The sequence below is a fragment of the Cetorhinus maximus genome, chromosome 16 (genome assembly GCF_964194155.1).
Source record: "Cetorhinus maximus chromosome 16, sCetMax3.hap1.1, whole genome shotgun sequence".
Lineage (NCBI taxonomy): Eukaryota > Metazoa > Chordata > Chondrichthyes > Lamniformes > Cetorhinidae > Cetorhinus > Cetorhinus maximus.
In genome coordinates, this window is record NC_135894.1 from 37,928,764 (window position 1) to 38,217,121 (window position 288,358).

Below are 288,358 nucleotides of genomic sequence, written 5' to 3' on the forward strand. Positions count from 1 at the left end.
TGATGCCAGGTTTTTTAATTGCATAGTTATTTAATTGAATTTAAATCCCCCAGCTGCCATGGCAGGATTTAAACTCATGTCTCTGGGTCATTAGTCATTACTAGTCCAGTAATATAACCACTATGCTACTGTAAACCCTGTTGTAATATATATATAAACATAATGTCCAACATAGCTGTTTAACATGTAGCCGAAATTCTGGTAGAAGTGGTTATTGGTAGAAGACCCATACTCCCCAGAATGCTGCAAGTCTGCAAGTGACAGGATAATGAGGGCAAAAAGCTGCTGACCAAGAAATGTTCCCATTTACAGCAGATTTGCAACTGAAGTCAAATCTGTAGAAGAGTGGGTCGAGTTATCGGCATGATTTCTCAAACTAGCAAATAGTTTTGTTCACAATCTTTGAATGCCCGAATACTTGGTCTGAAATATCTGTTTTCAGTGAAGCAATTAGAACATTCTTTTCTTAACAGTGTTTGGTGAAAGGATTCTGAAAGTTGCATTCGTGGTGGGGGAGTATAGGACAAGGGAATATAACCTGAAAATCAGAGCCAAGCCATTCAGGAGAGAAGTTAGGAAACATGTTTTTAAGCAAAGGGTGGTAGAAATGTGGAACCTTCTCCTTCAAAATCCAGTGGAAGCTAGCTCAATTAATAATCTTAATCTGAGATTGATAGATTTTTGTAAGTTTAGGGTATAAAGGAACTTGGAACCGAGAAGGGTGGAAGGAATTAGGAAGCAGATCAGCCATAATCTCATTGAATGAAGTCAATGACACTTTCTTACACCCTGCTTCCTATAAGGGCTCCTTTCCATTCTCCCAGCTTTCCCATCTCTATTGCGTCTGTTCCAATGGTGCAACCTTCCTTACCAACGCTTCTGATATGTCTTCCGTTTTCCTCAACTGAAGATTCCCTCTATCATGATTGGCAGGGTCCTTGACCATGTGCATTCCATTTCCCACACTTCTGCTCTCAACCCATCCCCTCCCTGCCAGAATGGTGATAGAGTTCTCTTTGTCTTCACCTTCCACCCCACCAGCTTTCATATTCAATCAATCATCCTCTGACATTTCCATCATCTCCAACATGATGCTACTACAAACACATCTTTCCCTCCCCTCCTCTTTCAGCATTCTGAAGGGGTTGTTCCCTCCACGATACCCTGGTCCATCACCCCAATACCTGCTCCCCTTCCAACAGCACATTTCCATGAAAGCACAGGAGATGTAATACCTGCCCTTTCACCTCCTCTGTCCTCAATGACCAAGGACCCAAACACTCCTATCAGGTGAATCAGTGATTTACTTGTACTTTTTAAATTTAGTATACTGTATTCACTGCCTACAATGTGGTCTCTTCTACATGTGGGAGGCCAAACACAGATTGGATGACTGTTTTGCGAAATACTTCCTTTCAGTCTGCAAGCTTGACCCTGAGCTCCCAGTACCTGTCATTCTAATTCTCCGCCTTGCTCTCACACTGACCTCATCCTCCTGCAGTGTTCCAATGAAGTTCAAAGTAAGCTCAAGGAACAGCACCTCATCTTTTAATTAGGCACTTTACAGCCTTCTGGATTCATTGAGTTCACCACTTTCAGACCGTAACCTCTGTCCCCATTTTGTTTTCTTTTTGTTTGCAGGTTTTGGTTTTAACTTGTTTTTTCTCTTGTTCTGTGTTGGAAAGCAGCTGTTCATTATTCTCCCACTCACACCTCCTGAAGATACCTTTTGTTCCTTTTCTTACCCTCCCTCTGTGTTACAGAGTGGAGAAGGGTTTAATTTAAACAGCCCTGATTTCTCCTCTCATCACCCGTCCATAAACAGAAAGGTGTTTTGATTTTGATTTCCCCCTTCATAAGCGATGACAATGTTTCCCAACCCCTTGGTTTTGGTGTGATCCAACTTTTGTTAATAACCCCAGGGCAAACTTGAGATAGGGTAAGCTCAGAGGGTTAGTTTATTTGCACACACTCAAACACAAGAGGAGGGTCGCGACATAGCCTCCTTTTCACTCATACTACAAAAGAGGAGGGGGGGGTGTGGTAGAGAAAGAAAGATGTACAGGGAAAAGACCACAGAGTTAAGAATTAATGAGATAATTAAAGAGATACCGAGTGTCAGCTTCTTTGATACTGTCAGAAAGTTCCTTTTCTTTTAAAGTCACAGCCAGATGTGGCTTCTGTCATTTTAAAGTCTTTGTCCAGTTTTTAAAAAAATTTAAAAGTTAACCATGAGGATCTATATATTTTATAAAAATAGTGTGAAAAATGTAGAGCCTACCTGTTTCACTTGCTTAAAACCCATTACATTTCTAATTTATACAAGTTCTGATGAAAGGTTACAACCTGAAATGTTAACTCTGCTTCTCTCCACAGATGCCGACAGACTTGATGAGTATTCCCAGCATTTTCTGTTTTTATTTAAGAGTGGCTCCTGTTACATGGTAAAAATCAGCAATGAATTTGCATACAGCAAGATCGCACAACAGAAAATAAGATGGACCACCAAATATGACCAGTTCACTTTCCAGTATCAGTAGTCTTCGCTTATGGCCACTGTCATCTCATGTGAATTATGTCCCGGGACTCGGACCCATGACCGCAAGCTCCCAGCAACAGCCAGAAGTTTGATCAGCCATCTGTGCTGTGCTCAGATTAGTAAGCAGCTGTCATGGACAACATAAGAAGTAGGAGCAGGAGTAGGTCGTTCAACCCCTTGAACCTCCTCCACCATTCAGTATGATCATGGCTGATCTTCTGTCTCAACTCTACTTTCCTGCCTGCTCCCCATATCCCTTGGTTTCCTGAGAAATCAAAAATCTAACTCAACCTTGAATATACTCAACAATGGTGCTCCCACAACCTCTTGGGCAGACAATTTCAAAGATTCAAAACCCTCTGAGAGAAGAAATTTCTCCTTCACTCTGCCTTAAATGACTGACCCATTATCCTGGTGTTCTAAATTCCCCAGCCAGGGAAAACAACCTATCAGTGTCTACCCTGTCATGTCCCTTCAGAATCTTGTATGTTTCAATGAGGTTACCTCACATTTTTCAAAATTCCAGACAGCATATAGGCCCAATTTACACAGCCAATCTAGCAACTTCTGAGGTACTGCCTCCAAGGCAAGTATATTCTTCCTTAGATATGGAGACCAAAACTGGGCACAGTAATCCAGGGGTGGTCTTGCCAAAGCCCTATACAAGTGTAGCAAGATGTTCTTATTCTCCTACTCCAATCCCTTTGCAGTAACTTTCAATTTGCCTTCCTAACTGCTTTCTGTACCTGCATGCTAACTTCCTGTGTTCCCTGTAAGACTACACCCAACTCTTCCTGAATGTCAACATTTAACTGTTTCACATCTTGTAAAAAATATTCAGTTTTTCTATTCTTATTATCAAAATGAATAATCTCACACTTCCCTGCTTTATACTCCATCTGTCACCTTGTCCTCTCAATTAATCTGTCCACATCTCTTTGTAGCCTTTGTGTTCTCCTCATAGCTTGCATTCCCATCTAGTTTTATATTATCAGTAAACTTGAATACATTATTCTCGGTCTCTTCAGCTAAGTCATTAGTATAGATTGGAACTAGCTGAGGCTCCAGCACTGATCCTCACAGCACTTCATTAGTTAAAGCCTGCCAAGACAAGCAGTGGTCAGCAGCGTAAAGAATGAAAGATAAAATTAGGCAAACATTCACAACACTCTTCGATTAATTTCAGACCATTTGTCCAACACAATCCTATTGACCTGTTACTCTGTTTACCAGATTTAAACAGGTGATAGAGAGCAAAAGCCATAGGGCGTGCTTGGAAAGGTGTTCACTGCCAACTATCACTAGTGAATTTGGGAAAGTGGTCTCCTCTCCTCCAACATTAGCAGCAGCAGAAATGGCATATCGGCCCCACCTTGCATCGGTATGCTGAATGAAACTCTCTTCTATTTTTTGGAAGTGGGTAAAAAATACATAACCCATCCTGAGTTCTAATTCTTATTAATAAATGATAGTAACCAGTTTCCCTCTATTTTTTGGTAACCCTCTTTGCAGAATTGGAGTTTTCAAAACACTGTTCTTGTGAAATGCTGATTTGACAGACTTCTGGCAAATTTCTCACAGAACCCCCGTGAGTACTGACAGGACTACGGACCAAGAGCTGGGAAATGGAATATCTCTTATATAGCAAGAGTTTTTGTTCATGTGATTGACTCTTAAATGCCCTCTGAACAAGGGCAATTAGGGTTAGAACATAGAAACACAGAAAATAAGAGTAGGTCATTCAGGCCTTTGAGGCTGTTCCGCCATTCAATATGACGATGGCTGATCCTCTATCTCAACGCCTTACTCCTGCGCTCTCCCTGTACCCCTTGACACCTTTAGAGTCTAGAAATCTATCTATTTCCTTCTTAAATATATTTGGTGACTTGGCCTCCACATCCCTCTGTGGTAGAGAATTCCAGTGGTTCACCACCCTCTGAGCGAAGAAGTTTCTCCTCATCTCAGTCCTAAATGGCCTACCCCGTATCCTGAGATTGTGACTCCTTGTTCTAGACCCCCCCCGCCAGCCAGAGGGAACATCATCCCTTCATCCAGTCTGTCCAGCCCTGTCAGAATTTTATACATTTCAATGAGATCCCCTCTCATTCTTCTGAACTCCAGTGAATACTGGCCTAGTCAGCCCAATCTCTCCTCATACAACAATCCTGCCATCCCAAGAATCAGCCTGGTGAACCTTCGCTGCACTCCCTCTTTGGCAAATATATCCTTTCTTAGGTAAGGAGACCAAAACTGCACACAATACTCCAGGTGTGGTCTCACCAAGGCCCTGTACAGTAAGACATCCTTGCTCCTGTACTCAAGTCTTTTCGTAATGAAGGCCAACATACCATTTGCCTTCTTAACTGCTTGCTGCACCTGCATGCTTGCTTTCAGTGATTGGTGTACAAGAACACCCAGGTCCCTTTGTACATCAACATTTCCCAATCTATTTCCTACCAAAGTGGATAACTTTACGCTTATGCACATTATACTGCATCTGCCATGTATTTGCCCACTCACTCAACTTGTCTAAATCACCTTAAAGCCTCTGGACATCCTCCTCAACACTCACATTCCCACCCAGTTTTGTGTCATTAGCAAACTTGGAAATGTTACATTTTGTTCCCTTATCCAAATCATCGATATATATAATGAATAACTGGGGCCCAAGCACTGATCCCTGCAGTACCCCACTAATCACTGCCTGCCATTCCGAAAAAGACCCATTTATTCCTACTGTTCCTTGTCTGCTAACCCATTTTCAATCCATGCCAATATATTACCCCCAATCCCATGTGCTTTAATTTTACACATTAACCTCAATGTGGGACTTTATCAAAAGCTTTCTGAAAATCCAAATATGCTACATCCACTGGTTCTCCTTTTCTATTCCGCTAGTTGTATCCTCAAAAAACTCCAGGACTTTTGTCAAACATGATTGTCAATAAATGCTGGCCTAGCCAGCGACGCCCACATCCCATGAATGAATAAAAAAAATTACGAATGTAAAGTGAGGGTGCTAAAATCTCATAAAATTGATACTTGGTAAGATTTCCCTCTGTAGTTTTCCACTAGGGAATTTTCATGGGAGGTGCACAATGAGTGCTGTCGCTGGTCACATTAATTAAAAAGATTCAACAGATTTTCCTTAAATGAATCCTTAAGGGGCATGGAGATTAAGTTTTGCAGAAGATTAGCCCAGTCCTTAATTGTCCTTGGGAGGGGAAAAGGGGAGTTAACAAAGGAAACACATTGGAGTGTATACAGTTGGAACTGTTAGTTGTGAACTCTTCAAGCTTGGTCAATTTTGGGCTTGATGTACTGCTTAGAAATACTTGTCCATTCAAAATTTTATAATGGGTATATTCTGGAGACTGTGCCAGCCTAACAATGTGACCAGTTGGGAGACACTGGTATCCCATGAGTAATTGTTTGTTATGAAACAAGCTATCTGGCATTGAACTTTCTCAAGGAGGGTAATGCTTTCAGCAACATATGGGTCCCAAGCGGCTATGCCTTATTGGAAGGACATTTAGTGGATTAAAGCTAAAGGTAACTTTGTTTAGATGTTGCTTTACACATTAGACAGATAGTTCCGCCCTTTTTAATTGGTACTGATTTCATTGCCTACAGTTGTCTCAACAAAGACTTATTTTAACTTAAATGCAAGCTGTGCTTTCAGTATTTTTGGAGCTTGTTAAGCAGGCAGTGTGTTTTGTATAAAAGCAAAAATCTGCGGATGCTGGAAATCCGAAGCAAAAACAAAAATACCTGGAAAAACTCAGCAGATCTGACAGCATATGCGGAGAGGAATACTGTTAACGTTTCGAGTCCGTATGACTCTTCACCAGTGTGTTTTGTATGTTTATTTATTCAAAGTATAGTTGAAAGGTAGACACTCGTGTCTTTCCGTGACAACGAATGGCCGGAATTTTACATCCCACAGGCGGGCGTGTGCCCAACCTGAACGGATGTGAAATAGTGCGAGATGACATCGGGCGAGTGTCCTGACGTCATCACACACCCGCACGATAATTTCGCTTGGCAGGCGCACGCGGCAGTTGGAAGCGCGCCCACTGACAATTAAGTGGGCAATTAAGCCCATCAATGATGCAATCAGCAGCGATTTTACATGGCCCATCCACATTTACGGATGGCAGACAAGGCCATTCTCCCAGATGGCATTCACGTTTTTGCTCAAACCTTGATGCAGGGCAGGATGAAGTTTCCCTGGGGAAATATAAGAGAGATATCTGGGAACAGGTTTTTTGGGGTATGCTTTCAGGTGCTTGATTGTGCTGCTTGGACTTATTTTGCCGCATTTTTGTCATGCCCTTTAGTCTGTTGAGACGGCCTTGGATCTGCAGGCCTCTCAAAGTGCTCACCCGCACCCTCGGTTACCTTGGCATCTGCCCTCTTCCCGCCCCCCGCACTGAGAGAGCAGAGCATTTCAGCGCGTTTCACTCTGCCTGACCGTTAATTGGCCAGCCAACATGAAATCACATTTGGGGGCCGATCAAGGCCGGTGGCCCATTTCCCGTCTGCTCCCGGCTCCGCTGATCGCACACGCCCAACAACCGAAAAATTCAGGCCAATGTGTCTCAGTGTTCATCCTGTTCTGTGGTTAAGTGCTGTACGTACATTGAGAGCTACATCATGTAAGTTGAACAGTTAAAATACCTCCTTTGAAATTACACTTACTGACATGGTAATAACTCATTTTGAGCAATAGAAATGTCTGAAACTTAACACTTATTTTACCTTTAAACCAATAGGCAAGTTACAGTTTAATGTGAAGTGTGGGTGATCCTTGGGTGGCCACCAGGTAATGAGTGTACTGTAACTAGTGTTTCCTTGAAGATAGACTTGTTTGAGTTTTGAACACAATTGATTCCATAATGCAAAGTACACCTTTTAACTTTCTATGCTTAACAGTTGCACCTCATTTTCATTTGTTTATATTTTCTCATTGAAAAGCCCATGTTAGAATTTAGCACAAGGTTGTGAGTTAGCTATTTTCCATTGCTTGAAACTAATGGTTTCTCACACACGGAAGCTGGTTGCACTCTCTTGCCTGCTTATCCATTTGTGATAAAATAAGTATCTTTCGAAGATGCTTCTCTCAACTGAGTGCATGGTCATCTGCTGGGATGTGTGTATCTATTATATCTTCATTGCCTTTTGATTTTTCTGTTATGAAATTAGCCTCGTGATTTACTCAAAAGGTGGTGGAAGGCATTGTATAGGGGAATCCTACCTGGGAGCTGTTGGGGTGCTGGTATGAAGAGTATTGCACAGCATAACGATCTCAAATATCTATTTGGGCCACGTGACCAAGATGACATTAGTTTTCGTATTTTGTACAATGCCAGAAGTTGCAGCCCTAGGAGTTGGGTCTCTGCTGCAAAACCCTCTACAATCAAGCAGCCAACACACATTCAGTTCAGACACTCATGTGGGGAAGGAACACTTTCTCAAGGTAGCAGAAAGGTTCAGTGCAGCTTTATTCCAAGTCAAGGCTTTTGCAAAAGGGTGGGGCGGGGAAGCAGATTGTGGATTTGAGTCTATTTTCCATCAGTTTATGCAAAACCAAATTGAGAAACTTGTATGAAATTCTACACACAGATTTACTCAAAATATACAGTATGCACAATAGAAAAGCCATTTTTGTTTTCCTCCATTTAAAATCAGTTCTAGTGCATTGGATTAAACAATAACTAGAAATTGTACGTGTGTTTTTTCAACTGGTAGTTAAATACATTTTTAAAAAAAGTATTGATTTAAAGGTGTGCTCAGGATTAGACCACACGAGACATCTTTTAAAAGGCAGTGAATTTGGTTTTAAAACTAATTATTAAAATTCAGAATACACAGCATCTGTTTAAAAGCATTTTAATGTTTACACATTTTTCATGTGGCATAAACAGTCATTTAGAGTGCAATTTCGTACCTACAAAAATACAAGTAGTTTAAAATATTTTCCTACCCAGTTGACTGCATGAGTATAAATCCTAAGAATGGAATGCAAGGGCTTTATCACTGTGCTAATAAGCTAAATATATATAAAAAACAATGTTCTATGCACTCTTTGCATTGTGTTTTTTTTTGAAGTTGAGATAAGATAGCATGTGTCTAATCATAACTGAAAATGATTTACTTATCTATAATATAAATTTGTAAAAATGCAAAATTGAATTATACAAAATGAATCAGAAATTAACTGTCATCAGCATTAACCCCTACCCCAATTTATAATGTGTGAAGTGCTGTTGGGTCTTATCTTTTTATTTTAAATTGGTTTCATCTGCCTGCACAAACTTTTGTGTTCGAAACTCTTGGTCCCTCCATTCATCAACACTCATCAGTGTCTTTTCATTTAAAGTATTCGCCCATCCCTTGTTTTTCCTTCCATATAAAATAGAATTTCCACTTGTGCTTGAGGGAAGAAAGGGAAGGGGGTTGTAGCATTTCACAATGTCCATTCTTTTTTTACAAAAAGACAAATAATGCTTTGATCACAATACAATTCTTGGAAAGTACTGTCTGTTTGAAACAGACCATTTTAGTTACTGCAAAGCAAATTTGTTTCAAGAATGTACTTCTCTATAGGCTAAAATAAACGGCACTGTATTTCTTGTGTTACTGCCTAAATTTGGATGACACAAACTTTCAAGTTTCCTCTTGATTTTAAGCCTTTCCACAAACCCATTTCACTTTCTTATTACAAAGTACATATCTCATTTGCAGCAGAATACTCCATTCAGATAAATTTGTACATCATCTACACTTAATTATCAGGGTTCCTCAGCCCAATACTACTTTTTAAAAAAAAAAATCATCCTCAAAACCAGTTAACAGTTTTATTTCTTTGGAGATAATTAACAAACCCTTGCACACACAGCAACTTGGGAAGGAAAGCCTTTTCTCATTTCCTCATGGAGGACGACAGGATCTGCTTATCCTTTAAAGCATTTCTATTGTTTTAACAAATAATCTTATTTTGCACTGGTCTCCAGAAAAACAAGAGCAGCAGATACATAGGAACACCACCACTTGGAAGTTCCCCTCCAGTCACTCACCATCCTGACTTGGAAATATATCACCATTCCTTCACTGTCGTTGGGTCAAAATCCTGGAACACCCTCCCTAACAGCACTGTAGGTGTACCTACATCACAGGGACTGCAGCGGTTCAAGAAGGCAGCTCACCACCACCTTTCTCAGGGGCCATTAGGGATGGGCAGTAAATGCTGGCCCAGCCAGCAATACACACATCCGCAAATGAATTTAAAAATAGTGAGGGTCTCAATTCTTGTTTAAATCCCAAATAATACAAACTGAACCCACAATGATTAGTGTTCTGACGCAGCTTGCATGAATACTTGAGTCAGCTATAATGCAACAAGATCGTGTTTTAAATGCTAGCTAATTAGTACTTCACCTGACTTTTCTGAAAGATGTGCCACCTCATTACAAATCAGTGTTGGTGCAAATATTAATAAAATTAAGTATTAGTCCAATATCTGTTCGATTAAACCAGAGAACCTTGAATTGGTCACCTGTTAAATATTGGCCAACAAATGAACATTTCACAATCATGTAAAATATACCTTCAACATGGTACCTAATGGACCAACCAAGAAAACAAAATAACTGTTACTTAATTTATTCTGGCAAAAGAGTCCAGGACCATACAACACTGCTGCACGTATGTGACATGATAAACTAATGGTCTATATGAAATATTGAATGTTACTGGTTTTAATCTAGTATTATACTTCCATCATTTTGCCATAATTAGAGAAAATGTGGGAAATTGCTTCCTCAGATTTAAAACATCAGATTTCCGTTGTCTGCTCAAAATCGCTCTACTCCCTCAATAATTACATTAACAAGTCATCGAAAAAATCAAACTCCTGTCTTCTCGTACTTCTAAATTCCTCTTCTACACCCAATCCAAAAAAAGGTCCTGTACCTCTGATGGAACTGACTGGCAACCCTTGCCAAGGCTTCTAATCAATACTGAAAGGTGTGCAACAACAGCACCTGAGCTGGGCTGAATTTTTATCTTTCAAAGTAAAGAACATATTTGGTGAAGAGTATACATTTGTATCGATGTTCATCAGTTTTACACTTAAAATAACACGGGAAACAAATAACCGCTACATTAAGAAAGGAGACTCTGACAATTTTTCAGCAAGTCTCAGTAGACATTTAGTCATCTCATCACAAGGCATATTTCCATCACACATGCCCCAGTATCAGTATTTGGTACATAATTCGCATCAGGTCAAGTAAATTACATGTGGCATTAAAACCACCAGTGTTTTCTAACAGTACCCAAAACTAACTTGCAACAGACTTGCATAAAAGACTAACTTTACTTCAGTACCTGGTACTATTTATGTTAAAATTTTGTGTTGTCATTACAGTTATGTTCAGATATGATACAGCACAGAAAGAGGCCATTCAGTCCATCATTCTTGTGTCAGTTCTCTCAAAACGCCCTGCAAATCTTCCATCTTCAAGTATATTTTTTTGGCCTGGCCTGTTCATCTGTAGAATGTTGCTACAACCAGGCAGACAGTTGCACCATCATAAAAGTAAGGCAACTGGTGGGGGTGATTTTGAGCATAACATTTTTTTAGTTGTAACTGTTACTGAACATGCTTTTTTTCCTACTATATTTCCACATTACCAGAGGCTATAAATATATGTTGGTATCAAAGCATAATTTCTGTCTAACACATATGCTTACAAATTGTAATGATGGATAGCAAATCGGTATTAAGATGCTGGTATCTATAAACAGTTGCACTCAGCAGCGTAAGTGAAAACTTTAGTGTGGTTCAATATTTAGATTTCAGCCAGAATCCTCTGGTAGAATCTTTACCCTCCCCCATCCCCTTTTGCAATTGTATCAGTCCAATATCTATGTACTGATGCATGCAATTGGAATAGTGCAGACTTTTTGGAATAGTACCAGTCTTCTTTTCTTCTTTCATGGGACGTGGGTGTCGCTGGAAAGGCCAGCATTTGTTCCCCATCCCTAATTGTCCTTGAAATGAATGGCTTGTAAGGCCATTTCAGAGGGCGGTTAAGAGTAACTGAATACCACATTGCTGTGGATCTGAAGTCACATGTAGGCCAGACCAGGTAAAGATGGCAGATTTCCTTCCCTAAAAGACATTAGTGAACCAGATGGGTTTTTACAACAATCAACAATAGTTTCATTGTCACAATTTCTGAGACTAGGTTTATTTCCAGATTTTATTAACTGAATTTAAATTCCATTGTGGTGGGATTTGAACCCATGTCCCAAGAGCATTAGCCTGGGCTTCTGGATTACTAGCTCAGAGACATTAGCATTATACCACTATCTCCCCATTTTAATCCCCATTGACTGGCAACTTCTTGAAGCTCAGAGTATTCTACACCTGTAAAGAAAGTTTATGAAATGCATGGGGTTTATCTAATTGTTTGAAAAATTTAAATCAAGTTTAGTGGGAAAAGCTTGAAAGATATGAGAAAATTAATGAGGGTTCATAATTTATGGAGGTGGGGCATTAGAAGAAAACCGCCATTTGACCCTCATACAGTATTACTCAAATTTAGAACCCAATTTAGAACTAGAGATCAAGGCTCCTAAACTTGGATAGATTTTCTCAAATAAGTTGCCTTCAGTTTCTGTAGCTGTTAGCACACTCAAGGTTGTTCAATAAATGCTACACATTCGTGGAATCACATCTAACAGTAGACGTTTTCATTTCATTTTATTTTAGTTTACCCATCGACACAGAGGAAGCAATAAACTGCTTGCACTCCACCACAGCAACTTTCAAATTCAGCGGAAGCCCTTTTCATGTGTAAAAACAGGGAGTCTGCTGCATTTCTCATGAGGTTATGACCAAGGAAATTCCTGGCTAATGACACTGTAGAGAATTAAAGAAGTAGATCATTCTACTTCAATGAATGTAGTTACTGAATCACATCACATACAACTACACATATTAAGTTGTCTTTAGTCAGCCTCACTGCAAGCATGACGTCTGCTCACAAGACGTCTTTGGTGACACTTCATTCCTGCTGTCCAAACAACCAGAGATGTTTTCAGTTGCTTGTGACTCTTCTCTGTATCTCTTTATAATGGTGCACACACCAAAGATCAGGAACAACATTGCAATTGCTGCAAAGTAAATTGAGTAAGCCAGAAACTGGAAAGAAGAGAAAAGTATTAAATTTAATAAACAGCTCATTGCAAACAATTTAAAATAATGAAAATGTTTCTCAATTAGTAAAGGATACTAAATAGTAAGAATTCTCCCATCCTGTGGGCTCAGTGTTCATCAAGTTCTGAGGAGGGCATTTTACAGAGCATTAAAGGTATGTATTGTATTTAAATCTTGAACATGCTATGCCACAGGCCGCTGGTAAACTTTCCGACCTGTGTAATGTAAAAGCGTAACATTACAGGAGTACATGGAAGTTATGTTAAACCTTTATAAAACACTGGTTAGGCCTCAGCCGGCAGAGTGTGTCCAATTCTGGGCACCACACTTCAGGAAGGATTGGCCAAAGTGCAGAAGATTTACTTGAATCACATCAGGGATGAAAGACTTCAGTTACATGGAGAGATTGGAGAAGCTGAGGTTATTTTCCTTAGAGCAAAGAAGGGTAAGAGAAAATTTGATGGAGAAGTTCAATATCATTAAGGGTTTTGAATATTGCTGAAAATAGAAACATGTTGCCAAAGCTTTTCGTCATCAGGACAAACGCAAGAATACCAAGTTTCAAACAATCACAATTTATACTACAGGAGAAAAGGGTGCTTTTCAATTGGCAAGTCGACTGATTGCTTTCTCCATGGCAATGCGTCAGCCATCGAGGAACTATTGGCTCCCCAAGCTCCCGGGTAATTCAAAAAAGGCCCAAGATTGGAACATATTCCTTTTGTTTGCAGAGAACAGGTCCCTGTATATGAAAGTTTATCACTTCTATCAAGCGTGATTGAGCCACAATTACAAGCTTGACTGATTATCTTAAATTGGTTACTTTAGCTTTTAGCATATTCAGGATTGTCAGCAACTGTTGCTCAATCACAGAATCACATCTAACAGTAGACATTTTGCTTTGGACTTTAATAGTTTCTCCTTATTTACTCTTTTTTCAGATTAGTGGACACAGATTTAAGGTAATTAGCAAAAGAACCAGAGGCAACATAAGGGAAAAAAAAAGTTACGATGATGTGGAGTCCACAGCTCGAAAGTGAGATGGAAACAAACTCAATAGCAACCGTTGAAAGGGGAAACATTTGCAGGACTACGGGGAAAGAGCAGGGGCATGAGGTTAATTGGATAATTAGCACAAGGCAGAATGGGCCAAATGGCTTCTGTGCACTATTATTCTACAATTGGATGTGTAGCTTATTTCTCTGTCTTCCCCCATTGATATCATTGCAGCACTAATGCAGAACGGGGAAGGGGGTAGGGTGCTTCAAAGTAGCCAACTACGTATGTGATTTTAATTTTAAATCTCAACCAAAGCTAGATTGCCCTTTCTTTGTATCCACAATTATGAAGGGAGGGGGAAATTTCTGTTTATTTAATGCACAAATCAAATGGGTTCTTTAACTTTGCTGTGAATGCTGAGCATCTGACATTTCCTCCTCTTCCCCTCTAGTTAAAATACAATGATAGCGGCTATGGCATGATCAAATTGATACTTTACCTGTCCGAATATGTCCAAATTCAGCATACTAGATTCGACTACAATCAAGGTCAAAAGAGTCTGAAGGGCTAAGGCAACAAAAGTATTTACGCCGAACACCAAAGCATACAGTTCCACACTTAAATTTGCAGCAATCTTGTACCTTTAAAAAGAAAGACAGGCAATTAGTACTCCACTACTGCTACAAGATTAAATTTAGAATCAATCACGCTTTTGAACAAAGAAGTCGACTCACGTTGCTATAGTTATAAGCATCATGTAGATAATTTTGAAAGCAACGTAACAGATGTAGCACACCCAGATGCTTCGGACAATGTTCATCAGAAACACTGAAACAGCAATAATAGAAGAAAAGACGAGAAGTGCAACTTCACTCCACATGGATGAAATCTTTACATAACCTACGACAAATGCTGCCAAGGCACCTAAACATAGACCGAGAGAGAGAGAAAGAGAATTAAAATAAAGTTTAATTCAAAACACTTCATAGTCTGTATTCAGGCCAGACAAAACATTGCTTATTTTTTGGAACAATATTTGGTACTGGCAATGTGGAAATAAAAATGTATGACCATTTATACAAATATATTTATAGCATAAATGAAACAAGAGGGATTGAATATCAGTGCTAGCACCTTGGTACTCTGAAGGGCAAGAATTTGGAGTGTGAAGCCAGTCATATCACTCTCAATTCATCCAATTAATACCGACTGGATTTCACAGAATTTTAACAGCACAGGAGGAGGCCATTCAGTCCATCGTGTCCGCACCGGCTCTCCAAATGAGCATTACAACCTAGTGCCATTGCCCTGCCTTTTCCCTGTATATTCTTTCAATTCAAATAATCATCCAATGCCCTCTTGAATGCTTCAATTGAACCTGCCTCCACCACACTTCCAGACAGTGCATTCCAAACCCGAACCACTTGTTGTGTGAGAAAGTTTTTTCTCCCATCACATTTGCTTCTTTTGCAAATCACTTTATATTTGTGCCCTCTCGTTCTTGATCCTTTTACGAGCAGGAACAGCTTCTCCCTATCTACTCTGTCCACCTCCTCATGATTTTGAACATCTTTATCAAATCTCCTCTTAGCCTTCTCCACTCCAAGGAGACCAGCCCCAACCTCTCTATCTTCGAATCTATCTTCGTAACTGAAGTTTCTCATCCCTGGAACCATTCTCGTAAACCTCTTCTGCTCTCTCTCCAATGTGTTCACATCCTTCCTATAATGTAGCGCCCAGAACTGTACACAATACTCCAGCTGAGGTCCAACGAGTGTCTTATATAAATTCAGCATAACCTCCTTGCTCTTGTACTCTATGCCTCTATTAATAAAGCCCAGCATGCTATATGCTTTATTAACTACTCTCTCCACCTGTCCCTGCCACTATCAATGATCTATGCACATATACACCCATGTCTTTCTGCTCCTGCACCCCCTTCAAAATTTCACCCCTTATTTTATTTCTGTCCATGTTCTTCCTACCAAAATGTATCACCTCACACTTCTCCACATTGAACTTCATCTGCCACCTATCTGCTCACTCCACCAACTTGTCTATGTCCTTTTGAAGTTCTACACTATCCTCCATGTCGTTTACAACACTCCCAAGCTTCGTATCATCTGCAAACTTTGAAATTGTCACCAAGGTCTAGATCATTAATATATATCAGGAAAAGCAAGGGTGCCAATACCAACCCCAGGGAAATTCCACTACAAATCTTCCTCCAGCTGAAAAATATCCATTGACCATTACTCTCTGTTTCCTATTTTTCAACCAATTTTATATCCACGTTGATACTGTCCCTCTTATTCCATGAGTAATAATCTTCCTCTCGAGTCTGTTGTGTGGCACTGTATCAAATGCCTTTTGAAAGTCCATGTACACATCAACAGCATTACCCTCATCAACCTTTTCTGTTACCTCTTCAAAAGAACTCCAGCAAGTTAGTTAAATATGATTTCCCCTTTAGAAATCCATGTTGGCTCTTCTTTATCAACCCATTTTTTTCCACGTGGCTGCTAATTATATCCTGAATAGTTGTCTCTAGAACCCTGCCCACCACTTAAGTTAAACTGACTGGACTGTAATTGCTGGGCTTATCCTTACAACCTTTTTTGAACAAGGGTGTAATGTTTGCAATTCTCCAGTCCTCTGGCACCTCCCCTGAGTCTAGGGAAGACTGAAAAATTATGCCCAGTGCCCCTGCAATTTCTACTCTCACTTCCTTTAATGTCCTTGGGTGCATCTTGTCTGGTCCCGTTGCCTTGTCAGCTTTAGGTACTGAGTTTATTCAACAATTCTTCCTTATCAATTTTGAACCCTTCCAGTGACAGAGTTCCCTCGTCTGTCACCATGGCCTGGCTACCTCCTTGATAAAGACGGATGCAAAGTATTCATTTAATACCTCAGCCATGGCCCCTTCATCCATGTGTAAATTCCCTTTTAGGTCCCTAATTGGCTCTACTCCTCCTTTTACCACCCTTTTACTATTTATATGCCTATAGAAGACTGGGATTCCCCTTTATGTTGGCTGCCTGTCTTTTCTTATAATCCCTCTTCACTTCTCTAATATGCTTTTTCCCCTCCCCTCTGAACCTTCTGTATTCCTCTTGGTTCTCAATTGTATTTTCTACCTGACACTTGTCATAAGCACACTTTTTCTTTTTTATCTTAATTTCTTTCTCCTTTTCATATATTTAACATAGTAATGCATTGCACAAGCAATTAGTAGGTTCACTTTAACTAGGTGCAATTTTAATTGCTCCCCACTGGTGACTGTGCCTTTAATCACCTAGGTCCCAAGCTCTGGAATTCCCTTCCTACACCTCTCTATCTTAATAAGTGCCTTAAAAGAAGTAAGTAAAACCTGTTATGTGGTTCCGTGTCAAATATTATAATGCTTGCCTGAAGCACCTAGGAACGTTTTATGATGATATATGTGCTGTTTAAGTTGTTGTTGTAGGTTACTGTTCAATGGATTTTTCTCAACTGCCAATTCCATTACAACACTATTGAGGGGACTAAAACTTCACCCTGTATATTTTTATGAAATAGATATCGATATTTAAAATTTTAAAAACTGGACAAAGACCTTTTAAAATGGCTGAATCTATGCCAGTGAACACTGAACAAAAGGAGCTATCTGGCAATTTTGAAGAAACTTACACCTCATTATCTCTGAAGAGACACTAGCGACACATTGTGGACTACAGAGAACAAATTCAAAGAGAACTATACAAAGGCCACTTGCATTTCATAAGCCAGGCTGGCCAACTGGAGTCTATTCATCTGCTAGGGCAAAGAACCCCACAAACTTCCTTTCAATTTTTAGTGGGTGAGACAATTAACCATCTCAGGGACCCAGGCAAACGATGTACATCCTTGTCAAAGACAATGTTGAGAAGTGAGGGTCATGTGACATGGACCTAGCCTGTGGAACCAGTAATATTGCCTTGTGGAGCTGCAAAGCTCAGTCTGCTACTTTAACATCCTACAAACAGCCCCACAAAATAAGAGCTCTGCCTAGGTTTGGACACCAGGCCTTGATCTACACTGCTACTACTGGGAATTTTGTACCATCACCTAGAAGGCTGATTCATCGCTGCATGCCCATCTCAACATGTGAAGTCGACCACACCAGAAAAGTGAATTATACAGCAGTCGTTTTCAACCTGTGTGAAGGGATATATTATTGGACTTTGACTCTTGACCCAAGAACCTATATAAAACATCATTCTTTTCTCTGTCATCTCTGCACTGTAAATCTTTCTTTTCTCTATCCCTCTTTTACTGTATGACTGCAAAGGGGGAAACTTTGCAACACCACCCCCCTTTCCCCCCCACCCGTGTGTTTGTGTGCTAATAAATTAACCCTTTGAGTTCATCCCATCTTGAGTGTGCTGTGGGGTTATTAATAGGAATTGGATCACGCCAAAACCAAGGGGTTGGAAAATATGTCACCACTTATAAAGGAAGGAAGCAAATCAAAACACCTTTTTGTTTATGGAAGGGTGGAGAGAGGTAAAATTAGTGTTGTTTAAATTAACCCCCACTCCTGTCCGTAACACTATATTCAAATAAAGTGGTTCTAAAATATTTGCAGGGAGGACAGTGCAGGTGGGAGAAAAAGAGCATCTTATAGTTATGGTCAAATACAGCAAACTATGATCTCCCAAGAGTTAAATTTACAAGGAACTAAAATTACATTTTGAGATATCTTTGGTCACCCCAAGGGAATTAAAACAGACCTGGGAAACATGCAAAGGCATTGCAAAGTATTAAACATTACGGGACGTGAAAGGTTTTCAGCCTTACTCTGACAGAGACAATCACTGCTATTATCAGTGAAAGACTTGGATTGTAGCCTTCATTTTCATTTCACATTTCCAACAGACACTGCTGGAATTGTGTTATTTGGCTCCCCTGGCAGATTCTGAAAGAGCTTAGTGCCATTCTTTTGCCCTTTCCCCATACCCACTTCCCTTTTCAAATATTCATCCACTTGGCTTTTGGAAGTTATTGTGGGTTCTGTTTCCACCAATGTTTTTTATGGGCATTCCATGTCCTAGCCAAACCTCTGCCTGAAAATAATTCTCCTAACCTCTCCCTTTGTTCTTTTGTTGATGTTATTAAATGTGTGCCCTTTGGAACCCAACAGTGGGAACAGTTTTCTCCTTACTAACCTCAAGCCCTTTATATTTCTGAACATCGCCCACCACATCTCCTTTTAACCCCCGCTGTACTAATGAAAATAACTCCAATTACTCTAGTCTTTGCTCTTGGCAGAAGTGTCTCACTTGCAGCAATGACTCCTAAGAATATCCTCAAGATGTCACAAGATTCTAAATATGGCCAGTTTAGTATTATCTCTTTATAAATTGGGGCAAAGAGCATTAAAACATTCCATTATTTTTAAAAACTGATTTATTAACTTGTCCTTCCATTTAAATTTGTGTATTTGAACACCACCATCTCCTCCTTAGCCCCTAGGTTCGCTGCTTCAAATTTTACTATTGTGTAGGTTTCCTCTCATTCTTCTCTCCCTCTGAAAATGTATCACCTTGCTTCTTCCCACATTAATTTAATTTGACCTCCATCTGCCAATTTCCTCCAGAAATTGTATAGTCCTCGGTGAGCCATGACAAGCATTTTAAATTGATTTTTAAAAAAAAAAAGCCCATACCCCATACCAGATTACTGCATTACGAACAATACTGCCAACATGACCCCACTGTTAGATTAATTCTGATGTAAAACATCTATTAACCACTGCTTTTGTTCTTCAACCAAATGCTGCCACATTCCCTTTCAAAAATCAATGGTCAGTATTATCAACAAGCTGTCCATATAACACCCTTAACAAATACCTTTTTACCATTATTTCACATTTATCAGATGTGAGTTTCCTTTTACACATCCCTTGCTACTACAATATTAAAGTTTAACCCTGTATTATGGATTCTAGAATCTTACCCACTATCAACATTAGGCTGACTGGTCTAGTTACCTGATCCTGTTAGAATAACTGGTTTATCCCCTTCTCATTTTTTTTTTTACCACATTGTCAATGTATTGTCTTCTGGTATAACTTTTATATGGGCCTCCAAGACAAAGGAAGCACCAGGATGAGGCACTCCAGACAAAAGCTATAAGAACAACAGAATAAGGGAGCATCCATGGCATGGGAAATGGTGAAGAGAAAGTTGGTAGAAGGTGTGCTGCCTATCACACTTCTCCTCACAAGGATTCAAAGAATTTCAGGCCATGGGAGTTTAAGTAAAACTTTGCGATTTATTGAAATATGCTGCTTTCTCTTTATAGTTTCTGTTAGAGTGTTGTGTGACTATCACAGAGAGTCAGAGTAGAAAGATGTCTTATAACATATGGAGTAAGAGTATTAGCAGCGCAAGGATTTATTGCTCATTGTGGACATACCACTCTCTACACATTACTTAGCAAGCTGCACCAACTTGGAATGGTTTGATGGACCAGCCAATAATCTATGTTTGTAAAGATGTCTGATGTCTCTGATGTCCCTCAGCATGCTAGGCTGTATGCCAGCAGAATTTAGTCTCTTTTACACTTGAGTTCCACCTTGTTTTTCTGTACAGCTTCCTTAGTTAGTTACCTATGTTATACCTCTTTACCTTGGGCCCTTTTATTCCCAACAAATTTCCAACAGTGAAATCTGAGGCAAAAAGTATTTCCATCATCTATTAATTACTGTTTTCACCTCCAGTCAGCCCTTTGTAATTAATAAAATCCTTTATTGTTTTCCTTTCTATTCCCTTCCAATCTATCTTCATACCGTCTTAGCCCATCTAATCTTTATTGCTTCGCTTCTATAATCCATTTGATTTTCTTTGTATTACAAACCCCAGTTCCTCTGGTTCCATATGGGACAAAGTCTAAGTAATAAGACAAAACCTAGATGCGTCACATACCTTGAGTTTTTCTTTTGCAAGGAACTCCAGTTTTTGCTGCAGCACAGTTTTCCTTTCAAAAGTATGTTGACTTCCTTGTCGAACTAAAGTATTAACACCTCCTGGCAATTTATACACAAACTCAACTGCTTTCATCAATCAAATTACTTGTGTGAACATACCCAACAATGCAGATGCAGCTTCCACCACTCCATTGTAAATCTGGGAATTCTGAGAAGGAAGAATTTTCTCCCACAGGATTTGAATGTAATTCAATATTTGAAAATAGCCACAAGTAGACAATGCCCACCATGCTGACCAGCAGAGTAGTGGCCAAGAGGAATAACACTGCAGGAGAGTCTTCCACAGCATTGTAAGAACAACACAGATACCTTTGAGTGGCTTTTCGTTCTGGAAAATAAAAAGTAAAAAATATATCCATATGTCCAGAAATTTGTTAAATAAGATTACTTGACAACTATTTTATATAACCATATATTTTGTTTCAAGTGAAGCATTTTATGCATGCGCAGGATGAGCACAGTACAGTAATATTCTCATCAGAAGCACATAGTACAGTCATTGACACAACATCGCTGTGACATTTCAGCTGATCTGGAAGGAGGCTGCAGATGGCTAGGTTGGCCCTTCACTTTAAAAGCAAACGCAATATGGCACGTTAACACTCAACACCATTACTGCTGCAACACAGGCTTGATCCTTCTTCCTGACACCCTGCTGCTGAGAGACAAAGAGGAGAGCAGTGAGAAAAAGCAGAGCGATGAAAAAGGAAAGAGCAAGAGAAAGCAGGTTAGAGGCCTGGTCTCATGGAAAGAGGGAAAGTGCTGCCTATCACACTTCTCCTCCTCACAAGGATTCAAAGAATTTCAGGCCATGGGAGTTTAAGTAAAACTTTGCGATTTATTGAAATATGCTGCTTTCTCTTTATAGTTTCTGTTAGAGTGTTGTGTGACTATCACAGAGAGTCAGAGTAGAAAGATGTCTTATAACATATGGAGTAAAGAGTATTAGCAGTGCAAGGATTTATTGCTCATTGTGGACATACCACTCTCTACACATTACTTAGCAGGTGAGGGTTGGTTTTGTATTGTAGGAATCTGGAGGTATGTGAAATTGTAAGTTCACACTAGTTGGTCACCATAGCACTGTGCTTGACTCGAGCAAGCGAAACAGCATACAAAACAAACACAGACATTACCATAATTTCATGGGTGTATGAGGTGTTATCCATTGGTTCTGGCAGATGGCCATGTATCATATTTTCAGTATCATCACGGCTATAGTTCAGTGGCGTTGTTGATGTTGATTCAAGTTCTTCTGATGATGACTTTACAGATTCATCTTTGATTTCTTTTTCATTACAATGTCCTCTCACTCTGTGAAAGAACATGCTCTTTTGTGGCATTGCAAGAAACATCGATGTAAGAAAAGCAACTGCTACACAAACCAAGGTAATAACATTGAGGTGGAAGAGGGACATCTCAGTAAATGAGACCAAGATTTGTCCAGTAACAGATCCCACTGTGTAACCAACCAATGTGGCACAACGACAATATCCAGTTACTTTCTGGTACATATTAAAGTCCACTACAGAGTAGATATAGGAATAATAAGCCACCTCTGATGCGGTTACCAATCCATAGAAAAATTCTAGAAACTTCATTGCCAGCAGTCCTTGGGCATACAATAGCATGAACCAGGTAATGATCAAAGCTGCACCTTGTAACACGATGACGGGCTTGTATCGGAGATAATCAGTCGCAAGGAAGATGGGAAACAAAAGCACTAGGTAGGAGTAAGTCCACACTGGAAAAATCTCATTCACCTATTTAGAAAAATAGAAGTCCAACAAGTTTAAGACCAGAAAGTTCATTTTAATTTACAATCACTGATTTCTCAAAATTCAAAACTTTATTGAAGTTTCTAACAATTTTGTTTATAATGTAATACAGTAGATGAACAAGTTGTTACTGATGAGAAACCAAAATTAAAATTAAAACTGAAACTGAATTTATATTTCCTTCATATTTTTATGACTAATTTGAGAAAAAGCTCAAAAGTTATGAAAATAACAATTACTCCTATAATCCCACTCATTTCCAAATTTTCTCTTTTTTATTTGTTCAATGCTTGCTAGGCCAGCATTTATTTCCCATTCCTAATTGCCCTTCCTCCCCTGGACATGCTAACTTATGCTGTAGTCCCACAGGCACCAAAAAACATACAAGTCGTCATTTTTGGCAGAACTGAGAATCAAGCCAGCTGTTACTATAGCTACAGGAAAGGCAACACAACTAGAATCTAACTTCACCCAAGACCTCCATACATATTTCCAATCGAGGGTCATTGGTAGTGATCAGGAACAGAAACTCTAGCTGTTTCTTCCTGATCTGTTTGCTGCCCTCAAGCTAATGCCACAAGAAGAGGTCATCAACAGTGCTACCAAGTGGCACTTGCTTAGCAATAACCTACTCACTGACACCCAGTTTGGGTTCCGCCAGGGCCATTCAGCTCCTGACCTCATTACAGCCTTGGTTCAAACATGGACAAAAGAGCTGAACTACCAAGGTGAGTTGAGAGTGACAGCCGTCGCATTTGACTGAGTGTGGCACCAAGGAGCCCAAGCAAAACTGGAGTCTATGGGAATCAGGGGAAAAACTCTCCACTGGTTGGAGTTATACCTAGCACAAAGGAAGATGGTTGTGGTTGTTGGAGGTCAGTAACCTCAGCTCCGGGACATCAATTCAGGAGTTCCTCATATAGTGTCCTCAGCCCAACCATCTTCAGATGCTTTATCAATGACCTTCCTTCTATCAGAAGGTCAGAAATAGGGATGTTCACTGATGATTGCACAATGTTCAGCACCATTTGCGACTCCTCAGATACTAAAGCAGTCCATGTCCAAATGCAGAAAGACCTGGACAATATCCAGGCTTGGGCTGACAAGTGCCAAGTAACATTCACGCCACACAAGTGTCAGGCAATAACAACAAGAGAGAATCTAACCATCGCCCCATGACATTCAATGGCATTACCATCACTGAATCCCCCACCATCAACATCCTGGGAATTACCATTGAACAGAAACTGAACTAGCTACATAAATACTGTGACTACAAGTACAGGTCAGAGGCTAGGAATCCAGTGACGAGTAACTCACCTCCTGACTCCCCAAAGTCTGTCAACTGTTATAGCACAGCCGATGGTAAATGCTGCATTGTTCAAATCCCAAAAGAAACTTGAAACAACTGCCACAACTTGTTTTGCACTTTGTATAAATTTCAAGATGTGTTCAGTAGTAATAAGACTACCAAATCTTATAGGTTTCACAAAAACTAGATTAACCATTTATAAGAGAAATGATTTTTAAATACATATATGGATCTACAAATTACTATAACTTCTAAATCCCCTAATCAATCTAACTCCCAATTACACTTTCATTAAGGCAACAGTAAGGCACACAGATTTTAAAAGACTCAGGCAAAGAAACATGATATCCTGAACAAGTCGGATTCAAAGTGAGTTCTTTTAACTTCAGTCCCTGGAGATAGCAGTTTGGTACATGCAGGCTGCAGGCTTTTCACTCTTGTTGGATCTTAAACTACTCCCCTTACAAATAATCTTCTCTCCTTTATCCATATTTTTCCCTTTGAATGTAAATTCCCATTGTTTCACTATATCTTTGGACTTTAGCTTTCTGATGATAAAAATTTCTTAGCACTAAGTTTTACCAGTAATCTTTGGGAAAAATAAACACACTTTCTAAACTTCACCTGGCTAGGTGACACATTTTGCTCCCTCTTTTGAAAACAATCTAGCCTGGTTTATTTAAAAATGCAAATGTTATCCTGACATCCATGTTTCTAAACTTCCCCATGTTTACCTAATTAACATTTCAAACCTAACTTCTCTTCTTAATCAAAGCACCCAGACTAGCTGCCTCTAATTCAATTAAGTCACAACCCCCCCCCCCCCCCACCCCGCAACAAGGTGGTCTAGAGCAAACATATCTGTACCAAGTGTTTGCAACCGAGGAACTTCGGATCCGGGTTAAGGAGCTGGAGTCCGAGCTGCAGACATTGCGTCACATCAGGGAGGGGGAAAAACTACCTGGACACTTTGCTCCAGGAGGCGATCACACCCCTCAGATTAAGTTATTCAAATTTGGTCTGTGATCAGGGACAGGAGAGTGTGATTGCAGGTGAAGCAGGTTTGGGGACCCAGGGGTTAGCGTTCGAGGAGCCTCAGACCCTGCAACTGTTCAACAGTTACAAGGTTCTAGCAAGCTGTGTAGATGAGGACCACAGGGAGGATGAATGAACTGACCACGGCATCGTGGTACAGGGAGTCATTCAAGTGGGGAGAGGAAACGGGAGCGTAGTAGTGGTAGGAGACAGTATAATTAGGGGGATAGATACCATTCTCTGTAGCCGTGAGCGTGAGTCACGAAGGCTGTGTTGCCTGCCTGGTGTCAGGGTTAAGGACATCTCCTCAGGGCTGGAGAGGAACTTGGAATGGGAGGGGAGGGATCCAGTTGTCACCATCCATGTTGGTACCAATGACATTGATAGGGCTAGAAGGGAGGCTCTCCTGAAAGAATTTGAACAGTTAAGAGCTAAATTAAAAAAACAGAACCTCCAAGGTAATAATCTCAGGATTGCTGCTTGAGCCACAGGCAAACTGGCATAGGCTAAATAAAGTCAAGCAGGTGGCTCAGAGATTGGTGTGGGAGGAATGGGTTTCAGTTCACGGGACACTGGCACCAGTACTGGGCTAGAACAGAGCTGTTCTGGTGGGACAGGCTTCACTTGAACTATGCTAGGACCAGAGTCCTGGTGAACCGAATAACTAGAGCTGTAGAGAGGGCTTTAACCTAAATAGAGGGGGGGAGGGTTCTGGAAAAGGGATACATAGGCTTACAAAGCAAAAGGATATGGCAGCCTTGCAGGACAGCTATTTAGGTAATGATACCCAGAGTGTGACAGGAAGGGACAGAGTGTACAACATTAAAAAAAAGCAGCAAATAGGGTCAACGGGGGAAAAAAATGATTAAAAGGCAAAATTAATGGCTGTTTACTTAAATGCACATAGTATTCGGAACAAAATAAATGAATTAATGGCACAAATAGAGGTTAATGGGTATGATCTTCTAGCCATTATGGATACGTGGTTACAAGGAGATCAAAGCTGGGAGCTAAATATTCCGGGGTATGTGACTTTTCGAAAGGACAGGCAGGAAGGAACGGGTGGTGGGTTAGCTTTGTTAGTACGAGATGGAATAAGTACAATAGCAAAAAAGAATCTTGGATCGGAAGATGTAGAATCGATATGAATGGAGGTAAGAAATAACAAGGGGAAAACGAGACTGGTGGGAATAGTCTATAGGCCCCCTGACTGTAGCTATACTGTAGGACATAGAATAAATCTGGAGATAATGAGGGCATGTAAAAAAGATTGTATATTAATCACGGGCGACTTTAATCTTCATGTGGATTGGGAAAATCAAATTGGCAGAGGTAGACATGAGCAAGAATTCAGAATGTATTCGGAACAGTTTTTTTTAGAACAATATGTTGTGAATCCAACCAGGGATCAGGCTATTTTGGATCTGGTAATGTGCAATGAGGCAGGTTTAATAAATGATCTCAGAGTAAAGGATCCCCTAGGAAATAGTGACCATAACATGGTAGAATTTAGCATTCGGTTTGAGTGTGAGAAACTTGGGTTGGAAACAACTGTGCTAAACTTAAGTAAGGGTAATTACAATGGAATGAGGGCAGAGTTGGCTGGAGTGGACTGGGAAAGGAGTTTAGCAGAAACGACGGTTGATGAACAATGGCAGACGTTTAAGAAAATAGTTCATGACTCTCAACAAAGATATATCCCAGTGAGGAAGAAGGATTCAAGGATGGGGATAAACCAACCATGGTTAATCAAGGAAGTTAAGGACAGTATCAAATTGAAAGAAAAAAATATACAATGTGGCAACGATTAGTGATAAGCCAGGGAATTGGGAAAGTTTTAAGAACCAACAAAAGATGACCAAAAAAAATAAAGAGGGAGAAAATAAACTTTGAGGGTAAACTAGCAACTAATATAAAAACATACAGTAAGAGCTTCTTTAAATATATAAAAAGGAAGAGAGGCGCCAAAGTGAACATAGGCCCTTTAGAGAATGAGGCCTGGGAAATAATAATGGGGAACCAGGAAATGGCACAGAAGTTGAATAAATAATTTGCTTCAGTTTTCTCAGTAGAAGATACTAGCAGGTTCATTCCAAAAATACTAAATAATCAAGGGGCAAGATAGGTGGGGGGGGAGGAAATAAATACAATAACTATCACTAGAGAAAAAGTACTAGGGAAACTAATGGGGCTAAAGGCCGATAAGTCATCGGGATCTGATGGGTTGCATCCTAGGATATCAAAGGAAGCAGCTACAGAGATAGTGGGTGCACTGGTAGTAATCTTCCAAGAATCCTTAGATTCTGGAAAAGTCCCAGAGGATTGGAGAATGGCCAATGTAACACCCTTATTCAAAAAGAGAGGGAGACAAAAAACAGGTAACTATAGGTAACTAAGCTTAACATCAGTCATTGGGAAAATGTTGGAGTCTATTATAAAGGATGTAATAGCAGAGCATTTAGAAATACATGATCTAATCAAGCAGAGTCAGCATGGCTTCATGAAGGGGAAATCATGTCTAACAAATTTATTAGAATTCTTTGAGGAGGTAACAAGCAGCATAGACAAAGGGGAACCAGTAGATGTAATATATTTGGATTTCTAAAAGGCTTTCGATAAGATACCGCACATAAGGTTACTTTAATAAGACAAGAGCCCATGGTGTTGGGGGTAGTATATTAGCATGGATGGAGGATTGGCTAACTAATAGAAGACAAAGAGTTGGGATAAGGGGGGCATTTTCAGGATGGCAACCTGTAACTAGTGGAGTGCCACAGGGATCAGTGCTGGGGCCACAATTATTTACAATATATATTAATGACTTAGATGAGAGAAGTGAATGTACTATCGCCAAGTTTGTGCATGACACAAAAATAGGTGGGATGGCAAGTGCTGAGGATGACACAAGGAATCTACAGAGGTATATAGACAGGTTGAGTGAGTGGGCAAAAACTTGGCAGATGGAATATAATGTGGGAGAACGTGAGGTTTTGCACTTTGGCAGGAAGAAGAGGAGCTGAATATTATTTAAAAATGGGGAAAGACTGCAGAAAGCTGTTGTACAGACGGATTTGGGAGTCCTTGTGCATGAATCCCAAAAAGCTAACATACAAGTTCAACAGGTAATAGGGAAGGCAAATGGAATGTTGGCCTTTATTTCAAAGGGAATAGAGAATAAAAATAGGGAAGTCTTGCTAAAACTATGCAAGGCACTCGTTAGACCACACCTAGAATACTGTGAACAATTTTGGTCTCCTTATCTAAGGAAAGATATACTGGCATTGGAGGCTGTCCAGAGAAGGTTCACTAGGTTGATCCCAGGTATGGAGCAATTTTCTTATGAGGAGAGGTTGAGTAGGTTGGGCCTATACTCATTGGAGTTTAGAAGAATGAGAGGCGACCTTATTGAAACATAAGATTCTTAGAGGGCTTGACAGGGTAGATGCTGAGAAGTTCTTTCCCCTTCTGAGAGAGTCTAGGACCAGAGGGCATAATCTCAGAGTAAGGGGTCGCCCATTTAAAAGGGACGAGGAGGAATTTCTTCTCTCAGAGGGTAGCCAGTCAATCTGTGAAATTCTTTACCGCAGAGTGCTGTAGAGGCTGGGTCGTTAAGTATATTCAAGGCTCAGATAGACAGATTTTTAATCAGTAAGGGAATCAATAGTGATGTGGAATAGGCAGGAAAGTGGAGTTGAGGATTATCAGATCAGCCATGATCTCATTGAATGGCGGAACAGACTCAATGGGCTGAATGGCCTACTTACATCTTATGCTCTTATACTCCCCACTTGCCTGGATGAGTGCTGCTCCCACAACACTCAAGAAGCTTGACAGCGTCCAGGACAAAGCAAACCCCTTGATTGGCACCACATCCACAAACATCTACTCCACCACCGACGCACAGTAGCAGCAGTGTGTACCATCTACAAGATGCACTGCAGGAATTCACCAAGGCTCCTTAGGCAGCACCTTCCAAACACAAGTCACTGCAAAGCAGTCATTCAAGAAACTCCCTTTACATCTTCCAATTAAACCGCTTCAAGGTGATGTACTGTTCAATGTAATTTAAAAGCGGGTATGGTCTTCACCGAGGTAATGAATTACATCAATTTGTCAGGGGCACAATCACTTTCCATCTTCAGTTTTAAAAAGCAGATTTTCTAGTTTCTTGAACCACAATTTGTAGGGTGAGAGTTAAAGAAAGAACAGTGGACCAGGTTATGCGATATGAATAATGGTGAGGCTAATAGCAGAAATTGAGAAGTTGAGATATCTTGCTCCTCCACAAGGTGCAGGGTCACAGTCCTCACTGATAGACTTGGCACTGAAATGAGCTTGAATTTAGAATATTTGCCCAACAGCTCTGCACTAAAAAGGCTGTAAATTGTAGCACTAGGGCATTTAGACTGAGTTTTTAACAACACAATTAAGTGTTAATTAACGAGACACCAGAGCCTCAGTCTCTAAGAAAGTTAACGTTGGAGATTTGAAATTTTTTTCTTTTTTTTTGTTTTTCTGTCTCATCTCTCTCCCTTAAACCTGTCTTTCCTAATCTTCATTTAGTTGCTTGTACATCATTTCGATCTAATTTCTTTCTTCTGCTTTATACTTCCTGGTCAAGGCCTTGTATGCCTCAGGTGAGGATCCTTCAATCTAATGGTTGAGCAGCCTTAACTGTTTCTTGCCTGGTTCAGACCCACAGATCGATGCCCTGTAGAGGGCACCGAATTACAGTGTTTGCACTCTTAAGGGCCACAAAAATGTCATAAGACAGGGATAAGCGACATGAACAGTAATCACTGTTGTCTCTTGACCACAAAATCCAGGCTAGTGTGATGGTAACACCCACCTTGAGGTATAGATAGCACCCACTCTGTATTACTGTTGGATCCTGGTCACCAGTTTAGTTAACTAACGGATTCGGGTTGCACGTTTGTTTCAGGATGGCCGATTTGGTACCATAGACAGAGTAGATCAGCAGACAATTCTTATGTACAACACATCCTATTCATTTACAAAGGAACTCAGCAGCTACACCTGTGTGCCTACAACTCAAACCCTGTCTCTGCATTACAGGCTCCTCACTACTAGGCTACTCACTACTAACTACTAAGGTAGCCCGCGCTACTCTGCTATTGTGTACTAAGATGTGATTGTCCATTATAACATTCTTCTTAAAGGTATATTACACAACAGATTACCACATCCCTCCCCTTTTACTCAGAAATACATTTTACAGTTACAATTTCTCTCAAAATATCAAATTATTTACACAAGTAATTTATAAATTCAGTCTTTCTGGGGATTTCCTTATGCGTGTAGAACGTCTCAGCTCTACAGCTTCAGATGCTTTGCCAGGAACCTCCTTTATTGGTGTTGTCTGAACATCAGGTTCTTCAGTGGGCACCTGCAAATCTGTTTCCTCAATTCTTGCAGGTATAGCCAATCCTTCAGACACATCTGTACTCAGCTGAGATCTTTCAACAGGATGCAGATGTGAACACTGGGGGAATAATTTCCTGATACTTGGTTTCTCTCTTCCTTATATGATCTATGTGTCTCTGTATAACTTGGTCTTCCACTTTCATGTGATAAGAAAGCGGTCCAGTCACTGCACTTATTTCACCTGATAACCTCTTGGGTCCTTCTCCAAAATTTTTCACAGATACTGCCGCTCTTATGGTAAACTTGTAACCACTATGCCAGTCATGTCCAGTTTTCTAACTTCCCTGACTCCTTTCCATCTCTCCTCCCCCAAACTAAATTTGGCATTAAGCTCAATCTCGTTCTGAAACAGCGTTTCATCAACAATTCTGCAGGTGTGACACCTGTTGTTGTGCGATGGGTGGTCCTATAATGGAAAAGAAAACGTGCTAGCTTGGTCGCTATGGAGTCTCCAGTTAATTTCTTCATGGCAGTTTTAAATGTCTGAACCGCTCTCTCAGCCAGTCCATTTGAGGAAGGGTGGTAGGTTAAGTTTTTACGAGTGATACCAATGAAGCTGATTAACTGTTGAAATTCAGCATTCGTAAATGCTGTGCCGTTATTTGATATGGCCACTTCTGGTAGTCCGTTGATAGCGAAACTTTGACGTAGTTTGTCAAATGTAGCAGATAATGTTGGTGACTTCGTCTCATATATGTCCATCCATTTTGAGTGAGCATCAACAATAAGGAGAAACATTGTTCCCATAAAAGGTCTCACATAGTCAATTTGTAATCGCACCCATGGCCTTCCTGGCCACTCCCAAGGGTGTAATGGAGCTGTTGGAGATAACTTTTGCACTTGCTGACACTGCATACAACTTCTCAATAAGCTATTTCTCCATCCATTCCAGGCCACCATAGGTAGCTATGTGTCTTAATTCGGGAAATACCTGGATGTGCACTATGTAGTTCAGTTAACAATTGGCTTTTGTCCTTTTGGAGGAACAATCACTTGAGCTCTCCACAATAAGGTACCATCCTAGCTGGTTATCCCATAGCTTCTGTGAAAATAAGGTTTCATTTCGTCAGATTCTTGTTCTTGTTACCAACTGGGAAGAACTTGTTCTCGTACTCTGAATAAGACAGGATCTCGACTTGTCCAATCTCTGATCTGTCTGGCACATACCGGTGATGAATGTAAGAAGTTCAATAATGAAATGAGTTCTTGAGGAACTGGAACATCCTCATCGTTTTCTTTGAAAGGCAAACGACTAAGTGCATCAGCATTTGCAATCTGATTTTCCAGGCCTGTGAATGAAAGTATACTCATACGCTGCCAGGATCAATGCCCATCTGTATTCTTGCTGAGGTTATGGGAGGTCTAGCAGCCTTGTCCTCGCTGAATAATCCTAGCAAAGGCTTGTGGTTTGAAATTATAGTAAAATGACAACCGTGTACATACTGGTGAAATTTCTTGACAAAGATGATTGACAAGCCTTCTTTTTCTGTGAGTACCCCTTTTCTGCTGTGTTGAGCATTCTTGACACATATGCAATATGCCGTTCTGAGCTATCGTCCACTCGATGGGAGACCACTGCTCCCACTCCATAGGGCGATGCGTCACATGTCAAAACTAACTCTTTTCTTTGGTCAAAATGTACTAATAGGGTGGATGAGTGTAACAGCTGTTTCACCTTTGTGAAAGCTTCTGTGGTGTTTGCCAAAACCAACGTTGGTTTCTCTTGTGTAGGTAATACAGGGTGCCTGTTCTGTCGACAAATTAGGCAAGAAGTGTCCATAGTAATTGATCATCCCCAAGAACGATTTGAGCTCGGAGGTGTTCTTTGGTGCCTCTCTAATGGCTCTCACTTTTTCCTCAACCGGGTGGAGACTCTGTGAACCTCCCGTGACCTAAATAAATTACCTCTTCGCCTGGAACGTGCACTTTTCTTTTTTTAAACGCACTCCCACCTAAGAGAAACTTTTCAAAACTTCTTCCAAGTTTGCCAAATGCTCTTTTTCAGTGAGTCCTGTCACCAGAACATTATCTAAATAAACTACAACATGAGGCAATCCCTGCAGTAAACTTTCCATTGTTCTCTGGAATATGGCTCAAGCTGAGCATACACCAAAAGGCAAACGGGTTTATTGAGACAAAATTTTTGGGAGGCCTTCTCTATCCCTGATTGTTGATAAGCAAGTCATGATAAGCATATCAAGCTTCGTGTAGACGGTCCCACCTGCCAACTTAGCATAGAAGTCTTCAATTTTTGTTCTCGGGTGTCTGTCAAACTTAGCCACTTAATTAAGAGTCAATTTGTAGTCTCCAAAAATTCAAATGCTTTGGTCAGGTTTAAATACAGGGACTATTGGTGCTGCCCATTCTGAAAACTGCACAAGTTATATAACTCCCAGTTTCTCTAACCTATCCAATCCGGTGTCTACCTTTTCCCGCATTGCATAAGGTACTGGTCTTGCTTTGGATCTGGTTTGGATCCACATGAATTTTTACTTGCAGCCCTTGGATCTTCCCAAGTTCATCCTGGAAAACGGAGATGTATTTTTGGAGTAGATCAGGTAGCCCATTGGCTCTCAACTGTAAGATCTCAGCCCAATCCGATTTAATTTCTTTCAGCCAGTTTCATCCAAGGAGGCTTGGCCCCTCACCTGATACCACCATCAAGGATAAGTTTACTGATTGACTTTCAAACTGTACTGTAACTCTGCTTATGCTTTGATTTTGATGTCTTCTCCCATGTAATTTTTCAATTTGGCATCTGTTTCTTCCAAATTTAATTGACATTCTCCATAATTTAGGTATGTGAAGGTATGCTCACCTACTACCATAGTGGAAGCTCCTGTGTCCACCTCCATTCTGATAGGTCTATCATTCACCCTCACTGTTGCATAGATTGGTTCTGTTCTTCCTACCTTTAAATTATACAATTAATAAAAATCTCAATCTGCTACTTCAGGCTCTTCTACGTTATGGATCTCGCAGAGTTTTTTCTTTTGATTGAAATTCTGCCTGATTCTATTCTTGCAATGTCTTATGAGGTGTCTGTTTCAATGACAGTAAACACATCTGATTTTTTTAAACTTCCATTCATTACAAGGTTGTCTGCTTCCACTTCTGTTGCCATTATTCCATGCTTTCACTGCTAAGTCATTTCTTTTTATTTGTCTGAAAGTGGTGGCTGCTTCCCATTTCTCATCAGAGCTGTGCATTTTCGCACCCTTTTTGGCTGAGGCTCCCTGCCCAACCTGGAGGACAGCGCCATTTTGCACTCTGTATGGCTTTCGAGTCCCTCACTGCGCTTTCCATGGCCACTGCTATTTCTAGCGCCTTCAGAAAATTCAAATTTGTTTCAGACAGTAATCTTTTCTGAATCTTATCTTCATTTATACTGTACACCAACCGATCTCTAAATATATCATTTATAGATGTATCAAACTTGCAATATTCTGTTAACTGTGTCAGACTTGCCACATAACAAGCAACCCTCTCCCCGGGGCTCAATTTCTTGAGTTAAATTTGAACCATTGCATTGTTACCGAATGCCTGGGCTGGTAACGACTCTTCACAAGGTTCACTAAGTCATCAAAGCTTTTTGAATCTGGGGCACTGGGTGCCATCAAACTTTGAATCAGTCCGTAGGTCTTACTCCCACACGTGGATAAGAGGATCGCTCACCCCTTCTCCTCCCCAACAATGTTGTTAGCTTGGAAAAAGAACGCAAGGCGTTCGACATAATGAGACCAATCGCCCGGGGTTGGTTCGAAAGGATCAACTCCTCCAAACTGCAGCATGCTTTGAGGGGACTGCTTCGAAGATTAGGATGGAAATTCTACTCACAATTACCGTGCAAGGTACAGCCCGATTTCGGTTGATTTCCTTCCTCGCCTTTTCTCCATCCTTCCTTGCTTTTTCCTCGTCGCCAATTTGCTGGATCCTGGTCACTAGTTTAGTTGGACTAATGAATCCGGGTTACACGCTTGTTTCAGGGTGGTTGAGTTGATACCATAGACAGATTAGATCAACAGACAGTTCTTATGTAGAACACATCCCATTTATTTACAAAGAAACTCAGCAGCTACACACTTGTGTGCTTACAACTCAAACCCTGCTTCTACATTACAGACTAACTCTAGACTACTCACTACCGCCTAAGATAGCCGGCTCCATTCTGCTATTAGATACTAAGATCATGTGATCTTCCATTATAACATTTTTCTTAAAGGTATACTACCCATCAGATTACCCAATTACTTAAACTGAAAGTGAGAATCAAACGTTAAAAACGTTGGTTGAATTCAGTAGATCAGACACTGCAGCTGCGGAGGCACGGAGATACTAGTATTTCAGGTTTTTCAGCATCCTGTGTTTTGCCTTTTGGTTCCATTTAAGTAACCCTTTGAATTACTTTTGTTAAATCTCCTCAGGCCCACAGTCACTATACATAGTGAAACATTAAGGTTCGTGCGAAAAGTAAATAGGAACCACAAGAATGCCGATTCGAAAGTTTGACTGTACGTGAAGCTTTTTTTGCTGCCTCATGGTGATGACCTTGGTGGCGCCAATGCACCGGTACTCAATAATACTGCATCCCGCTGTCAACACGACCTTGGATATTGCAGGGAATTTAGGGAACTAAGCAACACAGCATTGGAACTGGCAAAGCTGCTGGAAATACAGGACATACAAGAAAGCATTGCTCCATAGAAATACAGAGGATGCACTTCCCCTTTTAAGTTAATTCACTAGCTGAAGGAGTCACCATGAGGCGCATTTTGGATAACGTGGCTTTAAAAAAAGATTAAAGGATCTACACTGAACACAACAGCAAACTTTGTAAAATGAAGATATTTTAATAGCAAAACAACGAGGGGATGTTGAAATCACAGTAATTCCTCGCCTTCGTTGTTTGATTTCTCACTCACTTGCTGCTCGGTCAGGTTTTTATCCGGTCCCAGAAGGTAAGGAGTCAGGAAAGGTTCAGACGGCCGGACGTTGGAGAAGAAGCCGCAGACACACAGCAGGGCGGTGGGGTAGAGCCAGCTGCTGCCCGGACTCTCCATGGTTCTGCACTCGCTGCCGACAGGCAGCCCCCTGTGCCCGGGCTCCGCTCGGCGCACCCCCTCCCCGGGCTCCGCTTCTCTCCCTCTCCCCCCCGGGCTTCTCTCTACCCCGGCTCCACTTCTCGCTCTCTCTCCCTCTCTCCCCGGTTTCTCTTTCTTCCCGGGCTCCGCTTCTCTCTCTCCCTCCCCGGTTTCTCTCTCTCGCGCCCCAAGCCCACGTTCCATTTGGACCCGCCCCCCGCACTGAGCAACCGTAACAAACAGCCAATAGCAACGCGCAATTTGGACCCCCCCCCCCCCCCCCGCGCACTGAGCAACCGTAACAGCCAATAGCAACGCGCAATTTGGACCCGCCCCCCCCGCACTGAGCAACCGGAACCAACAGCCAATAGCAACGCGCAATTTGGACCCGTCTCCCCACCCCCCCCCCCCCCCCCGCCGTACTCAGCAACCGCAACAAACAGCCAATAGCAACGGGCAAACCCGAGGTGCAGCGCAGCAACACCAAGTCGTGACTGCAGAATTGCAAAGGTGTCGGCAGGATTTCCCTGAGATTGAACTTCTTATTCCTGTATCAATGCCCTTATCGGTTTATAACTTTTAGAAAAGAAATTCGAAGTTCCAGTTAATAATGAACGGATGACACAAGAAGATTTAACGTTTTACGGCGTTTACTGTAACAGATTAAAATCACCATTAGATACGATTTATATAGGGAATTTATATGTGAAATTGTAGAACAGAACTTTTAACACAGTTGAAAAAAATCCCACTATCAGGTATTGGTTAAACACTGGCCTTTCAGTAGACCTTCAATTCTCCCAGAATCAGTCCAAAAAGATTCTTCGCTCCCAAGGGGTAAAATTCTGTACTTTTCCTTTCTCACCCTAGTAACTGCTAAGCCCAGAACTGTCCTTCTGGGAGATCCTCCTCACACAGGCTTGGCAAATCCTCCAATCACGTTTTAACTCCTCATGAATTTGGTCTTTTCAGTCTGAGCTTAAGCTTCCTCCGGCATTCTAGTGCGGTGAACCACAAAGACTTTTGGCCTCTAACTATCACTCTTTCAAGTATCACTGATATTCAGTGATACTTTAGGAAAGCCAGTAACCCAATATCACAATGGCTTCCTCTGTATCCTTCCCATCTTGAAGCCCATTACCATGGCAAAGTGAATCACATGGGCCTAGTATTCAGGTAGAGATGCTGATTAGCTATCTTTGAGAGTCCTGTTCTCGTTCATCTTCGAACTAAATGGTCAGTTTAGAGCAAAACCTGACATTCTCAACACTTTTCTGGGACTTTGGAGACTTACAGTCTATCCACTGTCAGCACACATGTTGCTGGCCATTGTCTCCAAAAGTAAACACCTTGCACCTTCCTCCCAGTAAGACAGCCTGGGCCCCAATTAATCTCTAACAATCAAACAACCCAGGCTTGCTCTCAGCCAAAGACATGAGGACACTTTTTGTTTAAAGTATTGACCATTTTACAGATATACAAATTTGTCTTACAATCCTTAAATACATTAATAAAATGATGAATGTCATTGTTGACAAATAAGAGTGAACACTATGCAACATTAAGAGCCTGATACACTGTCACTGAGATATGTTATGATTATGAGGTTTATAAGACTGCTGTTTTGGGACTGTTTTCAATTTACAGTAAAATGACCTGTGCCAATAAATCCTCTACGTTTTTCAACAACTGCGAAGGTTTTTAGTTAAAGATTACAACAGTGACCATATGTCAAAAGTATTTAATTAGTTGTAAATCTTCGGGGCACCCTGAGGCTGTATCCTCATAGCTTCCCCCTCCCACCACCAAACCCATTCAATTAAAAACAAGCTTAATAAAGCTTAAAGCTTCTTAAGTTCTGAAACACATTATGAACATTCCACTTGCTTTATGGCTTATGCTCCAGCATTAGGGTGATTTATTCATAACTGAATGATTTTCAAGAATACTAAACAACTCAGGATGTTTTTTTTAATGTACATTTCAAAAATCATTGCAGCAAATTGTGAATACCTCTGGGTGCCATTGGCTAATGTGGGTTTTAACATCTTCTAAAATTAGAGTGACAGTACATCCCCGTTTTCCGGAGACAGTCCCCAGATTGAGGTTCCAGGGTCACATGCAATTTTCTTGTGAAATTCCGTTGAAGAGAGAGCAGCCCTGGAGCCAAAATGTATGAGTAATGGGGGCTTCTGGTAGCTGGATGAATGAGTGGATGTGGGAGTCATGCTGGGTGGGTGTCCTGGGAACCAGATTAGGCGTGTTCCACTGCCTCGGATGCTGGGGGTGAATGTCAGGCTGTGTCTCCCCAGATTTGGTTTAGAAAATATGGTCACATTATCCAACAACTTATATTAGACATTATTATATAAACTATATGAAAGGTTTTGCAGCCTCGGGGTGCCCCAAAGATTTACAACCAATTAAGTACTTTTGAATGTGGTCACTATTGTAATATTTAATTAAAAATCTTTGCAGCTGTTGGCACGATACATTTCAAAGGGATTTCATTGAATCATTTCAGCATTCGTCATTGATGTCAGTGTGATTGCTCCATTGACAGACTAATTGTGAGATCTAACAGAGGGTGCTGGTGAGAAATTACTGAAGCATTCTGGGAGAGGCCACCGCGACTCAGGAGGGAATCGAGGAGAAGGACTCTTGCATTCAACAGGAGGAAGAGCATTCAACAGAGGGCGCTGGTGAGAAGTGACTGAAGCATTCTGGGAGAGGTCACCGCAGCCACCGTGACTCAGGAGGGAATTGAGGAGGACCCACTGTCAAAGAACGGAATAGCCCCAAACTTTACATTGCTGTAGTGTTTCCATCCCTCCCTCCTCCTCAAACCTAAAAAAGAGAGAGGAAGAGGCAGTGCCTTCAGGAGTGCACCAGACCTGCAAGGGACACTGTTCTGAAAGTGAATTTTAAAGAAAAAGCAGCTGATTGGTGAGTAAATCCTGGGAACAGACTCGGAGGGAGGAGTACCAGAGCGGTGAGTATAAATCTAGCTTACCTCGGGGATTCGCGGCCTTGTGTCCAGGGAGCAGACTCGGAGGGAGGAGCACCGGAGCGGTGACCTCGGGGCACAGAGTAACTGAAGCCAAAACTGAAAAAGTGACATCACAGGAAAGCTGTGACCTGATTGGTTGGTAGGAAATCTGCACAAAATTTGAGAAAAAAACACTGCAAAGCGGATTAATAAATTAATTATCTAAGTAGAGATGGCTGGGCAGGTGATGTGCTGTAGCTGTATGATGTGGGAGCTGGCAGATCCCATTGCGAGCCGCAGTGACCACATCTGCAGCAAGTGTTTGTTGCTGGAGGAACTCCGGCTCATAATTGATCTGGGACCAATGTTCTAGCGAAAAGGGTAAATAGGGTGGTCAACAGGACTTTAAACTAGAAAGTGGCGGGTGGGGGGGGAGGGAAAGGTAAAACTCCAAGAAGTATGACTAATGGGAAACAAAGCAGCAGGTTAGCGTGTGGGGGGGGTGGATTCAACTTCATGGAAAATTATGAAAAAACTGAAAAGGAAAGCCCAGGAGAGGCTATTAAAGTCTCCAGAACACAAAATAGGACAGAGTGTTTGGAAAGGGCTAGGAATCTAACTTCAAGCACATCAGATAAAAGGACGACAATGAGAAAGGGGACGGAAATACAGGACTGAAGGTGTATCTGAATGCACACAGTATACGAAATAAGTTAAATGAGCTTGTGGCGCAGATTGAAATTGGCAGGTATGATATGGTGGGCATCACGGAGACATGGCTGCAAGGGGATCAGGACTGGGAGCTAAATATCCAAGGATATACATCCTATTGAAAAGATAGGCAGGTTGGCAGAGGGGGTGGGGTTGCTTTGTTAGTAAGAAATGAAATTAAATCGATAGCAAGAAATAACGTAAGGTCAGATGATGTAGAATCTGTGTGGGTAGAGTTGAGGAACTGCAAAGGTAAAAAAACCATAATGGGAGTTATATACAAGCCTCTGAACAGTAGTCAGGATGTGGGGCACAAGATACACCAGGAGATAGAAAAGGCGTGTAAGAAAGGCAAGGTTACAGTGATCATGGGGGATTTCAATATGCAGGTAGACTGGGGAAATCAGGTTGGTAGTGGATCCCAAGAAAAGGAATTTGTGGAATGTCTACGAGATGGCTTTTTGGAGCAGCTTGTGGTGGAGCCCACTAGGGAACAGGCAATTCTAGATTTAGTGATGTGTAATGAGGCAGATTTGATAAGGGAGCTTAAGGTGAAGGAACCCTTAGGAGGAAGTGACCATAATATGATAGAATTTACCCTGCAATTTGAAAGGAAAAAGCTGGAATCAGATGTAACGGTATTACAGTTGAATAAAGGCAACTAGGCATGAGGGAGGAGCTGGCCAGAATTGACTGGGAGATGAGCCTAGCAGGAAAGACAGTGGAACAGCAATGGCAGGAGTTTCTGGGAGTAATTTGAGAGACACAGCAAAAATTCATCCCTAGGAAGAAGAAGCATACTAAAGGGAGGACGAGGCGACCATGGCTGACAAGGGAAGTCAGGGACAGCATAAAAGCTAAAGAGAAAGCATATAATGCGGCGAAGAGCAGTGGGAAACCAGGGGATTGGGAAGCCTACAAAGGCCAACAGAGGACAACTAAAAAAGAAATAAGGAGGGAGAAGATTAAATATGATGGTAAACTAGCCAGTAATATAAAAGAAGATTGCAAGAGTTTTTTTTAGATACATAAAGGGTAAGAGAGAGGCAAAAGTGGACATTGGGCCGCTGGAAAATGAGGCTGGAGAAGTAGTAGTGGGGAACAAAGAGATGGCGGAGGAACTGAATAGGTACTTTGCGTCAGTCTTCACAGTGGAAGACACGAGTAACATCCCCAAAGTTCAAGATAGTCGGGGGGCAGAGGTGAGTATGGTGGCCATTACCAAGGAGAAGGTGCTAGGAAAACTGAAAGGTCTGAAGGTGGATAAAACACCTGGACCAGATGGATTACACCCCAGAGTTCTGAAGGAGATAGCTGAAGAGATAGTGGAGGCGTTAGTGGTGATCTTTCAGGAATCACTGGAGTCAGGGAGGGTCCCAGAGGACTGGAAAATCTTAATGTAACCCCCTGTTTAAGAAGGGAATGAGGCAAAAGACCAGAAATTACAAGCCGATTAGCCTGGCCTCATTCGTTGGTAAGATTTTAGAGTCCATTATTAAGGATGAGATTTCAGAATACTTGGAAGTGCATGGTAAAATAGGGCAAAGTCAGCATGGTTTCATCAAGGGGAGGTCATGCCTGACAAATCTGTTAGAATTCTTTCAGGAGGTAACGAGTAGGTTGGACAAAGGAGAGCCAATGGATGTTATCTACTTGGACTTCCAGAAGGCCTTTGACAAGGTGCCGCACAGGAGGCTGCTCAGTAAGATAAGAGCCCATGGTGTTAGAGGCAAGGAACTAGCATGGATAGAAGATTGGCTGTCTGGCAGGAGGCAGAGATTGGGGATAAGGGGGTCCTTCTCAGGATGGCGGCTGGTGACTAGTGGAGTTCCGCAGGGGTCAGTGTTGGGACCACAACTTTTCACTTTATACATTAATGTTCTAGATGAAGGAACTGAGGGCATCCTGGCTAAGTTTGCAGATGATACAAAGATAGGTGGAGGGACAGGTAGTATTGAGGAGGCAGGGAGGCTACAGAAGGATTTGGACAGGTTAGGAGAATGGGCAAAGAAGTGGCAGATGGAATACAACGTGGGGAAGTGTGAGGTCATGCACTTTGGTAGGAAGAATAGAGGCATAGACTATTTTCTAAATGGGGAGAGAATTCAGAAATCTGGAGTGCAAAGGGACTTGGGAGTCCTAGTCCAGGATTCTCTTAAGTTTAACTTGCAGGTTGAGTTCGTAGTTAGGAAAGCAAATGCAATGTTGACATTTATTTCGAGAGGTCTAGAATATAAAGGCAGGGATGTGCTGCTGAGGCTTTATAAGGGTCTGGTCAGACCACACTTAGAATATTGTGAGCAATTTTGGGCCCCGTATCTCAGGAAGGATGTGCTGGCCCTGGAGAGGGTCCAGAGGAGGTTCACGAGAACGATCCCAGGAATGAAAGGCTTAATATATGAGGAACGTTTGAGGACTCTGGGTCTATACTCGATGGAGTTTAGAAGGATAAGGGGGGGATCTGATTGAAACATACAGAATACTGAAAGGCCTGGATAGAGTGGACGTGGGGAAGATGTTTCCATTAGTAGGAGAGACTAAGACCCAAGGGCACAGCCTCAGAGTAAAAGGAAGACCTTTTAGAACAGAGATGAGGAGAAACTTCTTTAGCCAGAGAGTGGTGAATCCATGGAATTCATTGCCACAGAAGGCTGTGGCGGCCAGGTCATTGAGTGTATTTAAGACCGAGATAGATAGGTTCTTGATTGGTAAGGGGATCAAAGGTTATGGGGAGAAGGCGGGAGAATGAGGTTGAGAAACTTATCAGCCATGATTGAATGGCAGAGCAGACTCAATGGGCCGAATGGCCTAATTTCTGCTCCTATGTCTTGTGGTCTTATACCTTCCTTGTTTTCATTTTCACAAGTATTTCCTGAGCTTTAGACAAACTTACATTTTTACATTAGATTATAATTATATGTGGAAAAGGATGTTTAAAATCATGGAATCATATGATGGTTACAGCTCACAAGGAGGCCATTTGACCTGTCATGTCTGTCCCAGTTCTCTGCAAGAGCAACTTACCTAATCTCTCTCCACTGCCTTTCCCCCACAGTCCTGCAATTTTTTCTCTTCAAATATTGATCCAATTATCTTTTGAAAGCCACAAGTGAATCTGCCTCCAACACTCAGGCAGTGTATTCCAGATCCTAACTTACAAAAAAAGTTTTTTCTCATACCGTATTGCTTCTTTTGCCAATCACCTTAAATCAGCATCCTCTGGTTTTGAATCCTTCCACTGATGGGAACAGTTTCTCCGTATCTACTCTGTCCAGTCCTCTCATGATTTTGAACAGCTCTATCACATCTTCTTGCAACCTCTGCTTCTCTGAAAAGTGCCCCACCTTTAATGTGAGCTACTAGTCTCATACCCTCTCTTTACTACCCTCTTTTTTCTCATTTCCCCTCTGAGTCTTCTATATTGAGCCAGATTTTCAATTGTATTATCCACCTGACAACTGCCATACTTTCCACTTCATTTTACATTGCACCTCTTTCATCATTGAGGGAGCTCTGGATTTGTTTGCCCTACCTTTCCCCCTATTGGAATAATAAAAATAAATGTAGTATAGATAAGCCACATATCTTCACAATGCATTCCAATTCTTGCCTAATATAAGAAAAAAGGCTTGCAGTTATATAGAAACTTTCACAGCCTCAGGATTCCCCGAAGATTTACAACCAATTAAGTACTTTTGACATGTGGTCACTGTTGTAATCTTTAATTAAAAACCTTTGCAGCTGTTGGAAAACAGAGGCGTTGTTGGCACGATACATTTCAAAGGGATTTCATTGAATCATATCAGCATTCGTCATTGATGTCAGTGTGATTTCTCCATTGACAGACTAATTGTGAGACACCTTTCATATTTTTCATTTTCACAAATATTTCCTGAGATTTAGACAAGCAGAGGTGTTGCAGATTGAGGAAATGAAGTCTGATTCTGTATTATGAGACACTTCATTGATAACTTTATTTGCAGTTTGTTTCTCACCTCGTTCCCGAGATGTTACTGAATATTGTTTTAAGGAAAGAAACTGGCCCCTCAAAACTTAACTTCTGGTATAGGGACAATGCAAGAAGATTTTATACAAGGTGCTAGGAATGATCATTGAGAGAGCAATGTATCTCCAGTTATATTGAAGATGCATGGCATGGTTTCATGAGCATTGTTAATGTTTCACTAACTTGATTAGTAATTTCCTCAATAAGCTCTCTGGAACTTCTCTGGATTTTATGGAATTGAATTTCTAGGAGGTTTTGATAATGTTTAAACAAAGGCAATTAGGAAAAAACAGATTTTATTGCATTTGGGAAAATAGTGGAATGGGTTGAAAGTAGGTTGAAATCATAGAAATAGGAAGCGGTTAGTAACAACAGGGATATATGAGGCCACAGGCATGACTGGATCTTGCCACAGCTTTGGGCCATGTTACTTTAGAGGGCAGTCATGTTATTATTACAGGCTCAAGAGTCTTGCCTTAGATTCTCTCAGGTATAGCAATGATAGTCACTCCTATTAATAGTCAGATTTTTACATTTAGATCATGCCCATGCTAAATATACAATAGCATAGCACGGAGTATAACAATAGTGTCCTCTTCTGATCATAACTAGATTTAATGCCTTTCACATGTTCTTCAGTCTTCTTGAAGGTAAATACTCGGAGAGGTGAAGAGAGATATGAATTATTAAACCTCTTTATTTCATAACAAACATTTATAATCAGACTCACTTAATCCAGTTAATATTATTTGTCCTTTTTGAACAATACAAAAGTAATCAATATGTTATATTCCCCCACCCTTGCTGAGATAATTTGTTGACTTATACCCCTGTTTGTCCCCCTTTTCTTCTCTCTGGCCTTGTTCTTTTTTCCCTGACTGCATCCCCTCTTCCCTTCCCTCTTAACTCACCACTAATATAGGTAAACTCCACACAATGGTTGGAACAATATCTGTTTTTTAAGTTTTCTAAAGTACCATACATTTTACAGAACTTTGTTGAAAAAAAAAACTGACAAAACCAACAGACTATGCAATAAGTGATTTAGATCCAACTAACCAACCTGATACTGAATTATATTTTGACATTTTATAAATTAGTTGTAACCAAAATATCTAGTAATTAAAATAATGTTTTTTTACACCAGATTTTTTTTCATTCTCTTTGTATATTTTGAGTCCTTCTTAAAAAGGCATGATTTTAGTTAGAAAAGTTTTTTTATTACAAAAGGTTCTATTTTCTCCTGTGAATGCCCTTGAAAATATCTTCATTCAGAATCACATCCCATGAATTCTAGTCGAAGTGCAATGTAATTGTACCAACTTTTTGGAATAATCCGGATATATTTGGCAGAAATAGGTGGATTGACGTGGCCTTTTTTGTGTTGATAATAATTGGTGTTTCCTATGAATATCTGTGAATTAAAGATAATATTAATTAAAAATTAAGTTTTAATGAAGTATTTGTACACATAAGTAGGCAGGATTAACATCCCCTGTACACGAGACCTTGCTTTATCTTCCCAAGTCAAGATTCCTACTAATAATTTAACTATAAATGAGTTATCTATTTCTTTGGTAAAATATTGAAAATTATTACTAATAGAGTTTATTCATTGTAAATTGATATAACTTAAATACAATACTTTTTCCTTTGAATATGTTTTTTCAAACTAAATTATGCTGATTGCCATGGAAGAAATGAATATGTTATGATTTATTAGAGGGAAAATAATATTAAAGCATAATGAACCAAGAGGTTAGGCTTTTTAATAAACAAATTAATTTCTATGTGACAAAAATAATTCTGGTCATATGTAAAATAAGAAAAAATGTTTTATTCTTTTTTGAAGATACACTAGGATTAAAAAATTCACCAACATACCGTAATTGGTCTGTGTTGCAGTTTTACTGAAGACTATTTTTATAAGAACTCATTGACAATTTTGCATTAGAGATCACTGTACCCCCACTTTCAAATTAAAAAGGAAAGAAAGCAGGTTAAGAGAGTGCTTATTATTTAATCTGATGGGACAGCATTCCTGAGAAATTGAGAATTATGGGAAGATGAAAGAAATTTATTTACCCCATCGCTTAGTTTTGTTCAAGACAGTATGAACTATTTTTATTGCTCTTTTCCCTTGGCAATAACTCAGCAAAAAAAAATCCTCCTTTTCTATGGAATTTTTAATTCATTCATGGGACATGAGTGTCGCTGGAAAGGTCCGCATTAATCACCGATTGCTGTTGAAAAGGTGGTGGTGAACTGCCTTCTTGAACCACTGCAGTGCATGAGGATTAGGTACACCCACAATGCTGAAGGTACTAATTCACCCTCATATATTTTCACAGGCACAGACTGGCAGCTCTCCAGCACTGTGTTCAAACAGCCATTGTCATTTGAGAGCCTGGGCAGCCTATTTAATCATAAGTAATTTTACAGCTGAACTTGACTTATTTATCACCGAAGGCAGAAGCGCATTTTGTGCTATATGTGATACACCCTTGCATAAAAATTTTTTTTGCACTCCATGTGGATAAATACTTCAATGCTACACCATCATTGACAAAGCAGACAATAAATTCTTGTCCTTTCCTCACAACCTTCAACAAATTTGCTCCTACCTTTTCATCCACATCTGGCTGATTGGTATATGGTAGCCATATTTTTCCATCATTGCTAAAATGCACAGCATAGGTTTGCACAAACATTGTGGTGGTAAGGGACTTGGCCCCTTGTGTAATAATGCCAGTTATCTTCTTTTTCTCCAGAAAGTTAACCTGAAGCCACTGATCTGTGTTTACTTCCTGGTTCAAAAATAAGATTTTTTTTAGGGATGGTTTAATATTACATAATACTATAATTTAAGTAGTTGTTTTATACTTTATACTAAAATTTCTTGTGTTATCGATATCGTGCCCTTGAGTTCAACTCTCTCCTGTATCAATTTTCCTTCCATCCCACTCAAATGAAGTTGTGCCATCCAAGTGATGAAAATGTTTGAACTGACAAACAATACCTTATCAGTGTTTTATGCATCAATGGGGTAAAGACTGGCTACTGTGTCACAGTACCAAGGATGGCTTGGAAGGATACGTTGTGTAAAAGATTTATACTGTGGTGACCTTCACAAATGCATTGCACTGCAAAATTTGACTATGTGGTGCCCTTTTTGGATCTGGGAAACATGCAAAAGATACATCAATTTTCACGTCATGGGGAGAAACCTGTAGAAGGGAAAGAAGGCATCGGTGATCTCTTTTTCTGCTGTGAGCCTGAGGGATAGTTACTGTTAGAGCTCAGTGGACCCATAATACAAAACATCTCCAACTCATCATAAACAATAAGACAGATGACCCTCTGTAGTGATGACTCATAAAATATTTACTGATTCTCAGCATTAAATTTGAATATTAAATGCTAATATTTGTTACTGAATATAATACAATTCTAAAGCTGAGCCCTAATTATTACCAAAATGTGTGTATCAGCTGGGGCTCAGTAGGTAGTACTCCTGCCTTTGAGTCAGAAGGTTACGGGTTCAAGTCCCACTCCAAAAATCAGCTTGAGTATTGCTGAAAAAATTGACATTCTGGTGTATCACTGAAGGAGTGCCGCATTGTTTCTGTTAGGATACTAAACTCAGATACTGTCCGTCCTTTCAGATGGGTGGCAAAGATCCCATGGCACCATTTCAAAGGAGAACAGGGCAGCTATCCCTGGTGTCCTGGCCAATATTTATCACTCAATCAACGTCACAAAAAATATTATCTGATTATTATCACACTGTTGTTTGGAGTTTGCTTTGTGCAAATTGGCTCCCACATTCGCTATGTTACAACAGCGACTCTACTTCTTTGGCCGTAAAGCGCTTTGAGATATCTGATGGTCATGAAAGGCACAATATAAATGCAAGTTTTTTAGTTAACCTATTACTTCAATGAGATTATGTTAATAATAACTAATCATTTAGTCATCAGGCAGTTAGACAATTTAAGCTCTTATTCCTGCATACATTTGATTTCCATGCATTAATTCTGCCTTCCTGATCCAGACGTGCAAGTGATGGTTTCCAAGAACCCCACCACGACCTCAGGAAGGATGACGCAGTTATCTGATCATCTGCAATAGTTCCATTCTCCATCCCCAGGGGCTGTGAACAGACTGAAAAACAGCAAAGAGTTGTGTGTGTATGTGTAAATAAATAAAACTCTGCAATCTTTCCTTTCACTAATTTTATCAAAAATATACATAACACTACTTTATAGTTAGTGAAGAGATGAAACTATTGCCCTATATTCTCCCCTCCCATGCGCTAGTGTGCATTGTTTGAGGCTGAAAGACAACCGTCACCCTGATTTTTTGGAGGCAGATCTTATTTGACTAACAAGGAAGGAAGTAGTTGCATTGGAGGCGGTTCAGAGGAGGTTCACTAGATTGATTCCAAAGATGCGGGGCTTATCTTATGAGGTGTGATTGAGCAGTTTAGGCCTATACTTGCTAGAGTTTAGAAGGATGAGAGGAGATCTATTTAAGGTATATAAGATGCTAAAGGGGATAGACAAAGTAGACGTGGAGCGGATGTTTCCCCTTGTGGGGCATTCTAGAACGAGAGGCCACAGTTTTAGGCTAAGGGGTGGTAGATTTAAATCAGAGATGAGGAGGAATTACTTTTCTCAAAGGGTCATGAATCTATGGAATTCACTACCTCAGAGTGCAGTGGATGCCGGGACGCTGAATAAATTTAAGGAGGAGATAGACAGATTTTTAGTTAGTAACGGGTTAAAAGGTTATGGGGAGAGGGCGGGAAATTGGAGTTGAGGCTGAAATTAGATCAGCCATGATTGTATTGAATGGCGGGGCAGCCTCAAGGGGCTGAATTGCCTACTCCTGCTCCTAGTTCTTATGTTCTTTGATGAGAAGGTGCTTGATTAAGTACCACATAATAAATTAGCAAAGTGACTGCATGGATACAAAATTGGTTATTAAATAGAAAGCAGATTGTGGTGGTGAATGGTTGTTTTTCAGACTAGAGGGAAGTATACAGTGGTAGTCCCCAGTGGTCATTATTACCATCATTGCCCTTTTTTTATTTACGACCTTAATTTGGGCAAATGGCATAATTTCAAAGTTTGCAGATGACATGAAACTCACAAATGGATTAAACAGTAAGAGAGGTAGTAGACTTCAGGAGGACACGGGTAGACGCATGGCAGATGAAATTAGGCACGGAAGTGTGAAGTGATGCATTTCCGTAGGAACAATGAGTTAAGGCAACAAAAACTAAAAGGTACAGTTTTAAAGGGGATGCAGGAACAGAGAGACATGGGGGTACGCAAATCTTAGAAGGTAGCAAGACAAGTTGAGAAGCCTGTTAACAAAGCATGCGGGGATCCTTGATTTTATACACTGAGACGTAGGGGTGAATTTTAATGTGCAGGAGTAGGGGGGATTGGGAATTTGTGGGGGAGGGTTAAAACCAGGGAAATTGATAGTACAGCAGGAAACTGACTCCAACGTGCCAATTTCTGCAGTTAACTGCAGCACCTTAGGCTGTGTGTGAGCAACCCCCTCTCAGGTAAGGCAGGTTGTTAACGTCAGTATGTTAACCACTCAATTACAGTAATATTGACATGGCTTTTGCAAGTTAACTGTGGGTCCACGGATTTTCCGGGCTTCCTGGAATTCACCAGTGAAGGCATGATGAGAACACAATGGCAATTGAGGGGGTTGAAAGTATAACAGGGCAATATGCTAATAATTACGAAACCTCACAGGTGCTTTCTTGCCTGCTTGTGTGAAAAGCTTCATTCACAGTACTTGTGCTGAGAGGTTATTCTTTGTAGCTTTAGAGGTCATTATGTCTGTTCTCCACTTTGGAGCTCTGATCAATCAGATCAATATTGGTGCTGCTATGTGGCTTTACTTTGGACCTGAGCTGAGGACCAAGATGTCCAGCAGCATTCACAGCACTAGCAGGAACAGCACTAGCAGGAACAGCAATGGCACCAGCAGCAATCCTCACAGACCTGTAGCTCAAGCGAGGGGATCAGCAAATAGGTGCAGCTCAGGAGGCCTTACCCTACACACTGTGTATAGTTAGAGGATAAGCTTCCGCAACATGCTGGAACACCAGTGTATCAGGAGGCTTAGGGTCTTGCATCAGGTTGTGGCAGGCAGCTGCAGCCTGCTAGAGCAAGACCCGCTGCCAGCTGGCTGTGGTGGCCACACTTTATCAGCGCCTGTCAAAGTCATGACTTCCCTCAACTTTGCTTCAGGATCCTTCCAAGAGTTTGCAATCAGGTGATGGATGGCTTGTCCGCTAGGGTAAGCAATTGTGTCAACTTTGCTACTATTGATGCCAGTCAGAATGAATGGGTGGTCATATTTGTGGCTCTGAATAACTTCAGATAGGTCACTGACCACATGCATCTGGCAATTAAGGCACCCATAGACCACCCAGGAGTATTGATCAACACAAGCGCCTCCACTCCATCAATGTTACAGCTGGTGCGGAACCATAGAAAGATATTTATGCAGGTGTGCACAAGATTCCTCAGCAACTGCCAACATGCTCATGTCCTGCAGCAGTCCACACTCGCTGATCTCTTCGCATCTAAACAGAGTTACCAGCTGGCTGCTTGGAAATAAGGGGCACCCACATAAAGTGTGCATTATTTTGTTCATTCATGGGATGTGGGCATTGCTGGCTAGGCCAGCATTTATTGCCCATCCCTAGTTGCCCTTGAGAAGGTGGTAGTGAGCTGCCTTCTTGAACTGCTGCAGTCCACATGGTGTAGGTACACCCACAGTGCTGTTAGGAAGGGAGTTCCAGGATTTTGACCCAGCGACAGTGAATGAATGGCGATATATTTCCAAGTCAGGATGGTGAGTGACTTGGTGGGGAACTTCCAGGTGGTCGTGTTCCCATCTACCTGCTGCCTTTGTCCTTCTAGATGGTAGCGGTTGTGGGTTTGGAAGGTGCTGTCTAAGGAGCCTTGGATGGTACACACTGCTGCTACTGGCAGTTGGTGGTAGAGGAAGTGAATGTTTGTGGAGGGGGTGCCAATCAAGCAAGCTGCTTTGCCCAGGATGGTGTCAAGCTTCCTGAGTGTTGTTGGATCTGCACTTATCCAAGCAAGTGGAGAGTATTCCATCACATTCCTGACTTGTGCCTTGTAGATGGTGGACAGGTTTTGGGGAGTCAGGAGGTGAGTTACTCACCACAGGATTTCTATTCTCTGACCTGCTCTTGTAGCCACAGGATTTATTTTGGCTAGTCCAGTTCAGTTTCTGGTCAATGGTAATCCCCAGGATGTTGATAGTGGGGGATTCAGTGATGGTAATGCCATTGAATGTCAAGGGGCGGTGATTAGATTCTCTCTTGTTGGAGATGGTCATTGGCTGGTACTTGTGTGGCACGAATGTTACTTGCCACTTGTCAGCCCAAGCCTGGATATCGTCCAGGCCTTGCTACATTTGGACATGGACTGCTTCAGTATCTGAGGCATTGCGAATGGTGCTGAACATTGTGCAATCATCAGCGAACATCCCCACTTGTCATAGAGGCCTACAGCACAGAAAAAGGCCTTTTGGCCCATTGATTCTGCACCGGTCAAACAAGTACCTAACTATTCTCCTAGTTTAGTGTCATCTTCTGACTTCGATATGAAACTGTATTCCTTCATCCAAGTCTTATATAATAGAGTGAAGGAAAAACTGAGGCACCAGAAGAGATCACTTGGGAACACTACTTGTTACATCCCATAAATCAATATGTTCCGTTTAACCCTACTCTGTCTCTACCTCTCAACCAATTACCAGCCCATGTCACAAACTTAACACAAATTCTTTGTGCTTTCAATTTTGCTCATCCTGTGCAGAATCTTATAAAATACCTTTCAGAAGTCCATGTAGACAACATCCATAGACACTTCCTTATCCAGTCCATCTTAGTAACCTGAAAACATGACCCACCCTTCACAAAACATGCAGACACTTTATCCCATAACTACTACCAGCAAAAGCAGATTGTTGTTAAATCATTGTGAAACTTCACTGCACAATTTGGCTGCCTTGTTTCCTTGTGTTGCAGCACTGATTACACATTCTTAGCTTGGCTTGAACATGCATTTGAATATCCTGAGGTTTTGGAAAGTGCTATATAATTTTTTTATTTTCTGAAAGTACTTTAAGAACCATTAGACTGTAAATTCAAACTAGTTATTATTTACATATATTTAGGATAACCAATATTCTACTCACTGCTGCTCAGTTTGGATTCTGCTAGAATCACGGCACCAGACCACACTGCAACCTTTATCCAAACATGGACAAAGGGCCTGAAGCTCAGAGGTAAGGTGACAGTGACTGGCCTTGACATGAAGGAAGCATTTGACTTTATGATTGAAGGAAGGTCATTGATGAAGCAGCTGAAGATGGCTGGGCCTAGGTTGATGATACCTGTGAGGAATCCAAACAATGAGGCGTAGATGCAATACCACATGAACACCACATGTGTCGCTGAGCAAGCCATCATCAGGTTGAGAATGCACTTCAAGTGCCTGGTCAGATCTGGAGGTGCCATTCAGCACACACCAGCCAGTCTCCAGAAAGGTCATGGTGTACTGTGTTCTGCACAACATTGCACAGCAGCAAGGTCTGGGCCCGCAGGAGTAACAAAACACAGAGAATATAGCCTCTTTGGAGGAGGAGGAAGCTGAACATGATACAGCCAAGCACCAGCAATGGAGCACACTGCTGCCCGAATGCCCTCATTATGCAAGGTTCCTTAGGTTTCACTAGTCCATCCATCTGACAACCACAACTACCTCCTCCATTCCCCCAACACAAAGCTGTCCTACAAATAACAAAGCATCCCTTTCACAACACCCCCAATGCTCAACAACAATTCTCGTCTTACTATTCATTGCAAGCAAAAAGGCCACACTTCAGACCGCAACCAATGTGGGGAAGTGGTGGGAACAAATAATATTTATGTGGCTCAAAAATAAAACAGAAGCTTTCTAATCTAGCATGATGCAGCCAAACCCAATGTGCATTACCTAGTGCAGCTACAACTGTTTACTCTTTCTCTTTCTGTTACTCCTAAATGGTGCAACTGCTGTGGCCTGACCAGAGGAAGAGACAGGGGCCTGACTGCTAAGACCGCTTGGCCAATATCCTCTGGCTTTTTCACCCTATCAGGGCTGTTGTGAGTGGTGGTTGAGTTGGTATTATTGATAGAGTTGATCAGCAGACACTTCTTAGGTGGAAAACTTCTAGTTGATTTACAAAGGTACTTAGCAGCAACTACACGTGTGCTTTCACTTCAAACTCTATCTCTACACTACTAACTACTGAGGTAGCTCACGCTACTGTCCTATTGAGTATTAAAGATATGTGATGTTCCTTAACAAGCATTCTTCTTAAAGGTATATTACACATTAAATGAAACCATAATTACCACATCACTCCCCCTTTACTCGGATATACATTTTATATTTACAAGTTCAATTTTCTCAAGACAGCAAAATATTTACACAGCTAAGTAATTTACAAATTCAGTCTTTCTGGGGATTTCCTTAGGCGTGTAGAGTGTCTCAGCTCCACAACTTCAGATTCTTAGTCAGGAACCTCCTTTTCCAAAGCTGCCTGAACATGAGGTCCTTCGGTAGGCACTTGCAGTTCTGTGTCAACTCTTACAGGAAAATCAGACATGTCTGTACTGAGTTGAATACTTTCAACAGGAAATGCTAACCCAGTTGTGAACGCTGGTGGAATCAATTCTTGGTGATTCGTTTCTCTCTTCCTTAGATGATCCACATGTCTCCGAGTGACTGGGCCTTCCACCTCCACATGATAAGACAGAGGTCCAATCACTGAACTTATTTCACCCAGTAACCACTTTGGTCCTTCTCCAAAGTTCTTCATCTCTCCCACGGTAAATTTCCTCTCACGACTATGCCAGTTGTGTCTAGTTTTCTGGCTTCCCTGACTTCTTTCCACCTTCCCCTCTAAATTTGGCATTATTATGCTCAATCTCATCCTGAGACAGTATTTCATCAATAACTCCGCAGGTGTAACACCTGTTGTTGTGTGAGGGGTAGTCCTGTAATGAAAAAGAAAGTGTGCTAGCTTGGTTGCTAAGAAATCTCCAGTTAGCTTCTTCATGCCTGCCTTGAATGTTTGAACCGCTCTTCGGCTAGTCCATTTGAGGAAGCGTGGTATGGTGAGTGATGCCATTGAGGCTGATAAACCATTGAAACTCAGCACTCGTAAATGCCATGCCATTATCAGAAACAACTATGTCTGGTAGTCCATGAATGGCAAAACTTTGACGTAGTTTCTCAATTGTAGCAGATGTTGGTCAATTCACCTCATTTATGTCCATCCATTTTGAATCGGAGTCAACAATGAGCTGAAACATTGTTCCCATGAAAGGTCCCACATAGTCAATATGTAGCCACATCCAAGGGTGTAACAGAGCTGTTGAAGGTAACTCTTGCAATTGCTGATATTGCATACAATTCTTCACTAAACTCTCTATTTCACCATCCACCCCAGGCCACCATAGGTAACAGCGTGCTATGGCCTTCATTTGGGATATTCCTGGATGTGCGCTGTGTAGTTCAATTAGAAGTGGCTCCCTTCCTTTTGGAGGTACTATCACTCGTGCTCCCCACAATAAGATATCACCCTGGCTGGTTATTTCATGTCTTCTGTTAAAGTACGGTTTCATTTCGTCAGATACAGGCTCTTGTGGCCAGCCATGAAGCACTTGTTCTCATATTTGAGATAGGATTGGGTCTTGACTTATCCAGTCTCTGATCTGTCGAGCGCATATCGGCAAGGAATCTAAGAAATTTAACAATAAAACAAGTTCTTGTGAAACTGGGACATCCGCATCATTTTCTTGTAAAGGCGAATGGCTAAGCGCATCAGAGTTTGCGATTTGACTACCAGGCCTATGGATGAAAGTATACTCATATGCTGCCTGGATTAAAGCCCATTGTTGAATTCTTGCCAAGGCTATGGTGGTATAACATTGTCCTCGCTGAACAATCTTACCAATGGCTATTGTAAAAAGGTGGCCGTGTACCTACTGATGAAATTTCTTGACACCAAAGATGATTGACAGGCCTTTTTCTATGTGTGAGTATCCCTTTTCCGCTGTGGTGAGCATTCTTGATATGTAACCTATAGGCTGTTCCGTGCCATCGTCCATCTGATGGGAGAGCACTGCTCCCGTTCCACAGGGGGATGCGTCACACGTCAACACCAATTCTTTCTTCTGGTCATAATGTACTAATAAGTTGGACGAGTGCAACAATTATTTCACCTTTACGAAAGCTTCTTTCTGGCGCACCCCCAAGACCAACGTTGGTTCTTTTTGAGTAGTTAATGCAGGGGGGCCAGTTCTGTAGACAAATTGGGTAGGAACTACCCATACTAATTGATCATTTCTAGGAATGATTTGAGTTCTGAGGTGTTTTTTGGTGCAGGTGCCTCTATTATGGCTCTCACTTTCTCCTCAACCGGGTGGAGGCCCTGTGAATTTACCTGGTCACCCAAATAGATTACCTCCCTCGCTTGGAATGTGCAGTTTTCTTTTTTTAGACATACTCCAGCTTGCAAGAAACGTTTTAAGGCTTTAGTCTGCCAAATGCTCTTTATCAGTGAATCCTGTCACCAAAATATCGTCTAAATAGACAACAACCTGGGGCAGTCCTTGCAGTAAACTTTTCATTGTTCTCTGGAAGATGGCGCAAGCTGAGGAGATGCCAAAAGACAATCGAGTATATTGGTACAACCCTTTGCGGATATTAATTGTGACAAATTCCCAGGAGGCGTTATCTAACTCTAGTTGTTGATAAGCATGACTCATATCAAGCTACATGTAGGTGGTTCCACCTGCCAGCTTGGCATTCAGGTCTTCGATTTTTGGTATGGGGTGTCTGTGTAGCTTAGCTACTTTATTAACCAGCAATTTGTAGTCTCCACAGATTCGAATGCTTTGATCGGGTTTAAGGACGGGGACTATGGGCACTGCCCATTCTGAGAACTGCACAGGTTGTATAATGCCCAGCTTTTCTTGCCTGTCCAGTTCGGTGTTGACCTTTCCTCGCAATGCATAAAGCACTGGTCTTGCCTTCATGAATTGGGGTTTGCCTCTGCATGAATTTTTGCCTGCAGCCCCTGGATCTTCCCAAGTTCGTCTTCGAAGACTGTGGTGTACTTTTGAAGTAGCTCTGGTAACCCACTTGCTCTCAACTGGAAAATTTCAGCCCATTCTAACTTAATCTCCTTTAGCCACCCCAGGAGGCTTAGCCCTTTGCCTGCTACCACCATCAAGGGCAGCTTTGCCAACTGCCTTCCATAATGGACAGTTACTTTACTTATGCCTCTGACTTGAATCTCTTCACCTGTGTATGTTTTTAATTGGGCAGTTGTTCCTTCTAAATTTAATTGATGTTCCTCATTATTCAGATATTTGAAGGTAAGTTCCCCAATTACTGTAGTGGAAGCTCCTGTGTCCGCTTCCATTCTAACATTGGAGGTGTCAGCTGTGGCTCAGTTCATAGCACCCTCGCCTTTGAATCAGAGGGTTGTGGGTTCACGTCCCATTCCCGGAAACCAAGAACTGTGATTGTACTCGAAAGAGTTGCAATCTGTGACTGTTGATAACTCGAAAGAGTTTCCATTCTAACATGTCTGCCATTTACTTTCACTGTTACAAATATTGGTTCTGTCTTTCCAACTTTCAGATTAAATAATGAGTAAATATCTGAATTTGTTGTTTCATGTTCTTCTACATTGTAGATCTCACTGGGTTTTTACTTTTGTTTAAAAGTCTGCTTGACTCTTTCCTTGCACTGTCTCATTATATGTCCATTTCTGTGACAATAATAGCTTTCAATTTTTTTAAACTGCCAATTGTTAAAAGACTGCTTGTTTCCACTTCTATTGAAATTATTCCTTGTTTTCACTGCTAAGCCAGTTTTTCTCATTTTCCAGCTAGTGGGAGCTGTTTCCTGCTTCTCGGCAGAGACTTGCATTTTCACACTATTTTTGGATGGGGTTTCCATCCGATGTGGAGGACAGCGCCATGTTGTGTACCCTGCATCACTTTTGACTCTCTTACTGTGCTTTCCATGGCCAATGCTATCTCTAGTGCCTTCTTGAAATCCAAATTCGCTTTGGATAACAATCTCTTCTGAATCATGTCCTCATTCAAACCACACATTAAACGATCTCTGAGCATGTCATTTAAAGATGTACCAAATTTACAATGTTCCATTAACTGCTTCAAACTTTCCACATAGCATGCAACTGTCTCCCCCGGGGCTCTATTTCTCGAGTTAACCTTGAACCTTTGCATCATTACTGAGGGCTTTGGTTGATAATGACCCTTCACGAGGTCCACCAGTTCATCAAAATTTTTTGAATCTGGGGCACTGCGTGCCGTCGAACTTCAAATCAAGCCATAGGCTTTATTCCCACATGTATGTAAGAGGATCGCTCGCCTCTTCTCTTCCTCCGTAATCTTGTTCACTTGGCAAAAGAACGTGAGCCGTTCAATATAATGAGACCAATTGTCCAAGGCTGGATCGAAAGGATCAAGTCTTCCGAATTGCGGCATTCTAAGAGGGAATTACTTCTTCGATTTGAACGGATCTTCTACTTATAATTACTGTGCGAGGTACAGTGCTGATTTTGTTTCACTTGATTTCTTCTGTTAAACTTATTTTATCATCATCGCCAGTTTGTTGAGAGTGGTGGCCAAGTTGGTATTATTGATTGAGTTGATCAGCAGACACTTCTTAGGTGGAAAACTTCTAGTTGATTTACAAAGGTGCTCAGCAGCAAATACACGTGTGCTTTCACTTCAAACTCTATCTCTACACTACTAACTACTAACTACTGAGGTAGCCCGCTCTATTCTCCTATTGGGTATTAAAGATCATGTGATCTTCCTTAACATGCATTCTTCTTAAAGGTATATTACACATTAAATAAAACCATATATACCACAAGGGCCCTGTCAAACATTGCTCCACCTGTAACTGTGCAGGGCAGACTCAGCTTGGGAAACGAGGCAGCATATGGGATACTAACTGTGGGGGCTAGGGAGGTGATAGGTGAGGAGTGGAAAAGATTTAAACAGAGTCCCCATTTCCATGTCCCTTTACACCATCATCCCTCTCATTGACCACCCACACTTCCCTGCTCACAATGAGGTGGAGAACACTTTGCTGCTGATCAGTGGTGTGATGAACAGCCATGGCTATAGTATCATGCATCCTATTTAAACCATTGGTGAGAGCCTTAATGCACTCATGTGATTGCTGCATTTGATGTTCCATGCAGATGGGCATCGTTCCATGGGTGAACACATAATTGCAAGAGCCTGTGACATCATGCCACTCATATTGAGACAGACTCCTCTAAATTCTATGCAAGCACACATATAGTGGCTGGAGCACCTGCCAGTGCATTACACATTCTTAGCTGGGGCTTCACAAGTATCCACTTCATCAACAGCCCCCAAGGTACAGCATGTGCTTAGCTGAACAGAGCATGGAGTGTGCTGTGGCCTCTGAGGTGGATTCTGCTTGGTGTCCGTCTCCACCATCTGTTCTTGCTCAATTGTGATGTGAGGCACTAGGTGAAAAGGTCTCTGCCTTACTGGTCCAAGTGAAGTGTGAGCATCTAAACTGGTGCATGGTCTGCATGAGTCCTGTTATAGAGCACCTTCAGACTGACCTCCTCTGTCATCCTCCTAAGGGACATATGAAGGTCCTTTGGGAAATTAGAGACATGAGTTAGAACTGTTAAAGTAAGAATGTTTTAAGTGATCATTTTGCATGTGATCATATTTCACTTGCTGCTGACACCAAATCAACATGAATAAATGTATTTAATTTTGTCACCAGGTAGCTGAGAGGGCCCCATCTCCGGTGGCCAAGCAAGACTCCACTGATGGTTAGAGTCCTCCTCTGTCTATCCCTCATATTCTGTGCTCTCTTCTTCTGCAAGGAGGGAAAGCAGAGGCCCCTGAGTGAGAGTAATGGCACGTGTTGAGTGGGTGGATGGAGAGCATGTGTTAAGAATGACAATAAGGAAGAGGCATGATGTCACATTAAAGTGAGGGTGAGTGCCGGTGGTGGATGACAAATGGGAATGTGAGGAAGTGCATAGACAGAAGGATGAGGCAAGTTTGAGTGAGGAGTGATTTGCTGGGCTAGGCTGGAAAAGGCAGAGTTAGGGAGTTGCACACATCAGGATCATGTGGAGATGGTGGCACAGTGGTAATGTCACTGGAACAGTAATCCAGAGACCCAGGCTAACACTGTAGGGACATAGGTTCAAATCCCACCATAGCAGCCGGTGGAATTTGAATTCAGTTAATAAATCTGGAACATAAAGCTATTCTTGAAACCATCATTAATTGTTGTAGAGAAGGAAATTGACCTGGTTACTTGGTTTTTTATTACTTGTGACTCCAGGCATAGTAATGTGGTTGCCTCTTAACTGCCTGCTGCAATGGCATAGCAAACAACTCAGTTCAAGCGTGATTAGAGATGGACAACAAAAGCAATGCCTGCATCCCACTAAAGAATATATAGTTAAATTACTTACTGCACATATCTTTTCTGCCTGTTTTGGTTATTAAACTGTATTTGACATTGAATCTACAAGCACGGCACCACACTTCTGCTGAACTGCAATATCCACCTACAACGTCTTTATTTCACCCGCAGAATTCTTCCTCCCATCAGTCAGGAACAGTATCTCTGCGAGCCCTAACAGACCCACTATCACATTCGGATGGTCATCACTAAAATGAGGTGCAGCCTTTGATATAATGGATGTACAGATTTGTTCTGTACTGGTCCCAATTCCAAAATCCATCAAATTACATGTTTGGAATGTCCCTTAAATACTGTGGCTACAAGAGCAGATCACAGGCTAGGAATCCTGCGACGAGTAACTCACCTCCTGACTCTCCAAAGCCTGTCCATCATCCACAAGGCACAAGTCAGGAGTGTGATGGAATACTCCCCACTTGCACTGGATGAGTGCAGCTCCAACAATACTCAAGAAGCTTGATACCATCCAGGACAAAACAGCCTGCTTGACTAGCACCACATCCACAAACATTCACTCCCTCCGCCAACATTCACTCCCTCCACCACTGACAAACTGCTCCTCTTCTTTGGGGACTGCCTGTAATCCCAGCAGTGGCCACCTGGTCTGTCTGGTACTGCTGGGACTATAATGATAGTTAAGAGATAGGAGTGGGAGTCTCACCTTAAAGCAATTAATGCTGCTCTGGGTGTTAAATTGCTGCAGGGCAGCCATCACCATGGTGGACAGGCTGGCCACTGGCTCTTTAGCCAGGTGGTTGGGGCCAGGACAGCTCATAAAAATCCAGCCCCAATTTTTTATGAAGCATTATTGAGCATTTAGAGATATTTTAAATGATTAGAAAGAACATATCTAACAAATGTAATTGAATTTTTCTTTGAAGACGTAACTGAAGTATTAGACAGAGAAATGCCTATGGATGTAGTTTACTTGGACTTCCAGAATGCATTCAATAAGATTTCTCATGAGAATCTTAGCTAAAATTAATGCTGATGAAATTGTAGGCAAATTATTGACCTGGTTACATGATTGGTTAACTGATAGAAACTAAGAAGTAGGAATAATGGGTGTGCACTCGAATTAGAAGAAAATGATTAGTGAGTTGAAATTTTAACTGACTCAAAATTCATTCATTTGTACAGAGTTAAAATTTGGCCTGTGGTGTCCCATTTGGATCTATGCTGAGGCTTCACATTCACTATATTTCTTTTAATAACTGTTGATAACACAACAGGCAGCCATGTATTGAATTTTTTGAATGATACAAAGATTGCTGGCATTATGGATGGTGTAATTGGGAATGTAAAATTACAAGGAGACATTACTAGCTTAAAGGAATGGGCAACACTGTGGCAGCTGGATTTCAACGAAGAAATATGCGAAGCCATCCATTTTGGACTAGAAAACAACAAGAAGCTTAATTGTATTTATACAGTGCATTTAACATAGTAAAATGTCCCAAAGTGCTTCACAGGAGAATCATCAAACAAAATTTGACACTGAGCCACATATTAGGGCAGATGAGAAGTAGGCTTAAAGAAGTGTCTTAAAGGAAAAAAGAGAATAGACAGATATTTAGGGAATTCCAAAACGGACCTTGGCAGCTGAAGGCAAGGCTGCCATTGGTGGAGGTTTTAAAATCAGGGATGTTCAAGAGATCAGAATTAGAGGGGTGCAGTTATCTCGGAGGGTTGTAAGGCTAGAGGAGATTACACCAATAGGGAGGGGCGAAGCCATGAGGGATTGGTAAACAAGGATTATAAAAAGGACAGATCAAATGGTGAAAAGCTAGCAACAATGAGGCCCAAAGAGGTCTGAGTATGCAGATGACTAAAGTTTAGTAGTCAGATACAAAGAATCATCAAAAAGGCTACTGAAATGTTAGCTTTTATAACTAGAGGGCTAAAACATGAAAGAGACGAAGTTTTGCTACTTTGGGACAAATCCCTGGTTAGAACACATCTGCAGTACTATGGACAGTTCAGGGCATCGCACCTTAAAAATGACATATTGACCTTGTGAGGGGAGCAGTGCAGATTTACCAGAATGTTACCAGTGCTCCAAAGGTTAGATTATGAGGAGAGAAGGTTAAGGGTTTTAAGATTTTGAAAGGAATTGATGGGGTAAAGAGAGAGAAACTTGGGGGGAGTCTAGGACAAGGATAACCTTAAAATCAGAGTGAGGTCATTTTGGGGAGATGTTGGGAAACACTTCTTCACACACAAAATTGTAGAAGTCTGGAACTCTCCCATAAAAAGTGGTACATGTTAGCGCAATTAAAAATTTTAATTCTGAGATCCAGATCCAACACAATATTGTGATTTGCACATTTTGGCCTCTGATTTGTTTCCTTTTATATTCCTCTCCAGAAGAGAGTTGTTAATCATCTGCACTGTTTCACAGGTATCAGCTGTCCTCTAGTTCTTTGCCTACATGGTCATTTTTCATACACGAGCCTGGATAGTGAGTGTCAGAATATTTAATCATGGAAGCCATCACAAATAAGTAAAATATTCAGTTGATAGAATGATAGAGGTTACAACCAGAAATTATCACCATCTTACGTGCTCCCTGTGCCGTGTGCTTACTCCACACATAAATGGTTCAGTTGGAGGAACCTTGGATATTGGGCCTTGGATCACATGCCCATATCAATGACATTGTAGAAGGAGGCCACGCAGGCTTGTGGTCAGTGGCTGGGAGAGATGGGATCATTTTTGGGTCTCGCGGGGAGACACTGTGCACCTCATTCTGCGTGTAGTGCTGTTACACTTGCTCAGGGAGAGACCAGCTAACTCAGCAGAGAGCTTTCAAATCTGCATGTGTTCAGTTCCATTCTGGGCCATTTATCAATAAAATCATTAGGGAGAGTAACACCTTTTTATTTTAATTACTGGTTTTAGGTTCTTTTCATACCAGTTTGTATTTCCCTGACATTGGCCATTCCCCAGCTCGAGTGGAGGGTGAATACTGAGAAAAATGAAAAAAATGTTACCTGCAGTTATACTTACAGTCTACTTCACAACCATATAACTCCATGCGAAGAGCAGGTGTGACTTTGAAGGATACTGGATATAATTTTAGATACCTTGCGAGAATGGGAGGGTTGAAGCTGTTAAAATCTATTCCTGTACCATCAGAATTTCCTTCAAAAATCTTCAGATGGATAAACAGAAAAAAGAATTCAAATAAGTTTTCATCAAGAGCAAGAGCACATAACAATTTGGAAAGCTTTTGATATTTAATGAAACAAATTGAAGGCAAACTATTTTATACATTCCACGTTTAAAAAGCATTTGTGTTTATCAACCTCTACTCATGTTGAGTTCATCTCTTGAACACTTCCCCTCTTGGGAAGTTTGGACTTCCGAAGGGCAATTCTTCTGTGACTAGAACCCTCGGAAACTCTGAGTGAGTTGGAGACTTTGGGTGGTTCTGACTCACTTACTAGAATAGTTACCCTGGAAAAGTTAGATGGATTAAAACCAGTTCTAACCCCCGGGTAACTATACTACTGACCCCCGACTCCCCATTGGATACCCCCAAGTACTCAACCCCTGACCCAACTAACACCTCCCCCCTCCCCAACCTCTGACTCCTCACTGGACATCTGACTACCCTCCCGACCCCTGTCTACCCCCCACTCCCACCAATCCACCAACCCCTTTGCCCACTGCCCTGCCACCCTACCTCCTCACCTACTCACCTGCCACTCTACTCCCTCACCCATCCACCCGCCACCCTACCCCCTCAACTGCCACCTTACCCCCACACCCACCCACCTGCAACCCTACACTCTCACCCAGCCACCTGCCACCCTACCCCCTCACCCGCTTACCTTACATATTTACCTTCTCCCTTTTGCTTCTCAAAGTGGCTTTGGAACATTTAAACTCTCTACTTATCGGAATACAACAGCTAGTGCTATAAAAAGCGGGCATGACTTGGCTTGCTGCACTACAAAGGAGGACTCCCAGAATAGGTACGCTCCACATTTCTGAAGAAGTCCAGTTTGGAGGTTTAGATGGGAAATGCAAGGAAGAGAGCGATAAGCTGGCAATGATTGCCACTACACAGAAGACTTGGCCAAACAAGTTTTTAAAATAATAAATCAACCAATAGGCTCAAACAACACTTTTCATAGATCAGTCCCATCTACCTGTTTCCCTACAATTTAATCTTTCAGCTTAGCCGCAAGGTAGTGGGTTCAAGTCTTACTCTAAATCTTGGTTGACACTGCATGCAGTACTGAGGGAGTGCCGCACTGTATGAGGTGCGGTCTTTTGGATGAGACATTAAACTTGTTTTCCCTTTCAGGTGTATGTAAAAGATCCCTTGGCACCAATTTAAAGAAGAGTAGGAGAATTTTCCTGGGATTCTTCTTGTGCTCTTTCTTGGGAGAGAATACCAACATGAACTGAAGGTAGATAAAAGAGCCAGCTTGAAAGGGGTGGAAGATAAATAAGAGAGCTGGTAAGAACAAAAGGGAGTGCTGAGAATGCTAGGTTGAATTGAGGGGTAAAAGATGTTGAGCACCTATCTGTATACAGAAAGGGAAAAGTGTCAGCATAAACAATGCAAAAAGTGCTAATGAGTGAAGGAACAGAAAAATACTGCCTCCATGTTACTATGGTAACTATCTAAACAATTTTGCAACAACTTTAAGAAGTCAGCAGAGAGTTCCAATAATAAAAGGGGGAAAAATGGATCTTTATAGTGCTTTTCATAAACTCAGGGCATCCCAAAGCGTTTCACAGTTGAAGTAGTACTTTTGAACTGTGGTTATTGTTGTAGAGAAATGTGACCATCAATTTATCTCCAAGGTCCTCCAAACAACAATAAGATAAATATTTTTTTAATGAACAGACTATCTGTTTCAGTGATGCCAGTTGAAGGATAAATGTTGTCTAGGACACTGGGGAGAACTCTCTGCTGTTCTCCACAATGTACCATGAGATCTTTTACATCCATATGAGGGGGCAAACAAGTTTAACATTTATCCAAAAAAATCTCTAGTACTGTAACTGGAGTGCCAGCCTATGTGGTGTCCTAAAGTCTCAGAAGTGGGGCTTGAACCTATAACCTTCTGTATCCAAGGCAAGAGTGCATCTACTGAGCTAAGGCTGAAACTACCAATAATATGCTACAATTTCTCAAAGAAATTAGGAAAAATCTCTGCAATTTTAGCAACAATTTTCTACCAAATTAGTGATGGAATGCTGAGTAAAGCTGTAGCTTATGTCAAGCTTTTGCTCTTATGGCCACATGTCATAGGCTCATATTTAGATCTGTTTTCAGCTTTTGACAGTTTCCAAGCCGATGTACAAGGAAACCTAACCAATTGTCTCAAGCTCATTTAGACAATCCACTTCAGCGGTTTTCTTGGTAACTTATTCTGTTACTCTATTATTCCTTGCAATGCAAAATTTAGCCGGATTTCCATTTTTTTGCTAAACTTTTAAACTTGTGTTCCCTGTCACCATGATGAACAATTTTCCTGGATTTATTTTGTCAAATTTCTTCATAATTTTGAACATTGCATATTCCAGCCTGTTTTTGCCTCACGCTTACACTCCAACCATGAGACTGCACAACTTACTCCATATTTGTTGAACCCTGCCTATATTGTCATGTAATCAGCTTTTGGGCAGATTGGCTTTGGGTAATTAACCTTTTGTATTTTATGCTCATTCTGTCTGTCCTTTTTTAAAAATAACCTTTTTCCCTCTTTCAATAATTGCATGCCTAAAGTTTTTAACTCATCAAGTGGGCAACTTCAAGCCACCGAGCCATATTCTATCATCGCAACTGTTGGTGAATGGCAGGATCACAAGATGGCATGCCAGATGAAGGCAAGAAAGTGTACAGGCGCCAGTAAAATAACGTACGTTGTAAGTGCAAAATATTATTTCTGAAGGAAAACAATGTTCAGCGTTTAGCAGAAAATATATTGACAGGGGAGGCAGGCCCACATTGCAGCAATTGATATTACTCCCAGTTCATCACTCAGGAGATTGAGAGAGGAGAAGTTGGTGCATAGCTACTGTTGGTGTGATAAATTATTCAGACACTCACTTGTTTGTTGCTTCTGCTGTTTCCATTGTAAAATATCCAATTATTGCCATCTACACTGTATTCAATGGAAAAGGCTGTAATATAATTTTGCACAAAAAACACACTGGCTCCTTGGGTGGCAATCTTAGTGACCACCATTGACCTTTCCAGATCAACCTGTGATGCAACAACAGTGTATATACATTAGTTAAATAACAGGAAAAAAGGACACTAATTATCAATAAATTGCTGATCCCAATTGGACCAAACTCTAATGTCTTTCACTCTTTGATATTGGACAATCATAGAAAAATTATCAGGAGCTTCCACAAATTGCTGATAAATGTCAAAACATCTGCATGCTCAGTAATCATAATTAGGACGGTCCACTCATTCATCTGTAAACAATCAGCCATTCGATTACATTGAACATATGAATCATAAAGCTAGTAAACCACAAGTAAACAGGTTCAGTAATAAATAAATAGAATTTTAAAATTATAATAAAATCTAAAATTCAACATTTCATTAGGTAGAATTAGTTTTATGAATTAGTACACCAGGTGCAGAGCTTTCCATGATAAAAAACATTTATTGAGAATTCAGATCCGCTGCACTGATCAGTGTGTCCCACATATTTTCCCATGGGTAGAAAATCATGCGAGTCAAGATGATCCCGACATCTTAATTCTCAATATCTACATCCATTGTTTGAAGCTTGGAAGCTGGAATGTTAAATTTATAAAGTTTATCTTTATACCTGAAAGTAGAGTTTCAGTAAAGAGGGTTACATCTAACTTTCCGTGTATTTAGTATACCAGGATTTGATGTGCAAATTCCCTGACTGGCAGTAGGTTAAGGAGTATTACATTGTAAAATTGCTTGTGAAAGACCTGGTTGTGACTATTTAATGGGAATGGATCTGATAGGGATAGGTATCGAACCATAGAAACCATAGAAAAGCTATGGCACAGAAAGAGGCCATTCAGCCCATCATGTCTGTGCTGAGGATGTGTGACTGTAGGTGGAGGATGTATTGACTGACGTGCTGAAATAGTGCATGGAATATGATGTTTTCTGTGTTACTGGAGACCAATAGTTCTATTTTAAAAGGGTCCACTTCACTTGCTCATTGGTCTGGCAGCCTGTTGCTAAAGAGCAAGGAAAGAAGGGACAATGTTAAATTATAGCTCAAGCAACATCCACAGCTTGAATAGGCCACAAATGGAATCCCAGAGATTGTTGTCTGTTGAGAGAGGTCAAGCTAAATAGTGCAGATGGTTGAAAAAAGGAGTTTTGCTTGTGTGAATTTGTAGTTTAGGGCATTATTTCAACAATATCAAATGGGTAGGTTGAGCCATGAAATGGTAGATTGTACATTGCTTTTAAAGAAGAAAGCTTCTGAAACCAAATTATCTTCCTTATTTTTAAAAATCTTTTTTTATGTAATATTCATTCATGTCCAAAAGTGTGATTATGTTTACAAGTTTGAAGGTAGCTTCCCTACTGATTACCCTATAAACAACTTTAAGAAAAGATGATATTGTTATTTGTAGCAATTAAGGCATACTTGAATCCAAAGATGGTCTTGGTTGTGCTTTACAGCCCTCCAGGCATTGACCATGTCTCTGTTGTGCAATCGTGCTAGCTTTGGCTCCCAGTTATCTAATAAAGAAGGAACATAGTATAATAAAATAAAAGTAAAAACTACAAATGCTTTTGAAACAAAGATAACAAAATGCGCAACAGATCAGTCAACATCTGTAAAGTGAGAAGATGTTATGATGTTTTGGGTGTGCAATCTTGATCAGAATCAAGGAATCCAAGAAGCCCACCAAACTTTCCACTCATTTAATCAGCTCCATTAGAGGCACATGCTCCTTTCTGCCCAGTTTTCCTTTGTTTGCTGCAACTAGATGATCCAATAGATCCAAGAAGAGGAATCATAAAATTGATCATAAAATCTGCTGCTACAGGCTAAACTGCTGAACCATATTTATTACACAAATATAGTGGTTCATAAATGCAGAAAGAGCAAGATACCACACAGCACCAGCAGCAGCTAGACTACGTACAAACTGGGTCTTGTTTCTTTATTCCATTTTCTCCCAGTGAATATTTAACATGACAATCTCTGGTGATACTTGCACAAGTGTGACTTACAGTGACACTGCTATAAACATAATGAGAACCAAGTCAAAGTAGACTGTAAAACACACAAAGGAGTCTGAGCTGTAAGAATATTTACTCTTTAATGAGATAGTAACCTGCACCAAGTTACATTTCCTTCTGGAATTTTCCATTGGGCTGCTTTCATACAAATTGCATTTTCTTCTTATAATATGCTAAACCCATTAACATTTTGATTGCGTTACCCCAATACCAAAGCAAATATTTTGTCACTTAATTTGTGCAGAGCTATCTTGCTGTAGCTGGAATATCTCTGGTGTATCAATTTGAACTTTGTGAAAAATGCAGCCTCCATTTTATGTGCTAGCTGCTTTCCACAATAGGAAATCTGTAATAACTTGAGGGAACATAGGAACATAAGAAATAGAAGCAAGAGTAGGTCATTCGGCCCCTCAAGCCTGCCCCGTCATTCAATAAGATCATGGCTGATCTGCCCCAGGCCTGAACTCCTCTTTCGTGCCAGCTCCTCATAGCCCTCAAATCCCTGATATTTCAAAAATCTATCTACCTCCTCTTTAAATACTTGCAGTGATCTAGCCTCCACAACTCCCTGGGGTAAAGAATTCCAATCACTCACTACCCTATGAGAGAAGAAATTCCTTCACATTTTTAAATTCACATTCAGTTTTAAATGAGTGTCCCCATATTCTGTAGCTATGTCCCCTAGTTCGAGATTCCCCCAGTTGTGGAAACATCTTCTCAACATCTACCCTGTCAAACCCCCTCAGAATCTTGTAAATTTCAATAAGATCATCCCTCATTCTTCTAAACTCTAAAGAACAAAGGCCTAACCTGTTTAGCCGTTCTTGATAAGTCAACTCATTCATCCCAGGAATAAGCCTAGCGAATCTCTTTTGAACTGCCTCCAATGCCAGTATATCCTTTCCTAAATACGGGGACCAAAACTGTACAAAGTACTCCAGGTGCAGCCTCACCAGTTACAGTTGTAACAAGACTTCCATATTATTAAACTCCAGCCCCCTAGCAATACTGGCCAAAATTCCATCTGCCTTCTTAATTACTTGCTGCATCTGCATGTTAACCTTTTGTTTCATGCACAAGAACACCAAGATCCCTCTGTGCTGCACTTTTTTGGAGTCTCTCTCCATTTAAATAATAGTCTGTCTTATGATTCTTCCTACCAAAATGCATGACCTCACACTTTCCCACATTAAACTCCATCTGCCAAGTTTTTGCCCGCTCACTCAACCTGTCTATATCCCCTTGCAGATTCCTTATGTCCTCATCACAATATGCCCTCCCACCTATTTTTGTTTCATCAGCAAATTTGGATACATTACACTTTGCCCCCTCCGCCAAGTCATCAATATAGATAGTAAATAATTGAGGCCCTAGGATTGATCCTTGTGGTACTTGATCCTGGAGGAGCAGGTTTGGTGCAAAAAGGCTTAATGCTTATTCAGGGCACATGTAGAGATGCTTACAAGCTTGTTGCCATCTCCCTGTCAGAAAACCACACCCCAAAGCATAACCCACGCAAGAAGCCTCCACAACCACGTCACACGGTGGTTGGTTGACAGGAGCGGGGGGACAACAAATTTAGTTACTACATTTCCTCACCCTTAAGTTCCTTTTGTTAACAACATCATGTCTGAAAATTAACAAAACATTCGTAATGTCTCCTGTGACTACAGATTAAGTCTCTGAGATGCACTGCAGAGATGGTCAGAGCGACGCAGCTCTACTGAGGGTGGTTCCTGAACAGAAACAATGGGCTCCTGAGCTGCGCAAAAAGATGCATCATTGGGAGTGGGCAGTTCTGTATTCAGCAGCTCACTGGGTGTGTCAGGAATAGCAGCTGGAGGGCGATCACACACTTCAGAGGTTGGCAGTGAAACATCAATCACAGGTTGAGCTTGCATTCGTTGGGATGTTTCTCTTGCTCACATGTGATCCACATGTTTGCGCACTACTCTGTTCTTGACTTGAACTTGAAATGATAGTGGCCCAGTCTCTGAAATGGCTGCTCTTGGAGTCCAGCATGGTCCACTTCCAAAGTTACACACATACACAGGGTCACCTATTTTGAATGTACGAACACGGCTGTGTAGGTCATGGTTCAGCTTCTGAGTAGTTTGTTTCTATCTCACCTTCCCCTCAAATTGGGAAACACCAAATCCAAACACGTGCGCAAGCGATGCTTCATCAATAGCTCTGACAGAGTCGAGCTGTAGTAGCCTGTGGTGTTGTGCGGTAACTCAGAAAGAATCTGGAAAGATGAGACTCAAAAGTACCTCCAGACAGCTTCTTCATACCAGCTTTAAAGGTCTGGATAGCTCTTTCAGTGTTTCAGTGAGACCATTTGGCAAAGGATGCCAGGCAGCAGACTTTATGCGCCGGGTGCCTTTCAGGTCTGTGAACCTCTGAAATTCAATGCTGGTGAAAGCTGTTTCATTGTCAGAGACAATAATCTCAGGCAAACCATGTATACTAAAGGGGTGACGCAGCTTCTCAATAGATGCAGCTGAAGTTGGCGTTTTTACTTCGTAGACATCGAGCCACTTCGAATGTGCATCGATGAGTAACAGGAACGTGGTGCCGAGAAACGGACTCACACAGTCAATATGCAGTCTGACCCAAGGTCGATCAGGCCATTCCCATGGGTGAAGAGGAGCTGAAACAGGTAGCTTCTGGTGTTGCTGGCAAAGGGAACAATATTTAACCATGCTCTCAAAGATACCATCCATTCCTGGCCACCAGACATAACTACGTGCTAACATCTTCATTCTTGACTTGCCTGGGTGTGCACAGTGGAGCTCTGCCAAGAGTGACTCTCTGCCCTGGGAAGGAACATGACTCTGGAATCCCACAGCAGGATTCCGTCCTGACAACTCAGTTCAGTACTTCTGGAATAAAAGGGACGCAGGTCATCAGACACAAATGTACTTGGCCAGTCTTGTAAAACAAAGGGCAGAATCGTCCCAGATTTGCATCAAGTGTGGTAGCGGGTGGGTAAAATGATGTTTTACCCGCCAGCTGCAATAGCGGCTTTTCACACCGTATTGTCCCAAACCCGCTGCATTAGTTATGCATACCCAGGAAATATGCCATTTCGATGGTGGGCAGGCTCTCATTCACCTACCACGCCATCACCTCGCTGCTTCAACATACTGGATGCCATATTTAAAGTCCAGCCACGTGCACACCTCTCAGTGCTTCCAGCCCACGACTGTTCACAGAAGACACGATGGCCCGAGAGGCAAAAAGACTTCAGCCCCCAGGTTTATTGAAACGTCCCTTGAGCGCCTTTTGAACACCGTGGAGGCCTGCTATGATGTCCTCTAATCCCACTCTGGCTGCAGGACTGGCAGCGACATCACCAGCATGGGAGGTGGTGGCAGCAGTGGTCAGCGCCAATGCCTTGCAAAAGAGGACTGTCACCCAGTGCCGCTACAGGATAAATGGTCTTATCTGTTCTGCCAAGGTAGTTCACTCTTCTCATCACTCTCAACTCACACACTCACAAACCCATCACACATCCACAGGGATCTCACAACTCAAGGGACAACACCACTAACTCTCACACACACCCTCACATCTCCATCAGGCTCATATCCCCTGGAGCTCGCGTCCTCATCCTGTCCATGGTTCCGCTCACCACACAAAGATTTCATGTGGTGTCATGTGTCCTGCTCACACTCTCTCCATCTGTTTTCATGTAAGAAGCCTGCTAACATCAGCGGGGAGAGGTCCCAGATGGGGGGGTGAAGTGGCCCACATTAGGACCCTCACACACTCTGAGGAGTGTGTTATCATGCTGACTGGTGAGGACATAGACCCTGCCTGCGGTGACGGTGATGTCGACGGTGGACACCCACATGAGGATCCTGAACCACTTCATCCCTCTCTCAACGCTAATGTGAGTGCTCTCTCTCTCCTGCTTTTGACCCCGCCGCCACGCACTACTCTTCCCTACTTTGGTTCACAGGGAGCTCTGCCAAGCAACCGACAGCCTCAGCCAGCCAGACCCTCAGCTCCATCCATGTCCTCACCTCCAGCCAAGAGGACACTCCTCCATTGAAGAGCTAGAAATAAGCAGCCTGGAAGACCCATCACAGCGCTTACCCACACCCTCCACCAGCGCAGAGAGACACAGCTCGGTGGGACCTAGATCTGGAGCAGGCTCGGGTTCACAATCTGGTGGTCACTGCACGGACACATGTCCGCAGCAGCAGGAGGCAGGTTCGTGCGAGCTCCCCGGCACTCAAAGGGCTGCTGGGGAGGAGGCATCAGAGAGGTCCGAGTCAGATGATGAGCCTCTAGATTTGGCCTTCCAACTCTTCCTGGAGAGTCAGCAGAAGGTGTGGGAACATCACGCAGAGCTGCTGGAAGCCCCCAATAGAGTGGCACGTGAGTCGGAGTAGTGCATCCGGCTGCTCTCTGATGAAGTGGTGCCCACATGTGTGTATGGAAGTCTCCATGGGAAGGATAGTGGACGCCATGGGGACCCTGGTCCAGCAGAACATGGAGATGTGTGCAGATCTGCACTCCATCGCGGGAACCATGGGTGAGTTCCTGCAGTGGCAACACGAGGGGGAAGCGGGTCACCTCGACGTCCCCCCAGGTGCTCCTTCCCCTTAAGGAGTCAGGCCGGGGACCCCGGGCACCCAAAGGGAGGAGGAGCGGCAGCTGGACACCCCTGGTTCATCCACTCAGTAATCTCAGAGGCTGTCCTCTCCCTCCGAGTCTCCTTTGCCTGGGAGCCCCTCAACTTCATCCTCTGTCACTGCAGAGGGGGCAGCTGGCCAATGAGTGATTCTGGAGGGAGAAGTGTGTGTGTGGCAGGGCCTTTCGGAGACTCATGCAAGCTCTCTTCCACGCATGCGGATCCTTCACGTATCACACTCACCTCAATGTCCTGAGCATTTTCAATGCTACCTGCTGGGGTTCGCATTCAGTTGTCCATCTGAGCTGACCTGCATCTCCACCAACCCAATGGTCACACTCCCAGCAGCACCTGATCACGCCCGCCATGACTGTTGTTTCACTTTCGATTTAGACAGTATGGTATGGATTCGCTTTTTCATCAGCTCCCCTGTCTTTTCCCCTCCCCCAGCCAGCCATTTCATCTCCCCCCTCATAGTTGACCCCCCTGGCATCACCTTCCACCGCCCCTCCGTGACCCACCTGCCCCAACATTAGTGGATGATGAACATGCACATTCACTTCCTTCCTGAAAATCCCACCCCCATCCAAATTCACCTCCCCAGACTCCTCCTTCCCACCTCCAGGGTCCGAGTCTGTCTCCGAGTCCCCACCAACCAACCTGGCCGTCCCTTCTACCGCTACCATCAAACCCTCACCCTCCCACTCTACCGCCTCACTCTGCCCTCGGTCATTCTCACCATTCCCTCGTTCCGCGCCCACCCTCAGTTCACTCCCCAGGAGGCTGTCATAGTCCTTCCGCCCTCCTGACTCCTTCCTTCTGCCTCACCTCTTCCTTCAGCCTCACTTCTTCCTTCAGCCTTACTCCTTCCCCCTTCCTGATTCCCTCAAGCAACCTCATTTCTTCCTCCAGCTTTACTCCTTCCCCTCTGGACTCCTTCCTTCACCCTTACTTTTTCCTCCACCCTTATTCCCTCCCCTCTCCGCACTCCTTCCCCTCTCTGAACTCCTTCCCTTACACCTTCAGCCCACCCGCCCCCACCCCCACCTCCCCAGTTTCCATCTTCTCCACTGTTACCCCCTCTGCCCCATATTCCTTTCCCCCTCCCAACCTCCCACAACACCTTCATTCCCCCCTCTCCCAACCTCACCCCACCGACACCCCTTCCTCTCCCAGTCGATCCTAGACCTTCCTCCCCCACCCCCTCGACCATCATCTGTTGTGAGCATCAACGGTGACTTTCTAACTGCTGTGAGCTGCTTCGCGGCGGAGCCATGTCCATGAGAATCCACCCAGCATGCCATGGGCATTCCGCCAGGATCCCGTTGCTATCGAGCTCCAGCATCTTTTCCTTCTCGGATGTCCATATGAACAAGGCGCTGGTGCTAAGTCCTGACTTTTGCACGTCACTGTTGTCAAGATGTGTTCTGCACCGGCATGTTTTCCCGCCAGCGTGGGCAGACAATCCAACAGGAGGGATGACTCTGGTGGGCAGGCCTTATAAGGATATGCTGATGTATTACAATGAGGTTCCCAACATCCGATGGCGGGGAATGTGGCCCCCCATCGACAGGATGAACGGACGATCGCAAGCTGGTTTCACAACGTCGTGAAACCAATTTTTGGCCTTCTTGCCATATTGACCATTCATGCCACTGGGCACTCATGACACCAGCGGGCAAGGATGATTCCACCCGACGTCTTTGACTTTTAACAGTACTGGGTCTCTGCTCGTCCAATTCTTGATCTGTTTAGCACATACAGGTGATGAGTCCAAAAAATTTAACAACATTAACTCTTGTGGAACAGACATGTTAGCAGGACTGCCAGGTAACAGAAGACTACTAAGTGCATCTGCATTAGCTATATGCGAGCCAGGGCAGTACAGGAATGTGTACTCGCAAGCTGATAGCATCAAAGCCCAAACAAAAACAGAAATACCTGGAAAAACTTAGCAGGTCTGGCAGCATCGGCGGAGAAGAACAAAGTTGATGTTTCGAGTCCTCATGACCCTTCAACAGAACTAAATAAAAATAGGAGAGGGATGAAATATAAGCTGGTTTGATATTTCACCCCTCTCCTATTTTTACTTAGTTCTGTTGAAGGGTCATGAGGACTTGAAACGTCAACTTTGTTCTTCTCCGCCGATGCTGCCAGACCTGCTGAGTTTTTCCAGGTATTTCTGTTTTGTTTTGGATTTCCAGCATCCGCAGTTTTTTGTTTTTATCAAAACCCAAAGTTGGATTCTCACTGAAGCTATCGCTGGAATAGCTTTGTGTTCGCTGAACAAACCTGTTAGTGGCTTATGCTCAGACCAATGGTAAAATGTCACCCGTGTAGATATTGGTGAAGCTTCTTGACACCAAATACAACCGACAGTCCTTCTTTCTGCAGCTGGCAGTGGCCTTTTTCAGCCTGGGTGTTCTTGAAAAGTAGGCGATGGGCTTTTCTGACCTGTCCTCCATTTTATGTGACAATGCGGCTCCTACGCCACAGGGAGGAGCATCACACGTCAGCTCTAGCTCTTTAGCTGGGTCATAATGTACCACCACGCATGATGAATGATGCAATTTCTTTGCTCCTGCAAAGGCTTCTTCTTGCTGTGAATCCCATGACCAGTGGTGGTTCTTCCTCAGCAACAGGTGGAGTGGTGCAAGCACAGTGGACAGATTGGATAAAAAAACCGGTTGTAATAATTTATCATCCCTAGGAACGATTTAAGCTCTGTCACATTAGAGGGTGATGGTGCATCTTTAATGGCTTGGACCTTGTCTTCAGCAGGATGCAACCCCATAGTGTCCACTCTGTGACCCAGGTAGGTTACCTTAGATACTTGGAATGTGCATTTTTCTCACTCCAAACACACGCCTGCTTCCATAAATCTTCTCATACTTCAAGGTTGGCTAAATGTTCAGCTTCAGTCCGTCCAGTGAAGAGGACATCATCTAAGTAAACGACCACACGTTTGCAAGTGAGGGATTTAAAAAAAAAATCGAGCCCTTTTATGTCAGGTTACTGCCTTTACTAAAATCCTCATCAGTCATGCACTCAGCAATAGGAACATCATATAATGACACAAATTTTATATCTCAGCTACTAACTTTGGGGGCTAAAAATCTACTTTGTTAAAATAACACTAATTTCTGAAATAACATTTGCCTAATGCCACACCTTTCATGCTGTGTGTGCATGTGAGTGAGGGAAAGAAATATGAACATTTAGCTTTTTCAACGAGAGACACAAAATAGAAGTAAAAACAGAAATTCTGCAATTATATATTAGGTCAATCAGATTCTGAAAAGAGAAAAGATAATTAGTTTAATATTTCAGGGCTTGAATTTGTGCGCCCGAAGTTGCTGCGGTTGGAAGCGGATGTAAAACTCGCTCCTGGCCATGTTTGCACTGTGAATGCAATCTTATGCTGGGTGGCCTATTGAAGCCCGCCCAGCGTGAAACGCGACTGCCGGATGTGTTTTCCGGTGCAGGGGTAGGAACGCGTCGGGCGCCTGGTCCAATGGGGACCCGGCGGGGCATTCAAAAAACAGAAAAGGCAGCTCCTTGAAGGCTGCCAGGAGTTGTGGGGGAGGCTGAGGGAGCTGTTTTGAAGAAATCCATGAAATGTCCTGGTGTGCAGTCATGGCCTCAGCACCTGGTGGTCATGGAAGGCGGGAGGGCAAGTCCGGTGGGCACTCTGCCTCCCATTTCTCAGATGAGTGCCTGGGAGTGCTGGAGGAGGTCGATGCCAAGTGGCATATCCTAATGCCCAGGGATGGCAAGAGAAGGCCGCCCCACCTGACCAAGAAGGTCTGGACGTAGGTTGTCGCCCAGGTCAGTTGGCACGATGTGGTGACTTCAGTGACACAAAAGACTCGGTGATCTGCTGCGGTCAGCAATGGTAAGTACAGAAATGGCATGGACCTGTGAGGAGAACTTTAGTCAGGTGCCAGTTGCTTGGAATGTTCAGGGGTCTAAGAGTGTGTGTGCCAACTGGCACTGAAGCCTGCCCTGCCAAGGCTGGGATGTCAGCACGACTGGCCTCAGTGCACTGCAGGGTGAGATGTGCCACAGTCACACAGCCCGCCTAATGCCCAGGTGGGGGGAACCAGGAAAGAACCTTCAGGAAGACGGCGCAATAATGAGGCTTTCTATCTTTCCCTGTCAGGAGAAGATAGTCTTAACGCTGTGGAGCACCGCAGAACAGGTGGAGGAATGCCAAATCTGTGCATCCTCACGAAACATGAAAGCGATGCACTGGAGCTGGAATGCCACCGGCCAGCTTGTTCCACCTGTTGCGGTGAGGTGGGGGGGTCTCAGGTGAAGCTAAGAGTGCAGATGACAGATGCGTGTGCGGTGGGGACTGGAAACATAATGGGTTTCTCTCATCAGAAACTGAACTGTCATAGTCAGCGAGCCCATTGAAGCTGCAATGGAGATGGCACCATGCAATAGGTCTCCCCTGTCTCCTCAGCCCGCCTAGCATGCATAGTGACTTTGATGATTGAATGCACTGAACTTTTGCCTTCCTCCCGGAGATGTGCCATCTGCAGGAGCCACTGGCAACCCAGAGGACCCCCCACTGAGCTCCGAGGAAGACATCACACCTGCACCAGCGTCACACCGTTTCTCTGGGCAGGATTTTGGGGTCGTCGGGCCGGGGAGCAGCCGGGAAACGGGCCGCCGCCCGCAATCGGCTCCTGACCGCGATTTCACGCTGCCTGGCCAATTAACGGCCGGCCAGCATGAAACGGGTGCTGAAATGCCCAGTGCTGCCAGGGTGGGGGTGGGAGGAGGGCGAGTGCTTAAGTCTGTGTGGGCGCGGGGGAGCGCGCACTGAAAGCTCCCTGAAGGCAGAAAGCTGCCTCAGTGAGCTGAAAAATTTTAAACCATGAAACAAAGATTTGGAAATGCAGGAAAGAATGTCCACACATCAGACTCCCTCACATGAACATACAGATTGTAAAAATTCTGTTGAAACATTTTAATTTTTAAAAATTAATATTGGAAACCTCTCGTCACCTGTGGAGAGTTCCTCAAAAATCCAAAGGCCGCCTGGCTGATTTGCCCACCTGCCAACCATAACGTTGGATGGGCAGCGAAAAATCGCACTTAGTTAATACTTTAACGGTCTTAATAAGCTTCTTAATTGTTGGTGGGCATGGCTCCGACTCCAACATTGCACGCGTGTGCAATGACATTGGGACACATGCCCGGTGTTATTTTGCGCAATTTTACATATGCTCGGGTAGGGCACGCGCCCGACCTCGGAACGCAAGATTCAGGCCCAGGTTCTGCCGAAGGGGTACATCTGAAACATTCACGCCATCTTTGACCTTTCAGAAGCTATCAGAATCTGTCTATTTTCAGCGTATGTAGTTTTTTTCATAGAAACATAGAAAATAGGAGCAGGAGTAGGCCATTCGGCCCTTCGAGCCTGCTCCGCCATTCATTATGATCATGGCTGATCATCCAACTCAATAGCCTGCTCCCGCTTTCTCCCCATAGCCTTTGATCCCTTTCACCCCAAGAGCTATATCTAACTCCTTGAAAACATACAATGTTTTGGTCTCAACTACTTTCTGTGATAGCGAATTCCACAGGCTCACCACTCTCTGGGTGAAGAAATTTCTCCTCATCTCAGTCCTACTAACCCATATCCTCAGACTGTGACCCCTGGTTCTGGACTCCCTCACCATCGGGAACACCCTTCCTGCATCTACCCTGTCTAGTCCTGTTAGGATTTTATAGGTTTCTATGAGGTCCCCCCTCATTCTTCTGAACTCCAGCAAATATAATCCTAACCAACTCAATCTCTCCTCATATGTCAGTCCCGCCATCCCAGGAATCAGTCTGGTAAACCTTCGCTGCACTCCCTCTATAGCAAGAACATCCTTCCTCAGATAAGGAGGCTAAAACTGCACACAATATTCCAGGTGTGGCCTCACCAAGGCCCTGTATAATTGCAGCAAGACATCCCTGCTCCTGTACTCGAATCCTCTCACTATGAAGGCTAACATACCATTTGCCTTCTTTACCGCCTGCTGCACCTGCATGCTTACCTTCAGTGACTGGTGTATGAGGACACCCAGATCTCATTGCACATTCCCCTCTCTCAATTTATAGCCATTCAGATAATAATCTACCTTCCTGTTTTTGCTACCAAAGTGGATAACCTCACATCTATCCACATTACACTGCATCTGCCATGCATTTGCCCACTCACTCAGCTTGTCCAAATCACACTGAAGCATCTCTGCATCCTCCTCACAGCTCACCCTCCCACCCAGCTTTGTGTTATCTATGAATTTGGAGATATTACATTTAGTTCCCTCATCTAAATCATTAATATATATTGTGAATAGCTGGGGTCCCAGCACCGATCCCTGCGGTACCCCACTAGTCACTGCCTGCCATTCGGAAAAATACCCGTTTATTCCTACTCTTTCCCTTTTTATCACTACTAGGGATTGGGATTGTTTTTCCAATTTTGTACCCAATGACAGTATCAAGCACACAAGAAGTTTGGTATAGCTAAGGATCCTAGTGCAAAGGCATAGAAAGCAGCATTGAAACTTTCCTTGCCAAAACTATTGTATTATAATGAACGCTAGTATTTTCAACTTAAAAAAAGCTAATATTAGCTTTTCAATACCCACTGATATGGAATTTGTGAATGCTCATTCATTTCATATCTTGAATAATGACCTGTTAATCTTACTCTGAATAAATCAGCTGATTCAGTAGCTGAGATTAGTGGGAATTCTCTTCAAGTCATATAAATCTTTCGCCTTTTACTAAAGATTTACTTGGACAGGATGGATTCAGAGTTTAGAATAATGTCAAAATTTTTTTAACTAGCTGGCCTGCTCCTTATTTCGAGAAGCAACCCAGACTTATTGTGATTGATGCCCCCCAGAGCATGAACATTGAACAAATTGTAGGTGATAGATTTACATTTTACAAGCCATGCAGCTGAGTTGACAGCTGGGTTCACCCCCAGGGTGGAATAACATAGAAACATATAACATAGAAACTAGGAGTAGGCCATTTGGCCCTTTGAGCTTGCTCCGCCATTCAATATGATCATGGCTGATCCTCTATCTCAACACCATATTTCCACTTTCTCTCCATATCCCTTGATGCACCTAATATCCAAAACGTTATCAAAATCTTTCTGCTGTACCCTTGAAAATGTATCAGAAAGCAACTATGGAGACACAGCTATCCCAACATTCAAAGCCACGATGTAAACCTTCATTTAAAAGTGTTGGTGCTGTGAGTTTAATGGAAGGGACCCCATTTCTCTGGGAATAAGGCTTAATAACAATTTCCTGCTATTGAGAATGTGGCGAATTGGCACCAACTTATTGGAAAATTCCAATGAAATGTTTGTTGTATTTCTCATCTAAAAAAAAAGTGGCCCACCAATCAAGTCAAGTGCCTGCAGTGTGAAATGCATTGAATACACACTTATCTTTGAATATTTTTAAGGCAGATGTGGATAGATTCTTGGCAAGCAAGGGGGTGATAGGTTATTGGGGGTAGCTTTGAGGTTGCTATCAGGTCAGACATGATCTTATTGAAGGGCGGAGCAGGCTTGAGGTGCTGAATGGCCTACTCCTGCTCTTTGTTCATATGTTTGTATGGTGTTTATGAACTGTAGTTCCTAGTATGGTGATAAGAGCTGCAGTGTTAAGCATTTCCCATTTACAATTACAGTTTTGTATCTGTTGGTTTGATTAATGCATTCAGCAATTGTTAAGTGTAACACCACTTGGTTATTGCATCTGTCAACAACTGCTGCCCACGTGACACTTTAAAGGTTCGAGGGGAGACAACGGTATAATTTTCAATTCCAATTTGAAATGGGAAAATGTTTATGATGCTGTATATACTTGTGCTTTAAACAAGGGGGGGATTTTAAACCCAAAAGAGGGCGGGTTGGGGGCAGGTGGGAAGGTAAAGATTTCAGAATTCTCAATCCACCTCCAGTGTGCCCACTTCGGCATTTAACTGAGGTTGGGGTACAGATGACTAATTGCTCACTGGTAGAGGGTCGGTCGTTATCACATCCTGATGACGCATTTTTTGTTACTATTTATTCACAGGATGTGGGCGTCCATGACGAGGCAGCATTTATTATCCATCTTTAATTGAGAAGGTGATAGTGAGCCACCTCCCTGAATACAACTGACTGGCTGGCTGGCTAGCTAGGCAATTACAGAGGGCAGTTCAGAGTCAACCAGAGATTTCAGCAGGGATTTGAATTTAGCGCCTCTTATATGGGTTTCCCAGGATTCAGGAAATTCACCAATGAAAAGGAGGCAAGATTGAAAGGCACTTCATTGGGACATTTAAAGTTCAGATTGTCTGATCTCAATAAAGTCTCTGTTTACAGCTTCTCAGCTCACTGTGGCAAATGCTTTGCAGAGAATTCTTGTGATTATCGACGTGTTCAGAAGTTTGGAGGTCTTCAAATGGACTGGATCATGAGGGGTGCTAAGGACATTCTCGATAAAATTGCGCTTCTCAAGCTGGGGTCCATGTGCTCCTTAAGAGACTTTCCAGGAAATCTGCAAAATGTGAACGTGCTGTGGTTACGGGTAAGCAAATGAGTGGCAGTCGGAGCTGTGCTCTGTTCCCCCACCTCCTAATATGCTCCTGCTCTCTCCAGGCTCCTGTTCTCCCGATGCTACTCCGAAACTTATAGACTTTGCAGTGAGAAGCAGGAACACCCATCTCTCTGATAACTGTAAGTAAGTACCTGTATTCTTAAAAGAAATTATTAAGACACTTTTTACAAGCAGCAATTTCATATTATAAGTATTATGTTGTAATATAATTTAAAAGGGAGGTCTGTGAACCATTTGAAAAGGAACCCTTCAACAAAAATATTTGAAAGCTGCTATGATAGAACGTCGAACAATGAAGAAAATCACCATCAACGCCAACAATGACACGCTGTGGTGGGATCTGCAGATACAAAGAGAGAGATGCACAAAAGTGGAGAACAGCAGACAGGAGAACAGAAATAGAATAAAAGCAAAATACTGCAGATGCTGGAAATCTGAAACAGAAACAAAAATTGCTGGAAAAACTCAGCAGGTCTGACAGCACCTGTGGAAAGGAAGACAGAGTTAACGTTTCGAGTCCGTATGACTTCATCAGAACTAGTCCAGAAATGAACCAGAACTAGAGAACAGAAATAGAAACTGGTTTTGAAAGGTCACATGATTCCAATGGCCTTGATTATAGAATCAAGTACAAACTCTAATGTACCAAAAAAAAACACCCTGTAGTTATCTAGTGTGAGGCTTCCCATTTACCACATCAGCCACTCTTGTGACTTTGCTAAATGAAAATTCATACTAGATTATGCTTGTTTTATGCTGAGCAGTCACATTGTCTAGACTCTAACCTAGAATTGCCAAAATAGTCTTTGTTTATGAAGCACATTGAAGGGATAAGGTTTTCATCTTAGTTTGAACAAGATCCAAGACAGGCCAGGGGGCTGAAGAACACTGGGCTGATCCATGGCATCACCAAGTTCTCCCATTTACAAATGTTTTAGAAACAAGTTAAATTATTCAAATTAGCAGTAGCAAAGTACTTACCTACATGGCTTGATGCAGTGATCTGTGGATCAGTTATACTTCCAGATGCCATACCCAAGGGATAATCACAATCTATACAAGAAGCAAAGAGAGTATTGCATTAGATATAATCTCGAATCATTCCTCTTTCTGAAGCATTTTGTTTAGTCCATGTTGTTGATGTTGATTCATCCACTACTCTAATAATCAAGGACAGTGTAAAATGTAACGTAAGAACAAAAGAAATAGGAACAGGAGTTGGCCATTCAGCTTCATGCCCACACTGCCATTCGGTAAGATCATGGTTGAACTTCTACCTTAACTCCAGCTTTGCATGCTATCCCCATATCCCCGGTGCCCTTAGCGCTCAAAAATCTTTTGATTTCTGTCTTGAATATATCTAATGACTGGACATCCATAAATCTCTGGGGTTGAGAATTCCAAACAACCCTTTGAGTGAAGAACTTTCTCCTCACTCAGTCCTAAATGACCAACCCTTTATTCTGACACTGTGACCTCTAGTTCTAGACTCTGCATCCACAGAAATATCTTCCCAGCATCCACCACATCAAGCCCCTTAAGAATTTTATGTTTCAATGAGATCAGCTCCCGTTCTTTGAAACTCCAGGGAATAAAGGCCAAAGTCTTCTTAATCTCTCCTCGAAGGACAAGCCCCTCATCCCAAGAACCAATCTAATGAACATTTGCTACATTCCCTCCAAAGAAGGTATAGCCTTCCTTAGGTCAGGATACGAAAACTCTTCATGTGGTTCACCAAAGCCCTGTACAATCGCAGCAAGACTTCCTTACTCTGGCACTCTAATCCCCAGAAATAAAGGCCAACATACCATGAGTCTTCTAATTGTTTACTGCACTTTTGTGTTAACTTTGTGTTTTTTGTACATGGACACCCAAATTGCTCTGAACATCAACGTTTAGTAGCTTCTCATCATTTAAAATATATACTGCTTCTCTATTCTTCCTACTTAAGGTAATATACTGCACATTGCCCTACATTATACTCCATCTCCCACCTTTTTCGCCACTCATTTAATCTGCATATTTTTTTTGCAGACTCTTTTACCCTCCTCAGAACATACTTTCCCATCTAGCTTTGTATCATTAGCAAATTTGGAAGCATTACACTTGGTCCCTTCATCTGAGTTGTTAATATAGATTTGTAAATAGCAGAGGCTCCAACTTTGATCCTTGTGGCATCCCACTATTAACTGCCAACCTGAAAATGAACCATTTATTCTGACTGTTTGTTTTCTGTTCTTTAACCAATACTCTTACCCATACTAATATGTCACCTCCAACCCCTTGAACACATCTTGCATGACTTCTGGAAATCCAAGTATACTACATCCACTGGTTCTCCTTTATCTCCCCTACTAGTTACACCATAAAAAAGCTTATAATAGATTCCCCAAATATGATTTCCCTTTTATAAAGCCATGTTTACTCTGCCTATTCATATTATGATTTTCTAAATACCCTGTTACCACTTCCTTAATAATAGCTTCCAGCAATTTCCCAACAACTGATATCAATCTAACTGGCCTGTCTTTCCCTGTCTTTCTCAAATAGTGGTGTTATGTTATCTAAATTCTAATTCACTGGGACTGTTCTAGAATCTAGGGAATTTTGCAAGATCAAAACCAGTGCATTCACTATCTCTGTGGCTATTCCTTTTAGAACACCAGGATGTAAGCCATCAGATCCAATGGATTGTCAGATTTTAATCCTATAGTTTTTCAAGTGTTTTTTCCTTTACTAACAGCAACTATTTTAAGTTCTGCACTTCAGTGGATCCTTGGTTCCCCATCATTTCTGGCATGTTTTTTGTCTTCCAATGTAAAGACAGACACAAAATATTTGTTTAATGTCTCTGCTATTTCCTTTTTCTCCATTATAATTTCTCCTGCCTCAGCATCAAAATGACCTACATTTACTTGCTCTATTCTATTCCTTTTTACTTATTTGTAGAAGCTCTTACTATCTGTTTGTATATTTCTGATTAGTTTACTCTCATATTTTATTTTCTCCCTCTTTATCAATGTGTTGGTCACCCTTTACTGGTATCTAAGACTCTCCTGGTATTGTCTTAAGCCTTTAGTTAGTTATGGATGGACCATTTTTTTTCATTTCTACATGTGAACGGGTGCTAGAGAAATATAAATTCATGTTGTTTCTTTGTTTACTAATGTCAGTGGCAAAATCATGAAAGGAGAGAAGGGATAATTGGGTAACTACAAACCAGTTAGTCTAAAATCCTAGTTCTTTGCATCCAAAATTTGAAATGATATTAGTGATCATTTAGAAATGTATGGCTTAATCTATGACAGCCAGCATGGATTTGTTAAAGGAAAATCACATTGACAAATTTCATTGGGTCCTTTTTTCTAAAAAAAAGAGAAGTGGTTGCTTGGCTACATAAAGGGAATGTGGTAAATGTAATGTACACTGATTTTCAGAAGCTGCTCAATAAGATGTTGGATAGGAGGCTGGGTTATTAAAATTCAAGTATATATTGTAAGAGGAAATGTTTCAGCATGTGTAGGAGGTTGGTGATGGACTGGAAACAAGGAGATGGGGAAAATGACAAGGAAATGACAAGGACCTTATTTATGAGGGAAAGTGATATTGAATGAGGTAGTGTCTGCAGGGGAGGGGTCAGTGAAAGAGGTAAGAGTGACATGAGAAGGCTAAACTCCTGAGAATTTGACAACAGTCACCTTGTGAAAGGTAAGACAAATGGGGTAAGGTCCTGGGACAGCTAATAATAACAAGAAAGATACCTGCACTGTTGGTTGAGGAATGGTACAAGGTGAATTTTGGAAGAAAATGGCAGATTAAAAAGCCACCTTTGATAGACTGTACACATTTATTTATGGTTCCTCACCAATAGAGAAACCATTTCAAAACCCCTATGAAAATACTCTCACCAGAATACAATTTGATATACCACAACCTTGGATATTTCATTCATTAGTTAAAATGCCAGCAGGAACCTATAAAATGTTGTAAAAATTTCCAATATATGATAGTATTTGATCTAACATCCATATAACCGCATTCCAAGTCTGTCAGGTTTTTAAAAATGCTGCCATTTAATGAAGAGGCCAGCAGACAATCATTTGTGAAATCGTTCCACTCCCAAATTCTTTATCTGCATTTTTATCACACGAAGGTTTATGCTGGGTAAAGTCATGCTTCAGTTATGCAAAGTCATGGTTAGACCACACCTGGAGCACTGAGAGTAGTTCAGGGTACCATACCTTATGAAGGATATATTGGCCTTAGAGGGAGTGCAGTGTAGATTTACCAGAATGATACCTGGAATCCAAGGGTTAAATTACGAGGAGAGATTACACAAAGTAGGGTTGCATTCCTTGGAATTTATAAGGTTAAAGGATGGTTTGATCAAAGTTTTCAAGATGCTAAGGGGAATAGATAGGGCAGTGAAGTAATGGTGTTGGTTACAGAACATGTCTGTTAATAAAACCTTCATAGTCTTCTGTATGTTAATAGCAAGTCTTTATTAACTACTTGTAACTATATACATATCTATAGAAAAGGGTACCGGCAAGGAACTATCTCCATCTCTGTGTCTTAACACACCTCCAGCCAACACCACGCTGACCCTAGCTCTGGGTCATGTGCCTTCTTACATCATTGTGTGGGCGTCACTGTACTCAGTTCCACATTAACCCTGTATATGCCAGACCCTGATACTATAGATAGGTGGAAACTGTTTCTGCTGGTTGGAAAGTCTAGAACTCGAGAGCATATTCTAAAAATTAGTGAGTGAGATTAAAAAACACTTTTACACACAGAGTGGTAGAAATTTGGAACTCTCTTCTGCAAACTGCAACTGATGCTAGGCCAATTGTTAATCTTTGAATCTGAGATGGCTAGATTTTTGTTTACCAAAGGTATTAAGGGATTATGGGGCAAAGGAGGGCATATGGAATTAAGTTGCAGATCAACCATGATCTTATTGAATGATGGAACAGGCTGGAGAGGCTAAATGGCCTACTTCCGTTAATAAATTCTGCATGTGTACATCAAATTATAAAATATATCCCTTCTTGTGCTCAACACAATGGGAATCACAGTGGAAAGTAAGCTGACTTGCACTGATCAGTACAAATTCAAATAAAATCAGTAAACGCTGGAGATATCTTTGAATAGAGAAACAGAGTTAATGGGGATATGGCACAGAAAGGGAGGTAGACCCCAGTTCTGTTAAAAAAGTAAAGCCCCAAATGCAATTGCTTTTTGGAAGTTGTGACTGAAAGATTAAAATCCATATGATTACTGCAAACAGTGAGCAGAGGCGTGGCCCGCTCACTGGCACGTAAAATGACGCACAGTGACGTTGGGTGGGCGTCCCGACATCGCCGTGCGTCATTTAGATTTCCAGTTCCGCGGGCGGCAGCCGACTCAGCTACACGCCCACCAAACTGTCAAAGGCCTATTAAGGCCTGTTAAAAACTAATTTAAGCAATTAAATGAGCTGCCCGTCCAATCTTAAGGTTGGCGGGCAGGTGAAGAGCCCAGGCGGCCTACGCATTCTTCACAAAATGTGGATGAGGTTTCATGAAATATTTTAAAATTCAATGAAAATTTTAAAAATAATTCTTTGACATGTCCCAGCTCATGTGACAGTGTCACATGAGGGGACATGTTTTAAAAGTTTTTAATTACTTTATTTCAGTTTTTAAATATCAAACTGATCTCTGAGGCACAGAGGTGCCTCAGGGAGATTTCTGTGCTCTTTTGCGCGCATGCACAGAAGAGCGCTGGCCCTGACTCAGGAAATCCCCCTCCGCCCACACAGGGAGTGCTCAGCACTTCTGCACGAGCATGCGCACAAAAGAGCGCACATCTCCCTGAGGCTAGGTGCAGCCTCAAAGAGATCGCCTGGACTTTGAAAAATATTAAAAATAGAAAAAAAAATCCCTTACATGTCCCCTCATGTGACAATATCACATGAGTTGGGACATGTTCATAATTTACAGAATAACTTTATTAAAATTTTTAAAACCCTGCACGAAACCTCATCCCGTCGCTGGATGAGGTTTCATGTTGTATCTATTTGCCGCCGGGGCTCCTGGCCTGCCCGCCAACCTTAAGTTTGGACGGTCAGGTCCTTCAATTGGTTAAATTATCCTGTCAATGGTCTCAATTGGCCATTGACAGGTCGGCGGGCCTGCAGCTGATTTTGCTGCGCCCCCGCCTTGCTGAAAATTTAAATGGAGTGGGATGACGTTGGGAGTTCCGCCCAACATCATCCCGTGTCATTTTACCCATTGGCGAGTGGGCCCCGCCCCCTGCTCGCCAACGGCAAAATTCTGCCCAGAATCAATCAATCATCAATCAATATCAGTCACCAATGAAGAATAATACTGGGTGAGAGGGGGAAGGCAGCAGAATGTCAGCGTACTCTTGGCAGGAGATACAATTCGGCGGGGGGTGTGGGTGGAGGATCTGCTGAATTTCTATTGCATATCCTCTGGCAGAAATTATGCTTCAGGGAAAGAGGAGAGTGGACACCTTCGCCCCATATATACGGTAAATTTGAAGTTGTATCTGCTACTGAATATGGACATACTTCCAACTTCTTTGTGTCCTGATTTTCGGTGCAATGAAGATGCTCTAGGGAAAGTGAGATTTGGTATTCTTGCTTCTGTCCTGATGAGTACAAGATGAAAAACTTTGACAGCATGTCTCTTTTTCTCAGCAATACTCAAGTTCTGTAGTACTAAATGACTAAAAGTGAAACTTTTAGTTCTGTTGAAGGGTCATGAGGACTCGTAACGTCAACTCTTTTCTTCTCCGCCGATGCTGCCAGACCTGCTGAGTTTTTCCAGGTAATTCTGTTTTTGTTTTGGATTTCCAGCATCCGCAGTAGTTTTTTGTTTTTATAAAAGTGAAACTTGTTCGTTCACTTTAAGCAGCAATGAAAGTGATGTTAGATTTAAGGGATATGACTATACATGATGGGTATCATAAAAATATTTGATAAATCTGTTGATCCAATAATTTTCCGTGCTGTAGTATCCGTTACAAATATCCAGCAACATATCACAGAATCATAGAATAGTTCCAGAAGGAGGCTATTCAGCACCTGGTGTCCGTGCCAAATATTTTTGTTTGTCTTGTTAACCGGGAACTGTAAGTATTTTTCTCCTAAGTGGGTATTTTCTACTTTCAATATATTACTAATGCATGGATCTACTCAAAATCACAAGAGGCATAAGGAACAAAATAGACATAGCAAGAGAAAGTACACGAAGGCTAGAGAAATGAAGGCAGAAGGAAGGAGGCAGAAAGAAAGAATATATACAGCAAGACAGAGCGGAGAAATTAGAAAGTGGGAGACATGCAAAGTGATAGCCTAAGTTTTATTTTTATTTTGACTTTGAACAACACCATCGAGGAATTCAGGCAAGGTTTAAATTGCAAGAACAAAGTTTATAATGTTTTATCAATGTTATTTGTGCCTTCAGACATTACATATCCTTGAACTAATTTGTGGCTACAGTTATATTCAATGCCCTGCTCTTTCTGCTTTTGCATTTGGCAGCTGTCCCAGCAGACAGTCAGGAACTGCAGGAACACTTGGTTGAAACAGGAGTTTGAAGTGTTATTTTGAAGCGGTTTACACTAGATTTTATTTCCCATGATGTTACCCTGTACATTTTGTGTCACAGAAAACAATGTAGTATACATTATTGCACTTGAATAATTATATATGTGTACATACCTTGTGAGAGAACCAGAAAATGTGCCTGCATCCCTGCTTTGTAATGCTCTCCATTTTCACAATCTAATAGCCATATGCCAGGTTTTGATGAACGCATTTCAATGGTTTTGAAGGCACCTATGTTTTCAGTGCAAGTGTTTGATTAGAAGAAGTAGGATATCTGATGAGTTTAGAAATACACAATTCCTTGAAAGCTGTGTCGTAGAAATAATTCTGTTCTCATTTTTATTATCAGTTTATTATACTACTATAATATGAATCAATAGAGGCAAAATAATAGAAATCTAAAAGAAGTGTAAAAGCAAAATGCTGCAGATGCTGGGAATCTGAAATAAAAACAGAAAATGCTAGAAAAACTCAGCAAGTCTGGCAGCATCCGTGGAGTGAAAGACAGGGTTAACGTTCGAGTCCACACGGACTTGAAACATTGGGCTGAATTTTCCCCCCGTCGGGGGGGAAGTTGATGGGCGGGTGCGTACAGGCGTGTTTCCGATCGGAGGCGTGGCACCATTTTACGTGGGCGGGCCAATTAAGGCCCACCCAGCGTGACGTCTGCACAGAAGAAAAAAATCTGAGTGTGCCTCAGGGAGATTGGCTGCACGTGTAAAAAAGTTAAAAATAGAAAAATAAAATTTCCCTTACATGTCCCCTCATGTGACACTGTCACATGAGTTGGGACATGTCCATAATTTTTACAAAATCTTTATTAAAATTTTTTAAAGCCTACATGAAACCTCATCCCACCCGTGGATGAGGTTTCATGTTCTTTCTAGTTCCCGCCGGGGCTCCTGGCCTGTCCTCAATTGGCCATTGACAGGTCGGCGGGCCCGGAGCTGGTTTTGCTGAGCCTCCGCCTTCCTGAAAATTTAAATCGGGCGCGGTGATGTCGGGAGTTCCCCCGACGTCACCACGCGTCATTTTACATGTTGGCGAACGGGCCCCGCCCCCGCTCGTAAAATTCTGCCCACTAACTCTGTTTCTCTCTCCACGGATGCTGCCAGACCTGCTGAGGTTTTCCAGCATTTTCTATATCTAAAAGAAGTTTACTTGTTTGCAGCACAGAAATGATTAAATTCTCTTAGTTCTTTAATGGTGTTATTCCATGTAGAGTGAGGTAGCACATACACTTTTTCCCTTACCTGGATATAAATTGTAAATGCCCAGGCGATGTTCGCTCTCCCTCCTTTCAATGAATGTCTGGCCATGGAAACGTACGGAATGCACATCCCCTGAGCTTCCCATGTTAATCAAATACCATCGCACCAGTTCTTTTTCATATATCACTAGACCCCTTAAAGAGGCATTGACAAATCCATTTATAGCTGAAAAAACAAATTGATTATTTACCAAGAAAAAAATTGTGGAAATATCACTGGGTATATTGAAAGGAGTAATCCCTTCACAAAACTGTCTCTAATGGGAAAAATAATTAGCTTTCCTGACATGTTACTTGAATTAAAATAGCTACTGATTATAGGTTCAAGTTGTCAACCTTTCAGGATTGTCCTGGCATCTCCGGGAATGAAAGGTTAATCTACCGGACAATGCTGCAAACAGCACACAAGAAAGATCATAGGGGGATTAGATAAATTGTGCAATTTTTCAATCCTTTAAACACTTCTGTTTATTTTATTTTTAAATAATGGAGATAGGTTTAAAACGCTGTTTGGCTGAATGAAGTGGTTGGAGGCGACAGGCCACATGATGAGACCTCCAGGATATGTTCAACTAGAGTTAGCAACCTATTGTGGGGCAGAAATTCCAGTGCCAGTATTACTCCCACAGAAATAAATAATCTGAATATAGGACTATAGTGCCTGAAGAAATGTCTCAACTCAGGAAGGCAATGAGGCTTGTGGTGGTGGTGAGGGTGCAGGTCAACAGGTATTTCTGGGTACTGTGGAGTCCACTTATTCACTTTATTTGGTAACAGAAGGATGAATCTAACAGAAAAAAAAGGAAATAACTAGAAGAAATGCCTTCAACAAAAACATAGCTTGGGATTCAATTACAAAGTTTGCTATTTGTTATCACTCCTGATTTTCTGGAAAAAGTGGCAGCTGTACCACTGTGGTTATTGAAAGAGTTTTAAAGTTAAGGGCATTTTAATAATGGGAAAGGAATAATTACCATGAAACGTATTGCGCTGTATAAGACTGGAATCATTCTTGTTCATCTCACAGGGCTCCTTACAAAGTTGGTCCTTGTTGTCATTCAGGTACCAACTTTTAGTTTCATCGAAAGTGTTGAAGAACAAAACAAACTCGCGAGCGTCGTTGGGAATTTCATTAATGTTGTTTAGTGTTCCGTTCTGACAGATCAACAAAGGCCCAATCAAACCGGAGTTAATATCCTTCACCTATAAGGAAAGAAGCAATACTTTAAACATTTGCAAAGTGAAAATATGCTTAGATTCTCCTCTGTCATTTTGTCTGTAGAACACTTACATAGTCCACGCTGGAATAATAGACCCAGGCCTTGCAGACTGAGTCAGTGGTTCTTGGTGCAGAACGAGGTGGCACATTCCACACATAAGTGTATGTGCTTTCTGGGAGAACAGCATCATCTGATCTAAACCAATCAGTGGAGAAATCTTCATATCCCACTCCTTCAGATGATTTTTCATATGACACTCCATGTGCATGAATGGAGTATGGCCTTGAAGCAAAGTTTCTGAATATAACCTGATGAATAAATACGGGTTTTAGAAGATTATTAATGCACACTTTGTTTACAAAGTCAATGCTGCATTAAATAAGTTTCATATATATTTTTACCTCATCCCCTTATTCTATGCACCTGATCCTAAAGCATTGACAGTTTGAAAATGCCTGTGAACAGATATCAAAGGTCAGCCCATTTTGAGTCACCTTCAAATTTTATCCCTAAGGGAACATGGACCTCCATTCTGATGCTGGGAATGATGATCATTCCAAATGTTTATTATTAAGAATGCATTGTGCAGGATTATAATAATTAGTGCAATCAAAGCAGGAAATAAGCTTAAATATAGTGCTGTTATGGAGGTGTGTTGATGTCAAATATTACATTTTAGTTTCATTTGCTGGACTCACATATGGAACTTTTTAAAAGGCAGTTTCAACTGTTGAAACAAAGACACTGACTTGAGATGGCTGCCAGAGGTCTTCTGACCATTCTGCAACTGCCAGTTGGTTAAGCTTCTGGAAGCTTCCAAAGTGGATTACAAATGGACAGACCTAGGCAACCCTCCTGGGGGACTTCATAACTGATAATGTCAAGGATTACTCCAAGACCATAAAAAACCATAAGCCCAGGCTTCTTGACTCCGAGTCTGGTCCAGTAACCAAAGGCAGCTACTAAAAACTGGTTATGCACAATGAAGTGCTAAAATCAACTATTAGCCTCTTTTGTCTTTCATTGGGTTTGACCATCTGGTGCAATCTTCATCATTACCATGAGCAGACTGTTAATTGCCTTCCATCGTGGATCAATCGACACTCATCATGTGTCTGAAATTGCCTACTACATTTTGAAATACTTTTAAGAAAGACGCAGATTGTTTTCTAGGAAATCACACCAGCAGCAGAGCAGAAAGCTGCTTGCCTCTTCTCTTTCTCACTCACAACTAAGTTTGGACCCTATTTGCCTTATTTTGGACTGAGGGCAGCAAACAGTGACTATTCTACCAGAAGACTACAAATTCCACAGCAGCGTTTCCAGGAGGAGAACCAAGGACTACAGCTTCAAAAACTGCTTCAGCTGTGGACAACAGGACTTATAACCAGCAAACTCTCTAATTATTTGTCTTTTCTTGTTGAATCTTAATTAGGCCAAAAGTTAGCCTCCTTCACTTTGTAACTCATATTTTTGCATGCTTGTGTGTGTGTATGTGTGTGCACATGTCTGTGTTGCAACAGCTGGCAAATGTTTTTACCTTTAAAATTTTTTTCTAGTATCTTTACCTGGGTGCATTTTTAGCACAATAAAAACTGACCCCTTATTTGTTCAAATTCAAGAAAATCTATCTGTTTGAGTTACGTATGCATTAGAAGCAGGAGAAGGCCTTTCGGTCCATCAAGCCTGCTCCATCATTCAATAAGATCACGGCTTTTCTGATTGTGGCCTCAACGCCACATTTCGCCTACCCATGATAACCTTTGACTCCCCTGTTAGTCAAGAGTCTATCAACCTCTGCCTTAAAATTACTCAATAACCCTGCCTCCATTGGTCTCTGGGGAATAGAGTTCCAAAGATCCATGACCCTCTGAGAGAAAGAAAAAATGTCTTAAATGGGAGACCCCTTATTTTTAAATTGTGTCCCCTAGTTCTAGTCTCTCCCACAAGGGGAAACATCCTTTCAGCATCCACCCTGTCAAGTCCCCTCAGGATCTTATATGTTTCAATAAGATCACCTCTCAATCTTCTAAACTGCAATGGATACAGGCCCAGCCTGTCCATCCTTTCCTCATACAATAACAGCTCCATCCCAGGTATCAGTCACTTAAACCTTCTCTGAACTGCTTCTAATACATTTATATCATTTCTCAAATAAAGAGATGAAACTGTACACAGTACTCCAGATGTGGTCTCACCAAAACCCTGTACAACTGTAGCAAAACATCCCTACTTTTATATTGCATTCCCCTTGCAATAAACAACAACATTCTATTTGCCTTTCTAATCACTTGCTGTACCTGCATACTAACATTTTGTGATTCATGTACCAGGACATCCAGATTCCTCTGTACTTCAGAGTTCTGTGATCACACTTCATTTAAGTAGTATGCTGCTTTTCTATTCCTCCTGCCAAAGTAGACAAGTTCACATTTTCTCACATTATGCTCCACCTGAGAATTTTTTGCCCACTCACATAACCTATCTATGTCCCTTTGAGGCTCCTTGTGTCTTCTTCACAACTTACTTTCCTACCTACCTTTGTGTCATCAACAGATTTAGCAACCATACATTCAGTCCTTTCATTGGCATCAATTGTAAATAGCTGAGGCCCCAGCACTGATCCCTGTGGCAGTCCACTTGTCACATCTTACCAACCCGAAAATGATGCATGTATGCCTTCTCTCAATTTCCTGTTAGCTAACCAATCCTCTATCCATCCTAATATGTTATCCCCTACACCATGAACTCTTCTTTTGTGTAGTAATCTTTGTCAACTGCCTCTAGAAATCTAAGTATAGCACATCCACAGGTTCCCCTTTATCAATGTTGCATATTACTTCCTCAAAGAACTCTAATTAATTTGTCAGATATGATTTCCTTTTCACAAAAACCATGTTCACTCTGCCTGATTGCATTGAGATTTTCTAAGTGCCCCGCTATAACCTCTTTAATAAATTCCAGAAATTTACCTTCAACAGATGTTAAGCTAACTGGTTTGTAGTTTCCTGCTTTCTGTCTCCCTCCTTTCTTGAATTGAGGAGTCACATCACTATTTTCTAATCTGAAGCAACCTTTCCAAAAAAATGCAAAGTCCGCTTGGCCTTTGCGCCTGCCTGTCAATCATTAGGTTGAACGGGCAGTGAAAAATTCAGGACAATTGATAACCTAATGGCCTTAAAAGGCCTTTTAATTGTCGGAGGATGTGCTGCTGGCTGCAGCGCGCGCCTGGTGACCGAACTATCGCACAACTACATGTTGACGTCAGCACGCTCGAGAATCTAGGGAATTTTGCAAAATTAAACCAGTGCATCTACATTGCAATAAGTACATAAACAATTAAGTACATTTACTGAATTGGAACATTCATCCTTTTAAATTTCAAAACTTCTTACAATCAAACAAGAAGTGGGGAAAAGTCCTTCCATCCATCTTTACCTGGTCATAACAATACTTTATCGTATCTCTCAGGAACGTTTCAAAGTGCTGCATGATATATATGACTTACTGGATGTGCACTAACTATGGTTCTGTAGGTGCATACAGCATGGAATGAGGTAAGTTGGTTGAGGATTGTTGGACATGATACTGAGTGCAACTTCTGACTCTTTTCTGAATAGTGATGTGACATTCTTCATATGAGTTGAATGGGCAAATGGAACTTCAGGTTAATATGCCATCCAATTTCTCAGTAATACATAGGCTGTCTTGCTAGACTGTGTGCTAAAGTCTTGGGGCAGAATTTTGCCCTTGGCATGCAGGATCGGCGGGGGCAGTCAGGAAGCTGACCGCCACCTGTGATCGACAGCACAATGTGATTTCACGCTGGCGGGCCTCCAGCGTGATATGCGAGTGGCAGCGCTGAGCGCTGCCTGTGCGGGTGGGGGGAGGACGACGAGCAGGCCTAGCGCGCACTTTGCGCATGCATGCGAAAGAGTGCTGAATAGTCTCTCTGAGAAACGGAGCTGCCTCAGGGAGATGAAGAATATATTGAAAAAAATGATTAAACAACAGATAAATGGATAAAACATGTCCCCTCATGTGACTCTGTTCTGTCACGAGCAGGGGCATGTTTTTAATTAAAAATTAAAGTTTTTATTTGATTATTATTTGCTTTTGGAAACCTCACCCCTCCCGTGGTTGAGGTTTCCAAAAAAAGGCAAAGGCCACTTGGCCTTTGCGCCCTTGCCCATCAATCGTTAGGTTGGACGGACAGTGAAAAATTCAGGATAATTGATAACCAATGGCCTTAATAGACCTTTTAATTGTCGGAGGATGCGCTGCCGGCTTCAGCGCGCGCCTGCTGACCGAACTATCGCACGACCAAACGTTGACGTTGGCACGCTCGGCTGATGTCAATGTGCGTCATTTCACGCTCGGTCGGGTCGGGCACGCGCCCGCCCGCCAAGCTAAAAATTCTGTCCTTGGAGTGAGGCTTGAACTTACGATCCTTTGATACAGAGGCGAGTCATTGAGTCAAAGTGACATTTGAATGAACAATGTACTGTTTAAAATTAACTTGGAAGCAGAATCCTACTAATTTGTATATGTTATATATTGTGTTTGAGGTAATGTAAACTTTGATTTGAATATTACAGTATACCTTGATGACATCATTAACTTCGGCTCTGATGACAGGTCCAAGTATTCCCAAGTGGTTGTATCTTTCTCCATTTTCGTAGGGTTTTGTAAATAAAGCATCTGTATATCTCCGAAAAATGACTTTTTTATACAGTGTATTTCTTTGCTCTGCTGAACTTCTAACATCTCTGATAACAAATTTGGAAGATATTATATGTGGAATAGATTCCCATTAAGTTTAATATGTCAGGACACACATGGAAATCGTATATAAGCTGTACTGACAATCATGACTGTATATATCTGTATATATCATTGGTAACAATGATCCTTCAAGATATAAAATATATTATGTGCATGAAATTTTACACAATATTTAAGTGATCATTAATTACAAAATTCAGCTAAATATCGACATATTTCAAGGTTTGATACTTTAGGGTTATCTGGCATTTATACATTTTTCTGCAATGGGCCTTTGAATTAATGGTAACATTCCTGCCCCTGGTGAAGGGCTCAAACCTCACTCCAGACAGCTACAGTGAATGCAGGCTAGAATATGATGTCTTAATACAGTGTTGATATCTAGCAGGGCACTTGTGTCTGGAAGGAGTAACCCAGTGGGAAGTCTCTCTCCCATAAGGGTTGGGTTCAGGCACCAGTCCAGACAGCCCTGGTGAGCAGAGACTGGAACGCTGGCTTGGAATACTGGATTTACTCCTCGTGGGATATTTGTGGCTGATGGATGTAGGTTGCTCCCTGCCCCTTCACCACCCCCTCCAGCATTGTATGGGTAGATGGAATTCTTTACCTTGGCTGCGGCCCGCATTGGGAAAGCCATTCCAAAGATAAAAAGCAGAAGGAATACAGGGGCCAACAACTTCAACTCACTGCTAGTGAGCCTAGTGGTTCAAGATTCTTATGGGTAAGAGATGAATAAAGGCTTGCCGCAGGGCAGAGAACAATGGACAGGAACCTTTAAACACATGTATCAATTTTTATCTATGCTACGTATTGATATTAATAATTTTTGCAATAGATCTAAAAATGCCAATAAAGATTGGTACCATCAATACACTGTCTCTGAGGTGATAGTCAAGGCATCAAGACCTATATACCATTATACTTTAATTTTCTGTTTAACATGAAATATGATTTGCCTGTACTATCTATTATGAGACAGTATAAAAATTCTACGGCCTGGATTTTCCCTGAGTCAGGATGACTCGGGAACCCTTTAAAAATGACAAATTCCCAACCCCATTCCTGGCTGACTGAGTTTTGGGAATGCCTTTAAAGGATACGGGCTGGTTCCGGTCAAAAGCTTGCACCTGGCACTTTCAACCTGGGTGGCTCTAATGTGGAGTTAGGCATGTGCTACTTATCTGCAATTTTCATGGACTTGGGCCAGATTTTTACAGAGTCGTGGTTCATGGCCCCTCAGGGGAGTCGTGAACCGTAGTCTGCATGAGGGGGCTTTTAAAAGGCAAGTTCAAAAGGTCCTTCCTCATGCCCCTGTGCCAAGTTCTGCCCTTCCACCCATTCCATGTGGCCCAAAAGCCAGCCTCATTTTTAAAAAATTCATTAATGGGATGTGGGCATCGCTGGCTTGGTCAGCATTTATTGCCCATCCCTAATTGCCCTTGAAAAGGTGGTGGTGAGCTGCCTTCTTGAACTGCTGCAGTCCCTGTGGTGTAGGTACACCCACAGTGCTGTTAGGGAGGGAGTTCTGGGATTTTGACCCAGCGACAGCGAAGGAACGGTGATATATTCCCAAATCAGGATGGTGAGTGGCTTGGAGGGGAACTTCCTGGTGGTGGTATTCCCATGTATCTGCTGCCCTTATCCTTCTAGATGGTATTTGTCGTAGGTTTGGACGGTGCTGTCTAATGAGCCTTGGTGAGTTCCTGCAGTGCATCTTGTAGATGGTACACACTGCTGCTACTGTGCGTCAGAGGTGGAGGGAGTGAATGTTTGTGGATGGGATGCCAAGTAAGCGGCTGCTTTGTCCTGGATGGTGTCAAGCTTCCCAAGTGTTGCTGGAGCTGCACTCATCCAGACAAGTGGAGAGTATTCTATCACACTCCTGACTTGTGCCTTGTAGATGGTGTACTGGCTTTTGGGAATCAGGAGGTGAGTTACTCGCCATAGGATTCCTAGCCTCTGACCTGCTCTTGTAGTCACAGTATTTATATGGCTGGCCCAGTTCAGTTTCTGGTCAATGGTAACACCCAGGATATTAATAGTAGAGGATTCAGCGATGGTAATGTTGTTGAATGTCAAGATTTTGCCTTTTTGAGGTGGTCATTGCCTGGCACAGATGTTACTTGCCACTTGTCAGCCCAGATATTGTCCAGATCTTACTGCTTTTGGACATGGACTGCTTCAGTATCTGAGGAGTCGAGAACGGTGCTGAACATTGTGCAATCATCAACGAATATCCCCACTTCTGACCTTAGATTGTAAGGAAGGCCATTGACAAAGCAGCTGAAAATTTTTGGGCCTAGGACATATATATAGAAAACTTAGTGCCAATGAGTAGTGCCTGTGACATCAGTCTGCTTTATTTGATGCGTCTTCAGTTAAGGAAATTGGGAAAATAGTTTCATGTTGTTAGTTTAATTTTAATGTAAAAATCTCAGACCGAGAAATTTCTGGTTCGGGTTGCGGGGAGGGGCTCGGTGGGGAACAATATTCCCTTGAATTTGCACTGCTAAATAATTGGGAATGTGCCACCAGTGAACAAACAGGCTATGCGCACAAGCAATGCTCCCCTTAAGATGCATGCATGCTCAGCTACATGCCAAATTTAAAGGACCGTGCTGTGCAACAAGCCGGCCACGCACTGCAAACTGAACAGGAACGTTGGTGGGGAAGAGGGGTCAAGAATTCTAGGTGGGACCTGGTTACAATGGAATTAAAATATAAAAGGCCTTAGTGGAAACTCTCATTGGCTAAGTGGGCATGGATCTGACTAAAGCCCTGAAGAGAGTGTAAACTTTTGCTATGGAAAAGTAATCAATCCCAGAAGGGATTAACACTTGCTGCGTTGAGATCAGGAGACTGGAAGCGGATACTTGTTTTATCTAGCCCTTTCATCCATTGGAGCAGTATAGTGCTCATCCAATATTTTAGCTGGCATCTTGGCTTGACTGAAACACCTTGCAGGCATAGTGCACTCATTCCGGCCATGCAAATGACTACACTTCAAAGTATTTAATTGGTGCTTTTGGACATCCGGAGGTTATGAAAGGCACAATATTAAATGCAAGTCTCTCTTTCCTTTATGGAAATAGTCTTGCATTTACAATGAACAGTTAAAGGTTTGATTGCAATGCATTTGTGCGGACAACTCAAACTGATAGGAATTTCAGGCTTCAGAGTTCAATGGAGAACAAACTGTGCTCAACTGTAATACGCTGTGCCCCATAAAAGATAATGCAAAGAGAATTTACAAATATACTGATAAATAATCTATCAACAGCAGTGCTAAGTGGTGCATAGGAATGGTGTTTTGTGAGCTTTTGCTTCCAGTTTAATTTAATTAATTTTCTTTTCTTCCTAAGGGAGAGAGAGAGAGAGTCATGCAAACAGTTGGTTTTTGGATTGGAGGAAGATTTATAGTGGGGCTCCCCAGGGTCAGAATGTGGACAACTGCTTTTCTTGATCTATACTAATGAGCTAGACTTGGACACATAGAGCGCAATTTCAAAATTGTGGATGACACAAAACTTTGAAGTCTGGGGCCGTAACTTCCGAGCTTCCCAGCAACGGATTTGTTGGGCGGGGGGGGGGGTATCCCAAAGTTGCTCTGGGAAATCCCTCTTGGAACATTACAGGTAAGGGTTTGCATGGCAATTGCCCAGAAGTGCTAACTTCCTCTGGGAAATTGCCCTCCACTGAGAACTATCCAAAAATGTGATTTAAATCACAAACTTTGGATAGTTCCAACAGGGTTATACCAATAGCCACCCAGAAAGAGTTAGAAGAATTAAAACCTCTTCTAACTTCTGGATAACTATGGTAAAGGCGCAGGCGAAACCCCCCACGGGACTCCCCATGCAATCCAGACCCCCCCCCCACAGGACCCTTGCACACCCTGATCCTCCCCCAGGGGAATCCCCCCACACCCCTGTCCCCAGACCAATCAACACTTGAAGGTATTCCCCACCCCACTCCCAATGCCCCCATGGGATTCCCCCCCCCCCCCCCCACCCAACCTGCACTGGCCTCTTCACTCCCTCCGTGGGCCTGACTCTCAACCACCCCACTTCCCCAACCTGAACCTGGCCCTGCCCCACTCGACCTCCGACACCCTACCCAGCACACCCGACCTCCAACCACCCTCCATGCCCCCAAGTTCTGACCCCATCCCCCGCAAGGTCCGAACCCAACCCCACGCCCCCTGATCTCCTTCCCCAACCCCCATCCCACCAACCCCATCCCCCCACTCCAACCTCTGACCCCCTCTCCTCTCCCACCTGACCTCTGACTTCCCACCACTCCATCCTGACCTCCGACTCCCCCCACCCCACCCCGACCTCTGACAGCCCCCACCCCGTCCCAACCTCTAACACCCAACCTCCGATTCCCGCCACCCCCCCCCATTCTCCAAATCCTATCCACTTACCTTAGACACTTACTTTCTCTTTGGTCTGTTAATTTTAATGGGACCTTTAACTTGACTGGTTTGCAGCAGCTACTGCCGTAAAAAAGGGCACATGTCCTCCTTCAATTTGACAGAGCTGGACTTTGATGCTGGGCCTCAGGGACAAACTGTGCTGCCTGAATCTAGCCTGGCCTGAGTCGGAAGGTCGGGTGAGACAGGCATGGAAGAAAATCCCCGAAGGTAATTGGGCACAGAGTGACAATCCGATGCTGATTGCCACTCCAAGGAAGTTATGACCCATTGTGTGAGGAGGATAATGAGAGACTTTAAGAGGACATAAACAGGCTGGCAGAATGGGCAGACATGTGCCAAATGAAATTTAATGCAAAGAAATGTGTAGTGATACATTTTGGTAGGGAGAATGAGGAGAGGCAATACAAAATAAAGTGTGCAATTCTAAAGGGGATACAGGAACAGAGGGAGCCGGGGATATACGTATACAAATCATTGAATGTGGCGGAGCAGGTTGAGAAAATGTCTGAAAAGGGATATGGGATGCCGGACTTTATGAATAGAGACAGAGAACAAAACCAAGCAAGTTATGATGAATCATATAAAAATAAACACTGATTAAGCCTCAGCTGAAGCTTTAGGATGCAGAAAAGAATTACGTGAATGGTTCCATAAATGAGAAACTTCAGTTACTGGATAGATTGGAGAAGCTGGGGTTGTTCTTCTTGAGGAGAAGTTTGAGAGGAAACTTGATAGAGGTGTTCCAATTCATGAGGAGAGTCAACAGGGCAGATTGGGAGAAATTGTTCATGGTGGCACAGGGGTCAAGAACCAGAGGACAGTGATTTAAGTGAATGACAAAATAACCAACTTTTATATCCAGTGAGTGGTTAGGATCTGGAATACACTGCCTGAAAGTGTGATAGAGGCAGATTCAATCGTGGCTTTTAAAAGGGAATTGGATAAGCACCTGAAGAGAAAAAAATTGCAGTGTTATGGGGAAAGCATAGAGGATTGGGATTAGATCAGTTGCTCTTGCAGAGAGTTGGCAGGGGCACAACAAGCTGTGCTGTAACCATTCTATGATTCTATGATAAAACACTTTAAACAAAAATCCAAAATGGCAAAAAATTCTATACTTACATGGTGTTTCTGGAATAATCCCAAACTATTTCTTCTGCAGCAATAAAGTAGTGCCTCACATTCCCATTGTGGCTCCGTAAATAATGCTCGACAATCATTTCTGGATCCCGGGATATATCTGAATGAGTTCGTCTGTCATGATTATAAGGGTTTATAGAATCAAACTTTGTCTCCCCTTCATCTAGTTTTCTACTAGCTTCAGGAAGGTCTACATCCACATTTGCGATATATTCATCATAATCAAGTGTAACACCATTGTTACGTTTTGGAATTCCAACTATAAGAGAGTTTGAGCTGTCATCTTGATAAATTACAGAATGTTTAGGCTTAGATCTTCTTGATGACGTATGATTTTTGCCTAAAGTAATATGCATTCTCTGTTTAATACCACGTCTGAATCCTCTTGGAGACATTTGTTCCTGCAATAATTTTCTGTGTTTCAGCATAACTTCAACTGCTGCCCGCCTTCCAACACTTTCTACAGTTTTGAATTGTTTTGTAGAATTGTTTTGTGTTGTGAGCTTTATGTATCTTCTCAAATGTTTTAGCTTTGAAACACTAAAACCCTTTTTCTCCACTTCGTATGACAAATAGCGTTCTTCAGGTTTTAGAGGCGCTCCCTGAAATCGAACCATATGGTTACCTGTTGAATGCTTTAAGTAAATAAATACCTTTTCAGAATTTTCTCTGCTCTCCATTCCTGATCCTTTGGAGGTATTTGTGAAGTTTTCCATAACCTCACCAGACAACTGATTGAATGAATTACCCTGCTCATTATCAGCTGTCACTTTATTTTTGCTGTTATTATTTGTACTGGGGTTAGTTTGATTTTGTTCATAACCGACTGAAAAATGAGTTGCTTGTGAAGAGGCTGCTGTGCTCTCTCTTGACAAAGTAGCTGGATGTTTTGTTTTTCTGCCTGAACCATTTAATACTGTGACTGTTTCACTAAAGGCATTGGTGCTTGTCATCTCATCTAGGACACAATCTTCACCCAAACAATGCTGGGTGGCATTTGCCTGTTGGGTGAAGTTGGAGCTGTGTTGAAGCTCAATTGTCTGATTTTGTGCCAGTAACAATGTTTCATCAATCAATCCTAACTCCACACTAGTTCCTGTTTTGACTGCCCTTCCTTTTTCTTTGTAGGTTTTCTGTCTGTCACCCATTTCACTGCCAGTATGTGTTTCTCCAACTTTGTCACCTTCTATTATAATGAAAGCTTCAGCTTTGCCATTTTGACTATTTGTTTCTGCACTTTTTTCTTGTGAGACTAAATCAGATTCCTCTTCTCTGTTGCCTTCAATAATGTTGACAAGGCTGATATTCTCTGCAGTTACGTGAAAATTACTTCGGTTTAGTGCTGATACAGGAATCTTAGCTAAATTCCTTTTGTTCTTCCCAATGAGATTAACTACAGTATCGGTGTCATTCCCATTAAATAGGAAGTTGGTATCTTTGGCAGCAGACCTTAGCGCAGAATTTTGACATACACTACTGTCACACTTTGCTTTATAATCTTGTCCAGAAATCTCCATGTTAATATCTCCCTCCATCATATCTGGTGTATTTTGCTTTAAATGAGTATCTGTGGATGTGAAATTCAGCTCATGTGAGTCAGATAACATTTCATTTATTTGTGCCATCTCACTGATTACTTCTTTTAATGGCTCATCAGTTTTACTTTCACTTAATTTGTCAGGTTGTTCAAGTTCATCTTCAGCCGAAGCAAACTCCAAGTCATCTGATATCCTTTTGTTCAGTAAACCGATCAGTTTATTTGCATCGATGGATGTTTTATTCTGAGTTCCACTGATATTTGAATGCAATTTGCTGCCTTGCTCCTTGGATATATTAACGTTGAGTTCTCGTGAATCATTAGGTTCACCTTCAATAAATTGTAAAATATCTTCTGCCTCTTCTACTTCCTGTGGTATTTGGAATGATCGCAATCCAAGTTCTTTCAGCATTTCAAGCATCTCGGCATCAATATCTTCCTCCACGGATTCCTCAGTCGCCTCTACCAACACTTTATTTGATTCAGGTTGAATCCTAAAGTAAACTAGTGGGCCTGAACTGGCTTCATCCCCACACTGATAAACTTTAATTCTTATCCTCATACCATAGGTCACCTGACGGGAACTTAAAGTTCCAAGAAGCCATTCACCTACAAAACAATGCACAATATCAGAGGAGTAGCAGAAACCAAACTGCCTCATCACAGTAACTACAAACTAATAGCAGTAAAACAATGTACAGTATCATAGTAACAGCATTAAAAAGACAAGTACAATGGTCAGGAAGAGAGGACAATCAAACTGCTTGATTTGAACTGCATCAATGTTTGGACAGTGGGAATCATTAAAGCAGCACTAAACATGGATGAATGGTCAACCAGTGTTTTCTACTATTATACCCTTTTTCATTCACCAACATTTTTGATAAAATCATCAAACATATGATTCAAAGTAACTGACTCCTAATATGTCCCCTGTTGGAACCTAGAAGGATTCCGTGGCATTTAAAGTGAGGGCAGTAGTGATGGGTGTAAGGTCTTTTTCACTACAGACCCCACCACTTTTACAGAGTGTGTTAATAAAATTGAGGTGGACTGCTCTCTAACTCTGCCCTGCATCACTCCTGCAGCTGCTTTTGTACTTCTCTGTTCATGCTTTTGTTACCTCTGAACTTCAATTCTTCAAAACTCTTGCAGCTGGCCAAACCCTGTCCTCCACTAAGTCCTGCCTGCCCATCACTACTATATTTGCTGATCCACACTGGACCCATGTCCCTCACAAAGTTTAAATCCCTCATCCTCAACTTTAAATCCATCCATGGCCTTGCACCACTTCACCTTACATCTACTGTTGCATGCTTTGGCCTTCTGATTTTAGCCTTCTTTTCACCCCAATGCTGTTGCAATTATCTCAGATATTCTCTGTGGAATGCTCTCCCTAAACCTCTCTGTGTCTCTACTTCTCTCACATTCAAGATCCTTCTTAAAAACCACCTTTTTTGACCAGGCATTCAGTCACTTCTCCAGACTATACCAATAATGCTTATTTGCCCCTCCCCCACCCCCAATTGTTGAGGCAGCCCATTAAATTGCACTTCCTGTGTTCGATTAAGACAGGAATGCAAAAGTAGTGATTATTTTGTTTATTTTTGAAGCATTTTTGTTGTCTTAATTCCTTTTGAGGCTAACAAAAAAAAGATATGCTGACGAGTGGTGCTGTTTTAATGTTAAATATAATGAATTACTCTGTGGTCATAGGTTGGTTGTTTGCTTTCCATTTTTTCAATTATAAATGATCTGGTGAAAGACACTTTGTGAGAATGGATGTTTCTTTCTAATATTTTGGAGAATATTGTGTTATTTTGTAAAAAAAGGCTGGTGTATGTGTGCGATTTAATTAAGCTGGGCAGAGTTTGATAGGAGTCAGGTTGTCTGGGGGTTTGGAAACATGAAAAGAATAAAGGTGTTAAGTTTGAGGTACAAGTAAATAGGTTAGATCTAACATCTGCATTTTTAGATAAGTTACGAGATTTTTTCAATAGCAAAGGGGAATCAGAGGTGACAAGAAAATGTTTGCATCTTGCAGGAGTTCACAGGTAAACAAGTAGTGGGGATATGATATTTTATTGACCCAAAAGCAAAGACAAGATGGAAACATGAAAAATTTTATATTTGGAAGGGTGCGATTTTCAAAGGGGTGTGAGAACAATGGAAATGAGATGAAAGGGGGGAAAATGGTATATTAGAGTTATCGTGGGTAGCTTTTGAGGTGGAGGTGGCTGTATAGCTGTTTATCTAGAAATGGCTGGAGATAGCTGGAGCACTGGGCTGAGAGAGGATGCAGTTTGAATCACCCGTCCAGTCAAGCTAGAAAAGTCTTGGGCTGCAGCAGGCAGTTCTTATTCTGAAGTGGATTCCACCGCAGAGTGGAAGAGGGTAAAGGTCATGTGGGATGCCTTTATTGAAGCTACAGAAGCTTGCCTTGCGTAATATTACTGGATTTTTTTTATAGCTAACACCGATTTGGGACAGTTGCCTGGAAAGTGTTTATTTGTGGGTTTGACCAAGTAGAGTTTTGGGGGAATGTTTTGTAAGACTAACCTTAATTGTGTAACTGTGATCTTGTGTGCTGAAGTTTTCTTTTATCTTTGTTGAATAAAACTTATATTTTTAATTTTTTTTAAACCCAAAAGTGTCACTGGTCCTCTTGCTGCTGAGATCAGTACGTCTTCTTCTCATTAGCAGAATACACGAAAAAAAAGGCTGCGGCCAAGCGTCCCTCTGGGATTTGGTTTGCGCAGCAATTAACACTGGCTGTGGTCATAACAACTCTGTACAGGATACGGTAGAAATGAACATACTCACCCAGACTGTCCATCTGCATGGTTAGAGTTTCACCCATTAGAGGGAAGAGGTGTATCACATCTTCATTTGTTTTTCTGTGTTTGAAGGTATGTCCATGGAAGTAAACTGCCTGCATGTGATCTTGGGCACCAATGCTCGAAACATGCCAGTATGTGACAACTCCTTCACATAACGGTATAGACTCTTTGCTTTCATACACAAGACCATTTATTGCTGAAAACATCCAAAAAGAATTGTTTAAACGTTAGAACAGTGCTTCCCAAACTTTTTCCTGGTGTGGTCCCATTTTAATGCCTCAGTCTTTGTAGGATCCCAAAGTGAAAGTTTCGGGAGGCTGGGGTGGGTGCGGTACAAAAGCTGTGAGGAAGGTGGAAGGGGGGGGTTTGGAATTGCTGCAAGGGGTGGGGGGGGAGGGGGGGAGGTGAAGGCTTCAGCTGTAGTGGCGGTGAAGCTTGAGTTGCTGAGAGGAGAGCGGGGGCAGCTTTAGTTCTTTACCAGGGTTGGGGGTGGGCTGAAAATAGGAGTTAAACGATCTAAGGGTTGATGAAAAGGCAGAGTTTCTCCAAAAGCAACAAACACCTAACCTTTTCACAGGCTTTTTTCGCAGCAGGAATCAGGCCTCAGAGAGCAGTCCACTAGGCCATGCTGTCCATTAGAAAAATAATGCAAAAATTTAAAGGGGCCTCGCAGCTGCCAGAAGTCAGTCTGAGCTCCGCAGCAACCATTGCTGCTTTGGAAGTCACGAGCCCAAAATCATGCCTTGTGACCCCACTGGGGTCGCAACCCACAGTTTGGGAAGTCCTGCAGTCGAATATAGATGCAAATGTTAATATGTGGTTATAATTACTGTTTTATGAAAGAAAGCTTGAAGCATAATAGTGTAAAATGCTCAGTCCTTATGGGACTGGGTTGGGTCATGGGTTGCCGCAGTGTTTTTCTGGATCTTGAATTTGAATCCATTCCACAATAATGGCAGGGGTGTCTTATTCCTCTGAATTCTCTTCGTAACAGCCCTCAGAATTCTTGTAGAAATAAGTTGGTCAAATATAAGATCAAAGAAGAAGAAAAACTGTATTTGTCCATTAAAAGGTGGACTTTGAAGATTGGAATTGTGTCACGTTGATGATGCCTGGATAAAAGTAGCTCTAATGTTCATCTGGCCAATGCTATTTATACTCATGCTTGGGAAAGCTTGATGTTGCCATGGATAATAGCTGCCAACAACAAAAAAAGATATAATCTGTCACTGACATCTGGACACAATGTGTCACTGTAAAGGCCTGGTCATTTTTTAGAGAAACACTGAGACCCAAAATAAATGTTTTTGTTGCTTCTTTAAGGGGAAGGAAGCATAAATAAGACAAAATGTAGAGAGGTAGCTGTTCATCATAGATGATGATAATGATCTTGTCAGGAATTCCTGATGTTTTAAGAAACTCCAAGTGCATCAACTACAGTGAGAGCCCAAAGAGTTGATTGATTTCAAACAGCAGTGAAAGTGATTTCAATTACTCTGAAAGTACTCTGGAATTGCACAACTCTGGGAAACCATGGCAGGGAAGTGTAATAGGATCAGATGGATCCACTTACACACCAGCAACCAGAATCAGCTCAATTGCATGCCCGCTGAAGTTGGCTGAGTGCAACTCCTGTGTAATATGAGAGTACTGTACTTGGGTGAAGGGAAATGAAAATGTTAGGTGCTGCCTTTAAGAGTGATTGGTTTTGCTGTACATTTTAACACACTATTGACTTTGTTGATAATTGCTCTACGTTGGTTGTGCATGTTGAATATCGAGTGACACGTGACACTTTATGGATCCGGAAACCAGTTACAGATCTAATCACCTAGGAATTTTAAATAACCTCTTAACTTGAAGAGCAAGGAAAACCAGAGCACCTCTACTCACTGTACATGATGTTTGATTCGTAAAATTCAGGGTCTGTGGGATCAACAAGGGAAGGATCCTGGCATGACTGAATATTCTCATCAATATACCAGCTTTGGTTCTCATCAAATGCTGCAAATATGACGTGTTGCTCTTCATCCACTCTTATCTAAATCAAATAGAATGAAATGCCAGAATATCTTCAGAGATTCTAATATGACAATTTTGGCTGGATTTTCCTCTTGGGCGGCTCAATGATGAAAGAAGGTCAGAGTGAGACTTCTGCATTTCAACCTTACCCCACTGTGACTCTGACTTATTTTCCTAGGTGAGAGTCTTCATCAAAGAGTGACAAGTCAGGGAAAAAACACCAGTGTGACATTCTCCTGCAGTAAGAGGAGGGGGAGGAGGCACCATTACAGGAGCAGAGCGCCTAAAGAGTCTTTTTCTTAGAAACTTTGGTCAAGCTCTGCATGAGCTGAGCAACATAAAGAAAGAGGGGCATTAAAAAAGAGGAATGGGTCTCACTACTAAGACCTTACCCACCACCCTCTTCAGTAGTGATGATGCTACTGTCTCAGGGTGTGCTGTCAATAATCCCCTGATGGCAGAAGCAGTAGTAGGAAGGAAATTTGAGTGGAAACCTGTCCCTGTACCACATGTCCCCCAACCCCCATGCATCTTTTAACACCTCTCTGTCTCCATAATTAAATCTATCTTTTTTGCAGAAATGCAGTCTACGCTCATGAAATCTATTTCCATTTGGTTGAGGAAGGAGGGATGGCCAGATCTGCAGTGGGGGTAAGGACACAGATGTGATGTCAGCCTCCCCTGCCCAAATTTCCTTTATTTTCCAAAATTGGATTCTATAGCAGAGGAAAATCCAACATTTTATCACTTAAGTAGCAGTATTTTCATAACAAAAGATAAGGAGGCCAAAAATCTGTGGCACATCTAATGCAATTCCACTCCCCTGCCCCCTCCACCCCTGGCCCCGCCACCCCCCAACAAAAGCATTGCAGGAGTGCCATCGCACAGCTACAGATTAGGCCCAGGCTGGAAATGCCAAATCACACTAGCACAAGATAGCTTGTGACTGGGCAACAAGACTCCCAGACGGTGTTAACTCGTTCCCAGCCTAGTGTCACACTGGTGAACTATATGCCAATTGAAAGACAGCATATTGTCCAATTTCCTTTTGCTGTGCATGGCCCTTTAAGAATGTCGAGTGGCCGTACATGCGAGCACCAGGGTGCCTGTGCGTGGCCTGTGCAACTTCGAAGGAGTATTGATGCTGTCTGCCAAATAGTGAATGTGGGGCTCACCTAAGTGATGTAGGGCTGGGACTTGTTCTGCAGCTTTGAAGGTGTTTGGAATTTTTGAAAATTTTTCAGTCCCCTTATATAGAGGACAGAATGGGCCCCAATTGAAGTGGGCAACCGCCACTTATATTGGACAGGGCAGATCTTGCTCTGACCCTACTTTGTCAGTGTCATCTTGAAAATCACAACTGGGCACATTTGATACTTACGCCAGGATTTTGGGCCTTTTTTTTTAAGTTTCTTCAAGAATGCCATAAACCTTTTGTTTTGGACATTATTAAATTGCACAGAAAATAGGAAAATACATCCAATTTTGAAAACAATGGCTCAGAGAATAAGTTAATTGCCTTGTATGATACTGAAGCATACAGATCAGCAAGGTGTCAGCTCAGCGTTGGAAAGTGTGTCAGTGTGCACGGACACACAGCAACACAAGCTAAGAACAAGATCGGGTTGGCTGTGGGAGGATCAGCCTTAGCTGTGATATCTTCCACAATTGTATAGCCCGTGGACCTTGTTATAGTTTATATATTGGCTAGGGGGAGCTAATGTACAGTTGCTAACACAGAATTGTCTCCCCGTTTCGGTTACTACCTTCTACCTTCTGGAGTGAAAAATCAGCAAATGTCAATAAAATTAAGACCTTTCAGGGTGCAAGTGTAAAACTTAAAGTAGGTTAATCTTGAACAATATTTATTACTATTACTCATTATTTTTAAATGGAGATAAACTGCACATATCATGATAACATTTAGTCATTAATGCACTCAACAAGTCATAAGATGGCCCTCATTGATAATGCCTTTACTTTTATCTCATGCACAACAACCGACTGAATGTGTCTAATACTCTTAGGGCAAAATCTTTCCCTCGTTGGGCGGGCACGGCAGGCGGGTCCGGGAGTGGCCGTGAAACCGACCACAGGCACCCTGGTGCTCGCATGTATGGCCACTCGACATTTTTAAAGGGCCATGTACAGCAAAAGGAAATTGGACAATATGCTGTCTTTCAATTGGCATATAGTTCACCAGTGTGGCACTAGGTTGGGAACGAGTTAACACCATCTGGGAGTATTGTTGCCCAATTAACGGCCAGCCAGCATGATACATGTGCTGGGAGTCTCAGCGCTGGCGGGGTGGGGGTGGGAGGAGCGCATGCACGGGGGAGCACGCACTGACAGCCCCCTGAAGGCACAGAGCTGCCTCAGGGAGCTGACGGATTTTAAATACAAAAATAAACTTTCAACGTATGAGATAAACATGTCCCCACATGTGACTCAGTCACATGAATAGGGTCATGTGGAAAAGGATGTTAAAATTTTTATTCAATAAGCGCTGGAAACCTCATCCTGCCTGTGGATGAGGTTTCGTTACAAGTGCAAAGGCCGCCTGGCCTACATGCCTGCCTGCCAACCAAATGGTTGAGCGGACAGCAAAAAATGCAGCTTAATAAATTACCTAGGGGCCTTAATAGGCCTCTTAATTGTCGGCAGGCGCGCTGCCGACACTAGCGCACGTCCGCCAACCAAAAGATCGTGAGAGTGCGCGATGATGTCGGGACGCTCGCCTGATGTCATCGCGCAACATTTCACTCCTGTTCGGGTCGGGTGTGTGCCCACCTGCGGGACAAAAAATTCTGCCCTTAGAAAATGTTTCTCTGCCATTTTCTAATCTTTATTTGAATGCACATGAAGAGCAATGCTTTGATCCTCAATGACATAAATGTTTCCGAAACAGTACCCTACAATCCTACTTGAGGCAAACTTCATTAACCTTGCCCATGTTTGAGCAGCTGTTTTACTTCGTGCTTCCCTTTTTTTAAACAGCATACAGTGTGTGTCATCTGCTTTGTAACTATATCCCCTGACAGCAACCAGAATGATTTACTTTTGAATCTGACGTGGGCATTTACTCAACTGAGGCAATCTTGTCCTAATTAGAATCAGTTATCGGCTATTGCCTGCCAACGCTGAGGCACTGAGGGACTGGCGGACAGCGCGAAGTGCCAGGAGTTTGCACAGATGATGAAGAGGTCTCTCGGGGTGATGCCTTTTTTTTCTTTATTCTTTCATGGGATGTGGGCATCACTGGCAAGGCTGGCATATTTGCCAATCCCTGATTGTACTTCAGAGGGCAATTAAGAGTCAACCACATTGCTATGGGTCTGGAGCCATATGTAGGTAAGGACGGCAGATTTCCTTCCCTAAAAGGCATTAGTGAACCAGATGGGTTTTTATGACAATCAATGATAGTCTCATGGTCACCATTACTGAGATTGGTTTTCAATTCCAGATTTATTAGCTGAATTTAAATTCCACCAGCTGCTGTGGTGGGATTTGAACCCAGGCCACAATGATGCTGTTGAAATCCAACGTTGTGGTCTTCTCAATCTGCCAGGCCACAGAAACCTTCTCATCCCTGTAATCCCAAAGTCTAAGGGCCTCAGTGAGTGTTGCAAAATTCAGGATTTCTTGTCCCTCCCATTTAAATACAGTCAAACCCCAGGACAATGGTGTTAGTCTTACTCATACTCCTAATTCTTGAATTCTTGTGTTACCAAACCCTAAGACTCCTCCAGTTCCACTGAAGCTCAGGTTCCCTCTCTGCACTTTGCTGTAATTAAAGACTTCAGCCCTACCAAACTCCAGAGCACCTCCTCAGACTCCCAAAGACTGTTACCTTTGTAAATCAGTAGCCCTGATAATGATAGAGCACCACTCATTAGAAAAAATCAAATACTATCATTTACTATGAACAATGCCACAACAAATCAGATAGCATACATAAAATAAATGATGGTTTTCCAATGGTTAACAGATTAATGCTACTTTACTTGCAAATTCCTGAAATCCAGTGATAGGCCCTTGCAGATTAAAAGGGGTCCAAAAAGTCCTGAAGCAATGTCCCGTGTGATATCCACAGCACTATGGTATAGTTTTGTCAGGCACCTGGGGTCCTGGGATGTTGGTCCAACATCTTCAGAAATCTTCCAAGTGTAAATGTAGGTTTGATCAGGATCAACCTGTTTCGTGGAATCTGCAAGGTTAATACCAAACATTATCTGGTCATTGTTCACTTGGACCAGGGCAGATAGAGATAACAGTCCTGCCTCCCGCCAGTACAGAATACATGGTGCTCATGAACTATTTGACTATTTCATCGATATAATTAATTCTATAATCATTCAGAAATGTTTTCAGCTCCTTTTATATCTTTTTTCGGGACCATTTCCTCTCACCCTATCTCCAGGTGAGCTGAGCTTGTGGGTCCAACGATGTTATGCCTATTAAAACTCTGATTGTGTCTTAGGCTGCCTTAGAAATGGGGTCTAATCGAAAAGTTGACAGGGAAATGCAACTGGACTCTGCACAGGCCCACACTCAAAAAGACACAAACAGGAATGCTATTCTGCTTTCATATTTAAAAGCTTTACAAGGCAAATTCATTTTTTGCCATTGATTATTCTTGGTAGAATCTCAGTATCAATTGCTTTCCCAGTGTACAATACAATTTGATGTACGGTTCTCCCTTAAGGATATTTCACTGTGCAAATGCTTACAAGCTACACAGAGAGAACAAAAATATCACCTGATGTTAACTAGTTTGTTAACCCAAATGAAGAACCAAATTGTTTTCCAAAGTATGTAATGAAGAAGGTACAAATCATAATTCATAAACTTCATTTGTATTGGGTCAGTACAGTACAGTAGGCAGTACATCCCTTTCAGCAGGGACACGTGTTTGATTTCAGCCCAGATGAAGTTTCTTAATTTTGCTGGCTATTAGAGAACTATGTAAAATAAGCTTAGGAAGTCTCGACCCAGTTCCCAGTGGTCATTGCCTGCAGCACACATCTGCGAATTGGCAATCTTAATGAGAAAGGCCACAAGGGTAAATGATGTTAAAAATAGAAAATAGTCACACTAGCACAGTGGAGATATTCTTCTGTGGCTATAGTTGCATTGTAGAGGAGTAGCAGAGTTTTACTTTCCAATTGTCTATGTTGTGCCTGACCTGGTGTTCTTGTTGCTGTTATTGAATGTCTGAAATAGGAAAATGTTCTACGCCCAGCACTAACATCTCTTACAAAGGTCATCACTATTCTATATATACTTCTCAAATCTTCTATCTCCTTTCAACAAAGCTCCCTTGGTTTCTTAAAAACAAAAAATCATGAGCTGTTACACAGTACTAGTATCATGCACATTTATATATACCATCTCTAAATGCCATCCAAACAGCTCTTTCTCACCAAACAAAATCATGATTCTTGCAAGAGATAAGAAGCAATATTACAAAGCTTCCATTCACCAAAACTCATATTCACACCAGCCACAAATACATTTTCCCCCCATTCTATCATGTCAAATCATGTATTCCTGTCAACTGTTACTCCAGTCCTGTAACTTTCCCTTCTGATTTCAGTCCTGAGTCTATTCTGATCTTAAACATCAGCCAGGATCAATCCTGTTGGGCTGTCTCCAATTTCAAATCAGTGTTAGGAATCTGCATTGAAGTTGAGCTGCTATTTAAGGATCACAGGGACTATCATGTGGGAGTTGTGAGGCACAGACATAACTGATTGCTGATTGGGATGCAAAAGTGTGATGCTGTTGTTACTTTCACTTTACCAAAATAACTCCACTAGAAGCCAAAAAATGAGCCATTCCATAAGGTTGATATAGCTCACCCATAAGACAATCCAAATGGGGCAATAACAAATTCTGAATTTCTTTTGGAAAGGGGAAGGGGGCCAAATTGACTAAAGGAATTCACTTATGTATTTGAGGGAAAAAACATGTCTCATAATTTTCTTACAAAATAATCAGGTCAAGGGATGCATGTAATTACATCTTTGACATCAGCACATAGTTCACATGGTGTATGCACCATGCTGAATTTATTTATGTGATACACGTGTATCTGTCCACCTGCTTTTCAGCACAAACAGAAATAGAGAATTGGATTTGTTTTTAAGAGGACCTGGGTTGACATCAGGTATTGTTGTGATGGCTATTTTCTTTATACTGTCAGTCCTTCATTCCTAATTAGATACAGAGCAGGGACAGCAGTGCACTGACATAGACACCATGCTGACAGCCCTCTGAAGGCTGAGGCTATCAATGAAAGGCTGGTTGCACACAAAGATGTTATTTATTAACACATGATCGCAACTGTGCTCCTGTGGATGATCTTCCAACACTATCGTACTGGCAGATAGATGCATATGGAACCATAACGTTAAGCACAAACAAACAAGGCCCATTATGTGACTCAGGATATTCCAAACTTTTCATAACTAACAAAGTACTTTTGGAGTAAATTCACTGTTGTAGGAACTGCGGCTGCTAATTTGTAAAATAATGATAAATGACCAGATCTGTTTCGGTGATGCTGGTTGAAGGATAAGTGTTGGCCCCTTTTTGAAAAGTGTAATGTATCCGTCTGAGGGGGCAGACAAGGCCTTGGTTAAACACCGCCTCCCTATGGTGACTGTAGGCCTACATCATATGTACAAGTCACTGGAGTGATACTTCAACCAATGATCTTCTGACTTAGAGGCGAAAGTGCTACCACTGAGTCAAGCCTGACACCAAGCACAGTCCTTCAATTTTATTTTTGATTGAGAAAAATAACTATCTTGGGGTTAGTTGTGAATCTGATGCTGAGCTCCATAAAAATGGTGTCTGAACTGTGAAAATAATTATGGGTTGCCACTTGCTTGGCTGTACAATTTTTTTAAGCTTGTTGTCTTGAGTTGTAGCAATATTCAAAATAAAATGTTTTTTTCTCCAAATTTATCTGGGTTCTTTTTGGTCCAAACTCCACACCCCCCCTTATTTTTGCCATTTTTTATACTAAAGCTTGGAAAAATTGATTGGGAAAATGTTTTTTGTTTTGAAATCATAAAATTATTTTAAAGGTCCTTCAGAATTGCATGTAGCAGGCTGGCCTCGAACAACATTATTCTCCGAATGTGGCTATAACACAATGCACTATAGTGTGACAATATATATTGACTTAAAATGTTATTAATTCCAAATAATTATGTTGTAAATAATTTAAATAAAGTAAATTTACTTGTGGAATTCCCAGGGTAGTTAGTTCCTTCATCCTGCTTATTGACTGTTATACCATGAGGATAGATGCTGTAGGGGCGACTAGCCAGATTCTTAAAATGTACCTAAAAAACAGGACAAAAGGGCAATCATTGAAATAAATTGTTAACTGTTATATTGCCTTTCAAGATACCTTCACATCTTGTAAACAGAAGTACATGCTGTGTTCTCAACTGTAATAAGGGCTGTGAAATCTTTGTGTTACTAAGCACGTCTGACTGCATTACATGGAATCTTAAAGCACAGGAGACGACAATTTGGCCCATCATGGCTGTGTCAGCTCCTTGAAAGAGCTTTCCAATTAGTTCCATTCTTCTGCTCTTTCCCCATAACACTGCAACGCTTCCCTTTTCATATATCCATGTCCCACTGCATCTGCTTCCACAACCCTTTCAAGTAGTGCAATCCAGATTATAGTAACTCTCTGCATAAACACCAACTCTAATCACCTCTAGTTCTTTTGACAAAAAAGAAGAATGAGAGGTGATTTTATTGAAATATACAAGATCCTGAGGGGGCTTGATTGAGCAGATACCACGAGGATGTTTCCTCTTGTGGGGGAGACTAGAACTAGGGACGCTGTTTAAAAATAAGAAGTCTCCCTTTTAAGACGGAGATTAGGAGAATAATTTTCTTTCCGAGGGTCATTGGTCTATGGAATTCTCTAACCCAGAAAGCAGGCTGGGTCATTGAATTTATTCAATACTGAATGAGACAGATTTTTGATCAACAAGGGAGTCAAGGGTTATGAGGGGCAGTCCAGGAAAGTGAAGTTGAGACCACAACCAGATCAGCCACGAAGTTTATTGAATGGTGGAGCAGGCCCATTCTTACTTCTAAGTCCTTTGTTCCTATGTGCCAAATATTTGAAATCTGTGTCCTCTAGTTACCAACCATCCTGACGGTGTCACCTCTCAAACTTTAAAATATACATTCAAAACTATGGGCAGAATTTTCCAAGCCCGCTGGCGGAGAGCTTGATAGGTGGTGTGCGTGACCCACTTCACGTGTGTGCCACTATGGCGGGACCCACTTCACGACAGCGTGAAGGCAGGTCGCGATCTCCCACTCAGTCCGCCAATGGCGGGTGCGTTTCCCACCATCAGTCGGCGGGGAGCTAATTGTAATACATTAGCATATAATTAAAAGGCCACTGCCAGGCTCTTGGAACCCCACGTATCTTCAATCCACATCAGCGGGAAAGCACGCCGATGTGTTTCACAACAGCACACAGGCAACGTGCACTTGGCGGCCTTCACTTTGGGGGAACTGAGGTGAGTGAGCAGCAGCTTCTCCACAGCTCACCCGTTGTTTACAGGCCTCAGGGGCGCCGAGGGGCAGGGGGAACTGATGCCTGGGCCCGCAGGCGACTGCTGAGAGGTGGGGGGTGTCTGGGGGCAAGTGCTGGCCAGCCTCGCAGGCGACTGCTGAGGGAGAGGGGTCAAGTGCTGCCCTGGCGCTGCAGCCCATGCACAGGTGATGGGCAGGGTAAGCGAGGGAAGTGGTCACGCATAAGGGATACCTGTATAAACTGACCATGCCTCTGCAAGTAAGACAGTTCATACGCAGCCACAGAGATATGATTGGGGTCAGGCTCCTAGCCTGCCCACCCATGCAAGCTTTGTGAAGGCACCAAAGGGCCACCAAGCGCTCCATGACTTACCCCCACGCGCCCCCCACCCCCACCCATGCAGCACAGACTTCGAGTCCACTTTACTGGACCGCGGAGCAGTTGGACTGCACACGTTGTACAATCTTCTCACCAACACTGGCCATGTAGCTGCTACTGCTGGAGGTGCTCACAGCCCCTTGCAATCTCAGCATCCCGGTTTAGACCAGTGTCCCCCATGTCGCAGGCTGACAGGGCAGCCATGCAGCGCACTTATCTCTGGCCATCCAAGGGTTGACCAGCTCTCTCCGGGAAGCATTAAGGGGCAGTCACACAGGGCCAGGAAAGGTGCTAAGTACAGCCATGATAACCACGTCTCTCTCTTTCATGCTGCAGGAGGACCACGACAGGATCATGGATCCTGGTGACCTAGCTGTGTGCCTGATGGCCTACAGAGATCGTAGAAGACGGAGGAGAGAGCGACTGAGGCTCCTGGTTGTACAAAGGCAGGTGCAGCAACCTCATGAAGAGGGGGCAGCAGGGCTCATGCACACGCTGCCCAGGAGCGACAGCGAGCCGTGGCTGGTCAGCACCTAGTGATACCCAGGGTCTATAGACGCCGCCTGCCATTCTGCAGATGACTGAGAACCAGTGTCGCTGACGACTGCGCATGTCTAAGGACCTGGTCCCTCACATCTGCCACTTACTGCAGGACTTGGCACCAAGGGGACATGGAGGGCATCCACTGCCAGTGGCTGTGAAAGTGACCGTGGCGCTCAATTTCTATGCCAGTGGCTCCTTTCAGGGCACCACAGGTGACCTCTGTGGGATTTCACAATCCACGAATGCATCCATGACGTCTCGGATGCCATCTTCTCCATGGCACACAACTTTGTGCATTTCACCCGGGACTGGGACAGCCAGGATGCCAGGGCCATTGGATTCGCCCTGATCTCGGGATTCCCACGGGTGCAGGGTGCGATTGACTGCACTCATGTGGCACTCAGGTCTCCATCGCTACACTCAGTGGACTTCATCAACCACAAGGGATTCCACTCACTGTACGTGCAGCTGGTATGCGACCACCAGAAATGCATCCTGCAGGTGTGTGCACGGTTTCCTGAGTCGCTCGCAGATCCCTGCAGTCTTCGAGGGTGCACTGAAGCTGCAGGGTTGGCTCCTCGGGGACAAGGGCTACCCACAGACACCGTGGCTGATGACACCCGTGCGGCGGCCTCAGACTGCAGCAGAGCAACACTATAATGAAGCTCAATTTGCAGCTCGTGACTTGGTGGAGCAGACCATTGGGATGCTGAAGATGCGGTTCCAGTGTCTGGACCGGTCCGGTGGAGCCCTGCATTACAGTCCGCAGAGGGTGCCACACATCAATGTTGTCTGCTGCGCCCTTTACAACCTGGCGCTGCAACGGGGAAGGAGCTGGCTGAGGAGGAGATGGAGGAGCTGGAGGTCTCCTCCAATGAGGAGGACGCTGACGGGGATGAGGGTGAAGGGGTCCTCGGTTATGACGATAACGGGGATGAGGCTCTTGCACTGGCTAGACGAGGTAGGCGCTCGAGAGGCCCTCATAGCTACCAGATTTGTGGAGGCTGATGACAAGATGCAGTGAGAAGTCCTTGTAGATCCTCACATCGCAGTTGTGAACGTTTGACTCCAGTCTGGCTTATGGCATCGCCACTACCCTCATTGAGAATGCTCCTGTCATGGAGACGCATTGGAGGCCCTAATAGTCACTCGATCGCAGGAGGATGATGACAACATGCAGCGAGGACACTCCATAGATCTTCACATAGCCTCTGAGAATGTCTAACTCCTGTCTGGCCGAGGGCAGCTCGCTTGCGCTCCATGATCAGAGCCATCTCAGGCATAGCCATGAAACTTTAGATGCATCTGATGCTGTGTTCACTTTCAGAACCTCAGCCCTTCAGGAGCTGGTACACAGCATCACTGGTCACAGACGCTGGTGTAATGTGGACCAGCCCCACTTTAAAGGTGCTGAGAACACACAGAGAGTATGAGAGAACTCTGTGGAGCCTGCCCACTACATTCTGGCAGCTATGACCAGCACTGCCGAGGTGCAGGCATCAGTAATGTTTCCAGGGAGTGTGAGGCTAGACCATCACTGTGGTCTGAAGGCTGCACAGAGCACAGGGAAGAGGCCCTGGACTGAGACACCTGCCTTTACCTTGTGCAGAAAGGTCTCACATCTGAGTGACAAGAACACTGCTCATCAGAACGAGAAGCCATAGGCAGGGAGACATTCTTGGGAATTTATTGACAATAGTGAACATCATGTACAAGTCATTAACACCTGAGCCCAAGCTGTGCAACTAATTCTCCTTAACTTTCCTAACCGTGTCGCTACGTCTTTGTGCTCCCTGGACATCCACAGTGGAGGTGGAGGCAGCCTGCCGACTGTGACGAACTATCGCCCACCTCTGTCACATGAGCAGGGAATGTTATTAATGAAATGTTCTTATTTTTATTTATTTTTTATTTGCTGTTGGAAACCTCATCCCGCCCGTGGATGAGGCTTCCTAAAAAGTGCAAAGGCCGCTTGGCCTTTTCGCCTGCCCGCCAACCGTAAGGTTGAACGGGCAGCAAAAAATTTCATCCAATTAACTTTTTAATGGCCTTAATAGGCCTTATAATCGCCAGCAGGTACATCGCCGACTCCCGTGCTAGCCCGCCGACCGAAATATCACGCAAGCGTGCGATGATGTCGGGTCACTCGCCCGACGTCATCGCACGTCATTTTATGCTTGGTCAGGTCGGGAATGCGCCTGACAAGCGTTATATTCTGGCCTATGTTTATTTACAAAGGTAAATAAATAATAAATAAGTCTGTGATGACTTTGGCGGGCATCCTCTGGAGGGCCGAGACTTGGAGGGCCCTGGCCTGCTTTTGGGGTCCTGCTGTGCTGCAGTGGAACCCTCCTCGGCCTGTGAAGCTGGATCTGTTGAGGTCACAGGAAGAGGGGAGTCAGATGGGCTGGTCACTCCCAGAGCCACCTGGGTGGATGGCCTTGGAGTGTGCACCTGCTGATCCTCCTCGCTCTGGGTGCCCGAGGGCCCGTGGCTGACTCTATGAGCGGAAGGGGTAGCTGGAGTGAGATCGAGCTGCCCAGCACCCCTCTTGCATACACACTGTTGGAGGCCAACTATGGCATCAGCGATGGAGTTAAGCCTGTGCAGCAGAGCAGGAGTGACGTCCTGGACCAAGGTCTCATGGCGGCGGCCATCCTGCCAGCCTCGGTGCATTGCAATGCCAGCGCTATCACCTCAGCCTGAAGACAGATGGACTCCTCCATCGTGCCTTGAAATCTGAGTAGTGCAGCGGACATCCCTTCCTGTTCCTCCCGAACTTGCCTTTGCAGCTCCAGCAACTGTGACATGACCGAGTCCAGAGGCTCATCATCTGACTTGGCCTCAGCAACATTCTGGAGTCCAGCAGTCCTCTGAGAGCCGGGGACCTGGGAAGTCCCTGCTCCGCCTGCTGAGGATCATATTGTGACCCTAAGGCTACTCTAAAGCTAAGTCCCACAGAGGTGTGTGTCTCTGTGCTGGTGGAGGGTGTGGGTGAGAGCTGTGATGGGACTTCAGGGAGGGTGCCTTCAGATTCCTCTTCAGAGGTTTCTTCGGAGCTTGCCTGGAGGCCCTGGGTCGCGGACTCCGCCGGTTGCTTCCCAGATGTGCCTGCTGAAGCAAGGGGAACACCTTCCAGCAGTGCAGAGACAGACACCTCAGTGGGACCTAGCTTTAGAGTAGCCTCGGGGTCATAATCTGGTGAGCACATCGCACTTTCTGATCCTCAGCAGGCACATCTGGGAAATTAGTGCACGGCAGTGGCCTGTGAAAGAGGACACATCACTCACAACATGGTTGTCTGACGGATGTTGCACTGCTGGATCCTCACTTGGTAGAGCAGCACTGACCTCACTGTCAGCACAGGACCGGTCCCGGTCATCGCCGGCCAGCTGGATGGCTCTATTTTCAAATTCTGTCAGAATTTTGAATTCCGGCATCCCTCTACCTGTCTGTGACCTTTCCCTCCTGTTGTGGGCCAGTTTGTCCTGCATGGATAGAGATGGGGTGAGTGTATCAGGACACCTGCTGGGCCTGATAATAAGTATGTGGGGACCTGTGTGGGTGGTAAGTGGTCCCATGGGCGGGGTGAGGACAATGACGGTGTGTGTGAAAGAGTGAATGGTGATGTTCCTTGTACTGGCAGTGAGTGAGGGCCCTGTGGGTGTGTGATGGGTTTGCGAGTGTGAGAGTTGGGAGTGATGAAGAGAGTGACTTCCCCAGGCAGATTGGAGGAGATCATTCATCCTCTTGAGGCACTGGCTGGTTGTCCTCCTCTGCAAGGAATTCACGCTGACCACCGCTGCTAACACCTCCCAAGCCAGGTTGGTGACATTGCGGCCAGAGTGGGTGTACAGCACATCCCGGCTGGTCTCCCCGGCATCCAGCAGTCACTGAGGGACCCGTCATTGAAGCAGTAAGGGGGGTTGCAGAGTTTTTTCCTTTGCTGGCCATGTCTCCTGGACACCGGTGGTGAGCTGGTGGCGATGAGCGCTTTGCTGGCGGCTGCCTTTTAAAGATGGCGGCCAGCGTGTTGCAACAGTGGGATGATGGCGAGCGGGCGAATGAGAGCCCATCCGCCATGGAAACGGCGTGTTTTGTGGGAGTGAATATATAATGAGACGGGCTCGGGAAGATAAGGCGTGAAAGCCCGCCATTTTCATTGGCGGGTAGGACTCCATTTTACCCGCCCGCTACCACACTTAGGGCTGAATTTTCCCAGAATTGCACTATGTACCTATTGCAGCCTTGTTCTGGATGGGCAGCACAGCACCAGCCTAGGATAGTCACGGTTTTTTAAATGGCAGATGATTAGTAAGACCCCGACAAAAATTCCCCCTTTGAAAATGTAGGCTGACACTTTGATACAGTAAAGATGCTATATATAATATATATATATTTATTTATTTTATACATACACACAAGCACACACACACACACACACACACACACACACACACACACAAGATTTTTATTTACTGAGGGAGTGTTACACTGTTGGAGGCACTGACATTAAAATGAAATATTAAAACTAGGGCCTTTCCTTGTCTGTCATTTTGCAGTACAAGTGGTTGTTGAGGATAATATTGCTGTAGTTGGGAGCTTTCACAAGGTGGCAGGATTCCCTGAATGCCACGTATCAAAAATATTACTTATATGAATTAGTTCATTTGCACTCTGCCTGAAGTCAGGTCCTTGACTCACTGTCTGCTGATGTTTCATCCGGAGCTGCTTCCTTGGCAGTTTTTATCAGTGGTGGCTTGCCATTGCCTTCCACTGTCTGGGGCAGGGGAAAGGGGCAGGTCCCAAGTCTACCTCAGTGGAATAGGCATCAAACCTGTGCTGTTGGTGTCATTCTGAACCACATACTAGCCATGGAGCCAACTGAGCTAACTGGCCCACAACCCATGTGAACATCGGGACTCTTTATTGCAACCTGATGGCTGATAGGTACAAAATGGGAAAAACAGTTAGATCAGGCCCAAAACCGGGCATGGGATCACAATGTGCGATTAACTTATGCCTGTTCATTCCAAGGCAGGCAACATGCAAGCTTCGTTCCCTTTTTAAAAATTCATTCATGGGATGTGGGCTTCGCTGGCTGGGCCAGCATTTATTGCCCATCCCTAGTTGCCCTTGAGAAGGTGGTGGTGAGCTGCCTTCTTGAACCGCTGCAGTCCATGTGGTGTAGGTACACACACACACACACAGTGCTGTTAGGAATGGAGTTCCAGAATTTTGACCCAGCGACAGTGTAGGAACGGCGATATATTTCCAAGTCAGGATGGTGAATGACTTGGAGGGGAACTTCCAGGTGGTGGTGTTCCCATCTACCTGCTGCCCTTGTCCTTCTAGATGGTAGTGGTCATGGGTTTGGAAGGTGCTGTCGAAGGAGCCTTGATGTATTCCTGCAGTGCATCTTGTAGATGGTGCACACTGCTACTACTGTGCATCAGTGGTGGAGGGAGTGAATGCTTGTGGTGCAAATCAAGCAGACTGCTTTTGCCTTGATGGTGTCAAACTCCTTCAGTGTTGTAGGAGCTGCACTCATCCAGGCAAATAGGGCACATTCCATCACACTCCTGACTTGTGCCTTGTAGATGGTGGACAGGCTTTGGGGAGTCAGGAAGTGAGTTACTCGTCGCACGATTCCTACCTTCTGACCTGCTCTTGTAGCCATAGTATTTATAAGGCTAGTCCAGTTCAGTTTCTGGTCAATGGTAACCCCCAGGATGCTGATAGTGGGGGTTCAGTGATGGTAATACCATTAAACATCATGGGGCGATGGTTCGATTCTCTCTTGTTGGGAGATGGTCATTGCCTGGCACTTGTGTGGCACGAATGTTACTTGCCACTTGTCAGCCCAAGCTTGGATATTGTCCATGTCTTGCTGCATTTGGACATGGACTGCTTCAGTATCTGAGGAGTCACAAGTGGTGCTGAACATTATGCAATCATTAGCGAATTTCCCCACTTCTGACCTTATGATGGAAGGAAGGTCATTGATGAGCAGCTGAAGATGGTTGGGCTTAGGTTATTACCCTGAGGAACTCCTGCAATAATGTCCTGGAACTGAGATGACTGACCTCCAACAAACACAGCCATCTTCCTTTGTGCTAGGTATGACTTCAACCAGCAGAGAGTTATCCCCCTGATTCCCATTGACTCCAGTTTTTCTCGGGCTCCTTGATGCCACACTTGGTCAAATGCGGCCTTGATGTCAAGGGCAGTCACTCTGACCTCACCTTGGGAGTTCAGCTCTTTTATCCATGTTTGAACCAAGGCTGTAATGAGGTCAGGAGCTGAGTGACCCTGGCAGAACCCAAACTGGGCATCAGTGAGCAGGTTATTGCTAAGCAAGTGCCGCTTGATAACACTGTTGATGACGCCTTCCATTACTTTACTGATGATCGAAAGTAGACCGATGGGGCGGTAATTGGCCAGGTTGGATTTGTCCAGCTTTTTGTGTACAGGACATACCTGGGTAATTTTCCACATTGCCGGGTAGATGCCAGTGTTGTAGCTGTACTGGAACAGCTTGGCTAGGGGTGCGGCAAGTTCTGGAGCACAAGTCTTCAGTACTATTGCCGGAATATTGTCAGGGCCTATAGCCTTTGCAGTATCCAGTGCCTTTAGCCATTCCGTGATATCACGGAGTGAGTCGAATTGGCTGAAGACTGGCATCTGTGATGCTGGGGACCTCCAGACGAAGCCAAGATGGATCATCCGCTTGGCACTTCTGGCTGAAGATTTTTGCGGATGCTTCAGTCTTATCTTTTACACTGATTTGCTGGGCTCTTCCATCATTGAGGATGGGGATATTTGTGGAGCCTCCTCCTCCAGTGAGTTGTTTAGTTGTCCACCACCATTCACGACTGGATGTGGCAGGACTGCAGAGCTTAGATCTGATCCATTGGTTGTGGGATTGCTTGGCTCTGTCTATCACTTGCTGCTAATGCTGTTTGTCACACAAGTAGTCCTGTGTTATAGCTTCACCAGGTTGACACCTCCTTTTTAGGTATGCCCGGTGCTGCTCCTGGCATGCCCTCCTGCACTCTTCTTTGAACCAGGATTGATCCTGTAGAGTGGGGGGTATGCCGGATCATCAGGTTATAGACAGTGTTCGAGTACAATCCTGCTGCTGCTGATGGCCCACAGCGCCTCATGGATGCCCAGTCTTGAGTTGCTGGATCTGTTCGAAATCTATTCCATTTAGCACAGCGGTAGTGCCACACAACACGATGGAGCGTATGTGAAGGTGGGACTTCGTCTCCACAATGACTGTGTGATAGTCACTCCTACCGATACTGTCATGGACAGATGCATCTACGGCAGGCAGGTTGGTGAGGATGAGGTCAAGTATGTTTTTCCCCCTTGTTGGTTCCCTCATCACTCTAGCAGCTATGTCATTTAGGACTCGGCCAGCTTGGTCAGTAGTGGTGCTACTGAGCCACTCTTGGTGATGGACATTGAAGTCCCCCACCCAGAGTGCATTCTGAGCCCTTGCCATCCTTAGTGCTTCCTCCAAGTGGTGTTCGACATGAAGGAGCACTGATTCTTCAGCTGAGGCGGTGGGGGGGGGTGGTATGTGGTAAATCAGTAGGAGCTTTTCTTATCCATGTTTGACCTGATGTCATGAGACTTCATGGGGTCCAGGGTCGATGTTGAGGACCCCCAGGGCAATTCCCTCCCAACTGTATACCATTGCGCCACCACCTCTGCTTGGTCTGCTGGTGGGACAGGACATACCCAGGGATGGAGTCTGGGACATTATCTGTAAGGTATGATTCCGTGAAGATGACAATGTCAGGCTGTTGCTTCATGGGGTCTGTGAGACAACTCTTCCAATTTTGGCACTGGCCCCCAGATGTTAGTAAGGAGTTTGCAGGGTCGACAGGGCTACAATTGCTGTTGTCGTGCCTAGGGTGATGCCAGGTGGTCCGTCCGGTTTCATTCCTTTTTTGTGATGGTTTGTTACAACTGAATGGCTTGCTTGGCCATTTCAGAGGACATTTAAGAGTCAACCACATTGCTGTGGTCTGGAGTCACATGTAGGCCAGGCCAGGTAAGGACGACAGATTGCCTTCCCTAAAGGACATTAGTGATGGGTTTTTACAACAATCGACAATGATTCCATGGTCATCATTAGACTTTTAATTCCAGATTGTTATTGAATTCAGATTCCACCATCTGCCATGGCGGGGTTCGAACCCAGGTCCCCAGAGTATTACTAGCCCAGTGACAATACCACTGCGCCATTGCCTCCCCAGTGAGATTGCTTATTGGCATGATTGCAATGTGCAGCCAGTGCTAAGTGTGCTACTGAATGGCTGGATACCTGAATCGGGGGCGCAAAATCATGAAATGCCATCACAGGTTCAATCTGGCCTGCACTGCATGAACCTGCACCTCTTAAAGGGTTGGCGGGGGGGGGGGGGGGGCAGACAGGTGTGGAATTTGTTGCACAAATAACTTTGGCCTGGGAAAGATGATGGAATGGCATAACATTGCAGAGAGTGGGCTCCAAGATTTCTCGACACAACACTGGAGGCCTTGGTGCAGGAGACTGACAGGAGGAGAGGTCCATTATACACAGAGGGCCAGCAGACCCTTCAGACAAACACTTAGAAGGCAATGGGGACAGATAATGGCAGGAGAATGCTAGCAGTACAGCCCTGAGGACTGGATGCAGTGCTGAAAGAAGTTCACTGACTTCACACGTGGCCATGGTTAGTGAATGTATCTTCAAATGTCACATCCCACCAACTGCACCACTTGCCCCAGACACTGCTCAATGTACCACACCCCCATCTCTCTCTCAACTACCCAACAACCTCCAATCACAACTCACACTCAACATTTATAGCTTCACCTCACCCTCACACACACTTAGCCGTAGGCAGCAGCAGCAGCTAATCGGTGGGCAGTGGACAGGGTTACATGTTACCATCCCAATGGAAGAGATGGTGCCATTTTTGGAGCAGCCATGACTGAGGATGTGGTTAGCGGTGGGGCTGAAAGGATTGAAGGTGTTGTATACTTCTATCGAATCCTCCTTCTCACACACATCCCACTTCCACCTCATCACAGCCTCAAGCTGCATCGAGCATAAGCACACACCACCTGCTTTCCATGCTTATCCTCACTGCAATCCTAGCTTTGTGTCTTTCTCCTTTCAGACATCCCAAGAACTTCCTCCTGGTGAGGCAGCAGTGCAGGATCAAGAAGTGGAAGGGGAAGACCTAGGATGATGAAATACAGTCACTCAATCTCAGACTCTCAACCACCGCTCATATTTGGGCACAGCAAGTACTTCAGAGGGTAGTATGGAGGTGGGATAACATGTGATGAGCCACCAGGTACAACTGATCTGCCACCAGGCCATGAGGAAAAGGATAGTGTGGATGCCAGATCCCCGAAGGATGAGGTTGCACACAGGTCCTGCTGCAGAGGACTGAGATGAGGACTTCAATGGGGTGTGTACAGGTAAAGGCTGATAGGTTTTTACATAGAAATGCTTGGTACGTTGGCAAGCCTACCATAGAGTCTGTCGTCACTGTCAAGATGCATGGAGGAGTCCGTCTCCAACTTTTTGCAAGGCTTTGTGCAGAGCTTGGAGCCCATTCTTTCCAGTGTGGAAGTGGTGGCCAAGTCCATGAGAATACTTGTGGATCCAAACAGTCTGACAGCCGATATCTCAGCTTCCTTTGCAGCAAAACAGAAGTCAGGCAATGCATGATTGCTGCAATTTGAGCTCAGACTGAGGTCATGAAATCTCCACTTGCTGCTGTGCAAGCTCACACTGCTGCCATCATCACTACAGTTACCAGTGCTCAAAGAGGCTTGCAGCAACCCACCAACCTGAGCTCTAGCTGATTACAAGGATTGCTGAGGTGACACCCTGAGCGAGTGGCAGTGGTTCCACTGAGTCCAAGCCCGCAGTGCTCTGTCAGGAGGGCAGCATCCATGCCCCCACTCTGCCAGGAAAAGGCAGGGCAATGGCACTAGGTCGTAATGCTCATTTAGAGAGCTGGTGCAGACATGATGGGCCGAATGGCCGCCTTCTGTGCCATTAAAATTCTGTGATACCCTTACTGTTTCCTGCCAGTCAATCAGCCAGCCCAGACTGCTGACACAAATGCTGATGTGGTGCAGTCCGAAGCCAGTCCTTCAGGCCCAGAGCTGCTCATGGCTTTCCAGCAAGGCCATCTGTATCACCTCCAACTGACAGTCAGCAGCCTTCCACCAGCCATGCTGCAGCTACAAGGGTAGCAATGGGTAGAGCACTCAGGCAGGCATAGGTCACCTGAACAAAGGGATTGCACAAGGTTGATACATTGTGTATTGTATGGAATGGTGAAAGTGTTCTTGGATAAGTTGGTATGGAAATGTTGCTTTGTGATGTCTTTTATGTTAGGACTGAGGCCAAGATGATGGTCTGTCACAGAGGGATAATAAAGTGTGGCCTGTCACAGAGGAATAATAAAGTGTGGCCTGTCACAGAGGGATAATAAAGTGTGGCCTATCACAGAGGGATGGTAAAAAGTGTGGTCTGTCGCAGAGAGATAATAAAGTGTGGCCTGTCACAGAGGGATGGTAAAGTGTGGAACTATTGAATAAAGTGGATCTGTGGTTTCATTCAGGGGAATGATGATCTGCTTATGGAGAGCCTGTAGGAAGGTGGATGTTCAGGGTGCCTCCCTTCTAAATCATCGCCAAATCAGCGATGGCAAGGGCTGTTTCCTCATGACAACAAGAGCTGTGGAGGATGCAACAGGCCTCAGGAATCAGGACACCTGCTCTGGAAAATACGAGAGGATTCCTCCAGAGTGATCAAAGCAATGGAACTGTTGCTTCAGCACTTCAACTGTCTGCTCAATGTTGTTTCTCATGGCAGCATGGCTGGCCATGTGGTTTGGATATAGAGGGAAGTTTTCAGCCAGGTGTAGAGTGGATAGCCCTTGTCGTCAAGCAGACCGTGTGGTTTTAACGTAGTGGTTGAAAGATTGTTGGAACAGCAGATTGGTGCAGAATGAATGAATTCTAACTGCTGCCAGAATAGGAACATAAGAAATAGGAGCAGCAGTAGACCATGTGGCCTCTTGCCTGCTCTGCCAGCCAATAGGATCCTGGCTGATCTGATGTGACCTTAACTCCACTTTCCCCCATAACCTCTAACTCCCTTGTCAATCAAGAATCTTGACCTCAAAAAGGATAGTGGGCATTCATTGGCATGATGTGCTGAGCATGCTCACATGCCAGCCACAGCCAGTAAGTGGTACCTTTGCAGTTACAGTCCATCTTCTCTTTGAAAATTGGCGCCTGCAAAGCCATGTATGTGCAGTCCAGCCTCACCACGGGGAAACTGGTAATCTGACAAAACCACGTGAGCGCTCCTCCGGCTTCTCTCTGTTCAGAGAGAAGGCAATGATACTCCCTCCCCTGGCATATGGGGCTAGAGGCACCTCCCCGACACAGAGATGGACAGTGAACTGTGAGAAGTTTGCTATGTCACTTGTGACAGCCTGAAAGGATCCACATGCAAAAATCTTCAGAGCCACAATCACCTTTACGGCCACTGGCAGTGCCGTCCTTCCCCTGCTTTCTGGCTGCTGGTCTAGTTCCAAGAAGTGGAACAACTCTGTGACCACCTCTTTAGTGAAGCCGGTCACCGAGCACACTGCTCCTGATTTAGGTGCAGATAGGAGAAGTGCTTCCTGAAGAACCTAGCGTGGGTAAGGCCTCCCTGTTTACAGCCTTTCTCTCCCTCCTCACTCTCCCAGCAGCTCATTTTCTTTGCTGCCTCTGCTCTATCTCACTCTGATGCTGCAGTCCAAGGGGGATTGTGACTATAGCCTCATGATTGGGAGCAAGTGGTGGGCACAAAATCCTTGTAGTAGCAACCAATGTCTTCCAAACATTCAGCACCACTCCCTGCAGAATCCTCCCAAATACCCAGCACGAGCCAGGAGAATCTAATAAGCAACTAACCTGCAAGTTGGCCGGTGATCCCTTTAAATAGTGGAGGTGGGGCTGTTCTTATGCTGCTGAATGCATTTTCAGCTGTGTGTGTTTAAAACAGGGAATTAAGTAGAGTAGAGAGGTCAAAAGTGGCAGGCCAGGCATCAAATCATCGTTAAACGCTGACTAACACAATAACCTTGCTGTTGTTTAGGCACTGGCATGTAACACTTATGATAACACCATCAACAAGATGGCGTTCTGGGCAGGTCATGCTGGAGTGGACTGGAATGGTGCAGATGCCATCCCTTTAATAAACTGGCACCTATGTGTTGAAAATACCAGCACATTGGAATGAAATTTTGCAGCCCATAGCTTTAAATTGTTTCAGTGCACAATACTGTTTTCCTTCAACTTAAAAACACAAGGAAGGTGTGTGTGTGTGTGAGAGAGGGAGACAGAATGCGAAAGATAAAAAGAAAAAGATGAAGAGCAAAAGAAAGTGAAAATTGTGATTTTTTTTAACTAAAAGAATGGAACAGCAGACTGATTCTCTCAATTCTACATATTTTCCCCAAGATTATATAATTAAATAGGACATTCTTGTGTGACTGGTGTGCCTATGATGTATGAATGTGTATTTTACTTCACTTTTGAAGGTTGCATTTGCAAAAATAATCCAAACATATCATACAAAAATGTTGATCTCTGTTAGCATCCAAGGCAATAGTTAATTAAACTTAAGTACCTTTATTTAAATTGCATACCTTAATTACATCTCTGACTTCAGCTCTTATAACAGGAGCCCCAATTGCGCCTTGTAAAATAGAAACTGGTTCTTCTGTTTGTTCTTTACGTGTGGTGAAAGTTTCATCTGTGTATTCTACATAAATTGCCTTTTTATATGCTTTGCCAATACGGTTTGGCCCTGACTCCAAATATTTGGTCTTAAAATTGCTAAGGGCAATAAGAGTAGAGTTAGAGTTAGAAATGATACATGGTAAAGAAGATTTTAGATCAGAATGTTTGACTGGTAATTCTAATCTCAGGTGCTTTCCCTGTGTTCAGTTGAAGCTGTACATTTTCAGGCTATGTCACGATGTGTAGCAAGTTGCTACTAATACTCATTTTTACTCAGTTGCGTGATCTTTTATCTGTTAGAGAAAGATTATTTATTCTGCATTTTGTGGAAGGGTACACATTTCTATAACTTGGAGAGATCAATTAAATAACCAACTAATCAAACTGAAAGCAAACATTGGCAACTAAAGCACAAGTTCACCCTCAGTGAGACACAGACCTGAAGAGGCAGAAATCACCCACCAACAGAAATCCCACCCGCTGCTCTGAAGTTGAAATTGCTCACCAAACAGAGCCGGGACTCATCTGCTGAGACCACCCAGTTTTTTGAGGAATAACTTGCTGGTAACCCTTCTGCAACTGAGATGGAATCGAGCCATGGACAACTCCACTGGAGTGAGAAATCAAGTCATGGCACCGGCAGCCCACTACACCACCACCCTTGTCAAGGCAAAATCTTGATACTGTTCCTACATTCTTACTGAAACACAAATATAAAATCTGGGCACCCATTCCATCCTCTCCATTGAGCATCCTGGTTCCCCACAAGGCAACTGCACTCAGATAGTCCCCACTGAGACAAACTGTCCTTCTCCTCCTGTCCTCATCCAGTACTGCCTAAAGCATCTCCCCTATTCCTTCACTTGCTGCCCCTGTTCTCCTTTCCTCTCCCTAGCTCCACTTCCTTTCCCTCTTCTTTGCCTCCCCTTTACCTACTGCCTCCTCATCTCCCCATTTCGCTTCTGCCATCCCTCACTCTTCCCTCCCCTCACCAACTTTCTCTGTGTCTCTCCATCCTCCTCCCTTTCTGGCACTTCCACCCTCCAGACTCTCCCTCTCCTTTCACTCCACTCTTCCTCTTCCCCCTCAAACCATCCGCAATCTCTCTCCCCCCTTTCCACCCTTTCCTTCATTTCCTCCCCAGATGACTACTCTCCTCAACCTATCTTTCCATCATCTCCTTGCCTTCTAATTCCTACTTGACCTGAAAAGTGCCTGTGGGCTTGATTCCATGGCAATACCATGAGACACCAACCAATGTGTTCAATTTCACTGTTGCTTAACAAATCTTAAACCTAGAGCTAACAAAAGACATGCTTAAAGGATTCAAGGGACGGATGAGCTGAGATAGGGTTTAGATAGACACATGTTACAGAGATAGAAGGAGAAAACACCTGTATTCTTCCTTTCTATAGTGAATTTAGATCAAATGGCTACAAGTGACAAAAGCAATATTTTAGCAGTCTTTCTCCACTCTTACTTGCTAAATACATACAGACACAAAAAACATACAAACATGTTCAAAAATATTAAAAAAAACTTCACCATTAACTTACAGAAGAACAGCTACAAACCATCCAGCCATTTCAGTCTTTCATTGAATTAGGTTTTTTGAGACTAAATGAGGCTACCTGTCTATGTAGCTTTGAACATCAGGAGCATAGTCCCACGAAACTTCTTCGGCTGCAATAAAGTATTGGCGAAATTTCCCTCGTCGTCCCTTTGAACTGTAGCTCGGCGGTGCCTTCTCAGAGTTGCATTTTTCTACGTTGAGGTATCCATACACTCCAGCTGTTTCATGTCAAAACACAAGAAGATAGGCTTATTCATACAATTATGTACTGTTAACAAACTAATTTAAGTGTTCATGCCAGAGACTATTTTGCCTGATGAGAAGAAAGACAGCAGTGATCTTGCATTGCATCAAGTATGCTACTTGTTGACTGAACGTAAGATAACACTGGTGTAGATGTCACAAGAAAGACTGACGTTTATTTACTCATCTTCACATCTCAACTGAATGGGAAGAAGGGTTGAGGAAAAGTTCCAAATGAAGACCATTCCAGATTACCAAATATCACAGTCATTTTGTCCCTGTTAGCAATAACCACACAGAGCAATAAGTGTTTACACATGCAGATTCATAAATAAATGGCCACAGATGTCCCATAGCATGTTATTTTATATATATATGTTATTTTATCACATTTGATGTACAATACATTCTCGGGGCAACTGCATTTTCCAAATTTCACTTTGGCTTCACTGTATTATGGATGTATTTGTGATGTCTTTAGGTTTGAATTCTATGATTACGCCCATTGTTTTGCATGGAAACTAAAATCTCTACTGGTTTATGTGGTTAATTTGAGCTCTTTTGTAGTAAGAATAGAAAAGCAGAATATTTTTTCAAAGATATGAAACTTGTAAATCTTGTGTTCAGAGGGACTTGGGTGTACTGTACTTGGAACACAAAGTTATCATAGAGTAGAACAAGTAATTAGGAAAGTAAATGGCATGTTGGCCTTAATTGCAAGGGGATTGGAGTAAAAAAAATAAGGAATTTTTGCTACAATTGTATAGGGCTTTGGTGAGACCACACCTCAGGCACTGTGCACAGTTTTGGAGGTGGAACAGCAAAGGTTTACTAGATTGGTCCCTGGGATGAGAAGGGGTTGTCCTATGATGAGAAATCGGACTCATACTCTCCGAAGAATGAGAAATGATCGCATTGAGACACTCAAGATTCTGAATGGGGCTTGATAGGATGGACATAGTTGTTCTTCCCCTGGCTGGGAATCTCAAACACGGGTCACAGTCTCAGGATAAGGGGCTGATCATTTTAGGCCTGAGATGAGGAGAAATTTCTTCACTCAAAGGGTTGTGAGCCTTTGGAATTCTCTACCCTAGAGGATTGCAGATGCTCCATTTTTGAATACATTTATAGAATCATAGAATGGTTCTAGCACAGAAGGCCATTTGATCCATCATATTTGTGCCAGCTCTCTGCAAGAGCAAATCATCTAGTCCCAATCCCCCACCAGTGTTCCTCGTAGCCCTGCAAATTTTTTTCTCTTCAGATAATGAAACAATTCTCTTTTGAATGCCTCGATCAAAACTGCCTCCACCACACTCAAGTAGTGCATTCCAGATCCTGACCACTTGCTGCATCAGAAAGTTTTCCCTCATGTTGCTTTGCTTTTACCAATTGCCTTAAATTGGTGTCCTCTGGTTCTCAATCCTTCAGCCAACAGAAACAGTTTTGCCCCATCTATTCTGCCCAGACCCCTCATGATCTTGAACACCTCTATCAAATACCCACTTAATCTTCTTTTGTCCAAGGAAAACAGTTGCAGCTTCGCTAATGCATCCAAGAGACTGAAGTTCCTCATCCCTGGAAACATTCTTGTGAATCTTTTCTGCACGCTTTCTAATGCCTTCACATCCTTCCTAAAGTGCAGTGCCCAGGACTAGGCACAATATTCCAGGTGAGGCCAAGGAAGGAGTAACAAGCCCAGAGAACCATGGATGACCAGAGATATTGAGAAGGAAAAGAGAGGCTTTTAGCAGGTACAAGGGAAGCAAATCAGCAGAAGCATTAGTGGAGTACAGAATGTGCAGGGTAGAGCTTAAGAAAGCAATTAGGAGAGCAAAGAGGGGATATGAGAAAGCTCTGGCTGGTAAAAGTAGGGAAAATCCCAAGATATTCTATAAGTATATCAATGGGAAGAGGATAACCAGGGAAAGAGTTTGGCCCATAAGGGGCAATCTGTGGGTGGAGCCAGAGGACATCGCTAGAGTGTTGAATGAATACTTCATGTCCGTCTTCACCCAAGAGAATGAGGATGAAGGTATTGAACTCAGGAAGAGAGAGGCTACGAGGTTCTTAAGCAAATTGATATAGGGAGTGACAAGGTATTGGAGGTGTTGGCAGGCTTAGAAGTGGACAAATCTCCAGGTCCGGATGATTTGTGTCCCAGGCTGCTGAGGGAGGCAAGGGAGGAGATTGCAGGGGCTCTGACACAAATTTTTAATTCCTCTCTAGCCACGGGGGAGGTGCCAGAGGACTGGAGAACAGCTAATGTGGTTCTGCTATTTAAGAAGAGTTGTAGAGATAAGCCAGGGAACTACAGGCCCGTGTCTCACGTCAGTGATAGGGAAACTATTGGGGAAAGTTCTGAAGGAGAGTATCTATCTCCACTTGGAGAGGCAAGGTTTGATCAGGGATAGTCAGCATGGCTTTGTCAGAGGGAGGTCATGCCTAACAAATTTGATTGAATTTTTTGAGGTGGTGACCAGGTGTGTAGATGAGGGTAGTGCAGTTGATGTAGTTTATATGGATTTCAGCAAAGCCTTTGGGAGACTTATAAAAGAAGGCAAATTCACATGGGATACAGGGTAATTTGATAAGGTGGATTCAAAATTGGCTTAGTTGTAGGAGGCAGAGGGCGATGACAGAAAGATGCTTTAGTGACTGGAAGCCAGTGACCAGTGGCGTACCACAGGGATTTGTGCTCGGTCCCCTATTATTTGTCATTTATATAAACGACATAGATGACTATGTGGGGGGTAGGATTAGTAAGTTTATGGATGACACAAAGATTGGTCGGGTGGTTAACAATGAGGTTGAGTGTCTTGGGCTACAGGAAGATATAGACGGGATGGTCAAATGGGCAGATAAGTGGCAGATGGAATTTAACCCTGAAAAGTGTGAGGTGATACACTTTGGAAGGAGTAATTTGACAAGGAAGTATTCAATGAACGGCATGACACTAGGAAGTTCTGAGGAACAAAGGGACCTTGGCGTGTGTGTCCATAGATCTCTGAAGGCAGAGGGGCATGTTAGTGGGGTGGTGAAAAAGGCATATGGGACACTTGCCTTTATCAATCGAGGCATAGATTACAAAAGTAGGGAGGTCATGTTGGAGTTGTATAGAACCTTCGTGAGGCCACAGCTGGAGTACTGTGTGCAGTTCTGGTTGCCACATTATAGGAAGGATGTGATTGCACTGGAGGGGGTGCAGAGGGGATTCACCAGGATGTTGCCTGGGATGAAACATTTAAGTTATGAAGAGAGGTTGAATAGACTTGGGTTGTTTTCGTTGGAGCAGAGAAGACTGAGGGGTGAACTGATCGAGGTGTACACGATTATGAGGGGCATGGACAGGGTGGATAGGGAGCAGCTGTTCCCCTTAGTTGAAGGGTCAGTCACAATGGGGCATAAGTTCAAGGTGAGGGCAGGAGGTTTAGGGGGGATGTGAGGAAAAACTTTTTTACCCAGAGGGTGGTGACAGTCTGGAATGCACTGCCTGGGAGGGTGGTGGAGGCGGGTTGCCTCACATCCTTTGAAAAGTACCTGGATGAACACTTGGCACGTCATAACATTCAAGGCTATGGGTCAAGTGCTGGTAAATGGGATTAGGTAGGTAAGTCAGGTGTTTCTCACCTGTTGGTGCAGACTCGATGGGCCTCTTTTGCACTGTGATTCTGTGATTCTGTGAAACCAGTCTTTTATACAGCTTTATCAGAACTTCTTCACTTTTTTACCCTATGCCTTACTTATAAAGTCCAGGTTTACTAATCTCTTTCTCAACCTGTTGATAGACAGCCTTTTGGTCTCCAAGGGGATCAAATGATATGGGGAGAAGGTGGAAAAATGGAATTGAGGCCGAGGAACAGCTGTGATCGTATTGAATGATGGAGCAGACTCGAGGGATCTTTTATTCTTACTTAAAAAAAGACTAGGGTACACAGCAAAATGATGATGAAAATGTTCCAGGTGGCTAGGAACTATGTTGAAATACTTGTGAAAGGGCCATGTGGTTTGATATGCAATTAGCAAATTGTATAAAATCACATTTCATGCTTTAAAGTGAATAGATAATAACTAGCAGCCAGGGAAAGGCTTGAAAGAGGCAGAGATGGGTAGAGAAGCAGAGGATAAAGGGATGAAAGTTCCAGAGGACCATAGGCTGCTCTCTCATTAGAGAGAGACATCTGGTGGTGAATTTAACCCGAGGGTCACCACACCTCAGGTGAGGGGTGAGATTGAGAAGGCAGGGCCTTCATGGATGTCCTCAGCTGGTACAGGAATTGAACCCATGTTGTTGGCATTACTTTGCTTCACAAACCAGCCATCCAGCCAACTGAGCTAACTGACCTCTGCAGTGGAATGGCAAAGGTTAGTCTCAGAAAAAAAGATAAACGCATTTGAAAGCAATGTTGGGTGAGGGTGTCCTAAAAGGACAAAAACAGCAGATGCATGGGAACACCATCATCTGTAATTGCCTCTCCAAAACACACACCCATCCTGACTTGGAACTATATCACCATTCCTTCACTGTGGCTGGGTCAAAATCTTAGAACTCCCTTCCTAACAGCGCTGAGGGAAGGGAAGGCGGCCATCTTCTCAGGGGTAATTAGGGATGGGCAAAAAATGCTAGCCTTGCCAGTGATGCCCATATCCTGTGAACAAATAAATAAATAAAAATACCAGAAGTGAGAATAGCTGCTCTGGACATCAAGTAGCACTTGACCAAGTATGGCACCAAGGCACCTAATAAAACTGATGTCAATGGCAATCAATGGGTAAACTTGGCAAAGGTTAGAGTCATACATGGTGCAACAAGAAGTTGGTGATGATTGCCAGAGGCCAATCATCAGTGTTTACCAAGAAGCAGGACTTTACCAAAGCTATGGTAAACAAGGAGATTGTAGGGATACTGGATGAATTAAAAATAGGTGAAGAGGAGGTACAGAAAAGGTCGGCAATTCTAAATTTGGATAAGTCCCACAGTCTGTATAGGATTCTCCTTAGATACAGGGGCGGTGCCAGAGGACCGGAGGATTGCAAATGTTACACCCTTGTTCAAAAGAGGGGAGGATAAACCTGGCAATGACAGACCAGTCAGCTTAACATCAGTGGTAGGGAAGTTTTTAGAAACAGTAGTGTGGGAGAAAATTAACAGGCACTTGGAAAAGCATGGACTAACAAAAGAAAGCACAGATAGGCTGAGGTTTCTGAAGAAGAGTCATATGGACTCGAAACGTTAACTCTGTTTCTCTCTCCACAGATGCTGTCAGGCCTGCTGAGTTTTTCCAGCATTTTCTGTTTTTATTTCATGTTATATATGCGGAGGGCAAATTGTGTTTGACTAACTTGATTGAGATTTTAGATGAGGTACCAGAGAGGGCGGATGAAGGCTGTGTAGTTGATGTTGTCTATATGGGCTTTCAAAAGGCATCTGACAAAGCACCACATATTCGGCTTACCAGCAAAATTGAAGCCCATAGGATAAAAGGGACAGGGGCAGAATAGATATAAAATTGACTAAGGGGTAGAAAACAGAGAGATGTGGTGAATGGTGGCTTTCTGGACTTGAGGGAGGTCTGGAGTGGTGTTCCCCACAGTTCAGTACTAGGACCACTACTTTTTTTGATAAACATTAAGTACCTTCCCTTGGGCACAATTTTGAAATTTGTAGAGGGTATGAAATTGTTGAGCTCAATGTTGAGTCTGGAAGGAAGTAAATGGGCCTAATTGAAAAATTAGGTGTTGTTCCTTGAGTTTACATTGAGCTTTATTGGAACAGTGCAGCAGACCAAGGATAGAGATGTCCAAGTGAGAGAATTTTTTTTTTAATTCGTTCACGGGATGTGGGTGTCACTGGCTAAGCTAGCATTTATTGCCCATCCCTAACTGCCCTTGGGAAGGAATGGTGAGCTAACTTCTTGAACCGCTGCAGTCCATGTGGTGTAGGTACACCCACAGTGCTGTTTGGAAGGGAGTTCCAGGATTTTGGGCCAGCGACAGTGAAGGAACGGTGATATATTTCCAAGTCAGGGTGGTGAGTGGCTCGGAGGAGAACTTCCAGGTGGTGGTGTTCCCATGTGCCCACTGCCCTTGTCCTTCTAGATGGTAGTAGTCGTGGGTTTGGAACATGCTGTCAAAAGAGCCTTGGAGAGTTCCTGCAGTGCATCTTGCAGGTGGTGCACACTGGTGCTATTGTGCATCAGTGGTGGAGGGAGTGAATGTTTGTGGGTGGGGTGCCAATCAAGCGGGCTGCTTTGTCCTGGATGGTGTCAAGCTTCTTGAGTGTTGTGGGAGCTGCATTCATCCAGGCAAGTGGAGAGCATTCCATCACACTCCTAAATTATGACTTGTAGATGCTGGACAGGCTTTGGGGAGTCAGGAGGTTAGTTACCCACCACAGGACTCCTAGCCTCTGACCTGCTCTTGTAGCCACAATATTTATATGGCTAGTCCAGTTCAGTTTCTGACCAATGCTAACCCCCAGGATGTTGATAGTGGGATTTCACTGATGGTAATGCCATTGAATGTCAAGGAGCAATGGTTAGATTCTCTCTTGTTGGAGATGGTCATTACCTGCACTTGTGTGGCACGAATGTTACTTACCACTTGTCAGCCCAAGCCTGGATATTGTCCAGGTCTTGCTGCATTTGGACATGGACTGCTTCAGTATCTCAGGAGTCGCAAATGGTGCTGAACATCGTGCAATTATCAGTGAACGTCCCCGCTTCTAACCCTATGATGGATGGAAAGTCATTGATGAAGCAGCTGAAGATGGTTGGGCCAAGGACACTATCCAGAGGAGCTCCTGCAATTATGTCCTGGAACTGAGATGATTGGCCTCCAACAACCACAGCCATCTTTCCTTTGTGCTAGGTATGACTCCAACCAGCGGAGTGTTTTCCCCCTGATTCCCATTGAATCCAATTTTGCTAGGGTTCCTTGATGCCACACAAGGTCAAATGCTGCCTTGATGTCCAGGCCAGTCATCTCACCTCACCTCTGGAGTTCAGCGCTTTTGAACCAAGGCTGTAATGAGGTCAGGAGCTGAGTGGCCCTGGCGGAACCCAAACTGAATGTCAGTGAGCAGGTTATTGCTTAGCAAATGTTGTTTGATAGCACCGTTGATGACCCCTTTCACCACTTTCCTGATGCTTGACTGATGGGCTGTAATTGGCTGGGTTGGACTCGTCCTGCTTTTTGTGTACAGGACATACCTGGGCAATTTTCCACATTGTCAGGTAGATGCCAGTGTTGTAGCTGAATTAAAATGGAAGACCACCGGAAGCTTGGGCTCATGCTTGTGGACTGAACAGAGGTGTTCTGCAAAGCAGTTACCCAATCTGTGCTTGGTTTGCCCAGTGTAGAGGAGGCTGCACTGTGAGCAACAAATACAATATCCTAAATTGAAAGATGAACCTGCAAAGCACTGTTTCACCTGGAAGGAGTATTTGGGGCCTTGGACAGTGAGGAAAGAGGAGATAAAAGGGCAGGTATTACACCTCCTGTGCTTACATAGAAAGATGCCATTGGAAGGGATGGAGGTATTGGGGGTAATGGAGGAGTGGACCAGAGTGCCGCGGAGGGAACCGTCCTTATGGAATACTGAAAGGGGATGAGAGGGGAAGATATGTTTGGTATTGGTAATAGCAGAGAATGACCCATTGAATATGGAGGCTGGTGGGGTGGAAGGTGAAGGCAATGGAACCCTATTGTGGTTCTGCCAGGGAAGGGAAAGGGTGGGAGCAGAAGTGTAGGAAATGGATTGGAAATGGCTGAGGGCCCTGTCAACAACAGTGGTGGGGGTGGGTGGGGGCAGATGATCCTCAATTGAGGATCAAGGAGACATCAGATGCACTGGTATGGAAAGTAGCATCATCAGAACAAATGTGATGGAGGACCTGAGGAATGGAATGGAATCGTTACAGGGTGTAGGGTACAAGGAATTGTGATTAAGGTAGCTGTGGGAGTCAGTGGGTTTATAATGAATGTTTGTGGGTAGCCCATCCCCAGAAATGGAGACAGAGAAGTCAAGGAAGGGAAGGGAAGAGTTGGAAATGGACCATGTGGAGGTGAGAAATTGGACGCAAAGTTGATGAAGTTTTCTGAAGGAAATGGCACAGATACAGTCATTGTGAAGTGACACATCTTGGTGGAGAGACAATACAAGCTAAGTGGTACTATTTTAAAGGGAATGCAAGAACAGAGAGACCTAAGGATGTTTTTGCATAAGTATTTGAAGGTGACAGGACAGTTTAACAAAGTTGTTAATAAAGCAAACAGGATTCTTAGCTTTATAAATAGAGGTGTAGAGTGCAAAAACCAGGAAGCTGTGCTACACCTAAGTAAAATACTAGTTTTGTCCCAGCTGGATTATTCTGTCCCATTTATACATTATTTAAAAAATTTGTGAGTGCTGCTCAAGCCAATTGGAAGATAAATACAATAAATAAATCCTCAGATCATTTAATGATCAAACAGATGTTTTTGGATGTGGAAGTAGTGAAAGGGGTTGCTCGTGTAGCTGCAGTGGGAAGATGGCCTTGGATATGGGAGCTCTGGGACAGTAGTGGTGGGGTATAGGAGCACTGGGATAGGAGGTTGTTGGGTGTGGGAGTAGTGAGAGGAGAATCCTGGGTGGTATGAACAGTCAAAAAGAACGCTATGGAGCCAATGGAAAAAATGTTATAGCCATGTTCACGCTTCTTGATCTTGGAACTAATTACAATTTCATAAAACACTTACTGCCTCCCTCAAATTGTCTCTTACCTATTGTATACTTGAACTAGGGGTGCACAAAAATTAGGAAATGTATTATTCTCCTGTCATGCTATATTGCACCCCACAAATTATATTATTTTCAATAAAAGATCTAGTTTAAAACATTGAAAACCTCATTGCTTTTACCCAGGCGATGATGCTGTACTTGAGAAGAGAGCAGCCATTTTCCAACTTTAGTGGGAGACATCTGAGCTGTGGCAGTTGAGCCTGCAGTCAGGCCAATAGATGACACTCTGTGATTATCGTGCAATAGGACTTGACCATTAAAATGGATAGAGAAGATTTCAGGACTCAAGCACATTCCAATCAAATGCCAGCTAATGTCATCATAAGCACATGCACCAAGTTCTGCAACAGGAACAATATGGAGATTAGAAGCCTACTACAGCCAACAGCTTCAAAATATCATAATACTTAGCAATTCTTTGAAGCTTGGTTATTTTACATAATTTTTTCAAGAGATATTGAAGATTCCTGGGAATGGGATAGTCTCTGTCATTATATATATATATATATTCTTTTTATGGTATCTTAGTTCTGGACTGACACACATCATCGGACGTTGCCTTTCTGTCAAAGGTTGGGATAAATAGTCAATTGCAGCAACATTGAGCAGTGTTGAGACTTAATATGCAATTTCTTTTTGAAATGCACATTAGTGCATCGTTCATGGTGAATCTAATTGCTGATCTCAAAGCTAAGCCTGTCAAGTGCTGACAGAAAGTTTTTGTCACCCTTGCAGCAGAGGCACAAATACATGTCAGTGATACTGGGAGAAGTTTTGTGGCAAGAACAGCTGATCTGTCAATTGGGAATAAACTGTTGCTAGCTTTCTCGGCAAGGATGCACATGGTCAACATAGCACCCTGCTTCTCAGAATTCTGGGTAATGAAATAAAGAGGCATAGAACTTTGGTAGTGGTTGTCCCCATCTTCCACTGTAACTAGCGGGCGAGAGGCACAACCCCCAGTGAAAGTTTATTTCAAAACCTGGAGGTATCATTAGGTTCCATGCCTACCCATACAATGACCTAGAGGAGAGAAGGGGTCATTCCTAGTGTCCAGATCACTAAGCAGAAAAAAGGCAGCAGCTGTGGGAATTCCAGGAACCCACTAGGCTCCATTGATAATAAGCTCCATGTTTGGGGCAACTGTCCCAGAAGATGAGCAATTGTGAATTTTCAGAGTGGACAGCCTGAATTTCACCATTGTCCCCAATTTTCCTCCATCTCCACTATGCTGGGAGTGTGCCTTGGAAAATGTATTTATATATTTATATTGACGATTGTGACAATTTAGAATGGCATTTATAATTGCTTTCTGGGGGGAAAAAAATGTCTGTTCTCTTTGTGAAGCAGCAAATGCACAACCTGTAAGCAGTCCCTGGCTGGTTGATTAGATCCTCAGACTTAAGATATATGTTAATATATGCAAGATTGGCATTGCAGGAGGAGGTGGGGACCATCTAGAACTAATTTTCATTTTGAAAAGCCAGCCAGGTGCACAATGGGGGGAATTGTCATCTCAACACTTGGCCGATTTCCCACTTACTTTAGAAGCTGACAAATTTTTATTTGTAGTTCTTCTGCTTCTTTTTCTTCCTCTCCCTCCCTCAATTTTCTCACCTACTCTATTTAAGCACAGAGAAACGCACTGACTTCTGCTGGATTATAACTCCTGTAGCGCCAGCAGTTCTCCAGTGCCTGCTCCAGATATTCACCATCTGTAAGCTCAGACAGTGAGAGGGTCAAATTGGTCTTTAATGATTTTACAATGCATCTTTCAGCAGAAGCCAATAAAAATTGGCAGGTAAACTTTGGCCATTTCTTTCCCATTTTCTAACCTGGGACACTGAAACCATTTGAAATGCCCCGTTTTGGGTTTTAGCTGTGATTAGCTAAATCAGCGTAATTTAGGAATTGAATTTGGAATTTTCTGTATATCTTTGTAGCATATCACATGGTCACCTGGAATTTCCACTGGGGACTGTTCCCCTCATCTCTTGCTATATTTATAGCAGGATCGGTGGAAACCATGGAGAAAGCCCATAAATGGTAATTTACACCTTGGGCTGGATTTTATGACCCCCCACCCCACCACTGTCATTGTCCTGTTGGACATGTTTCTGGCTGGGGACATGTAAAATATGTTGGGTGGCTAGCCCACCACCTTCCCACCCACCCCCAATCGGGTCCCCATACCACGAGGGCTGGAATTTTCCTGCCTCATCCACTGGCGGGATCTTCTGGTCCTGCCGAAGTCAACGGACATTTAAATTGTTCGCTGCATTTTCTGGCCTACGCCAAAATTCTGTCTGAGTGGTGGGTAAAGTGCCTACTAGCTCATCCACCCTTAGGCCTGTTGAGAGCCTTAAGTGGCCAATTATTGCCCATTGAAGGCCATCAATCTGCCTCCACTGCCATAATACACTGGGCAGTGGCAGGTGGACAAGAGTGGGAAGGCTGTTTTTTTACTTTGGTGAAAAGGCGGGAAGGATAAGGGTACATCAAATGGAGGGGGGGGGGGGAGGGGGAGGGGGGAGGGTATGCTCAGAGCGCATTGGGGCATCTCCCCCAAGATGCTATTCCTCCTCTGCACCTCCTTGTCTGGCCTCTAAAACCTGTCCCTCCCACTCCCTTCTCTAGGGTGTCCAATCCCTCCCCACCCTAAAAGCCCGAGACTTACCTGGGTTCAGTATCCAGTTTTGATCTCCGTGGGCCTCCTTGCAGTCCCAGCAGTGCCCACTACTGATTCTGGCACTGCAGTGACTGCTAGGACTGCCAGTCAATCAGATTGGCTGGCAGCTCCCAAGGGCAGGACTTCCTCCCACAGAGGGTTGGAAGTTTCACTCTCTGCTTGTTTAGGCCATCCGAAGTGTTTTATCGTTGCAGGGCAGCCCTTTTAAAGCCTGTTGGTTTGGAACGGACTTCCGGGGGTGGGGGTGAAAAGCAGCATGCCCCCCTGTAAAATCTAGCCCAATATCTGCTGATGTCATGGTAGTAGATCAGGAGAACCCCCACAGAAATTTTAGTGTACTTACCCAGAACAACATCGGGTGCAATAATATTGTTCTGTTTGAGAAGGACAAATTGAAAACCTTCTTTAGCTCTTGGACTCAGTATAGTCCAAAGCTAGATGAATCCATGATCTACACAATGGTGGTCCATTTCAAAGTTCACCTCCTGAGACATTACAGGCAGGCTGCCAGGCCACTGTTACATTTGTACCTGGAGCAGCACTTTGAGAGTTCCAGTAATTTCAGCTAAACCTCTACCTTTATGCCAAGTACTGAGATCTGTTGCAGCTGCATTTCAATCTTCTGTCAGTCCTATGATAATCCCTTTGTAGCGTATACCTGGTAAAGTGCCATTTGTAAATCCATTGATGGAATACATTTTGATTGGAGTCTTTACTTTATTCTCATAATTCCAGCTCTCGCTTTCATCAAAAATGGAAAACAGCAAAACAAATTCTTTATCAAAGTATTTTTGCTTTCCATCCTGTGATAAGCTTTCTACACAAAAAGAAAAAGGAACTTGTTACTGGGATTGATTAAATACTTGGTACCATTTACACTTCATTTGATTTGTTCTTCTGTTCCTAGTTAAAGTAGTCCTCACCTCCAATAACTTCATTTTAATTTTAACTCAGGACATGAATCAGGTGAATGGAGGAAGGTTAGGTGCACAAGAATCTACCCTGATGTCATCAGCATGAGGCCCAGACACTTTGAACTCCTAGACTGAATCTCAATTTTGATTAATCCGCTATCCATCTGATTATATCAGGAAACAGGCAACTTGCCAACTTTGTGCACACTATTTCCAGTGGGGGACGTCTGGGCAAGGAGAGAGACACCATCCCCCAGCACCAGTAGAAGTAGCCTTATGGCCACTATCCAACAGGCCTAGGGAGATAAAAGCAAAACACTGTGGATGCAGGAAATCTGAAGTAAAAACAGAAAATGCTGGAAAAACTCAGCAGGACGGGCAACATCTATGGAAAGAGAAACAGAATTAACATTTCAAGTCCGTATGACTCCGTGGTGACTGACAGGGTTTGGCCTCAGTGTAGGAAGAAGTTCAATGACTTCACAAGAGCAGCAAGCGTGATTGAAGGCCTTTGTCTCTCTCTCTCTCTCTCTTTAACACCTCCTGATAATAGTCCATTCACCTCCTCTCTCAGCAATCTCATCAATTCCCTTCCCTCCATCACACCCTTCAGCATCCCATCACAAGGGCACACTAAAAATTCTCATTCCAAAAATATTCACCTCTTCCTCTTCTTAAATCATACACTGACACCATTCTGTTCTCACATCCTAGCATTTACATCTGTATTTCTTCCATTTCATAGTCTACATAATTAGCTTTACATTCATCAACTCCCCATCCTCATTCCAATTTACTTCTTCTCCATCTCTCACTACATGCATTATATTCACAAGCCTTACGTATTTCCACTTAGGCATTTGCTATTGAAAAGCTAACTCTCACCCCTCTTTCTACAGGATAAAGCAATATATAATGCAAGGGAGAGGACCAAGGCCTACTGAGGGGTATAAAACATGGTAAACACAACCAATTTGAGATTAGTGGCCGAGACAAAGCTATAAGTATTAGGGAAGAGGAGTTGTGAAGCCTATCTGAGCAGGATGCCTCTTTAGGTCTTGTAACCCGCACAAAAGCTCTTCAATCTAGTTTCACCATTCTGACATGCTACATTCTGACAGGACTAAACCTCTTATCTTTTATCACGTTTTATCATTCCTCCCTTGGCACCAAAACATCCTGAACTAAATAACAGCGGTGATCTGTACGTTGCACTGACCATGGTGCATTAGCCCTCATTGTTTTCCTTGAATCTTCTGCAGTCATTGATATGGTCAACTAAACACTACACTTACATCAAAGCCAGATATGGAGCACAGTGGTTAAGTCATTGGTTCTCAAACTTATTTGGCTGAAGGATCCATTTACAAAATGTGTTAGTAATCAGAGACTCCCTTCCCCCTGACATCTAAATTATACTTCCATATAATACTCAAAATACAAAAATGCTGCAAGTAAAAGAGGGTTTAAATAATGCTTTTAAGAAAGCAGGTATTTACTTAGATATCAGTAAGATGGGTAGCTTGCTTCTCACTGTAGAGTCTGCCTATTCATGTGCCCTCTGTTTCCCACTGACATAAATTTGGAATTTAGATCCTCATGTCGAAATCACTCCACGGCCATGCTAACCTCTAGTCTCTTCCACTACTCCAACCTCCTGCCCACCACCCCATGCCCCATCAAAAACCCTCCATTCTTCTGGTTTTTGTGTCTTGTTCATCTTCCCTCTCCCCATCTATTGATTTCCTTCAGCCACCAATGCTTCATGCTCTATAATATGCTTCCCTCCTCACCTTGTTTAAGACTGGTATAAAAATAAATCACCTCTCTAAGTTTTTCATCATTTCCCCCAATATCTCCTCCTCTTGCTATCTATTTCCTTTCCTTTGTGCCTCTGTAAAGCACTGTAGCATGTTTACAATTTGTTGTTGTTAAAAGACTTTTAAGCACAAGAGCCACAGGCATGTCAGACACCTCAGCTGGTATTCCCTCTTGGAGTTCCCAAGTAACCTGTGTTGGGAATAATGACTGTTAAGTAATCAGAGGACTAGCAAACTGAACTGTCCTGTCCATCAAACTGACAGGATAGCATAGATCCAGGGATGCATACCAAAGGGGTTCAAGGTCCAACAGAAGTACAATAAGAGGAAAAGAAATGAATTACCAGGTTTACAGATGAGTAGAGTTCCAATCAACCCTGTGTGGAAATCTTTCACTACATCAATATCAGAAGAATAGATGTAGGTAAGGCACTGAGGATCAAATATTGTTGGTCCCATTTCTTCTGTGATCTTCCATGTATAGGTATATTCTTGGGAAGGTACAATAGGATCTATTCTGTCTTTAAATAATAATCTGTTTTCATGGAAGAATCCTAAACAAAATCAAAAATCAATGTTAATGCTTCCTCTGCTGCAAAAATGATTATGATAGAATTTGATGTAAGCATTTTGAAAGGTATTTAAAAATCACATTAAATGGTTACATTTGGAAAGTGGCAGATTTTTTTGAGACACCATGGAGCAGAGCGAGCTGGGTGTGATTCCCCCACTTTTTCAGTTTTAGTTCTCAGCCAACACAATGTAGGGAAATTCGTGAATAATCAAAATATTGTCTTTAAATTTAACACCTGCTATTACATTATATCCATTATCTAGTTAATGGACATTCTATACATATAACAATATATTCATATCACACCTTTAACTGAATAAAACATCCCAAGGCACTTCACAGGAGCATTATGAAGCAAAATATGACACTAAGCCACATAAGGGGATATTAGATCAGCCAAAAGGTTTTAACAAGTGTATTAAAGAAAGAAAGTGAGGTAGAGAGGTTTAGGGAGGGAATTCCAAAGCTTAGGGCATGGGTAACTGAAGGCACAGCCACCAATGGTACAACGATTAAAATTGGGGATGCTCAAGAGGCCAGAATTAGATAAGCGCAGATATCTCGGAGGGAAAGTGTACCTTTGTCACAATCACATAGGATGTCATTTTTGCCCTTGATATGAACTGTTTTGGTACTGTGGCAGGGGCAGAAACCTGATTGGAGGGATTTAAAAATGGAGTTTCAGGAAAGATGGGCATGAATTTGGGAGGCGGCAACACATTCAGTCAAGGACTTTGAAGAGGTAAGGGAGGTTGGAAATGGGACAAATTTGCAAAGATGGTGAAGTGAGGTCGAGGGTTGACTTTTGGAGGACATAGATAATGATGGCAATTTTAAAAAAGAGAGGTGCAACACCTGAAGAGAGAACACTATTAACAATATTGGATAACATAGGGACCAGGAAGTGCTGTGGTTGGGGGGAGATCTCACGATGAGCTTAGAGAGGACATGAGGGGAGGCAGGAAAAAAATGAGAGAAAGGTATGAGTTCAGGTCTAGGACTAGAGCAGGCGGGAACTTTAGAGGAAGTTTGGCCAAGTGGGAAAAGTGGAAGGGAGCGACAAGGTAGAGGCAGCTAATCGGATGGTCTCAATCTTAGTGACAATGAAGTCTATGTTCTCCTCACACTTAGTTTTGGAAGGTGGAGAGAGGGGTTTCAGATTCAGTTTGCACTACAGTAAAGAGGCCAGGACTATCTTTGTATTCCAGGATGATCCTGGAATAGTGAGCAGCTTTAGTAACCGAGAGCAGGACCTGATAGCCAGATCTGATGGCAGGGTTGCTAAACCAGTTGTCCACCAAATCCCTTCAAGTCTGCAGACCTTGAACTTCAGGGAGTGAAGATGAGGGCCATACCAGGAGGAGTGGCTGGAGTGAGAGAGATTAATGGTTTTATCGAGGACTAGAGAATCAAAGATGGAGGGGAGGGTGTGTTTGAGCAAATCAGTAGCTACAGAATGTTGTGGTGAGCCGAGGGCCAAAGGCTAGACAGCTGGTATTTTGAAAGCGGAGTTGAAAGTGAATTGGGGATTGTTTTTTCCAGGAATGAATACAGAAGGGTTGGGATGTGGAAGGAGGATGTGGGTGGAGAGTGATACAAAGCAGTGGTCAGAGATGGCTTTATCTGTGATTGATACAATGGGACTAGCAAGACCATGTGAGATGGTAAGGTCAATGGGGTGGGCATGAAGATGTACTTACAAACTATATCTCTGCTGACGAGTCCATGCACAGCTTTTCCTATATAAATGTGCATGAGTGTATATTGTTGTGCACATACACAACAGTCCTGGCTCGTATGATACTGTAATTTGAAAACTATCACTTACATTCTTAAACTTAACAATTTAGATTTTCCACTCAGCTTCACTAAAAAAAAGGGTAAATTGAATGAAACGGACTATCAATTAAGGTCAGCATCTGTTATGACAGCTATCTGCTTGTATGTTGCATCCAATTTTCTGGTGGCATTTCCTTCAGTCACCAGTTTCCAGCTCGACAGCTTCAATATGTAAATGAGCTTCACATGACATACTGCTGATGTTGCTGCCAGGTTATTGCTGAATAATCCACCCAACTGTGTAATTTGGACGTCCAGGATTACTAGGGATTTAGCTATTGAAAGATATGCTTTCAATGAGCCCTGTCTTTAGACTGATAGGAGGCTTCACACCTTTTTAACCGTGTTTCTTCTTGTTCTTATTTATCCATTAAGGTAATTTTATAGCCACAGTTGGGTCAGTGCTATATTGCCCCAACCACAGTCAAGTAACACCATGAGTTTTCCAGTGGAAATCCCCTTGTATTTGTGTTTGGAGGAAGAATGAACAACAGAAAGATACCAGACAGGCCAGGCTGTGCATCCCGCAGCTGAATCTGATTTTGCTCCCATTTTAGGTGCTCTTCTGACACTGCTCAAGTATCAATTGAGCTTGTCCCTGCTTTGAGAATCTAGGATGGTATCTCAAACCTTTATTTAAAAAAGGAAGATGTACTATTCTATCTATTGAATATTTTTTCAAATTCAGTTCAAAAGCAATGATCTTGTCTCTAATGGCTGACACAATGTTAAGTTTATAATACACGATGAAGCACCATTAGGTAATGATTTCATCAATAAAGATATTAATTTAATGAATATCTAACATCTTTTTCCTCAGCCTCTCCTATCCTGAAAACATTGACTCTGTCCTAGGACATAGTATCACAATAACAATAGACAGTGCTTTTAATATATTAAAACTTTCAAGTGTACTTCACAGGAACATAATCAAACAAAACTCAAGTAAACCACATAAGCAGACATTAGGGGTGGTGACCAAAAGTTGGATAAAGAGGTAGACTTTAAGGGGTGTCTTTAAAGGAGAAGTGAGAGGCGGAGAAGATTAGGAAGGGAGTTCCAGAGCTTAGAGCTATGCAGCTGAAGGCATGGCATCCCTGGTGGGAGGTGAAAATTGGAGATGGGCAAGAGGGCATAATTAGAGCAGTGCCCTTCAATACCTCCCCCTAAGTAGTTGTATGCAAGTACCTTGATAGTGACTATCAGTAGGCCCTTAACTGCCCAATATTGCTCATCCACCATTCACACATAAGTACTTCCAGCAGATGGTTGGGATAGTAATCACCAATCAGAGCCCTGACTGACTTTCCTCTCCCTAACTCAAGTATACTGAGGCCAGCTGTTGCTCACATAAGATTAGCTAACTCAGCATAAACCCAGCATTGACCTGGTTTGCATGAATCAATCACTGACTGAAACCACTCACTATGTTATCAAGTGTTCTACCAGCAACAAGTTATTTTCTTAGTAATACTATGACAGCAATGCAAGCTGAACATTTGGCAAAACAAAAGCTAAATTATCTCTGGTGGTTGATCAGCCAATATAACAAAAAGACATCATCATCTGGAAATTTGTACATGCCCATTTTTGAGCCAATGGAGGATGCAGGGATCTACCCCAGCACCTAAAGGATGAGCTCCAAGATACATCTGATATTGGACCCAGGGGCTCAATTCCATCAAGGTAGTGAGCTGGGACAATAGCAGGCAGCTCTCTGGTAAAGAAAGATTCAAGATTAGACTGATGTGATGTTAAATCACATCAAGAGGTAGCGGTGGCTTTTGAGGGGATAGGGGAGGCAGTGTCGGCAATTGCCCCTGCTCCTCCCGGTCCCACATTCAAGAATGTGCATTTTAGACCTTACCTTGTTGGTCATGACCCAAATTAGAATTGCTGAATACAGTACTCATGAAGTCTAATGAAAACTACATGCTGTGTTAATCAAACAGGAAAATCAGAAACTGAGAGGCTTAAGTTTGGTAGACATTTCAATTAAGAACAGTTAGCGGGGAAGCATTTCTCAACCATTCCAAAGGTTAGTTTAGTTTGCAAACAAGTTCCAAAGGAGGTATCACAATGGTCTGCAAAGTCAACAGCCTCTAGTAATTGGAAAAAAAAACAATTTTACAATATTGTTCAAAAGATTCCTTTCATAAGGTTTTATTCTTATGGTAAGCAGATAAAAAAGATTTAATTAATCGAGATCAGAAATGAACCAGGGTGCATGCATTCTGAGGTCATATTACAGATGTACAGATTACAGTGTGAGTCAGAGAGAGCATACACAGAGGAAGATGAGCAAGGGAAACCAGAGTAATCAGGCACCTTCAGAAGAGAGCCAAAGAATCATGATAGTACCCGTCCAGGAGGATATCTGCAGAAAGTGCACTCTCAGGTCTATTCACAGAAGCTGTGACCCCGATATTTACTAGGAAGCACTGCATTTTGAGAAATTGATTTAAATTTGTTAAGTGTCTAACTGATATCCAACACCTTGCCCATCCTTAATTTAACTCTCCCTCACCTCTCTTGTCTGTCTAGGGGTGGTGTTGGTTGGGGGGTGTTGGGGGTTAATATTGAGGGCTGTGTCTCAGAAACCTACACTTCAGACATGAAGCTAGAGGAGCTCTGTTGTAGCCAGGTCTAGAACCAAGATCCACAATATGGGCAGCTCTGACTGCTGCAGAGAAAGCAAACGCAGCTCTTAATTTATATGCCATTTGCTAATTCCAGCGAACTACAGAGGCCTTTTTACCAGATCAATCAGCTCACTGTACATTTCTCTAGAAAGCCTTTTTTCTTGTTCTTCCTTCAAAGCGAAGATGACCGTGTTCATTATCTTGGGTGCTAGTTTGAGTTCCAATGGGCATGCAGGTGACTGCTAAGGCCGACCTCCGCATGGAAGATTCTGCTGCAAACAGGATAGGGAACCACAGACAACTGAGTTTTGGACAAGTTGCTGGCTTGGGATTTTCTCTCCTTCTGTTTTATCCCTGCCTCTGGTATGTTCTTCCTTTCTAAGGAGGCCGCACGCCTATTTTTTATTTTGTTGTGCCAGATGCAATGACCCTGGATGAGCTTCTCTCAGGATTCAAAGTCAATATCAAGACTTCAGAGTACCCTTGTAGCACCTCCTTTGGCCGCCATGAGAGAGCACCCCAGACACAAGCTCTCCATAGAAGACCTGCTTTGGTAAGCAAGTGTCAGGCATTTTGGCTACATGACCAGCCCAACTCAGCTGTGACTGTCTCAATATGGTGTGGATGCTTAGAATGCCAGCTCAGGTGAGCACCTCAGTGTCCTGCCATCTGATCTTCAGAAGCTTCCAAAAGTAGCTCAAGTGAAATTGGTTGAGCTTCTGTTGCTGATACATAGTCCAAGTCTCATGTGTAGAGTAGAGTGGGCAGGGCTATTGCACTATAGACTTTCAGTTTGATAGGGAGACTTACTCCTCTTCATTCCCAGACTGATGTTTGAAATCTGTAAGGCCAGTTATCAATGGCCTGTTTACCAAGGCAGCTCAGTTTAAACAATTTGGCAGTGTTCCCATATGATCAGAGAATGGGCCATCAGATTTTCCATAAGTACCAGTTTCCCATGCTGCTGAGACAAAACCTATTATTTGCACACAATATCTGCACCTTTATATTTTCAACAGAAGTTACACAGAAGATCTATGTGGACAACATGCCGCAGAAGTTCAAAAAAAATCTTGTCATTAATAATTAAGAGTTTGGTAAATGTATTGATTCTTGCTGACATGCCCCATTTCTAACACATACAGTTATGTTAAACATTAAGAAAGCTATGAATATAAAAGTGATTTACCCTTCCGAGTTATTGACACAGGACATCTGCAAACACAGTGCTACCAACAGATTAATTAAATATGGTAATACATGGAGACAACAACTGCACTGAAAATCTGTACATTTACCAGGAAACAACATGATATCTGTAGCTACATGATGATTTCAAATACTAGTGGATTTGTTTAACATAAATATACTGATAGAAAATTTAAAAACTACCACTGCAGATAAGCAACATATTTTAAATTTGTGTCTCTGCACTGAGTTTTCAGCGTTATAATTTGATGTGTCAACTCGTGTCAAGTTGTTTTTCTTGGGAAATGGGCATCGCTGGCAACACCAGCATTTGTTGCCCATCCCTAAATGCCTAGGTGGTGGTGAGCCATCTTCTTGAACCACTGCAGTCAGTCTGGTGTAGGTATAGCCACAGTATTGTTAGGAAGGGAGTTCTAGGATTTTGATCCTATGATATTGAAGGAACAGCGATATAGTTCCAAGTCAGGACAATGTGAGGCTTGGAGGAGGACTTGAAGGTGGTGGTCTTTACATACATCTAATGCCCTTTTCCTTCTAGGTGGTAGAGGCTGTGGGTTTGGAAGGTGCTGCCAAAGGAGTCTTAGTGACTTGCTGCAGTGCATCTTGTTTATAGTTGTCCCGACGACAGGAAATTGTGATTAAGTGAGGTCCATTTATAACTTCACCAGCTTACGAAACATATTGAACTGTTTAAAGAGGTCCTGTGTTTTTTAAAGATACAAGAAAAGACACTGACAAAAGATGGCTGCTACCAGTCCCTGATGTCTGGTATTGTAAGTTGAGCACTTTTCTGGAAAGTTCCTATATGAATTGCACTGCAGACCTGCCCTGACATGTTGCATGGAATTTCACACCTGGGCGGTGTGAAAAAAAATTGCAGCCAGTTGTGGAGGCTGAATAAAAGGGAGCCCATTTGTCCCATCTCACCCAGTCGTGACATAGTACACACTGCCGCACTGTGCATCAGTGGTGGAAGAAGTGAAAGTTTAAGTTGGCAAATGGGGCGTTGATCAAGCCAGCTGCCTTGTCCTAGATAGTGTCAAGTTTCTTGAGTGTTGTTGCAGCTGCACTCATCCAGGCAAGTGCAGAGTATTCCATCACACTCCTGACTTGTGCCTTGTAGAGGTGAGCAGGCTTTGTGGAATTAATAAGTGAGTTACTTGCCTCAGAATTCCTAGGCTCCAACCTGCTCTTGTAGCCACAGTATTTATCTGGCTGCTCCAGTTCAGCTTCTGGTTAATTGTAATTTAAATTTAGGCACAATGTGCAAGACCTGATGAAAAAGACAGTCTCGCAAATTTCAGCTTCAGAGTATAATTGCTCTGAATTAAAGTTCGAGAAGTTCCCAATATATTTACTGGTTGTTAGCAGAGAGTCAACTTTGTATCAATTTTTGGAGAAAACACACTTTAACACTAATATTAAACATCTTGTCAATGTTAAAAAGTTATCTGCTTCAGATAAAAAAGACAGATTTGCATTTGTATAGCACCTTTCACGACCATCGGATGTTTCAAAGTGCTTCACAGCCAATTAAGTACTTTTGAAGTGTAGTCACAGTTGTAATGTAGGGAATGTAGCAGCCACAGCAAACTCCCCAAAACAGCAATGTGATAATGACCAGATAATCCTTTTTGTGTGATATCGATGGGGGTTAAATATTGCCCAGGGCACGAGGGATAACGCCCCTGATATTCTTCGAAATAGCATCATGGGATCTTTTACATCCACCTGAGAAGGCAGACAGGGTCTTGGAAAGATTTTAATTAATTGTACCCGAAGGTAGTAAGACAAATGCTCCATTTTCCCTGGCTAGAGGGTAATGTGGTGAAGGCAACTGGTCAGCTCTAAATTCCTTAAAGCAGATATGGGTCTTGCACTATTGAAAAGGTGGCGGGGGTGTAGTGGTATTGTCACTGGACTAGTAACCCAGTAGATCCAGGGTAATACCCTGGGGATTCTGGTTCAAGTCCCACCACACCAGATGGTGAAATTTGAATACAATAAAAATCTGGAATTAAAAGTTGAATGATGGCCATGAAACCATTGTTGTAAAAACCCATCTGGTTCGCAAATGCCTTTTGGGAAGGAAACTTGAATGGCCTACATGTGACTCCAGACTTGCAGCAATGTGGTTGACTCTTAACTGCCACTCCTAGCAAGCCATTCAGTTGTACCAAGCTGCTAAAAAGTCTAAAAGGAATGCAATGACCTGATCCCATGAATGAATCCCATAAAAAAATGAAGCATAATATGACCATTGGCAAGGTCAACATCTATTGCTTATCCCTAATTGCTGGCGGTGGTTATGTTAGTAAATAGAGATAGTTTAAGTAAGTTATATTGGTATTTGTGGGTTTTCGGAATGAGTTTTAGCTTTAAAGTTCAAGTTTGATTTGTATTTCAGTATGTGTGTTAGGAAAGGTCAAATGAAGTTTTAGTCTCACTTTGAAAAGGTGCTTGCATTTCTAATGAAGAGTTTACAACTCCTAAAGAGGTGAACATATAAGGGTAGAAGGATTGGACTGTTGCCTAGCAACAGGGAGCCCAGAGAGGCAGGTCCCTCACATAGACACACATAGAAGAGGAGAAACAGCAGTTGTTTTGGAAGCTGTTTGAGTGCAGTTGGTTTTGAAAGTTGCTGCCAGGACAGACTGGAGCAAAGGGGACAGATAGCCAGTCCCAAGATAAAGAAAATACCCAAAAATCCAGGGGAGTGGAAGAGGGGAAAGTCCAAAGAAGACCTTCTGGTCAAGGGAATGACAGGTGCCCTGGAAAATGTCTTGTTAAGTGAAGTTAAGAGTGAGGGGCAGAGAGAAAGGCTCCAAGCTTCAGATTTAAAGAGACAAAAGCTGCAGACAGCAGATTTAAAGCGAGAACAGCTTGCAAGAGGCAAGAAGGTCCAAGGAAACAACTGAAAATCTGTAACTCTTTGCTATGGGCAGGAAAAGCAGCGGCGTACTGTTGACGGCTAAGTCAGAGAGACAGAGTATGTAGAAGACAACTTGAATGCATGTGATGACCCAAGGAAGAGGAATATCAGCAGAGTTTGAAACCCTGGAGGTGGACACTTGCGGAAGGCATCTGAGAGAAAGCGTTGGTTGGGAGAATATTCCAAGGCGAGGTCTTGGAGAGTGGAGATTGGAAACCCTTGTGTGAAGGACGAAATTCAGTGAGACTGGTTGGCTCATGGTGTGACAAGCATCTGGGGAAAGTTGAGGAGAGATCCATAGCATCTGTTTGAGGTGGTTCCAGAGTGTGGTGTGTCTGACCATAGGTTTACATGGACTGTGTATTACTGTGTACATTAGAGTATAAGATAGCTTTTGTTACTTGTGTTATCCTTACAAATCTGTATACATCTGTAAATGTATAGTTATGGGTGAAGGAGTATTGTAATATAGTTCATCTTTTCTTGTTGAATAAATGTTTTATTCTTTTGTTAAAATTTCATCAGCTGACCCCTGTGCCTCTGTTCAGTAGCCACTCTCCACATATCTAAACAAACAATTAAAAGTTAGGATCTATCAAGTTGAGTTCCAGTATGGGATCAGGCTTGTCCAGGGGTAACCTCAGCTGGGATCGTAAAGTGGTGAGCTGACATCTTGAATGGCTGGAGTCCATGTGATGCCGGTATATCCACAAGGCTAAAGGGGAGGGAATTCCAGGAATTTGACCCAATGGCGATGAAGTAATGACGATATATTTCCTAATCAGGATGGAATATGAACCGGAGAATAATCTGTTGGTTGAGGGGGGGGGTTGTTTGGGGTGGGCTTGGGATGGAGGTGCGGAGAGAGTGGTTCTGGGAGAGTGCCCCCATGTGCCTGCTGCCCTTGTCCTTCTAGGGAGTAGACTTTGTAGTTTGGGACATGCTGTTGTCGAAATCTTAGTGAGTTGCTGCAGTGCATCTTGTAGTTGGCACACGGGGCTTCCGTGATATGCTGGTGGTGTCAAGAGTGAATATTTAAGATGGTGGATGGGGTGCCATTTATGCAGACTTCTTTTGTCCTGGATGGTGTTGAGTTTCTTCAGTATTGCTGGAATTACACTCACCCAGGCAAATGGATAAGTCTTCCATCACACTCCTGATTTGTGTGTTGTAGATGGTAGAAAGGATCTGAGGAGTCATGATGTGAGTTAAATGCTGCAGAGTATCCAGCCTCTCACTTGCTCTTGTAGTCTCAGTTTTTATGTGGCTGGTCCAGTTAAGCTTCTGGTCAATGGTGACCCCTCAGCTGTTGATAGTGGAGAAATCTGAGGGTAATGCTGCTGAACATCATGGAAGGTGGTTAGACTCTCTCTTTTTGGAAATGGTCATTGCCTGGCACTGTGTAACACTAATGTTACATGCTACTTATCAGCCCAAACCTGAATGCTATCCAGGTTTTGCTGTATGGAGACACAGACTATCTCATTATCTGAGGAGTTGTGAACAGAACTGGACAGTGTGCAATCATCAGCGAACATCGCCACTTCTGACCTTATGATAGAGGGAAGGCCAATGATGAAGTAGCTGATGATTGCTTGGATGATGGGTTGATGAACCTATAATAATTTTAGCATTGGCTGGGTTCTGCCATCTGTGCTGTGTTTAGTACATGAAAATATCCAACAGATTTTATGACTGAATGTGTACAAATAAATGAATAACATTCATACAATATTAAATTGGTCAGTATTACCTACTGTGCAATGGATTCAAACCCATGCCTAAAAGTACCAGTTAGGATCACAATGGGGGAGGAAGGGAGAGTGGTGAAACCTTGTGTCCTTTGAGTGGAATTTGTTTGTTCACCCCTTTGCTGCAAATCTTTACAAATCAGCAATACTGAAACTCAGACTTCATCATTAACTAATTTGCTTCTAAACTTGGATTAACACAATCGGATTAACTAACTTGATCAGACATGACTGGACCAAATTTCTAAATCCGGTATTAGTCCAGGATTGCATTTCACGCAGGGTTGCAAACTCGCTGGTGCAACAGACGTGAAAATCTCATCAGTCAAAACCCGTAATACTTACATAAAGTTATGTTGCTGAAATGAGAGATATTGAGAAAATGTTGTGTTCTGAATGAAAATATGATTAATGAAATGGGAGTCAGGGCAAATTCTGCGCAACTGGTGCCTTGTAATTGATCTTACAAACGTGTACGGGTTAGAATTTCTATCACAGTATCACAATTTCTTTACAGTGCAGAAGGCCTCAGGCCCCCAGACCACCCCCACACACCCCCAACCCACAAATCCTATCTACTTATCTTAGCCACTTACCTTCTCCCTGGCCTGTCAATTTTCCTGGCCCTTTAAACTTACCTGCTTGACCGCAGCAAGTGCTGTAAAAAAAGGGGGCGTGGCCTTCTTGAATTCGCTGGATCGACACTTCACTAGGTCCTGCGAGAATTCTTTCAATGCAGGCCCCCAGCAGCTCCGGTGAATGGAAGTAATCATGCAATTTTCAAGACCTGGTAAGTACATATTTATTTCTTCTCATTTCTGCGGGCCAGCATTTTCAGACGCTAGTCGGAGGTTACAGCCTTATATGTTTTATTAACTGCTCTCTCAACATGCCCTGCCATCTTTAATGCCCTATGTACATGTACACCTCTGCTCCTGCACCTCTAGAGGCTCTCCCTTTATTTTATACTGTCTCACCATATCTTTCCTGCCAAAACAAATCACCTCACACTTCTCTGTATTGAACTTCATCTGCCACTTGTCTGCTCAATCCACCAACATGTCTATGACCATTTGAAGTTCAAGACTATCCCCATCACAGTTGACAACATTTCCAATCTTCATATCATCTGCAAATTTTGAAATCATGTCCTGCACACCACAGTCTAGGTGATTAATATATATCAGGAAGAGCAAGGGTCCCAACGCTGACCCCTGAAGAACTCCACTACAAACCTTCCTCCAATCTGGAAAACAACCATTTATCACTACCCTCTGTTTCCTGCCACTCAGCCAATTTCTTATCCAAGTGCCTTCTTTCCCTTTTACTCCATGAGCTTGAATTTTGCTCACAAGTCTGTTGTGTGGTACTGTATCAAATGCCTTTTGGAAATCCATATACACCACATCAACAGTGTTTTCTTTAGCTACCTTCTCTGTTACCTCCTCAAAAAACTCTAGCAAGTCAGTTAAACATGATTCTCCCTTGATGAATCCATGCTGGCTTTACTTAATTATCCTGCACTTGTCTAAGTGATTATTGATTTTATCCCATACTATAGTTTCCAGAAGTTTCCCTGCCACTGAGGCCAAACTGACTGGCCTGTAGTTGCCAGCTTTATCCTTGCACCCCTTTTTGAACAAGGGTGTAACATTCGCAATTCTCCAGTCCTCTGGCACCTCCCCTCTGTCTAAGGAAGACTGGAAGATTATCACTGTGCCTCTGCAATTTCCACTCTCACTTCCTCAAAACCCTTGGATGCATCTCATCCGATCCTGGTATCTTATTTATTTTAAGTAAAGATAACCTTTCCAACACCTCCTTCCTCTCGATTGTAAAGTTTTCTAGGGTACCAGTTACCTCCTCTCTTACCTTGGCCTGGGTAGCAAGTTCTTTCTTTGTAAAGACAGTTGCAAAGAACTCGTTCAACACCTACGCTATTTCTCCAGCCTCCATGTGCGAGACCCCTTTTTTTGTCCCTAATTGGCACTACTCTTTCTTTTACCGCCATTTTATTATTTACATGCTTATAGAAAATCTTGGGATTCCCTTTTATGTTCACTGCCAGCTTCTCTTCATGCTCTCTTCTTGCTTTCCTTACTATTTTCTTCACCCCTCTGGTCCTTCTGTATTCAGCCTGATTCTCCACTGTATTTTCTACCTGAGATCTGTTGTACGCACACTTCTTCCTTTTCATCTTCACCTCTATCTCTCTCGTCATCCATGGCGCTATGGATTAATTTATCCTACCTTTCCCCTTCAAGGGAATATACCTTGACTGTGCCTGCAATACTTTTTCTTTGAAGGTGGCCCATTATTCAGCCACTGTTTTTTCTGCCAACATTTAATTCCAACTCACTCGACTTAGATGCATTCGTATCCCATCGAAGTTGGCTTTCCCCCAATTAATTATCCCTGCTCTGGATTGTTCTCTGTCCTTTTCCATGGTTAACCTAAACCTTATGATACAATGGTTACTGTCCCCCAGAGACTCTCCCACTAATATTTGATCCACTTGGGTGAACTCATTCCCCAAAACCAGGTCCAAAAGTGCATGTCCTCTCGTTGGACTGGAAACACTCTGCCGTAGAAAATTATCTTGAACACATCCCAGGAACTCTCGCCCCTCTTGTCCTTTTGTGCTATTCCTATCCCAGTCTATATTTAGATAACTGAAATCCCCCATTATGATTACTCTCGCACCTCTCTAATTTCTTTGCAAATTTGTTTCTCCCTTCCACTTGTTGGTGCTCTATAAACTAAAACAATGATATTGCACCTTTCCCATTCCTTACCTCTAGCCAGAGAGATTCAGACCTTGACCCCTCTGGGGCATCCTCTCTTTCCTGTACTGAAATACCAATATTGCTACTCTTCCCTCCCTTTTCTTCCTTTCCTGTCCCTCCTAAACACCTTGTACCCAGGAATATTTAACACCCAGTCCTGCCCTTCTTTGAGCCAGGTCTCTGTTATAGCAATAATATTATAATTCCATTTGTCAATCTGTGCCTGCAGTTCACCAATCTTATTAACCACACATGCATTGGCATACATGCACATTAGCCCTGATTTAGGCTTTTTTACTTTCCCACTTATTCCGACCCCATCTAAAGACTTACTGTTGTCTACTCTAATTCTATCAAACTCTCCAAGTTTTCCATCTACCTTGATACTACTCTCTGATATATCCTCATTATCAGTTGATACTTCACTACTTCCCACTGCTAGTTTATCTCCTCTGCACTCTGAACTTCCCTCCAGGATCCCATTCCCCCTGCCAATCTAGTTTAAACCCTCCCCACTGGCACTAGCAAACTTCCCCACGAGGACATTAGTCCCAGTCCTGTTAAGGTGTAACCCATCCTTCTTGCACAGGTCCCACCTACCCAGAACCAGTCCCAATGCCTCAGAAATCTAAAGCTCTCCCTCTTATTCCATTTCTCCAGTCACGTGTTGAACTACTCGATCTTCCTACTCTTGTGTTCGCTAGCACGTGACACTGGGAGTAATCCTGAGATTACTGCTCTTGAGGTTCTGCTTTTTAATTTCCTTCCTAACTTATGCAGGGGTTTCTAGATTATCTGCTGTATCCTTGGTGGAAGATCAGTGAAAACCCTGGGATAATATCAAGTTAAACTGCTTCTTGTGGAGTTCCACCAAAATTATGATGGGAGGTCAGGAGAACACCCACTGAAATTACAAGTGTATATTTCCACTAATTGCCTAACTGAGGTCAGCTGTATCAGAGTCATTTTGCTTCTCAAAAGAAATGCAAGCAGTCCAAGGAAAAGTTGAAACCATTGATAATGGGGAGGATTGGGAGGAAAGTTACACTGATGAGGATTCCTGAGCTAAAATTCCTGGCAGTAGCATAATGAAGCATCCTGCTGGGATATTTTTTCCCAATAGTGACAACCTTACATTGTCACAGACTGAAATGTTGAAAGCTGTGCTGGTACACCTATCAAAGCCACCAACCAAAATCAAAGCACAGAGGCCCAAAGCACTGATTAGCACAAATTGTTTTTTGTGAGCCAGGGTTTTGCTGATGTTCACCCCAACAATGATGGGCTAGATTTTCCAAAAGAAAAGGGGGAAAAAAAAAGTTCACTTTCATTATTATTTGTGAAACTCAATAAAATTTAAAAAAGCAGATATTGTATTGCAGAAAGGGATTAGTATATTTGAAAATGATTCTACCTGACAGAGTTACCTGCCATCTTTGTTTTTGTTTCTGCAAATGAGTTCTATTGGGAATCAGAAAGTTTCATTGCATTTAAAATGTGTATTTAAATAGAATAAAGGCAATTATACACAAATTGCACAATTCTCCTGGCAGTGTTTACAGGTTCATGGTTCAACATAACTGGCTACCCTATGTGTGGACTTTGGTATTCTTAGCTTTATAATTAATTGGCAACACATATACATCATGTCGACTTGAAAAGTTACAAAAGCTTTACTGTTTCAATTGAGCATAAGTCGTGATACACAGCGAAACAGAAAAGGGAATTAATTTATCTGAACATGTCTTGGAAATTTTAAAATCTGCTTATTTTTATCTTTTTCTTTCCCACAATTGCCTTTCTTGTCTCTTGAAGCCTCATTGAAAGATGCCACATGGCCTTTGATTCCTCACCAAAGAAGCCATTTTTCACACCATAGCCCGAGCAGGAAGTACCAGAAGGCTATTCAACCATAGATGTATGAATTCCCTTCTTTTGTTGCCTGTTCTTATGTTCCTAGTTACTTATGAAGTGGGGAGGGGTTGTGAGGATACATCATTTAGATCACTAAAAGGAGCCTTTGATTGATGGGTCCTTCCAAGCGCCAGGCAAGGGATATCAGATATCATCCCTGCTTTTGGTATGCATCTCACTAAAATCAAAGTTACATTTGGCTATATCCGAGAGGTGTGGGAACAAAGGTGCCTTCCAGTAAATATGTCCAGTAGAAACCAAACCAAATGTAGGGTATTATTGAGGTAAGTGGCAGCCTTCGAGATCTCCTGGACAGCTGCTGGATAGAGAGTACAAGAACCTGACTCTAATATGCCATTCTAGTGTGGTCCTTCCAGCTGTCTTCCCTGAAGGGCAGATAACACTTTTCTGGCATGTGATAAATCCACTGACCTCTGGACTGTGTTCACACATTTTTATTTCCAAATGGTAAAGCTGGTAAGTAATATAAGATGGATCTAGTGACCATTGTGTCATTATCTCTATTTGTAAGCCTCGTCACCATTCCGTAACTCCAGTTAATAGCATATTAAAAAAAAATCAGGGACTCACGTTGGGGGGTGGGTGGTTGGTGTTGACAGGAAGCATGGGAGGGGAGAAAATTAAAGACATCGACGTTTTGAGAGATGACTGCACCACTATCAACTTACACTTGGCTTCATGTTCCAAAAGAGCTAGGTGCACACAAAAATATTAGCCTTCAAATTCCGGTTTTTCTATCAATGATCCTAACACAATAGCTTGGGAGGGCAGATTCCTCACAATGAAATCTATAAATAAAGTCCATTAAATTCAATCTTTTGAAAAATAAAGCAGTGCTTTGTCGCCAGTGATAAACTCGGAGTGGGGTCTGATTGCCCTGTACACTTCGGCCTATTGCACAAGAACTGAATCTAATCTTACCGTCAGCTGATTGTCCCTTCAGGATTCCTTGTGGACGAATGTTGAAAGGATAAGCAGCCTTATTCTTGAAATGGATTTTTAAAGTATCTCCTACTTCTGCTCGCAGAGTGGGACCCAGGAGACCTGTAACAATTCCCCACAAAGTAAAATGAAAGATTGCAACAGCAAATCATAGCCAAAATATCAACGTCTTCTCACCAACCATGGAAAATAATAACACAGTTGGTTTAACTCGAACGTCGCTTGGTTGTTCCGTATTAGATTTGGTTTTATATGAAAATGAGTTACCTCTCCAGTCTGGGCCAGCCTTTTCTATGGTAAAATCGGGGTCATGATACTCCTTGTATACGACCTTATAATAGGTGTCCGTTGCAGACGAACTGAAAGTACACCATTTCAGAAATATTAGTGTAATCTTAAAAGGGCCGAATAATTAATTAACACTACAAACACTGACGCGTTAATGTTTGGGGTGGGGTGGGTGAATTCAAACTGCTGGTTTATACGTTTTGACAAGTTTTCCAAAAAAAAATCACATTTTGATAGAGGCTGAAAAGAAACGGATTATTTTAAAAATCCGCGTCACTAGAATCAGCTGTTTAAAAGTGGGTTTGTACCTTTCTCCTCCATGCCTGAAATAAACCCATTCGATTTCAACAGAAGCCAAATGGTGCAGCCTGACCGCCGTCAATCCGCCACCTATTACACATGAAGTGAAGAGCAGGAGAGTGCAGCAGTGATTCATGCTTTTAATCGGTGTCTTGTAAATGCCTCTCTACAAAGTCCGCGAACTTGCCCGGTTTTATTTGGGATGTGACGTGCGCTGTCCGGCCCTGGTGACCTGGGGGGGGGGGTTAGATTCGATCTATCCATCCATCCGTAGAGGAACGTTCAATGATATATCGTGCCATCAACCTGCACAAACCCCGTCACAAGCCTCTAGGTAAACACTGGCCCGGTGAGTCACCCACTGCGTGGGATACCGCTCTTGTGAAGGAGCTGAGTTCCCGCCTGGGACCTTCTGATTCGGTGCAGCATCTGTACAAACCGCGGAGAAATGGTGCAAAAACAGGGCGAACCTCCCCCCCGCATTAAAAAAAATGCCAAGACATCTCAGGTGCGGTTGTCAGAAACACGTTTGATAAATTACAAGTTCAACTGTAATTTTAAATGAGCTAACTTTCCTTTATCCAGATTGGATGAAAGGTTATGGACCTCACGTTAACTCAGTTTCTCTCTCCACAAATGTTGACGGACCCGCTGAGTGTTTCCCAGCGTTTTCTGTTTTTGTTTCAGATTTCAAGCACCCGCTGCATTTTGCTTTTATCCTCTTTTCCTTTGTCTTGTCCCTGGGAAAGTTGGACTCGCCAAGCAGTTAACAGGACAGCATATTTATTTGGATGAAACAACATTGTTTACCTATTTAGATTACGGAAAAAACTTAAATCACATGTTTCAGGCATTTTTCATTCAAGAACAATTAATGTTTAACTCACCCACTGCAGCTGTGCAAATAAGGGCAAACATTTTGCTGCCAGTACACATCAGAAGTGTGTATCAAAGTGTGGAAGCTCAGCCCATGATCAGCTATCTATAGATGTGATTGGATGGAATATCACAAATTGGCGGAGCACAGCTTCAGATATGTGCTTTGTGGGAGCTCGGGAGTTACATTTTTGGCCATAAATTCTTCTGGCTTGTAAATGTAAATTCAACTGAGTTTGTCGGTCTGTCTCTCTCCACTTGACAGGCTTTACAAAAGTTTTACGGTTATTTTTTAAAATGTAAAACTTCAGTTGAAAACATTCCCCACCTTCCCCCCGCCCCAGCCTCAGCCTCAGCCTCAGCCCCAAAACAAAATACTGCCGATGCTATTAATCTGGAGACAGAAACAGGTCTCAGGTCTCTGACCTTTCATCTGAAATGCAAAGATATAAATGATTTTAAGCAAAGTTCAGAGGCAGGGAAGGGGCGTTGGGGGGAATGAAAGGGAAGGTCTGCTATTGGGTGGATGGAATGACAAAAGAGATGGTAGAAGGCAAAAATGAGATGGTAATGGAATAAAATCAAAAAGGTTTGAATTACGGAGAAGGTCCTGCAGCACCTTTGGAGAGAGGAACAGAGTTAACATTTCAGGTCGATGCATTTCTGCAGAACTGGGAAAAGTTAGGGATGTAATAGGTTTTAAGCAAATGAAAGGGAGGAGGGTGAGAAAAAGAGCAAAAGGGAATGTCTGTGATAGGGTAGAAGGTAGAAGAAGTTGAATGGCAAAAGAATTAGTGGTGAAAGGCCAAATGGAGTGGTAATGCAACAGGTAAAGAAACAAAAGATATGTCTAGAGGAGGTGCAAATGGCAGAATGATAAACAACTGCTATCCAAAAGCTAAAAAAGTGATAAACGGGAGAATATAACCAAAACCAGCAAAGAAATAGAAAACAACATGAGTGCAGAGGCTACTGTCTGAAATTGTTGAACTCAATGTTGAGTGCAGAAGGCTGAAAAGTGCTTAATCGGAAGCTGAGGTGCTATTCCTTGAGCTTGCATTGACCTTCACTGGAACACTGCAGGAGGCTGAGGACAGAAAGGTCAACATGGGAGCAAGGCAGAGAATTAAATGATAAGTGACCAGAAGCTCGGGATCAGGTTAGTAGACTGAATGTAGGTGTTCTGCAGTCACCCAATCTGCATTTGATCTCCCCAGTATATAGGAAACCACATTTTGAGCAGCAACTACAGTGCGTTAGATTGAAAGAAGTGCACATAATTCACTGCTTCACCTGGAAGGAATGTTTGGGGCCTTGGATAGTGAGGACTGAAGAGATAAAAGGGCAGGTGTTACACCACCTCCACTTGTATGGGAAGGTGCTGTGGGAAGGGGAAAATGTGTTGGGGGTGATTGAGGAGTGGACCAGGGTTTTTATTTCAAATTTCTAGCATCCACAGTATTTTGCTTTTGTATTGGAGATGTTAAGGAAAGAAAAGATGGGTCTAAAGTGTAAATGGGAAAAGCAGAATCATTGCCGACAGCTGCTGCATCTGAAAAAAAAAATGAGGGCAGAGGTTATGACACTAAATTGTTAAATTCAATGTGGACTCCAGAAGGCTGTAAAATATCTAATCAAAAGATAAGTTGCTGTCCCTCAAGATTATGTTGAGCTTCAGAGGACAGAGAAGTCAGTGTGGGGTGAATAATTAATTCTAGCTAGTTAGCAGATGATATGGTAATTGACAAGAAGGAAGTGGCAGGTTTGTTAAATAAATACTTTGTATGTCTTCACGGTGAAGGAAAAGCATACAATACCAGCAATACAAGGCAAACTAAAAATAAATCAAGAAAATTAACCTATTGTTTTTAATATAAGCAAATAATGCTAATGGAGAATATAATGAGACTTAAGATAGGTAAATCTCCAGGACCTGGTTATTTCCATCTCAGGGTATTTAAAGGGGAGGAAATTGCAGATGCAGTGGTAATAACCTTCCAGAGCTCTCTTGATTTGGTAACTGTGATGTTGGAGTGGAGAATTGCTAATGTCTCTCCATTATTTAACAAGTGTGGAAGAGAGGAACTGGAACGAACATCAGTTGTGGAGAAGTTACTAGGATATTTCATTAGGGACAGGGTATCTGAGCACTTGGACAAATTTGAGCTAATAAAATTAGGAAAAGGAAATTAGGAAATCTCTATAGAGGTTATCTATATGGGCTTCCAGAAAGCACTTGATAAGATTCTGCACAAGAGATTAGAAAAAATGAATGAATTGAAAGCAACTTTATGATATGCGTTGTAAATAGGTTGGGAGGTAGAAGATAGAAAGTGATAAGTGATGTTCCCTGCATTGAGATCTCAGCTTTTCCTTGTGTTTATCAGTGATTTGGATGAAGAAATAGAGTTGCATGTCAACGTTTGTAGATGACAGTAAGGTACAGTAAGTATTGCAGACAGAAGCAGGATGTTAAAAAGGGAGATAGGCAGATTTAAGCGAGTAGGCAAAACAGGCAAATGGAATTCAATATGGGAGAATGCAAGCTCATTCAGTTTGGAGCTAAGAAAGACAACGCAGTATTTTCCAAATCATAAGAAACTAGAAACTTTCGAGGGACAAAGAAATTTGGATGTTCATATATAAGTCATGAAAGCTAATGGACAGGTACAAATAGCTATCAAAAAGGCTAAAATAAGCTAGCTCTATATCAAAGAGACACGAAAACAAAGGGGAAGAGGTCATAAAACAAAAACAAAAATACCTGGAAAAACTCAGCAGGTCTGGCAACATTTGCGGAGAGGAACACAGTTAATGTTTCGAGCTGGCATGACTCTTCAACAGAACTAAGGAAAAATAGAAAAGGAGTGAAATATAAGCTGGTTTGGGGGGGGGGGGGGGGGGGGGAACAAGAAGAGCTGGATAGAGGGCCAGTGATAGGTGGAGATAACCAAAAGGCGTCACAGACAAAAGGCCAAAGAGGTGTTGAAGGTGGTGATATTATCTAAGGAATGTGCTAATTAAGGGCAGAAAGCAGGACAAGCAGGGTACAGATAGTCCTAGTGGGGGTGGGGTGAAGGAATCGAAAAGGCTAAAAGGTAGAGATAAAACAATGGATGGAAAGACATTTAGAAATAATGGAATAGGTGGGAAAAGAAAAACCCAGACCTCCCTGTCGCTTGCCATTTTAACACTCCACCCTGCTCTCATGCCCACATGTCCGTCCTTGGCTTGCTGCATTGTTCCAGTGAAGCTCAACGCAAACTGGAGGAACAGCACCTCATCTTCCGACTAGGCACTTTACAGCCTTCTGGACTGAATATTGAGTTCAACAATTTTAGATCATGAACTCTCTCCTCCATCCCCACCCCCTTTCCAATTTTCCCCCACCATTTTGTTTTTTCCAATAATTTATATAGATTTTTCTTTTCCCACCTATTTCCATTATTTTTAAATGTATTTCCATCCATTGTTTTATCTTGACTTTTAGCCTTTTTCGATTCCTTCACCCCACCCCACCCCCACTAGGGCTATCTGTACCTTGCTCGTCCTGCTTTCTACCCTTAATTAGCACATTCCTTTAGATAATATCACCACCTTCAACACCTCTTTGTCCTTTTGACTGTGACATCTTTTGGTTATATCCACCTATCAATGGCCCTCTATCCAGCTCTTCTTGTCCCACCGCCCCCCACCACTTAAACCAGCTTATATTTCACCTTGTCTATTTTTCCTTAATTCTGTTGGAGTCATGTGGACTCGAAATGTTAACTGTGTTCCTCTCCACAGATGCTGCCAGACCTGCTGAGTTTTTCCAGGTATTTTTGTTTTTGTTTTGGATTTCCAGCATCCGCAGTTTTTTGCTTTTATCTTAGGGAAGAAGTCATACATCAGTTATATAGAACCTCAACCAGACCCAACCTGGAGTAGTGTTTGGGTTTGGGCACTGCACTTCAGAAAGGATATACTGGCCTTGGAGCAGATACAGCACATTCACCAGAGTGCTATCAGGGCTTAGAGGGTTAAATTACAAGGACAGGCTGTACAAACCTGGCTTGTATTCTCTTGAATATAGGAAATTGAGGGGTGATCTAATTGAGGTGTTGGTAATTCATGAGTGAAACCTGGAAGCATGTTTTTCACTCAGAGTGGTAGAAGTCTGGAACACTGTCCTAAAGACCCATGGATGTAGGGTCAATTGAAGCTTTCCTGAGATAAATAGATTTTTGTTAGGTAAGGCCATCAATCAATACATATCAAAGGTGGGTAAATGGGATTGAAGTCCAGCTTTAATTGAATGGTGGAACAAGCTCAAGTGGCTGAATGACCTACCTTTGTTCTTGCTTTTTGAGAGGATCATTGGAGGTCAGTTTTCACAGGAGACAAGAGTTCCTTCTATGCTTCTTGACTGAACCATTGCCTGCTTAAGTAGAGCTCTTCAAAGACATCAGCATGGAAGTGGCATGTACATGTTATTGAAGGGCATCTCTTAGTCAGTCTTCTTTTCCTTTGGTGTGCCTCCAAATCTGTTATTTCCTCTCCCTCCTGCTCCTATCCTGCCTCCATTATAAAGATGAATTTGGGAATCCCCATAATGAACCCCATTTCTCTTCCTGAAACAGCTGAAAGGCAGCTTGCATAACACATTCTTAGCTTCTTCTGATTAAGTGCCAAGGGAAATGGCTTGCACTTGAATGGGGTGAATTCAAGCTAACCTGTAGATTCATTTCAGTTAATCTATGGAATTTATTTAAACAGGAATATTTAAAATCTTCCAGTAGATCCAGGAGGAGCAGGAATACTTCCCCAGCTCCAGAGTTGTCACGATATACCCCTCCTGCCATTCCAGGATTTACCTTTCAGCCACTGCCCACGTCTATGCTGTTCAAAGCTCAAATTTGCCTGTGGAGGTAGCTCAGGTGCCAGTATAGGTAGTGGGTAAAATGTTAATGAGGCTCAAAGCCCAATCTCCCAGTCACTATCTTAGTTTAATCATATGATCATCTCAGCCCCAGGATGTCACAGATGATCAAAGAGGTCAGTTTTAAGGAGTTCCTTAGGGTAGTATCCTAGGCCCAACTACCTTCAGCTGATTCATCAATTACCTCCCCTCCATCATAATGTCAGAATAGGCTGATTATTGTAGTGTTCAGTTCCATTCAAAAACTCCTGCACCAAGTCCCAGACAATACTTAGCATTGGGCAGATGAGTGCAAAATAACTGTGAAGCAATTGTCAGGAATGACCATTTACAACAGAAGCCTGTCTAACCACCTCCCCTTGACATTCAATAGCCTTACCTTGCCAAATCCCCCACCATCAACATCCAGGGTGGGGATTCACCATTGACCAGAAACTTAACTGGTCACATGAATACCATGGTTGCAAGAGCAGGCCAGAGGCTAGATATTCGGTGGTGAGTGACTCATCTTCTGACTCCCCCGAGCAGTTGCACCATTTTACAAGGTGCAAATCGGCATTGTGTTGAATATGCTCTACTTGCACAGCTAACTACTGCTCCAACACTGAAGAAGCTTGACACCATTCAGGACAATGCACATTAAACATTCACTCCCTCCACCACTGGTGCACAGTGGGAGTACTGTATACCAGCTACAAGATGCACTGCAGCAACTCACCAACATCACCAACTGCAAGTTCTCCTCCAAGTCACACACCTTCCTGACCTGGAAATAGATCTTCATTCCTTTATTGCCACTGAGTAAAACTCCCTGCCTAACAGCATTGTGAGAGAATCATCACCACATGGACAGCAAGGGGCAGCAAACATTGGTGGGAGTTGTTTACAGGCCATCAAACTGTAGTGGTAACGTTGGGCACAGGAAATTAGAGCTGCATGTGGCATGGGAAATACAGTAATAACTGGTGACTTCAATTTACATAGAGATTGGATAAACCTAGTTAGCACTAATGCTGTCGAGGATGAATTCCTAGAGTGTGTATGAGATGGGTTTCTGGAGCAATACATTGAAGAATCAACAAGGGATCAAGCCATTTTAGATTTAGTAATATGTAATGAGAAAGAGCCAAGGAGCCTTTAGGAAATAGTGATCAGAACATGATAGAATTTTACATAAAGTTTGAACGTGATATAGTTCATTCTAAAACCAGGGCCTAAAATTTGACCAAAGGAGAAACTATGAAGGAATGAGGGGCAAGTTGGCTAAGATGGATTGGGAAAATATACTATAAAATTTGAAGGTGGACAGGCAATGGCTATATTTAAAATGTTACATGGTCTACAACAAATATGCATTCCTCTAAGACACAAAACCCAACAGGAAAGGTGAATCAACCATGGCTAACAAAAAAAAAAGATTGCATTAGATCAAAGGAAGTGATTTATAAGGTTGCCAGAAAAAGTGGTAAGCCTGAGGATTGGGAGAAACTTAGAATCCAGCAAAGGATGACCAAGAAACTAATAAAGACAGGGAAAAGGGAAAATGAATGCAAACTAGTGAGAAACAAAGCTGGACTGTAAAAGCTTCTTTAGGTATGTGAAAAGGAAAAGATTAGCAAGGACAGATTACAGGTGGACACAGAAGAATTTATAATGGAGAATAGGAAATGGCAGAAAAACGAAACAATTACTTTCGTGTCTGTCTTCAGGGTGAAAGATACAGAAAATCTCCCAGAAATACTAGAGAATAAGGAACTTGTGAAAATGAGAAACTGAAAGAAATTAGAATTAATAAAGAGGTAGTACTTGAAAAATCAATTGGATTGAAGGTTGATTAATCCCCTGGACCTGATGAGGGGGTGGCTATAGAATTAGTGGATGCATTGGCAGTTATCTTTCAAAATTCTATAGATTCTGGAAAAGTTCATGCAAATTGAAAGTAGCAAATGTAACCCCACTATTTAAGAAGGGAGGAAGAGAGAAAACGGAGAACTACAGGTCTGTTAGTTTGATGTCAGTAGTAGGGAAAACGTTAGAACATATTATAGGATATGATAACTAGACACTTGGAAAATAATGGTAGGATTGGGCAGAGTCAACATGGATTTATGAAAAGAAAATCATGTTTGACAAACCTGTTGGAGTTTTATTTTTGAGGATGTAGCTAGCAAAATAGAAATGGGGGAACCAGTGAATGTGGTGAATTTGGATTTTCAGAAGGCTTTTGAGAAGGTCCCACCCAGGTTAGAAAACAAAATTAGAGGACATGAGATTGGGGGGAATATACTGATTTGGACTGAGGATTGTTAACAGATAGAAAACAGAGAGTAGGAATAAATGGGCCATTCTCAGGATGGCAGGCTGTTACTGATGGGGTACCGCAAGGATCAGTGCTTGGTCCACAGCTGTTCACAATCTATATTTTTTTTAGTCATTCATGGGATGTGGGCATTGCTGGCTAGGCTAGCTTTTATTGCCCATCCTTAATTGCCCTCGAGAAGGCAGTGGTGAGCTGCCTTCTTGAACCACTGCAGTCCATGTGGTGTAGGTACACTCACAGTGCTGTTAGGAAGAGAGTTCCAGGATTTTGACCCAGTGACAGTGAAGGAACGGCAATATATTTCCAAGTCAGGATGGTGAGTGGCTTGGAGGGAAACTTCCAGGTAGTGGTGTTCCCATGTGTCTGCTACCCTTGTCCTTCTAGATGGTAGTGGTAGATGTTTGGAAGCTTGGTGAGTTTCTGCAGTGCATCTTGGAGATCAGGGGCGGGGAACCTTTTTCTTATCATTGGCCATTCACAAATAGGCAAAATCAGATACGGACCACACGCTTAATTTAGTTTTTTTAAGGGAGAATACAGAAATGTTCAATTCATCCGCTGTGTTAATGTGATGGCTGAATTTGAACATTATATTGTTAAATATTATTATAGTAATTTAGCTGAAGCTTTCATCCAAAGCAAATTTGTAATGATAATAAATGCTATTTCAGGGTGCGACTGTCACAGGTTTATAATTTTAGAAATCTTGCTGTGGCCTGGATGAAATTGAGCAACGGCCCAGATTGGGCCCATGGGTCGTAGGTTCCTCACCCATCTTGTAGATGGTACACGCTGCTGCTACCACTGTGCATCAATGGTGGAGGGAGTGAATAAGACCATAAGACATAGGAGCAGAAATTAGGCCATTCGGCCCATCGAGTCTGCTCCGCCATTCAATCATGGCTGATAAGTATCTCAAACCCATTCTCCCGCCTTCTCCCCGTAACCTTTGATCCCCTTACCAATCAAGAACCTATCTATCTCAGTCTTAAATACACTCAATGACCTGGCCTCCACAGCCTTTTGTGGCAATGAATTCCATAGATTCACCACTCTCTGGCTAAAGAAGTTTCTCCTCACCTCTGTTCTAAAAGGTCTTCCCTTTACTCTGAGGCTGTGCCCTGGGGTCCTAGTCTCTCCTACTAATGGAAACATCTTCCCCACGTCCACTCTATCCAGGCCTTTAAGTATTCTGTAAGTTTCAATCAGATCCCCCCTCATCCTTCTAAACTCCATCGAGTAGAGACCCAGAGTCCTCAAACATTTCTCATATGTTAAGCCTTTCATTCCTGGGATCATTCTCGTGAACCTCCTCTGGACCCTCTCCAGGGCCAGCACATCCTTCCTGAGATACGGGGCCCAAAATTGCTCACAATATTCTAAATGTGGTCTGACCAGACCCTTATAAAGCCTCAGCAGCACTTCCCTGCTTTTATATTCTAGTCCTCTCGAAATAAATGCCAACATTGCATTTGCCTTCCTAACTACCGACTCAATCTGCAAGTTAACCTTAAGAGAATCCTGGACTAGGACTTCCAAGTCCCTTTGCACTCCAGATTTCTGAATTCTCTCCCCATTTAGAAAATAGTCTATGCCTCTATTCTTCCTACCAAAGTGCATGACCTCACACTTCCCCATGTTGTGTTCCATCTGCCACTTCTTTGCCCATTCTCCTAACCTGTCCAAATCCTTCTGCAGCCTCCCCGCCTCCTCAATACTACCTGTCCCTCCACCTATCTTTGTATCATCTGCAAACTTAGCCAGGATGCCCTCAGTTCCTTCATCTAGATCATTAATGTATAAAGTGAAAAGTTGTGGTCCCAACACTGACCCCTGTGGAACTTCACTAGTCACCGGCCGCCATCCTGAGAAGGACCCCCTTATCCCCACTCTCTGCCTCCTGACAGACAGCCAATCTTCTATCCATGCTAGTACCTTGCCTCTAACACCATGGGCTCTTATCTTACTGAGCAGCCTCCTGTGCGGCACCTTGTCAAAGGCCTTCTGGAAGTCCAAGTAGATAACATCCATTGGCTCTCCTTTGTCTAACCTACTCGTTACCTCCTCAAAGAATTCTAGCAGATTTGTCAGGCATGACCTCCCCTTGATGAAACCATGCTGACTTTGCCCGATTTTACCATGCACTTCCAAGTATTCTGAAATCTCATCCTTAATAATGGACTCTAAAATCTTACCAACGACCGAGGTCAGGCTAATCGGCTTGTAATTTCCCATCTTTTGCCTCACTCCCTTCTTAAACAGGGGGGTTACATTAGTGATTTTCCAGTCCTCTGAGACCCTCCCTGACTCCAGTGATTTCTGAAAGATCGCCACTAACGCCTCCACTATCTCTTCAGCTATCTCCTTCAGAACTCTGGGGTGTAATCCATCTGGTCCAGGTGATTTATCCACCTTCAGACCTTTCAGTTTTCCTAGCACCTTCTCCTTGGTAATGGCCACCATACTCACCTCTGCCCCCCGACTCTCTTGAACTTTGGGGATGTCACTCGTGTTTTCCACTGTGAAGACTGACGCAAAGTACCTATTCAGTTCCTCCGTCATTTCTTTGTTCCCCACTACTACTTCTCCAGCCTCATTTTCCAGTGGCCCAATGTCCACTTTTGCCTCTCTCTTACCCTTTATATATCTAAAAAAACTCTTGCAATCTTCTTTTAGATTACTGGCTAGTTTACCCTCATATTTAATCTTCTCCCTCCTTATTTCTTTTTTAGTTGTCCTCTGTTAGTCTTTGTAGGCTTCCCAATCCCCTGGTTTCCCACTGCTCTTCGCCGCATTGTACGCTTTTTCTTTAGCTTTTATGCTGTCCCTGACTTCCCTTGTCAGCCATGGTTGCCTCGTCCTCCCTTTAGTATGCTTCTTCTTCCTAGGGATGAATTTTTGCTGTGTCTCTCAAATTACTCCCAGAAACTCCTGCCATTGCTGTTCCACTGTCTTTCCTGCTAGGCTCATCTCCCTGTCAATTCTGGCCAGCTCCTCCCTCATGTCTCTGTAGTTGCCTTTATTCAACTGTAATACTGTTACATCTGATTCCAACTTTTTCCTCTCAAATTGCAGGGTAAATTCTATCATATTATGGTCACTCCTCCTAAGGGTTCCTTCACCTTAAGCTCCCTTATCAAATCTGCCTCATTACACATCACTAAATCTAGAATTGCCTGTTCCCTAGTGGGCTCCACCACAAGCTGCTCCAAAAAGCCATCTCAGACGTTCCACAAATTCCTTTTCTTGGGATCCACTACCAACCTGTGAATGTTTGTGGAAGGGGTACCAATCAAGTGGGCTGCTTTGTCCCGGATGGTGTCGAGCTTCTTGAGTGTTTTTGGAACTGCACTCATTCAGGCAAGTGGAGAGTATTCCATCACACTCTTGACTTGTGCCTTGTAGATGGTGGGCAGGCTTTGGGAGTTAGAAGGTGAGTTACTCACCGCAGGATTCTTAGCTTCAAACCTGCACTTGTAGCCACAGTATTTATATGGCTAGTCCAGTTCAGTTTCTGGTCAATGGTAACCCCCCCAGGATATTGATATAAATGGTTTGGATATAGGGACCAATTGTAACATTTGCAAATTTGCTGATGACACAAAACTAGTTGGGAATGTAAATTGTAGGAGACACAAGGAGGTTTCAAGGGGATTTGGACAGGCTAAGGAAATGGGCAAGAACATGGCAGATGGAATGTAATGTGAATAAGTGTGAAGTTATCCACTTTGGCAGAAAGCAAAGAAAAGCTATGTTATTTCTTAAATGGTGAGCAGTTGGGGAGTGTCGATATCCAAAGGGACCCGAGTGTCCTTGTTCATGAGTCACTAAAAGCATGCAGGTGCAGCAAGCAATTAGGAAGGCAAATGGCATGTTGGCCTTCATCACAAGGGATTTAAGTATGGGAGTAAAGATGCCTTGGGGCTTCAATTGTACAATGCCTTGGTGAGACTGCATCTGGAGTATTGTGTACAGTTTTGGTCTCCTTATCTAAGGAAGGATATATTTGCCATAGAGGGAGTGCGGCAGAGGTTCACCAGACTAATCCCTGGGATGGCAGCATTGTCTTAAGAGGAGAGATTGAGGAAATTGGGTCTATGTCTCTAGAGTTTCGAAGAATGCGAGGTGATCTCATTGAAGCTTACAAAATTCTTACAGGATGTGACATGCTAGATATAGATAGGATGTTCCCCCTGGCTGGTGAGTCTAGAACTAGGCTCAGAATAAGGGACAGGCCATTTAAGACAGAGATGCAGAAATTCGTCACTCAGAGGATGGTGAACCTTTGGGATTCTCTATCCCAGAGGGCTGTGGAAGCTCAATCATTGAACATGTTCAAGACAGAAATTGATAGATTTCTGGATACTAATAACAGCAAGGGATATGGGGATTGTGCAGAAAAGTACGTTGAGATGGATGATCACCCATGATCTGATTGGATGGTGGAGCAGGCTCGACAAGCCAAATGGACTACTCCTGCTCCAATGTTCCAACGTAGTGGTTCAAGGTGGCAGTTTGCCACCATCTTCTAAAAGGCAATTAGGAATGGACAATAAATGCTGGCCTTGCCAAAGACGACATATTCTATGAACAAATATATTGGGTATTAGGGCAGAAGAGGTCAGTTTTAAGTAGCATCTTAGAAGAGGAATGAGAGATAAAGAGGCGGGAAGGTTTAAGGAGAGAATTCCAGAGCTTAGGCATAATCACCAGAGGTGCAGCAACTCAAATCTGGGATGAACAAGAGGCAAGAATTGGAGGAGCACAGGTATTTCAGAGGGTTTTAGGGTTGGAGGAGGTTAGAGATAGGGCAAGGCCATGGGAGGGCCTGAAAACAAGAATGAGAACTTTAAAATCAAGAAATTGTTTATCCTAGAGCTACGTAGGTTAGTGAGCCGGGGGAAATGGATGAACAGGTCTTGGCAGTGTTTAGGGAATGGGCAACAGAATTTTAGATGAGCTAAGTTTACGGAGGGTGGAAAATAGGCCAGGAGTGCAGTGGAGTGGTCTGATGTAGAGGTAACAAATGCCTAGATGAGTCTTTCAGCAGCAGATGAGTTAAGGCAGGGTGAAGTTCACCAATATTACGGAGGTGGAGATAGGTGTCCTAGTGGTGGTATGGATATTTGGTTGATCACTTTGGGATCAAGTACACCACTAAGGTCGTGAACAATCTGGTTCAACTAGGGATAGAGATGGGGATAGACTTGGTGGCTAGGGAATGGCGTTTCCGGCAGTAATCAAAACAATGACTTTGATCTTCCCAATATTTAGCTGGAAAAGTTTCTGCTTATTCTGTGCTGGATGTCAAACAAGCAGTCTGATAATTTACAGACAATGGACAAGTCGAGAGAGGTGGTGGTGACGTAGGGCTGGGTTTTAGCATCAGTATCCTGTACACTGACATGTTTTCTGAGAGCAACACGTAAATGAAAAATAGGAGGGAGCCAATGACAGATACTTCGGGGGACACCAAATAGTGTAGGAGCGGGAGAAGTTTGGTTAGGGCTCGATAGATAAGAATGGGCCAAGGCAAGAGCAGTTCCACCCAGTTGGACGATGGAGGAGGGGCGTTGCAGATTAGTGTGGTCAACTGCTGCAGACAGATCAAGGAGGATGAGGAGGAAGAGTTTACCATGGTCACACAGGATGTCATTTGTGACTTTGATAAGAGCCGTTTCAATACTCTGACGGTGACAGAAACTTGACTGGAGGCATTCAAACATGGAGGCCTGGGAAAAATGGGCAAAGATTTAGGAGGTGACAGTATGTTCAAGGGCTTTAGTGAGGAAAGAGAGTTTCGAAATGGGACAGTTTGTTTGCAATGGCAGAGAGGTCTGAGGGTTGTTCTTTTGAGAGGGGTGATGAGGGTAAATTTGAAGGGGAGGGGGTAAAGTATCCGAGGAGAGAGGACCACATTAGCTAACATGTGGGCTGGAAAGGGAAGTTGGGTGGTCAGCTGTTTAGTGTGAATACAGTCAACGGAGCAGGAGGTGGGCTTCATAGAAAAGATAAGCTTGGAAAGGGTATGTGGGGAGATCGGAGAGAAATTACACAAAGATGCAAGTTTTCAATTCTTCAATCATTCATATGCAATACTTGCATTAACATTTAACCAAAATTGAAATGGCTAAGTTATTATTTCACTGCTCTTCTTACTGTTTCTTTTCTTCCCAACATTCACTTCTAATCACTTTTTTTTAATGATTTAATTCTTTGTATTATTGCAATCAATTTTATTAATATATAATTCAATACCAATCATGTTGTTGAAAAAAAGAGACATGTCTAAGCTTTTTGCCTTGCATTCATCAGGACGTTTTGCAAGAATACCAACATATAGCTTAGACACATCTCTTTTTTCAGCAATACTCAAGCTCTGTAATACCAAACGACTACTTACCAATCATGTTGCTGTAGGTTTTGAGCATCTAGCTGTAAATTTATTAATCTGTGTTTTATTTCACAATGGAGGGTTTTGGCACAGGTTGGTACCAAATTGGAAATCTCAGGCAGAAGGGCCATAGAACACTTGGTGTACGAAATAAAAACATCACATCGGTGCAGTGGGAATATCTTCTAGAAATTAATACTAAATACATTTTTAAGGCAGCAAATAAAATTTTAATCTGCATTTGGTTTGGTCAGGAAACAATTGATACTGACACTGGAAAACAAAAATCTTTTGTGCTTACCTTCATAAAACATACAAGTTTACCAAAAACAATAAATTGAAGTTTATGAAGATTATATCCTGCTGAGCAATGAATTGTTGGATGTTGCACTGTCTCCACTTGTCCTAACATCTCTGTGGCTCGGTGTCAAATTTTGTTTGATATCGCTTCTGTGAAGCGCCTTGGGATGTTTTACTATTTTGAAAATTCATTTACGGGATGTGGGCATCACTGGCTAGGCCAGCATTTATTGCCCATCCCGAATTGCTCTCGAGAAGGTGGTGGTGAGCTGTCTTCTTGAACCGCTGCAGTCCATGTGGTGTAGGTACACCCAAATTGCTGTTAGGGAGGGAGTTCTAGGATTTTGAGCTAGCGACAGTGAAAGAACAGTGATATATTTCCAAGTCAGGATGGTGATGGGGAGTGGCCTGGAGGGGAACTTCCAGGTGGCGATGTTCCCATCTAACTGCTGCCCTTGTCCTTCTAGATGGTAGTGGTTGTGTGTTTGGAAGGTCCTGCCTAAGGAGCCTTGGTAAGTTCCTTCAGATGGTACACACTGCTGCTAATGTGTGTCATGGTAGATGGAGTGAATGTTTGTGTTAGTGGTGCCAATCAAGCAGGCTGCTTTGTCCCAGTTTGTGTCAAACTTCTTGAGTGTTGTTGGAGTTGCACTCATCCGGGCAAATGGAGAGTCCTCCATCACACTCCCGACTTGTAGATGCTGGACAGGCTTTGGGGAGTCAGTAGGTGAGTTACTTGCCGCAGGATTGCGAGCTTCTGACCTGCTCTTGTAGCCCCAGTATTTATATGGCTAGTCCAATTCAGCTTCTGATCAATGGTAATTCCCAAGATGTTGATAGGGGGGGATTCAGCGATGGTAATGCCATCGAGTATCAAGGGGCGATGATTAGATTCTCTCTTGCTGGAGATGGTCATTGCCTGGCACTTGTGCGGCACGAATGTTACTTGCCACTTGTCAGCCCAAGCCTGGATATTGTCTAGATCTGACTGCATTTGGACATGGACTGCTTCAATATCTGAGGAGTCACAAATGGTACCTTAAAAGTGCTATATAAATGCAAGTTATGGTTGTTAGATGAAAATCGAAATAAATGTCATGGAAAGAAAGAAAATGGTTCATGCAATGGCAGGATGTTCTTGAGTAATAACATTGTGAAATTATATAGTTCAGAATTGCAGAAGATACTCAACAGTACTACATTTTAAAGGCAGTAAAAATTAAGGAATGTTGCAGAGTTCTTTGGTCTTGCATCTAATTTACAATTTTTCAATCCATCTCAAAAAGTCCACAATATGGTGCATTTAAAAAATATACCAAGCAATTAATGTATTGCTGCTGCAATGTTGTTAAGCATTATGGCATATTCACAATCAATGGAACAATTTAATTCTAAAACAGGAGTGCTGCTTTGGGCTACATTAGAGTGCTTAAGTTGGAGTTTGGTGAGAGGGGGACTTTTAAGGGTTAATTTCTATGTAAAGTCTAGTCTTTCTTTAGTTTAGTAATTAACTAAAAGTTGCCCTTTGGTTTGGGAGAAAGTGTGTTTTAGTCCAGCTTTAAAACAGGGGTTACACCTGCTCTGCTTGAAGCTGCAACTAGTTAATTAGATAACTGGCTTAAACAGATTTTCAGAAGCTAGATTCAGAGAACATATAAGCAGGCCATCGACAGTGCTGCTTTTGGCTGCATTAGAGTGCTTAAATTGGAGTTTGGTGAGAGTGGGAGTTCAGTGAAGAGGGAAGGTGATCCTTCATTTTTTACCTTTCCTCAGAAAGAAGAGTGGTAGCTTTGGTAAGTAGGACCTGGTTAGTATTTCTTCTGTCCTTAATATTCTCTAGAGGAAGTAAAGGGAGTAATTTAAGGGTCAAATCACGGCACGCAGCTTGGCCAAGTGGAATTCTGTCCCTGTGCGGTGTGGGAAGTCAGGGACGCTTCCTGTCCAGGGGGAGCTCATGTGCAGGAAGTGTCTCCAGTTGCAGCTACTCGAAGTCCACGTTTCGGAGCTGGAGTTACTGTGGAGCATCCACAAGGATGAGATCTTCGTGGATAGCGTGTACAGTGAGGTGGTCGCACTGCAGGTAAAGTGCTCAGGCAGAAAAGGAATGGGTGACCGCCAGTTGGAGTAAAAACACTAGGCAGGTAGTGCAGGAGTCCCCTGGGCTCATCTCCCTCTCTAACAGATTTTCTGTTTTGGATACTGCTGCAGGGAGATGATTTCTCAGGGGAATGCAACAAGAGCCAAGTCCGTGGCACGAGTGGCTGATCTGTACTGGGGGTCGGGGTGGTGGGGGAGAAAAAAAAGAGTGGGAGAGCAATAGTGATAGTGGATTCTATCATAAGGGGACGTAACACCAGGATGGTATGTTGCCTCCCTGGTGCCAGGGTCAGCGATGTCACTGAGTGGCTGCAGGACATTTTGAAGGGGGAACGTGAACAGCCAGAGGTGATGGTCCATATTGGTACCAACAACAAAGGTAAAAAGCAGAAAGCAGAATATAGGGAGCTAGGAAATAAATTAAAAAAGCAGGACCTTAAAGTTAGTAATCCCAGGATTACCCACAGTGCCATGTGCTAGCGAGATCAGGAATAGGAGAATAGACCAGATGAATGCGTGGCTGGAGAGATGATTTACGAGGCAGGGATTTAGATTCCTGAGACATTGGGACAGGTTCTGGAGAAGATAGGACCTGTACAAGCTGGACGGGTTGCACCCCAGCAGGACCGGGAACAATATCCTCGTACGGGTATTCGTTAGTACTGCGGGAGAGGGCTCAAACTAGAATGGCAGGGGATGGGAACCTGAGTGGGGAGACACAAGAGAGGGAAACAAAGATAGGAATGGAAGACAAAAAAAGTAGAAAGCAAAAGTGGAAGGCAGAGGAAACAAGGGCTAGCAGTAAACAAGGCCATAGTACAAAATAGATGTGTAAAAAGGTTAAAAAAACAAATCTAAAGGCACTGTATCTGAATCCAGATATGACTGCAATTATGGACATGGCTGTAGGGTGACCAAGGCTGGGAATTGAATATCCAAGGGTACTCGATATTTAAGGAGGACAGGAAAAAAGGAAAAGGAGATGGGGTGGCATTGTTAGTTAAGGATAAAATCAGTGCAATAGTGAGAGAGTATATTGACTTAGAAAATCTAGATGTAGAATCAGTCTGGGTGGAGCTAAGAAGCAACAAGGGCCGGAAAACATTAGTGGGAGTTGTCTGTAGGCCTCCAAACATTAGTGGTAAGGTAGGGAGTGGCATTAAACAGGAAATTAGAGATACATGTAACAAAGGTGCTACAATAATCATGGGTAACTTTAATTACATATAGACTGGGCAAACCAAATTAGCAATAATACTGTGGTGGATGAATTCCAGAGGCGTGTATGAGATGGTTTTTTCAGACCAGTACGTTGAGGAACCAACTAGGGAACAGACTATCCTAAATTTGGTATTGTGCAGGAGGGGTTAATTAATAATCTTGGTGTGCGAGGTCCTTTAGGGAAGAGAGACCATAACATGATAGAATTCTTCATTAGGATGGAAAGTAAAGTAGTCCGATTTGAAACCACATGAAAGTTTGAGGCATGAGTTGGCTAAGATAGATTGGGGAACTTCATTAGAAAGCATGACTGTGGATAGACAATGGCTAATATTTAAGGAACTAATGTATGCATTGCAACAGTTATACATCCCTTTCTGGTGCAAAAACACAACAGGAAAAGTGGCCCAACCATGGCTAACAAAAGAAATTAAGGATAGTATTAGATCCAAAGAGGAGTCCTTTAAAGTTGCTAGAAAAAGTAGCAAGTCTGAGGATTGGGAACAGTTTAGAATTCAGCAAAGGAGGACCAAGAGATTGGCAAAGAGGGGAAAAAGAGAGTATGAGAGTAAACTTGCAAGGAACAAAAGCAGACTGTAAAAGATTCTATAAATACGTAAAAATAAGATTAGTAAAGACAAATGTAGGTCCCTTACAGAAATGGGAGAATCTATAATAGAGAACAAGGAAATAGCAGAGCAATTAAACAACTACTTTAGTTCTGTCTTCACAGAGGAAGACACAAATAACTTCCCAGAAATGCTAGGCAACCAAGGGGGAGAAGGAGGAACTGAAGGAAATTAGTATTACTAAAAAAAAAGTGTTGGGAAAGTTAATGGGACTGAAAGCCGATAAATCCCCAGGGCCTGATAATCTACATCCCAGGTTACTAAAGAAGGCAGCCACAGAAATAGTGGATGCGTTGGTTGTTAGCTTTCAAAATTCTGTAGATTCAGGAAAAGTCCCAGCAGATTGGAGGATGGCAAATGTAACCCCACTATTTTAAAAAGGAGGGAGGGAGAAAACAGCAAATTAAAGTGGTTAGCCTAACAAGCAGTAGTATGGAAAATGATAGAGTCTATTATAAAGGATGTGATAACAGGACACTTAGAAAATATCAATGGGATTAGACAAAGTCAAGATGGAGTTATGAAAGGGAAATCATGTTTGACAAACCTACTGGAGTTTTTTTGATGATGTAACAAGCAGAATAGATAAGGAAGAATGTGATGTATTTGGATTTTCAAAAAGCTTTCGATAAAGTCCCACATAAGAGGTTAGTGTGCAAAATTAAAGCAGATGGGATTGGGGGTAGTATATTGGCATGGATTGAGAATTGGTTAGCAGACAGGAAAGAGACAGTAGGAATAAATGGGTCTTTTTCAGAGTGGCAGAAGAGTACCACAGGGATCAGTGCATGGGCCTCAGCTATTCACAATATATACCAATTTGGATGAGGGGACCAAATGTAATATTTCCAAGTTTGCTGACGACATGAAACTTGGTGGGAATGTGAGTGGTGAGGAGGATATAAGAGGCTTCAAGATGATTTAGACAAGTTGAGTGCGTAGGCAAATGCATGGCAGATGCAGTAAAAAGTGGATAAGTGTGAAGTTATCCACTTCAGTAGGATTATTTAAATGGTGATAAATTGGAAAACGTTGATGTACAAAAGGGACCTGGGTGTCCTTATACACCAATCACTAAAAGCAAGCATGCAGATGCAGCAAGCAGTTAAAAAGGTAAATAGTACGTTGGCCTTCATTGCACGAGGACTTGAGCACAGGAGCAAGAATGTCTTACTGCAGCTGTACAGGGCCTTGGTGAAACTACACCTGGAGTGGTGTGTGCAGTTTTGGACTCTTTACCTAAGAAAAGATATACTTGCCATAGAAGGACTGCAGCGAAGGTTCACCAGACTGATACCTGGGATGGCAGGATTGTTGTACGAGGAGAGATTGGGTCGACTAGGTTTGTATTCACTGGAGTCCAGAAGAATGAGAGGGGATCTCATTGAAACGTATACAATTCTGTCACAGCTGGACAGACTGGGCACAGGGATGATGGTTCCTCTGGCTGTGGGGTCTAGAGCAAGGGGTTACAGTCTCAGGATACAGGGTAGCCCATTTAGGGCTGAGATTAGGAGAAACTTCTTCACACCAAGGCTGGTGAACCTGTGGTATCCTCTGCCACAGAAGGCTGAAGGCCATGTCACTGAATATATTTAAGAAGGAAATAGATAGATTTCTAGACTCTAAAGGCATCAAGGGATATGGGGAGAAAGCAGGAGTATGGCATTGAGATAGAGGATCAGCCATGATTATACTGAATGGTGGAGCAGACTCAAAGGGCTGAATGACCTACTCATGCTCCTATTTTCTATGTTTCATAGTGGCAGAGGAATAGAATTACTACCCTCCTCAGTACCTAGCTCTGAATTTAGTTTGCCTTCTTGCTTGTGTAATGCTAATTATGTTCACTATTTTCCAGGTAAATGTTGAAGATGTCTCTTACCTAAACATGCACAAGACTTGACATGTGTTACAATCCCATTTGCAATAAAAACAGAATGTTTTAAGAAAACCTTTGTCAGTCTTTTTCATTTATTTGTATACTGCAAATATAAATTGGGTTTAATAGAAGTCAATATATCTTAATTTTAAAACGCAATGAAACATGAATTAGAGAGTTTGTATTTGTTTCAGTTGTTTACTCAAAAGTAGAACAGGGGAGCACAAAATGAGGAATTCATGGAAAAAAAAAAAAAGTTTTGTAATTGAATTCAGCTTCTTCATTTGTATAAACAGACAAGCTCTTGCCAATGTCATTACAGAACTTCTGTAAAAAGGAACTGAATCTGAACAAGCAATGGTCAGAATTATGTTGAGTGAATTATTAGCTACAATCGAAAGGCAGCAGCACATTATCAACTCAGAACATATTCTGAGAATATTCTGATCGTGTAAACTTTGAAGTTACATGGTAAAGTGTCTTGTGTAATCATATTCAATTGTTGGAATGACTGCTTGAACAAATTTCAAAAAAATAAGAAGGTACCTGAAAACCAATAGGTTAAGGAAACATCACTAAAAGTCAGTGTAATTAATATTGCAATACTTTTTTTAAGGTACAAATTAATACTTAACCATTAAAAACCTGAATTCTCCTGTGCCCTGAGGGTGGCTTCTGGAAATCCTTAATGACTGAAGAGGTTAATATTGAGAAACACACTATTATTGTGTTCTCATTGTGGCTGCTTCAAATTATCATACAGTCCTAAGAGTAGAGTGAACTGAAGAAAGAAATAATATAGAAATCAGATTGAAAGGGGACCACGTATTGCCACATAAGCCCAAATGTAATAAAGGAAAGATTCTGATACACATACTTGGTGACTACCCCATCTTTCTTTTGTCAGATTTAAATCAAAATATTGAAACGCAACCAAGGAGAAGACACTTCGCAGAGCGCATCACACCAGTGGCATCACACTTGGGTACAGAGGATTGTGAAGCTCAATGGCAAACTCAATGTCATTGCATACTAGTTTGCATTCACCTTTCTTTTCCTAGTTTTTAAACCATTAGATACATTTCTCAGTCTCTTTATGCATGATTCTTGATTTCCAAGGCACAAAGCTTGACCAGGCAAAGTATTTAATCAGACATGGCAAATTTGAATTGGGGCTAACCTGAAGCTCTTGTTTTACAGGAAAGATTTCTTCATGGTCTTATTGCCTTCCCAGAGGTATCAAACTGAAAAAGTGTAATATGATTATGTATAGTTCAGCTTTCAATTTTTGATTCTATTAACTTCAAAATGAAGTCAATTTAATCAAAATATACTAAAAGTGAGCTATTTACAAAACGTTTATCTGCCATGTATAGTATTTCTTTCTGTATAAAAAGGCTGTCAAACACAGGCTAGCACATGTAAAAGAGCTGAAGCCATTATGGCAATACTCACATAGATGACACTTTTAGTTAACTGGGTATCTAACAAGCATGAATCTCATGGCTATGTTTTTAAAATGTCTTTAAGTCAAGCTACTGAGATACTTACACATACAGAATTTCTTCTTGCCCTACAGATGGTACATTTCACCCTATACTGGCACATCCCAGTCGCACAAGTCCAGAGAGCTTAGGCACAGGTTGGCAGATCCAAGGTTTTAGGAAACCCAACTGTATGAATGCACTGCTGGAGGTTAATCTAAAATAATATAGCTCAATAGTATGGAACGCTGCTATGCTTCCTGTTGCATGTCCAGCTAAGACCACCTTACCTATGGAGCACTTGCTTGCAGCAGGCTATCTCAAGCTAAGTGGGGAAAAAGTCCAGCTCTAGATCAGGCTGGCTGATCAACTATCACCAGCACCCTGGGGTAATACAGACTTACCTGATTCTGATAATGGATTACAGAGTTGGCCAAAGATGGTCGTTATAGTTTTGAACTTCCATAGTCAGTTTTCCCATCTTGAACCCAAACGGACACTGCTCACCTCTCAGTTCCCAGCTCTCAAGCAGTATATTTATAGGCTGGTCATTAGATAACTGACAAACACATATTTGAGCCTTTACTAGAAAATAGCAGGTACAAGGAGTTCCACATCAGTGGTGTTATGAGGAAAAAAAGTTGAGAGTACATAGCTAAAGTCATGTTAAACCGATATCGTTCATCATGATATGGTGGTTTCATCAGTTGGAAGAACAGGTTCATCAGTGTCTTTTTCTTTCTGAAAATACTGGAGCTTTCTGCATCCACTATTCTCACTATTAATTCTCTCACCTCCTCACACCTTGCCACTTTTGACATGTCAGCAACACTATTTTACCCTGACATGCACATCCTCAAAACATCTGGCCAGTCTAAATCTAAGAACTTATTTCTTGTAGGAAAAGCTGACACAAAGTAGCAAGGAGTAACAAGGGGAAGCCAGGAGACATACATCCTGCCTTCTCTGCAAGAGGCTATCATGGACATTTAAGATTTGTAGGGTGAGAAGGCGGAGGTGGAGAAACAAGCTTCAAAAGCATGGCTTCTGGCGAAATTCCACAGGGTTTTTAGCCATCTCACTGTCTTTGCCCTTCATTGAAGTCACACCCTCACACACAATGCACGATTTAAAAAAAAACTTCTGCTTTCAGTAGTCACTCCTCTGTCTCTGCTTAACCTTGCCACCAGCTGCTAACCCTTGACTCCCTCAAATCCTGAAAATTCAGAGCATGCCTGACTGGTGGAAAAGGACAGTACCCTTCCAAAAGATATAGCATAACTCAACCTTACACAAGCAAAGACCAGCCCAGGAATTGGCACCCTGCATAGTCTAAAGGACAGGGTGTAGAAATTTCACAGAAGAGAAGCAGGCAGGAGCAAGAGCAAGTCAATAATACAATCCAGAAAGCATATCCCTGGAGGGCTTCCACACACTCTATTCCTGCTGCAGAGGATGGAGGTAAAGACCTTGGTATTCAGCCTAGCAAAGATGACAGTTAGCTATACCACACTGATGTCTAAGTGCACTGCGCAACCTGGCTGTGAGCTTCAAACACAGGCACAGAGCATAGAGGAGTTCAACTCCAGATTGTGGGGGCTCTTGGCATCCAGATTATGTATTCGACCATGGGTCAAGTGACCAGTAGTATGATTTATGAGACTGCTGTTAACTTTGTACATACAGATTAAGAGCAGAAGTAGACTATTCAGCCCCTTGAGCCTGCTCCACCATTTGATAAGATTATGGCTGATCTGATTGTGGCTGCAACTCTACTTTCCTGTCTTACCCTATAACTTTTGACTCCTTTGTTAATCAAGAATCTATCTAACTCAGCCTTAAAAATATTCAATGGCCCTGCCTTCATAGTGGAACAGGATGCCAGCAAAGGGAGTTTAGAAACTAGACCATTATACTCTCTGCTGAGGTTAATTCCCCTCAGCAAATTATAAATAAATCAGACAAACTGCTCCTGTAGGAACAAGCTCTATGTATTCATTGTGTTTCAGCTGATTTCTGACTGGCTAAGATTACTCCATAATCCCTTTGGCCACCTCTTCTACAGATACATTGAAACATTAATGTGAGCCACAGTAGATTAGGAGACAACATCAGCAAGGCTGAAATCAGCTGCTTTATAGACCTTCTGGCAATAGTAGATGGAGAAGTTGATACCGGTGAGAAAAGCAATGGCTAGAAATTGTGTTAAAGGCACTGGATAAATGTAATTTGTTACTAAAAGAAAATATGAAAATCTAAGCTTCCATTAACATTTTGGTTGTTTGTTAACCTCCAAGGATACATGTGTACACCGAGTTCACCTCCACCTTCTGCAACTGTTTCAATGATTTTTTTCATTACCTCTGCATGTCTGTAACACAAGAAGTTAGATACTTTTAAACTAATATTTACAAATACAAAGACCACTGACAGGAGAGACCAAATACAAGTGATGTCTCAGGAATGATTAGGTTAAATTATTGCATTGTCACTTAAACAGGAAAAATCTAGATTTGGAAGCATTAACAGAAATTGGACAAGAAGGAGCGCACTTCTGTTCACGTGTATATTAATGATTTGGATTTATATGTATATTAATGATTTGGATATAAACCTAGAGGGCTGTCAAAATTTGCGGACAATACCTAAATTGAAAATTCCTTTGAATTCCTTGGAAGCTGCAAAAGAGATATTGATAACATGGGGAATGAGCTAAAATATGGAATTCATTACAAATAATTGAGAGATGATCCATTCTGATTTTTAAAAAAAATCAGTAATTATACTCAATGGATGTAGGCTCAATGCTGTGGAAGAGAAGAGGCATTTAGGGTACAGGTTCACAGGGCTTTAAAAGGTAGCATCTCAGGTTAATAAGGACTTGATGGAAGTCTAGGTTTATCACAAGATAAAAAATTAAAGCCAAGTGGTAAACAGCTAATGTTCCCCCCTGGCTGTGGAGTCTACAACAATGGTTCTCACACTGGGGTCTGTGAAACAAGTGCAGTAATTAGCGGAACGTTGGCAAGGTTGTGGAATGAAGCATTATTGCAGTGACTGCCTGTTGCTCCCATGAGTGCCTCCTCACTTACACTCATCATATTCAAGCAAGTGACAAGATTGCAACTTTTAGGAAGAAAACAGATTTGGAAAACTAGACTGAGCAATGGAGTTTCAGGCATGTTTCCACAACTGAGTGAGTTTCTGGATGCAAACACAATGGCAGTTATGTGCGTGAAATAAAGGACCCTTGCTCATTCTCAGAAAGTTGGTAGTATTTATTTTGAAAATGTAAACAGAGAAGCACAATTGAGTTTGTGATCCATTTTAAACATTTGCTCGATATCTTGTTGTCTATGTGGGAAACCAGAAATGGGACTGCCCCGAGAGTGCTCGATGTGAATGAAGTGTTAGGAAAGAACACTTCCCAGTTTTGGCCATCTGTTGCTGCACAGTACCCAGAATTGGTGAAAGAGGAAATGAAAATGTGCTATCTTTCCCAATAATATATTTTTAAACAACATTTTCTGCTATGACAACAAGACGACAAAGTACAGATCCTGCCTGTAAGTGAAGAATGATTTATGAGTGTCATTGTCAAACATCACGCTAATTAGGCCTCAACGTGTGCAGTATAGGGCTCTATAAAATAACAAGTATGATGAGGTACCAGAGTTTCTAGTGCAGAACCACCAGGATATTTTCTGGTATGAGAAAATCCAAATAAGACAGATAGCCTTGTACAATGTGGTCTTAATTATTAGAAAGCAGATAACGGGCTGACATGATAGTAATGTTTAAAATTATTAAAGGATGGACTGCACAGATATAAGCAGACTGTTTTCAGTAGTTGAAGCATCTAGGCTGGGAGGCCATAGATAAAAGATTAAATGTAAAAGACAGAACAGAGGACAGAAATAAAAGCAATCCATAATCCTCGTTGGTCACATGTCAAATGATGTGCCAGTTATCACTTATTTCATACAAAGTGCACTGCTATTTATTGACAACTACTTCCAGTCATACATTTATGAACCAAAGATAAGGAACTAGTTGTAATCTGCACAAAATGAACGGATAGAGTGTTGTGCAATCAACAGATCAGTTGAAATAGAATATCAGTGAGAAAAATAAATGACACTGCACTGCCTATAGTTGGAGATGGCATAATCTTAAAACACAAAAATTTGTATTTGGACTAGCCTAGTTCAGAATAAAAACATATTAAGGTATATATTTATTCAATATTTTGAGACAAACTCCTTAGATATTTTAGTATTTGTGGCGTATGTGCATTATTTTTGCCAAAACGTCTCTAAATTGATGATAGCTATGGTTTTTTGGGAAATTGCATAAATGAATGAGAACTGTTAGGTTATAAACAGAAAAATAGCTTCTAAAAAGTTATTATGCAAATAGCATTCATTTTCTTGAGCTTTTTTTAGCCCATTATAATCTACCCTCTGACTTGGTACAGTCCTGAAACAGTGGTCTTCAAATCACAAGTACTTGGAAAAGAATGCTTTCATCCAAATAAATTATCCATTTGAATTGATATGCTTTATCAAACTATCCTAATATATGGTGATATCAAGCCTCAAACCTGGAAAATCTTAGTCACTGGTTTAGTCAGGTTTCCTAATAATTCAGCATGACAGCTTCACTTGAAAACTCTCAGACGAACTGAATCACGTAACCAAGGATCCCTATGAAGATGAGTGGCAGAAGAGTAAATCTCCATCTCAAGTGGAACAGCAGTGCGCCCTTCATGTAGATTTATAGTCAACAGAGCGACAACTGAATGCACCTGAGCCTCAAAGTGTAAATGATGTGTAGTCAAGAAAATCCATGGATATAAACCACTCCACTGAGATATTTTATTGTAGAACTGGCTACGTTAATAACTAACATTATTTGGCATTGAATTCATCAAAAGATGTTGAGAAATATGAATATCAGAAAATATAGCCTCACCTTAATCCTAGTTTCATTTTTAGGACAGCCAAGTGTTTACCTATCAATTGCATATTAGATGCTTGATAAATTAATATTTGAATTTCCATAACTAAATGCAGAAATTTAGAAATCACCTTCCATGCCAATATTTTTTGACAATAGTTAATTTAGTTGAAATATTTATTTTAATAATTTAGGTTAAAGATATTATTGAAGACCAGATGTTTTAAAAGCTACCAGTGAGCATTGTGATGTTTCATTTGAACAAACATTTATAAATCTTTAATTCCCAAAATAATTTGTAGACTATTGCAAATTAAAAACAATACCTGCATGGATGGACAGAACACATTGAAGGTGGAGGCAAGTGAGGGTGATTTTCAATTGTCACTGTTTTCTTGACATGGTCCTGGCTAATGTCTTCATACATCTCTTCAACAGTCAGTGGGTGTCGTTGCTGAAAATAGGAAGACATCAGGATAAAAGAATTACCATATCAAAGGTTTAATATAGTTTTATATTAATCTGCATACATAGAAAATTTGCACTACATTAAAAGAATAAAATTTGGTGTATTCCACACTTGAGTCATACCCTTTATAAAATAATGCTCAAGGAGATAAAACCCACAGAAAAATTTGTGAAATGCTGTGCTTCTTAAGTAACAATGCTTTAAAAAGAACTAGTTATTTACCTCATCGTAACCAAACAACCAAAGTCTTGGTGTCTGATAATACTTGTCATAAGTAATGTATAGATCATAGGTTCTAGTCTGAAGAATCCCATCTTCTCCAGCAGCATCTGCTTTGGGCTTGTTTGCTTCTATCTTACTGGTATCCAGAGTTGCCTAGTACAATACATAATGTAAAAAAAATGCCAGGTACAGCCTCTACTCAAATCCAAACAGTATCACTTTTATGGTAGCATTTAAATAAAATCTTACTTTCTCTCTCCATTTAAATTATATTATCCTAACCTTTACAGCCATGTGTCAGTCCCTAGAAGAGAAAGCGGTCCTCTACTCCTAGGAATAAGCTAGGACAATCTGTTCTCTGGCTTTCTTTTAATAAGAAGAAAAATAGCTGAATACTAGAAGGTACTGCCTCAGAATCATACAGACCAGAGGTCAGGTTCTGTTCAAGTGTTAGATGCTTATTAGCAGCCATTAGTAACCTGATCCTGCTTGTTTATTTGTGGGTTCAGGTTAATTTACGAAGTGTGGGCGACTTCCTGTCTTCCAATAGGTCTGCTGTTGGAAGCTCGCTTAAGTGAATCTTAAAGGAATTATTTGCAAGGATAATGGTTAAACTATGCAGTCTTTTAAGGCCTCTGATGCATGCCACTTAAACATGCACATACAGGGATAGAAGTATTCAGAATCGCAGATTGTTACAGCGCAGAAGGAGGCCATTCAGCCCATTGTGTGCATACCAGCTCTCTGAGTGAATCACCTAGTGCCATTCTCTTTCCTTCTGCCGGTAACCCTGCACATTGTTCTTTTTCAAATAACAGTCTAATTCCCTTTTGAATGCCTCACACTCTCAGACAGCACATATTACACCATAATCACTCGCTGCATAAAAAGTTCTCTCTCATGTCACTTTTACTTCTTTTACCTATTACTTTAAATCTGTGGCCTCTCATTCTCGATCCTTTCACAAGTGGAAACAGTTTCTCCCTATCTATTCTGCTCAGACCCCTCATGATTTTGAATATCTCTATCAGATCTCTCAGCATTTTCTTCTCAAACAGCCCTAGCTTCTCCAGTCTATTTTCATAACTGAAGTTCCTCACCCTGGAACCATTCTCGTGAATCTCTCTCTCTCCAATGCCTTCACATCCTTCCTGAAGTGTGACGCCCAGAATGGGATGAAATACTCCAGCTGAGGCCGAACCTGTGTCTTATACAAGTTCAACATAACCTCCTTGCTCTTATAATCTATGCCCCTATTAATAAAGCCTAGGACACTGTATATTTTATCAACCACTCTCTCAACCTGTCCTGCTACCTTCGATGACTTATGCACGTATACACCCAAGTCCCTCTGCTTTTGCGCCCCCTTTAGAGATGTACCCTTTATTTTACATTGTCGCTCCATGTTCTTCCTACCAAAATGAATCACCTCACATTTCTCCGCATTGAATTTCATCTGCCACTTGTCCACCCATTCCACCTACTTGTCTATGTCCCTTTGAAGTTCTACACTATCCTCAGTTTACAATGCCTCCAAGTTCCATGTCATCTGCAATTTTGAAATTGTGTCCTGTACACCAAGGTCATTAATATTTATCAGGAAAAGCAAGAGTCCCAACATTGACTGCTGGGGAACTCCACTACAAACGTTCCTCTAGCCTGGAAAACATCCATTAACCTCTACTCTCTGTTTCCTGTCACTTAGCCAATTTCGTATTCATGTTGCTACTGTCCCTTTGATCCCATCAGCTATAACTTTGCTCACAAGTCTGTTGTACGCCACAGTATCAAATGCCTTTTTGGAAGTCCATGTACACCACATCAACAGCATTGCCCTCATTAACCCTTTCTCTTACCTCTTCAAAAAAAACACCAGCAAGTTAGTTAAATATGATTTTCCCTTAAGAAATCTATGCTGACTTTCCTTAATTAAGCTGCATTTGTCCATGTGACTTTTTATTGTAGAGTTGTCATTCTCTGGAATAGGTTGTCAATGTGTTGCGAATGTGATTTGCAGAACAGTTTCAAATGGAGTTGGATAAGCTCCCATAAGTTGAAGACATCGAGTTATAGTATGTAGGTGGGTAAACTGGGACTGGTGATTTTAATCACTGTAGTCTCTTGCCTTCGGGGGACAGAGAAACTTCCCAGTTTCTTCCTGAATTGGCCTAATATTTCTCCTGTGCCAGAACAGATTGTGTCACTCAGTGCACTTTGACTAGTGCGTTCTCATGACAATAAGCTGAGTTTATTGCACAATACTTGAGCAAGGTGATGAGGACAGTTAAAGCATGCATATTTTTTTCTCTCATATTGTAGCAATTTGTAACTTACATCATCTGCATCTTCTAACAAGCCACTCTCTTCATAGGCTGCAAAAATGGAAACATTTACCAAGATGTTGGAACAAGAACACAAACTATATATCGATTTAACAATATAATCATATTAACAGATCACCAGATTATTATCTGTACACGCGTCACACTGAATAGGATGCTTTCCTTTATCTTCACCTACCTGCTACAACTCTGAACACAATTCAGTCATCAGGTTGGGACAACCAGTAGCCAAAACTAAAATAGCAAAATAAGGTCCGCAAATAGAATGCAGCAGTTCAAAGGTAAGTCGTCAGACTGAGTACTACCGCTACAATACACTGATAATGGCAATAGTTCATAATAGAATTGGCTCATTGTGGATACCATTGAGATTATTCCATTGTCTTTTTTGTTTGCATCAACTCACCATTCTCACTGAGAAACCAACAACTTGCAGTTATATAGCACTGTTAACATTGCAAAATGTCCCAAGGCATCCCAGAAGTGTAATCATGCCAAGCCAAAAAAGGATACATTAGGACAGGTAACCAAAAGCTTGGCCAATTTAAGCGGTATCTTAAAGGAGGAGAGCAAGAGAGAGAAAATCAAAACCTATTGAAATGTTATTCTTGCTTGACACCCCATTTGTAATGGTTGTAGCTAGCAGAATGTCAGCACATGTCCACCAATAGCTGTTATCTGTTAGATGGGAGCAGGAAATTACAGAGAGATTGATAGATTAAGTTTGTGGGCAAAAGTGTGCTGATGGATTCCAACACAGATAAGTGTGAGCTTATCCACTTGGACCAAAAATAGGTCTGAACGTTATTGAAGTAATTAATTGAAAAACTAGCAACACTTAGAGGTCCAAAGAGATGTAGAAAGATCACTAAAATGTAGTAGGTACAAGAAATAAATCAGAAAGGCTAATGGAATGTCAGACTTTATAGCTGTAGAACATGAAGGGGAGGAAGTTTTGCTACGGTTATACAAAGTTAGACCACGTCTGAAGTACTATGTACAGTTCTGGGCACCCCACCTTATAAAGTATGTATAGGCTTTGGAAGTAGTTCAGCGCAGAGTCACCAGAAAAAGCAGGGCACTAAGGGTTAGATCATGAAGTGAGGTTCCATAAACTAAGTTTGTAATCCCTGGAATGTAGAAGAATAAGGGCTGATTTGATTGAGATTTTTAGGATTTTGAAAGCAATTTATACTTTAAATAGGGGGAAGCATTTTCCGCTGGTGGGGGAGTTGAGGGCAAAGAGCCATAATCTTAAAGTCAGAAACAGGAAAGCAGATAGAAAACACCTTGTCACACTAGGGGTGGTAGAAGTGTGGAACACTCGACCACAAAAAGCAGATGCTACCTCAATTAATTATTTTAGATCTGGAAATCTTTAGGTTTTTGAGAGACGTGGGTATAAAAAGATATGAAGCCAAAGCAGATTAACGGATTTTAGATAAGGATCAGCCATAATTACGTAGGATTGCATAAAATATACAGCATGGAAACAGGTTATTCGATGCAACTAACTTGCACCGCTTTTTATGGGAGTCTCCTCTCATTCCATTTATCTCATCTCAGCCTTTCAGAATATATGTCAATTCCCTTTTTCTCTCGTGTATTTGCCTAATTTCCTTTCGCAAGCACCAAAGCCATTTGCCTCAATGTGGCAGCAAGTTACACAATTTAACTACTGAATAAATTTCCCCTCATTTCCCTACTGGGTTGATTAATAACTATCTTCTAATCACGGCTCAATTTTAGACTCTCCCATAAGTGGAAACATTTTCTCCGCATCTAACCTGTCCAACCCATTCACAATTTTAAAGACTTGTGTTAAGAAATTAGGAAAGCAAATGGTATGTTAGACTTCACTACAAAGGGATTAGAGTATAATAGCAAAGAGTAAATAAGTCTTACTTTAATTGTATTGGTCAGACCACACCTGGAGCACTGTATACAATTTGGCCTGGTCTCCTTACCTAAGGAATGATATACTTGCTTTAGAGGATGACCAATAAAAGGTTCACTGGGCTGGTTCCTGGGATGAGGGGATTGTTCTATGAGGAGAGATTGAGTAAACTAGGCCTATAATCCCTAGAATCAAGAAGAATGAGAGGTGTTCTCAGTGAAACATATACATTTCTTAAAAGGGTTTGATAGGGTAGATGTTACGTAGGACCACATCAGATATATGGCACAGAAACAGGCCATTCAGCACAACAAGTCCATGCTGATGTTTAAGCTCCATTCAAGCCTCCTCCCATCTTTTCTCATCTAAATCCATCAACATAACCACTTATTCCTTTGTCTCTCATGTGCTTGTCTAGTTTCCCCTTAAATGTGTCTATACTATATATGTTTCAACCACTACCTGTGGCAGCGAGTTTCCTAGGTGGTGAGTCTAGAACACAGGATCACAGACTCTGAATGAGGACTGAAATTGAGAAATTTCTTCATTTAAAGGGTTGTGAATCTTTGGAACTCTACCCAGAGAGCCATGGATGCTCGGTAGATGAACATATTTAAGTCAGAGATTGACACTAAAGGAATCAACAAGGGTCAGGGAACCCAGAAAGAAACGAGCATTCAAACAGACTTCTATTAAGAGTGTAGCTCTGCTGTCACCTTCCATATCAGCTGCTTCTCCTTCATCATCATCTTCCTCATTATCATCCATACATGCAGTGGTGCTGCCTATACACTTTGAGTTGTCTTTGCTTTCTAAAGTAATTTCTGTAACAGATTCTGTCAATCCAGCAACACCTGCCAATGAGAGGAAAATGCAGTAAAGAAACAGATGGTGCTTGTCAGGCAAAGTTTGCAATTCACATGAGCAAAAGAAAAAAATTCTTAAAACATTCAACAGATAACTGCACGTTATGATATACTTATACATTAAGAAAAACAGATAGCCGAAAGGGATTATAATTATCGCATCTGAGCTTCAGAAATGAGGTTGTGATGCCATCTGATTCTTTCAGTTATATCTTCTAATTATCCTTAATCATTTTATTCTTTCTCTGTTTATCTTAAAAGCACTAATCAATTGAAATCCTGGTACATAATTGCAGTACTGCAAGCATTATCAGTAAAGGAAACCCAAACGTTTGAGCAAATTAAAGGCAGAGATATCTTTATATTCTAAGGCAAATGATCAGTTCATAGTTTAAGTGCAGGAAAAAAAAGTGAATATTGAGTAATTCTTCAAAAAGCTGCAGCTTACCAAACTTTTTATTTTATAGCTCATTTTCTGCAAAACCAAGTAACATTTTTCACAATTCTTATTACCTTATAAATTAACACCGCCAGCACAAATACCAAGAAAAGGCTAGATTTTACTTTGGTTGGCTCTAGTCTTTAGTTCAAAACTGTTTATCAAATTAGAGGCACAAAGATTCTTGATAATTTTAAGATTAGACGATTAACATTTTCAATATATAAACCATCTCTTCTTGATTTACTATCATGATACCTGAATTGTGATAAGTATCCACCCATCCCCCATCACCATCATCCTCTTCAATGACTGCTTCAAATTCATCAGAATACTCCATTTGTTTGCAGCGCTTATAGCAGGGAACTATATGGGGAGGGGGAAAAACACTCTTGGTGAAACAGTAAAAGAATCGCTATTAGATTCCTCTACTTCTCAAAACTAAACAAAAGTATCACCATGTTCATTAAATAAGTAGGCCATTTAACAATATTAAAGTGGTAAGAATATTTGATTAGTGAACAAGTGAACAGGTGAAACAACCTGACACTTAACATTATTTTAAATAGCAAGGAGACACCAGGTCATAATAATGTTTTATGACTACCTCAAAAAGTACAATTAATTGATTCAGTATGAATAAGCTCGTACCATTTCTAGTCACCAGAAACTGCTTTTCCTTGGGTAAGTATGGTTTGACTTTGGCATCCTCCCCTGTACCCCTGAAGCAAACAGTAGCATATAGATTACAATCACTTCATTATAAATGAATTATCTTTATCATCTTATATTTGTCAATTGAAATGCCAGTTTGCATGAGCACTGTCTTAGGGTTTCATTATTTTAAAAATCAAAATTCTAACTACATTTTCTTGCTCTACTGCAAACAAAAATGGACTTCTGGTCAGCAGAAACGAGGCCCAGAGAAATAGGTTTGGGTCTTGGTCTGGCCCCCAAATTACTTGAGTGCGGCTGGTGACTGATTGCTGATTATCTCCCTCATGAAGTCACTAAAATAAAATTCAAAGTTAGATCTGGGCTTATCGTTGTAACCCGAGTGACTAGCCATTGCCGTTTCATCCAACTCCCTAGATGCACTCACCAAGCGTTTTTAAATCAGGGAATCTCCCCTCCCTAAATATTCTGGCAGGGTCACAAGGGACTCCAGTTGGTCTAACTTAAAGATAAGATATTGGATCAATGGATTTTTGACCCAAAGATTTAAGCAACCCTCAGAGTATAGCAATTGCACCTAAGCAACACCTCAGAATTATTGGCCTGCTGTGGGAGTTGGAGACATTTTGACAAATAGGGAGGCAGAGGAATTTTTGGATAGTTTTCGCTAGTGTGCAGCCACACCTCAAAGAAAGCCCAGGTGCAGGAAAGGGACTGTTACACAGTAGGGAAAGTGAAGCTAAGAGAAGATAGATAAGGAAATCCTGCAGACATTGGTACTGTCCAACAGGTACGATGTATTTGCTAGCTGTGAGAAGAAGCATGCAGGCTGTTGGATGGACAGCCAGAATGCTAACCGTGGAATTATGGAGTTGGAAGCAGTCCAAATGGGGAAAAAAAGAACAGAATGTAGTTAAAGGATAGTTAATCATTAGGAGATACACAGTGTCCTTTACAGTATATGACAGCAGCCAGGAGTTCAGGAAGGCTATCTGCTGGAAAAATTAAGGTAAAGGACATCTCAAAGCAAGTGGAAAGGGAGGGGGACCAATGACATACGGAAGAAAAGGGGAAAGAGGTCCCGCTCACTCAACCTGCTATACCGCTTTGCAGAATCTACGTTTTACTCACAGCTTACTGTTGCACCTAGATTTGTACCAGCAGCAAGCTTGGATACATGCCAACTTGGTCCCTTCATCTAAGTTATTAATGTAGGTTGTATATAGCCAACAAATGAGAGGCAAACAAAAGAGAATACAGAAAGGTTAGGAAAGAAATCAAAGAAACAACTGAAAGGTAAAGAAAAACTACAAAATTAAAATTAGCAAGGAATATAAAAGCAGTATTCTACAATCACAAACAGCAAAAAATGAACCAGGACAGGGTAGAACTAGTAAGGGATACACATGATAAACTCACAGGTAATCATAGCAAAGTGGCAGCATTATTAAATAAGTACTTTGTCTCGCTATTACCAGGGAGACTAACTTGGGATATTTGATATTAGGAGAAATCAAAAAAGATAGGCATTTAAAATAAAAAGTTGGATGTTTGAGGAGGGGTGGAGAGGGATGTTGTGGCAAAGATAATTCATAAACTAATCAAATTACAAGAGGATAAAAGCTCTAATCCAAAGGGATTGCATCCATCAATGTGAAAAACAAGTGAGGAAAGGGATAGCAGAGGTGCTAGCATGTGTGTACATGCACGCACATTCATTAAAAAGGGAATAATGCCAGAGGATTGGTGGACAGCTATCGTGAATATTTCAAAAGGGAAATAGAACAAGTCTGGGGAACAATAGACTAATTAGCTTAGTCAGTGGTAGGAAAGATAATGGCATCTTTAGAGATGTAGTAGAAAAACATCTAGAAACTGAAAATATAATTAAAAAGAATAGTCAGCGTGGATTCCAAAATGGAAGGTGATGCTTGACCAACTTTATTGAATGCTTTAAAGAAGTAACAAGAGCATTAGATAAGGATAATAAGCAAGGACGTATATATTTGGATTTTCAAAAGGCCTTCAATAAGATGTCGCATAGAAGATTTATGACGAAGGTCAGAGCATATGGAGTCAGGGAACAATTAACAGAATGGCTGGTTAGCTGCTACAAAACACAAAACAGAGAGTAGGGATTAAAGATGGTTATTCAGACTGGCAAAAGGTGGAAAGCGTGTTCGACAAGGATCCGTTCTAGGACCATTTTGCTCAGCATTTACAGAAATGATGTGGGTTCAGGAATCGGAAGTACAATTTCAAAATCTGCAGACAACACCAAATTGGGGTAAAAGCAAAAAACTGAGGATGCTGGAAATCCAAAACAAAAATAAAAATACCTAGAAAAACTCAGCAGGTCTGGCAGCATGTGCGGAGAGGAACACAGTTAACGTTTCGAGTCCGTATGACTCTTCAACAGAACTAAGTAAAAATAGAAAAGAGGTGAAATATAAGCTGGTTTGGGGGCGGGGTGGCAGTGGGTGGGACAGGTGGAGCTGGATAGAGGGCCAGTGATAGGTGGAGATAGCCAAAAGATGTCATAGACAAAAGGACAAAGAGGTGTTGACGGTGGTGATATTAGCTAAAGGATGTGCTAATGATGACATTAAGGGTAGAAAGTAGGATGAGCAAGGTACAGATAGCCCTAGTGGGGGTGGGGTGGGGTGAAGGGAAGAGATCGAAATAGGCTAAAAGGTAGAGATAAAACAATGGATCGAAATACATTCAGAGGCCCGAACAATCCACATCCACCACTACTCTCCTCCGTCTGGCTGAACTTGTTCTCACACTGAACAATTTCTCCTTTAACTTCTCTCACTTCCTCCAAATAAAAGGTGTGGCTATGGGTACCCGCATGGGCCCCAGTTATGCCGGTCTCTTTATGGGGTACGTGGAACATTCCTTGTTCCAGTCCGACTCTGGCCCCCTCCCACAACTCTTTCTCCAGTACATCAATGATTGCTTTGGTGCTGCTTCATACTCTTGTCTGGACCTGGAAAAATTTATTAATTTTGCTTCCAATTTCCACCCCTCCATCATTTTCACATGGTCCATCTCTGACACTTCCCTTCCCTTCCTTGACCTCTCTGTCTCAATTTCTGGTGATAGACTGTCCACCAATATTCATTACAAGCCCACCGACTCCCACAGCTACCTCAACTACAGCTCCTCACACCCCACTTCCTGTAAGGACTCCATCCCATTCTCTCAGTTCTTTCACCTCCAGCGCATCTGTTCTGATGATGCCATTTTGCAAAACAGTTCCTCTGACATGTCTTCCTTCTTCCTTAACCGAGGTTTTCCACCCATGGTGGTTGACAGGGCCCTCAACCGTGTCCGGCCCATCTCCCACGCATCTGCCCTCACACCTTCCTCTCCCTCCCAGAACCATGATAGGGTCCCCCTTGTCCTCACTTATCACCCCGCCAGCCTCCGCTTTCAAAGGATCATCCTCCGCCATTTACGCCAACTCCAGCATGATGCCACCACCAAACACATCTTCCCTTCACCCCCTCTGGCGGCATCCCGCAGGGATCGTTCCACTCCGGGATACCATGGTCCACTCCTCCATCACCCCTACACCTCAACCCCCTCCCACGGCAGCTTCCCATGCAACCGCAGAAGGTGCAACACCTGCCCCTTTATTTCCCCCTCTCCTCACCGTCCAAGGGCCCAAACACTTCTTTCAAGTGAAGCAGCATTTCACTTCCCTCAATTTAGTCTACTGCATTCGTTGCTCCCAATGCAGTTTCCTCTACATTGGAGAGACCAAACGCAGACTGGGTGACTGCTTTGCAGAACACCTTCGGTCTGTCCGCAAGCATGACCCAGACCTCCCTGTCGCTTGCCATTTCAACACTCCACCCTGCTCTCATGCCCACATGTCCGTCCTTGGCCTGCTGCATTGTTCCAGTGAAGCTCAACGCAAACTGGAGGAATAGCACCTCATCTTCCGACTAGGCACTTTACAGCCTTCCGGACTGAATATTGAGTTCAACAATTTCAGATCATGACCTCTCTCCTCCATCCCCACCCCCTTTTCGATCCCCCCTTTTTTCCCAATAATTTATATAGATTTTTCTTTTCCCACCTATTTCCATTATTTTTAAATGTATTTCCATCTATTTTTTTTATCTCTACCTTTTAGCCTATTTCGATGCCTTCCCTTCACCCCCACTAGGGCTATCTGTACCTTGCTCGTCCTGCTTTCTACCCTTAATTAGCACATTCCTTAGATAATATCACCACCTTCAACACCTCCTTGTCCTTTTGTCTATGACATCTTTTGTCTATCTCCACCTATCACTGTATCACTGGCCCTCTATCCAGCTCCACCTATCCCACCCACTGCCGCCCCCCACCCCCCCAACCAGCTTATATTTCACCTCTTTTCTATTTTTACTTAGTTCTGTTGAAGAGTCATACGGACTCCAAACGTTAACTGTGTTCCTCTCCGCACATGCTGCCAGACCTGCTGAGTTTTTCCAGGTATTTTTATTTTACCAAATTGGGGATTCTAGTTAATACAGAGGAAGACTCGTCAAAATACAGGAAGGTCAATAAACTTGCAGAATTAGCATTTAATTTGCATATGAATTTCAAATGTAGACAAGTGTGAGGTGGTGCATCATAGCATACTAAGGAGATCACATACCCCTTGGTAATATAAGTGCCTAAATGAGATAGAGAAACAGAGACACGTGGGTGTACAGCTGCACAGTCATTACAAATACTGAAGTAAGTTAATAAAGCTATATGTAAAAAACACAAAACTCTGTTAAACTTGTAGAGAACCTTAGTTAGACCACACTTTTGAGTACTCTGTATTATAAAAAAAGATGTCGAGATATGAGACTCATGCAAGGAAGATACACTAGAACAACACCAGAACTGAGAAGTTAGGCAGGGAAATTTTAAACAGGCTGAGCTCTTTCCTCTAGAAAAGGAGGCTGAGAACTGACAAATGTCTTAAAGATTATGAAAGGGTTTGCTGTAGGGAGGATGCTTCCACTTGCAGGGGAGACCAGGACTAGGGGCCATAGATATAACACAATCACTAATAAATCCAATAGGGAATTCAGGAGAAACATCTTTACCCAAGAGTAGTTAGAACGTGGAACACCCTATTCCAAGGAACAGCTGAGGTGACTAGGTACATTTAAGGGAAAATCAAATAAGCACAAGAGAGAATGGAATATGTTTATGGGGTTAGAGGAAGGGTGGGAGGAGGCTTGTGTGGAGCACTAACACTTGCATAGGCCTGCTGGGTCGGACAGTTTATTTCTGTGGATAGTATATACTATGTAAAAACGCTTAAGCCTAAACACATTTAATTTATACTAGATCTAAATTTGTTTTCAATTATTAATCTAACTTTTCACAATCCATTATACCCTTACCATTGCCAAGTGGGACAGTGATGGACCAGGTGATCGCCAGCTACCACAAACTGCAAAAATAAAACGCATTTTTATGAAAAAGTATATTTAACTAGAATTCTCATGTTCTGTTTGGCTGTGTTCTGAGACTGCCTCTATTTTCAATACTTTAAGCAGTTGTGAGAGTAAGTAAGGAGCAACATGTCCAATTGAAAATAGTCATTTAAAATAGTTTAAAACACTCACTACTGGTTACAGAGAGATTCGAATTAGCAAGGTATATAGGAAAGCTGTTGCAAACATATTCTAAATTCAGAACAAGGTAAATAAGCCTATTAGAATGAGTCAGGAATAAATATTCAGTGGATAAAAAGCATTAATTATTTCACAAAACATTCAAGGTTCAACGTAAATACCCAAGGTGTTCTAAGCAGTTTACTGCATTAGAAAATGAGTTTTTTTTCATGTAGCTCTAACAACCAAGAAAGGCTACTAACTTACTGTGTTCATTTCCTGAATGTATTAAGATTTGTAACAATGAAAGGGAAATTTAGTAATCTATTACTTTATCTGACTGTCAAAGAAAGACTGAGTTTAACCAAAGCAAGCTTCAGCATAAAAGTGTTTTACTAACAACATTTAAAAAATAAACATATAGATTTCCATTCAAAAAGGAATAATCCCCATACTTTGTCATGTCATTACATGAGTATCCTGTCTAAAGCTACACAGGAAAATATTCTGCATCAATTTACAAATGATGCATTGAGTCTAAGGTACGGAAACAAGCCATTCAGCCCAAATGACCTATGAGGTGTTTATACTGAAGACAAGCCTCCCCACATCATTCTTCATCTAACCCAATCAGTATCCTTCTACTTGCCTTTAAATGCATCTTGCTATTCAGATCAACTATTCCTTGTGGGGTGAGTTCCTCATTCTTATCACTTTTGGGTAAAGAACTTCCTCATGGGTTCCCCATTGGATTTACTAGTGACTATCTTATAGTTATGGCCCCTAGTCAGAATGACCAACTCTGGGCAAGAAAAATATGGGACACCGTCACTGGGAGGGTGCTGATGAGATAGGATTGGCGGGGGGGGGGGGGGGTGTTGGTTGGCTGGTGGGGTGCCGTATGTGTGCTGACAACACCATGGCAGTGAGGGTGGTGCTGACAAGCCTGTGGGAGCAGCTGGGGGGTGGGGGAGACTCAGCCCTGGATTCATGCATGAAGCTGCCATTGCAGCCACACGACCTACAAAGAGTCTGATGCTGCCACCCATCCCCTGAATAGCCCTCAACCCAAACCATTCACCTGCCGAAGCTAAGCAACTCTCAGAGGAAAGTGACAGCCAGTGCTCCCTCATGCTTGTGGGGGTTGGTGGCTGGGCGGGTCAGTACCATAGTTACCCAGGAGTTAGAAGTAGTTTTAATCCTTTTCCTCGGTAACTATTCTAAGAGAGTCTGAACCATCTGAAGTCTCCAATTTAAATCGGAGTATCGTAGGGTTCCAGGTGCAGAGTAATTGGCTGATTGGAATTTTAAACTTCCTGGGCTATTCCCATGCAGTCCTTCCATGGGGACCTCTGCTGGGTCCCCCAGCAGTCCCCAAGGGTACGACTCCCTGAGACCAGAAGTTCTAGTTTTATATATTTTTCTATTACATCTTTTGAGTAAAAATTCCTACCACCAGCATTAAGAGAACTGGTCTATAGTTCCCTGGATTTTTTTTTCTCCCATTTTAAGTCTAGGAATAACTTTAACTATCCTCCAGTCCTCTAGCACCATTTGTTTTTCTAATGGATTTTTATAGTTCATCACAACAAACTTTCCAGATGTATTTACACAATCACACCTATACCAAAAGAGCCTTTTTTTAAAACCCAAGATTTTATCAACTATTGTGCAAAATGGCTTAGATTTGGAGTTAATTTTAGGCACAGTTGAGAAAGGACCCGCCTTCCTGATGCCATTTCCTGGCAACAAACTTGTTATACTATCTAATATCACAGCACAGAATTTTGAGCAGAGTAAGGTTTTGATGAGTTTCTGCTTAAATCAGAGACACCCAAGATTCAGTTTGTTCTTTACTGAGGATTGGCGTTGCTATTATAGATAAGATAATCTACTTGAATCAAATGTGCAAACTACTTCCTCCTTGAGCATTTGAACAACTTACTTAGACTCCTCACACTCACCTCCTCTGGGGTAATTACTCCAGTCTCTTTAAACTTTGACTCCTGCATTGAAAAATGGAAGAAAATATGCATTAATAATGGGGAAAAATAGTCATTGTGCATTAATCAAGCTGTTCCTCAATTAGCACCGTACTAACATGGTTAAGTTTCGTTGGCTCAATTTATTGGGCAGCAGGGTGACTTAAATTATACCCAAGGTCTAAAGAACTGAAGAAACAAACCATATTAATATTTAATTGCTAGTTATACAGCAAGGACAAGTTAAAAATCAACTTGCAGAAAGTGGTCTTAAAAGTCTAGATGCTAAAATGCTACATGGCATTTCAATACATTAAATTGCATTCCAACCAATTTATTCTCTGTGCATTACCTTAATGAACAATAAACCACAGACATTTTCCATAACGTAAAACATCTGAGGGGTAAAAATGAGTGACTTTGTGGTTAGGCCAATACAATAGCCAAACATGTACTGGTGAAGTTACTGTAATATCGTACCAAAAAATAAGGTAAAGTAGCTCTGGATCCAGATTATTAAGTTTGCACTTGTATCAAACTCCATTCCATCCACAAAGTTTCCTTTTTCCAATTCATATAAGCAACAGCCTTGTCTGACACTATGTGGAAATTTAGCTATTGTGAGCAAAAGGACACGCTAATATCAGTATTTTTCAATACTGGAGACATTTTAGTGTTAAGTTTAAAACTGACCTGGTATGAATGTTGGAGTAAAGGACAACAGAATTGTTTTACCATTTGATAGTTATGTCTACCATATATATATTCTGAGATAACATTGTACACATCAAAGCAGTATTCTCTGTGATGATTCAATTACACTCTAGTTCATCAAAGATGGACCCAGTATGTGACATTTAAAAATGAACTTCAATGCAATTAAGATAACTCATTAGAAGGCAATTGAAACAAACACTCTGAAAGGAAAAGAATGTGATCAAAGCGTAGCCAATAACCCTGCGAAAATTTATCAAGTTGTCACAAAGGAATGGCAAGATACAAGGCGCGCAAAACCATGGTAGCAGTCGTTGAGGCTGGTGTCCTAGTTTGTTATCAGGATCGGCTGCAAGTGAAAGTGAATTCCTAACTGTTCCTGTTTATTTCCTTTTTGAAGTAAAGTGACTGGTCATCCTTTTGATAGTATTTCCCTCCAGATGATTACAATGGGATATGATTAAAGTTTAGTTCGTTTCATATTTTTTGCATGGAGTCCTGAACATCACAGATGATTCTGTGATGACTGTTACATGTACAAACTGACGTTCGAATTTGGAGATGGTGATGCTTATCTTTTCAAACAGCTTTTTTTATCTCAGCTTTTCTAAGGTGATGCACAATGATTTCAAATAATGATCACAAAATTGATAAATACTTGATGCCTCCATCACTGGAGCATGCCATTGTGTCCTTTTTCAGATGTTCATCTAACATAAGATTATATGAAGGAAAGATGAATTCCAAAGGGCATTCCCTTGGCATAGAGAGCTTGAAGAAGATGTGATCATCTGTATGCTTGTAAGGTCACTGGAGGACATCAAGTGATGAATGTTACATAACAATGTGTTACAAAGCAGTTTTTGTAAACATGCCACTGAAAAATATCTTTTTGCTGTTTCCTGTTACTATGAGGATGCTGAAGGATTAAATAAAGCTTTTCCTTGTTTGTTTAAATGAATTTAAATTTTGATCTTCTTTGCCACATTATTGCATACCAGAATTGTGAAAGTACAAATTATGAGAGAATTATGAAGGTAACTTATTGATCTTCTCAGTCTCACAAAGTTTGGTTTCATTTCAAAGACTTGAGGTCTGAAGCAGTCACTACAGTCAAAGGTAATCCGGATACCATAGCTGATAAAAGAAAAAGGATTCACTAGTAAAAGAATTCAACAAGGCCACTGTGGCCTAGAGCTCTACCAATTTATTGCCTTGTTTTCAACAAACTTTGTTAATGCTACATAGCTTTCCTGAAAAAAAAACACAAAAGCCTGTTGAGAGAATAGTAATTATCTAGTGATATACCCAGCTATACTGACTAAAGGATTAATCCTAAAATGCAATCTACAAAAACTGCAATTAACAACACAAATCCTCTGATTACAAATAAGTAACTGTGAGTCTCATGGTTTCTCCAGAGTACAAACCCAAGCTAGTCAGACTTGCAACCCAAAACCCTGCTTGTGCTGTCTTCTCAAATTGCTGTTATTTCCTTGTATGCTAGATGGCAAAACTAACTTTAAATTGTGCATATATGCTCAATACATGCACATCATCAATGTATAAAAAAAAGATCTTTTAGCAGAGAATCATGTGACAAAAGCAAACTTTTCATCTTATATCAAATGCAAAATGTGTTTAATTTTACATTTTAAAATAAAGTGGAAACCATCTTTCCCTACCAAATTCAAAAATAAATACCACAGAGCAAGTTGTTTATATGTAAAGCAACCAAGGAGAAACAATTTGTTCATCCTTTGAGGGACATGGGTTAATTGATATTCAAACACCAGTTCTTGTTCATCCTTCAAAGATATGATTTCAATTGCTGGCAAATTTTAAAAGTCTGAACATTTGTGCAGTGTTACAGTCCTGGATGAGATCCCCAATTAATGTTACAATCCTTGGCCAGACCCCGGGACGTGGGGGGAGGTCCGGTTAGGGACCAGTAACGTTTTGCTTAAAATAGTTAAGGGTTGAAATTAAAGACACCTGCTTTTGGAATAAAGCCACAAGATTCCACCGGATTTGAACAAACACAAACTTTACCATACATATATATACACATACACGATATATACACACCTTATACTCTAACATTCAGAATTAACATGAGGTGCATATGAATTAACAGGCAAACTGTGGTTGGACACACCACATTACAGATTAAATGACAGATGCAACCAAGACAGAGTTTTCAATCTCAAAAGGACCCACTGAGACGTTAGTCAACCAATCTCACTGAAACTTTGTCTTTCTCACAAGGGTTTCCAATCTTCGCCTTTGAAGATCCTGTCTTGGAATTCTCTCCACTACCTCAAACTGATTGAAAAAGAGTTGTTCACTATGAGTTCACTCTTTAAAACTCTGTCTCCCATTTTAGCGATTTCCAGTTTTCACTCCAGAATCTAATCACTGGCACAATTCCAGCTCTTTAGCTACTCTGAGTAGAAAACTGTTCCAGGGTTTCTCTGAGCTCCAGTCCCCCTAGTTGCACTGAGCAAATACTGCTCATGGGCTTCCCTGAGCCCTAGCCCCCTCAGAAGCACACAGCCACCAACCTTCTGCTACCTCCTCAGCTCTTGATGGGCTTCTTCTGAGCCCCGACTGCACAGAGCTACCAAATGGCTTCACTTCGTCCCCAGCTCCTCAGAGCTAACAGCACTTCAGCTGTAGAAAGCTAGCCACCTTTTTCACCTGCGCCTGACCAACTGGCTGACTAAAATTGACTGACTCTTGAACTGCTCTTTACTGGCCCTTAAACTGATGTGGGGAACCTATCAACACACTCACAGCGGGCCCCACCCTTGTTACTAGGCAAGAACCACTGTAATAGCATTGTAACATCCTGTCTCTTTCCCAAGGGACTCAGATCAATGGATTTCCTAACAACAGATAAATGGGTGAACCATCAGGACCCATTTTTCTGAGATCATTATTATACATTGGACAAGGTGTGGTTTCAACTGTCAGATATTAATAGGCACTCTGACAACTATGACAGTTTACATCAAATATAATTTGTGATTCATCCCAGTTTTCAATTCTTGTATTGCATTGCCTGAACCACATAAAATGGGTAAAACAATCTATGTCCCACAAATTTGATCAAGATACCTTGCCAAATACCATGGAAAAATGCAAGGATTTATGACTGTTTCCTCATTTTGAAATGATTTATATTTAATTATTGTGCTGTTCCTTTATTTAACTTTCTGTTTCTATGCAATGCACTGTATATATGTCAGACTCTTAGTTGTAGCATGAAAATAATAATCTGAGAGTCTGACACATCAGTTTCCAGATTAGACCGGAGAATGTGGTGGACATTAGAATTGGCCTCCGGGGTGATCCGCTAGAATTACAGGGCAGCTGTATCATGTCATGTATTCCTTGTTCTTGACAAACATAAGGGAGAAAGTCTGGCAACTCAAGTCTGTTTATGTAAGCTGCTGTTTTGCTGTGAGCACAAACTAGAAGTGCAAAATTAAAGAAAATCAAAATTGGAATTATAAATTAAAAGTGCCCTAACCATAAGAATTGGTGGGAGAGGTGTGATGAATATCAGTCACAAACCAAACAAGCTGTTGAAAATAAATCACTGATAGTAAATAGACTGCAAGAGCATAGAAAGATGTGGATGTACAGTACAATTTGCTAGCCTGACATAGGGAAAAGCCAATGTAAATCTTCTCAGAAGTGCTAAAACAAGATCGAAAAGGAGTAATGTATACAAGCCAGGAAATAGAGAAGCTTAGTGCGAGCATGAGGAGGTGGAAAATCAGTATCAGCACAACATAACTATTAAACCTAAACTTATTCCAAATTTTTAAGAGGATGACAGACAGCTTTGAAAGCCTCTTTGGACTGTCAGCTGAACAATTCGAATGGGCATTTGGAATTTGGGCAGGAAAAGGCTACCATCACTCAGTCGGGAAGCTCTTACTGCATTCCCTCAGGTTAACGCCAAATTCCACATGAGCCAAACATTGTGAAGCATGCAATCTTAAATAGTTCTTAATCACATGCAGGAAGTGCTTAGGCATAAATTGAAAATACTACAGAAAACTCAGGTTCACAGTTACAAATAGCTGGCAATAGATATGAATGATGTTTCAAACCTGTGGGTAGAATGAGAATTTTTTTTGGAAGAAACTTGGGAGATGATAGTAAAAGGTCATTTTCTGGAAGTTGGTAAGGGCACGGGTGTTTGTTCAAGGCAAACCTGGTATATAAATTGGGTGTTATAACACAAAATAGTTTGTAAGTAAAATGGACAAGGCTCTCTCCTCCACGCAGTATCACTTTGAATTGTTCCAGTGCCAGTTTGGATCCTAATTCTGGATTGATGCAGTAGTTGTAGCTCCATACAAAACAAAACCACTTCACAAAAGTGTAAAGTGCAAAGGTAAGACCTAGAAAAGGATGATATGCAGAAAAAAAGGGAACCATAAGATGCCATTAGGACATAGGCAAAGTGAAAGTCCACCATAGCTGAAACTAGCCGGTCCTTCTCCAAGCTAAAATTTGAGGTGGTACATTTCAGTCAATCTAGGCTTTTACCACCAAAAGGAAGGTTAAGACTTATATACTTATACTTCCATTGTACCGAACAATTTCTTTTAAAGTATTTTTCAACTTCTTCCGTTCTCATCTGTCTGTTAATAGTAGATAATGAGGAAATGGCGGAGGAAGTGAACAAATATTTTGCTTGTCTTCTCCAATGAGGATACAAAAAACATTACTGGTAATAGTTGTAAATCAGGTGGTGGAAGGAAGAGAGGAACTTGGTGAAATTACAATCACTAGGGAAACGGTACTGAGCAAACTGATGGAGCAGTAGGCTGAAAAGTCTCCAGTTCCTGATGGATTTCATCCTAGGGTCTTAAAAGAGGTGGTTAATGAGGTAGCAGATGCGTTCCAAAATGAGCTAGACTCTGGAAAGGCTCTATCAGATTGGGAAGTAGCAAATATAAGCCCCCCTATTCAAGAAGGGAGGGAGGCAGAAAACAGGAAACGATAAGCCAGTTAGCTTGAGGCCTGTCATGGGGAAGGTGTTAGAATTGATCGTTAAGGAGGTTATGGCTGAGAACTTAGAAAAACTCAAGGTAATTGGGCAGAGTCAGCATGGTTTTGTGAAAGGGAAATCACGTTTAACCAATTTATTGGCGTTCTTTGAAGAAGTAACATGCGCTGTGGATAAAGAGGAGCCTGTAAACGCACTGTACTTGGCACTGGGGGACATTATTCAGGGTCAAAAGAGACGGCCTTATGCCCAGTCTACCTCAAGTTACCCCGGAAGGGCAAGGTATCTCAAAAACTTGAGCAACAGGTGAAGCCAGCTGCTTCACGCTGCCACTTTGCAGTAGCAACACGAGTAGTATTCACCACTAGCAGGATGTTGGCGTCAAGCCAAAAAGACATTCTGCCTATCACACAAATGAGTAATGTTGTATATGAATTTCAGTGCCAGTGTGATGCTAGGTATGTAGGCCATGCGCCTCAAAGGCTGGCATATGTCCCAGCCGCAGTTCACAATGGGCAAGGTACAGACTGTCCCCAACCAGCCCATGCTTGCAAAGCTCAAAACACAGTGTCCAACATTAGATGTGATTCTGTGACTGGACAACATTTGCAAAATAATCCTGTGTGCTAACAATTATGCTGTTAACCAATATAAGATGGTCAGTCAGGCTCACATTGTGGCGCATTTGCGCATTCTGGAAGTTACGCATATTAATACACAGGGCCCTGTTCTTTGCAGACAAAAAGAACATATACACACATTGCACCTGTTTCAGCTAAATAAATTAAGTGACAGCCATTCACTGACGCATTCTTCAGCTTCGTATATACATAAATTGAGTCACCCCCCGCATTCTTCCAAACTCCAGTGGAAACAAGCCCAGTCTGTCCAACCTTTTCTCATAAGATAACCTGCTCATTCCAGGTGTCAATCTAGTAAACCTTCTTAAATTTCAAACAATACTTGGTAGTTAACTGTCAGTCACCATCACTGGTCCATTCTCCATGGCAACACCTCTACCGAGCAGAGTCCACTTGCCATAGAATCAGCACTGTCTTCACATAAGGTATAAATGATTGTTTTCCCCTTACATTGGCATTCTTAAGTGTCCTGATGAGTGCAAGACGAAAAGCTTCGATATGTCTCTTTTTTCAGCAATACTCAAGTTCTGTACTAGAAAACAACTATAAGTAAGGAAGTTATGCTTCAGTTATACAGGTCATTGGTGAGCCCACATCTCAAATATTCTTATTTAAAGAAGGATGTAAATGAATTGGAGGCAGTTCAGAAGAGGTTTACTAGATTGGTACCTGGAATGAGCGGCTTGTCTTATGAGGAAAGGTTGGAAAGACTGTGCTCATTTCCACTGGAGTTTAGAAGAGTGAGGGGTAACTTTATTTAAGTATATAAGATCATGAACAGTCTTGACAACATGGACGCAGAAAGGATGTTTCCTCTTGTGGGTGAGTCCAGAACTAGGGGCACGGTTTTAAAATGAGGGGTTGCCCTTTTAGGACAGAGGTGAGAGGGTCGTGTGACTTTGGAACTCTGCCTCAGAAGGCGGTGGAAGCTGGGTCATTGAATATTTTTAAGGCAGAGGTAGATTTATTCCCTTGCCTAACAAGGATCTAAAGTTATGGGAGTAGATGGGAATGTGGAATTCAAAACACAAACAGATCAGCCATGATCTTATTGAATGGTGGGACAGGCTCAAAGGGCCAAATGGCCTACTTTTGTTCTTATTTTGTATGTATTATGTCTGAAATCAGAGAGACAATGACAGGCCAGGAAGGCTCAATGAAAGGTTAGCAGTGAACTTAAGGTTAAATCATGAGTTTTGTGGCAGGTTCAGTTCTATGGGGCTGAATTTTGAAGTCAAGTAGTGACAACATGTTTGACGCTATTGGATGGCTGGAGAGGCCCTGCAACTTCCAGCGTGCACACAGTGCACTAATTTGAAAGACTAATCTGAAAGTTGTGGTGGGCCAACCAATGCTACTCCCAGTGATTCACCACTTGAAGCACCACTAATGAACTAGCAAAAATTTGGGTTAATTGCCCACTATTTGTGAATTAATTCCGCTTCTAAATTTTACAACTATACTTTCTGTTGTAAGGAGCATTCTCTCAATTTGAAATGCTTAATGAGGAGACCCGCACCATTTTAAAAGTTAAAATGGATTTATTTTAACATGAAACCTATTAAAAAATCTGATAAATCTTGTTAAAAGGTAAAATTTGACTTTTTAGCATGATTTATCAGGCTTAAATATCACTTTTTAAAATGATTTATCAGATCAAAATCATTATACTTCATAAAAATGCTTAATTTTTAATTTTGTAAAAATGTCTACTTTAAATGCTATTTTCCAACGCCACTGCATTTCCAACACTTTTACTGTAGCAGCCTTTTTTTTCCCCCAGTTTTTGTGGTGCAGTGGCTGTAGGCCTACAGCTGCCTGCCCTTTTTTGCCTGAACTAGCCTGCGTTGCTGGGCCTCACTACAACCCATGCTGGGAGGGAAATCGCCTTCAAGGAACCGGATATTCTTGTCACCAGGATTGGAGTAGGTTTGGGCAAGCGCTGCCACTGATGGCAAAGATTCTATCGAATTCCTGGGTTCCCTGGAAGTGAGTGTAGATATTAGAAAGATTAAAAGCATGTTTCAGTTTGCAGACAGTGAGGCACACCAAAGAGACAAAAGGCAGATGCAAATATCTAAAGTAAAACACTAAAAACACTTCCTTTGTTCTTATATATGTCGCAAAACATTTGCTTTAAATTAAATGTTTTATCTTTTTTGTAAGAAGAAAATAGTTTTAGATAATATTGTAAGTTTCTATTCAGTGACTCACACAAACATTAAAATTAAACATTATTCAGCACAGATTAAGGCTAATGAACACATCATGGCTATCCAGCTCAGGTTTTGAGCTAATATAATTTTACTCATATCCTTTAATATCTTTTGGTTTTTAAACTAATTTAAATTAAAAATATGATTACCTGGGCTTCAATAATCACTTGCAGTAATGTATTCCCTTTTCTATAATCTTTCACATCAACAAAATTCTTCTAACTTCTGACTTTTTCCTTCAAGTATTGATCCCATGTCTATGCTGTCTTTTTAATCTATTTGCCTATTAGCATAATTTATCTTTTGCTTTTTATATTGTCAACCATTTCATAATTTTGAACAATATTAAACTCCCTCTTTACCTTTCCTATTCTAATGAGTAAAGTCCTAGCTTGTTTCTCCTCAAAAGGTGAGACTGAGGTGGTTTAGGATGCTTTGGATAGTGAAGAGAAATGAAACAAGGCAAGGTAGAGTTGGGGCAGGCTCCAGCAAGGAGGGCCACACTTAGTTAATCTTCTCACCCTTGGTATCACCCTAATGAACTTGTTACATCTTTCCCATGGCAATAAGCCTCTCTTTAAACCAGGTACCCAAATCATGCCTTTTATATTAAATGCCACTGAATACAATGTCTATCTGACATTTTATGGCATTTTTCACCTACATTCTTAACTTTGAAAATATGTTTAACACAACTTCTACATCTTTCTGTTCCTCCACTCCACTGACAATTTTACCAATTACAGTATATTTCTGACATCCATTCTTTTTCTCTAGAATGTATTTCATAACTAAAGTCATTGTTTTTCCCACATATCTGCCCTAGTCAAGGTCTTTCTGGAGTTCCTCATATTCTTGCTGAATTTGCCCATGCCTTAAGTCGAGCATCTTTCCTCCCTCCCAATGAGAATGTTATCAAGTAGAATGGCCCTTCTGTTTGGAACTTTCCTCCCAAACTCCTCTGCCTGATTCATTCCTTCCTCTTCTCCCCTTTCCCTTCCACCCACCCCACCCCTCCCATCAACAGCTACCTTCTGAAGCCTCATTGAAAACCTACTTCTTAAATCTTGCTTTTATCACCTTTACCCCTTCTCACAATTGCTCTTGAACCACTGCAGTTCATGTGGTGTAGGTATTCCCACAGTTCCAGGATTTTGACCCTGTCACAATGAAGGAACGGCAACATATTTCCAAGTTAGGATAGTGAGTGGCTTGGAGGAAAACTTCCAGGTGGTGTTCCCATGTGTCTACTGCCCTTGTCTTTTTAGATGGTACGGGTCATGGGTTTCGAAGGTGCTGCCTAAGGAGCCTTGGTGAGTCTCTGCAGTGCACCTTGTAGATGGTACACACTATTGCCAGCGTTCGTCGGTGGTGGAGGGAGCAAATGTGTGTGGCAGGGGTGCCAATCAAGCAGGCTGTTTTGTTCTGGATGGTGTTAAGCTTCTTGAGTGTTGTTGGAGCTGCACTCATCCAGGCAATTGGAGGGTACTCCATCACACTCTGACTTGTGCCTTTGCGGAGTCAGTAGGGGAGGTACTTGCCACAGGATTCCTAGCCTTTGACCTGCTCTTGTAGCCATAGTATTCATATGGCCAGTCCAGTTCAGTTTCTGATCAACAGTAACCCTCCAGGATGCTGATAGTGGAGGATTCAGTGATGATAATACCATTGAATGTCAAGGGGCAATGGTTAGATGCTCTCTTGTTGGAGATGGTCATTGCCTGACACTTGTGTGGAACAAGCGTTACTTGTCACTTGTCAGTCCAAGCCTGGATATCGTCTAGGTCTTGCTGCATTTGGACATGGATTGCTTCAGTATTTGAGGAGTCGTTAACGATGTTGAACATTGTGCAATCACCAGCAAACACTTCTGACTTTATGATGGAAGGAAGGTCATTGATGAAGTTGCTGAAGACGGTTGGGCCTAGGACACTATCCTGAGAAACAAACTCCTGCAGTGATGTCCTGGAACTGAGATGGAGCTCCAACAACCACAATCATTTTCATTTGTGCTAGGTATGACTCCAATCAGCAGAGTGTTTCTCTCCCCCCCCCATTCCCATTGACTCCAGTTTTGCTAGGGAAGCCCATAAGTAAAAACAAATCAACAGTAAACTTTTATTATTGTTATTATAATAGAAAGTGAAATTGAAAATAAATACCTAACTGGGTCTGCAAATTACAGCTCAAATCCTGTGCTACTCAGAACCTCTCCAATGCAGCATGGGTTCTATGCACCGAGATTCCCATTTCAATCCAGGATTGTAAAAAGTATAATTTTACCTTGAACTAATCCCTAAACAAATTTCGCTCTCAAAATGTCTAACCTGGGTACAACAATCAGCCTTTGGCTTGATTATGCAGTGTTTTTAATTTTAAAGCCGTTATAAAGTTACAAACTTGTTAATTGGGTTAGAAAGGATGCACAAACAGCGGCATTGACCAAAAATCAGTGAGGCTTGGATTCTTGAACAGTTCATGACCGGACAATCACAGTTACCAAGATGAGAGGAGTCTCGACATAACCCGTTCAGTGAGTAATACAATGGATGAACAGCTCCTGTCATTCTGTGAGCAGCTGGCCAGTCAGACCTTGACTTCGAAAGTCAGGAGCTGGCCAGTCATTTGGTTGAGTTATAGTTCTGGCTGCTCGGTTGGCCAGCCACTCAGTGCCTGAACCCTCCCTCACTCCTCAGTGTTGGCTCGGAGGGTCAACGTTATCATTCGCGTTTTGGTAAATACAGGCCTGAACAAACAGCACTCACCTTAAGTACCGGCGTCAGAAACTCTGCCACTCCGAGCGCAGTCCCTTTGACAGTGTTAATGACGTTCTGCATGTCGACAGCCTGCTCTGCCTTGAGCATGCGGGGCAGTCACTGGCCGTCAGTGGCTTTACAGCCAGGAGCTCTCCCTCTGCCCTGTTCGCTCCTCAACAAGTTCCGCAACCGCACTCGCGCATGCGCACCCTTCACCCTCCTTCCGCCCGCCCCCCGTCACAGGCCGCTGCGCGTGCACGTGACACGAGCGACGTCTGCCGGAAGCGCAGTGCGTGCTGCGGTCATGGAGGGTAGGCGGCGCGTGCGCAGTGTCTGTCTCTGTGAGCCGACGGTGAGCAGCGTGCGGCTCTTGGAGGTTTTGCTTCCTCCTGGTTGTCAGGCAATGGCGGGCTCGGCCATCGGTTCTGGAAACATTCAGGTGAAGTGCGCTCTGGTGCCGAAAAGTTGAACTGATGTGACCGTTAGCCGTACAGTGATTGTGTACAGGTCGGTGCAGGGACGTTTGTTTCGTCACATCGTCTGAGTTCAGTGGAGGGAAGCCGGCAAACACTCCCCGCGTTCATCCATCCGTCGTGAAGGAGTGGGAGGCGGGCGGGATAGATAGATAGATGGATGGGGGCAGAATGACGATGGCTCTCCGCTAGGGAGACCCCAGCTGCTGGTCAGATGTGCCAGTATCGTTGTTCCAGGTTTTCTGTGCGCACCTGAACCTTGATACTGTGCCACTGATCAACTCGAGATAAAGAAATAGGTTAGCCTGTGACGTAATAACCTGGGAAACATGGAATATTGGAGATGGAGGCCGTTTGGCCCATTGTGTCTGTGCTGGCCGCAAACGAGTTATCCCACCTAATGCCATTTTACAGCTCTTGGACCGTAATCATGAGCGTTACGGCATCTCTTGTGTATGCATATTCCACTATCTACTTTTTAAATGCGATTAGGGTTTCTGCCTCTTTATAAGTTCCCGATTCCCACCCCCCTCTGGTACAAAAATTCCCAACTCAACAAAAACAACATATGTTTATATACTGCCTTTAACATGATAAAACATTCTAAGGTGTTTCACAGGAGCGTTATAACACAAAATGTGAAACTGAGCCACATAAGGAGATATTGGGTCAGATCACCAAAAGCCTGGTCAGAGAGATGAGTTTTAAGGAGTGTCTTAAAGGGGGAAGATGAGGTGGAGAATTGTAAGGAGGGAATTCCAGAGTTTAGAGCCTAGACAGTTGAAGACATGGCCAACAAAGGTAAAGCGATTAAAATCAGGGATGCTAAAGAGGCCAGATGAGTGCAGGTATCTCAGCATTGTGGGGCTGAAAAAGATTAGAGAGGCAGGGGCAAGACCATGGGAGGATTTGAAAACAAGGATATGAATTTTAAAATCAAGCCATTCCTTGGTCAGGAGCGAGTGTAGGGTGATAGGCGAATGGAACTTGATGTCAGATAAAATACGGGCAGCAGAGTTTTGGATGACCTCAAGTTTATGGAGGGGAGAATGTGGGAGACCAGCCAGAAGTGCTGGAATAGTCAAGTCTAGAAGTAATGATGGCACAAATGAGGGTTTTGATAGCAGGTGAGCTGAGATGGGGCGAAACCAGGTGATGGTGTTGTGGAGGTGGAAATAGACAGCCTTAGCAATCAATCACAAATGAGAGATCAGCTACAAGTGCGTTGGAATGGTCGAGTCTAGAGGTAACAAAGGCATGAATGACGGTTTCAACCATAGATGAGCTGAGACAGGCAAAGTTGGGTGATATTATGGAATTGGAAATAGGCAATCTAAGTAATGATATGAATATGTGACACACTCTAATATTTCCATGATTTACTTTAATTGTGAGCGTCCTGGTTATTGACCTCTGCAAATGGAAATGTGTCTTGCCTGTCCACAATAGGCTCCTCAATTTTATACATTGCAATTAAATCTCCTGTTAGCTTTCTGTATTCCAAAGAAAACAAACTCAGCCTATCAAATCTTTCCTCCTACCTAAATATTCTCCATTCTTGGCAACATTCTCGTAAATCTCTTCTAGACCCACGTTAGCATGATCACATCCTTCCTGTAGTGCAGTGACCAGAACTGTACCCTAGCTGCAGTCCGACTGGAGCTGCCTGCATTTTAGCAGGCGTTAGCTCCCTGTGTCTACATTCTATGCCTTGGTTCATAAAGGAAAGTTTTTCACATGTCTTAACCACCTTTTCTACCTGTCTGGCTACCTTCAGGGATTTGCGGACCAGGTCCCTCTGTTCCTCTATACTTTTTCAAAATCCTACCATTCACTGTTATTCCCTTTCCTTGTATGCGCTCCCCAAATGCATTACCTCACACTCTCTGGGTTGAATTCCATTTGCCATTTTCTGCCCACTTGACCAGCTCATTGATATATTCAGATGATTCTGACATACATAGGCATCTAGGCTGTGATACTGAAGTGTGATATTAAAATTTTCCATGATATTTGTTTTAAAGTACACAAATCATGCCCAGCATATCTTTCTCAACAGCTGCATTAAACATTTATCTCAGCTGTCTGAGTGTTATATGTGTTTGCCTAAATAACAAACAAAATCATTGCATGAAGTGTGTTGAGATGCTTTGACATATGTGTACAATATAAATAAATATATTCTCAGTGTAAGTAAATAGAATTCTCCTCAGTGATCACAACAGTGGAAGGTGCTTAGCAGAGGTAAAGTCCTCCCCATGGGAAAGGAGGGAAAGTCATCATTTGTTTGGTACTAAGCATTCTAGCCTTTGACATTGTTGAAATCAGGGCTGCGGTTGATCTGTCACCTGTGGATGAAAGTAGAGGGATTGTCTGTCAAATTGAAAGGAAAGATTGAGGTACCTGTATGGCAGAGTGGGATAACATGCGATCCTCTCATATCTGCAACTTGCGTTGCAATCTGCCTGAGAATGGAATTTGTTTTTTATTTGCTGGTTGTAAGAATCCAATGTGAACTATGTTTTGGCAGTATCAATCCAGTTACCAATATACACACAGCAAAATTTGTTTCCTATTTGGACAGATTAATATAATTGGTAATCTCACATTGTCGGATGGTTAGTGTGGGAAATCAGAATGTCCCAGTCATAGTCAGTGTTTGCCTTGCAGAGGTCCACTTGAAAAGCTTTTGTTTGCGGCCCCCATAATTTATAGATAATGGTATTAAATATTATCTACTTAATCTGGTATTAAATGCAAAGCAGCACCTAAGAAGAGTTCTCTTCAAATACTGACTGATCCACTGTATAAATTCCAGCATTTGTTAGGTTAGCTGCAAAGTTGAGCACTAACTAGCCTCTGTATTTTAATCTTTCAATTTTAGAGAGAGTTCTTAAATTAATAGGGCCTGAGAGCTGCCCATCTGCATGGGAATAATGGAAGGAGAGAATAATTCCTCAGAAGCTTAATCCTAACTAACTCTCCTCATATTTGCAGAAAATTAATCTTATTCTGCACTTGCGATTTTAAATTATGATTGAGTGATGAAGTAAAGCATGGTGGAGCAGTACAATGATAACTCAGCCCCTGCATGACTGCAGCACAGAGCCAGGATGTGAGCTGCATGTTCTGCTTGCAGAGCATTATATTTACATTTTATGGATGAATTTAAGGCAGTTGTTAGTTGCAGGTGAGTCCATTAGTAGGGGCGGAGAATTGTGGGGTGGTGAGACCCATTCTGTGGCATATACTCAGTGCTCCCGCTGATCCGATCCTTTCAGGGTCCCGTGCAGTTGCCTGATCCTAATGCTGGCCCTTATTTCCCTTCTGGCACTCTTCTGAGACTTAAGCTGCAGTACACCTTGATGTGTACAGACATACTATGCCTAAAGAGATGGAGCACACATTAAGCAGCTCTGGAATTTAGAATTGGGGAGCAATGGAAATAACCAAGAATGAAAAAAAATCTGAGGGACATAACTACTTATTCTACTTCTACCTGAACCCCCATGTTATTGGGACTTGATAGAAGGGACTTTACAATATACTTGGCTAGGTTACTGAATGCCTGAAATGTGAAAGTTTACTATTTCCCAGTACTAATTTTCCTTGTGTAAAAGGTATAATAAATAATGAATCTCACTTTGTTAATTATTTTCTTTTTAATTTGCTCTACAGTTTTGCTGTATTATTTAGAGACATTGAAGGTTATTTTGACCATAGGGTGAAAACAGCCACTAAATGGGTGCAGTGCTAATAAGACGCACCGGTTTGAAAGGCTGGATCCTCTTTCGAGTTATCAACAGTCACAGATTGCAACTCTGTCGAGTACAATCACAGTTCTTGGTTTTCCGGGAGTGGGACATGAACCCACAACCCTCTGATTCAAAGGCGAGGGTGCTATGAACTGAGCCACAGCTGACACCTCTCTTTGAAAGGCTGGATACTCTTTCGAGTTATCAACAGTCACAGATTGCAACTCTTTCGACTACAATCACAGTTCTTGGTTTCCGGGAGTGGGACATGAACCCACAACCCTCTGATTCAAAGGCGAGGGTGCTATGAACTGAGCCACAGCTGACACCTCTCTTTGAAAGGCTGGATGTAGCACACAATTTGGTCCTAATTGCCATAATTTGAACTTGCTTGCAGGTGCTAAACCAGAAACCTGCAGGGTTAGCATTCAGGTGCTGATTGAGCACAATTTTTGTGGAGCAGTGTATGCGGGCTCCTTTTATGCAATTCCATTGAAGGTGTGGAGTGCTCTGGCTGGCACAGAGTGGCACCTTTCTGGATGGTTAGGGAATCAAATGAAAGGTTGAGCAGGTTCCCGTACATGATGCTGGTGGAATTGGTCCAAAGGAGATGAGATGTTTTGTACCCGCAGGGGTGAAGGAGGCTATCTTGACCTCATGTTTCTCTCTCCTATGGCAGCTGGTGCTGCTTTGCCTGACCATATGTCCTTTCCCCATTTCTTGTTTGAACCAAGGAGGACCTCTGTCAAGATGCCCATGACCAAGCACTCGCTGGGTGACTCTGGTAAGATGGAGTAGCATAGCACTTGCTTTTATTAGATGAAGTCCTCAGAATTTCTGGAATAAATGTGGCTTAAGTGTTGATGTCATAACAAAGTATCGCAGAAAGTCTCCTGGTGTGTTTCAGAGAGCCTCTTCACAGATCCAGCAGGAAGTGAACATGAAAAATTGAGCACCCCTTTAAGTAGTGCTTGAAACCTACATCAATGTTGTAATTCCTCTCGGTTTGTCCCTGTTGGGAGAGCGTGTGAGTACAAGTGCTAGCCACAAAAATGCTGTGCGGCCTCTTTAATGAGCACCAAAAATTGCCCAAATTCTGATCCTGGCATTGAATGTAATTTTAATTTAGTGATCCGCATGAATGAATTTTTGAAGCCAATAGATGAAAATTTGTAGTGTTAGAATATGCACACTGGTAGTAGAACTATCAGTGACCTCTATCCATTTCTTCAAGGAGATTTAATATGGGAAAGCATCTGTTGATAAATGAATAGTTTTGCAGTATTTCAACTGAAGGACGTTCAGCTGCAAATAGGTATAAGTTTATTTTTGGAGATCGAGAACCTGATGTTAACTTGGAGCTGTGAAGGAGCAGGGGAGGGAGGATTTCTGGAGTGGAAAGGTAGGTCCTGCAAGACGTCTTTTAAATGTTTTTGGTATGTTTCCTGTGCAACAGCCAGCCTAACTGACGAGCTGCTGGCAGCTGGGAAAGCAGCCCACAAGCTGGACAAGTTGAAGATTGCAGGAATGGATAGGTGGTAGGAACAGTATGAGATCACTGGGAGGGGGTGGCGGGGGTGGTGGTGAGTATGAGGTTATGGGGATGTATGGGTGGGTTGAAGTGAGTGGGAGATTGCAGGGGACAGTGGTAGGGAAAATGCAGGAATTGGCGATTGTAGAGGGGTGGAGGGAACATAAGAACTAGGAGCAGGAGTAGGCAATTTAGCCCCTTGAGCCTGCCCCGCCATTCATTATGATCATGGCTGATCTCATTTCGGCCTCAACTCCAATTTCCTGCCCTCTCCCCATAACCTTTCAACCCATTACTAATTAAAAATCTGTCAATCTCCTCCTTAAATTTATTCAGCATCCCAGCATCCACTGCACTCTGAGGTAGTGAATTCCACAGATTCACGACTCTTTGAGAAAAGTAATTCCTCCTCATCTCTGATTTAAATCTACCACCCCTTAGCCTAAAACTATGGCCTCTCGTTCTAGAATGCCCCAGAAGGGGAAACATCTGCTCCACTACTTTGTCTATCCCCTTTAGCATCTTATATACCTCAATTAGATCTGCTCTCATCCTTCTAAACTCTAGCGAATATAGGCCTAAACTGCTCAATTTCCCCGCATAAGACAAGCCCTGCATCTCTGGAATCAATCTAGTGAACCTCCTCTGAACCGCCTCCAGTGCAACTACATCCTTCCTCAAGTAAGGGGACCAAAACTGTGCACAGTACTCCAGGTGCGGCCTCACCAATGCCTTGTACAGTTGCAACAACACTTCCCTATTTTCATACTCTATTCCTTTAGCAATAAATGCCAAAATTCCATTTGCCTTCCTTATTACCTGCGGTACTTGCATACTAGCTTTCAGCGATTCATGCACGAGGACACCCAGATCCCTCTGCACTGAAGCATTCTGAAGTTTCTCTCCATTTAAATAATAAGTCGCCTTTTTATTCTTCTGACTAAATGGATAACCCCACACTTATCCACATTAAACTCCATCTGCCAAATTTTGGCCCATTCACCTAACCTGTCCATATCCATTTGTAAATTTCTTATTTCTTCATTGCAACTTACTTTCCCACCTATTTTGGTGTCATCTGCAAATTTAGCTATAGTACCTTCTATCCCTGAATCCAAGTCATTAATATAGATTGTAAATAGTTGGGGCCCAAGGACCGAACCCTGTGGCACCCCTCTGGTTATGGCTTGCCGTCCAGAAAAAGACCCATTTACTCCAACTCTCTGCTTTCTGTTGGTTAACCAATCCTCTATCCAAGCTAATATATTACCCCTAACTCCGTGTGATCTTATCTTGTGTATTAATCTTTTGTGCAGCACCTTATCAAAGGCCTTCTGGAAGTCCAGATATACCACATCTACTGGATCCCCATTATCCACTTTGCTTGTCACATCTTCAAAGAACTCTAGCAAATTGGTCAAACACGATTTACTCTTCATAAAACCATGCTAACTCTGATGGATTGCATTTTGACTTTCCAAATGCCTCATTACTAATTCCTTAATAATGGATTCCAACAATTTCCCAATGACAGACGTTAAACTAACTGGTCTATAGTTTCCTACCTTCTGCCTTCCCACCTTTTTGAATAAGGGCGTTATATTAGCATTTTTCCAATCCACTGGAACCTTTCCAGAATCCAGGGAATTTTGGAATATTATAGCCAATGCATCCATTATCTCCACTGCCACTTTCTTTAAGATCCTGAAACAAGAGATTGGGGTGTGGTGCAGGGGGTCAGCTGATCGCAGGGCCTATAAAACTTGTTGGCCTGGAAGGAACACTTTTGGTCCTCCTTGCACTCTGTCAATGCTGTCTGTGGAGTTACCTCAAGCATCAGGCCCTTCTTGTCTCCTTTTACCTGCTGGGATTCCCGAGCGCTGAGAAATCCAGCTTCTGTGAGTTACATTGAAATCCTGTTAAGTTGGAGGCACGTAACTTCCTTAAAAATTTTACTGACCCACCCACCGCCTGAAAGCCGGTTGGTCACCCACCCCTTCCAAACCACCCCAGTTAAAATCTGAATTGGGTAGGATGGGGCTGGCTTTAAAGCTATTTTTGTGTTTACCTTCCATCCTCCCCAAAGCCAAACATCCTTGGGGGGGTAAAAACTACCTCCTCTCCACTTCCTCCCATCAGCCCTCCCCACCCCAAATTCTATTCCATGCAGCTTTCGAGACCAAATAGATTCTGTAATCATAATTTTGTATCATTCTATAATTCTTTGCATGCCGCATATGAGTGAATGGGCACAAATAAATGTTGCAAAATACAACTTTTCCAGTTACTGATAACTAACCATCTTTTCCCTCTGATCAAAAATACTGTAATTATTTACTACGTTGTCTGCTCTATTTTAGTTTGAGCTTATAAACAACAGAGAATACAGCATGTCAATTGCAGAAGATAGATGCAATATTTCAATGATTTAAAATAGAACAAAAAAACCATTTCATAAATAATTGGCAAATTTTACTAATGATTTTTAGGTTCTTCTAAAGATATTCTAAATTTTGTTTAAGATCGTAAGAGCATTAGAAATAGGAGCAGGAAAGGGCCATTTGGCTTCTCAAGCCTTCTCAGCCATTCTGGTTGTGGCCTTAATTCCGCTTTCCTGCCAGCCCCCCATAATCCTTGACTCCCTAGAAGCAGGAAGCCTTGTGTGCAAAATTTCATACAGTTTAATAAAACCTTGATTTTCATGAATCATGAATTCTTAATATTTGCCTGTACAACATATGACTTTTTATTCCATTACATAGGTAACTTCAGTCTTCTGTGCAAGAGAATTAAGGAATTAAGACAAAGTGGTGAAATCTACCATGACTGAGGTGTGCCAATCACCAGATACCCATTAAGTTTTCCCAAAGGACCATCAATTTGTACAGTAAGTGCTGCATGAATATTTAAATATTTTATTAATTTTGTTAGAACGTTTAATTTGCCTGCAAAAATACCAACTTAATCTGACAAATATTCTAAATATTTTTGACAGAAATAAATTAAGCTACAATGTACACAACTGTGACTTTAATGGGGAAAAAAATGGGCATGATGTAAAATGGTCTGCAGATTCAGGATTGCCTGCTTCGTGCTTTTGCTGAAGGCCATGTCAACTTCTTGTGTTTCTCTGCTGGTGCTTGAAATTGACAAGGATATTCCAACTTACAAGTTTCCAGGTCAAAAAAACTTCTAAGTTTTAAAAAAATAGACTTTATGGCCTTAAAGAAACAAACCTTCATTATGCCAGCAGAATAAAACATCACATGGTATGTGACACTTCTCTCCTGATAAACAGCACATCAGCCAACTTATCATCATTCTTATGGAAGATATGATAATTTCTTAAAATGTAAAATAAACCGGTAGCCCCAGAATTGTCTTAATGAAGCATGCTACTGAGAGTATTGATGCAGATCACAATTTTCAAAAATTTTATTTTGCACCAGCTTGGTTAGGTAACACAAATGACCTTATACTAATTTACTAGACTTGGTCATTGCTGGCAAGGCCAACATTTATTGTCCATCCCTAATTGCCTTTGACAAGGCGGTAAGAGCCACCTTCTTGAACCATTGTAGTCCGTATGGTGTAGGTATTCCTACATTGCTGTTAGGTAGTGTTCCAGGACTTTGACCTAACAACGATGAAAAAACAGTGATATATTTCCAAATTAAGATTGTGCGGCTTGGCAGGGAACTTGGAGGTAGTGCTGTTCCTATGTACCTGCTTCCCTTGCCCTCGTAGGTGGCAAACGTTGCATGTTTGGGAAGACTTGTAGGAGAAGCCTTAGCGAGTTGCAGCAGTACATCATACATATACAGTGCGCTGGTGGTGGAGGGAGGGAATATTTAAGCTAGTGGATGGGGTATCACTCAAGCTTGCTGCTTTGTCCTTGATGGTGTTGAGCCCCTAGAGTTGCACTCATCCAAGCTAGTGAGAGTATTCCATCACATTCCTGACTTGTGCCTTATAGATGGAAGATTGGCTTTGTGGAATCAGGAGGCAAGTCACTCACTGTAAAATACCCAACCTCTGACCTGCTGTTGTATTTACAGTATTTATCTGGCTGGCCCAGTTACGTTTCTGGAGTGGTGACCTCCGGGATGTTGGTGGGGGAAATTACAATGGTAATGCTATTGAATGTTGGGAGTGTGCAGGTGGTGATTATACCTCCTTTTGTTGGAAATGGTCATTGCCCAGCCTTTGTGTGAATGTAGTCTAGGTCTTGGGTGCATGAGCGCATGGATTGCTTCAGTATCTGAGGAGTTGCTAATGGAGCTAAAAGCTGTGCAATCATCAGCGAACATCTCCACCTTATGATGGAGGGAAGATAATTGCTGAAGATGGTTGGAGCTCGAACTCTGCCCTGAGGAACCCCTGCAGCAATGTCTGGGGCTAAGATGATTGGCTGCCAACAGCCGCAGCCATGACCAGGATTTTAGTTGGTGTGCGGGGGCGGTCCCGACATGCCGGTGTGTAAAATGATGCGTGATGACGTTGGGCGTGCATGCCGATGTCATCACGCTGTCCTGCGATGTTTCGTTCGGCAGGTGTGCGCTGGAGGCAGCTGCGTGCCTGCAGATAATTGATAGGCCTATTAAGGCCATTAACGAAGTAATTAATTTCATGTTTACACTGTCCGTCCAACCTTACGGTTGGCGGGCAGGTGAAAAGGCCAAGCGGCCTTTAAGTTTTTTAGGAAACCTCATCCATGAGCGGGATGAGATTTCCCAAAGCACGTACGAATTAAATAATAAGTTTTTCTGAAAAATAAAAACATGTCCCATCTCATGTGACATAGTCACATGAGGGGACATGTTTCATTAAATTTTTATTACATTCATTTTTTTTTCAAAAGCACTTCAATCTCCCTGAGGCAGCTCTGTGCCTTAGTGAGATTGAAGCACTTTCGTGCGTATGTACGAAAGAGCGCTGGACCCGACTCTCCCTCCTCCCCCTGCCAGCACTGGTAGCACTCAGTGCTACTGCTCGTATATGACATTGGGTGGGCCTTTATTGGCTCGCCTGCGTAAAATGGTGGTGCGGAGCCGATCGCGGGCAGTGATCGGCTCCGTGACCGCCCCAGCCCACTCCTGTCGAGTCTGCCTGGCGTGGGAAAAATTCAGTCCCATCTTTCTTTTGTCCTAGGTATGATTCCAGCCAGTGGAAAGTTTTTCCTCTGATTCCCATTGGCTTCAATTTTACAAAGACTTCTTGATGCCGTACCTGGTGAAGGGCAGTCACTCTTACCCCACCTCTGAAATTCAACCCTTTTGTCCATGTTTGGATCTAGGCTGACATAGATTGGGACCTGAATATAGAAGAGTAAGTGACATTTAGGAAGGACAGGAAGCTAGGAAAAGGTGGAGGGGTGGCTCTGTTAAATAATGATGGTATTAGCACAATAGTGAGAAATGACCTAAATCCAGGAAACCAGGCTGTAGAAGCGGTTTGGGTAGAGATGAGAAATGACAAAGGCAAGAAGTCATTTGTGGGAATGGTGTACAGGCCCCCTAACAGTAACCATATGGTAGGATGGGATATAAAGAAAGAAATAATGGGAGCTTGTCAGAAAGCTACGGTGATAATCATGGGGTATTTTAATCTGCATATAGACTGGAAAAATCAGATGGGCAAAGGTAGACTAGATGAGAAATTCATAGACTGCTTTCGGGATAGCTTCTTAGAACAGCATGTTCTGGTACCAACCAGAGAGCAGGCTATACTAGTCCTGGTATTGTGCAATGAGATAGGATTAATTAATGACCTCATAGTGAAGGCACCCCAAGGTGGCAACGAGCATAATATGTTTGAATTTTACATTCAGATTGAGGGAGAGCAGAGTTGGTCCAAGATGAGTATTTTAAACTTAAATAAGGGCAATTGTGAGGGCATGAAAGCAGAGCTAGCTAAAGTGAACTGGAAAATTAGGTTAAGGGATAGGTCAATAGTGATGCAGTGGCAGACATTTAAGGGGATATTTCAGTATACATACATTCCAACGAGAAAGAAAAATTCCAAGGGAGCTCCCACCATCCATGGTTAACTAAAAAAGTTAAAGGTAGTATCATACTTAAGTAAAAAGCATATAATTGTGCAAAGATGGGTGGCAGGTCAGAAGATTGGACAGAATATAAAACACATCAAAGAATGACCAAAAGATTGATTAAGGAAGGAAAAATTAGAGTATGAGAGAAAGCTAGCTAGAAATATAAAGGCAGATACTAAGAGTTTCTATAGATATTTGAAAAAAGGAAAGAGTTAACAAAGTGACTGTTGGTCCTAATAGAATGAGAGTCTGGGGAATTAATAATGGAAAATAAGGAAATGGCTAATGAATTGAACTGATATTTTGCATTGGTCTTCACTATAGAGGGTACAAGTAACGCCCCAGAACTAGCTGTAAATCAGGAAGTGGAAGGGCGGGAGGAACTCTGGAAAATTACAATCACCAGGGAAGTGGTACTGAGAAAATTGTTGGAGCTGTGGGCTGACAGTCCCCGGGTCTTGATGGACTTCATCCTAGAATCTTAAAAGGAGTGGCTAGTGAGATAGTTGATGTGCTGTTTTTAATGTTCCAAAATCCTCTAGATTCAGGGAAGATTCCATTAGATTGGAAAATAGTGAATGTAACTCCTTTATTCAAAAAAGGGAGGGAGACAGAAAGCAGGAAACCATAGGCCAGTTAGGTTAACATCTGTCACAGGGAAAATGTTAGAAGCTACTATTAAAGACGTTATAGCAGAGCACTTGGAAAAATTCAAGGTAATCAGGCAGAGTCAACATGGGTTGGCAAAAGGGAAATCATGTTTAACCAATTTATTGGAGTTCTTTGAAGGAGTCATGTGCTGTGGATAAAGGGGAACCAATGGATGTACTGTATTTCGGTTTACAGAAGGCATTTGATAAGGTGCTACATCAAAGGTTATTGTGAAAAATAAAAGCTCATGGTGTAGGGGGTAACATATTGGCATGGATAGAAGATTGGCTAGCTAACAGGAAACAGAGGTTGGCATAAATGGGTCTTTTTCTGGTTGGGAGGATGTGGTGTGCCAAAGGGATCAGTGCTGGGGCCGCAACTTTTTACAATTTATATAAATGACCTGGATGAAGGGACCGAAGGTATGCTTGCTAGATTTACTGATGACACAAAAATAGGTAGGATAGTAAGATGTGAAGACGACACAAGGAGATATAGATAGTTAAGTGAGGCAAAGACCTGGCAAATGGAATGTAATGTATGAAAGTGGGAAATTATCCATCTTGGCAGGAAAAATAAAAAAGAGGCCTATTATCTAAATGGTGAGAGATTGCAGAGCTCTGAGGTGCGGGGGGATCTAGGGGTCCTAGTGCATGAATTGCAAAAGGCTAATATGCAGGTACAGCAAGTAGTTAGTAAAGCCAATAGAATGTTATCATTTATTGTGAGGGGAATTGAATACAAAAATAGGGAGGTTATGCTTCAGTAATACAGGGCATTGGTGAGACCACATTTGGAGTACTGAGTACAGTATTAGTCCCCTTATTTAAGGAAGGATGTAAATGCGTTGGAAGCAGTTCAGAGAAGGTTTACTAAACTAATAGCTGGATTGGGCAGATTGTATTATGAGGAAATGTTGGACAGGCTAGGCTTGTATCCGTTGGAGTTTAGAAGGGAAAGAGGTGACTTGATTGAAACATATAACCTGAGGGATCTTGACAGGGTTGATGTGGGGAGTATATTTCCTCTTGTGGGAGAACCTAGTTCTAGGGCCAATGTTTAAAAATAAGGGGTGTCCCTTTTAGAACAGATGAGGGGAAATTTTTTCTGAGGGTCATGAGCTTTTGGAACTCTCTTCCTCAAAAGGCGGTGGAAGCAGAGTTTTTGAAGATTTTTAAGACAAAATTGGATAAATTCTTGATAAGCAAGGGGGTGAAGGGGGGAATGTGGGGTTGAGGTTACTATCAGATCAGCCATGATCTTATTGAATGGCGGAGCAGGTTCGAAGGGCTGAGTGGCCTACTCCTGCTCCTAATTCGTATGTTTGTAAGGCTGTAAATGAAGTCTGGATTCAAATGGTGCTAGCAAAACCCAAACTGAGCATCGGGGAGCATTTTATTGTTGAATAAGTACTTTGTGGCACTGTTGATGATACCTTCTATTACTTTGCTGATGATTGAGAGTAGGCTTATGAGGTGGGTAATTGATCAGATTGGATTTGCCCAGTGTTTTTGTGGACAAAGGTTCAAAGTTTTTTGCTTTGGGCAGATGCCAGTACTGTACTGGAACAGCTTGGATAGAGATGCAGCTAGTGCTGGAGGACAATTCTGAAGCATAAGAACTTGTATGTTGTCAAGGCTCATAATCTTTTCCGTCTCCAGTACACTCAGTCATTTCTTGATAGCACAAGGAGTGAATCAAATTGGTTGAGGACTGGAATACGTAATGTTAGGGACCTCAGGAAGAGGCTAAGATGGATCATTCACTGGGCACCTTTAGCTGAAGATGACTGCATATGCTCCAGCCTTGTCTTTTGTGCTCACGTGCTAGGCTCTACCAACATTGAAGATGGAGAATTTCAAAGAGCCACTTGCTCCTGGAGTTTGTTTAACAATTAGTGAGATTCCTAACTGATGGTCCCTAAGACATTCTGGCTTTCATGGACAGAACCTTTATTGGTCTCTCTCTTTCCTACTTGATGCCTTCCCACCCTCAAGAATGTTTTTAAATGCAAGAACTTTTTGAATCCTAATTAAATGGATGTAGTATCCTTTAATGTTGTGGCTTCATTTTTTTTCTGGTTACTATCTTATTTCATTTAACACTGTAAGTCAGAAGTTTAATAAGATCATAGGTTATGTGCGAAGTAATTGACAACTAGTATTACCAGCTACTGACTTATCAGCATTGCGGTAGAGTCTGACAATATGATAATGGGGTTTGAGGACTTAGCTGTACTTTGAGGGCATTGGGGATGATTCTGGGGTCTGAGAGTACTGGGGATATAATCTAGGCGTTTGAGCATAGGGGTTTTAAAACTTTGAGGGGAGAGTTTGGCACAATTGATAGATTTCCAGGGTGAAGGATTTCAGTATTAAATTGTGGACATTAACTTTGTGTTAGAAAGTTAACCAAATTCCAATTGCTTCTTGTAAGATTCAAATTAATATAAAATAATTAAAATATATTGACTGATTTTTTTTTTTCACCTTTCCTTCTGCAGACTTCACAATGTTGTTCGAAATATGATTCCATAGGTGCTAATTACGCAGTTGCATAAGATTCTTGACAGTGCCTGTCAAGCATTCCAGGAGACATTACAGGTGATCTCAATCTTTCTTTGAATGGCATCGACATAAGTGCTCCCTACATGAATCACTAGGGCTTAGCAGGCAGGGTCAAGAGCTATGAAATTTTCTTTAAATTCCCCTACTTCTGCATGAGCCAGGACAAAAAAAAAGTACTATCCCTGCGTTCACCCTGGCTGACTTGTGTTTGCTCAGTATAGGCTGGGAAATGAAGATGGGACCTTCTTTTGTTTATGTAGTTCAGTAACTCACAGAATAAAGCTCACTGTGTATTGAACAACTAACTAAATGTTATATGACATTTCAAAACTTGCTTGAATAAGGTTGAAATTGTTCAACTGTATTTTTCATTGGACCATTTTTGGCAACTACTTTAAATAGCCTGGTTTCTAAATCTCTGTTCCTTTTGTATTTTGTTGTTATCAGGTACTCAACTACTGGAGTTGGAAATGGTATCCAAATCCTGTGCTTCCTTTTGTTCCCGTTCATCGGTGTATACACTGGTGTTGAGTGCACTGTTCATCATACTTGGCTGCAGTCGGATTCTTCTAATGAAGTTTTCTGCTAATGAAGGTGTCAGTGATTGTTCTGTTACTTTGCTAAACACTTAATCACCAAAAAAGGGTATTCTGAAATTTAACCTTGGGAGTTTTATTTGTAGCCTTATAAGAGCATGCTCATTTGAATGTCATGAGCCCTAATATTTACAGGGAGGAAGCAGGAACACAGGTTTGCAGGGACGTAGACCTGGAACTACTGGATAGGTAGAGGCCCTGTATAAAAATTTATCATTTACTTTGGTCTAATTCCTGCCTGGAAGCCAGCCGGGTGGGGAGGGTGATTAGCTGCCGAGTGGGAAAGCCAGTGGTAGAAGCATGCAACTGAGGATCACAGAGACAGACCCTGACAACCTGAAAAGATCAGGACATGGGGTTGGGGGAGGGGTATAGAAGTCAGGAGGGAGGACATGATTGGGGCTTAAGGAGTGGGGGTGTATTGGAGTGTGGCAACGAGTAAGGAGGGAAAAATTAGGGCAGCGTGGGAAGGAGGTTGGCGCATGGAGGGAAGCAAAGATGGCAGTGCAAATGCATGGAATCTTCCAGCAATTGAGAGGAAGGTAGAAATCTTCTGCTTCCAAAAATATTACTTCCTCCTGCCATTTATGTTTGCAGTTCTGAGGTTTACCCAGTGATTCACTCTTTGACACCTCATTACAATTGTGATCCTTAATTCCTTAGACCAGTGACAAATACGTGGGATGCTTGTCCTATTAGTTTCCTTCAGCTGCACCCTAGTGTTGCTCTGCTTTACAAAAAAAACTTAAATGCATTTACTGTCATCCAGTATTTAAATATAAAATTGTCTTAAACAAAATGGCAAACTACAGTAGCTTCACACACAATTGCGATCATAATTCTAGCTTATAAATATGACTTTTGGTCTTGACCTCTAGCTATAGCAATTGGTTACATTGAAGAAAGAATTTAAATTCTTATGTCTGAAAATATCTTCCCTTGCAGACAACAAAGAAAAACAATTGCCGCATAAATCTATTTAACTGATAGAAACAGCCGATCACACACATGATAAGCATTCTAACACTTGGACAAAAATATATTTTTGGGATATTATTAAAGTGCGTACTTACTCTAATGATTGTAAAGACTTCTTCACTTGTTGATCTTCAACCCAAATCTTCATTGAAGAAATCTTGTTTCTTGTTAGTGAGCCTATTTGAAAGAGACTTAATGCAGCAGGTGGCTGGTGTAATATTTTGAATCAATGGTTAAATGATGTAGACTCTGTCAATGAAACTGCTTTCAGATATTAGCTGCTTTAAGGTCTCATATGACACCCCTTTAATGGCAGCAATCTATTTGTTATCAGCTGTTTTTGCCAAAGCGATGTAGCATCATTCGACATGATTAAATTTCTACGTTTTACAATTAATTATGGTGTTCACCTAAATCAGACCAAATATAATCTCCTTTTCTTAAATCATCAGTTTGATTTGTCTCTTAATGCTTGAGTTTGTGAAACTTAGCTAAGAATCCTTGAGGCATTAATACTGACACACATTTACTGGAACCTATGATGGAAAGTTCCAGATGGTGAAATATGCAAAAGGGAAGAGTCAGGCAATGAAGCTGAATTAAACTACTATGACAGATGGTAAAATTTCCTGATTGATTTGTACAGCAAGATATGTTCAGACTGAAGCATGTTCAGAAATAAAATTCCTCAGCAGTTAAATTAGCTTGTTACTTGATTAAGGTTTTAGAAATAACTGATTGAAGACAAAACTTTCACTGCAATTACAAACAGCCTCATTTATTTGTGACGTAAAATGCCTGGGCACATTAAACACAACTACATAAAAAACAGCAGTTACATTTTCTTCAAGTCAGTCCCATTACAGCTATTAGAAAAGAGCTTTCCAGATATAAATGCTTCCCGTATTGTGTTACATCATGCTTCTGCTCTAAAAAGAAAATTTGCATGAGCGATGCTACAACTTATCAGACAAAATAGCCCCAATATTTACTGAATCATATGTTCGAAGAGGGATATAGGATTTATAAAAGGGGAATGCAGAAGTACAGGTTTTCCATACCACCTACAGGCTTTAACAGCATGGTGCTTTGCAGTGGGGTGGAGGTAGAGCATGGTTGGGGGCTTGGTGAGATGATGGTCATGGAGGTTAGAGCATTTTCTGGGTTAAATGGTCGTCTAGGGGGGAGGGGGGTGGCGGGCAGGGTTAGAGCATGGTTCTGGACAAGCTGATGGCTATTGGGCTGAATGTGATCAGGGGCAAGATGGTGATTGAAGGCGATATGTGTAGAGCATGGGTTGTGGGGCGGTGGAACATATTTGGGGAGAAATGGTTGTCCTGAGAGCATGGGGTGGCGGGGGGTGGTGATGATGGTTGCGTGACAAGGTAGTGGCGGGGGGTTAGAAATGGTCAGAAGGTTGTGTCACAACTCACTTGGGGTAGTGCGCTGCAATATCAAGCCCCACTGCTCCCTGAGTCATGACAAAGGTGAATAAAGTTTGATCAACCCAACTAATTGTTTAATTTAGGTTAACAGAATACAAGCACCAGGTTTGTAAACTTAATAAGTAAATAACTGTTTATTGAACAATTTGTCTTTAACCAGTGACAAAAGAAAGAAATATGAACTGCTAATTTTTAACTCTATAACCTAAACTCTACACCTTCTTAAATCCCTATATACTCATACAAGACACACACAAACATGGATTTTAAGGGTGGGATAAAACAGTTCAATAGCGCCAGTTCTGGAGTACAGGATTCAATGGGTTGATTTTGATTGATGTCTTTCAAATTCCTTTCAGTTCTTTGTTGATGACACGAGGTGGTCTTCCCAGCACTTTCAGTCTTTAGTTCACTAGTTGAGCACTTGCCGTTCAATGTGTCTAACAGTGATTTCCCCTTTTCCTCTTGATAGAGGTTTTCGGAGAGAGAGTAGGTTATAGAGTTTTGAGGAGAAAAAGCCAGTTAGCTATTATTGTAGAATTACTGGAACCTAAGACACATAGGAGCAAGAGGTTTTAGGTCTTTTCCCTTTTCAGGCTAGCAGCTATTCTGCTACACTGCTCTCCCACAAACCCTGGTCACCTGGTCAGGAGCCAATGAAAACTTTGTTGTTAGGCAGTTCCCCATTAGACCGGACTCCTCAGCACCATCCTGTCTTTCATGGCACAGCAACATTGTATATATCCCTCACATGTCTTTCAAACTGCAGCCATTGTAATTTTAGTCCACAGTTCAACAGAAATAAAAAAAGATATGTTCTTTACAATAGTCCAACAGAACTAAAAAGATATGCTCTTTACAGTTGAGGTTGTCATGGGAGTTAGAGCATGGTTGGGTAGGGGGTATAAGATGTTGATCACAGGAAACATAGACATAGAAACTAGGTGCAGGAGTAGGCCATTCAACCCTTCGAGCCTGCACTGCCATTCATTATGATCATGGCTGATCATCCAACTCAATAGCCTGCTCCCGCTTTCTCCCCATAGCCTTTGATCCCTTTCGCCCCAAGAGCTATATCTAACTCCTTCTTGAAAATATACAATGTTTTGGTCTCAACTACTTTCTGTGGTAACGAATTCCACAGGCTCACCACTCTCTGGGTGAAGAAATTTCTCCTCATCTCAGTCCTAAATGGCCTACCCCATTTCCTCAGACTGTGACCCCTGGTTCTGGACTCCCCCACCATCAGGAACATCCTTCCTGCATCTACCCTTTCTACTCCTGTTAGAATTTTATAGGTTTCTATGAGATCCCCCCTCATTCTTCTGAACTTCAAACGAATATAATCTTAATCGACTCAATCTCTCCTCATATGTCAGTCCTGCTATCCCAGGAATCAGTCAGGTAAACCTTTGCTGCACTCCCTCTATAGCAAGTACATCCTTCCTCCGATAAGGAGACTAAAACTGCACAGACTATTCCAGGTGTGGTCTCACCGAAGCCCTGTACAATTGCAGCAAGACATCCCTGTTCCTGTACTTGAATCCTCTGGCTATGAAGGCCAACATACCATTTGCCTTCTTTATCACCTGCTGCACCTGCATGCTTACCTTCAGCGACTGGTGTACAAGGACACCCAGGAGATGTCTCATTGCGCATTCCCCTCTCTCAATTTATAGCCATTCAGATAATAATCTGCCTTCCTGTTTTTGCTACCAAAATGGATAACCTCACATTTATCCACATTATACTGCATCTGCCATGCATTTTCACACTCACTCAGCTTGTCCAAATCACACTGAAGCATCTCTGCATCCTCCTCACAGCTCACCCTCCCACCCAGCTTTGTGTCATCTGCAAATTTGGAGATATTACATTTAATTCCCTCATCTAAATCATTAATATATATTGTGAATAACTGGGGTCCCAGCACCGATCCCTGCGGTACCCCACTAGTCATTGCCTGCCATTCGGAAAAAGACCCGTTTATTCCTACCCTTTGTTCCTGTCTGCCAACCAGTTTTCTATCCATCTCAATACACTACCCCCAATCCCATGCGTTTTAATTTTACACGCCAATCTCTTATGTGGGACTTTGTCGAAAGCCTTCTGAAAGTCCAAATAAACCACATCCACTGGCTCCCCCTCATCAACTCTACTAGTTACATCCTCGAAAAATTCCAGTAGATTTGTCAAGCATGATTTCCCTTTCATAAATCCATGCTGACTCTGTCTGATTCTGCCACTGTTTTCCATGTGCTCAGCTATTAAATCTTTTCTAATGGACTCTAGAATTTTCCCCACTACCGACGTCAAGCTGACTGGTCTATAATTCCCTGTTTTCTCTCTGCCTCCCTTTTTAAATAGTTGGGTTACATTAGCTACCCTCCAATCTGTAGGAACTGTTCCAGAGTCTATAGAATCTCGGAAGATGACCACCAATGCATCCACTATTTCTAGGACCACTTCCTTAAGTACTCTGGAATGTAGATTATCAGGCCCTGGGGATTTATCGGCCTTCAATCCCATCAATTTCCCCAACACCATTCCCCTACTAATACTGATTTCTTTCAGTTCCTCCCTCTCACTAAACCCTGTGTTCCCCAACATTTCTGGTATGTTATTTGTGTCCTCCTTTGTGAAGTCAGAGAACCAAAGTATGTATTTAGTTGGTCAGCCATTTCTTTGTTCCCCATTATAAATTCCCCTGTTTCTGACTGTAAGGGACCTACATTTGTCTTCACCAATCTTCTTCTCTTCACATACCTATAGAAACTTTTACAGTCAGTTTTTATGTTCCCTGCAAGCTTACTCTCGTACTCTATTTTCCCCTTTTTAATCAATCCCTTGGTCCTCCTTTGCTGAATTCTAAACTGCTCCCAATCCTCAGGTCTGTTTTTTCTGGCCAATTTGTATGCCTCTTCCTTGCATCTAACACTATCTCTAATTTCCCTTGTAAGCCATTGTTTGGCCACCCTTCCTGTTTTACTATTGCACCAGACAGGAATAAACAATTGTTGCAGTTCACCCATGCACTCTTTGAATGTTTGCCATTGCCTATCCACCGTCATCCCTTTAAGCAATGTTTCCCAATCCATCATAGCCAACTCGCGCCTCATACCATCGTAGTTTCCTTTATTAAGATTCAGGACCCAAGTCTCAGAATCAACTACTTCGCTCTCCATCTTGATGAAGAATTCTATCATATTATGGTCGCTCATCCCCAAGTGGCCTCGCACAGCCAGATTGCCAATTATTCCTTTCTCATTACACAATATCCAGTCTAGGATGGCCTGTTCTCTCGTTGGTTCCTCAATGTATTGGTCCAGAAAAACATCCCGTATACACTCCAGGAATTCGTCCTCTATGGTATTGTTACTAATTTGATTTGCCCAATCTATATGCATATTAAAGTCACCCATAATTACAAATGTTCCTTTATTACATGCATCTCTAATTTCCTGTTTAATGCCATTCCCAACATCACCACTACAGTTTGGGAGTCTATATACAACCCCCACTAACGTTTTCTGTCCCTTAGTGTATCTCAGCTCTACCCATACAGATTCCACATCGTCGGAGCTAATATCTTTCCTCACTATTGCATTAATTTCCTCTTTAACCAGCAATGCAACTCCACCGCCTTTTCCTTTTTGCCTGTCGTTCCTAATTACTGAATACCCCTGGATGTTCAGTTCCCATCCCTGGTCACCCTGCAGCCATGTCTCCGTAGTCCCGACTATATTATACCAGTTTACATCTATTTGCGCGGTTAATTCACCCACTTTATTGCGAATGCTCCTCGCGTTCAGGCACAAAGCCTTAAGGCTTGTCTTTTTAACATTACTTGTCCTGTTCCCACTATTTTTCACTGAGTCCCTGTTTGATTCTTACCCTTGATTTCTCTGACTATCACTTTTCTTATTCCGCTTTCTGTCCTTTGTTCTTGTCTTTGATTCCCCTTCCTCTGACTCTTTGCATAGGTTCCCATCCCCCTGCCATTTTAGTTTAAACCCTCCCCAACCACTTTAGCAAATCTTCCCCCTAGGACATCAGTCCTGGTCCTGCCCAGGTGTAACCCGTCCAGTTTGTACTGGCCCCACCTCCCCCAGAACTGGTCCCAATGCCTCAGGAATCTGAAACCCTCCCCTTCACACCATCTCTTCAGCCATGTATTCATCTGATATATCCTGCTATTTCTACTCTGACCGGCACGTGGCACTGGTAGTAACCCTGAGATCACTACGTTTGAGGTCCTACTTTTCAACTTACTTTCTGACTCCCTATATTCTGCTTTTAGGACCTCATCCCCTTTTTTACCTACGTCGTTTGTACCAATGTGTATCACGACCACTGGCTGTTCATCTTCCCCCTTCAGAATGTCCTCCAGCCGCTCTGAGACATCCTTGACCCTAGCACCAGGGAGGCAACATACCATCCTGGAGTCTCATTTGCGGCCACAGAAACGCCTTTCTATTCCCCTTACTATTGAATCCCCTATGACTATTGCATTTCCACACTTTTTACTCCTCCCCTGTGCAGCAGAGCTAACCGTGGTGCAACGGATTTGGCTGTTGCTGCTTTCTCCTGAGAGGCCATTTCCCCCCCCCCCCAACAGTATTCAAAGCGGTGTATCTGTTTTGCAGGGAATAGCCACAGGAAATTCCTGCACTGCCTGCCTAGTCCTCTTGCTTTGCCTGGTGGTCACCCATTCCCTTCCTGCCTGTGGACTCTTAGCCTGTGGTGTGACCGCCTCTCTATATGTGCTATCCACGATACTCTCCACCTCTTGGATGCTCCACAGTGTCCCCAGCCACCGCTCCAGCTCCAAAACCCTGGCTTCCAGGAGCTGCAGCTGGAGACACTTCCCACACATATGCTGACCCGTGCACTAGAAATGTGCCCGGCTTCCCACATAAAGAAGGAGAAGCACACCACGGCTTTGAGCTCCCCTGCCAAGACTTACCCATTTAAATTAAATTAAACCTTTTGGAAGATACTTAACATCAATTACTCTCTGGCCCTTCTTCCTTGCTCCTTGTTGTTACAGAATATAGCCCCTACAAGCGATGAACCACAAAATAAGACCTTAAAAACTATAAGCAATAAAAGTAGTAAATGCTTACCCAGCCATACTCACAGTGCTCAAAAGATCACCTTGTTCCCTCCTCACCAAACTCCCTCAGTCACCCCTGCTCTCCCAGCTTCTTTTCAACTCCCGACTCCCCTCGCACTCCTTTTCAATTCCCGATTCCTCTAGGTGCTACTGACTTTTTTTTTTGTAAAAATATACTTTATTCATAAAATATCTTCAATCACATTCCAAACCATTTCAATAACAACATTACAAGGGTACAATCCAGGTTAAACTTTTACTAGGTGCTACTGACTGCCTGTCCCAGAGTCCTCCTCTCGCACTCTCCTCTAGGTGCTGTTGACTGCCTGTCCCAGAGTCGTCCTCTCGCTCTCTCCTCTAGGTGCTGCTGACTGCTTGTTCCAGAGTCCTGCTCTCGCTCTCTCCTCTACCCAACTACCATAGTTGGGGTAGGGGGCCATGAGATGTTGGTGATGGGTGGGTAGAACATAGTTGGAGTGGGGCGGTGAGATGGCGATTGTGGGAAGGTATGACATAGTTGGGGGCAAAATTGTGGTTGCAGCAGGGTGGACCGTAGTTGCAGGGAATGAGATTATTTGGGAGCTGGTGATGAGTGGGTGGGGGAAGGATTGGAGTGTCAGAGATCATGGGGGTGAGAGGTTGAACAAATCATTGAGGGTATGTACAAGGTAGCTTGTTGGTCCTAAAGGAAATGCTTCTGTTCCTTTTGGCCCACAAGCAGTACTGTAAAAGCACTTAACTTATGGTCCAGTCCTCCTTTCTTCCTTGTAGCTGCTGGGTTCTGAGGCCAAGGAAGTCTGGCCAATATTAGTTACAAATAGAAATCTTGTTAAAATTAAGGCACGCAGCCTCTTTAAACACCTTTAATGACTGACCACCTTTTAACTTTCCGCATGACTCAATGCACCCATTTTGGTGGCTAAAGTTAGGTGTTAATGGTAGCTCGAAGCAATATTTGCAGAGACCTGGAAGTCTGTGGCATGTCCAATTTAGCAGATGGTGCATTGCATGGTCAAAACAGAAATGCAAATAGAGCTAGATATTTGCACTCCTTTACAACAAAAAAAAAACCTCTGAAACATGGTATAGCTTAATGAACACACTAGTGATTTCCCAATGTGTCCATGCTGATACTGACTTAAAATGAAATCCCGACTGTAAAGAGGAACATTTCAGCAGAGACTGGCCGAATCCATAGTCCTGAGTTTGAAATTACCATGGAAACATGCAAGTACCTGTCCCAGCTGTTTAACTTTAACGGCTATAGTGTATTGTTTAAGGGTCTACTGTTGAACAGAACAGTTTCTTGTTAAATTCTAGTAGTTTAATCCATGTTTTCTTATACAATGATAACTAACTAAAAGCTATTTTTTTTACTTCACAGAGAATAAATATAACTATCTACCAGCCACAGTGAATGTATGTGCAGAGACTGTAAAACTAGTGTTTTGTGGTATTCTAGCAATAAGGGTTCGGATCCAAGGTGAGTTTAAAATATTAATCTTTTATTGTAGGATTTCTGTGTCATTTTCAAACTGTTGGTTATATATAGCATTTGGTGAGCATCAAAAATTTAATTAATATTTTTCAGTGCCCCAATATGTATTAACTAGACTCCATTTTCATGTTTATAATAATGATTTGGCTTGCTTTCTGCTGAAAGAGAAGGCCTTTGGGCATTATATTTTCATAATCTTAAGGTCTGACGTTCCAATATGAAACCTACTGGAGAAGATTCACTGGGCGTTTGTCACAATTTAATTTATGCTTGTAAATAAAGCTCTATACAGTCCAAGAATGGAGGTTTTCACTGTATTACTCATCCAGATTATCTAAAATATTCAACCCTATCCTTATATTAAAATGAAACACTTTGAGTTAGTTCATCTTTTTGTCCTTTGTCCAGAGCTGATGCAGTTCCAGGACAGTCTTTACCTGGACTGCCTGGAAGACATGCAAGCAAGGTTGGCTAAAGGAAATTCTGATAATTTGAGAGCATTGATAAATCAAGAATTCAGAAATGGAAGTCAACTTGGACTTCAATTTAATTTCCAGTGAAGAAGCTTCATCATGATCAATTGATAGAAAAAAAAGTAGGTAGCTTGTGACAAGGTGCAAGTCATTTGCATATTCTGATTACTTCAAACTACATAAATAGTATAATTCAAGGCATTACAGACCTAACAGTTAAACTAATGCCATATATTTGTGAGACTGAACATTGCATATTTTGACCTATATTGGTACATCAAATATAATAAGCATGTAAAAAGAAAGCAGAATCTTGTAACACCCATTGCATTATTCCTCAGCTAGAAGTTACATTTGACTGCTGCAAGTTACTTTCTATCTTTGGAAAGTCCAAACACCAGTAAAACTTGTCCTGTTCCAATAATATTTTCTTATCAACAATTGTTCCCCTGGGCTTCCTTTACAGTTTTACTGACCACTTCAATCAGACCATTGGCCAGTAGTTACAAATTTCTTTGCTCCATATTATTATTTCCTTGTATGAATCTGCTCTTGTGGTTAAAATGGGACAGTTATTTTGTTGAAAAAAAGTTCACTTGATAAGTAGCTTTTGTAAGATTTGAAAACAGCTATGGTAAGCACATACAAAAATCCATTAAAAGTGTTTTCCTGGTGCAATTATTGCTGTTTACTCCAACCTGGCACAAAGTCCTATGTGATTATTTCATTTGTGCTGAAGATTAAAGTCTCACTTATGATAGCCTGCAGAAGTTTGCATTTTGACAAATAGTTTTAAAATTTGGCTTGAAACATGACTATAAAGATGATCAAGTTTGCAGATTTTAGAGCCATTTCTACGTGTAATATATCACCTTGAATTCGACCAACCAGGACATTTTTGCACCCAAAAACTGATATGGCTAATTGATTCCTATGTTACGATCCCTATCGAGACAGATAACTTTTAAAGAAAGATATGATCTACGCAAGGGATCACACAAGATTTCATGTTTTAAGGCTTTTATTGTAGCAAGCACACTAAAGTCAGCATGGACTAAACATGACTTTGTAGGCAACTAAGACACTAAACTAAGGTATTCCCTAGTAACAACACAACTGAAAACCCCATGCCACATTTATATATTACACTGCACTCTCTGCAGCGATATAGTCTAAGTCCAAAGCTCCTCCTGGCTTTAACAGAATCTATTCTCCCTAGTTCACTGGAATCTTCCAGTGTCCTTTAAAACAAAGTCCCTTTCACTCAAACCTCTGAGCACAATCAAATGGACTTCTCATTGCAAGGTACCCTCTGATACTGTAGCTTTTTAAGTCTTTGCAATCCTTGTTTCCTCAAATATGGGTTCCATCGTCACTAGCCCTCCACTTGGTGGTTAACTCAAAATTAGTCCTTTTCTTCTGCCTGGCATAGCACCTGTTGTGGGTAATCTTCCCCAAATCTTTTGGTTTGATTGCCTCCGAGAGTCTGTGTCTGCACGCAGCCAGGCCAACTGCTTCTTCCTTTGTTTCCAGGTGGTAATGCTTGCATCCTACTTTCAATAGATCTTGACCTTGGCCCTGTCCCTATGGCAACCAGGTTTCATGGACTTGGCTGTTGGCAGACTCAGCCTGAGGTCACATGGGTTTTCCTCTGGGCAGATCCGTAGAATGTCATATCCCCCATTACTCCATTTTACCTTCGAACCATCGAAAAGTTACAGCACAGAAAGAGGCTATTTAGCCCATCATGTCTGTGCCAGCTGAAAAATAAAAAATAAAAAACTAGCCGCCCTTTCTAATCCCACCTTCCAGCATCTGCTGCAGCAAGCTTTAACGTTTATTCAGACTGATAATATTGTTTCAAAGACCAAACAAAATGATCTGAAACCTTTTTTCAATCCGATAAGTTTATTTCATGTTTGAATATAATGGGTGTTAAGGATCATATTGTGCAAGTCTTTCTTCAGCACATATACTTTTTAATTCTTGTGTATCTCCCTCAATTTAAATGAATTTCTGTTGTTGATTGTTGATTTATTTTATAGCATGAGTGTAAAAGTGGAACTGTGACCATAAAAGAATTTGGTCCTGTTGTATAACATTATTTCACAAAGAAGCTAAAGCACTGTTTAGCAATTAAATATTAATTGTTAAGGATAAAGGATTTTCTGGAGAAAATATTACCCCTTATTCCTGAACAATGAACATTTTGAAAAATAGCAGCTGTAAAATTGTAACCCCTCATATTTCAGAAACAATGATGCATGGTAAAATTGTTAATAGGAAGTCTATAAACACGGTTGACTTTTTAAATTTTCCCCTTCAAGTCAACCAAATTTGCCTCAGGTGAAATTGTGAACTGTAAATGTTCTGCATTATTGGGCCATTGTAAAAAGGTTTTGGCTTTTAGGAAAATTTAAACTAGCAACATCCTGTCCTGTTCTTTGTATTGCAGTATTAGCTCTCTCAATTTCTCCAAAATATATACCTTCCTCCATGGAAAGGAATGCTTGAAGACTGTGTCTCAGTTTTCCACCAGTGCTGATTTTTAACTGGTCCATTGAAGGTTTGAGACTTGAGTTAAGGTGACTAGCATTTCACTTTAATTTTCATATTCCCTTCCTCTGGGGAAGCACTTTGTTACCCCAGTGATCTCAGATGCATACAAACTCTCCAGGTGACAAACAGGTGCATCTTCAGTGTAATTCTGCAACTCCATGAATACATTAGATCTTAGATCTTCTGGTGTGGCTATAAGTGATTATTTTTATATAATTTGTGAAAAAAACACTGATACGTTCTTTCTCCTCAGAGGGACAGACATGTAGGGATTTGGAATATTCTTCCTGGTGGAGCTTTTTTCGATTTATGAGATGGTCTGTTCCAGCATTTCTCTACTTTGTGGATAATTTAATTGCCTTCTATGTGCTCGTCTACCTCCAACCAGTAAGTTTTTTTTTTAAAAAAGCCTTCTTCACAGAGATGCAACCTCTTGCATTATTACTGAAAAGCAAGTAAGTTATGCAGTCCAGAACGATGTAGAAGAGTTCTCCACCCAGTGTTTGGCCTACATTTACACCTCAACCAACATCACTACAACAGATTGTGCGGTTAATTATCACATTGCTGTTTAGTGAGACCTTGCTATGTGAAAATTCCTGCTTTGTTTGCCTACATTACAACAGTGACTGTATGTCATAGGTGCATGGTGTCAAATTTTGTGAACTCTTCAGTGAAGTGTCCCCTTTTACTATGTAGAAGATGCTATATAAATGCACATTGTATCTTTAGTTAGGTATTTGATGTTGACATCTTAGATCCAAGTTTAAAATCAACCCTGGATGAAAACCTCTGTCTCCTGGGTGAAAAATGCAGGACAGACCCAGCAGAGGTGGCGGCACAGTGGTATACAGTTGGGAGAGAGTTGTCCTGGGAGTCCTCTACATCGACTCCGGACCCCGTGAGGTCAAACATGGGCAAGGAAACCTGCTGATTACCACATACTGCCAGCGCCCCATCCCCTGCTGATGAATCAGTATTATTTAATGTTGAACATCACCTGGAAGAAGCAATGAGGGTAGCAAGGGTGCAGAATGTACTCTGGGTAGGGTACTTCAATGTCCATTACTTAGAGTGGGTTCGGTAGTGCAACTATTGACTGAGCTGGCTGAGTCCTAAAGGGTGAAGAAACCAACAAGAGGGAAAAACATACTTGACCTCATCCTCACCAACCTGCCCGCTGCAATTGCATCTGCCAATGACAGCATTGGTAGGAGTGACCATTGCAAAGACCTTTACGTTGAGGATACCCTCCATCGTGTTGTGGCACTACCACCGTGCTAAATGGAATAGATTTCAAACAAATCTAACAACTCGAGACTGGGCAACCATGAGGTGCTGTGGGCCACCAGCAGCAGAATTGTACTCGAGCACAACCCGTAACCTCATGGCCTGGCACACCCCCACTCTACCATTACCACCAGGCCAGGGGAATCAACACTACTTCAATGAAGAGTGCAGGAGCAGCACCAGGTATACCTAAAAAGGTGTCAACCTGGTGAAGCTACAGCACAGGACTACTTGCTTACCAAGCAGCATAAGCAGCCAGTGATAGATAGAGCTAAGTGCTTCTACAACCAACAGATCAGATCTAAGCTCTATTGTCCTGCTACATCCAGCTGTGAATGGTGGTGGACAATTAAACAACTCACTGGAGGAGGAGGTTCCACAAATATCTCCATCCTCAATGATGGGGGAGCCCAGCACATCAGTGCAAAAGATAAGGCTGAAGCATTTGCAACAATCTTCAGCCAGAAGTGCCGTGGATGACCCACCTTGGCCTCCTCTGGAGGTCCCAGCATCACGGATGTCAGTCTTCAGCCAATTTGATTCCCCCCATGTGGTATCAAGAAACGGCTGAAGGCACTAAATACTATGAGCCCTGACAATATTCCGGCAATAGTACTGAAGACTTGTGCTCTAAGCCAGGGGTTAGGGGAGCGAGGCCGTCAAGGCCAGTGGGGGCAGAGACAGAAAACAGTTTTGACAACAAAGGATTAACCTGGGAGCCAGTAATGCTTGAAGTCACTGAGGTAATGAATGTGCAGTGTTTAGCTGAAGGCTGCTTAAGTTCAGGAGCTACAATAAGAAAAGCATGTTGTGGACGTAATGCACACTGTTCATTGGATAATTTACTACTGAACAGTTTTATTTCATAAGAAAGATTTGCATTTGTGTTATCATAGCTCAAAGCATTTTACCTATTGTGAATTACTTGAGATGCAGTGACTGTTAGAGACAAACATGTAACAATTTTGCATGTACTAAGATCCAAAGAGTAATAAATGACTTTCATTTTTATAGTGCCTTTTATGACCGTAGGCCTTCCCAAAGTGCTTTACAGTCAGTGAAATACTTTGGAAATGTTGTCATTGTTGTAATAAAGGAAATCTAATGAGGTAAATGATCAATTAATTTAGGGGAATCTAGGACTAGGGAGCATAATCTAAAAATTAGAACTGGATCTTTCACGAGAGAAATTAGGAAACAGTTCTCCACACAAAGGGTGGTAGAAGTTTGGAACACTCTTCCGCAAACAGCAATTGATGCTAGATCAATATCATTGCTAGATCAATTGTTAAATCTAAATCTGAGATTGAGACCTGAGATGCAGTAAAAAGGGTAGTAATTGTGCATATACAGTGGGAACTCAGTTGTGACCTCACCAGTCTGCAGAATATGTGTTTAGGATGATGATTTTTATGTGCAGAAGTGCATGTCAGTTCTGAACATACGAAATGGGACCAGAAGTAGGCCATTTGGCCCCTCGAGCCTGCTCTACCATTCAGTAAGATTATGGCTGATCTGTTTGTGTTTCGAGTTCTACATTTCCCATCTACCCCCTGACAACCTTTGATTCCCTTGCCTAACAAGAATCTATCTACCTCTGCCTTAAAAATATTCAATGACCCTGCCTCCACCATCTTCTGAGGCAGAGAGTTCCAAAGTCACTCAACCCTCTGAGAGAAAACATTTCTTCTCATCTCTGCCCTACAAGGGCGATCCGTAATTTTAAAACTGCGCCCCCTAGTTCTGGACTCACCCACAAGAGGAAACATCCTTTCCATGCCCACCTTGTCAAGACCCTTCAGGATCTTATATACTTCAATTAAGTCATCCCTGCTCTTCTAAGCTCCAGTGGAAACAAAGCACAGCCTGTCCGACCTATCCAGTAAGGCGATCTTTTGTTGCTAACCTATACCTGTTGTGCCAATTTAAATACTGGGGTGTCTAGGAAATTAATGCTTTCCTTCATATTGATGAATTATTTTAATTCTGCTTCTTTGCGAATCCAAATACCCCATATGTCAACACACGTGACTGCATCACCCAATAAAGAAGTTAGTGACTGAAAAAGGAGCCCCTGAAAACCAAAGAGTAGCTCTCAAAAATCAAAAAGTAGCCCTCGAAAACATCTCAAGAGAACCCTCAAAGAAAAGTTATTTTGATCCCTCAAAAATGGAAAGTACAGCAACACAGAGAGGAGGATTTAACATTCTTCAGCCTCTTATTACCTGAGTGCTGATTTCCTAGTTTATTATTCAGAAAAAATCAGGATATATTTTCCTATTTAATCATTGCTATGATGCAATTACTCCTGTGTAACCATGAAATATTTGTGTGGTAAATATAATTACTGAATAAAATTAATGTACAGTTGTAATTTTATATCACCCAGTACTTTTTGGACTAGTGATATTTTTAACTATTCTTGAAATTCTATATTTTATACACTGTAAACATGGTTCTCAAATGCTATACTTTTGAAATGCTTGTTAAGCAATTATAGTTCATATTAAAATATTGTAATTTGGATTAGCATTGCGAGATGATGGCTTGCATTTTTATAGCTAACTAATCTTTTTTCTGGTTGGCCTTGTCTAGGCAATGGTGGTCTTGTTGTCAAATTTCGTTATTGTCACAACAGCTCTTCTGTTCAGGATTGTTCTAAAGTAAGTTGATTGAATAATTCCTGTAGCAACTTGTTACTTCGAGGCATAGTCTAACACATTTCTTTGAAATAGCACGTAGATTTAATTTCCTCTTTGTATTCAAAGAGGCTGTCCCAATCTGGGCTCAGTGCACAAGACTATGTGATAAGACTTCAGTACAGCTGCTGTTAGCTTTCACTAGAGCTACTCTAAAACCATGATTACTCTTTTGTTCAAAACACAATTGCTAATTCCGCATTGTATTGGTGGTTACAAGAGGTGGAATGGAACAGGTATGACCACTTGGTGTTGCAGTACTTTTCAAATGGACCTAACATGAAATCTACCATACATGTGAACATATGAATTAGGAGCAGGCGTAGGCCACTTGGCCCCTTGAGCCTGTTCCACCATTCAATAAGATCATGGCTGATCTGAATGTAACCTCAAACCCACATTCCTGCCTAACCCCAATAATCAAAATCCTTGTTTAAAATGCTAGCCTCGAACCCATTTTTCTCTTCCTCAAACTGAATGTAAAATTCAATCATATTTTGATTGCTGCCACCTAGGGGTGCCTTCACTGAGGTTATTAATTAACCCTATCTCGTTGCATAATACCAGATCTAGTACAGCCTGCACTCTGGTTAGCTTCAGAATGTGCTGTTCTAAGAAACTATCCTGAAAACATTCTATGAATTCCTCATCTAGGCTGTCTTTGCCCATCTGATTTTTCCAGTCTATACATAGATGAAAATCCCCCATGATTATCGCTGTACCTTTCTGACAAGCTCCCATTATCTCTTCCTTTACACTCTGTCCTACTGTGTAGTTACAGCTAGGAGGCCTGTACACCACCCCCACAAATGATTTCCTGCCTTTATAATTTCTCATTTCTACCCAAACTGCTTCTACGTCTTGGTTTTCTGAACTTGGGTCACCCCTCTCTAATGTGTTAATACCATCATTAATTAACAGAGCCACCCCTCCACCTTTTCCTATTTTTCTGTCCTTCCCAAATGTCATGTACCCTTCAACATTCAGGTCTCAATCTATGTCATCCTGTATCCATGTCTCTGTAATGGCTATTGGATCGTATTTAATTATTTCTATTTGTTCTATCAGTTTATCTGTTTTGTTTTGAATGCTACGTGCGTTTAGGTACAGAGCCTTTAGTTTTGTCCCCCTATTATTTTTGTAGAGTCTAGCCTTATCTGCTGATTTACTCCTAAATTATACTCTCTGTCCCTTCCTGTCACATTCTGTTTATTATTTCCCATATTAGTAGCTTTTTCTCTAGCCTTGTCTCTCCTCTCTGATTTACCACATCTTCCCAAATTTGATCCCTTGCTCCCATTATTTAGTTTAAAGCTTGTAGTGCTTCCCTATTATGCGGCTCGCTGGAATGCTAATCCCAGCACAGTTCAGGTGTAGACTGTCTCAACGGTGCAGCCCCCACTTTCCCCAGTACTGGTGCCAGTGCTCCATGAACTGGAATCCGTTTCTCCCACGCCAATCTTTGAGCCACACATTCATTTCTGTAATCTTATTTGTCCCATGCCAATTTGCACGTGGCTCAGGTAATAATCCAGAGATTATTACCCTTGAGGTTCCCTTCTTAATTTTGTGCCTAACCCCTCATTCTGTCTATACAGAACCAACTCCTTTGTCCTGCCTAAGTTGTTGGTGCCCACGTGGACCACTACAACTGAATCCTTCCCCTCCCACTGTAAGTTCCTCTCCAGCCCTGATCAAATGTCCCGAACACTGGCGCTAGGCAGGCAATGTAGCTTTCTGGACTCTTGCTCTTTGCTACAGAGAAAGGTGTCAATCTCCGCCACTATTCTGTCCTCTACCACCACTACATCCCTTTTTACTCCCCCCAACTTGAAAGGCTTCCTGTACCACAGTGCCATGGTCAGTCAGCTCATCCACCCTATACTCCCCGCCCCACCAAAGAAGGTGAAAGGACCTCAAACCTGTTGGACAATTGCAGAGGCCGACACTCCTTCACTATGGGTCCCCTTACCTGCCTCATTTGCAGCCAGATCCTCCTGTCCCTGAATACCTTCCATTTCAAAAGACCCTATCCTAAGGGGTGTGACTGTCTCCTGGTACAAAGTGTCCAGGTAACTTTCCCCCTCCCTGATGTCTCATATTGTCTGCAACTCAGCCTCCAGCCCAATGACCCTGAGCCAAAGTTCATCAAGTCACAGGCACTTAATGCAGGCATGTTTGTCTTGGATCACACTGGCATCCAGGAGCTCCAACATGTTGCAACCATAACACATACCTGTCCTGCCACCCTTATGTGCTTTAATCACTCTTATTTTTAAATTATTTTATTCAATTATTTATTTTCTTTTATTTATCTATTAATTTACCACAAATTCCTGTACTATTTGAACCTTAGGAATAGAGTAGACCTTAACCAGTTATTGTATACTCACCAAACAGCTAGCTCTTCCCTATTGTAGAACAAGAACCAATTCCTACAGGATTGGAAAGTTAGAAAAAGCAAATACCTATTTCCACACCTCACTGAACTCCCTTGCCTCACCAAACTATCACTCTGTTGAGATCACGCTCCAGTGCTGGTCGCACTGAGAATGTCTGGATCTATATATTCTGAAACAAAGGGACAGAGCCCAGGTACAGAAATAAACAGGTCCTAGCTTGTTTCTTAATTAACTATTTCAGTCCCTGCCCAGTGGCTAGCTTCTATCTCCCCACTTAGGCCCCTGGATGAGACTTAGAATAGCACTTACAGTTAAAAGTTGAATACAAATAAATCTATTTCTAAAAATCTAATATTAAGATTCCCTCAGCTCACCAAAATCTCACTCCGTTGAGGTTGCACTCCAGTCTACCATTGAACAACATCCACGACCTATGTTTGTTTAATGCCCTTAACATAATAAAAACATTCCAAGGCGCTTCACAGGAGCATTTTAAAACAAAATATGGCACTGAGCCACTTCAAAAACTTGGTCAAAGAGTTGGGTTTGTGGAGTGTCTTAAAGGGGGGAAAATGAGGTCGTGAGGCAGAGAGGTATAGGGAGGGAATTTCAGAGCTTGGGGCCTGGGCAACTGAAGGCACGGTCATCAGTGGTGGAGCAATTAAGATTGGGGATGTTCGCGAGGCCGGAGATGAGCACAAATATCATGAAGGGTTGTGGGGTTGAGGAGATTACAAAGATAGGGAAGGGCCAGGCCAAAGAAATTTGAAAACAAGGAGAAAATTTTCATCTTCATCAGGAGCCAATGTAGGTCAGCAAGCACAAAAGCGTAGATGAATGGGACATGACAAGAGATGAGACATGGACAATAGAGTTTGGATAACCTCACGTTTACAGAGGATAGAATATGGGAGACCAGCAGGAGTGCATTGGAATAGTCAACTCTAGAGGTAGAAAAAACATGGATAAGAGTTTTTGGCAGCAATAGCTGAGACGGGACGAAGTCAAGTGATGTTACACAGTTGGAAATAGAAGGAAGGTCTTAGTAATGACACGCAAAAGTGGTTGGGAGCTCATCATGGGGCCAAATGTGACACCAAGGTTGTGAACAGACTGTTTCATTCTCAAACTGTTGCCAAGGCTGAAGGGTGGAGTCAGTAGCTAGGAGACAGAGTTTGGAGCGGATGCCAAAAATAATTACTTCAGTCTTCCCAATATTTAATTGGAGGAAATTTCTGTTCATTCCATACTGGATGTATGATAAGCAGTCTGATAATTTAGCAGCAGTGGGCGAGTCAGGAGAGAGGTGGTGAGGTGGAGCAAACCTACTGTTTGTTTCCAGCATATTCTCTTTGAAACTTCTTTCCTTCTGACTTCCAGCTCCATGAAATCATTCTGGAGTCTTTTGAAAATGCCTGTGCTTCACCAATGGCAGTTTTATAGTGTTCTGCCAAGCTGCTTTAATTCAATCAATAGCTTGGCTATATTAAAAACAGCTTTTAAGTTATTAGAAAATTCTGATTTTTCTTAGCGATAAAGATATTTTGTTTTTGAAGATACCGATAGCGATGGAAAACAGAATAGCTTTTCTCATCCCTGACTTTTCTTATGTTCTTTCATCCACATCATGCAAACTGTAAGCATGCAATAATGTTGTTTTTCTATTTTCCAATAGGCGGCGCCTGTCCTCAGTGCAGTGGGCATCACTCGTGATTTTATTCCTTTCCATTGTAGCTCTCGTAGCTGGGACTGGAGTAACCCAAAATGTGACAAGGCACACGTTTAATCGCAGCATACACTCCAATGCTTCCAATAGCTGCACTCCATTCATAACGTCTCAGGATAAAAATTCACACCAGATGAAGATCAATTCCACAATGATTTTATTACCAGCTTGGAAATGGGACATAAGTTCATTTAAAAGCCTTAACATTGGTTTCGGCCATCTCTTTATAATTATACAGTGTTTTATTGCTTCAATGGCTAACATTTATAATGAAAAAATGCTGAAAGAAGGAGATCAGCTGACTGAAAGTATTTTTATTCAGAATAGTAAGCTGTACTTTTTTGGAGTTATATTCAATGGTCTGATATTACTACTTCGATCTGAATCCCGCACCCACATCCAAAACTGTGGGTTTTTCTATGGACACAATATATTTTCCGTGGCTTTAATTTTTATTACTGCCGCCTTTGGACTGTCCGTGGCTTTTATTCTGAAATTCAGAGACAACATGTTTCATGTCCTCACTGCCCAAATAATAACTGTTATCATTACTACAGTATCTGTCTTTATATTTGATTTTAAACCTTCGTTGAGCTTCTTATTAGAAGTCCCTGTGGTATTCCTGGCAATATTTATTTACAATGCCAGCAGGATAACTGACCCTGCGTATGTGCTGCAGCGAGAGAGACTCAAAGTTATAAATGGTGAACTTTTGGAACGTTCCAGTGGGGTAAGTAGTCAGTGTGTTCAAAAAGTATCTATTGCTCAAAGTAATCACAAAAGAAACAAAACCATTGTTCAGAGATGCCTTGTTTATATTTTCTCAGGTGTTGATATGTGATAACCAAGCTTCCAGCAACACTCACTCAAAGCACTTTCATGCTACAGTTGATTTACAATGTGAAGCTTAAAAAAAAGATAAATACTATAATATGGGCTGAAAATGAATGTCTATGTATTTTGTGCAGTAACTGGCGATCCATGGTTATTAATTTTTGTACTTGGAATGATTTTTATATTTGGTTAGGACTCTATTTTAATAATTTTTTTCCATAATCACTGCTGAATTTCAGCAATATTTAATATATGAGCAGAAACTTGGTAAATTGAGTCACATAAAAAGCAAAGGGCCAACGTATGACACTGCCACAAAAGAGTGTAAAATCAAAGCAAATCAAATGCCCGTCCGTGTTGGGCACTTCCTCATGGATGGTTACATATCACAAATAAAAATGTTATCAGTCTGAACAGAAAATGCTAGAAATAGACTCCAAGGGCAGAATCTTCTGGTTGGCATTTGGGGGCGGGCCCGACACACCGACACGTAAAATGACGCGCGATGACGTTGGGCGTGCGTCCCAACGTCATCGTGTGCCATCGCGGTATTTCATTCAGCGGACACGTGTCAGCTGCACGCCCGTCGAACTGTAAATGGCCTGTTAAGGCCATTAAGAAATCAGTTGAGTCACTTGTGGATGCTGTTCATCTGACCTTAAGGTCACAGTCACATGAGCGGACATGTTTAAATAAATTTTTAAATCATTTCTTTCATTATTTTAATATCCATTCAATCTCCCTGAGGCAGCTCTGTGCCTCAGGGAGATTGCTGCGCTCTTTCGCAGGTATGTGCGAAAGAGCGCTGGACCTGACTCTCCCTCCTCCCACTGCCCGCACAGGTAGCGCTGAGTGCTACCGGTCGCATATTACACTGGACGGGCCTTGATTGGCTCGCCCGCATAAAATGGCGGCATGGAGCCAATCGCGGGCGGCGATCGGCTCCGCACCCGTTCCTGCCCAGCCCGCCATAGGAAAAATCTTGGCCCAAGTCAGTCAATTTGTATAGAGAATCTACTGTTTGTTCTCGACACATTCTCTTTGAAACTTTTTTCCCTCTGATATCTCCCCCTTTTCCTTGCATGAGTATCAGTTTTCACATTTTTATCTTTAAACGTGTTTCTAATACATCACTGAAATATTTTATCTCATCTGACAGTTTTTTTTTAAGTGCTGCAGCTCATTAAACTGTTTAATTTCCTCTGATAGGAGTATCTGTTATTTCTTTTTGCCTCATTCCTTTTTCAGCTGTAGTTGCTTATCTTTCAGTTGTCAGTTCTATTGAAGGGTTATACTAGAATAATTAACCTGGCTTTTTTTATATATATATATAGATCTGATTAAGCTGTTTTCTATCTCTAGGATTTTCTGTTTTCATTTGTGTTTCATGGCAGCAACTGTCTACCTCCATGATCAAAGAATAGCATTAGATGTCGGTACAGAATGAAAGTATGTCCAATTTTCACTGGTGTCCTGAATGACTTCTGCCAGCTAATTATAGAATGACAGATGCTTCATTCATCAACAATGAACAGCTTTGTGTCATTCTCAAATATGTGCAATGCAAATAAAATCATTTAATGGGGCTTCCAGATGAAACTGGTTCCCATGGATAATGGTGCAATAACAGTGAGGATGCTTAATATTATTTATCATTTGCTCCTGCATGTCATATAGTTCTTTGACTAAGCAGGCAGAAATCCTGTTTATGGACTTCTGACAGTTGACTGCCAAATTATGCATCAGGTGCTTGAGACCGAAATAAGTCACTAGTTCTTATTTTACCACCTCTCTGACAATGCCATAGATTTGTCCTGTGCTTTGTATGTGACTCATTTTTACCATGCTTTCTGTACAGGTGATGAAGCTTCAGCTATGAATGCAAAAAGTGTTTACTGTAAACAAATGTTTTTACTTTACGAATTTGATAAGCATCAATTACATAAATAAGTCCACACGGCAACCACAAGACCATCATATCTGTGTGTGCATCTTATTTTTAACTTCTCATTGAAAATTTCCGACTGTAAATACAGAAGGTTATGCTTCAGTTTCAAAATCAACTTAAGAAAATCACATTCACTGTGCATGATACCTAAACAACATTAAGTAATTACTTATCTTTGAAAAATGGCACTCTGTTAATTTGCTCAAGTTTAAAAAGGAAGCTTTGAAATTTAGAAATAATTTACAAAGGCAAAGGAGTTCATTTTATTTGTTGGAATGATTTTTTTTTAAGTGCGGCTGCATATACCTCCTCCCATCCCACAGTCTTGTTCCCATGCAGTGTGTGATGCTACACAAGATTACTAATGAGGAAAACCATTTGACCATCTTAACTCATCTAAACAAAATAACGCCAAATTCCCCCGCCCTACCACTAATGAGGAAAACCATTTGACCATCTTGGCTCATCTAAACAAAATAACGCCAAATTCCCCCGCCCTGCCACTGCATCCCATCAGTTCTGACGCAATTCCTGATCTATCCCAGATTTACTACTTTAACTGGGAGTTCACATTTTGCTGACTCATCATGTGAAAACAAAACTTCATGTGCTAACTGAAGTAACGAGACAATTGATTTCGTCTGTATGGATGGATCAGTGTTCTAATTTTTTGGGGGGGCATTACTTGTGGTGGGTTGCAGGTTTTATAAGAATACGGTGTAATCAGTAATATGGGGAAAATGTTGCTTGAACTAAGTGTGATACTTTTAAAGTTGAAAAGTGAAATTCTGCAGATGAAGGTCTGAACTAAACGGAAAATGTTGGAAATACTCAGCAAGCCTGGCAGCATCTCTGGAGAGAGGAACAATGTTAACAGTTCAGGTCGATGACCTTTTGCTGAAATTGAAACATTAACTCTCTTTCTCTCTCTACATATGTTGCCAGAACTGAATGTTTCCAGTATATTTTATATATATATGTATATGTGTGCGTGTGTGGTAAGTTAAGTACAAAAGTTTTTGATTTTATTTAATTTACGAAAGAGTTTTTTCCTCCTCCTTTTCCTTGTTTGACTATTAGGATGGTGAGGAGTTGGAGAGATTGACCAAACCAAACACAGATTCTGAAACGGAAGAAGATTCCTTCTAGAAAGTTTTGTTTTAAGGTTTAACTTCACAAATGAATCCTTTTCATAGAATGTGAATTAGTACTTAATTTCATTGATGCATTGTTTAGGAAATGTAAGTAAGCCATTCCTCCATGTCCACATTGTTAACCCTTTCTAGGAACTTTCAAGTCTCAAAAAACCAGATAGACAGCCATTATTAACATTCTGCAATCCCAGACTGGTTACATAATAACCTAGGAATCTCTCATTTGGCTGTAGGTTGGACTAACTTGTGAAAACCATATGATTGAATTACATTGACTCACATTTTGCAGCCAGAGCCGAAGGAATGATGCTCGCCTTTCATTAAGCTTACAACTGCCTCAGTCCTTTTGTGGACTTTTGAGTGGCAACTTAATGTTACTAGAAACTCTATAGTGTGTCAGCCTTCAGGAAGGAGCAGGGTAAGCAACACTGTGCCTCTTTAACCAATCAGGTTGAAGAATCCTTAATGAGACATGTAGAGCTTAAACCAGGAAGTATTTTCACAATCAATGTAAGATTATGTATAGAAAGCAAAATAAAATGAGGGAAGAAATATAGGGTTAAGAGAGAGAGAGATATAGAAATATGAAATAAAGGAAAAAAACTTTTAATATTTAAAAATCTTCAATGGTTAAAATTAGAGATTGTTAGGCATTAATTAAAATTTACCACACTATTAAAAATTTGCTTTTTCTTGTGTGTTTAGTTGGTAACTAGTAGCAAGTACTATAACTTCATACGCTCTGTATACTTGTCTCTTGGCAAGATGCTGTTTGATGAAGCTTAAGGAGGAGCAGGCATCTCTGACAGCTTCCTGAATTCTGTGTTTTACTGCTCATGTACTGACACTAGAAGATACTGCAAGATTTATTCCATAATAACAGTGAGTGGTCATAGTCTCTCTGTTATTCTTGATACAAAATCTCGGCCATTATATATCATCCTTTTATACCATAGTTCTTCTATCGTGTAAAAGTAATAGCATTTCCTGTTATTTCATTGTAGCAATCATTTGAACGATATCTAAGGTTTAAACAAATCCTGAAGGAATAATTGAACTACATCTGGAGAGCAAGAATTTTATCTGGCTCTTTGAAATAACATTGAAAAAAATGTACTTGATTGTGCAAATATACTTTTCAAAAATATTGTGGAGTAGTTTAATGCCCATTCCATATTCCACATCTTGGTCTTTCCTGTCTTTGTATAGCTTGATAGCCTTTTTAATCGAGGTCAGCTCAAATACTATTAATTCTTTGTGGAATAATAAATCAGGAGATATAATCCTTGAATTCATTCGAAGAATGCATTGTTTGTTTATTTGTTAATGGAATGTATTGAGTAATTCTGGAATGTTTTATATGAAATATTAACTCTGGATTAACTTGAAGATGAAAAGTAAAACTAAAAGTACATGCATTTAATAAGTACATACAAACTTAATTCAAAGCTTAAATGGATTTTAATTTAAAATTAAATGAACTTGATGAAAGTTCTTGGAGTATGTTGTTATGAATGGTTTTGGTTAATGTACTTGGTAATTATTAATGAATACTATGTGAATTTATATTTGTAATGCTTATATTTACAAGGAACTGTTAATTCAAAGACTCGTGTGAATAGCTCTTATTTGCTGACTTAAAAGACGCAGAGGGAGTTCTTGTGGTGCAGTGGTAGTGTCCCTACCCAACTTCAGGTCTTGATGGCCGTGTAAGGTGTGTGCATCACATGGCCAAACAGGTTGATTATCAGACTAAATTCTTCCAATATGCATGGTGGCAGGCAGTAAAGAGCGGGAGAGTCTCCTGGTTGCCAGCGCCCTCTTAGGGCATTGGTACCTGAAGGAGGTGGAATAGATGTATCTGCTACTATCATGTGAATCCAACAAATGCATATCACAATGTAAAAACAGCAATGCTGACGCTACACAGGCCTGACAGTTTCTGAATAGACTTGGACTGAAAAATCTGAAATAATAATAATACTGGAAATATTCAGCAGGTCGCAGCATCTGTGGAGAGAGACCTAAATGTTACTCTTTCTCTCTCCAAAGTACACGTGTGACAGGGTTAGTGTATAGCAACAGGCCAAGAGTTTGGAATCTTACCTCCGGTGAATTATCTACAATGAATAGTCCATAATTGGGTTTCTTTTATACTGGAAAAGACACTAAAACTGGTGTACACTGAGCACCTCACATTGCACAGATGTGTAATTAACAACGTTTTGGAGGGAGCACTCATCCTGGACTTTCCTAGCAGTAACACCTGTGCAAAATACACATGATGGTACCTTGGGTATGGACTTGCTGTTTGAATCACAGAAGGTTAGTTAGCAGGTTCAGTAAGTGATTAGGAAGGCAAATGGAATGTTGGTATTGTGAAGGGAATAGAGTATAAAAATAGGGAAGTGTAGCTGTAGCAGTACAGGGCATTAGACTGCACTTGGAGCACTGTTTTGGTCTTCTTACTTAAGAAAGGATTTAATTGCATTGGAAGCAGTTCAGAGAAGGTTCACGCGACTGATTCCTAGGATGAAAGGGTTATCTTATGAGGAAAGGTTGAGTAATTTAGGCCTGTACTCATTGGAGTTTAGAAGAATAAGGGGTGATCTTATTGCAACATACAAGATCCTGAGGGGACTTGACAGGGTGGATACTGAGAGGATGTTTCCCTTTGCTGGGGAGTCTAGAACTAGGGGACACAGTTTAAAAATTAAGGGTCTTCCTTTTAAGACTGAGAGGAGATTTTTTTTTCTCTGAGGGTCATTAGTCTATGGAATTCGCTTCTCCAGAGAGCAGTGGAGACTGGGTCATATATTCAAGGCTGAATTAGATTTTTGATTGACAGGGGAGTTGAGGGTTATAGGGGGCAGACAGGAAAATGTAGTTAAGGCCATAATCAGAGCAGCCATGATCTTATAGAATGGTGGAGCAGGCTCGAGGGACCAAATGGCCTACTCCTCCGAATTCTTGTGTTTGTTATTTCAGTCTTTCTGTTTGCACTTGTAGCATGAAATGGCACAATAGGAACTTAAGCATTTTAAACGGAAACAAATCAACAGAAAATAGTCTGGAAAGCAAGAAGTTAAAAAGTAAAAGAAAATGAAATGCAGACAATCAAATTACTCTGCATTTTATTTCTCAAATACTTCTAGCAGTCATTTTACCTTTCCCAAAAATTTAAGTAGGTAGGAATCAAAATAAGTTTTCAAACAAAAATATTTCTTAAATAACTTATTTCGCAATAATATGATTTGAGTTACATAGTTTACCTTCTGTCTTCAATTGCGATGTTGAATATTTTTTATTTGGAATTCTTTGTCTCTTCCAAAAGCCTGGTGTTGGAATTGACATTTCTCCCATCCACACTGCAACGTCACTCTGAGCCATGTGTCACAACTGCTCTACTATGTGGGATAGATTAAGAAAAGATCTAGCAGCCCTTATGTGCTGTGGGCCATCAGCAGCAGAATTACATACCAGCACAATCTGACATACCCTTAACTTCTTCCCTATCAAGCCAGATGACCAATTGTTGGTCAATAAGGAGCGTAAGAGCAGAACTGGGCATTCCTGAAAATGAGATGCTAAACATTGGAAATAGCATTACCATAGACAAAAATAAGCAATCCCACAACCAACAAATCATGTGAAGTAAAAACAGAAAATGCTGGAAATACTCAGCAGGCCTGGCAGCATCTGGTGGGACAAAGAAAGGTCATCGACCTGAAACGTTAACTCTTTTTCTCTCCACAGGTGTTGCCTGACATGCTGAGTATTTCCAGCATTTTCTGTTTTATTTCAGATCTAGTGTTTTGCTTTTGGATTGTGAAAGCTTTGTCGTCATGCCACACGCTAGTGAAAGTTGGTGAACATTTCGGAAACTAACGGGAGCCGGAGACTCCTTGAGCATTGTCATCCTCAACTAGGACTTGATGAATGATCCAGCACGAATACAAAAGACGAGGCTGACATTTGCAACCATCTTCAGCCAGAAATACTGATTGGATGAACTTCATTGACAGCAAATTAAGGCAAGACCCAGAAACACCAGACCCCAGCCTTATGACGTAGTTTCTAGGATTGCCGTGTTGACGGTTGGGGCTGTTGAGCCATTGGTGTAATGGGACATAAGTCTATCAGGCTCCTGTACTTAAGGAGTTCATGTTTTGCTGGCCTTCACAGGGAACAGGTGTGAGGTTGACATGGAATAAAAGGATAGAATTTGATTTTTGATTAGATTCATAGTCATCACCCTGAGTTCTTGGAAACCTATGAGCTTCAAGTGACAGTAACAATAATATTCAGTTCAACAGAAGATTTGTTGGTTGTGAATCGTTATACTACCTAAAATCCAGTAGGTGGCACTAAATGTTATTTCTAAAATGGCTTAATTTACTCTGTAGAAAACTAATCCAAACTTTTCTATATTGCACTCATCAGGATAGACATTGGAATGCACTTTATCCTTGGTTTGGACATAAAACCAATTCCTGTGCAGTAGATCCTGGGCCTTACCTGTGCCAATGGTGTTGCTGCTGCTATGCTGGCCCTCAATGCTTTTAGCCATCCCTGGCAACTGCCTGAAAAATGCACAGGATCAATTTAAAGATGCACAGATCTGTTCTGTGCTGGTTTCAAAACCCGTCTGTAAAATACTTAGAAAAACTAGTCAGAGGATACAGCATGCCTGCTCTACAGCAGCCCAACCAGTGGTCTTTAAAGGGACTGATGGATGCCACTGGAATAATAGCAGGAAAGATATTTGTATTATGGCAGAGTGCTTCTTTCTCCATGACAGCACTATAGGCTGCTATTGGTCTGCACTCGGCAGTCCTGCGCTCTACACCCCAACCCCAGACTGAGGCCAAAGAATGTTAAAGCACAGAAATGGTTATTAGTCTCATTGTTCTGTGCCTGTGAGCCATATGCCTAATCCCACTGGCCTGCTCACTCCCCATGCTTTTTTTTTCCCTCCTTTGTCACAAAACATTACCTTTAAAAACAGAATGACAGAACCTGTTTCAACAATGGTTAGTTGCAGAGAATTCCATGCTGTAAGCACCTTCTATGAAATGCAAATTTTGGTAACCTTTTGAAGTTCAGCTATAGGTATTCAAAACAAACAAATCTGTTACCTAGCATAAAATTAAATAAGGCAATAAAATTGTAAACCAGGAAAAGCCTGAAAACACTGAACCAGTTATGAGAAATAAGCAGTAAAGCCTGGTGGGAGAGGAAGTAACCAAAACCATCTTTGTTTCACTGATCTGTCAAACCAGTGGACATTTTCCATCAACCACACATTAGATTTTCCATAAAGCAAAACATTGACATGACGTTTTCTGAATACCATATTTCCTGCCTTTAAATCACTCCGTTGGAAGTTAGACATTGAGTCAGAATGTAAAGGTTCAAATACCTCTCCCTAGGCCTATCATCTATTTTTGTATTTCAGTGCATTATAGGAAGTATATTACACTGTTGGTCTTTCAGATGACATGTTAAACTGTTATAGTTGAGTGGTTCAGACTAATGCTAAAGATTCTGTGGCATAATTCAAAGAATGAGGAGTTCATCTGGTGTCCAAGGATACATTCCTCCTTCGGTGAACTCCATCATAACAGATTAAGTGAGCGTTCCTTTTTTGGGGATCTTTCTATGTGTAGAATGGCTACATTCATTGCTTCAGAGAAATTCAATATTAATGCAGCTCTTCCTGTTATTTTCAACATACCTCTTTATGCTGTTTCTAATCAGGCATTGAAAAGTCTAGCCACTAGTCTTTGCATTAGATATAGCCAGCAGTCAGAAAGGCACTGCTTGAATCCATTCCCATCTTTCCCAGAACTTTGTCTGAATCCCACCATTCAAGTTTTTGTTTCTGCCACAGATCTGAAATGGTTCTTATCAAAGTCACAAATTATATTCTATTTGTCTGTGACTATGGTGACATACTTCTTGACTTGGCTGCAGCCTGCTTAACCATGCCATCTTTCTCCAACACCTTCCCTTAGTGGGACTGAACTCAACTGGTTCTATTCTTTTCTATTCAGTCGAGGCCAGAGAATCACCTACTATGGTGTCTTTTGCCACTCTTGCACTGTTAATTCTAGTGGCCCCTGAAGATCTATCCTTGGCTACTTCCTATCTCCTAGATGCTGTCCCTTGGTGCTGTCCCATCATGCAAAACACATCAGATTCCATATGATAGCACAAAACTCTTATTTTAACACCACCTTGACCACTCTTTCTCTCGATTGTTAGACTGTCTGACATCCTTGTACTGGGTCAGCAGAAATAACTAAATATTGGGAAGACCAAAGTCATTGTCTTCAGTCCCCTCCACAAACTCCTCTAGTCACCAACTTCATTCTTCTCCCTGGAAACTGCCTGAGGCTCAACCAGACCATTCGCAACCTTGATGTCATATTTGACTCCTAGAGGAGTTTCAGATTACGAAGCCACCATCACTAAGACCACCTACTTTCCATAATATGGCCCAACTCCATCCTTGTCTCAGCTCATCTGCTGCTGAAACCCTTATCCATGCATTTGTCACCTCCAGACTTGACTATTCCAATACACTCCTGGCTGGCCTATCTTCCAACATCCATAAATTTAAACTCATCCAAAATGCTGCTGCTCATTTCCTAACTTGCACCAAGTACTGTTCATCTATCACCCCTGACTTACTCCGGCTCCTGGTTAAGCAAAGCCTCAATTTTAAAGTTCTCATTCTTGGTTTCAATCCCTCAATGACATCATCACTTCCCATCTCTGTAGCCAACCCCAGCTCTACAACCCTCTAAGATATCTGCAATTCTGGCCTCTTGCCCAGCCCCACTTTTAATCACTCCACCATTGGAGGTTGCAATTTGAACTGTAGGACCCCTAAACTTTTCTGCCTCTTTACCTCTCTTTTTTCCTTTAAGATACTCCTTAAAGTCTGCCTCTTTGGCCAAGCTTTTGGTTTTCTGACCTAACATCATCTTATGTGGCTCGATGCAAATCTTGTTTGATAATGGCCTGAATCTTTTGTTCAGGGTTGGAACCCCATTTCTGACCCTGAACAGACCAGAAAATACATGATTACCTTCCTCTGATGTTTCAGAGCATTCGTTCGATGCAGGAGCCTTCCAACTGGCTTGGTGCAGGAAACCTTGGAGGGAGCAGCAGAGAGAATCGTTGCAGAAACCGTGGCCCCTGCCGTATTCTGATAAGTAGAGTTTAAACGTCTCAAAGCTTCTTTGAAAAGCTACAGAGAGAAGATAAGTGAGTAAGGTAAGGGGATGGGATGGCTGAGGGGGTAGGGTAGATAAGGTAAGTGGGTAGGGTGGGTGGGGGGCCAGGGTGGTGTCAGGTTAGGAGGAGTCAGGTGATGGAGGTTAGTTGGAGGGGGAGACTGGAAGAGAGAGGGGGAGTCGGGAGGCCGGGCTGGTAATCATGTGGTTGGGGCCAGTTAAGTCAGGTTGAAGGGGTGGTGGGGTCGGGGGTTCGAGTAGGGAGTTGAGGTCCGTGTGAGTGTTTGGGGGGTCAGTTGAATAGTTACCCAGGTGTTAACCAGGTTTTAATCTGTCTAACATTTCCTGGATAACTTTTCAGGTAAGTCAGTTGGAACTATCTGAAGTCTCTGACTCTAACTCAGAATGGGAGATTTTTTGAAGGGTTCAGACTTCCTGGGCAATTCCCACGGAGTCATTGCATTGGAACTTCTGAGGGATCCTGTAACATAGGGGGTATGTCCAGTTTCCGATTATCTGGAGACCAGAGGATCTGGGTTAATATTCCTGTGAAACACCTCGGGACATTTTAAAGATGCTGTATAAATACAAGCTACCTCAGGGGCAGAGAAGGACTCTGCACTGAATTTTCAAATGCCCTGCTGAAACAAAGGGATCTGTAATGCATGGGAAACCCTTCAGCCCTTGCAGTTGGACCAGGTTTGTCAAAGGAAGGATTTTCAGTTAAAAGGACCACAACGTGGGTTAGAATATGGATTTTTGAAGCTGTAGCAACCACAGGAATGGAGAGAAGACTTGGGAAGGCTGCTCCCCAGATATGTCACTCTAGGTCCTGCTGCGGGATTTGAGGGACTGCAGTGAGGTGACCTTTCCCGAGGACAGGCTGAGCACTACCTGTGTGGGCAGGGGGAGGAGGGAGAGCACGAAAGAGCGCTTCAATCTCTGTGCCTCAGGGAGATTGAAGCACTTTATAAAAAAATTAATAAAGGCAATTAAAATTTAATGAAACATGTCCCCTCATGTGACTGTGTCTCATGAGATGGGGCATGATTTTAATGTCAAAAGGAAGGTTTTATTTCATTTGTATTAGCTTTAGGTAACCTCATCCTGCTCGTGGATGAGGTTTCCTAAAAAATGTAAAGGCTTTTTCACCTGCCCGCCAACCGTAAGATTGGACGTGCAGTGTAAATTTTCAGCTAATTACCTTTTTAATGGCCTTAATAGGCCTTTCAATTATCAGCGGACATGCAGCCGACTCTGGCGCGCATCTACCAAATAAAACATCGTGCGAGTGTGCAATGACGTTGGGACGCATGCCCGATGTCATCGCGCGTCATATTTCGTTTGGGCGTGACAGGTGTATGCCCGCACGCGGAAGGTAAAATTCTGGCCCTTCAGTTTGGCTAATCAGAGCCTTCCGCCTGTTAGTTTCAATGATGAAGCACTCTGTGCATTCGCCTGGTTGACCTTGGCAAGTTGCTGACAGCTTGGGTGATAGGTTGGGTGACTGTTAAAGCCAGCAAACAGAGTTGACGAGACATTTAATTTCCTGTTTGCATAATCTAATTACCTTCCCGACAGCTGCAAGTTCACCACTCACCTTCAAATTCACCTGGATGAAACACGGAAAGGGTGGGATGATGTCAAGATTCCCACCTGACTGCACTTTTAGGGGATTTAATATTCCACACGCACCCAAACCCACCTCTCCTTCGCAGTTAAGAATTCTGTCCTTTGATTTTCTACTATTCTCCGACTGCTTCCAATGGGTATTCTGCATTGTACTCCTGCATTGACCACCTCTCATCCTCTCTCTAACCCTGGAATCAGTAAAGTGCGGTTATTCTCTTGTATTCTCTGCCAACCTGGTTACCGTTATTGAATAAGCAGATTCTTGCCAGCAGAACAATGCATTTTTATGGTAAGAGCAAAAAGCCCAGAAGTTAAGAAAATATTAAACTAATCTTAGGAGAAATGGTAGAGTAATGGTAATGTCACTAGACTAGTAATCCAGAGGCCCATGCTAATGCCCAGGCCGGCAAGAGTTGAAATAAATTAATTCAATAAATTCAATTTATAAAATCTGGAATATAAAGCTAGTCTCAGTAATGGTGACCATGAAACAATCATCAATTGTCTCAAAAATCCATCTGGTTCACTAATGCCCTTTAGGGAAGGAAATCTGCCTTTCTTACCTGGTCTGGCCTACACATGACTCCAGATCCATGGCAATGCTGTTGACTCTTAACTGCCCTCTGAACTGGCCTAGCAAGCCATTCGGTTCAAGGGCATTTAGGGATGGGCAACAAATTTTGGCCTTGCCAGCGATGCCCACATCCCATGAAAGAATAAAAAAACTCCTTCAATCAAATTTGCACATATTGCCACTGCTTATGTACCATGTCTATTTTTTATAGCCAGATCTTCCCCCCTCCCAGTAATGTTACAGATTTTCTAGGTTTTTCCCTCCTTAAAAGTTAGAACTTCCTTAATGTTCTCCTATGATATTCATAAGTAAAATAGATTCAACTGCCCAGCCACTCAGAATTTATTGTAAATTAAAGAAGCAGTGTACAATTTCAAGGCAAAGTTTCTTTTGTCAGAGTTAATTCAATGTTTGACTTCTAAGTGGGCATAAGAACCTGACATCTGTCATCAATTTGGAATTGGATTATGATTTGGTATTAGAATTCCCATTAGGCAGCAGATGGTCAGATTGCACTTCCTGATTGGAGACAAAGCTTGGAATCCGAGAGTTTTGCCTGCATGAATTGCTCCATGATGGACAGCAGTACAAAGTGCAGCAGACTGCTGAAATGAAACACTGTCACTGAACGATGGCCACAATTTTAGCTCTGAAAAGGACAATAGCCTGTGAATTTGTATACCTATAAATATAAAAAACATTGTTTGCATAGAGCTACACCTGTAAAGTATAGCAACTACTGCAAGTGACTGTATAGATTTGTAACTTTTGCATTAATGTGAAAAAGTTTCAATTAAGCATCGATATGAAAGAGCCTGTATAACTCAGAAATAGAATCCACAGAATGATTGACAAGCACATTAGAGGGAGAGATGTAAGACCACCTCCAGTATATAATCTCACACCCTTTGGAATTTGCAATATAACTCTAGAACAGGGCGACATGCACAGGCAGTTCACTAGATTAATTTGTTTGTGTATATGTGTATCAAAGTCAGAAATTCTTTCAGAGTACTTTATGATCATAGCACACTTAAGACTACATCACCATGGCTATCTCCCCCAAGGAAATAACCTAGATTCAACTGAGATGGATAATTTGTCTTAAATTTCTTAAATATACTGTAAGAATCTGATTTAAATCACAGAAGATTTGATGCGTGACTCTTATTCTTTCATGTGTGATTACATAGGCCTGAATTTTTCATTCATCAGGCGGGCCCGGAAGCGGCCGGGAAATGGGCCTCCGGCTGTGCTCGGCCCCCAACCGCTATTTCATGCTGGCTGGCCAATTAACGGCCATCCAGTGTGAAACATGCACTGAGAAATGCTCAGCACTGCTGGGGTGGGGGTGGGAAGAGGGCGGGTGCTGACCTGACTGAGGGTGCGGGTGAGTGCTTCTAGTGAGCTCCCTGAATGCAGACAGCTGCCCCAGGGAGCTGCAGACCTCCACAGACTAAAGGACATGACAAAAATGCTGCAAAATATGTCCATGCAGCACAGTCAAGCACCTGAAAGCATATCTCATATTAAAAAAAAAGTCCCCAGATATTTATTTTTATTTTATTTCCCCACGGAGATTTCATCCCACCCTGGATCGAGGTTTGAACAAAAATATGAATGCTGCTTAGGAGAATGGTCTATGTGGATGGGCCATGTAAAATCACTGTTAATTGCATTGTTAATGGGCTTAATTACCCGCTTAATTATTGGTAGGCATGTTTCCGACTGCTGCGCCCGCCCACCGAGCGCAATATCATGTGAGTGCGTGATGACGTCAGGATGCTCGCCTGACATCATCTCGCATTATTTCACATCTGTTCGGGTTGGGCGCATGCCCGTCCGCAGGACATAAAATTCTGCCCATAGTGTATTAGCTAACCTTGAACTCTTTCAGTGCCTAAGTTGATTCCTGGGTGAATTGAAGAATTGTACTAACTTTAAAAGAAACCTTAACTGTACTTAGACTAGACTGAATATGATGTGAGGGTACAGTAATTATATACTGAGTAATATAATTATGCTTGTGTCATGAAGCTATTAATGTATATATTATTGGAAAATATGTATCTTTTAAAATAGAGGTTTAGTCTGTGGGTGTTAATTGGATTAAAGCCAGCTAGTCTGGGTGCTTTAATGTGTACTAGTTTTAACATGCAAGAAAGATAGCGTGCATTTGCATTTTTTGAATAGAGCATTCAAGAAGTGGGGTGAAAACTGACACCTATCTAGCAGCTACCAAGCAATATGTTTATACTACTTAATAAAATTGGTACTATGAAAGGGGTTTTATTGTTAGAGAGGTTTAGTTCAGAGGTTGGTGATACAATGAGAATTTACATTCAATGGGCTTTGCTAGCTATAACTTCAGCAGTGTGGTGTGTGTAGGGCAGAGGCAATGTAATATCAAAGCAGCTGTGAGCCTACCATTGTCTCCACAGGAACCAAAGTGAAAAGAACCTCATTTTGAATTTGTACGGCGAAAATGCTTTGCCTGGTGTCTGGTTAAGTCTATGGGTTGCTGTTGCCTTAATGGAGATTAGTTTGGGAATTTGTTAAAAGTTATGATAGTAGTAATTTGTAACCATGTGTATATATATTTTAACCTGTGTAAATTAATAACATGTTTCATTTAGTTTAATCTAAAGCCTCGAGAACTGGTGGTTTGATTCCTGAATTTAGAGTCGCATCTCAAACTTAACACTTAAAGTTATAGAGTATGAGAGTTGTTTAAAGTTTCCCTCTGGGATTTTTAAATAACTCAGCTTCACCAACTGCACCAGTCATAACACATGACAGAGTATTCCAACTGGCTGGGTGCTGCGCTGCATCTTGATTCCAGATGCCTTCACATGATCTAATGGTGAGCTGTGGTTGAATTGATTCCAGCATGGGTTTCTTCATGCTCTCACCTATTTATTGATTTCTTTACAAACTGCAGAAAAATGTGATTAAAAAGGAAAACATACTTGGTTTGCAGCAGAGGACCTGGAATAGGACAGCTTGAAAGAAGGACTCAACCCAATGGTCCTATTTTTTGATTAGTCATCTGTTGTCAGTGCAGGACATGAGAATTTCTGTTGTACACATTCAAGACTAGCTCTGAAATGTGCTATTGGTATTCCTTGTTCCAGTGGAGTTTTCATGGGATTGACTTGATAGAAAATATGTATCTTAAATAAGATGAACAGACCTAGCCTTCAATATGCAGAAGATATGATGGAAAAGATTGGTGTAGAGCCACTTGGTCAGTTGATCCCACATGTTTCATTATGAATATTGCAATGCAGTTATTGTTCAATGGATATACAATGAGATAGATTATCAACATGCTGCCCACGTGTAAAACTGCTATTGTGGAATGGCCACCCATCATAGGAGCCTCCTGATTTTCATCCATGGGTATCAATAACATTGGAGTAGGGAGATTTCTATAGCAGGCAGCTGACACATTTTGACTTCTAGCAGGAAGGTGAAAATCTACCACATTGCATAAAAGATAGGGCATCATGAAATCCCAGGGTTTCATCAGTAAGGATAACAACAGTATTTTGACACTAGCAATATTTGACGGGTTTGAGAAAGATCCAAATAGTCCATTTTATTTCCAATTTTCTCATGTCAGCTCATTAGCACAAATTCACATGGAAACTCAGCCAGACCCAGAGCGCAGACAGCTGAAAATTGTATGGGCAGAATTCCCCCGTTGGCATGCGGGGGCAGGCCCCGCACGTCTGCGGGTAAAATGACACGCGGTGACGTCGGGCGAGCGTCCCGACGTCACCGCGCGCCATTGCGATATTTCGTTGGGCGGGTGCATGATGATATCTGCTGCGCGCCTGGTATTAATTAAAGGGCCACTTAAGGCCCTTGACTCACCAATCGACGCCGGTTTTTCGGCACCCGTGCAATCTTCAGGTCAGTGCAACGGGCAGGTGGGCAGGACGCATTTGTATAAACCTCATCCACGGGCGGGAGAAGAGGGCTCACTGAGGTCATGAGTGTGCTCTGTCAAATATTGATTTTTCAAAATTTTTGAAACTTGCCTGTGTGATCTGCAATATTTCAAAACACATACCAGCTGCTTTGTCTGGACTCTTAACCCTCAGGTCAGCACTCTTTTTTGGGCCTACAGGTTTCTGGAAGCCTTCCTGTAGCCTGGGAATAGGAGCTGAGCCCGCCACTGGAAGCACCTCCTCTGAGGAGGAAGGGAGGGCTAGAAGGGGGAGGGGGCCAGGAATGCACATTCAGCCTCCAGGAGAGCCACCTTTGGGAGGACAGGCGCAAGAACAAGGGGCGCAGTGCTAATAAGTAGACCAAGGCGGAAGGGGCCACAGAAGACACCACTATCCTGCTGCCAGGGTATACAGGCGGCGAAGCAGCTACCTCAGTATGTCTGAGGTGCAGTGCTGAAGGAGGCTCCATCTCTCAAGGGAGACAGTCAACTATATCTGTCACATAATTGGGTCTGAGGCCTCTGTTAACTGTGTGGGTGGACACCCCATGCCAGTGGCTCTAAAGGTCACAGCTGCCCTCAACTTCTATGCCTCTAGCTTCTTCCAGGGGTCGGTGGGTGATCTTTGCAGTGTCTCCCAATCAGCTGTCCACACTTGTGTCAAGCAGGTTACAGGCGCTCTGTTTAGGCATGCATTGACCTTCAGCCACTTCCATTGGGACCAGGCAAGTCAGGCACAGTGAGCTAGAGGCTTCATGGTGATTTCTGACTTCCCCCGCGTCCAGGGTGCAATAGACTGCACACATGTGGCCATCAAGGCGCCAGCGGGTGAGCCCAGTGCCTTCGTCAACAGGAAGGGATTCCACTCCATGAACGTGCAGATAGTGTGTGACCACAGGATGCTGATACTACAAGTCTGCGCAAGATACCCAGGCAGCTCCCACCACACCTACATCCTCAGACACTCCCAGGTGCAGGGGCTCTTCAGTGCTCCAGCCTAGCTTGATGGATGGTTGCTGGGTGACAAGGGCTATCCCTACAGAAGGTGGCTCATGACACCTCTCTGCCATCCAAGAACAGAAATTGAGCAGCACTACAATAGGTGCCACGCCTCGACAAGGGTTGTGGAGAGAATCATTGGTCTCTAGATGCGCTTCTGATGCCTGGACCGCACAGGGGGTGCACTCCAATACCCCCCAGACCGTATGTCGGTGATAGTGATTGCGTGCTGCGTTCTCCACAATCTTGCGCTGGAAAGGGGGGACGCAGTGGACGATGAAGATGTCGACGCAGTGGCTGCTGCTGCACAGGATGAGTCCAGCAATGAGTCCGAGGATGAGCTCGAAAAGGGAAATGCTGAGGGGGTAGATGCTGACCCGGGCATACTCCAGGGAGGCAGGGACACCCAGGAGGTTTTAATCCAAAGAACCTTCAGCTAGCCCACCACAGATGGACCTCCAGGACAAGCCTGGGCTGTAGGCTCCATACTCGATACCTAAGTGCCATATCTTGCAGGTTAGGAACAGTAACTAAGGGCCTTGGTTAATAAAGTTGAATGTCCCACAAAGCACTCATAACATTATTGGAAACCATACACATACAGAAGAAAAGAGGCACCCTCAGCCATGGTCACATGATGAAATTTAATATCACAGGCAAAGAAACTTAATGAAATAAAATGACAATGGCGTTCCAATTCAAAGCAAATCATAAAGACCTCAACTCGGGCCAACACAAAAGCACCAGTGATAAACCTGTTGTGTGCCTAAAGGACCTTATGTTTACGTTTCCGGGTGCTATCTCTTGTTTCTGCCCCATCGCCGGGAGTAGCATCTGAGACAACCTGCTCACTCTGTTGTCCTGTTAGCCTCGATGACCTTGGCGGGCATCCTCTGGCCCATGGAGCCTGTGCTGGCCCCACCTGGGAGGAAGCTGCCAGTTCCACAGCTGGCATCTCCCCAGTCGTCACAGCCTTACCGGATGCTACAGTCACTGGGAGAGGGGTGGAGGAGCTGCAGCCCTCATCCGGAGCGTCCTGAGAGGAGCCCGCAGAGATGACAGGCAGCTGCTGTGCTGACGTGATGTTGCTAAGGACCTCCCTGCTCACTGTGGATGGACGGGCACCGAGCTGGGAAGCTTGATGCCCACACCATCTCCCACACTGGCACTGACCAGCTGAGGACAATGCCGATGTGAGGGCTTGCTGGTCAGAACACATCCCCAGGAAGCCCTGATGGGTCTCCTGGAGTAGGCTCTGCAAGAGAGTTGCCATTCTCTTCATAGGGGGACACACGACGCTCGGACATGTGACTCATTGCTTCAGCGAACGTCCGCGTAGACTCCTCCACCACGGAGATTAAGCCAAGCATAACCTCATGTATCTCCCCCAGGTGCTCCTGCACACCCGGCCGCTGCGTCGTGGACGACTCCAGAGGCATATCATCAGGCACCGACTGAGCATATGCCTGGTCCCCTGTAGTCCTCCAACTGCTGGCACCATGGGCACTCTCTGTCTCTGCCAGCTCCTCCAGTGGCTGCGAAGTGCCCTCACCGCTGTGCCCCAGGACACACTAGCAGATGTTCTAACTGCCACCAAGGTGCTAGTATCTGCGCTGGTGCCTGCCTGGCAGAGATGGTGTGATGCTGGTGAGACTTCAGGGCCCTCAGGTGTGAGAGGGGGCATCTGCTGCTGCTCCTGCCGGCCCTGCCCCGCTGATGCTGAAAGGAAGAACAAGGACATTGTCTCCACGTTAAATGATCCAATGACAAAGTGCTTCCCTGTCCCCCAGATCATTATGCGTTCATCCTTCCATAGGCAATGGTCAAGTCATGTTGCAAAATTAAATCACTGAACATTCAGCACTGCCATGGCTGTTGGGAGAACAATGCTGACCTCACTGCAGGGCACACATACCTGCCCGTGGCACCCCAGCCTCATCGACACCAATGGACCTGGATGCATGGCACCTATCCAAATCCAGGGCCTTCTGCTCAAACTGGTTGAGAATGGCTAACTGCGTCTGGCCCCGCCAGTCCTCGCATGCTCTGCCACGTTATGAGCATTCTTCTCCTGAAAATGAGAGAAGAGCATTGATTAGTGCAAATTGCACATGGACTCTCTTCGCGCATGGCCCACCCCAACCAGAGTGGGACACATCAGGACTCCAGTGCCTCCTCACCCTGCTGCCGAACACTGACACAAAGGTTCTAGGCCTGTTTCCCCCCCAACCCCCCCCCCCCCCCCCCCCGCCCCCCCCGACCCCACCCCGTCCTTGGACACATGCTGCCTACATCACATTAGGCACCACACGGTATATCCTTCCATAGCAAGAAGTGCAAGCACGTGGAGTGCAGAGGGCAGCAGGTGGTTCATTGCCACGCCACCTTGAAGCTCCCCTCCCAGCATGTCATCACCCTGACTTGGACATGTCCTGCAGTTCAAGCATAGCGCCTAGGTGCAGCTCCTCCAGGTTGCCCTCAAAACAGTAATGCAGGTCTCAGTGTATCACATGCTGCGGGTGCAGAACCCATTTCTTCACCACCCTCTCAGGGTGACCTCGTCATGGGCAATATCTGCTGGCCCACCCAGCAAAGGACACATGCCGTCAATGATTCAATGCAGTCACTACACTCAGACTTGGCAGAGGATGGGCAGCAGGGGGGAAAGCTGACCTGCTGGGTTAAGTGACCAATGCCAGCATTGTCCTCACCCTTCCAGAATGCAACAAGTCTTTGGAAGCGCTTGCGACACTGGATCCAGGTGCACCACACCACGTCAAGGGAGCTCACCACTTCTGCCACCTCTTCCCAGGCGTGTTTCATCATGGGGAACCAGCACCTCCGGCCGTGCTGCCACCTCCTCGAGGAGGGCAGCAAGACAGTCATTGGAAAAACGAGGGGCACACTGGCCTACCCTCCGGCCTGGCCTGCCCTGATGTCCTAGCCTCCGGACTTGAATAACCTCCATTGTTCCTCTGCAGAGCCCTTCGCCCAGCCATTGAGAGCAGCCTTTCCAAGGCAGCCAGGCCTTCCTTTATACAGGCCGCCAGGTCGCCATTGGATCGCTATGCATGGAAGTTGTGAAGCACGCTGGGCGGGCCTTAATTGGCCTGTCCGCGTAAAATGGCGGCACAGACCCGATCACGATCAGCGATCAGGTCCACACCCACCCGCTCCTGCTCCGGGCCCCCCACCACCCAGAAAACTCTGCCCTTTGTTTCCTTCACATAAAATATGAAACAATCAAAGGAGAGTGTCATACTGGGGACAAATTTCTGAAAGATTTTAAAGGGCACTTCAATCCATTAATATCAAGGTAGAAGTGACAGGGCATTATGAGACAGACAAAAATAAAGGAGGTGGCTATAACTTCAGGTAGGATTGGTGAAATCCCAGATATACGCTGCAAATCTTCAATCAAAGTTACGTGGTCAATCTGGAGAAACTCCAAGAAAATTGTGGTTTAAGATGGGTGCTAATATATTGTTTCTGTGGGGTGAGGAAATGCGAAGATTGATTATTTTCAGTGCAACAATGATTAACAGAAAATCTTACCTTTAAGTAGTCAACATTGGTGTTTGTTGTCTTTGGCCCTTTTTTTGCATCCTTTTTCACCACTTCCATCTTCTTGCAAGCATTGACCTGTTGCTGTGTAGTTCTACACGTGCCAGTTGCCCAAGTGCCTTTTATCCGCATATGCCCCTTCACAGTGAGCAGTAGAAATCATCTGATTGTAGAAGGTGTCAAAGCTGAGCTCAATCCAGCCCTCAGCTTGAGGACAGACGTTTAAACATAAAGCCAGCGACTGGTGAGTAGAAATCAGGAAACTTTTGACATTCCTGGGTCACATACAGCTGAGCTCCATTTGCTGCCCTGGTCGAGAACAGCTAAGCCAGACCAGCTATCAAATCGAGGACTTCCTTTGCCTTATTCAGCCTGATGAAACAGTAGGGGAGCATTTCTGTGCCGCAAGATATGGGGACTATGGACATCCATGTCCTTTGGACAAGGAAGGAGCAATTCAACCTCCAGACCAAAAACAATTTTGTGCGTTTATTCTCAGATTGATGTCTTCTACTTTGTGCGTTGCGATTGTTTTTATTTTATAGATGGTTGTAAGGTGCAAAGTAGATTAAAGATTTATGTAGTTAAACTAATGTAATGCTTAAAACAGCAGCGTGCCCTGATGATAAAGGTGAGAGGGCAATATTTATTTTCTGGTAGGTTGAGTCATCAGCAAATGTGAAGTAAAGCAAACATGAAAAGTGCAAAGACTGAAATTATAAACACTAGAAATATAAAGCACTTATAAGGAAAAAAGATAGGTCAACCTTTTGAATAAAGACTTTCACCAGAAATCTTCAGATGAATGATCTCTTACCCAAAACCATAAGACCATAAGACATAGGAGCAGAAATTAGGCCATTCAGCCCATCGAGTCTACTCCGCCATTCAATATTGGCTGATAAGTTTCTCAACCCCATTCTCCCACCTTCTCCCCGTAACCTTTGATCCCCTTACCAATCAAGATCCTATCTATCTCGGTCTTAAATATAGAACCATAGAACATTACAGCACAGAAAACAGGCCATTTGGCCCTTCTAGTCTCTGCTGAAACATTATTCCGCTAGTCCCATTGACCTGCACCTAGTCCATAACCCTCCAGACCTCTCCCATCCATGTATCTATCTAATTTATTCTTAAACGTGAACATCTCTTTTCCCTGCTCAGGTACTAATGGATCTATGGTGTAATTCTAACATTTTCTATTTTTTGGTGAAGAAAAGTCTTTATTTAAATGTTAGGAATTTTCTTTCACAACAGTGTCGCTGTACCACTCCAATGAAATAATTGCACTATTCAGTCAGAACATTGCTGGTGTTATTATTGTTTCCCCAAATAAAAACGATCCAGAATTTTTTACATTTCAGAATACTATGTTGATACCAAGTGAAAGGAAAACATAAATTGTGGCGAAAGCTACTGTCCCAGTTGACCAGATTTTCAATTAGTGGGCTGCTGTAACAAATAAAACCAAAAGCAATGCTTATTTTCTACAACTTAATACATATTTAAATTCTATGTAACTCTATAGTCACTGGTTGTGAAATACAGTACACACCCTGGCTTACTAAATATTCTTCGTGGAATTTGCCAGCACATTTCCAAAAATGAAGTAAACTACAGTACACATTTTATTCAATGCCAAATAAATTTTTGAATTATTTCTGTTCTAAAAGCTAACACTCCATGACTAGAAATTATGTACCATAATATATTGTGTAACAATGCCATTGAGCTTTACAAACACATATCTCCCTCCATGCACCCTTAGCCATACCTTTCTGACCGTTAGTGAGAAATGTTAGTTCAACTCTTTTCATCTCCACAACTTGGCAGTAGTACACACATAAAGACTTGCATTAATATAGCATGTTTCATGACCTCAGAACTTGGCAAAGCACTTTACAGCCAATGAAGTACTTTTGAAGTGTAAACACTCTTGTAATGTAGGAAATGTAGCAAAATATTTGTGCACAGCAAGGTCCCACAAACAACAAAATGGTAATGACCAAATAATCAATTTAATGATGTTGATTGAGGGATCAATATTAGTCAGGACTAAACAACTAATTGCAACATACCTATATTTTTAAAAATAATATTTAACATTTTTGTTCAAGCCCACCCCCATAAATTGAAAAATGGTGAATGAACTCCCTCCACGTGGCCTCCTCATATGCCAGCCTAAGTGCCGTTTTCATCTGTAGAAGAGGAGGCTGTGGCCAAAATACTGATCTACCCATGTTTTGTTAAGACCATTCTTTGTAAATATGTGTTAGATGTAATGCAAGGTCAGAGGCGCAGCACTCCTACAGCTCTTCAAATTTCGCTCACCATCACTCTACAAATTAACAGCATAGTTATCTTCAAGTACACAATGCTTGTTTGTTTCCTCTTGGTCAGATAAAAACAAGTAATATTTACCATGAGTGATCTCTGCAACTAGTGTGAAGTTAATTTCAAATGTACTTTTGAAATGCCTTGCATCTTTTGCTTTGTAACCGTTCAAACATGTTCTGTTGCAGCACTTCACAACATCATGTTAAGTGAGTGGTACTAACTCTAGATTCGGTTTTGTTAAACTCCTTTGGCTTTTAGGTTTCAGCGTGGACACATCTTTGCATACTGTAGATTAGGAAGAACATTTTCTCTTAATATCTCTGGTTGGAGTCTGATGTATGCATGATGAGACTATTCTATTTGGCTCCTTACAGTTGATGCAAGTCTTTCTCCCTTTGATACACAATAAATATGCTAAATCAAACAAGCACCTCTAATTATGAATATGCACACTTTCCATGATAAGTGTCAGCTACACAAACTTTCTTTTAAAAATGCTGACTATAGTATAGCTCCCAAAACTACAGTTTGTTCTTTAAGTCAGCAGAACATTCAGTCTTTAAACAGTTCCAAAATATAACTGAAAATTGACATTTTTCCCAATAGCTGCAGTAGAGTGTTTTCTGAAAGCTTTTTTCAGTAATTATGAAAAAAATTACTCAAATTGGTATCCAATGTGATTTTTAGATTGCTTTTAAAATTTTGTCTTTGGAGTTTGCAGCATTTAAACCAAAAGGGCATAATTTATTACTTTTAATAATGGTATCCACCGTAGTGACCCTGTTGATGATATCCATCTTGGTAACCATGGTAACCATATCCATATTCATCCTCTGGGCAACGCATACCCAAGGATTGTTGAATGGCCATTTCCTGTCGTCGGAGTTGCATGGAGTCAACAAGGTCATAAACGATAGCCATATTCCACATTGGGGTTGGATACCATGACTTGACGTTTCCATCCTTCCCAACCAGTAACATTGAGAAATACTCCGGGCTCACTTGGAAATAATTCCGTATATCTTCTACCAAGGACTGGGAGAGCTCTTCACGATCAACAGTTGCGCTTCCTGTCAATGTAGCAACCAAAGCCAATAAACTTGTTTTACCAAACAGAAGTTTTAAAAGGTTTCTTCATTTTAAACACATTTCAGTGAAAATGCTATTTATAAATATATCCTTCCTAAAAATACCAAATTAATTATTAAAATACCATATTTTACTGAAGATTAAGTTCTCTTTGGCAAGTTCAAAGATTATTTGACTGCAAGATAAATTTACTACCTTATTTAAGTACCTATATAATTTAAAAATGGTTATTTATACTGCACTAGGAATAGACATCTTCAGAGTTTAAATCATATTCATATAATTTATTTTGTGTAGCAATAGGAATACTATATAAAAAGATTCAAAAGTTCAAAGATTCAATTTCTGCAGCCAAAATATATTAATATAGTCAAAGTGTAAAACTATTTACTGTTTTATTCCCTCCGTCCAATATGTCGTAAAGTAAATTATATACAGATGTCCGAATTTGCTCTGTCAGTTTCACCATGATTGGGGCAACGATTGAGAAGCCTGCATTAGATCTTGTACCTTTTTCTCTTTTATTATGATAAATCTATGTCACCTCTGCTACTATTTCAGTCATTCTGGCAATACAGCATTCTGGATGTTGAGAATAAGAAGCCTTGTATCCTTTCCTAAAAAAACCCTCTAATCTTACCTGGCTATGCATACTCTCCAAGTTAGAACTTACTGGCTGAGCCAGGCGTTGCAATACTGTACAGGATTATGAACAATTTCCTCCACCTAGTATCTCATTACATGGGAAACAGAGGAAACCACATCTCTCATTGGACTTCTGAGTTAAACTTTGCTACATTCTTGAATTTTGTCTTATGCAGCAAAAGTTGACAGCACTAGAAGTACTAAAACAGAAACCCAAACTTTGAAAGCTGCCACATCCGAGAAAAAAAAATCCTCATGGAGTTTCATCAAGTTTCTTTTTTAAAAAAAGAACTCCAATGTCATATTGTGGAGACAATAGATGCATTTATGTGAAATGTATACCTCCACAGAGACTGGACATGTTTTAACTGACAAAACATGGAACAGTGGAATAATGCTTTCACAACAGTATTAAATACTTTTGGGCAAATCCCTGTTCCACCAAACATTTTTGATATAGAAACATTTAAAACCTACTGCAAACCCGTAAAAAATTGATGGGGTTGGATAAATAAAATAAAACAATAATATTTATGGAACAGGGAAACCAATATGCAATACTTTTTCAATTTGGAGATGACATTTCCAGATCACCATTATTCATTTAATTTCTTTATTTGTAAAGTTTCATATTTTTTACATGAATCTATTTAAATTTTAGTCCATTTTGCAATTTTTCTCTTGGATTTTCTGTGTTGCGCACCATTTCTTACAGGTGAATAGGAAGAGTGATCCATTTCTGGATATCACTCAATATTACACACCCGACACCTGCTAGGGGAAGGGTGAAAACAGTGAGCGTTGACACAACCTTATGGTTAAATAACCTACCTGTGGAGCGTAGCTAATGCCATGCCCCCCAGGTAGCTTGGCAAAGACTGGGAAATTACCACATGGTGATTTATGGTCACGAATCCATGTCCTACCATTCCATTGGTACAGCTTGTTATTAGGAAAACTGACTCACAATGCTGTTTTGTACACAATTGTTACAAGTTTCAGTTCTGCCTTGAATATTGTCTTGGGCACAGCGATCCTGGCCACTTAAATAAACGATTTTTTCTTGTGTTCAGGGGTATGTCACGCTGCCTAATATCTAAAAATGAAGCAATCTAACTCAGGAACATATCCTTGTGATCTAAACTGGGTATTGTCTTTTATACATGTTTGCTTTTTGAAGCTGAACTGAAACAGTTTCAGAGAGCACATCTGATACTTAAGTTGCTAAATTTTACATACGGAAAATGGATGTGCTGAATAACAGCAGTAATCAATTCTCACCTTGATTCAGGCAAACACAGATTCAGGCTCAAGACTGATTTAACTCATTTAACTTTCACATGATCAGCTTTCTGATGCTGAATGGTCTATCTCCCAAATCTAGAGTTGGAAGCCCGCACATCAGAATTAGCTGCCTGCCCCCAACCCCTCACCCCATAACCCTAACTGCACCCCCCACCTCTATGCCACCAAGCTATTCTAGTGCAGGTATTACATTGGAATTTATACATATGTAGACATTATCCAGGTGTATCCTATTCACAAAAAGCCAAATCTTGCAATGAGAAAATAGTGATTATACAACTCTTGGCCTTATATTGTGTTTTTATATGGTTTTGGCTTGTATATGTATTTTGAAATGTGATCTTATATTTAGCACGGTAATCAAAATGCAAAAGTTAATTCCCATAAAAATTATGATAATCCCATATTTCACCAAAGAAGATAGATGTAAATTTAGTGAATTCATTGTATCTCACTGTATTAAGGTTATGATTGCACACTTATTTGTCCAAGAACCTATTATAGCTTTCATTTTACGAGTGTTGAAAGGTACCAAGGAGCTGAAGAGAGAAATGCCTTTACAAAGCTTGGTCAGAATTCAGAAAAGTTCTGAAAGTTATTCAGGTAACCAGTTAATGTTTAAGTAAAAACATTGTCTGGAAAAAGGATTGTTTCTAGTAGGTTTTCTAAAGGAAATCTGTGAAAAAGAGAAGGAATCACTCATCAAAGACACAAAAAAATAATTTTGTAGCAATGCTGATGACAAGAATGATCTCTCCGCTGTCAAAGGGAACCCTGTGTCTGATGGACAACACCATAAAACAATTCCTCAACCCACTCCCCTCCCCACACCTACCGCCACATCACATTCCCAGCAGAATGTGGAGGAACCAACTACTGAAACAGAACTTGGAAGTCACTTTCGTGTAATTTATGAGATGAAAACAAAATTAATTAATTATTAATTAAGTTAATAATTTAAAATTGGTTATGATTCAATTGGATTTATAGCTTTTTTTAAAAAAGGAACTTCTACAGTATCATCTTTCAAGTAGACTTTTGCTAAAGGAAGGTTGAAAGTCGATGCTATAACATTTATTAAAAACTATGAGAATAAAAGAGATCATGTTATATTGCAAAACCTCTCACTTCTTAAGCTGCTCCTTTGGGCACAAGCATTATTTACTTATAAAATAGTGCCATATTTATATTGGAACATGTTGGCTGTCATTGCCAGATATAGTTTCAGCTCTCACAGCAGCATAAGTATTTTTAAATATATCGAATCTTAATGAAAGCACTCTTACCGTTAATTGGATAGAGTTCCAAAACTCCTCCAACATCAATACCCACGCCCATCAACTTCAGAACAGCCAAATGACGTAAACCTTAAAAGAGAGATTTATTCTCAAGTTAATCTTATGGAATAATATGTAGACCGCAAATAACACTACAAAATAAATTTGAAGCTATGGTATTATGTTTCTACAATGTTTCTCTTTCCGTTTTGGGTTCACGAGTTCCAGATAAGCCAATTAGCTCAGTACACTCAGGTCAGTTTGGAAACAGAAGTACTAGAAAATAAATCACTAACGAAGTAAGAGAAACAAATGAAATAGATGCAGAAATAATGCAGTTGTAAATATAAGCCTGTAAATGGCCAGGAATGGGGACATTACATCACATATTTCCCAATGAGAACTGAGCACTAGTATTGATCTGATAATGGCCCCGAGGTCTTCTTTACAACAGAACAGTGAGCTGCAGACAATTGCTCGACTTCTCCAAGAAGCACACCAGCAAAGAGCATATGAATTTCTAATTGTTGCGTCACTGCAGGAAAACCTGAGGTAGGTCTTGCTAAAGACAAGGACAATTAGGAGTGCAGGGATGGGAGGGTGCTGTGACTGTGAGGGACTAGAGGTAGCAGGGCAATCGATGGCTGACAGCATCCAGTGTTTTCCAAATGGAGTTGGGGTGAGCGCTCCTGCACCTCACAGCTCCACATTCAGATATATAATTATTACAAACTTACTTTTGAGGTGGTTTGTAGTCCCATTAAGGACTGTTGGCTAGGCTGCATGTAGATCTGCATTCAGCACACAACAATTTGCTAAAGGGTTCAGTAAAGCGGTGTAAAGCTGCATTAATTACATGTGCAAAAAGATTAATGCCTGTTTCAGGGGTGGGCCCTGGGTGCCACTTTTGATGCTTATATCAATATGGTGGATTGCACACATCCTGCTCAGAATGTATGTGCACTCCACCCACCTTATTGAGCATGTGGGTGCCCATTATACAACCACAGCATTGAATTTCTAAGTGAGGCTTCCAGGACAGGACAGTTTTCTGCAGGTTGAAAGTCACTGTGCTCAGTATTATAGCTTGTGGTCATGTTTTTGAAAGTGTACAATTTAAGAACAATTGTCCCCACATAAAACAACGAGGGATCAATCAGTAACAGCAGGAAATGAATTTCTGACTGCAAGTCTGACCTTAAGCTTCGTGTCACTTGTCACTTTAATTCTCCATCCTTTTACTCTAACATTTCTGTCCTTGACCTTCTACACCGTTCCAATGAAGCTCAATGCAAGCTTTTTTTATTCATTCATGGGATGGGATGGCTAGGCCACCATTTGTTGCCCATCCCTAATTGCCCTTGTTCAGAGGGCATTTTAAGAGTCAACCACATTGCTGTGGGTCTGGAGTCACATGTAGGCCAGAGCAGGTAAGGATGGCAGATTTCCTTCCCTAAAGGCCATTAGTGAACTAGTTGGGTTTTTATGTCAATCAGCAATGGTTTCATCATCAGACTCTTAATTCCAGATTTTTTATTGAATTCAAATTTCACTATCTGCCGTGGTGGGATTTGAACCCCAGTCCCCAGAGCATTAACCTGGGACTCTGGAATACTAGTCCAATGACAATATCACTTATGCCACCACCTTCTTCCCCCCCACCCCTACCCTCGGCCAAGCATGCATAATGAGTCCACCCAGTTCTACTGAAAGAGTTCTTACACCTGTCCTCATTATTTATACTTGGCTGAGAGTCTAGGCTTATAAGAAAATTTTCAGCAGAGGCTTCTGTTTTGACAGTTGGGTAGAACTGTTGCCTTTGCTTGATCGACATATTTAAGTGGTTATAATAAATTGTCCTTATGGTGATCTCTTTTGTGAATGTCTCAATGTTTATTTGCACAAGATTAAGGGATGTGATGTGTTTGAAGCCTCTGACATTGATACTTTTATGGTCACCCAATTGACATTTCTATAGGGTTATCGGAACAGCAGCTTATTTTTCAAAAGAAGATTTATGAATGTTTTTTTCTGAGCAATTCCATACATGTTACTATTACTATATGCTTCATTGGTTCTGTACATAATGTATACTGGATGAATGGGCATGGAAGGGCATTGAGTTGACATGGAGAGCATGTGGGGCCATGGGGTTGGGTGGGGGATATAAGTTGGCATGGGGACTATAAGGGGCCATGGGGTTAGATAGGGGGAATGAGGTGGCATGGGAAATGAGTGGGGAGGTGAGGGGGGAGGGCTAGAGGACCTAGCAGCCTTTAATACAAAGGACACAAAGTCTGTGAGAAGCGAGACAGGCCTTCTAATCAGCCCACCTCAGCACTCAGCCACCTCACTGGCTACCTATACTCTGCTTCCAGAATCCCACTCACCGCCCAGAGCAAAGAGTGTGACATTTGGGGGCCTTTGGATCGAGGTCAGGAAATTGCCCAACCTTGGTAGAGAAAGTCTGGCCCTCTGTTTCCTTTTTTTGTATACATGAGCCTCCCATCTTGCCCTCTCCTCTCCTCTGCTCCTTCATAAAAGTTGTTCTTCTAATATCTTGAAGTTCTGACATAGGGTTATACATGAAATAGGAACTTCTTCCTTTCTCCACCTACTGAGTGTTTCAAGCATTTTCTGTTTTTAGGTAAACATGTTCACTCATTATTAACAATTATTTCAGTGGCGCACCAATTCTCAATTGTTTGATTTATATTGCCCACATTGAGAAATGAATTTTCTACACACTCTATATTTTGCTTCACTGCTACCTTGGCTGTCCTCATGCTCAAGCATAGGGAGAGTCACTAGTAGACAAGATCAAAGGAAATAGTCCAGCCTATTAGAAAACTGTCCTGTGAGTTAGTTTTTTTAGATGCAAAACACATGATAACATTAACAAATCAGCAGAATGGATGTGTAATTGGCAGATGAAATTCAATATAAATAAATACGAGGTAGTGCATTTTGGTAGGAAGAATAAGGAGATGGGATATTCCTTGGCAATTAAGTGTGAAAAAGTGGTAAAAGAGCAAAGCTTCTTGAGGATTCAGATACACAATTCTCTAAAAGTAACAATGCAGATTAATAAGGCAGTAAAAAAACTAATCAGGCACTGGGGTCCATTGCTAAAGGAATTGAATTGAAAAACGGAGAAGTTATGTTGAATTTGTACAGAATTTCAATTATAGCACACTTGGAATACTCTCTGTAGACCTGGACTCCATACTATAAAATGGATATAGAAATATTGAAGAAAGTTCAAAAATGATATACTAGTATGATACCTTGAGGGGTTATACTTATCAGGAAAGATTGAACAGGCTGGGGCTTGTTTCTAACAGACCTAATAGAGGGTTTTAAGTTTCTGAAAGGAATTGATGAATAGATGTAGAGGAGATGTTGAGGGGGAGATCAGGCCAAGGACCATAAGTATAAGACCATTACTAATAAATCTACTAGGGAATTTAGCAGTTCTTTACTAAAGTGTAGTTTAAATGTGGAACTCACTACTATAAAGACTGGTTGAGGGGACTAGCATTGGTGCATATAAGAGAAAGCCAGATAAACATACGGGGCAAAATTTTCCCCCTGTTGGGGGGGGGATGTGCAGGTGTGGGCGGAAGGCCCTCCGATCAGGCCCCCAAATGGGGGCGTGCCGCAATTTTTCCTGGGCGGGCCAATTACAGTCCGCCCAGCGTGTTGTCTGCACGGAAGTGCTGTGCACTCCCTGTGTGGGCGGGGGGAATGGCAAATATGGAAGTGCGCTCATTCGCGCGCGCTCTGAGACTAAGTGCTGCCTCAGGGAGATCAGTTCCCAAAGGGAAAATGTTATTCTTTCGAAAATTTCACTAACCATCCATGTTCCCTCATGTGACAATGTCACATGAGTTGGGACATGGACATAACTTTAAGTAAAAGTTAATCTTAATTTTTTAATTCAATCATGAAATCTCATCCCGCCTGTGGATGAGGTTTGATGCTTTTTCCGGTGGCCGCCAGCACTCTCGACATGCCCGCCAACCTTAAGGTTGGACGGGCAGGTCCACTAATTAGTTTAATTGCTTTTTGAATGGCCTCAGTACACCGTTGGCAGGTCGGCGGGTGCACAGCTGACTCGGCTGCACCCCCGCCAACCTGAAAATGCAAATGACACAGGATGATGTCGGGAGTCCCGCCTGACGTCATTCCGCGTCATTTCATGCATTGGTGAGCAGGCCCCACACCTGCCCCCGCTCGCCAACGGGAAAATTCTTGCCATGAGAGAGATAGGAATAAAGAATTGTTCTGATAGGATTAGATGAAAAATAGAGGGAATAGGCTTGTGTGGAGCATAAATACATGAGCTAAATGACTAGTTTCTGTGCTGCACATTCTATTTATTTCTATGAAAGAGATTGGGTGGGGTTCATGGTTTCTTATATTTATTTGATAACATTTTGCAATCATGCAAACAGTCCAAAGGGGCCTGTATTTGTCATTCTCACTGGGAACACTGAAACCCTTAAGATGTGCCCTGAAAGTAAGACACTGCTAATGAAACTGGTTTGTAAACTTATACTCTGCACGTCACTCTAATTAAGCAGAAGTTTTTGTAGGTAAACTGCACGGTACCTTACAAACTGTCTCCTACTGGGGACTGGTATGGGAATTAAGCATCCATTTAGATTGCTCTTATACAGTTAATTTTAGGTTGATCCCAGTTAGTTGCAATAGGGTTAATTGTGTATGCTTTCTCCCATTCTGAATAAAATAAATCATGGTCAAGAAACAAAATTCTCAGAAAATTGACAGTGTCTCCTCATTGAGAAGCAAGATTACATAGCTTGGTCAGTAAAGATGGTCACTCTCACCTAGGTTGCAAGCTTGTGAGTTTAAGGCATAAAGCTGATGTTGATAGGCCCATTCTTCATCAGTGGGGGTAGAAATAATAAATAAACGTCTCCTCCAACGGAATCTGAGGAAAAGGAACAAAACAAATGAAAACAATTCCAGCCAGATGGTGCACAGAGGCTCCAGTCTTGCTCAGCCTCTCCTGCCATCAACAGGGAGAGGCAGAAATGCTTTGTTTGCTACACTGGTGTCTCTTAACTTAAAATAGATTAGCCATTGCTTAAAAAATACCACCCTGCACTTCACTTTCCTGGAATCATGACATTTTAAGAAAGTAACTTGGAGAACAGTGGAAAGGAAAACAAGCTCGCATATGAATGGAATTTGTGCCAGCTATTCAAATAAGGGAAAATCCTGGCGAGAGATCTAAGTTAACCTAATTCTTTTTTGCTTGACTGAGCTGTGGAGGGATTAAAGACATGTTTTCTGATGAAAGATTTCCATCAAATAGAGCTTTACTTTAACTCATGATCTAACCACTTGTGCATTTTTTGAACCTATCAATGTTTGGTGCAGAAATTTGTATTTTAACTGAGTCTTTGATTATTCGTAATGAAAAAGTGAACTGGATAGTTCATTGGGTTGAATACTGGCTTTCTAATCTGCAACCTAGGGCAGAACTTTACATTTGGCGCGCAGGCGTGCGCCCGACACACCGGATGATGTTGGCCGTGTGTCCCGACGTCATCGCGAAGCCACGTGATATTTCGTTCGGCGGGCGCGCGCGGAGTCGGCTGCATGCCCGCCGATAATTGAAAGGCCTATTAAGGCCATTAACCAGGTAATTAACCTGAACTTTACGCTGTCCATCCAACCTTACATCCAAACCCAAGCGGCCTTTATGTTTTTTAGGAAACCTCATCCACGAGCGGAATGAGGTTTCCTGAAGCTAATACAAATTAAAGTTTCATTTGAATTTAAAAACATGTCCCATCTCATGTGACACAGTCACACGAGGGGACATGTTTCATTGAATTTTTCTGCTCTTTATTAATCTTTTCATAAAGCGCTTCAATCTCTGAAGCGCACTTTCGCCCGCATACGCAAACTGTGCGCTGGGCCCGGCTCTTCCTCCTCCCCCCGCCCGCACAGGCAGCGCTCAGCACTGCTGCTCGCGATCCATGCAGGGCGGACCTTAATTGGCCCACCTGCGTGAAATCGCGGTGCGGAGCCAATTGCAGGAGGCGGTCAGCTCCGCAACCGCTCCCACCCGCTCCCACCAAGCCTGCCTGACAAATGGAAAATCCTGGCCCTAGGTTTAAATTGAACCCAGACTGGAGTGATGAAAATTCATTCAGGCTGCTGGGTGAAAGAGATTTTGGACAATCTTAAGCTAACTATTAGTAGTTAAGGACCAAATGCACAAACCTCCAGTAAAAAATAACAATTTCATTCACAGACAATAGGATGGCTGGTGTGGAAAATGGAAAGTATTACATTGGTACCTTAGATGATAAGATATGTTGTTGGGGTAGAAGACGTTCCTTTATTTCTTTCTGAATACTACTAATAAACTATTAGGAGGAGGGGAGGCAATATTGATTAGGTAGGATATTACAGTGCTGGAGAGAGGGGATGTCCTGGAGGGGTCAAGAACAGAATCTATTTGGTTAGAGTTAAGAAACATTTGAGATACCATCGATCTATTGGGTGAATTCTATAGGACTCCAAATACTGGGAAAGACATCGGGGAGCAAATTTTCAGGGAATTTTCATGGGCGATGGTGGCATATTGGTAATTTTACTGGACTTGCAAGGCTAATGTTCTGGGGATATAGGTTCAAAACCAGCCATGGCAGCTGGCATGAAATTCGAATTCAATTAATAAATCTGGAAGATAAAGCTAGTCTCAGTAATGGTGACTATGACAGCTATCAATAGATTGTTGTAAAAACCCACCTGGTTCACTAATGTCCTTTAGGGAAGGAAGTTTGCCAACCGTACCCAGTCTGGCCTACACGTAACTCCAGACTCTTAACTGCCTTCTGAAATGGCCTAGCAAACCACCTGCTTCATGGGAAATTAGGGATGGGCGATAAATGCCAGTCATGCCAGTGATGCCCATATCCCATGGAAGAATGAAGAAAAAAAAGAAATCACAGGGTGCCATGCTGCCGCATAATAGGCTTGCCAGAACAAGGAAGGGCAATATAAAATAAAGGGTACAATTCTAAGGGGGTGCAGGAACAGAGTTTTTTATGCACAAATTATTGAAGGTGGCAGGGCTGATTGAGAAAGTGATTAAAAAGCCATATGGGATCCTGGGCTTTATAAGTACAGCATAGAGTACAAAAGCAAGGAAGCTATGATGAACATTTCAAAAACACTGATTCAGCCTCCATTGGAGTATTAATTTGGCCATCATATGGATGTGAAGGCTTTAGATAGGGTGCAGAAAAGATTCATTAGAATGGTTCCAGGGTTGAGGGACTTCAGCTACACCAGAAGCTGGCATTGTTCTCCTCAGAGTATAGAAGGCTGAGAGGAGATTTGATAGAGGTGTTCAAAATCTTGAGGGGGCAGGACAGAGTAGATAGAAACTGTTTCCAGTGGTGGTAGGGTCAAGAACCTCAGGGCACCAACTTAAGACAAAAGAACCACAGGGGCATGAGGAAAAACCTGGGTACAATCTGGAATGCACTACCTGAAAATCTGGTGGAGGCAGGCTCAATTGTGACTTTAAAAGAGAATTGGATAAGTATCTGAAAAGGAAAAATTTGCAGGGCTCTGGGGAAATGGAAAGGAGAGTGGGACTAGCTGAGTTGCTCTTACAGACAGCTGACATGGACAGGACAGGCTCAACGGCTCCCTTCTGTGTTATGATTCTGTGGTGCCTATGAACTTAATTTACTAAATCTATGAGAAACTCTAAAGATTGTCATATGGCTCAGCTATATGTCAATATCCTTAACTCTGTGAGTTGGAATGGCATCATTTCAGATCCAGTGAGTCAGTCAGGTATAGATATGTGACTCCAATCTGAGAGGGCAAACAACGAGAAAGTGGTTGAAATGACAGACCAGCAAAAATAAATCACATTGTTGGCAACACAGGAATATAATGACATCATTGATGTCAGGTTCCAGTTGGATACGTGTTTGAGTTTAGTCAGCATTCTTTGTGCGTCTTTGTGTTGTTACAAATGACAAGTTTTATAAGATTGGATGTTTTGGGACTGTACCTAGAAATGAGGAAGAATGAAGAGGTCATGTGACCTGTTCTGAATTCTGCTGACAACAAACCTGGGTGATGTGGTTGTTAGAAGTTATCTTCCAGGGAAAAAGGTGCAGGATATTCACAACTGCAGACAATGACCTGGGCAGCTGTCATGATTGTGGACAGACTGTTAGGCCTGCATTTTTGTGCAGTCGGAAGGACTCTTGGGCCATTTAAAAATGACGTACCCAATTCTGGGATTCCTGGCTGCATTCCCAGTTCTCTCAGAGCCCAG

At 42.1% G+C, this 288,358-nt stretch overlaps 5 protein-coding genes and 1 pseudogene across 12 annotated transcripts in view; 2 read left to right on the plus strand and 4 right to left on the minus strand.

Moving 5' to 3' along the window:
- Positions 1 to 8,415: 8,415 nt before the first annotated feature.
- On the minus strand, positions 8,416 to 35,448 carry LOC144691529 (thiamine transporter 1-like). Of its 2 annotated transcripts, XM_078559686.1 has the most exons (6): positions 35,268 to 35,448; positions 21,912 to 22,538; positions 20,875 to 21,103; positions 14,501 to 14,690; positions 14,266 to 14,407; positions 8,416 to 12,752 (listed from the first exon to the last, which is right to left on the minus strand). In XM_078559686.1, exons 1-6 carry the CDS (start codon positions 35,403 to 35,405, stop codon positions 12,570 to 12,572), a joined length of 1,509 nt encoding a protein of 502 aa, XP_078415812.1. In that variant the 5' UTR covers positions 35,406 to 35,448; the 3' UTR covers positions 8,416 to 12,569. The 2 variants fall into 2 exon arrangements, with proteins under 2 accessions (XP_078415812.1, XP_078415813.1); XM_078559687.1 differs by lacking the exon at positions 21,912 to 22,538.
- An 8,363-nt stretch (positions 35,449 to 43,811) lies between these two features.
- f5 (coagulation factor V) lies at positions 43,812 to 162,929 on the minus strand. Its single transcript, XM_078559700.1, has 25 exons — positions 162,709 to 162,929; positions 162,380 to 162,471; positions 162,092 to 162,214; positions 145,847 to 146,056; positions 143,427 to 143,585; positions 140,199 to 140,420; positions 131,113 to 131,272; positions 129,388 to 129,577; positions 114,410 to 114,512; positions 111,162 to 111,364; positions 107,029 to 107,176; positions 105,119 to 105,331; positions 100,741 to 102,904; positions 94,999 to 95,164; positions 90,467 to 90,703; positions 90,150 to 90,378; positions 89,159 to 89,341; positions 88,020 to 88,136; positions 81,266 to 81,337; positions 66,408 to 66,502; positions 64,859 to 65,014; positions 61,795 to 61,939; positions 47,148 to 47,296; positions 45,757 to 45,939; positions 43,812 to 44,546 (listed from the first exon to the last, which is right to left on the minus strand). Exons 1-25 carry the CDS (start codon positions 162,834 to 162,836, stop codon positions 44,400 to 44,402), a joined length of 5,994 nt encoding a protein of 1,997 aa, XP_078415826.1. The 5' UTR covers positions 162,837 to 162,929; the 3' UTR covers positions 43,812 to 44,399.
- On the plus strand, positions 78,402 to 78,523 carry LOC144692075 (U5 spliceosomal RNA; annotated as a pseudogene).
- Positions 162,930 to 183,401: 20,472 nt separating the features above from the next.
- atg3 (autophagy related 3) lies at positions 183,402 to 215,855 on the minus strand. 2 transcript variants are annotated; one of them, XM_078559708.1, is made up of 11 exons: positions 215,653 to 215,853; positions 204,270 to 204,311; positions 202,093 to 202,142; positions 196,670 to 196,740; positions 196,277 to 196,384; positions 195,430 to 195,567; positions 192,809 to 192,846; positions 190,475 to 190,627; positions 190,110 to 190,237; positions 187,127 to 187,195; positions 183,402 to 183,886 (listed from the first exon to the last, which is right to left on the minus strand). In XM_078559708.1, exons 1-11 carry the CDS (start codon positions 215,749 to 215,751, stop codon positions 183,805 to 183,807), a joined length of 978 nt encoding a protein of 325 aa, XP_078415834.1. In that variant the 5' UTR covers positions 215,752 to 215,853; the 3' UTR covers positions 183,402 to 183,804. The 2 variants fall into 2 exon arrangements, with proteins under 2 accessions (XP_078415834.1, XP_078415835.1); XM_078559709.1 differs by lacking the exon at positions 190,475 to 190,627 and having other exon boundaries at positions 215,653 to 215,855.
- A 94-nt stretch (positions 215,856 to 215,949) lies between these two features.
- Positions 215,950 to 256,881, plus strand: slc35a5 (solute carrier family 35 member A5). 6 transcript variants are annotated; one of them, XM_078559704.1, is made up of 10 exons: positions 216,007 to 216,150; positions 224,165 to 224,289; positions 224,398 to 224,671; positions 230,609 to 230,708; positions 231,120 to 231,266; positions 240,192 to 240,290; positions 243,591 to 243,724; positions 247,223 to 247,290; positions 251,404 to 252,184; positions 255,317 to 256,881. In XM_078559704.1, the coding sequence occupies exons 5-10, from the start codon at positions 231,143 to 231,145 to the stop codon at positions 255,383 to 255,385; spliced, it is 1,275 nt and encodes a 424-aa protein (XP_078415830.1). In that variant the 5' UTR covers positions 216,007 to 216,150; positions 224,165 to 224,289; positions 224,398 to 224,671; positions 230,609 to 230,708; positions 231,120 to 231,142; the 3' UTR covers positions 255,386 to 256,881. The 6 variants fall into 6 exon arrangements, with proteins under 6 accessions (XP_078415829.1, XP_078415830.1, XP_078415833.1 ...); XM_078559703.1 differs by lacking the exon at positions 224,398 to 224,671 and having other exon boundaries at positions 215,950 to 216,082; XM_078559707.1 differs by lacking the exon at positions 231,120 to 231,266.
- A 17,777-nt stretch (positions 256,882 to 274,658) lies between these two features.
- The window catches only part of ccdc80 (coiled-coil domain containing 80), a 32,495-nt gene continuing 18,795 nt past the window's right edge, over positions 274,659 to 288,358 (minus strand). The window contains exons 5-7 of the mRNA XM_078559722.1: positions 284,868 to 284,971; positions 280,024 to 280,104; positions 274,659 to 276,768 (exon numbers count right to left, since the gene is read on the minus strand). Of these exons, the coding sequence (XP_078415848.1) occupies positions 276,452 to 276,768; positions 280,024 to 280,104; positions 284,868 to 284,971 (502 nt within the window). The 3' untranslated portion in view covers positions 274,659 to 276,451. The remainder of the gene's footprint in view (positions 276,769 to 280,023; positions 280,105 to 284,867; positions 284,972 to 288,358) is intronic.

Excerpts from the sequence above, each read along its gene's own strand:
- LOC144691529 (XM_078559686.1), bottom strand. The coding sequence starts at position 35,405 with ATGGAGAGTCCGGGCAGCAGCTGGCTCTACCCCACCGCCCTGCTGTGT. Across the intron at positions 14,691-20,874 it reads AGCTGCATCTGCATTGTTGG|GTGCCTTGGCAGCATTTGTC; the intron begins GTATGTTCACAC and ends GTCTATGTTTAG. Across the intron at positions 12,753-14,265 it reads ATTTGGACATATTCGGACAG|TTTCTGGCTTACTCAATTTA; the intron begins GTAAAGTATCAA and ends TCTTCTTTCCAG.
- f5 (XM_078559700.1), bottom strand. The coding sequence starts at position 162,836 with ATGAATCACTGCTGCACTCTCCTGCTCTTCACTTCATGTGTAATAGGT. Across the intron at positions 102,905-105,118 it reads CATGCAGATGGACAGTCTGG|GTGAATGGCTTCTTGGAACT; the intron begins GTGAGTATGTTC and ends ATTGTTTTGTAG. Across the intron at positions 90,704-94,998 it reads AAGTTAATGATGTCATCAAG|GTTATATTCAGAAACTTTGC; the intron begins GTATACTGTAAT and ends TTTATTCATCAG.
- atg3 (XM_078559708.1), bottom strand. The coding sequence starts at position 215,751 with ATGCTCAAGGCAGAGCAGGCTGTCGACATGCAGAACGTCATTAACACT. Across the intron at positions 192,847-195,429 it reads AGAAGCAGCTGATATGGAAG|CCTATGAAGAGAGTGGCTTG; the intron begins GTGACAGCAGAG and ends CCATTTTTGCAG. Across the intron at positions 183,887-187,126 it reads GGTGAACTCGGTGTACACAT|GTACCTTCTTATTTTTTTGA; the intron begins GTATCCTTGGAG and ends ATTGGTTTTCAG.
- slc35a5 (XM_078559703.1), top strand. The coding sequence starts at position 231,143 with ATGGTATCCAAATCCTGTGCTTCCTTTTGTTCCCGTTCATCGGTGTAT. Across the intron at positions 240,291-243,590 it reads AATAAGGGTTCGGATCCAAG|AGGGACAGACATGTAGGGAT; the intron begins GTGAGTTTAAAA and ends CTTTCTCCTCAG. Across the intron at positions 243,725-247,222 it reads TGCTCGTCTACCTCCAACCA|GCAATGGTGGTCTTGTTGTC; the intron begins GTAAGTTTTTTT and ends GGCCTTGTCTAG.